Here is a 279,810-nt window from a genome sequence, read left to right on the forward strand (position 1 = left end):
TGTGGACATGGCCCAGCCAGAGAGGCTGTGCCTCAGAGGCATCCCAACCACTGGGTACTAGGAAGAACCCAGGACTTGGAATAGACCTACTATTAGCTGTGTGACCTTGGGCACATTACTTAACCTCTCTGAGCTTCGGGTTTCTCATTCATTTATTTGTTCAACAAATTCTTACCAAGCAAGTGTAGTGCCACCTGGTAAGCAAGGTTGAATCTGTTTCTGGCCTTGTGGCCAGTGTGGTTTACTGTCATCTTTAACTTGGGGGTGATGATATTTATTTCACAGGCTTATTGGGAGGACTAATTAGATTAGTCACACAAAGCTCTTCCTACTCTAGCTGGCTCTTTTCCTTAAATGGGATACTGTGACCCCAGGGGACCAGGAGGGTTATTGTTGCTGTTGTCATCATTACCACTGTTAAAAATATTATCGTGAAACTGGTTGCATAAAGATATTATGCCCTTAGAATAAATGTATTCAATCGATTAAAATTTCCCCAGAATGACTGGGAATTCCCTGGCAGTTCAGTGGTTAGGACTCTGTGCTTTCACTGCCTAGGATGTGGGTTCAATCCCTGGTCAGGGAACTAAGATCCCACAAGCCATGCAGCTCAGTCAAATAAAATAAAGTTTAAGAATAAACAACTGATCTATTCGTAGCCACCATAGGTGTCCTTGACTCCTCTTCTGTCTCCTCCCTCCCCACTTCTGTTTACTCCCTCTTTGTGTCTCTCTGAATCTCACTCTGATTCACACCTCTAAGGCCAGCTTCCAGGTACCCAGCTCAATAGTGGAGAATTCTGGAGGACCCTTATCCCTGGGGACAGGCTCAGGGGCTTTCCCACCAACTGAGCTGACTGCATGGTGGGTGGGTGGGGCAGGCTCACCTGATCCAGTTTCCTCTCCCCAGGAAGTGGATACCATTGAAAGCCACACCTTTGCCACCAGCACTCTGACGCAGTTCTGCATCCTCTTCAAAAGGAGCTTCTTATCCGTCCTCAGGGACATGGTGAGACATCAAGTTGGAGGAGGGGAGGCTGGTGTTGGCCTGGCCTTGTGTGGTGTAGGATCCCAGCAGTGGAGATGGTGATGGGTCCCCCTCCCAGCAGCCCCCCCAGTGCTCCTGTGGGTCTCTGTGCCCGTGAGGGCACACCCACGTTCCTATGCAAGTGTGACTCACCCATCCCTAGCCTGTGATCCATCCTCTCTCCTCATGATCACCCCTCACACAGGTCCTGACCCACCTGCGGTTCATGTCCCATGCAGTGATTGGCGTGCTCATTGGTCTCCTCTACCTGCAAACTGGCAACGATGCCAACAAGGTCTTAAACAACACCGGCTGCCTCTTCTTCTCCATTCTTTTCCTCATGTTTGCTGCCATGATGCCAACTGTGCTCACCTGTGAGCTGAGATGCCCTGGGCATGGGCGGGCGTGGGGAGCATGGGGTAGGGTCAGGGTGCTATGCCTCATCAGCCTGTGTCTTCAGTCCCCTTAGAGATGGCAGTCTTCCTGAGGGAGCATCTCAACTACTGGTACAGCCTCAAAATCTATTTCCTGGCCAAGACCATGGCTGATGTGCCCTTCCAAGTGAGCCTCTTCCTCCTACCTCCCTGCTGCCTCCCTCCTATCTTGCTCCTTCCATCCTTGCTTCCTGCCCCCACCTCAACCTTGTTACATGCCATCCTTTCCTTCACTTCTACTCACTTAGCAAGAGGTGGTGAGTACCAACCATGCACCAGGCTCTTTGTCAGGCACTGGGGATGTAGCAACGATAATGACAGAAGTAGTCTTGACCTCATGGAATTTATGTTCCAGTGGGAATAAGAGAGATCAAACAACACATGATGAAAATAATAGCCCCACAAATGACTTTTACTCAAGGCAACAGAGAACAGCATGGGCCCTGGAGCCTCGCTGCTCCTCATTAGCTGTGAGACACTGGGCAAGGCACCTAATCTCTCTTGGCTTCAGTGTCTCCATTTGTAAGGTAGAATGATGATAATATCTACCTTGGGATTGTTTATGAGAATGAAATGAGTTAATACAGGTACAGTACTTAGAATAGTGCTTGGCACATACTGAAGTACCTAATAATGTTTGCTGGGTTTGATTGTTCTGGTCACCACCACCCTCTTCCAAGCACCAGGGTCACCAGTGATCCATAGGGTACCTTTGAGCAAATTAGAAGAGGTGTCCCTTCCCCAGGGCGAGGGTGCACCGTGCCAGGGTGAGAAGAGTACAAGCAGGGGCTTGGCTTCTGGCTGCCTCTTGGTTGAGGGCCTCATCCAGGGAACAACCCTCACTCCTGCACTTGATAGTCTCGGTCCCTGTTGCCCAGGAACTGATGGGGACAAAGGGATCCCCAGGTGGCGCTAGTGGTAAAAAACCCGCTTGCCAATGCAGGAGACATGAGAGACACAGGTTCAGTCCCTGGGTTGGGAAGATCTCCTGAAGGAGGGCATGGCAACCCACTCCGATATTCTTGCCTGGAGAATCCCATGGACAGGGGAGCCTGGTGGGCTATGGTCCACAGGGTTGCAAAGAGTTGGACATGACTGAAGTGACTTAGCAGGTACAGCGGGACAGAAGGCTCTCATATGTAAAGGAATTAACAATATAAAGAATATGCTGGTCCAGATGGGATGGATCTTCAAAGAAGTCACCAGGCCTGCATGGGTCTGAGTGGGCCTGATGGAAGATGAATGAGGTTCTTAGAGCCAGGGAAGGGGACCCATGTCAAGTTCATGTGACAGCATGAGCAGGAGTACAGAGGACCAGGCGTGGACACTCTAGCAATTGCTGTCCTAAAGGCTCCTGCCTGGGTGGAGTTGAGGGTCTTGGCCGCTGCCCAGCCCCGTGCCTGCTCCCCAGGTGATATGCCCAGCTGTGTACTGCAGTATCATGTACTGGATGACAAGCCAGCCGGCTGAGACCAGCCGCTTCCTGCTCTTCTTAGCCTTGGGTGCCTCCACGGCCTTGGCGGCCCAGTCTCTGGGGATGCTGATTGGAGCTGCCTCCAGCTCCTTACAGGTGAGTGGCTGGCACGTGGGGACCCCCAAGAGAGGGGCCGGAGTCTGGTGGGAGGAAGCAGGGCCTGGCCTAAGGAGTGGGATGGATCTCTGGGAAGCCTGGGCCCCACCCCAGCCCCGGTCCTGAGTCTGTCCTGGTCACCCCTGCGATGGCCTGGTCCCCTTCCCTCCCCTGCAGGTGGCCACCTTTTTGGGTCCCGTCACCGCTATCCCCGTCCTTCTGTTCTCCGGTTTTTTCGTCAGCTTCAAAGCCATCCCCAGTTACCTGCAGTGGAGCTCCTACCTCTCCTATGTCAGGTCAGTACCCCTCCCCTTACCATCTGCCCCTGCTCCTCCTTGCAGGAGGTGAGAGATTGCACCTGGCCTCTGGCAGTTTGCCCAGGTGGCAGGGGCCCTGTGCTCTGCATCCTGGCTCTGATGCCTGTGATTGCCTAGGTATGGCTTCGAGGGTGTGATACTGACCATATATGGCATGGGGCGAGAAGACCTGAGCTGCCTGACGGAACACTGCCCTTTCCAGAAGCCAGAGAACATTCTCCGAGCCATGGATGTTGAAGATGGCAAGCTCTACGTGGACTTCCTGGCCTTAGGCATCTTCTTCCTGCTCCTGCGGCTGCTGGCGTACCTTGTGCTCCGCTACCGAATCAAGTCCAAGAGATAGAGCTCTGCCCTGGCCTGGGCCCCAGCCCTTCGGGACTGTTTTAACCTTGTAGACTTGAGCCCTCCCCTCTCTCAGCTCCTTTGCAGGCTGGCTGGCAGACTGCACTCCCAGCCTTGGCCCCAGGGGTGGGGGTGCCAGGCCTCTCTGCCATGCCCAGGAGTCTTTCCAAGTTGATGCAGTCTGTAGCTTCCTCCCTCCTCTCTCCAACACCTGCATGCAAAGACCACTAGCAGGCTGCCACCCTCCTTCCTGCCCCGCCCCTGACACCCTCCTCTGTTGTCTGCCTGGGAGCCCCTGGCTCTCCAGGCCCCCTCTTACAATTGACCAAAGTGGCCCCCCTTTTGGGTCCCACCACACAAGTGTTTGTAAACTGGCTGTTATAAGGTTGGGGTTCTAGGGCTGGGTCCCATTGAGGTCCCTGGATATCCTGTTGGAACAGGGCAGGGACAGGCTCTGGAAGTCTCTTCTTCCTTCTCCTCACCTCTCTCCACCCTTAGACCCTGGCTGATCTGGACAATCTGTTGGGACAGGTATCTGGATCTGTCTGGACCATCCCTCCCAGTCCTAGGGGTTGGAGAGGCCTGGCGCCTTGGGCTGTCCCCCGGACCCATCTGGTTGGGGCTGGGCCTGTGGCTCCTCTGCAATAATGTCTCTGTTTCTTTCCCGTCTGTTGCTGGAAGTGGAGAATGCACTTTATTCAGGGGTGGGGTGGGGGTAGGGTGGAGGGGGTGGTGGTGAGTGGGTGGAGACTCAAGTCTCCTTTCTTGCTGTTCATGTGGTCCCGCAGTGGTCCCCTCCCTCTCCTGAGTTACAGGCACATATACACTACACAGACAGGCAATCTCAACCCTACACACACTCGCCGTCCCCCCAATAGCTCAGAGGAAGGGTGATGGTGGCATGGTGGTGGCAGGTGCTGTGGGGAGGGCAATGCCAACCTCTTCCTGGGGCTCCCACTTTGACTCTAAGGATGAGGCTGGTGCTGCCCAGGCCGTCTCCAGGAGCTGCAAGTGTCTACGCCCCAGTCTTCCCTTCTTCCCAAGCCTGGAGTGGCACAGGGTACCAACTCCCTGGCGTTCAGGACCCCACACAAGCACAAAGCGCGAGCATAAGTTAGACATGGTCACTGCCACCCCATGGCTCTTCTTTTGTGTGTCAAGCTGGCAATGTCACTCCTCCACCCCTTCCACGGCCACTTGCTGCTCATTCAAACTCCTGTCCATGTCCTGCTACCTTCTTCCTATCAGCCAAGGTGGGCCCTGGGTGTCAGAGCAGCATGGCCGGGGCACCAGAGTGACAGATGCACCTAGAACGTGTCTGACTTTCCTGGGATGGCTGGGGTCCAGGCTCATTCTACTTCTGATTTCCTCTTCCCCTCGGGCACTTGTCACCCTTTCTTCCTGTGCACATACCTCTCTACCTTCCTTACCCTGCAACGGATTCTCCCCATCACACAGAGATGCCCATTGTATTTGTGGGATTTCACTCATTATTAATAAAACCTATATTTATACAGTATGCTGTGTGGAAATGTGTGTAGCTCTGGCACTCGGTACCATGGGCGGGTCTTCAAAGCTCTTGGCAAGAAGTCTATGCGCTTTAGGGAGCTGTGGCAATGGATGGGAAGTCCTAGATGGAAATCAAGCTGGTGAGTGTGTAACTTATGAGATATCTGTATTATGCTCCACCTTACAGAAGCATCTTACAAATGCTTATGTTCTCAAGGGAGTCTCAGATCAAACACACATTATCTCTCGTGACAACCCATTTTGCAGATAAGAGAGCTGAGACTTGGGTTAAGTAACTTGCCAAAGGGCCCTGAGTTAATGAAAGTGGGAATCAGTTCTGGCAACCAGGTCTTCTGCCTCCTGCCTCATCCTTGGCATCAGCTGATGACGCTTATTTATGGTGGGTCTGCAAGCTGTGTGCTTCCCAGGTGGCACTAGTGGTAAAGAATCTGCCTGCCAATATAGGAGACTCCAGAGACGTGGGTTCGATTACTGGGTGGGAAAGATCCCCTGGAGGAGAAAAGGCAACCCACTCCAGTATTGTTGCCTGGAAAATTAATGGGCAGAGGAGCCTGGAGGGCTACAGTCCATGGGGCTGCAGAGTCAGACACGGCTGAGCACACACATACATACACACACATGCAAGCTCTGTGCATGGGTTCTGTGTCTGTTGCATGGGTATGTTCTTGCTTGACTGATAGCTGGCTCTCTTTCCAGAACTCACTGAACCCTGGTTCCCTGATTGTGCCTATGGGAGAGAGGGGAGGGTTAGGAGTCGTGAAGGCAGTGAGAAGCAGAAAGCTCCAGGGGCCTAAGCCCCAGGATAAGAGTGGCAGGGACCCCACTGAGCTCAGCACAGCTTTCCCCATTTCCTCTTCACTTCTTTCCTACTGAGCCACACTTCCAGGGCCAACCCATCAGCCATGAGGACTGCTCTGGTTGAAACCATTTGGTGTTGTCTGGGGGCTCCGAAGACCTCTGGTACCATAATTTTTTATGTCTCAGCACAGAGAAGATAGAGAGAAATGATTCATTAGAATAGGATGCTTGTGAGACTTACAAAAAGGCAGGCAAGGGATGCTTCACTCAGAACTTACTGGGCTACAGTTTTATAATCAAAAGAAAAATGAGCAAGGGGAGAAGAACTTCTTTGTCTTTGACATCGTGCTTCTATCATCAATTCCTTCTCCAGGTTGAGCAGGGGAGTTTTCTTATCCCTATATAGTCAAGCTAGGTCCACAAATTATGGACCAAATTTTTTTTTTGTTTATGTGTGCATAGAGCATGTCCTAGGAATCATTAACCATTGTTTTCTTGTTTTGGAGCATGTCTTGTGTTTCTGTTGCATGGTTTCACTACTAAACAAGCCTGTGTGGTTTTGTGGTTAAGCAAACCTGCTTTCTTGAGTACCCATTAACTTACAGGGGTCTCCCATATTTTTTTACTTACAATTGCCTAGTGGGATTATCTGTTTAATCACCTACTTTGTCCCTGTACTCTGTCCCTATCATTGTGGCCTGAGATTTGAAGTAGGCAATTGGCCTGAGATTTGAAGCAGGCAATTGTCTGGAAGGCCTTAAGGGCTGGTAGCAGGATTACCCAAGAAGGAATACATTGTCTCACCCTCTTCCCTCCTGATCCTGAGCTTGGGGACTGAAGGAAAGGGCAGCATCAGTCCTGCCGGTTGCCCAGAGTAGTGCCACAGGAAGAGCTAAGTGTCCTGGGCTAGAATAGGGCCCAATCTATGACTGGCTGGGTGCTTGGCTGGAGATGGACTAACTGAGTTTCTTATGGGGGTGGGCGTGGGGGTTGGGAAGCGGGAAGTCTGAGCCCTAGCTCCTGGCATTCTAATTAGCTTTAAGGGCCACTCTGGGTGCCACCTTCTCCCTGGCATAATGCCTATAGATGGCTCCCGTAAGTCATAAGGCACAAAATCCCACCACTACATAGTCTTAAGATTCTTCATTTTTACTTTCTCTCTCTCTTAATATTTATTTATCTGGCTGTACTGAGTCTTAGTTGCAGCATGTGGGATCTAGTTCCCTGACCAGGGATTGAACCCAGGGGCCCTGCATTGGGAGTGCAGAATCTTAGCCACTGGACAATCAGGGAAGTCCCTTCTTTCTCTTTTAAGATGAAATTTAAAATACTTTCAAAAGAGTAACACTTATAAGTTCACACATTTGTACATTCCCTCAGGAGCTAAAGGAAATGAACAGCCATTCCAGAACCAGCAAAGGCACAGAGAACATTCGTAGAGTGGCTCACCTAATTGCGAAGAAAGCACTTTTGCTTCTTGCAGCAACTCCCTGAGGCTGAGAGGAGGAGTGTGATCATTTCCTCCATTTACAGAGAAGGAAACCAAGGCATGGAGAAGTGCTTTGAGCAAGCCCTCAAGTTGCAATGCTCTTGTCACCGAGAGCCTTCTCAATTTCTACTCCCGGTCCCAGTAACCTGCAGAGGTGCGGGGCGGCTTTCAAACATATTTTGAAATGGACCCACTCTCCCTGAATGCCAACTTTCCTGGACCCAGAGATTGTTTCCTGCAACACGGTGCCGCCTTCTTTGTCAGGGTCTGTGCAAGGTGCAGGAGGACAGAGATGACCAAGTTTCTTCTCCATGCTGTGGCTCTGTGGCACCTGCCGCCCCATCCTGAGGTCAGACGACAGAGCACGTGCCCGCAGCATGACTCACAGTGCTTCTGTCTGCAAGAGGCCAAATTATATGTCATTAATAGAGCTTACATGGTTGCCATACCCGCTGAGGGGGCGGGGGAGGGAAATGGTTTGTTCTGTACTGGGTCCAGTAACACAGCCAGAGGCCTGTCTGCCTCACGTGGCTAGGGAAGTGGAGTGAAGCTAGAGGAGCCCCCCAGGTCCTAAAACCACATTCGCAGGGTCACTCTGCCTCCTTTCCCCTCACCCCTTACCCCTCCCACTCCCTGTTCAGAACTCTGTTGAAATCAAATGTGTTGTTTTCCTGCTGTCTGGAATGCCCTTTCATTCCTTGGTTTTTTAAGAAAAAATTTAATTGACGTATTATTGATTTATAATGTCTCAGGTGTATAGCAATGTGATTCAGTTTTATATATATATATATTGAATTATATATATATTATTTTTCAGATTCTTTTCCATTATAGGTTATTACAAGATATTGAATATAATTCCCTGTGCTATTTGCTGTTTATATATTTTATTTTTATTTTTATTATAAAAAAGTATTTATTTATTTGGCTGTGCTGGGTCTTAGTTGTGGCAAGTGGGATCTGCATCTTCGTTGAAGCATGTGGCACCTTTTTAGTTGTGGCATGTTGGATCTAGTTCCCTGACCAGGGATTGAACCCGGGCCCCCTACAGTGGGAGCGTGGAGTCTTAGCCACTGGACCTCCAGGGAAGTCCCTGCGACAAGTCCCTGTTTTATATGTAGTAATGTGTATCTGTTAACTCCAAAGTCCAAATGTATCCCTCCCTTCCCTTTCCCCTTTGGTAACTGTAAGTTTGCTTTTTATGTCTGTTAGTTTACTTCTGTTTTGTAAATAAGTTCATTTTTTAAATTTATTTTTAATTGGAGGGTAATTGCCTTACAATATTGTGTTGGTTTCTGCCATACATCAGCATGAATCAGCCATAGATATATATATGTCCCTTCCCTCTTGAACCTCCCTCCTTGTATTTATTTTTTTTTAGATTCTGCATATAAGTGATATCCTATGATATTTGTCTTTCTCTGTCTGACTTTCTCTGTCTGACTTCACCTAGTATGATCATCTCTAGTTCCATCCATGTTGCTGCAAACATCATTATTTCATTGTTTTTTTGGTCTGAGTATCATCTTATTTTTTAAGATCCAGTTCAAATGTCACTTCCGGGTCACAGTCAGTTAGTAACTTCCTCTCCCAGACTTTCCTAAGGCTTCTATCTGCCTCTGAAGTACGGTCCTTTGGGTCCCCTAGAGGGGAGCTGCTCTGGTCTGGTCCTTGTTCTTCTTGTTCTTGTTGTTCAGTCTTAGCCCAATACCACATGTTTGGTCAAAGAACAGATGTTTACATGTATAACTAAACAAAGAAAAAAAAAAAAAGTAAACAAGGATGGAGGGTAGAGATTGAGTCAGGAGATAGATGGGCTCCATGCTAGACATTTACATCTGGCCTCCTGTTTGCATTTCTTGGGGCTGGAAGAAGTGGGCTTCAGCCTGGATAGTTAACAACTGTTTGCAATTCCTGATATAAGAGATAGGTAGGCTCCAGTTGAGGAATTTATAATCAGCCTCGCCCCAGTCTTTGTCAAGGTAATAGTCATGGCAAGGACAAAGATGTGCAAAACTGCTCGAGTAAAGGATTAAGGGATCCCCACTCCCCCCTTTTTGGGACAAAGGAGACACTACACACGCGCAGAAAGGCTCCTTGAGGGTCAACAGTCAGGGGATAATTCCAGGCAATAATGAATGAGTCTTGTGCCTCCCAGAAGCCTTCACTTTGAGATAAATCTTGACTGAGGGATGCCTGTGCAACCAGAGGAGGGTCCCAGGGTAGGTCAGGTGTAGAAAAAGAAACCAGATAATTGGCTGAAGGAAGACAAAGACCCAGAAGAACTGACCTATATAAATGACTTCACTGCTATTTTACTGCACTCCTCCTCTCTAAGAGGTATGCCCCTTCTTTCCAGGTGTACATCTCTGCCTTGCTTCTGCCTTAACTAAACAAACCATTTCTCTATATGCTCTCCCACCTGTTGTGCTATGTCTCTAATGGTACTTTGTACCGACATTTACAATGTCTGCCTCTGTATTTTTCACTGGGGGCAAAGATCCAGGGGAAAATGTTTTCTAGCCTCTAGCCCTTGCTGGTCTGGTGGCTAGGATTCCTGTTTATCATCCAGGCTACCCAGGTTCAGTTCCTGGAGAGGGAATTAAGATCTTGCCTCAAGCCACTGCTCATTGCTGCCTCGCTGAAATCAAGATCATAAAGCCCTCTTCCCAGCCCTGTCCGGCTGCCTCTCTACGGGTTCCCTACTGCACTCTGTTCAGTGCACACCTGTGTTTGCTTGCGGAGGCATGCCCTGGCTGTGGGTGGTGGGTGACGCCTTGCTCAGCTTCATGGGTCCTGAGCATGCCAGGTGTGGAAGCACAGGGACGAGAGTGGGGGTTTTGAGGACTAGGAAGCCCCAGGGCTAGGCTATGTCTGGGTACCAGACAAGAAGGGCAGTTAGAGGTGGGAGCACTCCCTCGCCCCATTCTTCTGTCTTCCTTGAGGCAAGTGACCAGAAGCCACACACAGAGGTTCTGGGCAGAGGTGAAGAGAGCCAGGTACAGAGGGAAGACCCAAGATCCCAAGATCTCTGCCAAGAGGTACGCTGAAGCGGTGAAGAGGCACAGAGGGAAGAATGTTCTGGGGATGAGGGAGAGAGGGCGCCTCGGGAAGGTCCAGGGGTCCGAGGTAGGAAGACCCAGGCCCCGGATTCTTGTTCTGGCTCTTCCAAGTTGGGTCAACCGGCGGTGCAAGTCATTTCACCTTTCTGAGCGGCAGTGCCTTCATCTGTACAATGGGCGTCGCAACAAGCCCTGCCTGAGAGACAGTGACTAATGGGATGAGATTGTCGCTCGGTGACCTGCAGAAGACAGTTCCAGCGGCAGGGCCCGCCCGGATGGAGGGGTGTAGCACGGGAGGCGCGGGGAGATGGCCGGACGAATGCGGAAGAAGTCCCTGCCCCGGGCCTGCTCTCCGGGACCCCATCCTCTCTCGCTATCTGCCTCCTCCCAGGACCGGGAGGCCCGGAGCGCCGAGGCGCGTTCTCGCGCGTGCCCGCTGCCGGGCGCGTAGCCAGAAAGGGCAGGGCTCCGCGCAGGCGGGCGGGGCGGGCAGGAAGCGCGGCGCCGCGCCGGGGCCTTTGCGAGTAAGCGAGAGACTCTGGCGACGACCGCTCCCGGCCTGGACCGCGGCGGGTAAAGGTCTAAGCAGCGGGGGCGGGGTGGGGCTGGGCTGGAGCCGCAAGGAGCCGGCTGCCGGGGTTGCGTAGGACGCAGCGGTGCGCTGAATGGTGGCCGTTGTGGCGGGCTCTCCCCTTGGGTCTGAAACCAACTTAAACAGGGAAAGCTGGGGTCCCCGATTAAGAGGAGGAGCTCTGGATTTGTGCGAGCACAGACCTGGTACCCTTCCTGCGGTGCCCTCTTCTTTTCTCACTGCTCTGGAGACCAGGGGTGATCCTCCGAAAGTTACCCTCCCCACCGCCGCCCCCACCACGAGTCCCATCTTGAATCAGAGGCCCTGCGTCTGATTTTTTCCCACTGAGCTAGTTTCCCCAAGCTTTTCTAGCTTGCCAGGGCCGCCTCTTAACCCTTCTGCAACCGGGACTCCAGGTCTGAGCCCCAGCCTGCACCTCCACAGGATGGCCCTGCTGGCAAGAGGGCCCAGTGCACCCACTTCTCCCTAAGTGTGTCCTGCCCTTAAGGAGCCACATCCCAGTGGAGACCGGCTGCCAAGTAGCTGTGTGCTTCATTTAAGGGAGCTCAGGGATGGGGAAAGACTGCCCAGGAGAGAGGGACTTTAAGCAGTTTTTAAAAGCTTGGGTAGGATTCTGGCAGGAGAGAAAGGTCATTCCAAGCTGATGGAAGAGTATGAACAAAGTAAAGTGCAAGCAAGATTCGGAAAGCCTGGTGGATAAGGCACCGGTCAGGGGCATTATCAGAAAAATAGCAGTTGTGGGTCAGGTATTTGGACTCCATACAACCTAGGATTTTAGGGAGGCGATTAGTGGCTGGGATGAGGGATGGGAATGGAATGGCACTGAAGGCAGAGAGAAGGTAAAGAGAAGAGGGGTCCCCGGAAGTCTGGGGAGGGTCTGAGTTACCACAGGGGTGGGAGGGATGTTGCAACAGGAACAGGCTGGCAAAGAATGGGGAGGAGGAACTGGCCAGCGGGCTGATTCCAGTGGATAAAAGAGGAGGGAAGAATTTGAAGACAAAGGGGTCAGATTTCAAGAAGAAATCATGTGATTGGGAAGATGTGCGGTAAAGTAACTGAACAGGGAGGAGGGCTGCTGAGTTCAGTTCTGCAAGCATGCATCTTGAAGCACAGGCAGGATGTCCATATGGAGACACAAAGTAGCAAGTCCTTTGTTCATTTATCTATTATTTATGTCAGCCTGAAAAGCAGGTTAGATAAAAGTCACAGAGAAGATAAAATGGTCAAACTATTAAAACTGAGCTAAAAGGACCTGAGAGCTACAGAAAAACTTGAGAGGAGGGTGGATGATTCTTTACTGGGAATTGTTGGCTCGGAAAAGCTTCTGAACATGAACACAGAACTCCTATGAGTTTGCTGGAAGCCAAGCAAAAGAAGAAAAGGGCAACAAGGGGGACTTCCCTGGTAGTCCAGTGGTTAAGACTCTGCGCTTGCATTGCAGCGGGTACAGGTTTCATCCCTAGTCAAGGAACTAAGATCCCACATGCTTTGCTGTACAGCCAAAATAAATAATTTTTTTTTTTTAAAGGACAGCTAAATAGTTCATTAGGCTGGAACTCAGGAGAAAGGCGATCATGAAGCCATAGGGTAGAGGCAGTGGATGGTAGGAGATAAAATGGGATCACTCAGGTGGGGGATGTGGAGGAGGGAGGTCTGAAGGCCAGGCCGGGGCTTTGGTGACACTGACACTTAAGTAAAAGCTAATGTTCTCTTGAGGAGGAAGGCCACCCTTTGGCCTGCTCGGGGAGGTGGGGTGGGAAAGTTGGGGTGTGTGGGGTCCATTCATACCATTTTTCCTACAGGGGAACAGGCTAGAAGGCAGTGTGCTCAGTCCTGCAGGCTCTAATCTTTTCTCCTGCCATGAGGTGGGGCTGCCATTTGCCCAGGGCCTCTTGGAGCCCTGGTCTGAGAAGAATACTCCAGCCAGCAGGTGAGCAGGAAGCAGGGGTTTCTGTTTCCAACTCTCCCTTCATCTTCAGAGTCCAGACGGCACCCCCAGTAGAGCAGGGATCCACACACCAGGTGTGCTAGTCCCAGCTCTGTGATTCTTTAGCTGTTGACCTTGAACAAGTCACTGCACCTCCCCAGCTTCCTTTCTCCCATCCTAAACTAAGGGAGTCGAACTAAAAGATCTTTGAGGGTCCCTGTAGCTACATAAGCCCAGGAACACTGGTCTGATTTAATTTTGCATTCAACAGATATTTATTGAGTGCCTGCTGTGTGCTAGACAGACCCTGTGCTTAGTTCTAAGTAGATAATTATGAACAAAACAGATGTAATCCCCGCTCTCATGGAAGAATGGGTGTGTGAATGAATGTTAATGAAATAATTACATAATGAAATATAATAACTGCTGCAAAGGGGCAGTTCGTGATGCTATGAGAGCAAATGATGAGGGGGGTTGACGTAGATATGGGGGTTTGTGTATTGTTGAGCTAATGTGGGTGAGTTCTTGATGCTATTTCTTCCTTCTTCTTTCTCTCTGTAGATGAACGTATCCCCTTCCTGATTCACTGGAGTTGGCCCCTTAAAGGGGAGCGCCCTCTTGGGTCCCCGAGGTGAGGCCTTGGTGTCATACTTTTAGGACACATCGGGACACAGCAGAGTAGCCTGGGAAGGGTCAGGACTTGCAGAGAGCTTGATGCCCTGGGGAGAGGTTGGTCTCCCGGTGGGTAGAGAGCGTAGAGAGTCAGCTACCAGACCTAAAGAGGAAGTTGGCTTATATCATCCATGGTGCAAGTCACAGTGGTCAGCCAGAGGAAGAACTGGTGGAAGGTGGGCGGAATCCAGTAGGGGCCAGCCTAAGTTCCCGGCAGGCAGGGAGCAGCGGGGAGCTGGAGGGCTAGGGGCGAGACCTCAGGCCCTGGGAAGGGTGTGAGAGAATCAGACGAGGCTCTGGACTTGGATGTCCAGGGTCAGGGCTGGATCTCAGGAAGCCAGAAGTCTATCAGCTGAGGCAGGACTGGACTCTGAGCCTCTGTGGAGCCTGAGCCCAACAGCCAAGCCCCAGCTCACCCCCTCTCTTTGCTCACAGGGCCTTTATACGCCACAATGGAAGCTCAGTGGGCAATGGTCCTTCATCCGGGAGGCATGGACAGTTGTTCCGGGGCATTGCTGCATCTGGTAAAGGGACTGGCTTCTCAGTCAGCCTGAGGAGAGGGGATGCTGGGATCCCAGGGGGTGTGATTTGGTCGGGGATGGTGGGGAGAGAAGCAAGCAGGAAGGTGGTATAGAGCACCCATTACCATCGGCCATCCGTGGACCCACTCTCCCTGGCCTCATTATCTGTCTATCTGTGTACCCCTTCTTGCGACACTCGTGCAGTGCACACTTACGATGTACAAAGCACTGGGAGGGACATATCATCCCTCCCTTCAACACACTGCCTCTAGCTGTCAGGGAAGATCATGCACAGATAATCATGCAACCAGTCAGCCCAGACTCACCATCACTCATCCCATGGCTCCCTACTTCCTGTCACAGGGGTCTGAACTTCCTGGACATTCTGAGGGAGTCCTGTGTGTCCAGCACCATTTTGGACCCCAGCATCTCCCAATGTCGTGTCTTGACTCGGCAGCTTGACCCTAGCTCTAAGGTCTCCCTAAGCTCTCGCGTTTCCCCGCCCCTCTCCCTGACCTCCCTCTCTCCTCTTGCCTTCCCATTCAGAAGCTCTCCAGCGGCACCGCCACAACCTGGCCGAGTGGTTCAGTCGGCTGCCCAGGGAAGAGCGCCAGTTTGGCCCGACCTTTGCACTAGACACAGTCCATGTCGACCCTGTGATCCGTGAGAGCACCCCTGATGAGCTGCTGCGCCCACTGGCTGAACTGGCCCTGGAGCATCAGCCACCCTCTGCTGGGCTCCCCCCGCTAGCCCTGTCTCAGCTCTTTGACCCAGATGCCTGTGGGCGCCGGGTGCAGACGGTGGTGCTTTATGGGACCGTGGGCACAGGCAAGAGCACGCTGGTGCGCAAGATGGTCTTGGACTGGTGTTATGGGCGGCTGCCAGCCTTCGAGCTGCTCATTCCCTTCTCCTGTGAGGACCTGTCATCCCTGGGCCCTGCTCCCGCCTCCTTGTGCCAACTTGTAGCCCAGCGCTACACTCCCCTGAAGGAGATTCTGCCTCTGATGGCCGCTGCCGGTTCCCGCCTGCTCTTTGTGCTCCACGGCTTGGAGCATCTCAACCTCAATTTCTCCTTGGCCAGCACAGGGCTTTGCAGTGACCCCGAGAAGCCAGAGGCGCCAGCTGCCATCATCATCAACCTGCTGCGCAAATACATGTTGCCTGAGGTGAGTGTGCCCTGCCCCGATTTGCTGTCCCTAACTTGCCCCCTAAGGATTTTTGCGTTCTGGGTCCACATATTTAATACATAGGAGCGTAGGCTCTGGGTTAGTTCAAATTCTGCCCCTCTGCTTCCAAGCTGTGGGACTGAGCTGGTCAGTAGCTTCTCCAGGCTTCCACTTCCTTCTGTCCTTGAGTTGCGTTGATCAAATGAGATGCTGCATATGAAGGGCTTAGCACGGTGCCCTGGATCATAGTGGGTCCACATAAGTCTGAGTTATTATTACTGAGGTCATCATCATCTTCACTCTTGGACTCTTCCCTGGCAAGTGAGGCAATGAGGACACCAGGGTCTTTCTTAACCCTCCACCATGCCCTTCCCAGGCCAGCATTCTGGTGACCACCCGGCCCTCTGCCATCGGCCGCATCCCCAGCAAGTACGTAGGCCGCTATGGAGAGATCTGTGGCTTCTCCGATACAAACCTCCAGAAGCTCTACTTCCAGCTCCGCCTCAACCAGCCAGACTGCGGGCCCGGAGCTGGGGGGGTATCGGTCACGCCGGCTCAGCGTGACCACCTGGTGCAGATGCTGACCCGGAATCTGGAGGGGCACCATCAGATCGCCGCTGCCTGCTTCCTGCCCTCCTACTGCTGGCTCGTCTGTGCCACCCTGCACTTCCTGCATGCCCCCACGCCGGCCGGCCAGACCCTCACGAGCATCTACACCAGCTTCCTGCGTCTTAACTTCAGTGGGGAGATGCTGGACAGCACTGACCCCTCTAAGTTGTCCCTGATGGCCTATGCGGCCCGAACCATGGGCAAGCTGGCCTACGAGGGTGTGTCCTCCCGCAAGACATACTTCTCCGAAGAGGACGTGCGTGGCTGCCTGGAAGCCGGCGTCCAGACAGAAGAGGAGTTTCAGCTGCTGCATGTTTTCCGCCGAGACGCCCTGCGGTTTTTTCTGGCCCCATGCGTGGAGCCAGGACACACGGGTACCTTTGTGTTCACTGTGCCTGCCATGCAGGAATACCTGGCTGCCCTCTACATCGTGCTGGGTTTGAGGAAGACAACTCTGCAGAGGGTGGGCAAGGAAGTGGCCGAGCTCGTGGGCCGTGTCGGGGAGGATGTCAGCCTGGTCCTGGGCATCGTGGCCAAGCTGCTGCCCTTGCGGGCCCTGCCACTGCTCTTCAACCTGCTCAAGGTAACAGCCCCAGGACCCCTGGCTGCCAGTCCCCATCCTCCCTGTTCACCCCCTGCTCCTCTCCCAGAAGGAACCTGTTTTCCCTGCATAACTGTGAATCTCCTTCTTGGCTCTGTTTCAGATCTGGGCAGTCTGGCTTTTAATGGGATTGGGGTATAAGGAAGAGGGAAAGAGAAGCCATAGGCTGGGGAATGCTTGGAGGGGGATCTGAGGGTGCAAGGACTTTATTAATAACAATCCCGTAATTCTGATGATAGGTTTTGGGGGGTGGTTTAATATCTTTCCTAGTCTTCGTTGCTGGGCGGCAGGGGTCACTACAGTCCAGGGTTAGGGTTAGGTTTAGGGTTGTCCTTTGCAGGTCCAGAAACCCAATTGTATCTATTCCTCAGAGGCGATTAGACTCTGGGAGTGATGTCTCATCCTAACTTAATCACCAGAGACAGGTTTATAAAGCAGATGCCATTTTATTCATTTATACCAGGAGGAAAAATGGCATTGGTAATTGATTTAGGACAGTCCGTCCAGGGTGCAGGTCCGCTCCAGAAACCAAATTACAGGCCCGAGGACTGTGCTGTGAGCAGTGCAGATGCACTAAGTTTTTGATGGGAAGAAATATCCACTCTCAGCTGATGTCTGCCGGATGCCTTGTAAATGAAACACTATTATAATCCTTTTTATAGATGAGGAAACTGGGGCTCGCAGAGGCTAAGTAACTTGACCAAGGTCATTCAGTAAGTAGAATAACTTGGATCTGAGTGCAGGTTTTATAGTTCCGAATCCTGTGCTTTTTCTGCTAAATTTTACAGATGTACTTTGGATATTTCTGTGAAGCTGTGGTGCTTTGCTGGTAACCCCAGTCCTCTGTAGAAATGTTTCAGTTACCTATCTTGAGGAAGCAGGGCCTTGGTAAGTGGACAAAATTTTAACAAGTTTTCCTTTTTATAGGCAGCAAAACGTCAGGGTTAAGAATAGGGATTTTATAACACAGCTGCTGCTGCTGCTGCTAAATCGCTTCAGTCGTGTCCGACTCTGTGCGACCCCATAGACGGCAGCCCACCAGGCTTCCCCGTCCCTGGGATTCTCCAGGCAAGAACACTGGAGTGGGTTGCCATTTCCTTCTCCAATAACACAGCTACCTGGGTTCAAATCCAGGCTCTGCCACTTAACTAGCTGTGTGACTTTGTACAAGTTACTTAATCTCCCTGTGTCTCAAGGTCCTTATCTGTTAAATGGGAATAATGTGTGTGTTCATTCACTCAGTCATGTCCAACTCTTTACAACCCCATGGACTGTAGCCTGCTCAGGCTCCCCTGTCCATAGAATTTTTCAGTCAAGAATAATGGAGTGGGTTGCCATTTCCTACTCGAAACTGGAAAAATAAAGTATCTGTATCATTGGCCCAATATGAGGATTAAATGTCCTCATCTGCAGATCCTGGCACATAGTAAGTGCTATTTGTCTGTTAGGGACTTCCCTGGTGGTCCAGCGGCTAAGATTCCACCCTCCCAATTCAGGGGGTCCAGGTTTGATCCTTAGTCAGGGAACTAGATCCTACATGATGCAACTAAGGTTTTACATGCCAAGAGTAAGACCCAGTGCAGCATAATAAAAATAAATAAAAAGCTTAAATTTTTTTTTTGCTGTTAAACATAAACAGGCTCAGGCAGCCCATCCCTTCTTACAGCATCAACCCAGGCAGGAAAGTAATGGCCATTGCTGGGGCTGCTCCACCCCTTTGAGGATGTACTTGCTTCATCTGGATTGCAGTGAGGTTGTGGTCTCCTGACGGGATTCAGAAAGCTGCTCAATTACTTGAGGGGGCACCACACCCCCAGCCCCTCTTGGAGGGAGGGTTGCCTAGCAGAGGTTGGGTCCCATCTGTGTCTATATGAGCCTACTGATTCAGCTTCCCAGGGTGACTGTTTTCGTATCTTGTCTCCAGATGATTGTTGGGGGAGGGACACTCTACCCTCCATGGTGAGAACCTTGCCTGTAACAAGTGGAAAAAAAAAGGCAGGCATTAGAGGTTATTGTTCAGTTGCTCAGAGAGTCGTGTCTGACTCTCTGCAGCCCCATGGACTGCAGCACGTCAGTAGAAGAGGTGCCACAAAACAACCTCGTGGCTTTGGCTGGAGGTCCTTTCTTCTCAGAACCATTGCAAACATGGGAGCTGATGTCACCAACCTCCCAAACATTCGTTTTTTTCCCACAGATATTTGAGTGCCTGCTGTGTGCTAGACAATGTGTTAGATTCGGAGGAAAAAACTAACAGAACCCCAGGTTTTTGTCTTTTCTGATCATGCAGTCTCAACACAAACATGTCAGCTAGCCATATGATTAGAAATCTTGTGAAGTGCCTGGAAAGCCAAGTTCCAGGTGCTGTGGACGTGTGTAAGGTGGGGACCTGATTTAAGGGGATAAGGAAAGCCACTCTGTAGGAAGGGCATTTAATCTGATCCCTGCAGGACTAACCAGGAGAAGCACAGGGGGAAAACACTCCAGGAAGAGGATATAGCTTTGAAGGAGAAAAAATCTTAGCAGTATCAAAAAGACAGAAAGGAGAGAGAGAGAGAAGCAGAGAGGACAAGAGCAGAGTGAGTGAGAGGCTGTGATGAAGGCACTGTGGTTGGCAGGGGCCTGTCAATGAAAAATTAATCAATTGTCCATCTGTTGCAAGAGGGAGGACCCTTTCCAGGGCCTCTTGTCTAACTCTTGGAAATGAATTGTCAGTATGTGTCTGAGGAGACACATACTGACAAAGCAAGAGGCTTTATTGGGAAGGGACGTCCAGGCAGAGAGCAGTAGGAAACGGGGTGGGGAGAAGCGGAACTGCTCTGCGCTGTGACTCACAGTCGCAGGTGTTACGGTGATGAGATTAATTTCTGGGTTGTCTTTGGTCAATCATCTTGTTTGGCCCATATTTAGTCTGACTCAGGGTCCTTCCAAGTGGCTTGTGTGTCTCTTAGCCAAGATGGATTCCAGTGTGCGGATTCTGGGAGGTTAGTAGGCCAATATTATGGGGCTGGCATCTCCTCCCTCCTTTTGGCCCCTCCCAGATTTTCCAGGTTAGTTTTTGGCAGCAGCACCATGTTCCTCTTTGGGGCTTCCTACTGTGAGATAACTCATGCAAGTGGTCATCATCGCTCTGGTCAAGGTAGGCTGCTTCGGTCAATGGTTCCGTAACATATCCAAGAAAGAAATGGAAATTTTAATTCAAGCCAATCTGAGGATTATAACTTGGGAGACAGTCTCTCAGAGAGTTCTAAGAACTATTTCAGAGGTAAAGAGGGAGACCAGTACACATACTGTTTTGCTGAAGGGAGTATGTGTGTATGTCTACGTGTGTTTAGTTGCCTCAGCTGTGTCGTGACCTCATGGACTGTAGCCCACCAGGCTTCTCTGTCCATGGTATTCTCCAGACAAGAATAGCGTGGGGGGTTGCCATTTCCTCCTCCAGGGGATCTTTCTGACGCAGGGATTGAACCCACATCTCCTGCTTGGCAGATGGGTTCTTTACCACTGAGCCACCAGGGAAGCCCCATCTAGTCATGAGGAACAGACATCTTAGTTAATGGTTTTAGTGCTTTCCTAAGTATGGAAAGATGCAAGAATCCAGGTTCATAAAAATTTCTCCTAAAAATATCTAAGGACCAGTTCTGTCAGTTTCGGTCCAGTTAAGTTGCTCAGTCATGTCTGACTCTTTGTGACCCCATGGACTGCAGTACACCAGGCTTCCCTGTCCGTCACCAACTCCTGGAGCTTGCTCAAACTCATGTCCATCGAGTAGCTGATGCCATCCAACCATCTCATCCTCTGTCGTCCCCTTTTCCTCCTGCCCTCAATCTTTCCCAGCATCAGAGTCTTTTCCAATGAGTCAGCTCTTCGCATCAGGTGGCCAAAGTATTGGAGCTTCAGCATCAGTCCTTCCAATGAATATTCAGGACTGATTTCCTTTAGGATGGACTGGTTGGATCTCCTTGCAGTCCAAGGGACTCTCAAGAGTCTTCTCCAGCACCATAGTTCAAAACCATCAATTCTTCCATGCTCAGCTTTCTTTATAGTACAACTTTCATATCCATACATGACTACTGGAAAAACCATAGCTTTGACTAGACGGACCTTTGTCAGCAAAGGAGTGTCTCTGCTTTTTAATACGCTGTCTAAGTTGGTCATAGCTTTTCTTCCAAGCAGCAAGCGAACTTTGATTTCATGGCTGCAGTCACTATCTGCAGTAATTTTGGAGCCCAAGAAAATAAACTCTGTCACTATTTCCACTGTTTCCCCATCTATTTGCCTGAAGTGATGGGGCTGTATGCCATTATCTTCATTTTTTGAAGGCTGAGCTTTAAGTCAGCATTTTCACTCTCCTCTTTCACTTTCACTGTCAGTTTAACCAGAGCACAAATTGCCTCATCCTGATCTTTGCCCTGAATTCCTTTCAAGGTTATTGTAGGCCAGCAACTGCAGTGGCTAATGACTTGATTTTGTAGAACTGTGTAGTGGGCAACATTCTTTATTTTACAATCTCTTCCCTTTCAGTCTTAATTTTGATCAAGGTTTGGAGGCAGTTTGTGACCAATTTGTTCCAGGGAACTAGGACTGCTCATTCCCAGGTTCAGGCAAGGATTTCACTGATGAGTCACTCAGTGTGCTGTTACTGGACTAGGCCTTATTAACAGTAGCCAAAATCCTCTGACCTGCCTGTCTTACTAGTCTGTTATGATCCAGAAAATGATTTCCTCTTGTTGCTTCGTCCCATATCTAGGGTTACAACTTACAGTCATTCATCTTATAGAACTATATATTTGATCAGTATTTCAGGTTGCTTTGCCTTCCTTAGTGGCTCAGTTGGTAATGAATCTGACTGCAATGCAGGAGACTCGGCCAGGTAGGGAAGATCCCCTGAAGAAGGAAAGAGCAACCCACTCCAGCACTCTTGCCTGGAGAATTCCATGGACAGAGGAGCCGGGCAGGCTGCAGTCCATGGGATTGCAAAGAATCAGACGAGACTGTGTGGTTAACTTCCACTTTCAAGTTGTCTAATCATTAATTTTATCTGAAGCTCAGTCACACGGTAATTCAGGGAACAAGTCTTATAAAATAGGCAAATGCCAGCAAATTTGGAAAACTTAGCAGTGGCCACAGGACTGGAAAAGGTCAGTTTTCATTCCAATCCCAAGAAAGGCAATCCCAAAGAAGGCTCAAACTATCACACAATTGCACTCATCTAACATTCTAGTAAAGTAATGCTCAAAATTCTCCAAACCAGTCTTCAGCGATATGTGAACCATGAACTTTCAGATGTTCAAGCAGGTTTTAGAACAGGCAGAGGAACCAGAGATCAATTTGCCAACATCCGATGGATCATGGAAAAAGCAAGAGAGTTCCAGAAAAACATCTATTTCTGCTTTATTGACTAGGCCAAAGCCTTTGACTGTGTGGATCACAACAAACTGTGGAAAATTCTGAAAAAGATGGGAATACCAGACCACCTGACCTGTCTCTTGAGAAACCTATATGCAGGTCAGGAAGTAACAGTTAGAACTGGACATGGAACAACAGACTGGTTCCAAATAGGAAAAGGAGTACGTCAAGGCTGTATATTGTCACCCTGCTTATTTAACTTCTATGCAGAGTACATCATGAGAAACGCTGGGTTGGAAGAAGCACAAGCTGGAATCAAGATTGCTGGGAGAAATATCAATAACCTCAGATATGCAGATGACACCACCTTTATGGCAGAAAGTGAAGAGGAACTCAAAAGCCTCTTGATGAAAGTGAAAGTGGAGAGTGAAAAAGTTGGCTTAAAACTCAACATTCAGAAAACGAAGATCATGGCATCTGGTCCCATCACTTCATGGGAAATAGATGGGGAAACAGTGGAAACAATGTCAGACTATTTTTTAAGGCTCCAAAATCACTGCAGATGGTGACTGCAGCCATGAAATTAAAAGACACTTACTCCTTGGAAAAAAAGTTATAACCAACCTAGATAGCATATTCAAAAGCAGAGACATTACTTTGCCAACAAAGGTCCGTCTAGTCAAGGCTATGGTTTTTCCAGTGGTCATGTATGGATGTGAGAGTTGGACTGTGAAGAAAGCTGAGCACCGAAGAATTGATGCTTTTGAACTGTGATAAGACTGGATAAGACTCTTTCGAGTCCCTTGGACTGCAAGGAGATCCAACCAGTCCATCCTAAAGGAGATCAGTCCTGGGTGTTCATTGGAAGGACTGATGCTGAGGCTGAAACTCTTAATACTTTGGCCATCTCATGCGAAGAGTTGACTCATTGGAAAAGACCCTGATGCTGGGAGGGATTGGGGGCAGGAGAAGAAGGGGACGACAGAGGATGAGATGGCTGGATGGCATCACTGACTCGATGGACATGAGTTTGAGTGGACTCTGGGAGTTGGTGATGGACAGGGAGGCCTGGCGTGTTGCGATTCATGGGGTAGCAAAGAGTCCGACACGACTGAGCGACTGAACTGAACTCAACTGAACAAGTAATAGACCTAATAGCACTGATAAGATCATAAGTAAGTACTGAAGCTAAGATCTCCCATGAGGTGAGGCCCAGTATCCTCCCAGGTCATCTGAGAAATCTTGTTTTGCATCAATCGCTATGTTTAAGGAAAATGATATATTGGCATTTTACATAAAGTTCACCTAAGATGTTTGCATATACAGTGTGAGGGGTAGATCATCATGACCCCTTCAGTTTAGTTCAGTTCAGTCACTCAGTCGTGTCCGACTCTTTGCGACCCCATGAATCGCAGCACGCCAGGCCTCCCTGTCCATCACCAACTCCCGGAGTTCACTCAGACTCAACGTCCATCCAGTCAGTGATGCCATCCAGCCATCTCATCCTCTGTCGTCCCCTTCTCCTCCTGCCCCCAATCCCTCCCAGCATCACAGTCTTTTCCAGTGAGTCAACTGTTCGCGTGAGGTGGCCAAACTACTGGAGTTTCAGCTTTAGCATCATTTCTTCCAAAGAAATCCCAGGGCTGATCTCCTTCAGAATGGACTGGTGGGATCTCCTTGCAGTCCAAGGGACTCTCAAGAGTCTTCTCCAACACCACAGTTCAAAAGCATCAATTCTTCGACGCTCAGCCTTCTTCACAGTCCAACTCTCACATCCATACATGACCACAGGAAAAACCATAGCCTTGACTAGACGGACCTTTGTTGGCAAAGTGATGTCTCTGCTTTTGAATATGCTATCTAGGTTGGTTATAACTTTCCTTCCAAGGAGTAAGCGTCTTTTAATTTCATGGCTGCAGTCACCATCTGCAGTGATTTTGGAGCCCAGAATAATAAAGTCTGACACTGTTTCCACTGTTTCCCCATCTATTTCCCGTGAAGTGATGGGACCGTATGCCATGATCTTCGTTTTCTGAATGTTGAGCTTTAAGCCAACTTTTTCACTCTCCACTTTCACTTTCTTCAAGAGGCTTTTGAGTTCCTCTTCACTTTCTGCCATAAGGGTGGTGTCATCTGCGTATCTGAGGTTATTGATATTTCTCCTGGCAGTCTTGATTCCAGCTTGTGCTTCTGCCAGCCCAGCGTTTCTCATGATGTACTCTGCATAGAAGTTAAATAAGCAGGGTGACAATATACAGCCTTGACGTACTCCTTTTCCTATTTGGAACCAGTCTGTTGTTCCATGTTCAGTTCTAACTGTTGCTTTCTGACCTGCATACAGGTTTCTCAAGAGGCAGGTCAGGTGGTCTGGTATTCCCATCTCTTTCAGAATTTTCCACAGTTTGTTGCGATCCACACAGTCAAAGGCTTTGGCCTAGTCAATAAAGCAGAAATAGATGTTTTTCTGGAACTCTCTTGCTTTTTCCATGATCCATCGGATGTTGGCAATTTGATCTCTGGTTCCTCTGCCTGTTCTAAAACCTGCTTGAACATCAGGAAGTTCACGGTTCACGTATTGCTGAAGCCTGGCTTGGAGAATTTTGAGCATTACTTTACTAGCATGTGAGATGAGTGCAATTGTGTGATAGTTTGAGCAGTCTTTGGCATTGCCTTTCTTTGGGATTGGAATGAAAACTGACCTTTTCCAGTCCTGTGGCCACTGCTGAGTCTTCCAAATTCGCTGGCATATTGAGTGCAGCACTTTCACAGCATCATCTTTCAGGATTTGAAATAGCTCAACTGGAATTCCATCACCTCCACTAGCTTTGTTCGTAGTGATGCTTTCTAAGGCCCACTTGACTTCACATTCCAGGATGTCTGGCTCTAGGTGAGTGATCACACCATCGTGATTGTCTTGGTTGTGAAGATCTTTTTTGTACTGTTCTTCTGTGTATTCTTGCCACCTCTTCTTAATATCTTCTGCTTCTGTTAGGTCCATACCATTTCTGTCCTTTATCGAGCCCATCTTTGCATGAAATGTTCCCTTGGTATCTCTAATTTTCTTGAAGAGATCTCTCGTCTTTCCCATTCTGTTGTTTTCCTCTATTTCTTTGCACTGGTCGCTGAGGAAGGCTTTCTTATCTCTTCTTGCTATTTTTTGGAACTCCTTGACCCCTTAGAGGATTGAAAAAGGAACCCCTTAGAGGATTGAAAAAGGAATGTTATCTTCAAAGGAGTCACATAACTGATGCCAGAAAAAGAAACTGATCTTTGTGGCAGGTATTTTTGCCATTGGGGAAGTCTAGTTAAGTGTAGAATGGAGATGTACAGTGCATACCAGAAGGAAGGGAGGAGGCCCAAATGGGCAGAGAAAAATTTTATGTTTAAATTTTTCTTGTCTTACCTTAAAATATGAATTTTATTTCATCAGGTCAAGTCAGGAAGGGTCTGAAGTAGTAGCAGTGACATCAGTCATTGCTGCTGTGGTGACAGTGATGATGTTGAAGATGGTCATGTATTTATACCACCTAGCCTGGGACCAAGCTAGATGAATAGTATATGCTAATTTCTTCAAGCTAAATGCATAATATATGCTAATTCTTTTCCACCAACCCTGGACTTGGAAACAGAAGGGGTGTTAAGGAAACAGAATTTCCTTATGTCTGGAATACGTGAGACAAGTGCTGAGAGATGACTCTGGAAAGGTCCAGTTGGGGCCAAATTATGCAGTTTTCTATTTCACTTGGGCAGCAGGGAGCCACGGAAGGTGCTGCAGGAGGGGCGAGTAATGTGATCTGACGAATCACGCTCCGGTTTAAAGGAGACTGTGAGGCTTAGGCAGGAAGGCTGAAAGGCAAGCAGGAGGCTGCACCACCCCCCATTCCTCCACACTGCTTCCCTTCCAGGTGGTTCCACGAGTGTTTGGGCGCGTGGTGGGTAAGAGCCGTGAGGCGGTGGCCCAGGCCATGGTGCTGGAGATGTTCCGAGAGGAGGACTACTACAACGACGATGTCCTAGACCAGATGGGTGCTAGTATCCTGGGCGTCGAAGGTCCCCGGCGCCACCCGGATGAGCCTCCAGACGATGAAGTCTTTGAGCTTTTCCCCATGTTCATGGGCGGGCTTCTGTCTGCCCACAACCGGGCAGTGCTGGCTCAGCTTGGCTGCCCCATCAAGACCCTGGATGCCCTGGAGAACGCCCAGGCCATCAAGAAGAAGCTGGGCAAGCTGGGCCGGCAGGTGCTGCCCCCCTCGGAGCTCCTAGACCACCTCTTCTTCCACTATGAGTTCCAGAATCAGCGCTTCTCTGCCGAGGTGCTTGGCTCTCTGCGCCAGCTCAACCTGGCAGGCGTGCGCATGACGCCCCTCAAGTGCACGGTGGTGGCAACTGTCCTGGGCAGCGGAAGGCATGCCCTGGACGAGGTGAACTTGGCCTCCTGCCAGCTGGATCCTGCTGGGTTGCGCACGCTCATGCCTGTCTTCCTGCGTGCCCGGAAGCTGGGGTGAGGCCCTGCCCTCCTGGATGGGCAGAGGAAAAGGTTCTCGGGAGACCAAAGGGAGCGAGAAAGGACCAGAGGGTAGGGTGAGTCTGGTGTGGGTGGAGGTGACAAGAGCCACGGAAGGGGACGCAGCTGTGGACTACAAGAGGTGCATGATGAGGGAGGGTCCTGGTGGGTGGGCAGGCTCCAGGCCGAACTCCTTCCTTGATTTCTTACCTCCCCTCTGGCCACCTTCTGCTCTAGGTTGCAACTCAACAGCCTGGGCCCTGAGGCCTGCAGGGACCTCCGAGACCTGCTGCTACATGACCAGTGCCAAGTGACCACCCTGCGGTGAGTGCCTGTGCAGGGTGCTCCATCCTGCTGGCCAGCTATGGTCAAGGGTAGGCTCTCTGCTTCCCAGCATGCCTGGTGTAATAAACAAGGCAGGCGGGTAGACCCTGACCCACCCTCCTTACTCCCCCACCCTCCTCTCCCCCATCCTCCCCTCCCCCATCCTCCCTGTCTAGTACAAGCAGCCAGGCAGGGGGAACGTACCACGGGTCATAGGTATTAAGTAAGCCTCTCACATGGCTAAAATCAGCCTGGGGAGGGGCCAGTGGAATAACACCCAGGCTAGTTGCCTGGTAACAGCACCACTGATTGCCTCCCAGGATTTTCCCTGTTGTCTCACAAGGATGACCCTTATGCTGGGCACTCTATATAGATGCTCCCAAAGTGTTGACTGGTTGACTAGCAACCCAGACGCCTGGGTTCCTGATTTCAGGTTGGAGTAAGGGGAGATGAATGGGGTGGGAAGAAGGAGGGGCAATTGGGAACAGAGGGCAAAGCGGGGATTGGAAGGGAGTGAAAAAAGGAGGAAGAAAGGAGGAGGAAGGGGAGAGGGAAGGGGCGTGTCACAAGGAGAATGGAAGGCAGGAGGAAGAGAGGGATAAACCAGCTTCCATCTCACTCTTCCTCCCCTGCAGTGAGCTTACCCCTATTTGTCATTTCCTGGCCTGCATTTCTCTGCATCCAGGCTGATCTCTGCCCCAGGCGATGCACCCTTTAGGCCCAAGTCCGGTGCTCAGCACAGGGCATCTGCTAGGAGCTCTCATAACCTTAGACTGCTTGTGGCCCTAGGCTGTCCAACAACCCGCTGATGGCGGCGGGTGTGGCCCTGCTGCTGGAGGGGCTGGCAGGAAATACGTCCCTGAAACACCTGTCTCTACTGCACACCGGCCTTGGGGATGAGGGCCTGGAGCTGCTGGCTACCCAGCTGGACCGAAACCAGCAGCTCCAGGAGCTGAATGTGGCCTACAATGGCGCTGGTGACACGGCGGCCCTGGCCTTAGCCAAGGCTGCCTGGAAGCACCCTTCCTTGGAGCTGCTGCAGTGAGTTTTCCTGCCCCTCCCCAACCCTGTCCCATCACCCCACCCCCCCATATGTGATGGGCCCTTCCCTTGCCCTGATTCTCCACCTCTGTTTCTCTTAGGGTCCTAGGGCCCTGGTTCCTATCGACTCTGGTCCCACTGAATTCTAGTGCCATCCCTGCCTCCCAGTGGCCACCGCCCTCCGTCTCTGGCATATTGCAGACACTTTCCCCATCGCATTCCATAGCGAGGGGATGAGTTATGAGACCCCTCGCTTTCTGTCCACCCGCCCTCCACCTTCCTTCTCGGAGCCCCGCTGAATGGCATTTACTCTGCTCTCTCCCGCTAGTCTCTACTTCAACGAGCTGAGCTCAGAGTGCCGCCAGGCCCTGCGGGACTTGGGGAGCGCTGCAGAGGGCGGTGCCCGGGTCGTGGTGTCGCTGACGGAGGGGACAGCAGTGTCTGAGTACTGGTCGGTGATCCTGGGTGAAGTCCAACGGAACCTCAACAGCTGGGATCGGGGCCGGGTCCGGCGCCACCTGGAGCTGCTGCTGAGGGATCTAGAAGACAACCGGGGAGCCACCCTTAATCCCTGGCGTAAGGCCCAGCTGCTGCGGGTGGAGGGCGAGGTCAGGGCCCTCCTGGAGCAGCTGGGCGGCCCTGGAAGCTGAGACTGTGGCAGCAGTGTGTGTCCCCTGGCCCCAGGTCCTTTCTGTCTGTGACCCTCTAGCTTCCACTACTACTTCTAGAAAGATCCCTTCCGGGGATGGATGATGTGCACACAGGTGTGCCAGTTGCTCTCCTAGGGCATGTCCGACCAGTGTTCCAAGTCTGGAGTTTCCAGGATCGTGGAACATGCCTCACCTCCCTTCAGCTAGAAGGGCTGAAAGATGTGGCATTTGGTGGCCGTATTGTCCCTTAGCGTGTGTACGTGCATGCTAAGTCACTTCAGTTGTGTCTGACTCTTTGCGACCCTTTGGGCTGTAGCCCACCAGGCTCCTCTGTCCATGGGATTCTCCAGGCAAGAATACTGGAGTCGGTTGCCATGCCCTCCTCCAGGGGATCTTCCCAACCCAGGGATTGGACCCATGTCTCCTGTGTCTCCTGCATTGCAGGCAGATTCTTTACCGCTGAGCTATTCAGGGAATACACCTGTCCTGTAGCAGCACCTGATTGTGCTGCTTCTCTGATTGTGCCACCAGGGGGCACTCTTCTCATGTCGGACTTGCTAGGGGCATTGCTGTCCAGATGTATTGGAGGGTTTCCATGTCTTGCCTTTATGTTTTCTGGGGACACCCAGGTTGCCAGCAGCCACTTTCCTCTCTCACTGGTGCTGTCTTCTCACCGTCATCTCCCTTTCACCAATGGTACCCAAGCTCGGTGGCCCCTAGGGACATGGAGACTGACTTGCTATTAAAGAGTTGTGTCTTCCAACTACTGTGGCCTCTATTTTGCCTTTTGCTTTCAAGAAAGGGTACTGTTCTTAGTCGTTCTGGTTAAACCACTGGCCACTTTCTGTTGCGGATGTTTCTTGGGCACTAAGTTCAGAAGCTGCAAGGGCTGGGGAGGGGGTGGTACATGAACTAAATTTTGGGGTGGGTGGGTGGCCTTGTGGAGCCATAGGGCTTCTGTCACCCATGCCATACACTTATCCCAGCCTTGGAATTACAGTGACCAGCAATTATAGTGACCTTTCTCTGCGCAGAGGGGGACCTGGGACAGCAGCAGAGCCTCCTGAGAAAGTTGGGGCTCAGGAATGGGGCGGGAAGGACATACACACTTCCCCAGAAGACAAGACTCTCCTCCCCTTAACCATTACCCAGCTGCTTCTAAGGCAGTGTCTTGAAGGAGGCGGGACGTGGGGGCGGGGGTAGGTCGGAGGATCAGCTGGTTTCGATGGACCTTGTCCTTACACTGAGCACTGGGTCGCAGATCCAGCCATGGAGGCAGCTGCAGGTAGGAGGCCGGGAGAAACCCTCCGGAGGGGACTTCAGGGCAGAGGGTGGATTGGAAGGCTTTGGAACTAGCACACACTTGGTATTGGGGCTTGGAGCCCTGAAAATAGACTGGAAGTTAGGAGGTGAGAGGTGAGTGGGTGGATGTGTCTGTCTTCCTGGTCCACGCCCTGTACTGATATGCTCAGATTTCTGTGTATATCAGAAGGCCTGGGCCAGGGAGCAGAAGGAAGGGGAAGGGAAGACCCTTTGGGAGCAGAACATAGGGCGAGTCCTGAATTTGGGGGTTCCCCTAAGTTCTTTCAGTTAATGACCATGGAAGTGGAGTCTCGGAGGGCAGACTGCCTTTCATCCCCTCACCCCTTCTTTGCCTGGCAGATCTTCAGGACACAGCCACCTTGGCCCTGTAAGTGCCGTGCTGTGAAAGACTGGGGCAAGGAGAGGAGGGAACTGAAGGTGGGAGGCTCATCAGCTGCCTTTGGCACCTCAAGGCGAGCCTGGGACCCAAGTCTGGATGTCAGCTTTCTCCTACCTGCGTGACTTGCCTCCTTGCAGGAAGTTTGAGTTTAACCCAAAGCTGGGCATTGATAATCCTGTCCTCTCCCTGGCTGAAGACTACAACCCTTCTGGTAACCTCCCCCAACCCCTTGGGGCAACCACTTCCTTTCCCCAGAGCCACTAGGGCACCACAAAGCATCCTGTCTCCTTGGACACCACTCACTGTCTCCCTCTGATAACAGCCTTGGTGGGGAGTGACTACATGGAGGTGGAAGGGGGCTAGGCTTTTTCCTTATGTCCCAGCCACTCTGCCTGGGCTGTGTTCAGCCCCACTGCCCGACACCTAACTGGGCAGAAGCCTGTCCGCTGTTCAATCACACGGGCAGGGGCTACCAGGCACAAGGTGACTTGGGTCATGTCCCCTTTCCTCCACCTTTTCTGCTGCCCACCTCCCCGTCCAGATATCTGGAGCCTGGAACGGCCTCGCTTCTACCTGCTGAATAAAGAGGAGGGCAGGACTTTTGGCTTCCATCTGCAGCAGCAGCCGGGCAGGGCTGGGCATGTGGTGTGCAGGGTGGAGCCAGGCTCTTCTGCCCAGCGTCAGGGTCTTCGAGAAGGAGACTGGATCCTGGGAGTGAACAACCACGTCGTGGAACATGAAGATTATTTGATGGTGAGGTTGGGCTGGAATCCCGGTAGTATGAGGAAACATTCTGTAGCACCTGGGGGAGACAGAAGCCTCTTGGTCACCTCCCTGGGTATGTGGGGGTGACATATCTCCCACATGGGAGGTGGGAGGGTGTGGGGTCATCTCCCAGAATTTACGGATGCCCCAGGTCAGAATGGCTGGGTGAAGGCCTCCAGAGAGCTGGTTCCCATGGTGAAGAGTTAGCTTCCAGGGAGGGGACCTTCATAAGAGGGGCCGGCCCAAGCCCACCCTGCGTGCCTGCTGTTCAGGTGATACGCCGGATCCGGGCCAGCGGGCCTCGGGTGTTGCTGACAGTTTTGGCGCAGCACGTGCACGAGGTGGCCCGAGCTCAGCGGGGGAACAACACCCACCTTTGTCCCCCTCTCGGCCAGGGGGTCCGGCCTCGGCTGTGCCACGTAGTGAAAGACGAGGGCGGCTTTGGCTTCAGTGTCACCCAAGGTGAGCTTAGAGCGCGGGAGGGGTCAGCAGGGGGGCCCTGAGCCCTGTTGTGGGTGGACAGCAGGCAGAAAGTCACTCTTTGGGCTTCCAGGACATCGGGGTCCTTTCTGGTTAGTGCTGAGCCCTGGAGGAGCAGCTGAGCGGGCAGGAGTGCCCCCTGGGGCCCGGCTGCTAGAAGTGAATGGGGTCAGTGTGGAAAAGCTCACACACAACCAACTCAACAGGAAGGTATGGCTGGTTCCTCTTGTCCTCACCCCTCTGGGCTTGTCCCAGTCTCGGGAAGCAGACTCTCAATCTCCCAGTCTGATCTTGTACCTCTGTCCCCATCCTTCCCTTTCCACTCTGTGTTCGCCACACCCCTCCCCTCCCGAGGGCTGCATTCCAGGGCCTGGGAAGAAGGGCTGGGAGGGGGTGCCTGCTTCTGCCCTCCCTCCCCAGTTGGTTGATGCTGATGCCCTGCTGGGTCCCACAGCTTTGGCAGAGTGGCAAGCAGGTGACCCTGCTGGTGGCAGGGCCAGAGGTGGAGGAACAGTGTCGCCAGCTGGGAATGCCCCTGGCTGCTCCTCTGGCAGAGGGCTGGGCACTGCCCACCAAGCCCCGCTGTTTGCATCTCGAGAAAGGGCCCCAGGGCTTCGGGTTCGTGCTCCGGGAGGAGAAGGGCCTTGATGGTCGCCTCGGTGAGTGGGAGCCCTGGGGATGGGGCGGGAAGGTGGGCCTTGGGGTGGGCACACCAGTGTCTGCATCTACCGCTCAGTACACACAAGTGGTGGCCCTGGCTGAACCCCAGCCCAGGGCCTCCTCCTCCTCCTGTGTACCCCTGGGTCAGTCCCCCAGTGTGCACACAGTGGCCTGGGCTGGCGCTGGGGTCGGGGGGGAAGGAGCCATGAGGATGTCTGCGTCCCAGGTCAGTTCCTATGGGAGGTGGACCCAGGACTGCCAGCGGAGAAGGCCGGGATGCAGGCTGGGGACCGGCTGGTGGCTGTGGCTGGGGAGAGCGTGGAGGGGCTGGGCCACGAGGAGACAGTGTCCAAGATCCGGGCGCAGGGCTCCTGTGTCTCCCTCATTGTCGTCGACCCCAAGGCTGACCGCTTCTTCAGCATGGTGCGAGCTGAGGGGCCGGGGATAGAGATGGGGCCGGAATGGAGCAGGGCTCAGGTTAGGGAGAAGCAACAGATTTGTCCTCTTCCTCTTTTCCAGGTTCGCTTGTCTCCGCTCCTCTTTTTGGAGAGCACAGAGGCTCCTGACTCTCCCTGGGGTAGTGGCTTAGCCTCTGTGGTTGAGACCAAGAACCCACTCGTCAAAGACGCAACAGTGGCCGCTGTCCCATGCAACTTCCGCCAGTGCTTCCTGTACCCTGGGCCTGGCGGTGGCTATGGCTTCCGACTCAGCTGTGTGGCCAGCAGGCCTGGTCTCTTCATCTCCCAGGTGACGGATGCCCCGGGAACCTTGGATGTTTTCAATCCTTTGCCTCTTGATGAGCCTTCTTCTGCTTCCCTCCCAGAGCCCTAGAATACCCAGCAAACTTTTCTGTGGTGTTCCAGGCTCCTCTAGACCCCACCTATTCCACCAGGTGACCCTAGGAGGCTCTGCTGCCCAGGCAGGGCTGCAAACAGGAGACATGATTCTGGAGGTGAATGGGTATCCCATGGGTGGAGAGAAAGACCAGGAAAGACTTCAGCAGCTGGCTGAGGCGAAGCCACCCCTATGCCTGAAGTTGGCAGCCCAATCTCAGCAGGGCTTGGAAGCCTGGATTCCCCCAGGGTCCAGAGAGGTGAGGAAAAAGAGATGGATGAACTGTGAGCAGCCAGAAGAGGAGGGGGCGTGGTCAGAGAGGAGGGCAGAGTGTGAGGCTACAAGGTGAAGCAGTTTGGGGGACCCTGGTTGGGACTTTAGGCCAGGGTAGGTGGGAACAGAAAGACCCCAGAGAAGAAGCCCCTATTCCTGAGCATTCCAGTGCAGATGGGGACAGGGAAAAGGAACTCTTCTGTTCCCTGAATGACTTCTTCCCTTCTTTCTTTGCTTAGGATGGGGTTCTGGCCTCAGATCTGCTGTAGCACCCCATGCTTGGCAATGATCTGCCCAAGCTTCCCTGTCTTCACCCTCCAGCCTGAGGTGGTGGGAGCTGAGATGCTCTCTTTAAACCAGAAGCTGCAGCTTTAGGACTCCTGATACCTCCAGTCACAGGATTGTTTAAGGTCTCTCTCCCTTCCCATGGCTCCACCTCCTGGAAGAGGGTGGGGCCAGAGCCCTCAGGTGGGCCCATGAAGGAGCTTCCCATTTGATTCCGGAGGAAGTCATGTGGGGTCTTTGGGAGCTGTGCCCCAGAGATGAGGATCTGCTTGAGATGAGCAGTGTGATTTTGTGATTTATAACAAGAAATATATATTAGGTCTTCCTATCCTTTCCTGGCAGAGAGCTTCTAAAATCCTTGGGATTTCCTAAGTAATAAGAGTGATAAAGGTGTCTTCTGTTATTCATAATAAGGCTCGTTCAATTACAGCTATCCTTGTTAATGAGGTTCCTTTTGGAAAGCACCTAAGAATGGGGCACTGGTTTCCAGGGGAACTGATCATGTGATTAGCAAGCTGGAACTTTCAGTGCCCCGCCCCCCCCCTCAGTCTCCTGGGAGGGGACAGGGGCTGGAGGTTGAATTAATCACCAGTGATCAATGGATTGATTAATCATGCCTACATAATGAAGTCTCCATAGAAACCCAGAAGCACAGGTTCAGAGAGCTTTCTTTGTTGATGAACACATGGAGGTGCAGGGGGTTGGCACACCTGGAGAGGGTATGGAGCTTCCGTGCTCATACCCCACCCCACGTATCTCTTGCATATGGCTGTTCTTGAGTTGTGTCCTTTGTAATAAAATGGTGATCTAGTAAGTAAACCATTTCCCTGAATTCAATCACTCTAGCAAATGATTGAGCCCAGGGAGGGGGTTGTGGCTATCACTGATTGATAGCCAGTCAGTCAAAAGCACAAGTGACAGCCTGGACTTAAGATGGTATTTGAGGTTGCAGGCACTCTTGTGGGACTCAAGAGTGCCACAGGGATCTGATGCTATGGCCAGGTAGATAGTACCACAATTGAGTTAAATTGTTAACACAAAAGTTAAATTATGTCTACAGAGAATTACTTGTTGTGGGAAACCTCCCCCTCCCCCCTTTAAAAATGTGCTATATTTATTTCTCTTGAGAAAGTTTAAGCACCATGGTGGTGTGGTGGTTTAGCTGCTCCATTGCATCCAAGTCTTTTGTGACTCCATGGACTGTAACCTCCCAGTCTCCTCTCTGTCCATGGGATTTTCCAGGCAAGAATACTGGAGTGGGTTGCTATTTCCTTCTCCAAGGGATCTTCTTAATCCAGGGATTGAACTCAGGTCTCCCACATTGCAGGTGAATTCTTTACTAAGCTACCCAGGAAGGCTTTTAAGCTCCATAGCTAAAAGATACACAGTTGTGCATAGTGGAAACAATTGTGCGTAGTGAGTAGAATCCTGATGCTCATTTCTACCTAAACCTCCACCTGTTCTACCTGAAAGATCAGTCTGTAAGGATGAAACACAACTTACTGAAAGGAAGAATCTACAGAGGGTGAAAATGAACCATTTCTGCTGTTTCTATTATGGTGAATATATTCTGTTATTCCCAAGAGATGGCAAAACAGTTAGAATATATTTGGTTATTCCTACTTTATACAAAATTAATTAAACTAAGTAAACTTTTTAAACGACATTATAAATTCAATACAAGGCAATGCTGGGAATTCTTTTCAAAACTTCCCCCTTCCATATTTAACCAGAAATGAAGTAGAACTGAGAACGCTGTAGTAAAATAAAGGAGAAGCAGACAGTATTCCCTTTTCAGGTGGGCTGTGGGGCTGGCTATGCTTGAAGCCATCTGGAACTTGCCCTAAGCATGACTCCAGGATGTTAGGTATATTACAAGAATTTGGAGACTAGCTGCACCTTCCCTCTGTGGGCACCTGAGGATTGTGGGGGCTGGTGCCTGGTCACTCTTGGTCCTTTGTAGAAATGGCCTTTATCCACAAATCTGGCTGCCTTTGTTGGTGCTGGTGGGGATAGGGTGACCAAAAGGGCTCCAGGCTCAAGGGGTGGGACCCAGACTCTCTAGGAGAGAAGTTGAGACCTTGTCAAATTTCTCTCTTCTTATTCCATCTTCAGGGTAATGGGTCAGTCCAGAACTGAGATATTCCCATGAGGACTCCTCTCTGCCAAAAAAACACAGCTCACAGTCCTGCTGAGGTCTACATCAAGACAGCTTTATTGCTGGGGCCTCAGAGGGCCCCAGAGACTAGAGACTCACAGCTTCAAAGATCCAGGGGGTTGAGTCCAAACTGGCGGAGCTGCTCCTTGAGCCTGGTGTGGAGTCTCAGCACAGCCCCGTCCCACTGAGGCTTCACGTCTCTCAGCTTGGCCAGGAGCCGGTCCAGGCTGTCCTGCAGACACTGAGCTTCAATCTCAGGAAGGGAGAAGTTAGGGTAAGGGGTGCCCCCAGCCTGGTCTGTAAGCTTTCCCAGCCAGTGTTTTCTTCAAGCTCTTATTCTTAGTGGGTAGGCATGGTTGTATCCCCTTAAGATAGAGCAGAATCCCCTGTGGAGATGCTTCTTTCCCTTCCCCCTGGCCTGTCATTGTCATCCTCGCTGGGATCTGTGGGGATGGGGGAGGGCTGGGCACTGGGATGGCTGGTCTTCAGAGGGTAGTGCTTACATGTAAGATTTCCTCATACTTGGCCTCCATGTCTGCCACGTGGGCCCGAAGCTGAGCCAGAGTCTGGTCCCGCTCTCCGAGGGCCTGCTTGGCCTCCCTCTGGGCAGCCTCAGCCTCCCTCTGGCACAATTCTGGGAGAGATGGTGCCAGTGGGGAGGATGAAAGAGGACAGGATGGTGACACTCGGCCTCTGAACAGAGTCTCCCACCCAAAGAGCACAACATGAGCAGGACTGTTCCAGACTCCCCCAGAGCCGTCAACTTCCCCTCGTTCCTATAAAGAGCTGACATATACTGTTAAGGTACAGGAGAGAGAGGGGGGTTCTTGGGACAAGAGATTTGGCTCCCAAATCAGGTTGCCATTCACTACTTGTGTAACATCTGACACGTCTCTAAGACTCAGTTTCTTCATCTTTATAGAGAAAAATGACACATACTTCACAGGTGTGCTCTGAGAGTTAAATGTGATAACGTGAGGACGTCCCTGCTGCCAGTCGCTAGGACTCTGCGCTCCCAGGGCAGGGGGCTCAGGTTTGATCCCTAGTCGGGGAACTAGATCCCACACGCTGCAGCTAAGAATTCACATGCCCCAACTAAGAGCAGGGGCAGCCAAACAAACAAACAAAAATACATTTAAAAAAATGTGATAATGTGTGGGAAAGCACCTAGTATGTAGGAGGTGCTTAAAAATGCTGATTGCATTTGAGATAAGGCAAAGATTAGGAAAGGAACTCAGGGTCTGAGTGGGAAGATAAGCAACTCTTCGATATCTAAAGCTAAACTAAAGCTATTTTAGGATAAGAAAACTTTGAGGCCAAAATTGTGGAAAATCCGTGCCATGCTAAAATTTTTCAACTCTGTCCTGTTACCAAGATGGAAGAGAGCAAAAGCTTCCTGTTTTTTTGTTTTGCTTTGTTGCTTATTTAGAAGCTCATTTATTTATTAGCAAATAGTTATTCAGGACCTACCACACATTAGGTCTTGAAGATACAGAGGTAAGTAATTCAAACAGTTATATTCAAGCTTGCTTTCATTCTAAAAATCAGCCAAACTAAGACAGAATGTGTTTTGCTCATGAGAGACATGGGGGCAGTGGGGAGTAAGAATTGTCTTTAGAGAGACCATTGAGAGAGGGAGCTGCAGTGAGAAAGTTAGGTCTTCTTCACTTACAACTTAAAGTTTAAGATTGGGTATTTTTTTTGCTATCCTGAACCTTCTGTTGCAAGTGGTAGAAGAGTCAGTGGGGAAGACAGTATGAGAACTTAAATTGCGGTTTTCTAAAGAAAGACCATCCTAACTCCACCCCTTCAGGCTGGACTACATCAGTGATCCTCTGAGAGAAAGTGCTGTGAGAGTAGGGTGTGCTGTGTGTGCATGCTAAATCGGTTAGTGTTCAACTCTTTGTGACCCCATGGAATGGGGCTGTCCAGGCTCCTCTGCCCATGGGATTCTTCAGGCAAGACTACGGAGTGAGTTGCCATGCTCTCCTCCAGGGAATCTTCCCGACCCAGGGATGGAACCCACGTCTTTTAAGTCTCCTGCATTGGCAGGAGGGTTCTTTACCACTAGGGCCCCCTGGGAAGCCTACCTAACTGCTCCCGAAGGCCCTCCACTTCTTCTTCCAGCTGTCTGCTGCGACTCTGCATCGCCTCCTGCAGGCTCCGGCACTGACGGCTCATCTCTGGCAGAGCGGTGGGTGGCCAGGGACCCAGGTGGCGAGAGAGCAGTGGAGAAAGGACAGGGAGTTGTGGGTGGGGAGGGCTCTGCTTGGTCCAGTGGACAGGTGCATAAAGGTCTTTTGAGGGCCTTCCCTGGCAGTCCAGTGGTTAAGACTTCACCTACCAATGCAGGGCATGCGGATTTGATCCCTGATCTGGAAGCTAAGATCCCATATTCCTCAGGGCCAAAAAACCAAAACATAAAACAGAAGCAATATTGTAACAAATCCAATAAAGACTTTAAAAATGGTCCACATCAAAAAAAAAAAAAATCTTAAAAAAAAATAGTCTTCTGGATTCTTCCTGTGGTGATCTGAGAAGGTGGGGACAGAGCTGGGAAACAAGATACCCATTTGCTATGCCATTTCAGTATGTGAATTCAGGCCCTCCTTCCCACCCACTCCCACGGGAGGAGAGAGATAAAGGCTAGGGCTGCGTTTCATAACCCACGGGACATCAAGCACATAGCAGTGCATGTCATGGAAGGTTCCTTCAGGATTCCTTCAGGAATTCCTTCAGATTCCTTCAGGATTCCTGTACGTGCTGGGAGGGCTGAGGCTAGGTATGGCAGTTCGAAGTCCCCCTTGTCTCCCTTTCTAGCATCCTCGGGCCCTCCCAGTTGTCCTCTTCCGGGCCCCTGTCTCCCACCCACCTGCTCGATCAACCTCACACCTGCATATATGGCCTTCCCTTCGCTCCGGGCCCCCTCCAGTTCAGCCTCCAGGTCTTTGATCCTCTGCTTCAGCTGGTCTTCAGAAGCCTTGGCTCGGCGGGCTTCATCCCTCTGCAGAGCTGTGAACAGTCCAGAGCAGGCCTCTGCACTGGCTGGGGACTCCACGAATCAGCCCCCATGGCCTTGATGGACTCTGTCCATCTTCAGAAACCTGGCGGCAGCCTGCCAGTCTCTCACTGTCATTCTGTGTGTTTCCCTTCCCTGCCTCAGAATCCTACAGACTCTGTTACTAAGAGGGAAAAACTCCCTCTGTGTTCCAGCTATAAAAGTTAGCTTTCTTTATCAACCCTCACTGCCCACCCTGTCCTCACGACCCCAACTCTTGACAATCTTTCCCATTAGGGGATGGTTAGAGATCAGCTCAGCCCTCCACCATGGTTCCAAAACTTTAAGCTCCCAGGGATACACAAATGCCCACTGTCTCTGTTTTCCCCAGAACTTCCACCCTTCTTACCCAAGCGGTCTTGGAGCACCTCCTTTTCCAGCAGTGCCAGCCTGCGCATGGATTCAGCCTCCACATCTGCCCTGGCAAGACGGCAGACCCTCAGCTTGTCAGGATCTCAGCCTTCCCTACTCCCCTCCCATCCTCCTCCCGTATCCTGGACTTCTCTTTTTTTGTGGGAGATATGAGGACCATTAAATGAGGGATCTCTGAAGACAAAGCCTAATGAGTTCACTACCCAGCTCACAGTAGGTACTTGAAAGATGTGTAATGAATATACAAGGAAGGCACACAGCCAGAAGGGATTCATGGGTGCTGATTTTCCCATGTTCCCAGCTCCATGGCACCCGAGTATGGATATAAAGGGGGAAGGCCAAGACAGCTCCATCTTGTCACGCAGAGGGCTGAATTCTCTCTGGAGGTCTCTGAGCCAGAACAAGGAGAGGCAGGGAGGCACCCACCTCCACCCAGTCTGACTCACCAGCACCTGCATTTCTTTTCTTCTTCTGGGCCCCAGCTTTTGTCCCTTTTTCTTTGGTCTTAGGTGGCATCTCCTTCCTGTCCTGGAGGGAGGGAGGGGGCTCATATTTAGGTCTGGACATGGAGACGCTCTCCTGACTCCCTAGACTGAACCAGGAGTCCCAGGAGAATTAGTGCTCTTGTCTCCAAGTCTGTCTCTTACACTTTCCAGAAGCTTCAGTTCTTGGTTTCCTTGGAAACTTAGGCAACACTGGGGCCAGGGGGAAGGATGACCCCATTTCTCTCTACCAGTCAGGCTCTAAGTACAGAAATCATTCCTCTCAACCCTCTTTCAGAGAAAATAAAGCTCAGTACCTGGCCCCTTCTCTCTTCCCATCATCCTTACCCTGCCTCTTCCTTCCTCCAAGACCCTCACTTTCTGTTGTATCTCCCTGTGGCGTGACCCACTCTCCAGGAGGGGCAGAGAAAAGGCCCAACCAGCTAGAAGCAGGAGGAGGAGATTGTGTTCTGGGACCCAATCCAGAGTGGCAAATTTCATTTGGGGGTGGGACTGAGAACTGGAAGGTTGGGCTTCTGGAGGCTGCACGTTGTCCAGGCAACTGGGAAACATGGAGTTGATAGGAAGGTACATGCATGCTTGCTCAGTCGCTATAATTGTGTCTGGTAGACGGGGCTAAATACAATGCTTAAAATACCAAGGTTTCAGAGGGCCAATACTCTTCTTGTCCCCAGATCCTAAGTGTAGTTTGAGGAGAAAGGGCTTTGGAACTGATTAAATACGATTCACTTCTATGTAGCACTGCCGGCAATTTGGACACTTACAAATTACAGATTTACACATCCAAAATAATGCTATTGCGCTGATACAGAGGAAAAGAACTGACGGTAGCCATTTGGGGTGATTTACATTTCCCAAAGTCTCATCAACAAAATGACATTATTAAATAGGCTTAAAATTGAAGATCCCTTTCAGGAAGGTATTCTATGGTGAATGAGGGAAAGAAATTCAGGAGACAGTGGTTGAGTTTCCTATTTCAGATAAATGAGACACAGAGGAGAGTTAGACCTAGGACCTCAAGGTGCTGTGCTAAGTCACTTCAGTCGTGTTCGACTCTTGCAACCTCTTGTGACCCCATGGACTGTAGCCCTCCAGGCTCCTCTGTCCATTGGATTCTCCAGACAAGAATACTGGAGTGGGTTGCCATGCCCTTCTATCCTGACATAGATGCAAATCAAGAAGAAAGGGTACTGGTTAGAGACAGGAGCTTTTGAGTTCTCATCCTTACCCTTCTCCAGATATGTAAATTTGGGTAAGTCATTTTCCTTGCTCAGGGTAGGTTTCCTAAATCTTTAAATCTTTGATTTTGGGAAATTCCCTGGCAATCCAGTGGTTAGAACTCTGTGCTTCCACTGCAAGAGGCATGGGTTCGATCCCTGGTTCGGAAACCAAGATCCAGCAAGCCGCAGGGTGCGGCCAAAAAATAAATCTTCGATTTTGTAAATCCTGAAAGGCTTGGATTTTCACCAGGTATTTACAGGACTATCTTCTTTTATGGTGACTTAATATATTTCCTCTTTCCCCCTATTCCTGTCTGTGGTTGATTTTCAGACAGGTGCTGGGAAAATAACCAGCTTTGTTTCCTGTGGCATTGAGTTGATTTGGGCTCCCTCTAGTGGATTTTCTTGACCTTCTACTGAGTCTCCTGAATTTTTCTATTTAAATTATTTACGGAGCAATGTTGGGGGCGCCCCTCATTTAGGGGTGCTGCCTAGCATCTTGCTGGAGTCACGAATAGTTGGAAAAATAAATATGGGGAAGGGAGAATGCTGAGTGGCTTGCCCTGGTCAGCTGTTCCTTCCCCGAAACCCCCCTCTCCAGCCTTTTGCTATTGGGAGCCTTTGTTGTCTGTCTGCCACCCAGATTTGTGAACACCAAAGTGGCTAAAATGAAAACAGCAGAAACTTCAGGGCTTTCCCCCTTGTGGATTTAGGGAACCGCAGACTCTTTCTTTAGGTATTTCTCTGTCTTCCTCAACAGTTTTGGTCAATTGCCTGTTATCAGGAACAGATCTGAAGAAACAGCCATGAGATCTTGGGGGCCGGGGGTGGGGTAGGGGGCGGAAATCCTTCTTCTAGGTGGTAGCAGATTCAGGCAGAGCCTGAGGATATTTATTTGTCACCTTCACAGCTGCAGGATACCTCTCTGACCCCAGGACATTTTACAGAGTAAAGGGAAGAGCCATCCTTGTTCTTCGCAATGCTTACTGTTCCTCCACTTCAGTGTCAGAAAATCTTGCCCACATGTCCCAAATCAGAAGAAGACTTTTCTTCTAACTTTGATGCATGTTTTCATTTACTCCTGCCCTCCCCCCACCATCCCACCCCACCGACAACCCTCTCTCCCTACGTAGGAAAGCAGTAGAGGTCTCTGTCCTGTCTTACCCCTCATCCAGAATTCTGTGCTGGGGACTTTTCCATAGAATGATTAGTGTCTCTGCTAGGCTGAGGCAGGGAGTCACATATTGAGGAAGAGATTACAGAGAATAAACAACATATCGTGTCTCAGAAGAGCATTTACTTTTCAAATACGTTCAGTCAACTGACTTTCAGGTGCAGAATGAGGATGTGGTTTGGGGTGAAGGTGAAATGGAATAAGAAGAGTGCCACGGATCACATGATGCAATACAAACTGAGCCAGCTCTAGAATCATCCAGGAATGAGAATGACATTGTGCTCCACGATTCAATCTCTAGTACATTTTGAAAACAAGCCAAGTGAAAATTGGGAAAGAAAGGTCAATCTTTCCTTCTTTTTTTTTTTTTTTTCATTAACCTCAGTTCAGAAGTGAAAAGAGGAAAGATCATTTCAGCAGAATTCTGCCTTCCTTTAAATAGGATCCCATCTTGGGGTTTTAAAGAGACACAGAGAGAAGGTCACCCTCTCTACTTTATTCAGATGTGAGACACAGGTCATCTTTATGCATTAAAAGAAATATGGCTTGCTGCAGCAGGAACAAAGTGCAAATTACACCATCCCATTCTATAATATACAGACCATACTGAGCGTAATACAAATTGGAAGCCTTAAACCAAGCCAGAGATGGTGTAGATGAGCCACAAGCTCATATGCAACTCTAAGGGTTAATTTCTCACCCTGAGAAATCTGTATGCAGGTCAAGAAGCAACAGAACTGGACATGGGACAACAGACTGGTTCTAAATTGGGAAAGGAGTACGTCAAGGTTGTATATTGTCACCCAGCCTATTTAACTTATATGCAGAGTATACCATGCGAAATGCCGGGCTGGATGAAGCACAAGCTGGAATCATGATTGCCAGGAGAAATATCAGTAATCTCAGATATGCAGATGATACCACCCTTAGGGCAGAAAGTGAAGAAGAACTAAAGAGCCTCTTGATGAAAGTGAAAGAGGAGAGTGAAAAAGTTGGCTTAAAACTCAACATTCAGAAAACTAAGATCATGGCATCCCATCAGTTCATGGCAAATAGATGGGGAAACAATGGAAACAGTGACAGACTTTATTTTGGGGGGCTCCAAAATCACTGCAGATGGTGACTGCAGCCATGAAATTAAAATACGCTTGCTCCTTGGAAGAATAGCTATGACCAAACTAGACAGCAAGCAGAGACATTATTTTGCCAACAAAGGTCCATCTAGTCCAAGCTATGGTTTTTCCAGTAGTCATGAATGGATGTGAGAGTTGGACTATAAGAAAGCTGAGCACTAAAGAATTGATGCTTCTGAACTGTGGTGTTGGAAGACTTTTGAGAGTCCCTTGGACTGCAAGGAGATCCATCCAACCAGTCCATCCTAAAGGAAATCAGTCCTGAATATTTATTGGAAGGACTGATGCTGCAGCTGAAATTCCGATACTTTGGCTTGATGTGAATAACTGACTCACTGGAAAAGACCCTGATGCTGGGAAAGATTGAAGGGAGGAGGAAAAGGGGATGACAGAGGATGAGATGGTTGGATGACATCACCAACTCAATGGACATGAGTTTGAGTAAGCTCTGCTAGTTGGTGATGGACAGGGAAGCCTGGTGTGGAGCAGTCCATGGGGTCGTAAAGAGTCGGACATGACTGAGTGACTGAACTGAACTGAATTATACTCTATTAAATCTAGGATTTGACTATGAGGGGAAAAATGTCCCCTTGCATGTCTACAGTGTGCTAGGTACTGTGGAAGACCAAAGTAGATAGGACAGTATAGCATAAGTTAATGCCCCATGTGTGCTCCGCTGCTCCAGTCGTGTCTGACTCTGCGACCCCTTGGACTGTAGCCAGTCAAGCTCCTCTGTCTATGGGATTTTCCCAGCAAGAATACTGGAGAGGGTTGTGATTTCCTCCTCTAGGGGATCTTCCGGACCCAGGGATCAAACCTGAGTCTCCTGCGTCGAAAATGGATTCTTTACTGCTAAGCCACCCGAGAAGCCCTCAAATTAATGTGTGATAGGTGAGAAATAGATGGTTATGGAAATTTAGAGGAGAGAAGGATTATTCTAGCTGGAGTGTCTGATAAGGAGGACAACATTTGAGTATAAAAAATGGATTGGACTTCATTGCACTCTTTAGGCAGAGGGAATGCTCTGAGTAACGGTGATGAAAAAAGAATTGTGGTATTTCGTGACTTGGTGAGTCACCCAGCATAGAATATATGTACTGGAATAGTATAAAACTGCAAGGTAGTTTGAAGTTAGATCATGACTATTAACTTCATTAAGGAGGCAATGGGGAGTGCTGAAAGTTTTTGTTTTTTGTTTCATGTTGTCAGAAGCATACTTTAAGAACACTGGTCTGGTGACAGAATGGATTGAAAGTGGCAGGGAAATCAGTAAGGAAAAGGTTTCTATAGACGCAGTGGGAGGAAAGGAGGGCCTGCAACTAAGGGTGGACGCATCAGGGGTGGGAAGTTTTGACAATTATCTAAGAGCTTTGCCTGTAGTTTTTCTTTAGCCATTCTAACTCTTTCTAGGTAAGTACTGATTAATGGAAATTCTACTGATAGGAAATGATAATTCTGACTCCACAATCAATTGTAGATACAGGCCACTGAGTTACAAACAAGAATGTCTGGCTGAAGAGTCTTTGAGTTCAGAGATCTTTTATCGCCCCTCTCTTCTAGGATCATTTGATAAGCTTAATTCCCTAATCAGTCAAGACCTTTGTAGAAGAGCCAGGTGGGGAATCTAAGGCGGAACTGAGTACTTATTGACACACCAGGGCCTGCAAACTCCCAAGCTGAGGCTCAGAATTAGCAAATTAGGGCAGGGCACTTCCTTCTTCAGGAGGGAAGTTGTGTTTTTTCAAAGTTCTTCCAACGGAACTTTGAGACTAGAAAAGTGGAAGTGACTGGGAACTGCATTGCTGTTCCTGGGCGGGGCATGGCCTCCTCAGGCCAGGGCTCAAAGCTCAAGGTTTCTGTGGTCAGGGCCTGATACTGGCGGTGCCTACCCACCTGCAGAACAAGGTGCTGCTAAGCAGGGGGATCTTAAGGCAAAAAAAGGGAGAAGTGTTTTGTTTTCAGAAGGTCAAAGGGCCTGGAAGAAGAACTCATGGCCTGATGGCGCTAGCCTTTCTGAGGTCTAATCAGGATGCAATGATCTGCAGCATTCCCATTCCTGTCCTTGGTCCTGACTTAACTAGGAGTTTAAAACACTAGGGAGTCGGGGGAAAAACTTCCCCTTTTCTTCCACAATGTTAGGAGAAGCAAATAAAGTTCAATTTCCTAATTTGTCAGGTGTGGGGTAAAGACAACATCGAGATTCTTTCCATGGCACTTGTCTTAATTTTTTCTTTTTTCTTTTTTTAACAACTGGGGATTCCCAGGTGGTGCGAGTGGTAAAGAACCCATCCGCCAGTGCAGGAGACATAAGAGATGTGGGTTCAGTCCCTCGGTTGGGAAGATCCCCGGAGGAGGGCATCAGGACTGAAGCGACTTAGCATGCATGCACATGTTCTCTTAAGGCTTCCCAGGTGGTACTAGTGGTAAAGAATCTGCCTGCCAATGCAGGAGATGTGGGTTTGATCCCTGGATGGGGAAGATCCCCTGGAGGAGGGCATGACAACCCAGTCCAGTATTCTTGCCTGGAAAATCCATGGGCAGAGGAGCCTGTTGGGCTACAGTCCATGGGGCCACAAAGAGTCAGACACAACTGAATGACTGAGCACACACAAGCCCCGCCCCCCCCCACTCTTCATAATTTAGAAAGGAGCTTTTACAAAGCCAGAAGTTTAGAAAAAGAAGTTTAAGCTCAGATGTCATTCTAAATTTGACTCTCATGAAATTCCCAAATCTCCTTTCTTCTAATATCTTTTCCAAGAATCATTATAAGTAAAATAGTGCAGTAGACTCCCTTTTAAGAAGACATTCAGTATAAAATAGATAACCAACAAAGACCTACTCTGTATCACAGGGAACTATACTTAATATTTTGTAATAACCTATAAGTGAAAAGAATCTGAAATATATTAATAGGTACATATACTGTACCTATTTTTGCTATTAATAGGTACATATATTGTACCTAATTTTTCTGTACACCTGAAATGAACACAACATTGTAAATCAAATATACTTCAATTAAAAATAGAAATAAAAATAAAAAAAGAATTCAAATGACCCCTCACCACAAGACTGAAATAGACATGAAACTGAAGGTTGACTCACAACTTAGGCATCAATTTCTTCTATTAAAGTAGAGGTTCAAAAATAAATAAATAAATAAATAAAGTAGAGGTTCATGTGGGTAACCCTCTGAAAAGAACTACTCAGAATCAGTAACTCAGAAGAGGTTACAATCACTTTGTGGGAGAACTGGTCGAGGCCTTTGTTCTAGTACTGATTAACCAGTGGAACTTCCTAGCTCTACCCGTCTTAACTTAAATAGCCCAACGACCTCCTCCAGGGCTGACAACCCACCACCCAGAGGGAACATGGAGGGCCGGCTTCTGCCTAGTGCGCAAACTCCACGTTAGCCACGCCCCGCCCTTTCCCCAACTCTTCCAGCAGGGGGCGAAGGGGGACGGTTCGGCCTGGGCCCGCCCCCCGGGGGCAGGGACGTGGAGGCGGCGCGGAAACTTGGCGGCGGCTTTCCGGGAGCGGTGACTCGGGAAGGGGGTGGCGCAGAAGAGGCCGCTGCTCAGTCCAGACGCGGCCGCTCGCTTCTCCGAGCCCCGCGCGCTCCCCCCGGGCTCGCGCTCTGTGAGGGGGCGCGCCCGCGCGGACTCGCGCGCCCGGCGCCGCCCACTCCCCTCCCCGCGGCCGCCCCTCCCTCCGCCGGACGGCCGGCGGCTGCGGCGGCGGCGGCGGCCGGGAGAGGCCCCTCCTTCAAGCCCTCCTTCCCTCACTCGCAGCCGAGCGGAGCCGGCGGACGCGGCTGGGCCCTGACCCTCTCCCGGGCCATGGCCGGCAACGTGAAAAAGGGCTCTGGGGCCGGAGGCGGCGGCGGCTCCGGGGGCTCCGGCGGCCTGATCGGGCTCATGAAGGACGCCTTCCAGCCGCACCACCACCACCACCACCACCTCAGCCCCCACCCGCCGGGGACCGTGGACAAGAAGATGGTGGAGAAGTGCTGGAAGCTCATGGACAAGGTGAAAGGCCCTGCGGAGGACCCGCGGGAGCAGGGGTGGGCGTGGGCGGAGGGGCTGAGGGAGGGGAAGGAAGGGACGGAGGAAGCTGGGGGAGGGGACGGGTCGTGCGAGGCTGGGGAGGCGAGGAGCCGGGGTGACGGGGCCGAGGGCTGGGGGGTGTGGGGGTAGGGAGGAGATCAGGAGGACGGGGGTCGGCGGAGGGGGAAGGGCTGCGGTTGGGAGTCGGGGGGGAACGTTGAGGTGGTGTGTTTGGGGTTGCGAGACAAAGATGGGGTGGGGGCTGGGGGAGGTTAACTGGGGAGCCACCGGGGCGGAAGTCTAGTGGGGCTGCAGAGTTTGGGGCTCTGCGCAGGATGTAGGGATGTGGGTCACGGAATTGGCCCCGGGAGATAGGAGGGAGGGGGCGGTGAGGAAGAGCGCTTGATTTACCGGCTGGGACTGAGCTGGACGGGCTCTAATTAGGGAATTGGGTTTTACGGGCTCTCATGGAGAGACCTGGGGTCCTGACAACTCCGCGGGCAGACTGCTCTGGGTGAGCGTACAATTTTTTTTTTCCTTCCCTTCTTCTCATTAAGATGTGACAGAGATAAAAGAAATGGGGAATGTTTAAATGGACCGAGGAAGGAACTTTCCTCCACATCTAGCGCTGGCTCAAGTTTTTCTCTTCCAAAACATTGGATGGGATCCATTGCTGGTGCTGAGATATGCACTGATTAAACCACAAGTTCTGGTTATAACCTTTATCTTCGGAGAGATACGTTGACCGAGTGGGTTAAACAGCAGATTCTGACTCCTTCCAGAACTTCCTCCTCACACACACTGTTTTTTGTTGGGTTCTACTTTTTTTGGTAATAGATGCTGACTCCTTATTACAGAACCTGACTTTAAAATTGTTAGATGAGCTGCTTTGATTACTTTTGTTTTTGTTTTGGTTTTTAGCAACTGTGAAAAATAACTTCACTTTAACCTTGGCATTTGACAGAATTTTACTTCCTTATAGTATGTCTGTATAATGAAAGATAGTAGTTAGTTCCAAGTCTAACGGTTTGTTCCAGAGCATTCAATTTTTCCTTTCTGTTTTTCAACATTTATCAATAACTGATTTTTGCAAAATTCATTCTGCAGATGAAAGATGGTTAGAAGGATCAGGCGTAAGAGAATGGTGTTATTTCCTCCACAGTAAAATTGGTTTTCTTTGGTTCCTCTCTGAGCCTAGGTTCCTCTTCTGTAAAGTTTTTCATGGATTGCTTTGGACTAGAAACAGCTAATAAAAGTGATTATGAAGCACTTGGCAGATATAAATGTGCTGTAGAAATACTTAATAAGTCCTGTGTGTGAATTAGCACTCCTGTAGTACATACCAGTGGCTTCAGAAGCTACTTTTTCAGGGCTGGTTTTTCTCATGTTAAGTAATTGGTATTGTAATTACTGTTACAATGCTAATTTCATTCTTAGGAATTGCAGTAAAACCATTACATAAAGATAGGCAGTTAAGAGAATTTTAAGTGCATTGATACTTAAAAAAAATATATTGAATATATTCAAAATCTGAAGATTGTAGGTTTGCATTTTGGGGATTTAGAGTTGACTTAAAAAGTTTGTCCTGAAATTTGCATTTCTAATTAGTTTCTCATTTGAGACACATGTATCAACCTGCAATGTATCAAGATTGTATTGATTAGAGACCTCTCCTTAAAAATAAAACTTTTTGTCAAACTCTATAGAGTCTCTGTAATGTAGTCCTTAAAATGATTCCCCCCACCCCTTAAGACTTAACTCCATCTTTCTAAAGAGTGTGTAGTATGATTTCTTCTGCAGAATGTTTAATTATTTGGGAAGAATAAAGACCTCTGTTTTGAGTCAAAAGCTTTTCAGGTTTTGATAGTTGAAGGAAAGTAGGCTTCTACCTTTTCCATTCTAGTGTAGGAAGAGCGGTGGTTTTATTCTTGGGTTGATTGTTTTGAAAGATGATTTTTAGTATTGTGTGCCCTGTATCACATGTTACTGGTTGTGCTGAAAGGAAAGCTTCGTTCTTCTTTCTGATGTGTTAATCCGGTAGATTTGTTCTGCTTTCCAGATTTTCTGAATACTCCTGTAATGTTGTTAGAGTGCACTCTTTTACTCTTGATGTTTTGAGCATAAATGTTCTCTCTTTTCACTTTATTGTTGACAGTATCACTAACCCTTCTTGACTTCATGTCATATAATACAAGTGATGAAGAACTTAGTGTTAAATCCACAAATGTCCCACGCATTTATTGAATTTAGCTCTAAGTCACCATCTCTTACCTGTTTTAACCTTGTCATTAAAGCTAGGTGAATATTATTCCAGCCTATTATTAATCAGCTTATTGATTTAGTACTGGGAACTGTCTCCTCTCCTCCACATTTGATATTCATGGATGGAGAAGTTGGCCTAAGTCATGGGTTCTGGTCAATGTAGGCCCAATTTACTATTCCATTGCAAAACTTGAACTCATTGTTGGAAAAATGCTTGTGCTAGGATGCTTGTTATTAAACAGAAGATGTGGTTCGGTCTCTATAGTTTTTTTTCTTTTTTTCCTTGCCATCCCAGTATATTGTAATTGATATTTATGAAGCTACCCGTATGTGAAGAAAATGGCTAGTAAGGAAATAGACAACTGGCTAGGGGGTAGAGAAAGCCATCATATAATTGTCTTAAATGTAAATATGGAAGTATCAAGTATTTAATTTAATGAGAGACTCAAAATTCCATTGTGAGACAGAGTGGGAGTTGACAAGCTTTCTGTCACGGAACAGAGAGTAAATACTTTAAGCATTGCTGGCCACCTATGCAGTTCTATATTCTTGGCTGCTGTTGTTTTTACAACTCTTTCAAAATGTAAAACCATTCTTATCTTGCAGGTATACAGAAAAATCCATCACGTTTTAGTTTGTCCACCGCTGAAGTAGAGCATCATGCCGGCAGTATTTTAGGTCCCTGCTATGTTTTTATTTTAAATTAGCTTATGTTAGTAAAACCTCGAGGTATTGATTTATTTAATGGAATATAATTTATTGGAAAAATGCTTTCCTTTAAATCATGGGTTTGAAAAAGCTTTTTAAAAATATAATCCTTCTACTACTTACCTTTTCATGCTTGCTGTAAAAAAAGCACCTTAAATAACTTCTTGTATTTTGGAAGTAAGATGCACGTAGCAGAATTTATGAATCTGTATGTTTCATTGGATTGCTTTCTCCCTTCCTTTTTACCTTTCCCCTATGTTTGCATGCTCACTAAATCCCAAGGATAGCACTACGTGTAAATTCTTGCATTCCAGGAGATTCCATTATAGTGATAAGTGACTAAGTAAGGATGTTCAGTGCGATATGGGATCTCTTAAGTTTAAACATCACGTACAGGGACTTCACTGGTGGTCCAGTGGTTAAGACTCTGCACTGCTAGTTCAGGGGGCGTGAGTTCAATCCCTCATTGGGGAACTAAGATCCCACATGCCACGCAGTTTGGCCGAAAGATTTTAAAAAAATGCACATATTTCCTTATCCTAACCTCTCAAGATGTAAATATCACGAGGACAACAGCTGTAATCTCTTTATCTCCTACAGTCTCTAATCACAAGGTCTTACACAATAGTAAGTGCATTTGTAAATATTTGTTAAATGAAATTGCTTTGTGTGTCCCCAAAGGAAAACTGAAAGGAAGAGGTATGCAAGTGGTAATCATTATTAATTACATTAACTTTTCACTAGTTCTTTGGAGGTTATGTTACTTAGTTAATAGAATTAGACTTAGAATCCAGGATTACCCACCTCCTAAGGCTTAGTTGGAGAAGGCAATGCACCCCGCTCCAGTACTCTTGCCTGGAAAATCCCATGGACAGAGGAGCCTGGTAGGCTGCAGTCCATGGGGTCCCAAAGAGTCGGACACGACTGGGTGACTTCACTTTGACTTTTCACTTTCATGCATTGGAGAAGGAAATGGCAACCCACTCCAGTGTTCTTGCCTGGAGAATCCCAAGGACGGGGAAGCCTGGTGGGTTGCCGTCTATGGGGTCGCACAGAGTCGGACACGACTGAAGCGACTTAGCAGCAGCAGCAGCAGCAAGGCTTAGTTGGGGCTTGTACCTTGGAAGGAAAGCTATGACAAAACTAGACAGCCTGTTAAAAAGCAGAGACATCACTTTGCCAACGAATGTCCATACAGTCAAAGCTACAGTTTTTCCAAGTAGTCAAAGTATGGATGTGAGAGTTGGACCATAAAGAAGGGTGAGCACCAAAGAATTGATGCTTTTTTGAACTGTGGTGTTGGAGATGAGTCTGGAGAGTCCCTTGGACAGCATGGAGATCAAACCAGTCAATCCTAAAGGAAATCAACTCTGAATATTCATTGGAAGAACTGATGCTGAAGCTGAAACTCCCAATACTTTGGCCACCTGATATGAAGAGCTGACTCATTGGAGAAAAGACTCTGATCCTGGGAAAGATTGAGGGCAGGAGAAGGGGAAGACAGAGGATGAGATGGTTGGATGGAATCACCGACTCAGTGGACATGAGTTTGAGCAGACTCGGGGAGACAGTGATGGACAGGGAAGTCTGGCATGCTGCTCTGGCATGCTGCAGTTCATGGGGTCACGAAGAGTCAGACACGGCTTAGCAACTGAACAAGGCTTAGTTATTTCCTCCATACAGTAGCTTCTCAGGTATACAACAGTCTTGATAATAAAAGTCATTTTTCAGAAAGTGACCTGTGTAGGTATACAACAGCAGTCCTCATGTACACTCTCACACCACCATTCACACACAAAGTAGATGTTTTCTTAAATGATATTAACATGATGTTTAACTAGTACCATTAAAAGAAATATCTACTTTTAAGTTAAGGATTTGTGTCTTTTCAAATTATGTGTACTGGTTAGTTTGCATGGTTATTGTGGTGGCTTCTACATGTTATTTTTCCACGATACTTAATTCATGTTATCTGTGGTAGCATTTATCACTTTTTATTTCATCTGTCTCTTCCTCCACTAGATCTCTTCAAGATCAAGCCTTTGTCTTAACTTCAGTTCCTGTGTCTAATATATAGTATTATACTTGCTGAATGAAGCACAGACATTTTAATAAAGTACAATGAGATTGAAACATGCTCCCTTATTTTCTGTGTGATTAATTAGGGGGATAAGGTAGGGAATTTTTTTTTTTTTTTTTTGAGTGTTGAATTAAAATAACATTTGCTAAAAGTAGTTTTTACCTTCTTTTGGTTATAAAAGTGATACGTAGTCATTGTAAAAAAAGATGGTGTCGTTTTCAAATCTGTTAAGAATTCCCCCAATGGATGTAATATTCTCCCTTAATTCTTGTGAGATGTGAGCTCACTGAGCATTTCATGTGATTCATGATAGAAATTTTGAAGGATTTAGGCTGGGGAAGAAGATAATCTGCTCTGTTCATTTTGTGGCTTTGGTTAAAGCTTTTGGTGACTCTTGCTATAATGAAACCTGTTTTTAATATGTTGTTAGCTGTATACACATGGGCAGGTTGGTTCCCCAAGTCTACTTTCAGTGGAGTTCATGTTACAGTCAACCATATGATAATGTCCTCTAATGACTAACCTAGAGCATTAAAAGAAAAATGAACTATGTATTAAAAGAAAAATGGTCGAAGTATTTGTTTGAAAACTGAGCCTAAATTTCATTCACATTTTCCAATGAAGTTATTAATTCTGATCTCCATTAGGTTTGTTGGAAGAGGGGAATTATAATAAGCAAGTCATTGTGAAATGTTTTCATGATTAGCACATTTTGTGCTGGAAGGAAATAGGTGGGAGTAGTCAACCAGGAGCACTGGAAGCCAGCCTCAACTCTGTCCCCACAATGTTCCTTCCTGCAGCAGCTTCCAGGAGGAGGGGAAGGGGTGCAGTGATGTCATTCATGGTGCGCACCCGTGGGGAGTCAAGCCCTAGGAGATGGAATGTCAGTACTGTAGAAGCTCCTTAATCAGCAGTGACTCGGGGTCTCCCCTCTGCAACTTCTGGGACTGGTGGCAGGTCTTACTCAGCGGTGTCCACTACCTCGGGCGCCTCCTTACAGCCACCACTGACCTTCCCTGTGGCTCTGGGATCAGCCATGAGGAAATGTTAAAATGAGGCCAACCCGCTGCTACTTCAGTGAGGGGGATGGGATCCTAATTCCTGCCTCCTTTCTTAGGCCTGGGCTTCCCTGGTGGCTCAGTCAGTAAAGAGTCTGCCTACGATATGGGAGATCTGGGTTAGATCCGTGGGTTGGGAAGATCCCCTGGAGAAGGAAATGGCAACCCACTCCAGTATTCTTGCCTGGAGAAATCCATGGACAGAGGAGCCTGGAAGGCTACAGTCGATGGGTCACAAAGAGTTGGACGCGACTGAGTGACTTTCACTTCTTCAGTTCAATTTAGTCGCTCAGTTGTGTCCGACTCTCCGCGACCCCATGAATCGCAGCACGCCAGGCCTCCCTGTCCATCACAAACTCCTGGAGTTCACTCAGACTCATGTTCATCGAGTCAGTGATGCCATCCAGCCATCTCATCTTCTGTCGTCCCCGTCTCCTCCTGCCCCCAATCCCTCCCAGCATCAGGGTCTTTTCCAGTGAGTCAGCTCTTCGCATGAGGAGGCCAAAGTACTGGAGTTTCAGCTTCAGCATCATTCCCTCCAAAGAAATCCCAGGGCTGATCTCCTTCAGAATGGACTGGTGGGATCTCCTTGCAGTCCAAGGGACTCGCAAGAGTCTTCTCCAACACCACAGTTCAAAAGCATCAATTTTTCAGCGCTCAGCCTTGTTCACAGTCCAACTCTCACATCCATACATGACCACTGGAAAAACCATAGCCTTGACTAGACGGACCTTTGTAGGCAAAGTAATGTCTCTGCTTTCGAATATGCTATCTAGGTTGGTCATAACTTTCCTTCCAAGAAGTAAGCATCTTTTAATTTCATGGCTGCAATCACCATCTGCAGTGATTTTGGAGCCCCCAAAAATAAAGTCTGACACTGTTTCCATTGTTTCCCCATCTATTTTCCATGAAGTGATAGAACCGGATGCCATGATCTTTGTTTTCTGAATGTTGAGCTTTAAGCCAACTTTTTCACTCTCCACTTTCACTTTCATCAAGAGGTTTTTTAGTTCCTCTTCACTTTCTGCCATAAGGATGGTATCATCTGCATATCTGAGCTTATTGATATTTCTCCCGGCAATCTTGATTCCAGCTTGTGTTTCTGCCAGCCCAGCGTTTCTCATGATGTACTCTGCATATAAGTTAAATAAGCAGGGTGACAATATACAACCTTGATGTACTCCTTTTCCTATTTGGAACCAGTCTGTTGTTCCATGTCCAGTTCTAACTGTTGCTTCCTGACCTGCATACAGATTTCTCAAGAGGCAGATCAGGTGGTCTGGTATTCCCATCTCTTTCAGAATTTTCCACAGTTTATTGTGATCCACACAGTCAAAGGTTTTGGCCTAGTCAATAAAGCAGAAATAGATGTTTTTCTGGAACTCTCTTGCTTTTTCCATGATCCAGTGGATGTTGGCAATTTGATCTCTGGTTCCTCTGCCTTTTCTAAAACCAGCTTGAACATCAGGAAGTTCACGGTTCATGTATTGCTGAAGCCTGGCTTGGAGAATTTTGAGCATGACTTTCCTAGCGTGTGAGATGAGTGCAGTTGTGCGATAGTTTGAGCATTCTTTGGCATTGCCTTTCTTTGGGATTGGAATGAAAACTGACCTTTTCCAGTCCTGTGGCCACTGCTGAGTTTTCCAAATTTTTTAGACCTATCTGAATAGCAGTATACAAGTATAGCACTCTTTGAGAGAAACAATTTATGGATCATAAAATATATAGAACAAAATGTAAGTCTTCCTTTACTCCCCTACCCCTAAACTACTATTCTCTGTAGAGGTAACCACTGTCTACTATTTGGGGTCCATCCCTCCAGTTCCTTTTTCTAAGCGGCTCTGAACAAGTTGTTGCCTTCTTAGCATTTAGTCGCAAAGACTGACAACTAATAAGTCCTTATATTGTGTAGCAGTTTACAATTTAACATCTGCTGATACAGTAAAAATTTCAAAATAATGTGTCTTATGAGATCAAAACGAGATTCAGAGAAATTAAGTAAGATAAGCCACCCAACTCATAGTTTTGGTTTTTAATGTGGATCTTGAACTGGTGTTCAGACTCTGTTAAGTGAGTTTTATAAACCAGTGCTTCTGAGACTTTAACATAAATTCAGATCTGTGGATCTTGTCTGAATAGGTCTGAGGTGGGGCCTGAAACTCTGTGTTGCTGATATGGATCATAGTTCAAGAAGCAAGGCCCCTTCCACAGTTACTTTTATTTTAGATAAGCTTGACAGATTTTTTTAAAAAAAAGTGGAGTATCTTATTTATGTTTAAGATATGTTCTTAAATTTGAAAAGTAGTATATATAACGTTTTTAATACATATAAAATACATTGTTATGCAAAAGTGGGATTTTTAAACAAAAATGCTTCTAGAATGAAAAGATTATCTATGTTGATACAACATGTAGGTCTCCTTGAATTCTTTTTTTAAGTTTTATTTAGATTTTATAATATGGATATATATATATGTTTATTTAACAAATCATAGTGATAGTCTTCTGGGTTGTTTGTGATTTTTAATATTAGAAGCGGTTACAGTGACAATCTATTATGCAGTTTCTAGGTATTCTTCAGAATAAACTTCTAGAAATGAAATGTACTGGGTCAAGGGAATCATACATTAAACTTTGAAAAGTATGTATTGGCACATTGCCTTCCAAAAAAAATCTGCTTTCATCCGCAATCCTTGTCTAGTTTGTTGATTTAAATATGGTAGCTGATTCCTGGTTCCTTTAGGTGAAAATCGTGTTGGCACCTTTCCACATCACATTTTCATTGAACTTCTTGCTGGGTGCTAGGGAGTTAAGAATGAGCCAACGCTCACATTTACAAACTAGAGATATAACTGAAGTTATGCCGGGTCAGGAATCCCAGCCCTGCTCCCTATACCCCACACCATGGGAACCATTAGGGAAATCTTTACCTAATCCTTGAGAAGACCAGAAAGGGAATTTGGGACTGGGGAGGTGCTTTAGACCAAACTGGAAACTCCACAATATCCTAAATCACAGTTGTGCTCTATTTAGGGTCTGACATCCAGAAATGATGCTAAAATCATTTAATCTCTAGTTCATGCTAAGTATTTGGTTTTAAAGTTGCATTGATAAGTCTGGGGAGAGAATTATTTTTTCTTTTTAAGGACAGAATCCATATATAAAAACTGCACAGTTAAGCTGTAAGCACATGTCAGTTATTTAATTTCCTATTGACTGTATTTTTGTCCTGCGATTAATGTGATGAATGAAAATAATGAGATTGGTAATTAGTTGTAAGTGGCAGAGTGTTTTTAATAAATAGGGTTGGGTGGTATTTGAGAAGTTCAGTTCATTTCAGTCACTCAGTCGTGTCCAACTCTTTGCAACCCTATGAATCGCAGCACACCAGGCCTCCCTGTCCATCACCAATTCCCGGAGTTCACTCAGACTCAATGTCCATCGAGTCAGTGATGCCATCCAGCCATCTCATCCTCTGTCATCACCTTCTCCTCCTGCCCCCAATCCCTCCCAGCATCAGGGTCTTTTCCAGTGAGTCAGCTCTTCGCATGAGGTGACCAAAGTATTGGAGTTTCAGCCTCAGCAAGAGTCCTTCCAATGAACACCCAGGACTGGTCTCCTTTAGGATGGACTGGTTGGATCTCCTTGCAGTCCAAGGGACTCGCAAGAGTCTTCTCCAACACCACAGTTCAAAAGCATCAATTCTTCAGCACTCAGCTTTCTTCACAGTCCAACTCTCCCATCCATACACGACCACTGGAAAAACCATAGCCTTGACTAGACGGACCTTTGTTGGCAAAGTGATGTCTCTGCTTTTTAATATGCTATCTAGGTTGGTCATGACTTTCCTTCCAAGGAGTAAGTGTCTTTTAATTTCATGGCTGCAGTCACCATCTGCAGTGATTTTGGAGCCCCCAAAAATAAAGTCTGACACTGTTTCCACTGTTTCCCCATCTATTTCCCATGAAGTGATAGAACCGGATGCCATGATCTTTGTTTTCTGAGTCTTGAGCTTTAAGCCAAGTTTTTCGCTCTCCTCTTTCACTTTCATCAAGAGGCTCTTTAGTTCTTCTTCACTTTCTGCCATAAGGGTGGTGTCATCTGCATATCTGAAGTTATTGAGATTTCTCCCGGCAATCTTGATTCCAGCTTGTGCTTCCTCCAGCCCAGCATTTCTCATGATGTACTCTGCATAGAAGTTAAATAAGCAGGGTGACAATATACAGCCTTGACATATTCCTTTTCCTGTTTGGAACCAGTCTGTTGTTCCATGTCCAGTTCTAACTGTTGCCTCCTGACCTGCATACAGATTTCTCAAGAGGCAGGTCAGGTGGTCTGGTATTCCCATCTCTTTCAGAATTTTCCACAGTTTATTGTGATCCACACAGTCAAAGGCTTTGGCATAGTCCATAAAGCAGAAATAGATTTGAGAAGTGTTGGGCAGAAAGTGAAGAGGAACTAAAAAAAAGCCTGTTGATGAAAGTGAAAGAGGAGAGTGAAAAAGTTGGCTTAAAACTCAGCATTCAGAAAACAAAGATCATAGCATCCGGTCCCATCACTTCATGGGAAATAGATGGGGAAACAGTGGAAACAGTGTCAGACTTTATTTTTTTGGGCTCCAAAATCACTGCAGATGGTGACTGCAGCCATGAAATTAAAAGACGCTTACTCCTTGAAAGGAAAGTTATGACCAACCTAGATAGCATATTCGAAAGCAGAGACATTACTTTGCTAGCAAAGGTCCATCTAGTCAAGGCTATGGTTTTTCCATTGGTCATGTATGGATGTGAGAGTTGGACTGTGAAGAAAACTGAGTGCTAAAGAATTGATGCTTTTGAACTGTGGTGTTGGAGAAGACTCTTCAGAGTCCCTTGGACTACAAGGAGATCCAACTAGTCCCTTCTAAAGGAGATCAGTCCTGGCTGTTCATTGGAAGGACTGATGCTAAAGCTGAAACTCCAATACTTTGGCCACCTTGAGCGAAGAGCCGACTCATTGGAAAAGACTCTGATGCTGGGAGAGATTGGGGGCAGGAGGAGAAGGGGACGACACAAGATGAGATGGCTGGATGGCATCAACGAGTTGATGGATGTGAGTTTGAGTGAACTCCAGGAGTTGGTGATGGACAGGGAGGCCTAGGCGTGCTGTGATTCATGGGGTTGCAAAGAGTTGGACATGACTGGGCAACTGAACTGAAGTGTACTGGGTAGTAGTTATAGTTCAGGTCCCTGGATGGGTTTTGATAAATCAATAATGGAGAATAGTAATTAGAAGTAAAAGACTTTTTTTCCTTGGGACCATCACTAGTGATGATATGTTTCTCTTAAAAAAATATTGGTTTCTGATTTCTCTTTGAAAAACGTCAGGAGTCGTTTTCACTTAAAAGCTTTACTGTGTAGTTACACTTGTAAAACTTAAAATCTCTTTTAAGTTTCTACGTTGATTAGTTTCTAAAATTTGAAGCTTTAAGAAGACTTTAAGAAATTAATTGATCTAACTCTTAATTTGTAGAGGGAGAGTCCCAGAAAGATGAGTAACCTGCTCAAGGTCACATGGCCAGTTAATGCCAGTCACCAGACTAGGACCCGGGTCTCTTGGCTCCTAGTCCTTTCTGGTATACTTCTTCTTCTCTTGAGCAACTGATTCTTTAAAACTGTAGTCAAATTTTCTGTGTTTTATGTATAGTTCACCATACTAAATACTTGATTTTGAAGCATGGTGGTTATTTTAATCATGCTTTTTATCATACAAAAAAGTTTGAAATGAAAAATGCTTCCATGGATAAGTTAAGGTTACAGAGATAAAAATACTTAATCATTCATAGTCTATAAGTTATACTAAAACTATAAGCTTATAGTTTTCTAACTAGAAATTTAATTCCTTAGTGTTATAGAAGATTCTGTGTTCAGAATAGAATTAGGTAGTTTCCAACCATAATTTATTCCTCTTTATTGTAATCATAGCCTTTCCAAAATTTTTTTTGTTGACCATTGAGCCCTTGGCAGAAGCAAAGGAAGGTGCTAGGCCAGCAAGGAAGCTATTATGAATGGAGTATATGGCAGCTGTACAAGAATATTGTGGTTTCCCGGAGCTGAGTGTTTCTTTTTGACATTGTTCTGAGTGATGCTGTAAATGTACAGGCAGAAGCAAACAAAAGGAAGCCATTTTTGTATTCCAGGACTTGTAAAGTGAAATAAAATTAGTCAAATGGAGAATAGACTAAGAAGAAAAATATCTTTCAGAAAATTTTCTGGTGAAGTTTTAAAGCTCAGAATGCTCATTTGTACTTTAGAGGTTAATGAAAACTAAGTGTTTAAAATTCTTTGCGACCCCATGGACTGTAGCCTACCAGGCTCCTCCGTCCATCCATGGGATTTTCCAGGCAAGCGTACTGGAGTGGGTTGCCATTTCCTTCTCCAGGGGGATCTTCCTGACCCAGGGATTAAACCCAGGTCTTCTGCATTGTAGGCAGATGCCTTTAATGTCTGAGCCACCTTGTATCCCTAAGTAGTAAAGGCAGGTTCTTTTGGCTTTCGATGTTTGTTAACTATTGACTTGAATTATTCACAAAGGCTTTGGGAAACTTTTCCCCTAGAGGCTCTAAATATTTAGGGAATTTTTTTTCTGGAGATTTTAATATCAATAAAGTTACTCTACCTATGTACTTTCTTTATGGTCTGTGTTAGTGCTAAAGACTCTGAGTTGTCAGTGGAGTGCTGATTTTCCTGGTCATGTGATGATTTATCTTTGAAATATCTTGAGGAAAGCAGATATTTAATCTACAAACGATCTTTATGAGGTCACATTCTAAGGAGGGACTGGTAACATTCATGGGATGTACCATGGGATGGTGGTGGTTCAAAAATGTGAACTACTCAAGTGTTTAGGAGACATTTTAAAACTCATGGTATTTTAAATCTGTTTGTTGTGAGGGGTAATATGGTTTTTCAGTTCATTGTCATTAACAGCATTTATTGTTTGCTTACTATAGGCTGGGCAGAACAATTTTAGTTTAGTTTTGTTATTGGAAGGGAGTATACCTTTTTTTCCATAGGTATTAGGCAAATACTGCATTTTAGCCTGAATTCTTAATACATTTGCTTTCACATAGGGAGAATATAGGAGAAGGCAATGGCACCGCACTCTACTACTCTTGCCTGGAGAATCCTATTGACGGAGGAGCCTGGTAGGCTACAGTCCATGGGGTCTCGAAAAGTCAGGTGCAACTGAGCGGCTTCACTTTCACTTTTCACTTTCATGCATTGAAGAAGGAAATGGCAACCCACTCCAGTGTTCTTGCCTGGAGAATCCCAGGGACAGAGGAGCCTGGTGGGCTGCCATCTATGGAGTCTCACAGAGTCAGACACAACTGAAGTGACTTAGCAGCAGCAGGGAGAATATATGGGTTAGGGGTGTGTGGCCCTGGATATAATAAACTTGGAGGGATCTCTGCTTGATTTGAACCTTTGAAGGAGTGGATACTGTAGCCTTTGCAGATTGTTGGTCACCCTATTCTTGGGAGGCTTGCTGCCTTTTCTCCATCTTTTGGTTACGAAGTAGTCTGAGACCATACACGTTTGGAAGGTTACCTGCGGCATGGCCAGGATGGTAGGAATAATGATGTCAATTTCTGGGAGTCATCAAAGGGTTATGTGAGGTCTAACCTGTCTTCAATAGATAATTCCTAGGTAACCTGCAGATAAACCTGGTCAAATTGTATGGAAATGGGGAGGGGTCGAGCCTTAAATGTCTGCTTTTTTTTGAAATTGTGCAGTCCCTTCATAAACACTTATAATGAGGTGGGTATTATCATTTGTCTTAAACAGGTAAAAACTAAGGCTCAGAGGTTAAGAAATTTACTGAAAGTAAAAGACTGAAACAGGACATTCTGATGTGGCTATTTGGTATAATCTTGTTGTATTAAAACATTTTAATTTTAATTCAACACATAAAAACTTATATTTTAGGCTTTCTCTTACTGTCTCCTTTTTAATTCACTGATGCTCCACATCTCTCTCTCAATGACCCTATTCACGTTGCTCTTTACATTTTAGTCTCACTGACCTTTCTGTTCCTCAGATCCAAACCCGTTCCCACTCTAGGGCTGTTGGATGAGTTGTTCTCTCTGTTTGGCCTACTCTTCTGCTGATTCTACATGACTGGCTCCTTCCTATAATTTTAACTGAGCCTAAGTTCATCTTAGAGAAGCTTTCCCTACTCACTATGCTACAGTGTCATTCAGTATTTTCTTCTTCTATTTTAATTATCTGCAAAGAAGCTGATTTTTTTTTTATTGATTTCCTTTTGTTGTTTATTGCTTGATTCCTCTCAGATTCATGATTATTTTATTTTCACTTTTATGTCCCAGTGCCTGACATATTTGTTGAATGGGTACATTGAGAAAAATCAAAACCAGGTGCAACCTTCTTAAATATTTGTGTTTATTTCAACCTGTCCTCTCTCCCTTTCTTCCTGTTTTAGGGGAAGAAGGTGTCCCTTCTTTTTATGGTATTAGGTGTTTAGTGTTCCTAGCACCCACTCCAGTACTCTTGCCTGGAAAATCCCATGGATGGAGGAGCCTGGTGGGCTGCAGTCCATGGGGTCACGAAGAGTTGGACACGACTGAGTGACTTCACTTTGCCTTTTCACTTTCATGGATTGGAGGAGGAAATGGCAACCCACCCCAGTGTTCTTGCCTGGAGAATCCCAGGGATGGCAGAGCCTGGTGGGCTGCTGTCTATGGGGTCGCACAGAGTTGGACACGACTGAAGTGACTTAGCAGCAGCAGCAGCAGCAGCAGCTGTGTTGTAGACCCCATTTAATTTATCTTCACTTCTGGTTCTTTATCCATGTAAAACACATTCAGTAGTCTCTGAGAATAAAAACCTTCAGTCTTGGTCTCTTAGTCTCAATGTCACTGTCCCCTAACTCCTTCCATGGACTAATTTAAGAACCTACCATTTTAATTTTTATTATAAATGTATATTCTCAATCATAAATACCTGCCTTACAAATGAGATTTTGGAATGTAATACTTACAAATCGAAGACTACTTTTTAAAAATCAGTATGAGTTCATAACTCTGTTGCATTTCAAGTATATTGTCTTCTGAGGTAGAGTCCTGTTTCTTGGCTGTCTTGTTCCCTTTTGGCTTGAACCCCTTAATAGGATGAGCCGCTTCCTAAAACACTGTTAAAATATTCATAAATCAGATATTTTTGTTGATTCAGCTTGTCTTTATTGCTAGGCTTATATAGGGCTATATTTCAAGAGTACAGGAAATGATGTACAGAGGATAAAATATTTAGTTTAAAAATTTTCATATGCTCTTACATCATTTGAAGAACACTTAGTAATTAAATTGGAATTTTGCAATTGTTCTAGATGGACCTAGTGGTTCCAAAGTTGTTCGTCGCAGTGATATTTGTAATAGCGAAGACTTAAAAACAATATTAATGTTAAAGTGGAAGAGATGGTTTAAGATGCAGTATGTCCATAGAGTACAATCATTTAGATGTCCTTAAAAAGTTTATATAAGCTTTTGGTGACACAAGAAAATAGGAATTTAAAAATATGAATTAAAGCATAGGAAGTCAGATTTCTTCTTCTACCAATGTTAGAATAGGTTGTTTCAGTTCAGTTCAGTCGCTCAGTCGTGTCCGACTCTTTGCGACCCCATGAATCATAGCACGCCAGGCCTCCCTGTCCATCACCAACTCCCGGAGTTCACTCAGACTCACGTCCATCGAGTCGGTGATGCCATCCAGCCATCTCACCCTCTGTTGTCCCCTTCTCCTTCTGCCCCCAATCCCTCCCAGCATCAGAGTCTTTTCCAATGAGTCAACTCTTCGCATGAGGTGGCCAAAGTACTGGAGTTTCAGCTTTAGCATCATTCCTTCAAAGAAATCCCAGGGCTGATCTCCTTCAGAATGGACTGGTTGGATCTCCTTGCAGTCCAAGAGACTCTCAAGAGTCTTCTCCAACACCACAGTTCAAAAGCATCAATTCTTTGGCGCTCAGCTTTCACAGTCCAACTCTCACATCCATACATGACCACAGGAAAAACCATAGCCTTGACTAGATGGACCTTTGTTGGCAAAGTAATGTCTCTGCTTTTGAATATGCTATCTAGGTTGGTCATAACTTTCCTTCCAAGGAGTAAGCGTCTTTTAATTTCATGGCTGCAGTCACCATCTGCAGTGATTTTGGAGCCCAGAAAAATAAAGTCTGACACTGTTTCCCCATCTATTTCCCATGAAGTGATGGGACCAGATGCCATGATCTTCGTTTTCTGAATGTTGAGCTTTAAGCCAACTTTTTCACTCTCCTCTTTCACTTTCATCAAGAGGTTTTTTAGTTCCTCTTCACTTTCTGCCATAAGGGTGGTGTCATCTGCGTATCTGAGGTTATTGAGATTTCTCCCGGCAATCTTGATTCCAGCTTGTGTTTCTTCCAGTCCAGCGTTTCTCATGATGTACTCTGCATATAAGTTAAATAAACAGGGTGACAATATATAGCCTTGACATACTCCTTTTCCTATTTGGAACCAGTCTGTTGTTCCATGTCCAGTTCGAACTGTTGCTTTCTGACCTGCTTACAGGTTTCTCAAGAGGCAGGTCAGGTGGTCTGTTATTCCCATCTCTTTCAGAATTTTCCACAGTTTATTGTGATCCACATGGTCAAAGGCTTTGGCATAGTCAATAAAGCAGAAATAGATGTTTTTCTGGAACTCTCTTACTTTCTCCATGATCCAGTGGATGTTGGCAATTTGATCTCTGGTTCCTCTGCCTTTTCTAAAACCTGCTTGAACATCAGGAAGTTCACGGTTCACGTATTGCTGAAGCCTGGCTTGGAGAATTTTGAGCATTACTTTACTAGCATGTGAGATGAGTGCAATTGTGCAGTAGTCTGAGCATTCTTTGGCATTGCCTTTCTTTCGGATTGGAATGAAAACTGACCTTTTCCAGTCCTGTGGCCACTGCTGAGTTTTCCAAATTTGCTGGCATATTGAATGCAGCACTTTCACAGCATCGTCTTTCAGGATCTGGAATAGCTCAACTGGAATTCCATCACCTCCACTAGCTTTGTTCGTAGTGATGCTTTCTAAGGCCCACTTGACTTCACATTCCAGGATGTCTGGCTCTAGGTCCGTGATCACACCATCATGATTATCTGGGTCGTGAAGATCTTTTTTGTACAGTTCTTCTATGTATTCTTGCCACCTCTTCTTAATATCTTCTGCTTCTGTTAGGTCCATACCATTTCTGTCCTTTATCGAGCCCATCTTTGCATGAAATGTCCCCTTGGTATCTCTGATTTTCTTGAAGAGATCTCTAATCTTTCCCATTCTGTTGTTTTCCTCTATTTCTTTGCATTGATCACTGAGGAAGGCTTTCTTATCTCTCCTTGCTATTCTTCGGAACTCTGCATTCAGATGCTTATATCTTTCCTTTTCTCCTTTGCTCTTCGCTTCGCTTCTTTTCACAGCTATTTGTAAGGCCTCCCCAGACAGCCATTTTACTTTTTTGCATTTCTTTTCCATGGGGATGGTCTTGATCCCTATCAAGTGTCATGAACCTCATTCCATAGTTCATCAGGCACTCTATCAGATCTAGGCCCTTAAATCTATTTCTCACTTCCACTGTATAATCATAAGGGAATGAGCGAAAAGCAAAGGAGAAAAGGAAAGATATAAACATCTGAATGCAGAGTTCCAAAGAATAGCAAGAAGAGATAAGAAAGCCTTCTTCAGCGATCAATGCAAAGAAATAGAGGAAAACGACAGAATGAGAAAGACTAGAGATCTCTTCAAGAAAATCAGAGATACCAAAGGAACATTTCATGCAAAGATGGGCTCGATAAAGGACAGAAATGGTATGGACCTAACAGAAGCAGAAGATATTAAGAAGAGGTGGCAAGAATACATAGAAGAACTGTACAAAAAAGATCTTCACGACCCAGATAATCACGATGGTGTGATCACGGACCTAGAGCCAGACATCCTGGAATGTGAAGTCAAGTGGGCCTTAGAAAGCATCACTACGAACAAAGCTAGTGGAGGTGATGGAATTCCAGTTGAGCTATTTCAAATCCTGAAAGATGATGCTGTGTAAGTGCTGCACTCAATATGCCAGCAAATTTGGAAAACTCAGCAGTGGCCACAGGACTGGAAAAGGTCAGTTTTCATTCCAATCCGAAAGAAAGGCAATGCCAAAGAATGCTCAAACTACCGCACAATTGCACTCATCTCACATGCTAGTAAAGTAATGCTCAAAATTCTCCAAGCCAGGCTTCAGCAATACGTGAACCGTGAACTTCCTGATGTTCAAGCAGGTTTTAGAAAAGGCAGAGGAACCAGAGATCAAATTGCCAACATCCACTGGATCATGGAGAAAGTAAGAGAGTTCCAGAAAAACATCTATTTCTGCTTTATTGACTATGCCAAAGCCTTTGACCGTGTGGATCACAACAAACTGTGGAAAATTCTGAAAGAGATGGGAATAACAGACCACCTGACCTGCCTCTTGAGAAATCTGTAAGCAGGTCAGGAAGCAACAGTTCGAACTGGACATGGAACAACAGACTGGTTCCAAATAGGAAAAGGAGTATGTCAAGGCTATATATTGTCACCCTGTTTATTTAACTTATATGCAGAGTACATCATGAGAAACGCTGGACTGGAAGAAACACAAGCTGGAATCAAGATTGCCAGGAGAAATCTCAATAACCTCAGATACGCAGATGACACCACCCTTATGGCAGAAAGTGAAGAGGAACTCAAAAGCCTCTTGATGAAAGTGAAAGTGGAGAGTGAAAAAGTTGGCTTAAAGCTCAACATTCAGAAAACGAAGATCATGGCATCTGGTCCCATCACTTCATGGGAAATAAATGGGGAAACAGTGGAAACAGTGTCAGACTTTATTTTTCTGGGCTCCAAAATCACTGCAGACGGTGACTGCAGCCATGAAATTAAAAGACGCTTACTCCTTGGAAGCAAAGTTATGACCAACCTAGATAGCATATTCAAAAGCAGAGATATTACTTTGCCAACAATGGTTCGTCTAGTCAAGGCTATGGTTTTTCCCGTGGTCATATATGGATGTGAGAGTTGGACTGTAAAGAAGAAGGCTGAGCGCCAAAGAATTGATACTTTTGAACTGTGGTGTTGGAGAAGACTCTTGAGAGTCCCTTGGACTGCAAGGAGATCCAACCAGTCCATTCTGAAGGAGATCAGCCCTGGGATTTCTTTGAAGGAATGATGCTAAAGCTGAAACTCCAGTACTTTGGCCACCTCATGCGAAGAGTTGACTCATTGGAAAAGACTCTGATGCTGGGAGGGATTGGGGGCAGGAGGAGAAGGGGATGACAGAGGATGAGATGGCTGGATGGCATCACTGACTCCATGGACGTGAGTCTGAGTGAACTCCGGGAGTTGGTGATGGACAGGGAGGCCTGGCGTGCTGTGATTCATGGGGTTGCAAAGAGTCGGACATCACTGAGCGACTGTTATGATCTGATCTGATCTGATACCTGAATGGTCTAGTGGTTTTCTCTACTTTCTTCAATTTAAGTCTGAATTTGGTAATAAGGTGGTTTGGAACCAAATAATGCTGCTGGCATTAGAGAGAGAAGCTAAAAGAGCGAGAACTAGAGAAGCTAGAAGAGGTCAAAGAGCTATAAAGGCAGTGAGGAATTAGAGGCCAGGATCTGGAAGATAAGGAAGGCTCTGAAAGGTAAGCCTGATTTTTGAGGCTGCCTTGCCCATGAGGTCATTGTTGATTCTGAAAGCAATAGGTGAAGAGGCCAAATAGAATTTTCAAAATGCTCATGTCATGGAGGACAAAAAACTGCAATTAGGGCCTCCCAGGGTGGAGGGAAACACTCTAGATTTGGGGGTCGAGTCCCTGAGGGCCTGAATTATAGGAGTAATTTACTTCTGTCTTTACAGGGACCTGAAGAGTGAAACCCAGTGTTTAAATCTCAATTTTGGGTTAGTTTAAGATGACCTGGAATTCCTCGTGTCCCTAGCTAATCTGTTTGCTAGAAGCAAAAGTAAATCCTTTCTGAATAATATCATCCATAGCCTCAGATTATCTTTATAATTTTTTATATACAGTGTTCAGCCCTCCATAAAAATTATGAAGCCTTATGAAAAGATAAACCACAATGAACAGGAAAGATTGATAATAGAAAAATACAAAGGATACAGATATTTGAGTTGTCAGTCATGGGTTTATATCTATGATTATTGTCTTAGAAGAATTGAAAGTAAAATTGATAATTTTGTCAGAGATCTGAAATGGTAAATAATGAAATAGAAATTCTAGAACTGAAAAACAGAAGAACTGATTGTTAAGAACTCAGTGGTTGGGTTTAACAGTATAAAGCTGAAGGAAAAACTAGTGAAGTGGAAGATAAGTCAGAAAAAAATCTAGACTGAAGCATTGAGAGACAAAAGGATGGAGAGTATGTGAGGCATATGGAATGCTGAGCAAAGTTCTCATGGACAAGTACTTGAAGTTGAGAAAGAGAATAAAGAGAATGAGGCAGAAGCTGTGTTTGATAAGAAATTGGTTGAGAATTTTCCAAAACTGGTGAAAATGAAGTCATAAATTTAAAAAGTGTTCTCAACACCAGGAAAAATCCAGAGTAAACTGCACCGAGGCACATTATTAGTAAAGCCTGAAGAAAAGAGAAATCTTATGAGCAACCACAGCATAAAAGACATTTTATATTTAAAGGTGCAGCAGCGAGACTGACAGCATGACTTTTCAGCAGGAACAGTGGTGTCCAGAAGGCATACTTCATTTTATTGCACTTAACAGATAACACATTTTTTATAAATTGAAGGTTTGTGGCAGCCCTGTGTTGTCAGTTGAAGATAAGCAATTTTTTAGTAATATTTTAAAATCAAGGTATGTAGATTATTTTAAAAGACACATTACTATTGCACACTTAGTAGTCTGCAGTATAATATAAAGATAGCTTATGTGCACTGGGGAACCAAAAATTTTATGTGAGTTGCTATAAAGCAGTACTCCCTTCATTGCAGTGGTTTGGTCTGGAAATGGTGGTCTCTCCGAGGTATGCCTGTAGCTGAGGAGAACTTACAGCCCATAGCCTATACCCTAAAGGGCATAGGGTATTCTTTAGGCTGAAGGAAAATGGTTTCAGACACAATGAAGAGGATTGGGAAGGGTGGTTATGTGGGTAAATATGAATGAATGTTGTCTGTATAAAATAATAAATAGTAATAATGACTTACGAACTTGATATGCTATTTGGGATTAAAATGTATGATAGTAATAGCACATGACTTGAAAAGAGTAAATGGAGTTAGTGCTCCATGTCCCTTGCATTGTCTGGGAAGTGTAAAAGTACTACTTGATAGAAGTTTTCATGAGTCAGAGTGCATTTTATAATTACTAAGGTGTTCCTTTAAAGAGTAGCAGAAGAATATATATTTGACAAGCTAATGGCGAAAATTGGGACAATAAACAGGAAAACTAAATGAGGGCTAGAAAGGGGAGGTAAAGGAATATGAAACGAGAGACACCCATTGGAAACTGAATTATTTTATTATTCACTATACTGTCAGAACTTATTAAGTGAACCATATGAAATTGGCAGTATTTGGCCTGCAATAATAAGTTTCATAATTGAAGTGTAAACAGGTCAAATTAGTTAAAACCAAAGATTGTCAGGATGGATTAAAAGAAAGCCAGTTATATTCTGCACAACAAAATCATGCCTTAAGTGTAAGAAATTTTTTTTTTTTGGCACACATCTCGGCTTGCAGGATCTCAGTTCCCTGATCAGGGATTGAACCCAGGCCATGCAGTTGAAAGCCCAGAATCCTAACCACTAGCCCCCCATTTGTAGACTTTTTGATGATGGCTAGGAAATCCCATGGACAGAGGAGCCTTGGTAGGCTACAGTCCATGGGGTCTCGAAGAGTCTGACATGACTGAGCGACTTCACTTTCACTTTTCACTTTCACGCACTGGAGAAGGAAATGGCAACCCACTCCAGTGTTCTTGCCTGGAGAATCCCAGGAATGGGGGAGCCTGGTGGGCTGTCATCCATGGGGTCGCACAGAGTCGGACACGACTGTCGCGACTTAGCAGCAGCAGCAGTCTGACCAGTGTAAGGTGATTTCCTCACTGTAGTTTTGATTTGCATTTTTCTACTAATTAATGATGTTGAGCTTCTTTTCCTGTGTTTGGCCATTTGTATGTCTCCTTTGAAGATGTGTCTATTTAGATCTTCCTCTTATTTTTTGATTAGGTTGTTTGTTTTTTGAAATTGAGCTGAATGAGCTGTTTGTATATTTTGGAGATTAATCCCTTGTCAGTTGCTTTGTTTGAGAACATTTTCTTCCATTCTGTGGGTTGTCTTTTGTTTTGTTTACGGTTATGATTTGTTTGTGTGTCTTAAGTAATACTTCCCCTTTGAGATCATAAAGTTCAACAAATATTTTCCAAATTTTTTTCCTAAAATCTTCAAAGCTTTTTCTCTGCACAAAATCTTTAATTCACTGCAAATTTACTTCTTACGTAATGTGTAAGGGATATATTTTTTTCCATATGGATAACCAGTTTTCCAGTAGTTTTTCTCTTTAATTGTTTTGTGGGTTTGCTTTTTTTTTTGGCCATGCCTCAGGGCATGCAGGATCTTAGTTCCCTGACCAGGGAGAGGACCTGTGCCCCCGAAGTAGAAGTGCAGAGTCCTAACTACTGGATCACCAGGGAACTCCTCGTGAACTTATTTGTAATGCCGCTTCTGATACTGAATTTCTATACGTGTGTGTCTCTGTTTGGTCTCTCTTCTTATCCATTTGGTCATTTATCTGTCTTTGGGTGATATCACATTATTTTAATTATAAGATGTGAAAGAGTCTTGATAGCCCATTGGGTAAATACCCCCTACTTCAAAATAGGCTTGACTGGTTTTCGTTTGTTTTTATTCCATGTGAGTTTGGGATCAACTTGTTAAGTTCTGCGAAAAAGCTCTTTGGGGTTTTGATAGGAAGTGCCCTGAATTTATATACTAACTTGGGGGAGAAGTGACATTTCCTTAAACATGATACAATTCTTCCTTAATTTCTGTTTTTACGTTCTTCAGTAAAGTTTAATAATTTTCTTCATACAAGTCTTGCACATTGTTAGATGTATTCCTAGGAGCCTTAAAATTTTATTTAAGCCATTTAAAATGACAACAATTAAAATCATGTTTTCAAATTATTTATAAAATGTTTATGAATACTGTTTTGGTTTATTGGCTTTGAATCCAGGTTACTTTTGAATCCAGTAACCTGTTAGACTGTTTGTTTCTAATGGTTTGTCAGTTCTCCTTTATTTTAATCATGGACAGTTATATCAGCTGCAAATAAAATAAAGTTTATTTTTTTCTGTTACTCACATTTTTACCACCTATGTATGCACATCTCAACAATTTAATGGGATATCTTTGTAACAGTAGTGTAGTCATATATGTGTATATTTTGTTTTCTGGTTTCTTTAGATCTGTTTTGAGAGGAGCATCCACGTGGTAGTGTGGTGGTGGTGGTGTAGTCACTAAGTCGTGTCCGACTCTTGCGACACCATGGACTGTAGCCTGCCAGGCTCTTCTGTCCTTGTCCAGACAAGAGTACTGGAGTGGGTTGCTATTTCCTTCTCCAATATCGTAGTGTATTATTGCTAATAAATATACTACAATTTATCCACTCTACTGTTGATGGACATTTGGGTTGTTTGTAGTTGTTAGGTGTTACATATTTTTGTATGTGTATCCTAGTATACCTTTCCAGGTGGAGATCTGCAGGTTCGTACAGCATATAAATCTTTAGCCTGACAATATAGTGCTGAACTGTTTTTCAAGGCGGTTTTATTAGCTTGGATTCCCACCAGTAGTATATGAAGGTCCTTGCTCCTTTCCAGTGATTAGCATTACCAGTTTGGTGTATGTAGTGGTAGTTGTGAGCATATGGTTTTCATTTTAATGAAATTAAAATGATTAATAAGACCAAGGACCATTTCGTATGTTTAGTGGTTATTTGGATATCTTCTTTTGTTGTGTTCTTGTTCAAGTCTTCTGTTCATTTTGTATTAGGTTGTATCTTCTTTACTGATTTGTAGATGCTCTTTATATATTCTGGACATATATATATATATGTCTTAATATATACATATTATGAATATCTTCTCTGTTTCTGTACATGCATTTTTACTCTTTCATGGTATCTAGAAGTTCTTTTAGAGTGTAGTAGACTTTAATATTTTCCTTTATTGCTAATGTATTTATGGTCCTGTTTCAGAATTTTTTCTCCATCATGAGGTAATGAAAGATAGTTTTCCTGTCTTCTAAAGCTGCCTTTCACATTTAGATCTAGAACCCATCTAGGTTTTTTGTTTTGTTTTGTCTTTTTTTTTGAAGAGTGGATTCTTTTTATTTTATTTATCTTATTTTTTGGCCATGCTGTATAGCACATGGGATCTTAGTTCCCTGGCCAGGGATCAAACCTGTGTCCCCTGCATTGGGAGTGCAGAGTCTTAACCACTGGACCACCAGGGAAGTCCTTGATTTGTTTTGTTTATTGTATAGTATAAGGTGAGGGTTTAGTTTGACTTTCTTTTTTTCCTGTGTGATTGTACCACTACTGTTTTTGGAAAGATCATCACTCCATTGTGATAAGTCAAGGGTCTATATATGTGTGGGTCTATTTCTTTACTGAAATAGACGTTATTGTTCCACTAATTTATGTTTTTTTCAGACACAGAAAAATCTATGTAAATGGAAAGTGCTAAATAAGAATAGGAATGAATACAAATCATTAATCATTATAACGAATAGAAAATGTACTTAACTCACCAGTCAAAAAACAAAGATTGTTACATTGGATTAAAAAAATCTGACTATGTGTTTTTTAAAAAGAGACCTACTTAAAGCTAAGAACTCAAAAAAGTTTAAAAGAAGGTAAAATGAATCACCAAGCACATTCTGAGAGTCTTGCATTTAAATGGGAAGAAATGGTGTCTTGAAAGAGTTGGTTTCAACTCTTTGCTGGGTCTTTGCTGGGTCCAAGAGCCTGTGCTCCTGTCCCCCAGTGGTCGTCAAAGCTGTAGGCTCCTACGTTTCCAAGGTTTTCCTCCCAGGGCAGCCATGTTCTTTATTTGTGCCCCTGGAAATTTTCTTTGTTCTGTTGTGGGATGAGCCATGCATTTCAAAGGAACTTGCTGTACTTCGTCTAGCTTTTTTTAGGCATGTGTGTGGGTGTCTCCCCCACCCCAATTGTTTAGTCTTCTGTGTGTTATCTGAACTGTTAAATACAGTTTTAAGAACCCACCCTTTTGGGGGACTGCTAAAAGTGATTGCCTGTAGGGGGGTGTTATGGATCATTTCTTATATTCTTGTGCATTTTTCATATTTTTGCAAAAGAGCACATATTTTATAACTTTTTTAAATTTAAAAAAGGAAGTTGCCCATAAGATCCTCCAAGTAATAGTCCTTCTTTTCCGTTTGTTGCAGGTGGTGCGGTTGTGTCAGAACCCAAAGCTGGCGCTAAAGAATAGCCCACCTTATATCTTAGACCTGCTGCCAGATACCTACCAGCATCTCCGCACTATCTTGTCAAGATATGAGGGGAAGATGGAGACACTTGGAGAAAATGAGTATTTTAGGGTGTTCATGGAGAATTTGATGAAGAAAACTAAGCAGACCATAAGCCTCTTCAAGGAGGGGAAAGAAAGAATGTATGAGGAGAATTCTCAGCCTAGGTAATGGAGAATACTACACAAATATTTATTCAGGTCTGTGACTGCCCGAATGGGTAACACGTAGAAATAGTGGAGTTGGTTTTAATTTTATGTCAACAGAAATAGAATGCAAAGTTAACATTTTGACTTAAAGCTGTGTTTTGTGTTAAAGGTTGCCTTGGAGGGTAGTGATCCATCTCTAGCTCTGATCATTCATTTAACCTCTGAAAAGTGAGTGACTTACAGTCAGGAAGATGAGCTGGAGACAGGCGGTTTTTTAGAGATCTGGAAGTTTGTGGATAGGTGAGTTTGAAAGAAAGAAGTTGGAGTTGACAGTAAATAGTAAGGGGTCAGATTTGGACCATGAGCTGTGGCCCACCAGGCTCCTCTGTCCATGGGATTCTCCAGGCAGGAATACTGGAGTGGGTTGCCATGCCCTTCTCCAGGGGATCTTCCCCCACCTAGGGATCAAACCTGTGTCTCTTACATACGTCTCCTGCATTGGCAGCCGTGTTCTTTACCACAAGCTCCATCTGGGAAGCCTCATTTGCCTGAGCTGGTAGCATATTAAGTAAGGTTATAAGTTGGGGATAATAGAAAAAAATTAGCTAGTAGTTTGGATAACTTAAAAAAAAAATAAACCTAAGTGAAATGACATTTTCTTTATAGGTAAGGTAGCTTTTCAAATAGAGAAAATAGAATACTTTTCAAATAGAATTGGCAAAATGCAGTTAATTCAATAAATATTTGAGGAACCATTAAGTATTCTTTTGTAATTATTAAATGCTAAAAACTGTATTGGCGGTTCCGTGTGTTATTGGCTTGGTTGTTGTAAATTATGTATTGGGAGAGAAATAGATTGATTGCATGTATTGTATAGTTGTGTTTTGTCCAGTCGGAATTAAATATTAACTCACCTGGAACAAGTAATAAGATATAAATTCTGTTAGAACTTTTTAGGGAGTAACTTACTCTTGAGGAGTGACTTGAATTGGGAGGGACAATAATTTCTGAGGGCATTCATTCAATGTGCCAAGGAGTAATTTATTAAATGGTATCCTTGTAGACTTTGATTCTGTTGGCTTAGATTCTGGGAACTTTCATCTTTCACTTAAAATTTTACCCACATCATTACTCATGTTAACTTTACTGTGACAAATGACTCAGGTTTGGTCTAGAGTATTAGAATTTTCTTCTTAAGAAGATTTCTGGTGACTGAATTCTATTTGTAGGAACTTTTATAATATCTAATTTATATGAAAATGACCTTTGTCTACTTAAATTATTTAAATTTTATGGCTTTTGTTAAAACCGTGACTACTTAGACATTAGCTAATCAGTCATTTTGTATTGCTAAATTAAAATAAAAGTAATTTTGGACTTTATTAAGTACCGTAACTTAAGAATAATTTTATTTATCATCCACAGTGTACTAGGTTCTAATTCTAGGAGGTGAAAAGAAGAGTTAAGCATTTAATTCTGATGTCATGTGATAAATGCTTTAATAAAAATATGTACAAAATGCTGTATGAACAGTGTTGCCTAGTGGCATCGGGGAAGGTGGCACAGAGAAAGTATTATTTGAGCTAGATTTTGAAGGATCTTTTGAAGGAATTTTCTAGGCAGAGAAGTGAAGCAAAGGCCTTTAACACAGTGGCATGAAAATGCAGGCTCTGTTTAAAGAACGTGAGCGGTCTGGTTTGGCTAGAACTAGGGGAGATAGATAAGCTGGAAATACAGGTTGGAGTCAGATTGTAAAGAGCTGTTTTTTGACCTCTAGAATTTCTCCTGTTGATAACATGCTGCTATAGAAAAGGTTTTATTTATTTATTTTTTGAATTGTTGTTCAGTTGCTAAGTCGTGCAACTCTTTGTGACCTCATGGACTACAGCTTTTTTAAAATAATGAAACAAAAATTGTAGATTTTTCAGTCTTTTTGGAGCACACTGAACATTGACTGACATTTTACTTTTTTTAATTTTTATGACTGATAATTCATCACTGAGAGGCAGGATAGTCTACTGGTTAAGAAGAGAATTAACTCTGAAGCCAGCTGCCTTAGTTTGAATCTTAACTTTTCCACTTACTTAGTGTGATTCCTTGGTTTCCTCATCTGTAAAATGAGATAATAATATAATTTTTCTTGTGGGGAATTTGATAAGTAAATGTTTGGTCCTTAGAACAGTGAATTTTCTTGTTGGGAATTTGATAAGTAAATGTTTGGTACTTAGAACAGTGATTGGCATATGGAAAATAATGAGTGGGTTAGCTCTTATTATATTAATCATCTTCATTACTTTCATTACTATAAACATAGATTGTTGGGTCAGGCTGTTTGTCATTAGTAAGCATAACCTGATGAAGTACGTGGGACTTCCCAAATGGTGCTAGTGATAAAGAACCCACCTGCTAGTGAAGGAGACATAAGAAACAAGTTCAGTCCCTAGACGGGGAAGATCCCCTGGAGAAGGGCATGGCAACCCACTCCAGTATTCCTGCCTGGAGAATCCCATGGACAGAGGAGCCTGGCGGGCTATAGTCCATAGGGGTACAAAGAGTCAGACATGACTGAAGCGACTCAGCAGGCACACATGCATGCAATGAAATGCATAGACCAGTTTGCTCTTACTACGTGGCTTCACAAGATGCTTGTAAGTTCTTTTGCTTTTTAAAAAAAATCTTACTGTCAGTATGTCTGTTGGTATCAATTTCATTTCCCCTAATATAAAGCTTTTAATCCACTATAGGCTTGACCATACAACCAGGCTTGTACAAATTATATATAAAGTGGGAATAAATAAATTTGAGGTGAGAATACAATTTTTTTTTGGTAAAGGAAAAATATATGGCTTTATGATCTTTGTGATCTGTATTTTGGTTGTTAGTAGGCTTTTTTCCTATGCAGTTTTAAAAATTGAGATAGGATTCATATACCATAAAATTCACCCTTTTAAAATATATAATTTAGTAGTTTTTAGTGTGTTCACAAAGTTGTGCAACTGTCACTACCACTTAATTCCAGAACATTTTTATCACCCCAAAAAGAAGCCTCATTTTCATTAGCAGTCACTCGCCATTCCCTACTCCTGCTTCTCCCCAGCCGTTGGTGATCAATAATATTTACTTTATGTCTCTGTGGATTGCCTGTAATAAACATTTCATTTACATATGGCCTTTTTTGTCTAGTGTCTTTGACTTAGCGTGTTTTCCCATTCATCCATCTTATAGCATAGATCATCACTTCATTCCTTTTTATGGCAAAATTATATTTATATTGTATTTGTGTGTGTGTGTGCACGCTAAGTCATATCCAACTCTTTGCGACTCCATGGGCCATAGTCCACCAGGCACCTCTGTCCATGGGATTTCCTAGGCAAGATTACTGGAGTGGGTTGCCATTTTCTTCCCCAAGGGTCTTCCTGACCTGGGGATTGAACCCTTGTTCCCTGTGTCTCCTGCATTGGTAGGCGGATTCTTTTCTACCGTGCTACCAGGGTATTTATACTGTAATTATATTTTATTGATATTGTATTGGCATTTTGATTACAGACATTTGGATGGTTTCTATTACTAATAATGCTGCTATGAACATTTATGCGCAATTTTTTGCGAGACTATATGTTTTCAGTTCTATTGGATATATATCTAGGAGTGGAATTGCTGAGTCATATGGTAATTCTGTATTTAACATTTTGAGGAACCACCAAATTGTTTTCCACTGCAGCTGCACCATTTTACATTCCCCAAGCAATATATAAGAGTTCCAACTTCTCACCAATACTTACATTTTTTTTGTTATAGCCATCTTACTGGGTATGAAGTAGATACTCATTGTTTTGATTTTCATTTCCCTAATAAGTAATAAAATGAGCAGTCTTTTTATATGTTTATTCTCTGCTTGTGTATGTTCTCTGGAAAAATGTCTGTTTGAGTCCTCTGCTTGTTTTTTTGACCTGGGTTACTTGGCATCCAGTTCTATCACTTCATGGCCTGTAGAAGGGGAAAAAGTGGAAGCAGTGAAAGATTTTATTTTCTTGGGCTTTAAAATCACAGACGATGACTACAGCCATAGAAGACACTTGCTCCTTGGAAGGAACGCTATGACAAACCTAGACAGAATATTAAAAAGCAGAGATATCACTTTGCCAACAAAGGTCCATCTAGTCAAAGCTATAGTTTTTCCATTAGTCAGGTAAGGATATGAGAGTTGGATCATAAAGAAGGCTGAGTGCCGAAGAATTGATGCTTTTGGACTGTGGTGCTTTAGAAGACTCTCGAGAGTCCCTTGAACAGCAGGGAGATCAAACTAGTCAATCCTAAAGGAAATCAACCTGAATATTCATTGGAAGGACTGATGCTGAATCTCCAGTACTTTGGCCACCTAATGCAAACAGCTTACTCTCTGGAAAAGACCCTGATGCTGGGAAAGATTTAAGGCAAAAGGAGAAGGGGGCATCAGAGGATGAGGTGGTTAGATAGCATCACTGACTCAGTGCACATGAATTTGAGCAAACTCTGGGAGATAGTGGAAGACAGGGGAGCCTGGTGTGCTGCAGTCAGTGGGATCGCAAAGAGTCAGACACAGCTTAGGAACTGAACAACAACTTGTCTTTTTATTGTTGAGTTGTAAGAGTTCTTTACATATTCTGGATACTAGATTCTTATCAGATATATGATTTATAAAACTTTATTCCCATTCTGTGGATCATCTTTTCACTTTCTTGGTAGTATAATTTGGTAGCCTTTCCCTTCTTCAGGGGATCTTCCCAACCCAGGGATTGAACCCAGGTCTCCCACATTGCAGGCAGATTCTTTACCAGCTGAGCCACAACGGAAGCCCAAAAATACTGGAGTGGGTAGCCTTTTCCTTCTCCAGGGGGTCTTCCCTACCCAGGAATCAAACTGACATCTCCTGCATTGCAGGCAAATTCTTTACCAACTGAGCTATCAGGGAAGCCCAGATTCTTACCAGATATATGATTTATAAAACTTTATTCCCATTCTGTGGGTCATCTTTTCACTTTCTTGATAGTATCATTTGAAGCACAGAAGTGTTTATTTGGTTGCACCAGATCTTAGTTGCAGTACACAGGCTCTTAGCTGTGGCATGTGGGATCTAGTACTCTGACCAGGGATCGAACCTGGGCCCCCTGGATTAGGAGTGCAGAGTCTTAGCCATTGGATCACCAGGGATGTCCCTGAAGCATGAAACTTTTTAATTTTGATGAAGTTCAGTAATTTTTTTCTTTGGTTCCTGTGCTTTGATTTCATAGTCAACAGTGAAAGTGACAGTGTTAGTTGCCCAGTTGTGTCCGACTCTTTGTGACCCCATGGGCTGTACCTCTGTTCATGGAATTCTTCAGGCAAGAATACTGGAGTGGATTGCCATTCCCTTCTCCAGGGGATCTTCCTAATGTAGGGATCAAACCCAGATCTACATTGCAGGCAGATTCTTTACTGTCTGAGCCAGCAGGGAAGCTTCATAGCAAAGAAACCAGTACCTAATCCAAGATCATGAAGTTTACAGTTATGATCATTTTGTGTTAATTTTTGTTTATGGTGTAAGGTAAGGGTCCAACTTAATTCTTTTGAATGTGGTCATCCAGTTTTTCCAGCACTATTTGTTGAAAAGACTGTCCTTTTCTCACTGAATGAAGTTGGCATCCATGTTGAAAATTAATTGACCATGTGTGTGAAGTTGTATTTCTGGGCTCTCTATTTTATTTCATTGGTCTATATGTCTATCCTTATGCCTTTCCTGGTGGCTCAGACAGTAAAGAATCTGTCTGCAATGTGGGAGACCTGGGTTCAGTCCCTGGGTTGGGAAGATCCCCTGGAGAAGGGCATGCCAACCAACTCCAGTATTCTTGCCTGGAGAATTCCATGGGTAAAGGAGCTTGGTGGGCTCCAGTCCATGGGATTGCAGAGTCAAACACAACTGAGCAACTCACTTTAGCTTTCTGTATATATATCTTTATGCCAGTACCACAGCATCTTAATTACTGTAGTAAATTTCTTTGTAGTAATTTCAGTAATTTACTTTGTAGTAAAGTTTTGAAATCAGAAAGTGTGAATCTTCCAATTTTGTCCCTTTTCTAAATTGTTTTGCCTTTTTTGAAGTCCCTTGAGATTCTTATGAATTTTAGGATTAGCATGCCAATTTCTACCAAAAGGGCAGCTGGAATTTTAATTGAAATTGCACAGGACCTTTAGATCAGTGCAGGAATTACTGCTATCCCAACAATACTAAGTCTTCCCAATCTATGAACGTGGGATGACTTCCCATTTATTTTGGGGTCTTTATAATTTCTTTTAGCAGCATTTTGTTTTCAGTGTACAAATCATTTACCTCTTTGGTTAAATTTATTCCCAAGTACTTTACTCTTTCAGATGCTATTATATGAAATTGTTTTTTCTTAGTTTCATCTTTAGATTGTTCATTGCTGCTGTGTAGAAAGAATATGGTTCAGTTTTGTGAAGTTTTGTGTTTGATTTTGAATCCTGTAACTTTGCAGAAATCATTTATTGGTTCTGGTGGTAGTGGTTTTTTTTTTTTTTTTTTTTAATGGATTCTTTAGGATTTTCTACAAACAAGATCATGTCATGTGCAAATAGAGATAGTTTTACCTCTTCCTTTTCCATGCGGGTGCTTTTAATTTATTTTTCTTGCTGAATCACTTTAGCTAGAACCTCATGTGTTGGATAGAAATTATGTTGAATAGAAGTAGTGAGAAACAGACATCCTTGTCTTGTTCCTGATATTAGGAGGAAAGCTTTCAGCCTTTCATCACTGGGTATAATGTTAACTGTGGGATTTTCATAGATGCCCTTTATCAGGTTGAGAAAGTTTCTATTTCTTTATTGTTATTTTTTTAATCACAAAAAAATGTTATAGGCCTTTTATGATTTGCTCCTGGTTTTTCTTCTTGGGAAAGGAAGATTTTTGGACTCTTAAAATTCTAGAAAAAGTGAGTATCTTGAGTTGCGTTAAGGACAAGAATGCAGGCAAGCCCAAGGAGTAACTGAAATCAGGGTTGAGAATGCTGCCAGGACACTACCTGTATTCTCTCAATGCAGATTACTATCTGAAATCTGGTCTCTGCTAGAGGCTTCTCAGGTGACTCAGTGGTAAAGAATTCACCTGCCGATACAAGAGATGCGGGTTTGATCCCTGGGCTGGGAGGTCCCCTGGAGAAGAAAATGACAACCCACTCCAGTATTCTTGCCTAGGAAATCCCATGGACAGAAAGCCTGGCACGTCACAGTCCATGTGGTCACAAAGAATGAGACACAACTCAGCGACTGAGCAAAAGCAACAGCTGGCCTCTGCTAAACCCAAGATTTACATCTTACAGGTTTCCACCATAGCAGGGCATCTGCGTCTTGATACCCCTTTTGTTTTAGGCTTGGTATAGACCAATTGATTATCTATGGACCAATCAACTCTAAAAGAAAAACTTAGTTCTATGATTAGTCAAACATGGGCAAAGTGTCACTTCTAAACAAACCTGCTCTGGCTTGGGGAACATATCTGTTCCCTCAAACCATGTACATGAGGGAATTTCTTCCCAGACTGGATGTTAAGGAGCTTATCCCTTAAATATTCTGTAGAAGAGTGTACATAAGTGTCTGTCAGTATGTAATATAGTTACTTCCTGTTTTTATTTTAGAGAGGATATTAGATGAATTAACTTCTCTGAAGATAAATTTGCCATCATTTTTCTTAGCCTACCAGGCTCCTCCGTCCATGAGATTTTCCAGGCAGGAGTACTGGAGTGGGTTGTCATTGCCTTCTCCGAGACTTTATAAAAAATGAATTAAGTGAAAACCATAAGCTGCTTTCTTGCCTTTTATCTTTAATTCTGGTTTTTGCACCTGTTTTCCTTAGTGTGCAGGATGTTATAGTAGAAGCTGAGTGGGATTATATGGTGCAGTTAATTTTAAAATTATCTTGCTGTATTGTCATTGTCTTATTGTATTCATTTTGGAAGTTAAACTTTTCTGTTGCATGTATATTATCTTTTTAGAGGTGGTTATAAACTGAAATTATCAAAATTTGGTTTTGTTATATTCAGCCAGGAAGAATTCAGAAATAGATAAAAGCTTATGTGCTAACCATTCATTAAAGAAAAAATAGTAGTGAGTATTTTCTCTGTGGTAGGCACTGCTCTAGGAGCACTGATACAGCAATAAACAGAAGATAGTCCCTTTTCTCACGATGCTTATTGCGAAGAGTTGTACATGACTTAATGACTGAACAACAAAATTATAACCTTATGTTCTGTCTTTTACATTTGTTTCAAAAATATAACCACTGAACCAGTATTCTTTTGGTTTCCAGGTTATCCTCCAGTGGAAGAGTGGTGATTCACAAAGAAGTGGCAGAATTTGTTACTGCTGTAGTTTTTCCCTAGTAGCCTGAAAATAGGTGTCAACAAGTATGGCAAATCCTATTGGTAGATGATGGTGGCTTAGATCTGTGTTGAGTTTGGACAGAACTTGAGGTGTTTTAAAGCTTGCATAACATGACTTGTAAATGCATTGGATTAGGTTTCTGGTTTGAGCAAGTGGATGATCTAATGGGAAGCCATGGAAAGGTATAAATAACCAGGGAAGGTCATGATCTGATTTTTATTTTGCAGTGCTAGTATTGGCTGTTGTGTGGGAAATGGATTAGGCTCGTGGAGGTAGCAGTGATGAAAGTAGAGGGAATAAGTTAAAAGATTACTGCTATAGACCAGATAAGAGATGAGATAACTTAGGTTAAGGATGAGAAAGTTGAAAGGAAGGAAAATAGAGTGGAGCTAGACTCAGTAAGAATTGCTAGTGGATTGGACAAGAGAATGGTGAGAAGAATGGGCAGGGATGCTTTGTACGTTTGTGGTCATTAACTCTGCCAACTGGTGGCAGCATTTACTAAAATGGAGAATTCGGAGTAGAGATGGGAAAAGTTAGTTGAGAGTAAGGGAAATTAAGATTTCCATTTTGGACAGCTTTAAGTTTGAAATATTCTCATGAGCCATCTAAGGTGATACATCAAGCAGGCAATTGCGTATATTAGAGTTTGGAGTTTAGAAGGAGAGATCTGGAATAGAGAGAGAATTTTGGTAATATTCAGAATAGTATATAAAGCCAGGATGTCTGGTTGGGGAGAGAAATCATCAAAGGAGACTTCAGATGGGGCACAATAAGGAAGAAAGTAGAGAATAGATTAAAATAGCCAACACAGTAAAAAACAAAAACAAAAGAATTCTCTCTAAAACGGAGCCCTGCTATGCTGTTGGTAGAACTGTAAATTGGTGCAGCCACTGTGGAAAATAGTATGGATATTCCTCAAAAAAAAAAAGCAACTAAAAATAGGATTGCCTTATGATCCAGCAGTTCCACTCCTGGGTATTTATCCAGAGAAAACAATAATTCAAAAAGATAAATGCACCACTGTGTTCATAGCAGCACTATTCACAATAGCCACGACATAGAAACAACCTGAATATCTTTCAACAGAAGAATGGATAAAGAAGATGTGGAATACACATACACACCTATGTACACACACATCATGAAGTAGTACTTGGCCATAAAAAAAGAATGAAATAATGCCATTTGCAGCAACACGGATGGACCTAGAGGTTATCATACTAAGTGAAGTCAGTCAGATAAAGACAAATACTGTATGATATCACTTATATGTGGAATCTAAAATATGATGCAAATGAACTTATCTATGAAACAGACACTCACAGGTATAGAGAACATACTTGTGGTTGCCGAAGGAAGGGAGGTGGGGTGAGATTTGGGAGTTAGCAGATGCAAACTAGTATATACAGAATGGATAAACAGCAAGGTCCTACTGTATAGCATGGGGAACTATATTTAATATCCTGTGATAAACTGTAATGGAAAAGAATATAAAAAAGAATGTATATATATGTATAACTGAATCTCTTTGCTGTATGGCAGAAATTAATACAACATTGTAAATATACTTCAGTTAAAAAAAAAAAGAAATATCCTTCCTTCCCCTCCTCAAATTCTCTCTAAATACAAAACTAGCAAAGGAAATAAGTAATCCATGAAAGAAGTGGATTGCAGGCAGATTCTTTGCCGACTGAGCTATGAGGGAAGCCCTTCTATCAATTTGTTAGTCGTAAAAAATTTCCTTTTGGCCTGTAAAATTAGCAAAAAGACAAAAAAAAGGAAAATCTACTTATAACTAATGTTTCAAAGGACGGGGTACAGGAATGTGAGCACTCATACCTGGCTGTGGTAGAATGAAACTGGTTTAGCCTTTCTGGAGGGTGATTTATCAGAAAGAACAGAGAAGCGATTTGGGTTAAAATGCAGTTACGAAGCTATTCATTTAGATGCTGTATGTAAAAGGGAAAAACTGGAGACAACCTAAATGTCCAACATAAGATAAATTACATACACAAGAGAAGATAAGGTGTGCTATGTAGACATACAAGTTTCTGTCATTAAAAATTTTTGATAGGCAGTATATTAAAGAAATAGTAAAAATGGCAAAAGGTACACATTTCTAATTATAAGATGAATAAGTCCTACGGATATAATGTACATGATGACTATAATATTTTTATAAAGGAAAAGAGGCTACAGAATTGTATCTGTAACTAATAAGATCACGTTTTTGTAAAATGTATTTAAGAAATATAGAAAAAACATAGAAGGAATGATACTGAAATATCAACAGTAGTTATTTCTAGGTATTGGAATTAGAGGTAATTTTAATTTTCTTTCTATTTATATCTTTTATCAATTTTCTCCAATTAATATATAATCAACCAAATTATTTTTTGAAAGAAGAAAAAGATGTTGATACTTCTTAGGTGACAACTTGGATTTACAAGGACAATCCTGAACTTCCCATTTCTTATAGTAACATGATTGGTAGGTTCAGTTGAGTTCAGTGAACCTAGTCAAAGTCCCAAGTTCTCAGCTCGAGAGACTAGAGAACTGGGCTCAAATGGACAGGGTGAAGTTTAATGAAGGTGAAGAGTCACATTTAGTTCTTAACACCATCCTGTACAACTATAATATGACAGCACTTGCAGACCAGTTAATCATAAATTACTGTGGTTAATTGTTAATATTGATGATAAGATCTTAAGAAATTCTAATGTAGGTGTTTGGCTGAATATAAGTGCCTAAAGTACAGTTTGTTTGTTTTAAAACAAATATCTACATTGTCGTATAGAGCTGTTGTTAACTGATATAGTTTTTTCCTCAAAGAAGACCTCAAAGAACTTTCATGTATGTGGATTATATATCTACCAATATTTACTATGAAGAAGTGAAGTGAAGTTGCTCAGTCGTGTCCGACTCTTTGCGATCCCATGGACTGTAGCCTACCAGGCTTCTCAGACCATGGGATTTTCCAGGCAAGAGTACTGGAGTGGGTTGCCATTTCCTTCTCCAGGGGATCTTCCCGACCCAGGGATCGAACCCGGGTCTCCTGTATTGTAGGCAAATGCTTTACCCAATGAGCCACCAGGGAAGCCCTATTTACCATATCACTATTAAAACCAAGAAATTGAAAATATTTAAAATAACGTTTAATAATAAGCCCATTACATATTAACATAAAATATTTTTTAAAACATGAGAACATTTTAACAGAAAAAAAACTTTCTTTTTTGGCCACATCACGTGGCTCGTGGGATCTTAGTTCCCTGAGCAGGTACTGAACCTCTGCCACAGCAGTGAAAGCCTGGAATTCTAACCACTAGGCAACCAAGGAGACTGACCACTAGTTCCTAAGGGAACTCCTTGGGAAATATTTTAAAAAATAAGTATCTCTCCATTTTTGCAAATCTCTTAAACTGCCTCGGACAACATTTTGTACTTGGTTACATCAAAATTCATTGGTCTGTCTTGCATTTGGAATGAATCTTTTACCCCTGCATGGTTTTATGGCATCATCCCTTGATCACTTGGAAAATATTGGTTCACTAGGTTATGTAGATTTTCCAAGTGTTGACACATGACTGTATAATCACATTCATTAGTTAAATATCATTAGAAAAATTTCATTTGGAAGCTGTTAAGCTCATAGTGGAGGATGGGTGATCACTTGTTTTCCTTGAAGTGACAAGTCACTTTGCTTATTTTGGAGAAACTGCTAAATAGCCAAGTCTGAGTAACCATACTTTGTCTATTAGTCATTCTTTCAAGCAAAAATGGTGTTCCATGCCATATGTGAAAATCCCACAGCTAACATTATACTCAATGGTGAAAGACTGAAAGCTTTCCACTAACATCAGAAGGGACTTCCCTGGTGGTCCAGTGGCTAAGACTCCATGTTCCCAATGCAGGGGGCCCAAGTTCAATCCCCGGTCAGGGGACTAGATCCCACATGCCACAGTTAAGACCTGGCACAGCCAAATAAATAAATAATTTTTTTTTTTTTTTCCAAAAGAGAAATAAGACAAGGATGTCTGGTTTCACTGCTTCTATTCAACATGATTTCTGTTCAGCATATGAAGTTCTAGCCAGAGTGATTAGGCAAAATAAAATAAATTAAAAGCACCCACATGGAAAAGGAAGAGGTAAAACTATCTATCTTTGCTCATGACATGATCTTGTTTGTAGAAAATCTTAAGGAATCCATTAAAAAAAACCCACTACTACCAGAACCAATAAATGATATCTGCAAAGTTATAGGATTCAACATCAAACACAAAACTGAATTGTATTCTTTATACACAGCAGCAATGAACAATCCAAAGATGAAACTAAGACAATGTAATAGCATCAGAAAGAGTAAAGTACTTAGGGATAAATTTAACCAAAGAGGTGTAAGATTTGTACACTGAAAACAACAAAATGCTGCTGAAAGAAATTAAAGAAGACCCAAATAAATAGAAAGACATATCATGTTCGTAGATTAGGAATGAGTCAGTATTGCTAAGATGGTAGTACTACCCACATTGATCTAAAGGTCCTGTGCAATTCCTGTTAAAATTCCAGCTGCCATTTTGGTAAAAATTGATACTCTAATCCTAAAATTCATTAAGAATCTTAAGGAACTTTAAAAAGCCAAAACAATTTAGAAAAAGGACAAAGTTGGAAGATTCACACTTCTTGATTTCAAAACTTTTACTACAAAGCTACAGTAATCAAGATGATGTGGTACTGGCATAGGGATAGACATAGAGACAAATGGAATGAAACAGAGAGCCCAGAAATACACCTTCATACGTATGGCCAATTAATTTTCAACAAGGATGCCAAGTCCTTTCAATGAATGGTGTTAGCAAAACTGGATAACCACAATTAAAAGAATGAAGTTAGACTTTCACCTTATATTACATATAAAAATTAGCTTTAAATGATCAAAGACCTAAATTAAAGAGCTAAATACCAAACCCTTAAAACAGGTGAAGATCTTCATGATGTTGGATTGGGCAGTGATTTCTTGAGTTATAACACGAAAAGCATAGACCAAAAAAAAAAAAATTGATCAGCTGGACTTTATCAAAATATAAAAACTTTATCCATCAAAGGACACTAATAAGAGAATGAAAAGACAACAAAGGACACTAATAAGAGAATGAAAAGACAACCACCAACTGGGAGAAAATATTTGCAAAGCCTATATTAGGGAATTTAAATCCAGAGGACGTAAAGAACTCCTACAACTCAACACACACACACACACCCACACACACACACACACCCACACACACACACACACCCACACACACACACACCCACACCCACCCCAGTTCAAAAATGAGTAAAAGATTTGAATAGACACTTCTCCCAAGAAGTTATGTAGTTGGCCAATAGGTGCATGAAAAGATGCTCCATGTCATTAAGAAAATATAAATAAAAACCACAAGATACCACTTCACACTTATTAGAGTGGCTATTATGAAAAAAGCAAAACTAACAAAAATTGGTGAAGAGACATTGGAATCCTTTTCCATTTCTGGTGGAGATGTAAAATAGTGCAATCACTTTGTAAAGAATTTGGTGGTTCCTCAGAAAGTTGAAGTGGAATTACCATATGATTTACTGATTCCGCTAAGTATCTACCCCCAAAGAATCAAAAGCAGGGACTTAGATATTTGTGCTCCTGAGTTCATAGCAGCATTCTTCCTGATAGCCAAAAGGTAGAAACAACACAAGTGTCCCTCACTAGATAAATGGACAAGCAATAGGTGATGTACTCATGTGATGGAATATTATCCAGCTATAAAAAGAAATGAAATTCTGATACATGCCACAACATGGCTGAAACTTAAAAGCATTGTACTAAGTGAAATAGATACAAAAAGACAAATATTGTAAGATTCTGCTTATATGAGGTATCTAGACTAGGCAAATTCATAGAGACAGAAAGTTAGAAAGGAGGTTACCAGGAGGCTGGGCAGAGGGAGAGTAGGTAGTTATTGCTAACATTTCTGTTTGGAATGATGAAAAATTCTGGACATGGGTAGTGGTGATAGTTATACAACATTGTGGATGTACTTAATGCTACAGAATTGTACATTTAAAAATGGCTTAACAAAAGAAGATATTCCTCAAAAAAAAGCAACTTCTTCAACTAACTAAACATGGCACGAATGCTTCTTGTGAGGACAACTGTTATTACAGCGAGAATGCTTCTTGGGTACTTATCATTTGGTCACACGTAATATTACTTTGCCAACAAAGGTCCGTCTAGTCAAGGCTGTGGTTTTTCCTGTGGTCATGTATGGATGTGAGAGTTGGACTGTGAAAGCTGAGCGCTGAAGAATTGATGCTTTTGAACTGTGGTGTTGGAGAAGACTCTTGAGAGTCTCTTGGACTGCAAGGAGATCCAACCAGTCCATTCTGAAGGAGATCAGCCCTGGGATTTCTTTGGAAGGAATGATGCTAAAGCTGAAACTCCGGTACTTTGGCCACCTTGAGCGAAGAGTTGACTCATTGGAAAAGACTCTGATGCTGGGAAGGATTGGGGGCAGGAGGAGAAGGGGACGAAAGAGTATGAGATGGCTGGATGGCATCACTGACTCGATGGACATGAGTCTGAATGAACTCTGGGAGTTGGTGATGGACAGGGAGGCCTAGGCGTGCTGCGATTCATGGGGTCGCAAAGAGTTGGACACGACTGAGTGAGCTGAACTGAACTGAATATTTTTTAAAATATTCTCAATATTCCAAATCTAAAGAAATTAATGGTCTTTCCTGTTTCATCAAGGATATTCTGAAGTGCAATTAGCATTTTGTTTTTTATTTTACTGCAAATCATGGTGATGAATACGGTGCCTCCATGTACGTTCAGGGCTCCTGCCTTGATACAGCCAGGACACCAGCAAGACACAACTCACCATTGACTCTGTGCCTTCGGTGCAAGTGTCAACCCAGTGGAAAAGATGAATCATGTCACGTCTTAAGTAGTAGTATGGAAATAGTTTTAACGTTGCAAACTCTCTGAAAGAGTCTCAAAGACCCCTAGGGGTTGCATAGCACACTTTGAGAACTACTATATTGATATACAAGTTTTAAAAGTGCTACAGCCATGTTATAGAGAATTGAAAAGTAGTGCAAGGAAAAAGATAGTGATTCATGCTGCTGTTATTTTGATGTAGTTCCTTTTAGTCTCTTGAAGAGTGACTTGATGTTATACTGTTCCAGTACTGTCTTGTAATTCTGGAGCAAGGCAGGCTAATCTTAATCCTCTTTTATGTTTGAACCATTATACATTTCAAAGGAACAGAATATCAAGGCTGGTAAATAGGTTTTAATAATTGCTGGTCCTATAGCTAGGATGTAGCTGCTTAGATTGTTGATTTGAGGAGTTCAGTGGGTAAAGGTTGGAATAGAAATGTGGAATAGAAATGTCTTCCTTGGACTTGAGAAAGAGATATGACACTGTCATAATTTGTTCTTTGTACTATTTTAGTCTAAAATTCATAGTTTTAGAAAATTTTTATCTAACTTCTTCAGAAAAAAATTTTCTTTTCTTCCCTTTAGGGGACTCCATTTATATGTATATTTGCCTACTTGGTGTCATCCCCATAGGCCACTGGTATTCTGTTCTTCATTTTTTTTCCACTGTTTTATTTTGAGGATTTTCTATTGCTGGGCTTTTGAGTTATTTAGTCTTTTCTTCTACAGTAGTTAATCTGCTGAGAGTCCCTCCCATTTTAGTTTACATGTCCAGAAGGTAGGTTTAGATCTTTTTTATGTCTTTCATATCTTCAACATGTACAAGAATTTCTCTGCTTTTTTGTACAAATATAGTTAAAATAATTATTTCAATATTCTTGTCTGTTCTGTCATTGGTGTCACTCATGGATTTAATTCTATTGATTTATTTTTATCGTCACTTGCTTATTGCTTCAATTTCATGTTTTCTGATTTTTGATTGGATGCTAGACATTGTTAATTTTACTGTGGTAGGTGCTCTATACTTCTGTATCCTTATAAATATTCTTGAGCTGTATTTTGGGATATAGCTAAATAGTTTGATCCTTTTAAACTTTGTTAGGTAAGGCCAGAATAACTTTTAAAAAAATATTAACCTTTTAAAAATTGAAGTATAGTTAATTTTGTACAATGTTGTATTAATTTCAGGTGTATATGAGGTGTAATTATATATATATAGAGAGAGAGAGAGAGAGAGAGAGATTTCAGATTCTTCTCCATTTTAGATACTGAGTATAGTTCCCTATGCTATAAATAAGTCCTTGTTGTTTGTTTTATGTATAGCAGCGTGTATATGTTAATCCCAACCTTCTAATTTACCTCTGCCCCTCTATTATCTCCTTTGGTAACCATAAGTTTTTTTCCTATGTCTCTGAGTCTATTTTTGTTTTGTAAATAAATTCATTTGTTTCATAAGTGATACATAATATTTACTTGACTTCACTTAATAGTCTCTCAGTTCATTTCAGTCGCTCAGTCATGTCCGACTCTTTGCGACCCCATGAATCGCAGCACGCCAGGCCACCCTGTCCATCACCAACTCCCGAAGTTCACTCAAACTCACGTCCATCGAGTCAGTGATGCCATCCAGCCATCTCATCTCTGTCGTCCCCTTCTCCTCCTGCCCCCAATCCCTCCCAGCATCACAGTCTTTTCCAGTGAGTCAACTCTTTGCTCAAGGTGGCCAAAGTACCGGAGTTTCAGCTTTAGCATCATTCCTTCCAAAGAAATCCCAGGGCTGATCTCCTTCAGAATGGACTGGTTGGATCTCCTTGCAGTCCAAGGGATTCGCAAGAGTCTTCTCCAACACCACAGTTCAAAAGCATCAATTCTTCGGCGCTCAGCTTTCTTCACAGTCCAATTCTCACATCCATACATGACCACTGGAAAAACCATAGCCTTGACCAATCGGACCTTTGTTGGCAAAGTGATGTCTCTGCTTTTGAATATGGTATTTAGGTTGGACATAACTTTCCTTCCAAGGAGTAAGCGTCTTTTAATTTCATGGCTACAGTCACCATCTGCAGTGATTTTGGAGCCCCCAAAAATAAAGTCTGACACTGTTTCCACTGTTTCCCCATCTATTTTCCATGAAGTGATAGAACCGGATGCCATGATCTTCGTTTTCTGAATGTTGAGCTTTAAGCCAACTTTTTCAGTCTCCACTTTCACTTTCATCAAGAGGCTTTTTAGTTCCTCTTCACTTTCTGCCATAAGGGTGGTGTCATCTGCATATCTGAGGTTATTGAGATTTCTCCCGGCAATCTTGATTCCAGCTTGTGTTTCTTCCAGTCCAGCGTTTCTCATGATGTACTCTGCATAGAAGTTAAATAAGCAGGGTGACAATATACAGCCTTGACAGACTCCTTTTCCTATTTGGAACCAGTCTGTGTTCCATGTCCAGTTAGAACTATTGCTTCCTGACCTGCATACAGATTTCTCAAGAGGCAGGTCAGGTGGTCTGGTATTTCCATCTCTTTCAGAATTTTCCACAGTTTATTGTGATCCACACAGTCAAAGGCCTTGGCCTAGTCAATAAAGCAGAAATAGATGTTTTTCTGGAACTCTCTTGCTTTTTTGATGATCCAGCAGATGTTGGCAATTTGATCTCTGGTTCCTCTGCCTTTTCTAAAACCTGCTTGAACATCAGGAAGTTCACAGTTCACATATTGCTGAAGCCTGGCTTGGAGAATTTTGAGCGTGACTTTACTAGCATGTGAGATGAGTGCAATTGTACAGTAGTTTGAGCCTTCTTTGGCATTGCCTTTCTTTGGGATTGGAATGAAAACTGACCTTTTCCGGTCCTGTGGCCACTGCTGAGTTTTCCAAATTTGCTGGCATATTGAGTGCAGCACTTTCACAGCATCATCTTTTAGGATTTGAAATAGCTCAACTGGAATTCCATCACCTCCACTAGCTTTGTTCGTAGTGATGCTTCCTAAGGCCCACTTGACTTCACATTCCAGGATATCTGGTTCTAGGTCAGTGATCACACCATTGTGATTATCTGGGTGTAGGTCCATCATATTGCTGCAAATGGTGTTATTTCGTTCTTTTTTTAGCTGAGTAATATTCCATTTTGTGTGTATGTATATACTCAGATATAAATATGTTGTTCAGTTGCCCAGTTGTGTCTGACTCTTTGCAGCTCCATGGACTGCAGCGTGCCAGGCTTCCTTGTCCCTCACCATCTCCTGAGGTTTGCCCAAGTTCCCGTCCATCGTATCAGTGATGCCATCCAGCCATCTCATCCTCTGACACCCTCTTTTTCTTCTGCCCTCAGTCTTTCCCAGCATCAGGGACTTTTCCAGTGGGTCAGCTGTTCACATCAGATGAACAAAATACTGGAGCTTCACCTTCAACGTCAGTCCTTCCAATGAGTATTCAGGATTGATTTGCCTTAAGATTGACTGGGTTGATCTCCTTGCTGTCCAAGGGACTTTCAGGAGTCTTCTCTAGCACCACAGTTTGAAGGCATTAATTGTTTGGCACTCTGCTTTCTTTATGGTCCAGCTCTCACAGCTGTATGTGACCACTGGGAAGACCATAGCCTTGACTATATGGACCTTTGTTGGCAGAGTAACGTCTCTGCTTTTCAACATACTGTCTAGGTTTGTCATAGCTTTCCTGCCAAGAAGCAATCATCTGATTTCATGGCTGTAGTCACTATCTGCAGTGATTTTAGAGCTCAAGAAGAGGAAATCTGTCACTACTTCTATTGCCATGAAGTAATGGGGCCTGGTAGCTCAGGTGGAAAAGAATCTGCCTGCAGTGCGGGAGACCCCAGTTCAATTCCTGGATCGAGAAGATCCCCTGGAGGAGGGATAGGCTACCCACTCCAGTATTCTTGGGCTTCCCTGGTGACTCAGATGGTCAGGAATCTGCCTGCAGTGCGAGAGACCTGTGTTTGATCTTTGGGTTGGAAAGATCCCCTGGAGGAGGGCTTGGCAACCTACTCCAGTATTCTTGCCTGGAGAAACGCAAGTCACAGAGTCGGACACAACTGAGAAACTAAGCATAGCACAGTGGGGCCGGATGCCATGATCTTAGGTTTGCTTAATATTTAGTTTTAAAGTTGGCTCTTTCACTCTCCTCCTTCACCCTCATCAAGAAGCTGTTTAGTTCCTCTTCACTTTCTGCCATTAGAATGGTATCATCCACATATCTGAGGTGGTTGATGTTTCTGCCACCTATCTTGATTCCAGCTTGTAACTCATTCAGCCCAGCACATCTCATGATGTGCTCAGTGTATATATACAAACAAACAGGGTGACAGAAGATATGTAATAGTCTGTAGGTCCATCATGTTGCTGCAAAAGGCATTATTTCATTCTTTTTTTTAGCTGAGTAATATTCCATTTGGTGTGTGTGTGTGTGTGTGTACACGTATACACACACACATACACACCACATCTTCTTCATCCATACAGCTGTTGATGGACGTTTAGGTTGCTTCCATGTCTTGGTTATTGTTAATAGTGTTATTATGAACACTGGGGGCATGTATCTTCAAATTTAAGAGTTTTCTCCAGATAGATGAATAGCTTTTAATCTAGCTGTGTGTTAGAATTACCTGTGCTCTCTGAATTATAAGATTCCTCCGCCGCCGCCTATGTGAGAACTGGGGCGTGTCCTGTGCTCCTTTCATACGGGTCGTCCCCAACCTCAGGTATTGCCCTTTGCTCATAGGTGCTCAGCTGTGGATTTCCTGAGCTTGTGCTCTCTATGCATGTCTCTCCTTTCTTGTATTCTGTACTGAGAACTCCAGCTGCCATGGTTTCCCCAGACTCGATTCTGTTTTCTCAACTGAAGAGACGGTCAGGTTCTGCCTGGGTCCCCCGTCCGAGTGCTGAGACCTGGAAACTCCATGCAGTAAGTGTAATCAGCCATAAGAGTTCACCTCCATTTGTTTCCCCTCTCTTAGGGATCACAGTCCTCTGTTGCATGATGTCCACGGTCTGGAAACCATTATTTTATATATTCTGTCCAGTTTTTTAGTTCTTTCAGAGAGGGCATATCCAGTCCCTGCAAATTCCATCTTGGCTGAAAGTAAGAGTCTCAGTCTAAAATTTAATTTGGGGGTTGGGTTTTCCAAATTCAGATACCATTAATATTTATCATGTGATTTCTGTATGCTTGAAAAGTTCAAATGTGGTCTAATCTTCTTTACTGACTCCCTGTCTCACCACACATATCAATTGGGCACTCTCTCTTTTATGTTGAACAAAAAGAGCATGACCTTTGCCTTTTCACTTTATAGATGTGGAAACCAAGGCTCAGAAAGTTAGACTACGTTACCCAAGTGTATGAAGTTATTAAGTGCCAGGGCCTTTTTAATTTAAGCTAGCCTCCAAAGTGTTTGTTAACGATTACTTTGGTTTTCTTGGTTTGAATCTAAAGGAATAATGATTGTGTGTTTCATTTCATATTACAGAAACGATCCCTTGGAGGCCATATTTCAAGTAGTATATGAAATGATAAACTATATAAACTTGGGGAAGTTAAAACATTTTAATAGACCTGTCTTTTGAACAGGCAAATATTCAGTACTGTGATTTACTATAGGATTAGGTATTCACATAGCAAGAGAATTTCACTCAGAATATATTTAACAGAACATAGGCTTGGTTATGCAGATAGGGAATATGAAGGTACGCTGGCCCTTGCCTCCCCTCAAAGAATCAGTGATGACTTTATAAGACCAGAGCAGTATAGAGAAGTAGGCAGTGAATGTTGAGTAGAATGCGCGAAAACCTTTTGTAATCACTTTGCTCTAATAGTGCCAACCAAGACTTGCTCTAAAACCATAATACTTGTGAAGTCTACAACTGCATTTAAATTAGGACATCTTAAAGAACAAGCTCAAAAGCTGGCTACAAGAATCTTTTTTGCCAGACTGTAGTATACAAAGCAGCAAATGCTTGCTAGAGATACCTAGTAGCGTGAAAATGTTAGAAACATAGTGAACTTGAATCCTGGAAACATATATATATATATATATATGTTTAGTTTTACTTGCTGTTTATTGAACCTGAAGTGTATGTTTTGTTCTGAAAGCTTAAAACCCTATGTATTAAATTTGTTAAAGAAACGGAATAAAAAACTCCCATTAGCATTTTTCTTTCCTCTTTGTTTAAACCCTTCCCTTACTCCTTTTACATGCAAAACACTCATCCTGCTTAGCATCTAATAAAATATATCTAAATGATTTAAGTATTCAGAGTTACTATATCTTAACTTGTTTCATTCTTATTCTTATGGTATTTTTCTTATTTACATTTAAAATAATTAGTTGAATGTTTTATTTACCCTGTAACATTGAGCCAGATTGTAGCGATCCCTTTTCTTCTGTTCTGTTCTAACTTAAAAGGGCATGACTAAAAAGCCACTAAGTGGCTTTTTAGGAAAGGAAATCTTTCATCATTATTTCTGTTAACAGTGAGTTTGAACTAAGTTCTCTGTTTCCTTAAAAATAATTTTATTTCTGTACTTATTTATGGCTGTGCTGGGTCTTCGTTGCAGCATGGGCTTTTCTCTGGTTGTGATGAGCGGACCCTGCTCTTAGTGGCAGCGTGTGGACTTATTGCAGTGGCTTCACTTGTCACAGAACTCAGGCTCTAGGGCACGCGGGCTTCAGTAGTTACGGCACCTGGCCTCTGAGCATAGGCTCGGTAGTTGTGGCACACGGACTTACTAGTTGCTCTGTGGTGTGTGGAGTCTTCCCAGACCAGGGATTGAACCTGTCTCTCCTGTATTGGCAGGTGGATTCGTTACCACTGAGCCACCAGGGAAGCCCCAAGCTAAGTTCTCTTGACATGAAACATTGTGAAGGGCTCTTTAGGCCTGTATATGACTGAATAGTACCTTTTTGTTTTAAAAATAGTATTTTTTATTACTAGATGCATAATTACTAGATGCAAATCTATGCATAGATTTGATGAGTGATTAAGGCACTGCTTAATACCACAGGACCTAAGTATTTGATTTTTTAAAAATTAGAGATATACACTCATTGAAAAATTATGGGAGGGGGAAAATGTTAAGAGAAATGTTGTACATATACACTTCAAAATAGTTGTAATAAATTTTATGTCGTGTATATTTTCCATTACTTTTAAAAAAGAAATGGCATGATTCAAAGGCTACTGAAATTTTCTTTATGCAAGTATTCATTCAGCAAGTATGTTTTTTAATTAACTTATTTTAATTGGAGGCTAATTACAGTATTTTGGTGGTTTTTGCCATACATCGACATGAATCAGCAACAGGTGCACATGTGTCCCCCAATCCTGAACCCTCCTCCCACCTTCCTCCCCACCCCATTCCTCTGGGTTGTCCCGGAGCTCCAGCTTTGAGTGCTCTGCTTCATGCATCGAATTTGCACTGGTCGCCTGTTTTACATATGGTAATATACGTGTTTCAGTGCTATTCTCTCAAATCTTCCCTCCCACGCCTTCTCCCACAGAGTCCAAAAGTCTGTTCTTTACATCTGTGTCTCTTCTGCTGTCTTCAGCAAGTTTTTTTTTTAAATTTAATTTAACTTTTGCTTTTTGGCCATGCGGAGATCTTGGTTCCCCAACCAAGGATTGAACCAGTCTCCCTGCATTGGCGCACAGAGTCTTAACCACTGGGCTGCCCCAGAAGTCCCAGCAAGCATTTTTGAAATCTTGCTCTCAGTGCATTCTAGGTGAACATCGGGCTTGAATTCATAGATGGAAGGATGGGCCTGTATAGAGACCCATATTTTCTTGGTGTCTTGTGGAGAGACGTGCTCAAGCATAGTTGGCTGTGTCTTGGGAGTGAGCTCCAGGAAAGGGGCTCAACCTCCCCCATTGTACTCCTGTACTCTCTCTGTTTATGGGGGTCAATGTGATAAGTGAGGTAAAAAAAGTATGTTTGGTGCCACCTCTTTATAGGAGTTGCTGAGAACCAGTTTCCTGGTAGCTAGAGACTTTGGAGGTAGAGGTTCCTTGGGAAGATGTTAGGAGCCACCCCTGGTCCTAGTTAAGCTCGTTGCCACGCAATGCAGAAAGAGCAAGATGACCAGTCAGGGGTCAGGTGCAGTAATCTGGGAGGGATGGTGGTAGTTTGGACCAAGGTAGTAACTGAACTGTGGTGGAAATAAAAAGTCGCTGGATCAATAAAATAATTTCATATATATATACACACACATTGCATATGAGTAGCTTATTCCTCTGCTTGCTAAGTAGAATTCTATTATATGGGTTTACCACAATTTGTTTATCCATTGATGTACATTTTAGTTGTCTCCAGTTTTTGGCTACTATAAATGCAGTTAACAGGAACATTCATGTCCAAGTCTTTGTGTGGATATGTATTTTAATTTCTCTGGAGCAAGTATTTAGGGTGATATGTGTGTGTGTGTATATATATATATACACACACACATTTATATATATATATTTTTTATATATATATATTTTTAATAAGAGAAGCCTGCCACTTCTGTCCTTTTCTGACTCCATCCTACATACCCCCATACTCCCAAAGGGAGAAATTCCAAATCTTTTCAAATGGTGTTTCAGTTTCTTTTAAACTTTTAGAAGTTTATTGAGATGTGATTGACATACAGCATTCTGTAAGTTTAAGACATACAATATGTTGATTTGGTAAAAGCTCCATTTCATTTTGATATCCCATGTGAGTGAATTAGCAGATAGGTCATTCTCAACAGTGTAAACGGCCTTATAGAGATACTCACAAATCTATTTCCTTACTTGCTACCTCCTTCCCAAGTTTCCTGCTAGACGGGCCATGGTAATATCTTTCAGACATCTCACACTCAACATGTCTGAATACTGAATGTGTCCTCTTCATTAGCAAACCAGCTTCCTCTTGTAAGTTCCCTCGGTTAGGATTATATAGTGGTGACAGGCATTAGTTATGAGACTGACGCTTGGATTAGTTTCTTTCAGCCAAGGTTTCTTTCATCTATAAAATGGGGGTAAGAGCAGAATCTGTCTGAGAGGATTGTGTGTGAAAATTAATTAAATAATAAAAAATATAAAATGCCTGACACACAGTAAGCCCTTTAAAAATATTAGCTTTATTGTATATGTATGGCTGAGGCCCTTCGCAGTTCACATGAATCTACCACAACATTGTTCACTGGCTATGAAAGAAACTGAAAGTCTCTCAGTCCTCCGACTCTTTGCAACCCCATGGATGTCTCCATAAGTCTGTGGAATTCTCCAGACCTGAATATGGAGTGGGTAGCTGTTCCCTTCTCCAGGAGATCTTCCCAACCCAGGGATCGAACCCAGGTCTCCCGCATTGCATGGGGATTCTTTACCAGCTGAGCCACAAGGGAAGCCTGTTTATTGGCTATATCCCAATAAAAAAACAAAAAGTTTTTTAAAAATGTATTAATTTTATTAGCATATTATTTTTAAGACTCTACTCTCAGCTGCGCAGGCTCAGTTTCATCATCTCTTCCCTCCTACTAATCATCTCGTTTTCTTGGTTTTACTTCTGCTGCTGCTGCTGCTAAGTCGCTTCAGTCGTGTCCGACTCTGTGCGACCCCATAGACAGCAGCCAATCAGGCTCCCCTGTCCCTGGGATTCTCCAGGCAAGAACACTGGAGTGGGTTGCCACTTCCTTCTCCCTTGGCAGAATGGCATTGAAACATGTAAAATATCATGTATGAAACGAGATGCCAGTCCAGGTTCAATGCACGATACTGGATGCTTGGGGCTAGTGCACTGGGACGACCCAGAGGGATGGTATGGGGAAGGAGGAGGGAGGAGGGTTCAGGATGGGGAGCACATGTATACCTGTGATGGATTCATTTTGATATTTGCAAAACTAATACAATTATGTAAAGTTTAAAAATAAAATAAAATTTAAAAAAATAAAATAGAAGATCAAATATAAAAAAAAAAAAAAGAAAGTGAAAGTGAAGTTGCTCAGTCGTGTCCGACTCTTTGGGACCCCATGGACTGCAGCCTACCAGGCTCTGCTGTCCATGGGATTTTCCAGGCAAGAGTACTGGAGTGGGGTGCCATTGCCTTCTCCCTTTACTTCTGCAGTCTCTCTCAAATCTGTCTTATTTTACTGCCCATTTTTGGGCTCCCATTACCTTTCTGCTGCAGTACTATCCTGATTGAGCTTGCTGCTTTTTGTCATTTCCTGTCTGTTTCATCTTGCATACTGCTATCATTTATGGCCTTGAAACAGATTCGATGTCACTCCTCAGTTCCAAACCCTTAATGACGTCCTGTTGCATCTGTAATCTCCCTCATCATGGTAATTAAATCTCTACATTTTGAGTCCTGCTTGTGTTACTCAGTTTTATCACATGCTGCCATGATTCTACAGTCTAGCCCATGCTCAGTCGCTCAGTGGTGTCTGACTCTTTGCGACCCCATGGACTGTAGCCTATCAGGCTCCTTAGTCCATGGAATTTTCCAGGGAAGAGTACTGGTGTGGGTTGCCATTTCCTTCTCCAGGGGATCTTCCTGACCCAGGGATTGAACCTGTATCTCCTGCATTGCAGATGGATTCTTTACCACTGAGCTACTGGGAAGCCCATGTCCATCTATTTGCCAGTCCCTGAACTTTTTTCTACTGAGCCTTTGCTTTGGTCATTACCTTGACTTGGAATCCCTTGCCCTCCCATATTGTCTTTTGAAATCCCATCTATTCTTTAAAATCCAAGAAACCTCCTAAAACATATTAGTTTTAATTAGTGGTTCTCCCACCCATGCTCTTTTGACACTTTACTCTAGTCCTCAGCAAAGTCTGCCTAAATGTGTGAGTTTGCTTTGATAATTGGTCAGGGCCAGGAAGACCTTCTTTCCTATGTTATCTGACGTTGTCTTTATCTATAGCTTTTTAATAAAACCATATTAAATTTTGTAAAATGCTGCTAATTAAATACTACTAAGTAAAATACTAACACCAGAGTTGTACAGACACAGATTCTTGAACTTGAGGAGAATTATTTTTCATGGAAAATACATTGCAGAAAATGGCAGTGATAAAGATTCTCTGATTTTGATGCCTCCACATAGAGGAGATTCAGTTAGATACAGAAAATTTCTTCTTTCCCAACTTTTGAGAACAGCAAAATCTTGTAGTTACTCTGTGTTTGTTCTGGGAAGCCATGTATTTGAAATGGAAATGGATGTCTGATAAATCATATACTCAGGAGTTAAATAATTAATGACAATTTGATACGCTTTTTACGTATTTGATTAGATTCTATTAGAGCTGTCTCTCCCTCGGTATATAATTTGTCTGTATATCTGTATATTTTAAACTTTTTTTTTTAAGTTCACGAGATAAAACTTCTGAAGGTGCTTGGTAGTTCTTGTCACTTGTTGAGGGGTATGGGAAGTTTTGGAGATTTCTGTATTATGTTACTGATGTATTTGTATATTCTTTAAGTCACTGGTGTAGAGAAATAGTGGGCTTCCCTGGTGGTTCAGACCATAAAGAATCCACCTGCAGCGCAAGAGATGAAAGTTCGATCCTTCGAGGGCATCTTCTCCAGGAAGACCCTTTGGAGAAGGGAATGGCTCCCCACTCTAGTATTCTTTCCTGAGAAGTCCCATGGATGTGGGACCTGATGGGCTGCAGTCCACGGGATCACAAAAAGTCAGACACAGCTGAGCGACTAAGCATGCACACATAGAGAAATAGTAATCAGTTCTCAGGGTTAATTTGCTTTTAGCTGCAGATAGATGCTCCAGTTACCTTTCAGAATTTGGGGTGAGTAAATTCAGAGGTGGTTTTGAAAGATAGGGAAGTCTGATTATATTCTTGACCTCTTTAGGAAATGATGATAGTTAGTACCTTAAGTTAATGTAACTTAGTGAACATTTGCTAAATGTTCTCAATGAGTTTTAAGCTGTTTTTGTTTTTTCCAAATGCACTAAAAACCAAAGGTATTAACTTATAAATACTATGTCTTTATAGTGTGTGCTTTAATGAGAATATCACATTAATCATTTAAAAATAGTGACGAGTATAAGTGCCCTGTTTTACATGAGTTATGAAAGAAGGAATGTATCTGTGAAAAAAAAAATCTTTTCCAGTAGTAAGTGGAGAAGCATGGCAAATCCTTAGTGCCTTAACTCAGGTGGTCAAAGTTAATATCACCAGTGACGTCCTGGGACTTCATGTGCCCTCTAGTATTATGTGATGAGTTAGGTACCTACTCAGGTGGTCAAAGTTAATATCACCAGTGATGTCCTGGGACTTCATGTGCTCTCCAGTATTATGTGATGAGTTAGGCACCTCTGTGGTATTGTGACCATAAAGCTGATAACCCCAGTCAAAGCATGAGAAAAACATCGGCTAAATAGAAACTGAGACACCTTCTACAAAAATATGTAACTGGTACTCCTCAAAACAGTTTAAGATCATGAAAAATAAGGAATGACTGAGGAACTATTACAGACCAGGGGAGACTAAGGAGATGGTGTGGATAAATACAACGTAGTACTCTAGATTAGATCCCTGGATAGATAAGGACATTAATGGAAAAAGTAACTGGTGAACCCTGGATAAAGTCTAGGGTTTAGTTAATAGCACTGTACTGACAGTTTCTTAGTTTTGACAGATGTACCACAGGAATATAAGATGGTACTATTAAGGGACACCATTGAATGAGGGGTATATGGGGGAATGCCTTGTACCATCTTTTCAGCTTTTCTGTAAGTCTAAAATCCCATAATAAAAAGTTTATTTAAAAAATAAGGAATATTTTTCAATCCTCTAAATTTATGGAATGTCTAAGTGCAAGGCAGTGTGCTCACCACTGCAGGGGATAGAGTGCACAAGACACCCTCACTGCGCCTGCCCTTAAGGAGTTGTCATCCTGTTGGGGAATAAGACACCTGATACACAGTGGGACATGATGAAGCCAGAACAGAGTATGAACAAGATGCTGTGAGGCGTGGCAGGCGTGTGTCTGAGTTTGAAACTAGACACTAAATGAAGACTGGGAATACATTTCTGAGAAGACAGCGTTTAAAATGAATTTTGAATGGGCAAGATTTCTGTAACCATAGTCATTGGAAAGGAAATGATACCTATCACACCAGCAGGCCTGGGCTCTTGAATCACAGACCTGCTCTGTCACTTACTAGCTCTGTGACCTGGACAGCTTATTTGATGTTACTAAAGTCTTTGTTTCTCCTTGTAAAATAGCATTAGTAATTTCTGTTTCAAAGCACTATTATGAGAATTAAATGAGGTATACATATAGCTTAACAAAGTATCTGATACATGAAAAAAGTGCAAGTGTTGGTTGCTCAGTCACGTCTGACTCTCTGAGACCCTATAGACTGTAGCCTGCCAGGCTCCTCTGTCCATGGAATTCTCCAGGCAAAAATACTGGAGTGGATAGCCATTCCCTTCTCCAGGGGATCTTCCCAGCCCAGGGATCGAACGTGGGTCTCCCGCATTGCTGGCAGATTCTTTACTGCCTGAGCCACCGGAAGAGCCTATCTGATACATGGTAAACTCTTAATGTTACTATGAGAAAGAGAGACATAGATTATTGATATAAATAGGCCTGGGGCCTGGAAAATATAGAATGTTTTTGGAAATATTGAGTAGTATATGTCTGGAAAAGTAAATCAGGACCATACTGTGCATGCTTAGACTTATTAAGCAGAGTGGCTTGAACGTTTTTGGTAGTTGTTGGTAAATCATTGAGGATTTTGGTGTAGGGAGATTAAGGAGATTGAGTCTATGTTTTAAGGTTGTAATAGAGGGTCATGTTGGAGATTCTTTTGCAGGCTACTGCCTTCCCCTTTACCTGGTAAATGAGATTAGTGTTTCTTCAGGTTTAAAATTCTATGAAATGACTCCAAATGCTCTGAATAATACTGTTCTAATCTGTTACCATGTAACTTGGGGGGTCTCAAAAGCATGACCATTAGTATATTATCAAATACACTTAATATGTGTTAAGTAAAAAAGGTCATTGATATTTTTAGATATATTGGCTTAGTACTTTTTTTCAATAGGTGATGGTTTTTGCTTCACCTCCCTCCTTTTTTTTTTTTTTTTTTTTTAGCAGCTTAAGCAGATAAGAGTTAAACAGTACTTCATTGACTTCCTGTGAAGCTTTGCTGAAAGAAGTTCCGTTGTATCTATTTTTAAAGCTGATTACTGTGAGCAGAGGATGCTGCTATTGAGTTATAAATGTCATCTCAGTATGTTCTCACTCAGCGTTCTTTGGATGACACTGGTGCTTGCATATAAAGTTTTGGAGTTTAAAGAATAGAAAAAGCAACACAGTTATCCCTGAAATGGTACCAGTAAATGAAATACTTAAAAGCATTGATCATGTCACTGTTGAGCAGTATGATTATTTCTCACCATCTGTATAGGTTTTACAGCTCACACCATGACTGAGTGGCAGAGTGAGTTATATTATGACCTTATTTGGGAAATACTTTACTGCTCCAAAATGGTATTATATAATGGTGTGCAGCTTGTTTGTCAATCCTTGTATTAAGTGTTAATCATTCTGAAATTTACTGCCTGGGAAGTACAGGATCATTGGGTCTACAGATACTATTAAAATAGATTATTAAGGTTTTCCCCACCAGTGTTTTATTATAAAATTTTTCAGTCATACAGGAAAATTGGGAAAAATTTCACAATAATTGTATACCTATCACCTAGATGCTACAGTTACCTAAATTATTGTTTTCAAGAGGAAAGTTCCACTTTCTTTGCTTTTTAAAAATAAGAGTTCTGAACCAGTTTGAACCATTTTCACATGTGACAGTATTTTCACTTAGCTGGGATGATTTTTGATGTTATTTTTTCAGAAATGATAAAATTCTTTGAGTAAAATAATTTAGTACAAATTCTGGAATTTAGTAGACCCCTAGTACTAGAGTAGACAACAGTATTTTAATTTATCCCCATATACGGTTCATACAAGTAACTTTTAAAATTCCATAAGATGTAAGTTTATTAAATTTTTGCAGGCAGAAATAAAATGTACTTTGAAAAATTCTTGTTTCTTGACATAATTTCTAGCCCTCTGTCATATAAAGGTAAAGTGCTGGCTTTTTTTCTCTTATGACTTCTTCAATCTTATTATGCAGTTAAACTGCTGAAGTTAAGGTTTCTTTTCCAGTTTCAAATCAGTGATAATAACATACATTTATACATTTTTATAAGTGGAAAGATACCTTTGGGAGTAATTGGTTCCAGTTTCCTTATATTACATTTGAGTCAGAGGAGGCTCAGAAAGTTTAAATAACTGTTGCAGGACACAGTAGATTAATGGGAGACCAGGAAATACATTTTAGATTTCTAGTTGTCTTTTTCCCCCTATTTTTTGGCCATGCTACACAGCATATGGGATCTTAGTTCCCTGACCAGAGACTGAACCTGTGCCTCCTGTAGTGGAAACATGGTATCCTAACCCCTTGACTGCCAGCGAAGTCCCTAGTTGTCTTGACTATTATCATATATATTTTCAAGTACTCTTTTGTAGAAAGAATAAACAGCATGCTGTCAGTTATGCAGTTTAGCCACTGAATGACAGCAGCTGACTATCAAAATGTAGTTTCAGAAAAAGTAACTGTGAGAATATCTTTTTGAATACATTGGACTGATTGTTTTGTAAGTCATCATTGAATTTTTTTCCTAGATCTCAATCTCTTAATATTAATTTCTCAAAAGTCTTTTTCTTGAAACTTTTTTTGGGATGGAACATTCTCGTTATAACAAAAAAGAATGGTACTGTTCTCTGTACTTAACTTAAACATTAATAGATACACTTTAATATAGAGGGTTAATATATCTCCCCATACTATGTTCTTTTTTCCATTTCCTCTTTGCGAAGTACTTTGTGGCCAAGAGTAACATGGCAGCTTGTGTTTTAGTATTTTGTGTAATAGAAAATTCATTGGTTGGCCTCCTTTAAGGAGTTTTCTGTTTGTTTCATATTAATATAAAGGCTGCTTTCCAACACTGTCTTGCTTGATCTATAGAAATGGTGATTGTGGTTTCTGTCAGGTTGTATTTATCTTTTTACTTTTGAAGCTAAAACAGGAACAGTGGTCATTTAATTTTCAGTATCCTTATGTATTGGTGACACGTAAATCTTAGTCCCTTTTAGCTGAAAGTATACATGGAAACATGTATACCATTATATTAGGCCTGAGGTACAAAGGTACTTTGGCTTTTAGAGTAGGACCCGAGGTTGGGGAGAAGAACTCACACCAGTCCTGAACCTTTTTAAAAACTGATAACTGCATACTGAATCAGCGTTTGATTCTGGGGAAGTTGTGAGAGGACAAGAGAAAAGAAAGATGGAAGCTATAGAGTAGAATTTGCAGTTACTTAGATGTGAAGGTTAGCGTTAAGGGTAGTAAAAACTGCCTTCAAATACTGAATTAAAGAAAAGCTTTTGCTACCACTCAAAGTTAAGAAAGACAAGTTTTGTCTTCAGTGCATTTACAAGAAAAATTGAATAGTTGTGTTCCTCTGTGCATCTTTGGAGAAATATTAGAGCACATTGTATAAGTTGAAGTAACTGCTGACAGAATTTTGAAATGTAATTTTTTGTAATAAGCCCAAATATCCATCATGCTTCATTGCTCTAAGGTTACAAGTTTAGACAGATTTTGCTGGTTAAATTCTGCCCTGAAGGCACTGAACCATAAGCCTACTGCCTTAAAATGTTTTTTAATAGAACTGCAACTCAGACCACTTACCAAATACTCTGATCCATGCATGGGCTTTTATAGTTTCTTTTTTTTCCTTTTAAGAAGTGTGATGCTTATGGTGCACATCTCTGGTGGTTTTAAGAAATATAAGCTGGCTTTTTGGGAGATGCATCCTTGAGTAGGAAAATGTTTTAAATTGATTTTCAGTAACTGTTTCAGCCAGCACTTCAGATTGTTCTTATGCACCTGGTGCCATTATATCCTTGTGGTCAATAACTTTCTCCTTGTTGTGGCTTACTCCACAAATTAAAATAACTTTTTGGCCCATTATATTTTGGTTTGTGTATTTTATCTCTCATCCAGCATAGTACTGGATACCTGGTAGATTCTTAGTGGAAAATTATTTGAAAAGTCAAAGATATCGACATGGCCCAGTCACCCAAAGACTGGCTTCCTGCCTTCACTTCAGAATTGGCCTGAAAAATCACCACTCAGAGAGGACCGTAAGACCATCCTCTCTAAAGACAGCAACCATACAGGCCTCTCTTTGCATACCCTGCTTTGTTTTTCTTCAAAGCCTTTTTCTCATACAACCCTGATACCAAGGAAATGGGAGTGCTCTAAAACCAGGAATTTTGTCTTGTTCATTGTTGTATCCATCCCTAGTGCCTAGCACATAGTATGAAGTCACATATTTTCTGGAGGTGTAATAAAGGTTAGAAATGATGCCAGAAGGATATAAATATACATCAGAAATGAATTCAGCCCTTGTGTACACAGATAACTGTAGTACAGGATGGGTTCAGATGACATGGAGAAGAACTGCATTGAAAATACTCAGGATATTTTAGAGGTTTGTTACCTCTAGCTAGCCTCTTAGGAAACTGACATTTAAGCTGGGTCTTTTTCAAATTAAGGAACAAATACATAGTGATTCGGAGACGAAAAAGTGAATCGGGGTAGCATGTATAAGAAAAGGTAAAATGAAAAAGAAATACAGAAAGGCAAAATGGTTCTCTGAGGAAGTCTTACAAATAGCTGGGAAAACAAGCTAAAGGCAAAGGAGAAGAGTTGAATGCACAGTTCCAAAAATAGCAAGGAGAGATAAGAAAGCCTTCCTTAGTGATCAATGCAAAGAAATAGAGGAAAACAATAGAATGGGAAAGACTAGAGATCTCTTCAAGAAAATTAGAGATACCAAGGGAACATTTCAGGCAAAGATGGGCACAGTAAAGGATAGAAATGGTATGGACCATTTCTTGTCCATAACAGAAGCAAAAGATACTAAGAAGAGGTGGCAACAATACACAGAAGAACTATATAAAAAAGATCTTCATGGCCCAGGTAACCACAATGGTGTGATCACTCCCCTAGAGCCAGACATACTGGAATGTGAAGTCAAGTGGGCCTTAGAAAGCATCACTATGAACAAAGCTAGTGGAGGTGGGTGATGGAATTCCAGTTGAGCTAGTTCAAATCCTGAAAGATGATGCTGTGAAAGTGCTGCACTCAATATGCCAGCAAATTTGGAAAACTCAGCAGTGGCCACAGGACTGGGAAAGGTCAGTTTTCATTCCAGTTGCAAAGAAAGGCAATGTCAAAGAATATTCAAACTACTGCACAATTGCACTCATCTCACACGCTAGCAAAGTTATGCTCAAAATTCTTCAAGTCAGGCTTCAGTAGAATGTGAACTGTGAACTTCCAGATGTTCAAGCTGGATTTAGAAAAGGCAGAGGAACCAGAGATCCAATCGCCAACATCTGTTGAATCATCGAAAAAGCAAGAGAGTTCCAGAAAAACATCTGCTTTATTGACTATGCCAAAGCCTTTGACTCTGTGGATCCCAACAAACTGTGGAAAATTCTTCAAGAGATGGGAATAGGAGATCACCTGACCTGCCTCCTGAGAAATCTGTATGCAGGTCAAGAAGCAACAGTTAGAACTGGACATGGAACAACAGATTGGTTCAAAATCGGGAAAGGAGTACATCAAGGCTGTATATTGTCACCCTGCTTATATAACTTATATGCAGAGTACATCATGCGAAATGTCAGGCTGGATGAAGCACAAGCTGGAATCAAGATTGCTGGGAGAAATATCAATAACCTCAGATATGCAGATGATACCACCCTTATGGCTGAAAGAGAAGAAGAACTAAAGAGCCTCTTGATGAAAGTGAAAGAAGAGAGTGAAAAAGCTGGCTTAAAGCTTAACATTCAGAAAACTTAGGATAATGGCGTCTGGTCCCATCACTTCATGGGAAATAGATGGGGAAACAATGGAAACAGTGACAGACTTTATTTTGGGGGGCTCCAAAATCACAGCAGATGGTGACTACAACCATGAAATCAAAAAGATGCTTGCTCCTTGGAAGAAAAGCTATGACCAACCTAGACAGCATACTAAAAAGCAGAGACATTACTTTGCCAGCAAGGGTTCATTTAGTCCAAGCTATGGTTTTTCCAGTGGTCATGTATGAATGTGAGAGTTGGACTATAAAGAAAGCTGAGTGCTGAAGAATTGATGCTTTTGAACTGTGGTGTTGGAGAAGACTCTTGCGAGTCCCTTGGACTGCAAGGAGATCAAACCAGTCAATCCTAAAGGAAATCAGTCCTGAATATTCATTAGAAGGACTGATGTTGAAGCTGAAACTCCAATACTTTGGGGCCACCTGATGTGAAGAACTGACTCACTGGAAAAGACCCTGATGCTGGGAAAGATTGAAAGCGGGAGGAGAAGGGAAAGACAGAGAATGAGATGGTTGGAAGGTATCACTGGCTTGATGGACATCTGTTTGAGCAAGCTCTGGAAGTTGGTGATGGACAGGGGAGCCTGATGTGCTACAGTCAATGGGGTCGCAAAGAGTCGGACATGACTGAGCAAGTGAACTGAAAATATTCAGTTTGGCTGGAATATGCTAGTGAAATTAGTTATAAAGGTAGGTTAGACCCAGGTTAGTGGAAAGTCTAAAATCAAAGCTGAGCTGGATTTTGTCTCATTGGTAGTATAGAAATTGTGTCCCCCTCCCCTTAAAAGGTAGGTAGTTATATGTGGTGTGATTGAACATGTATAGGAATAGACTAAAGACAAGTTTTTTGATTGAAGTATAGTTGATTTATAATGTTTCAAGGTTATAGCAAAGTGGTTCAGTTTTATACATATATTCTTTTTCAGATTATTTTCCATATAGGTTATTGCAAGATACTGAATATAGCTCTGTTGTACAGTAGGTCCTTGCTATTTATTTTGTATGTAGTACTGCAGATGGTGATTGCAGCCATGAAATCAAAAGGTGCTTACTCCTTGGAAGGAAAGTTATGACCAACCTAGACAGCATATTAAAAAGCAGAGGCATTACTTTGCCAACAAAGGTCTGTCTAGTCAAGGCTATGATTTTTCCAGTAGTCATGTATGGATATGAGAGTTGGACTGTAAAGAGAGCTGAGTGCCGAAGAATTGATGCTTTTGAACTGTGGTGTTGGAGAAGACTCTTGAGAGTCCCTTGGACTGCAAGGAGGTCCAACCAGTCCATCCTAAAGGAGATCAATCCTGGGTGTTCATTGGAGGGACTGATGTTGAAGCTGAAACTCCAATACTTTGGCCGCCTGATGGGAAGAGCTGACTCATTGGAAAAGACCCTGATGCTGGGAAAGATTGAGGGCTGGAGGAGAAGGGGACAACAGAGGATGAGATGGTTGGGTGGCATCACCGACTCAATGGACATGGGTTTGGGTAGGCTCTGGGAGTTGGTGATGGACAGGGAGGCCTGATGTGCTGCAGTCCATAGATCGCAAAGAGTCAGACATGACTAAGTGACTGAACTGAACTGTATATATCTGTTAATCTCAAATTCCAAATTTATTAACGCCTCACTCAAGGAAGGTTAGTGTAAGTCTGAGAATGTTGCTTTGAGGTGCTAGCATTTGATTGGAGAAATACAGTAGGCAGTTGGAAAGCTACCAAGGCCTAAGATTTGGGAATCTTTTGCAAAGCAGTTTTTGAATCCTTGAGTTAGCAAAGGAAGAGTCATAAGAGTGCATGGAGAAAGAAAGGAAATGGAGAGCAGATTCTTCAGTTTAGAGCAGATTCTTGGGAAATAGCTGTTTTAGGAGGATAGAAAGGAAAAAAGGAAGAACAAAAGCAAGTAGGAGAACCAAGAGAGGATGACACTGGAGAAACTAAGGAAAGACATTTTCAGGAAGAAGGAGGATTCAAACTGTTTCTTCCAAAAAGATCTCTGTTGTAACTTTGTAATATGTGTATTTTCTGTCATATATGTTACTCTGCTGTACTGTTTAGCATAGTTCTTTACACATAGTTCTCAGCAATTTAGCATATCTTAAGGGAATCAGGACTCTCTCTTGCTTATCTTTAAGGATTAACATTTTGCAAAATGTTATGTAAATATTAGAGTTTAGTGCATTGTGCAGTCTGGTGTCCTGCTGAAGACTTTGGGAAGTCATTGGGAATAATTTGTGCTTTGCAGATTTTCTATATTATTATCTGTGATATATATATATATATCTCAATAGTCTCTGTTTTTGTTTCCTGTTTATTAAAATAGTAACTGTCCTAACCAGCAACAATTGAAGGCTCTTAAAATACCAAGAGGAAAACAGTTAATGGAGTTTAGGGATTGGATAAGTGATTGTGTTTTTCAACGTACTTACTTGAGCTTTACAACTTACTTGAGCTATTTGGCATATGAATTATTTTAGACTGACTTCAATGAATATTGATTTTATCATTTTTTTGGTGCTTTCAGAAATAGGAAAATTAGAGTAAAACTTGATACAGGTGCAAAAGACAGATACCAGAAAACTTAAGCTGATTTGTTGAAAAGCTGATTAGAAAGGTTTCAGAAGTATTTTACCGAAAAGTTAGGGCTATAGGGACTTGGTGCAGCATTTTATCTAGGAAGGACAAAGATGGGACTAATGGTGAAAAGAAAAATCTGTGTTAAAGAGAATTTTGAGGCAATAAAATTGATCATGAATTGACTTGAAATTTTATCGTCTACTTGTATGACAAGAATTGACTTTTAATACATAAATACTAATTGTTGAGGCAAGGGAAAATAAGCAACTGTAATAGTAGCTGGTTTGGTGAATAGCAATATCTAAGACATCTGTATGTTGTTCTGTAGCAGTACCGTTAAAGATTACCGAGATAATCTGATTTAAGTACACACTTGAAAGTGGAGACATCATCTGGTGTATTGAATTGGTACTTTATCACCACAACCATTAAACAGAGGTGGTCAGGTGAAAGTTACCTTGTTAAAATCTAGCAGCAGCATGTGCACTTATTTAGAAATTTTTCCATGGTTTGGATGTTGGTTTTTAGTTTTTTATAAAGAAAAAGAAGTTCCTTAAAGAGGAAAACTTATCTCTTTTAGGTCTGATTAATGACAATATTTGTTCTGGATATTTAAATAGTCCTGTTTATTGAGGATTTTTAATTTACTTTTAATTTAGATGAGTTGGGATAATTTAAACATCCAGATTAGTTTATGCAAAGCAGGAAATAATATATTTTGCTTTTCTAACATCTCTTTTGTGAGTGAATGGTTACAGCAGTGTACAACTTCTTACACTTTTTGGTTGAGTCCTCTTTTATCTATCAGCCTAAAAAAGATAGATTTGTTCACAGAAGTTTATGCTCAGTTATTAGGCCTTATTAATTTAAGATTAAAAGTCTTGAAATAGATTACTGTTAAATTTTTTTTTCTTATTTACCTGTTAATGCCTATTTGAATGGAGGGACATGAGTGGACTTCAATGAATGCAACAGTCTTTCTTGCATTATAATCACACACCTGGTGTAGTGGATTCAGCACATTTAAAATAAAAATAATTTTATGTTCTCATTTAACCATTGCACTTCTGATCATTTTTAGGCGAAACCTGACCAAACTGTCCCTGATCTTCAGCCACATGCTGGCAGAACTAAAAGGAATCTTCCCAAGTGGACTCTTTCAAGGAGACACGTTTCGGATTACTAAAGCAGATGCTGCAGAATTTTGGAGGAAAGCTTTTGGGGAAAAGTAAGTGTCAAAATAATGAATTTAAACTATGAAGAACTGAAGCTTGTATTTTGGGTTTTTGTTTAGTTTGAAACAGAAAAATAATGAATATATGCATAACTACTTCCCAACTGTGGTAAATATTAGCCTGGTTTTTTTGTTGTTGTTGTTCTGATCATGTTTGTGTTTTTTTTTCTTAAAGAAGTAGATAGACCTTTGCCGTTCTGTTGAAACCCATGCTGTTCTCTTTTTTCTAATCCATTATGCTGTTAATGAACACATACATTTCAAATTATTTGCTATTGCAAGCAGTGCTACAGAAAACAAAATTGTATTTGCCTTCATATGCAGGAGTTTCTCAATACTTACTTAGGAGTGGAATTGCTGAGTCAGGGGTTTCACATCTGCTTTGCCATACATTGCCTAACTGCTTTCCAAAGTGGTTGTACCAGTTTCTATTCCTTTGAGTAGTATGCATGTGTTCCAGTAGCTCTGCAATTTGGCTAACACTGGTAATATGAATTGGTATCATATTTTGCTTTATATTCTTAATGACAAGGGAGCTTGAGCACCTTTTCACATTTGTCACCTGTCTAGGTTCTTTTTCTGACTTGGCTGTTTTCCTATAGACTTGTCTTTTTCCTATTGTAAGATACTAATTCTTTGTTAGTCACTAACATTAGAGATGTCTGTGGCTTGTGTTTCCACTTTGTTATATTGTCCTTTTTATAAAAAAAAAAATATATTTATTTGGCTGTGCTGTGTCTTTGCTGTTGCACAGGCTTTTCTTTAGTTGCTGCAAGCAGGGGCTACTCTCTGATTGGGGTGCATGGGCTTCTCATCGCAATGGCTTCTCTTGCGGAGCACAGGCTCTAGGACATGAGGGCTTCAGTAGTTCAGGTCCCCGGGCTCTAGAGCACAGGCTCAGAGTTGTGGCACAGGGACTCGCTCAACTGCTCCACGCATGTGGGGTCCTCCTGGAATAAGAATAAGAATTGAACCCATGTCTCCTGCATTAGCAGGCGGATTCTTTACCACTGAGCCACCAGGGAAGCCCATGATTTAAGTCAAGTTTTTGTTTCTCAGTATTAATATAAATGTTCTTGAATATACTCTGAAATTTTAAATCAAAGAACTGAAAAAGTAGAAAACAATAAAATTTTTCAGTTGAATATACAGATCCTAATGTAAGTCTCTCTTTGAATGCTTTTTTTTTTTTTAATTGCAATATAATTGATGCACACTGTTAAGTTAGTCTCAGGTATATACTGCATATTGATTTGATGTATGTTAAATGCTTGCTTTATTTTAAAAAGTTGTGTTTAAGCATCAGATATAGAATGATTAGTGATTTTAAAAAACCTAGTTGAAGAGGATGGGCATGAGTTTAACTTTGTTACTTTAACTTAGTAACTATCTACTTTAGAAAAGAGTTTGAATTGCCACTTGATCTCTATCAGGCAGGTGAATACATAAAGGCAATGAGATTTTACTTTATTTATTTTTTTGATCTTGAGAAATAGATATCCCACAGTACCCTTTGCTAGCCATATCTGGAGTTTAATCATTCTTTTGTTAAATAATTTCTTCTTCATTTGTATCAGAACTCTTTTCTTCTTGTACCTTAAGCTTTATATTCCTCAAGTGTAGTCCTTGATAGTGTGGGTTCCTCAAAAGAATCAGGGTGTTTTATGTGCTTTTAAAAGGTTAGTTTAAATACAGTAAGTGAAGATCTGGCCACAGGTTACATCTCTAATACAAAAAGGATAATCTCATCTCTCTTCCTGCTTCTCTAATACAGCAAATGTCTGAAGGTGAGAAAGGGGATTAACTTGTGGCATTCTGCCAAAGAAAAGCGGGAAAAGATGTCTCTATTATTAATTTACTCAATAGGAAGTTAAGAAACATATCGTTTATGCCTTTTCTGTTATCAATGTAAAACATAATTCAGTTTCTCTAAGAAAATTAAAGTGGATTTTGAGAATTTAAAGAGACTGTTTTCCTTGACTGTAGCAATGCCTGGAATTATCTGCTATCTTATTCTGTGCCTTCTCTCTCACCGCCACCCTAGGACAATAGTCCCTTGGAAGAGCTTCAGACAGGCCCTTCATGAAGTACATCCCATCAGTTCTGGGCTGGAGGCCATGGCTCTGAAATCCACTATTGATCTGACCTGCAATGATTATATTTCAGTTTTTGAATTCGATATCTTTACGAGACTCTTTCAGGTAGGATGCTAAAATGTTGGCTGAACTAATTATTGCCACTTTTCTGAAGGGGAACCTTTTAAAAAAATAACATTTGGATATTTGGGAGTTTGCCTATTATAAAAGTATTTTTATTCTAGAAACTATAGTTTAAAAAAAGGTTAAAACTACTCTGTATTTTATATGTGTGTGTATATATATATATGTAAAAAGAGTAACTATATAATCTGCTTATTCTCCTCATATTTATAATCTTTCTCTGTTAAATATTCTTTACATCATTTTTTTTTTCTTTGCATCATTTTAATTTTTGTATTTTACCCTAAAAATGGGTATAATATACTTCCTGAGTTCAGCTACTGGACATTTATGTATGTTTCCAGCTTTTTCTCCTGTGGTATTAAAATTCTTGACTAATATTGAGATGCATTGATGGTTCACAACTCCTTTCCTTTTCTAAAAATAATGTGTGTATATGCAACCTTGCATAAACCTTTATTTGGAACTTCTTACTTGAACATCAGGCCTTGCCCTGTTTTCTTTGTTTTTGTCTGTTGTTTAACCTCATCATTACTCTAGTAGTAGCTCCAGCAGGTTAGAGCTGCTTGAAAATTTTCTGTATTTTGCACAGTTAGGCTTCTCCCTATAAGCATGTGTTATTTTCTTCTTAGCTTTTCAAAGTTTTTATTTCCCAAACATGTTTATCTTCCCTTAAAGTAAAATATGGTTGAAAATTTGTGACACTAAATGGAGAGTTTATATTTGAGTATTGAGGTGGATTTTTCTTTTGCTCTTCGTTGCTCTGAGGCTGGTTGTATGTTTGGAGCCGGATGGTCTGATTGATCTCTTGTTTCCTTAGCCCTGGTCCTCTTTGCTCAGGAACTGGAATAGCCTTGCTGTAACTCATCCTGGTTACATGGCTTTCCTGACATATGATGAAGTGAAAGCACGACTCCAGAAATTCATTCACAAACCTGGCAGGTCAGTGGAATGAAGCAAAGAGGTTTATTCACCTGAATTTTATTCTGTGACCTTTGCTGAAAAGGAGGAAACATGATCTTTTACTAGTTCCCCAGTGGCCACATTTCTGTGGTAGGATTGATGTCTGTTTATCAGAGGAATTGACTTATTCAGATACTATGATTTGACAAATGCTTTCAAGCCACTTAAGAATTAAGCTTTTGTGCCTTTTCCTTTTGGTGTGGAGTCATTGAAGAATCTATTATTGATGGTCTTTTTGATTTTTGTCTCTGTCTCATCTTCCACCCTAATGCAAGCATATGTAATCAAGGTTTTGTTTCTCTGTTTTCAGTTACATTTTCCGGCTGAGCTGTACTCGTCTGGGTCAGTGGGCTATTGGGTATGTCACTGCTGATGGGAACATTCTCCAGACAATCCCTCACAATAAACCTCTCTTCCAAGCGCTGATTGATGGCTTCAGGGAAGGCTTGTGAGTACCTACTGTTTATCATCTGTTAGAGTCTAGGAACTTAGGGCTGTGAAACTGCATCATTAATGACTTTATTCCAGGTTTTCTCTACGGGTTAAGATTCAGGAAACATTAACAGCTTATATTGTTTGAATTTTCAACTTCTGTAGGACTTCTGTTTTTATTTAAAAAGGATTCCTTGAGTGAAATTATTTTTTCCTCTACTATTTCCATTGTTACTCTGAGTAGATTTTATCTTTCTTTTTTTTCCACACGTTAACTTTTTTCAGGTCTGTATTAGATTTTAAAATATATAGTACTCTCCAAACACAGGGGCCTTCCCTAGAGCTCAACAGGTAGAGAATCTGCTTGCAGTGCAAAAGGCACAGGACACACAGGTTTGATCCCTGGGTTGAGAAGATCCCCTGGAGAAGGAAATGGCAACCCACTTGCCTGAAGAATCCCATGGACTGAGGTGCCTGGTGGGCTAAAGTCCAAAGGATCACAAAGAGTGACACAAAGACAGGACTGAGTTACTACAACACTGACAACATCAGTATTGTCCTCCAGACACTGATACTCTTTCTCCAGGGCACAATGCCACAGGCTCTATTTTAATCAAGGAGTTGATAAGCTTTTTTTGTGAAGGGCCAGATAGTAAATATTTCACCAGTCTTTGCAAACTGCATAAGTCTGTGTCACTTGGTGGTGCAGTGGTTAAGAATTCACTTTGCAGTGCAAGGGACATGGGTTCAATCCCTGGTTGGGGAACTAAGATCCCACATGCTGCAGAGCACTTAAGTCCACATGCTGCAACTAGAGATTTCAGTGCCACAGTGAAAGATCCCTCATGACACAGTGAAGATCTCCCATGCTGCAATTAAGGCCTGACTCAGCCAAATAAATAAATAGATAAATATTAAAAAAAATGTAAAGTGTTACCAGTTATTTGATTAGGCAAAATTAGGATGACTTAAATGTTCCTGATGGCAGCAGGCTCAATGGCCTTCATCCTAACTTCATTTTAATTCAGCAGAATTTCTTCAGGCTATGGGTTTTTGTGATCTCTGCTAATATTTATGACTTAAGTTCCTATTTATTATAGAATTCCTATTCCTTTGGGAATTCAAATTGATTAGCAGTTGGTAAGCACTAAGAATACTAACAGTTGGCCAGGTATGAGAAAACTACTTGTGTTTTAAAGTGATTAGGAAAATCCATTTTCCATTACACATCATTTTCTACAGTAATGTTAGAACTGAAAGGGGTACTTCACCAGATGTCAGAGCAATTTGATGCTAGAAGCTTCCTGGTAGTTGATCTCAGTGGCTTAATTTGCTTCTTGTTACTTTTCTTTCAAATTGGTGTCTCTTAGTGTTAAATCTGTAAACAAGGGTGTTTTAAGGTCTTTGGTTGAAGCAAATGTCGTTTTTTTAAAATTGAGAATTCACACTTTAATCTGTGGTCATCCACAGATAAAAATAGGAGTTGGTAAGTTGTGGCGCACAGACTAGGTCTTTTAGTCTGTGTCTAAGATAGTTTTTCCTTTTCAGAATGTTGTTAAAAAAAAATGAAGAATATGTGACACAGACTTACGTGGCTTGCAGAGCCTGAAACATTTACTAACTGGCCCTTTACAGGAAAAGCTTGTCAACCCCTTAATTAAAATAGAGCCTGTGACACCCTGGAGAAAGAATGTCAGTGTTTGAAGAGTATCTTCTTAGAACTGATCTGTGTTATTTAATTTTTTTGAAGTACTAATAAAATTTCTCTTTACACTTCTCCTAAATTGCCCTTTTAGAGTGAGAGAATTCCTAGATAACATTTGTCTGTACTAGTAAGCAGTGATAAATTGGCTTCAGTAGACCCCCAAGATTGGTTACTCTTTTTACAGCTATTTGTTTCCTGATGGACGGAATCAGAATCCCGACCTGACAGGCTTATGTGAACCAACTCCTCAAGACCACATCAAAGTGACCCAGGTGAGTTTTGTTTTCCATTTTAATCATATTTCTAGACCTAAGCTTCTGTGTATTACTCTGTAGAACTGACAGAATTACATTAAGTGGTTGGAACACTTAAAATTTTAAACCATCGACTAGATTAGTGAATTTATGTGTGTGTGGTCTCTTTTTAAACCCTGTTTCTTTTTTTTTTTTTAAACCCTGTTTCTTAAAATAGGACCAAGACTAGGTGCTTTCTGTTTTACCTGTTCACTGTTGTGACACTCTGTTTCCAGGCAAAGATTAGTATTACAAGTATTGCAGTCATTCATTCATTCATTCAACAAATATTTGTAGGGGACCGAATAATCTCTTTTTCTTTTTTAATCAAAGGAGCAATATGAATTATACTGTGAGATGGGCTCCACATTCCAACTGTGTAAAATATGTGCCGAGAATGATAAAGATGTGAAGATTGAGCCCTGTGGCCACCTCATGTGCACATCCTGTCTAACATCCTGGCAGGTATGGCTCCAAACCCTGCTTTCTCTCAGCTAAATAATCACAGTGAAGAATTGGGGATTGTATATACTTTATGGATATAAAGAATGGTTTGTGGGGTAGGTCCTAAACTTTTGGTGCTTTTTTCATTTTTAGGTACTGTATTTTTAGTGGACGAATATTTTAAGAACTTTCAGATGTGTGTGTCACCATCTCCTATTTCCTTTGTAGGAATCAGAAGGCCAGGGCTGTCCTTTCTGCCGATGTGAAATTAAAGGTACTGAGCCCATTGTGGTTGATCCCTTTGATCCTAGAGGAAGTGGCAGCCTGTTGAGGCAAGGAGCAGAGGGAGCTCCCTCCCCAAATTATGAGGATGATGATGATGAACGAGCTGATGATTCTCTCTTCATGATGAAGGAATTGGCTGGTGCCAAGGTAAGTCTACAGTTTAATAGATTGTGGCAGAATCTGTCATCAGCTGTGTCCTAAAGCAGTAGATCACTTAACAACATCTAAAATACAAGGAGTAAAAATAGTATTTACTGAACACTTACCATGTGAAAGAGAACCATGCTAAATACTTGACTACTTTAACTCATAATCCTATACTTAGCCATATTCATGTAACCCTATGAGTAGAAGCTAGTATTATCCTTGTCCCGCAATTGAAGAAATCAAAGAACAATGAGGCTAAGGAATTTGCTGAAGGTCACACTACTAGTAAGTCGAGCCAGAATCTGTGACCAGGCATCCCGCCTTCCAGGCCCATGCTCTTACTGTCTGTATCCTAGAACTGGGTTCTACTCGGATAGCTTGGTGGAGAAAATGAAGGGGGAGTAAAAGAATTGGACTCTGTCTTGCTACTGTGACTAGAATATTTTCTCTTTGTTTTTTTCTCTAGTGAAGTCTTGGCAATGGAAAGTTAGGTTTAGGCAGGAGAAACAAGGGCTTGTTAACCAAATAAATGGCAACTAAAGTGATTGGAAGGTGGTAGGAGGTACCGTACAGAGACTACACAAACTAGAAAGACTCTAGTAAAGGTAGGAAAGATAAAGGCCAAGAAAGGATGTGACCAAATTCTGTTACATCAGCAGTAGGATAAAACAGAGATTTATTCACTAATTCAAAGTAAGGCAGTCACCAAAGACTTTAATAAATATAGGGCAGACAGAGGTTCTAATATGCTGTCAGTTCTCTAGTTTAGGCTTTTACAGCTTTCATAGGAGGCATTTTTTGGTGCAGAAGAATCTTTCTTTTGTATCAGCACCCGACTGCCTGGCGCATGGTAGGTGCTCAATAAATCCTGAGAAGGTGGGTGGGATTCTCTTCAGTGGTTGTAACCCGTTTGTCTCTTCCTCTCTGTCCTCAATGCCACTGCCTTATTTCAGGCTCTCAAAAGCATAGGTTCTCCCTGTTTCCAGAGTCATTGATCTACAACATACACCTTGATCATCTCATTCCTTTGCCTCATGCTCTTTAGTGACTTCTCATTACTTAATGGATTAGTCAGTACATTCTCTGTTCTAGGCATTTTGCCCTGATAATCCTTTCCACTTTGTGTTTTGTGGAGTCTGAATCATCAAAGATTTCTCCATGCTTTTGTCTTGATAGTTTCTATGTAATTTAGCTCAGTTTTCATATCCTGAGAAATCTTTCCAGACTATACCCTGCTTCTCCTACCCCTAACTCACACATATTTACCCAAATATAATCTAGGTCTGGCTAAGTGTTTTTGGGATACTGTGAAATGTTTGCCATAGAACTTACCACCTGGTAATAATTTATTAAAAGTATTTCTTGGAAATTACATGGCAGTCCATGCCTGGAAATTCCATGGCAGTGATTAGAGTTCCTTGCTTCCACTGCTGGGTTTGATCCCTTGTTAAGTAACTGATGCAGAGTACATCATGAGAAACGTTGGGCTGAAAGAAGCACAGGCTGGAATCAAGATTGCTGGGAGAAATCTCAATAACCTCAGATAGGCAGATGACACCACCCTTATGGCAGAAAGTGAAGAGGAACTAAAAGCCTCTTGATGAGAGCGAAAGAAGAGAGTGAAAAAGTTGGCTTAAAGCTCAACATTCAGAAAACGAAGATCATGGCATCTGGTCCCATCACTTCATGGGAAATAGATGGGGAAACAGTGGAAATAGTGTCAGACTTTATTTTTCTGGGCTCCAAAATCACTGCAGATGGTGATTGCAGCCATGAAATTAAAAGACGCTTACTCCTTGGAAGAAAAGTTATGACCAACCTAGATAGCATGTTGAAAAGCAGAGATATTACTTTGCCAACAAAGGTCCGTCTAGTCAAGGCTATGGTTTTTCCAGTGGTCGTGTATGGATGTGAGAGTTGGACTGTGAAGAAAGCTGAGTGCTGAAGAATCTATGCTTTTGAACTGTGGTGTTGGAGAAGACTCTTGAGAGTCCATTCTGAAGGAGATCAGCCCTGGGATTTGTTTGGAAGGAATGATGCTAAAGCTGAAACTCCAGTACTTTGGCCACCTCATGCGAAGAGTTGACTCACTGGAAAAGACTGATGCTGGGAGGGATTGGGGGCAGGAGGAGAAGAGGACGACAGAGGATGAGATGGCTGGATAGCATCACCGACTCGATGGACGTGAGTTTGAGTGAACTCCAGGAGTTGGTGATGGACAGGGAAGCCTGGCGTGCTGCGATTCATGGGGTCACAAAGAGTTGGACAAGACTGAGCGACTGAACTGACTGACTGACTGACTGACTGAATGGGTAACTGAGATCCCACACACCATGTTGTGTGACCAAAAAATAATCATTTCCCATTGTAAGTTCCTAGAAGGCAAGAGTCACCTCTTGTAATTGGCTACTCACGAGTGAGCACATAGTAATTGCTTTGGATGTTTGGGAATTAAAAAGACATTGAAACGGGAATTGATAAATGTGTCTATGCTATATGGATAGTTGAGGAAATCTGGACTATTTGAGTAGTACATTTTAAATTTTTTGAAATTGACCCTTATGGGTGTTCTTTTGCAAGTCTGTCTGTAGGGTGAATTTCTAACAGTCGGATTGCTAGATAAGAGTATGTCCATTTAAACTCTTTGAGAGAAGAGAGGGATATAATTAGTGGTAGGGCATATGGGAATTTCAGAAAGCAATGATATTTCATTTTTTTAGCTGAAAGGTAGGTTCTATGTGGGTGTTTCATCTTATTCTTTGTACCTTATAGTTGATTATCTACTTTGTATGAATAAATATTGGAGTAAAAATATCTGTAACTTTTTTTGGATAGACGTTAAAATTTATTCCCCGTATTTTTTGCCCTAAGGTCCCTCCTAAAGTATGTGCGACTGTGAGAGGACCTGCTTCATCACATCCCAGTAGCTTGTTGTTTTGTTGCTTAATTTTGATTTATTTTTAAAACAGTGAATCTACTTTTAAAAATATCCTTGTGATAAATACACATGGTTTTTTTGTTGTTGTTTAAAGTTGAAAAGAATTGCTAAAAATGTTAGTTATCTGCTTCCATCTCCTCCAGCTTCCATGTCCCATTCAGATTTTTCCATTCCTAAAGCTGTTCCTTAGCCATAGGCTATACTGCTTTCTCCTGATTTTTCGATATTAGTTATGTGTTTAGGAAAGGATTTAAATCTCTTATCTTCCTCCTTCCTACTCCCTAACTTCCGACTGTAGTTAATTGGAATGTTTTTTGGTTCGGTCAGTATTCAGTGTTTAAATGATTTTTGCTCCCTATTGTTTCAAGTAATATACTATAATGTGATTACTTCTGCTTTGTTTTACAACCTTGCACTTTTCTGAAGTAATTGATTTGTTTTTATTTCCTTAGTTTTCAATTTGTACCTGTCACTACTGAACATCCTCTTGATGTAATTTTCTGTGGAGTAAATTCTGTGCATGTATTAATAAAGGAGATGTTGTGTAATGTAGTATACTGGTGTATGGGAGTCTGCCATGCTTTGGCACCAGTGTGGACTGGTGTTCCACTGAGTGTGCTGCCTTCTGTCGCCCTGAGGTCTCTCTTCGCCATCATCATGGGACTTCATTGCCTCTCTCTGTGTTGGATTTTGTAACGCCCATGTTTTTCTGTTTCTTGCTTTAACTTCCTTGTTTGAGTAGAGTATGCCCTCAAAATAGCATTCTGTGAAAAGGTGAGAGGTGAAATTTTTAAGACATCTGATATCTTAAAAATGTCTTTATTCAGCCCTCAAACTGTCTAAATATAGACTTACTGGGTTGAAAAACAATTTTACCTCTGTAAATTGTTACAGCCTCAGTGACTTCTAGTTTCTAGCATATTTTTGCTCTTTGATGCCTCCTTTCTCTCTGTCCTCAGAAGCCGTAGTCTTTATCCTTGATTCCCTGAAAAGGGTGTTGTTGTTTGGCTTGTTATGGGTTTCTTTTCTTTGGGCTACCTATGTAATGAACACTTTCTATATGGATATTTATATCCCTTAGGTCTTGCGAATGCTCTTTTTTTTTTTTTTTTGTAATTTCTTCCTCATATGCACTTTTATCCTTTTATTGAGCTTTATTATATGTTGAGATAAAAGAACATTTTAGGGATTGGTTATGATATTGAGGCATGAATTGAAGAATATGATTGATTAGCTCAACCCTCTGCCCTTTAGGGATGAGAAGGAGGGATGGATGGTTGGGGGGATCAAAATAGGCAGAGAGGGCCTTCCAAACTGAGAAACAACTTGAAGAAAGTTAAGGAGGTAGGAATTCCAAAATAGAGAATTACAGAGAACGCTATTGGTTAGGGAGACCAAATTAGACTTGTGAAAGCCAGGCAGGAAAGTGACATTTTATGACATGGGAAAGTAGGAGTTACTGGTGGATGGTTTTTGAGCTAGTGAGGATTTAAGGATGATTAAGCTGGTAATGGTGAACAAAATGATTTGGTGAGATAAGAAACTAGAAAGTTGGGAGAATTGTTAGAAGGTGGTTTTGATAAATTAGGTCTGAGGTTGGTAAGTAGAATGAAAAGGAAAATATAGATATGCCAGTCTTTTGTGGAAAAATAAAAAGATACAGTGAAAGAAAGAGAGTGAAGTCACTCAGTCCGATTCTTTGCAGCCCCATGGACTGTAGACCGCCAGGCTCCTCCATCCATGGGATTTTCCAGGCAAGAATACTGGAGTGGGTTGCTATCTCCTTCTCCAGGGAGTCTTCCTGACCGAGGGATTGAACCCAGGTCTGCCCACATTATGGGCAGAGACTTTACCATCTGAGCCACCAGGGAAGGTGCAGTGACTGCCTAGATGTTGGTGGTGGAGGGAGAGTGAGTTTGGCTTTTCACTTTCTTAACCCTTGAGGTGCTGCGCTGCTCGTGCTCCATTGCCTTGGAGGCCATGTTCTTAGGTGTGAGTCAGAGCAAGCAACCTGTAATGCAGGCCTTTTCCCTCATTCTCCTCCTGGCATTAATGATGGGACTTACTATGGAGATGGTTGTTTTTCTGTCATTTTACATAAGTGCTTATAATACATATTTGCCTGTTTTCCATCTGTTTTGCTTTCAGGAAATGCAAATGCAAAGTAGTATTTTGTATAAATTCTCGTATATCTCTTGACAGCCTACTTGGACAAGCTTATCAGCTATTCATCACCCTGCTGTGGGCAGGGAAATGGAAAAGGTTATACATTTTATTTGTTTGTTTTGATTTGGCACAATTTTTGGAATACAAATTGACAAAAAAAATCATTGCTTTTAATTACTGAATCGAAATAACATTTCTTTGGAAGAACACAAGATGCTTTTTAATAATACCATTGATCACTTTATCTTATAAATCTCTCTTTTTTCTTTGAATCATAATAACCTCTGGAGAATTTATTTACTTTGATTTTTTTCTTCATTCTGCTCCTTAAGCATTATTTTCCTAGATGATTTGTTGAGAGATTAATGTGTATCCCTTTCTTTTAATACAACTTTCTTTTTTTAATCTTGAAAAGATTTTTCTTCTTCTGAAGATTAAGAGATGTAAAATCGTAAAGTTTTTTTAAAATTGTAAGCTTGGAAGCTTCTTACAGCACAGCAGTTTCTAGATACAAGCTTTGTAGCTTGTATCTCCATGGTACTTTTGTGATTGAGAGCGCCCTCTTATGGTAACATAAAAATAATTCAGAAAGCACTTCTGTAAGCCAAAGTCAGGCTCATTGGTATAATCACTGTTCATATTCTACTTCTTTACATCTTTAGGAGTTGAGAGTTACCCCTACTCAAAACAAGAATAACCTATTAGGAAATTTTTACTTGTATTAGGTGGAACGACCTCCTTCTCCATTCTCCATGGCCCCACAAGCTTCCCTTCCCCCAGTGCCACCACGACTTGACCTTCTACAGCAGCGAATATCTATCCCTTCAAGTGCTTCTGGTCTTGGAACTGCTTCGAAGGTAAAGCATTATCCATTTCTATAGTTTTTTCTGATTCTTTTTTGTGGATTAGTGGAATTTGATTACTTCCATCATGCTTCCATAGGCTCCTTCTGGCTCTCTTCATAAGGACAAACCATTACCAATACCTCCCACTCTTCGAGATCTTCCACCGCCACCCCCTCCAGACCGTCCGTATTCTGGTGGAGCAGAAACCCGGCCTCAGAGACGCCCCTTGCCTTGTACACCAGGCGACTGTCCATCCAGAGACAAACTGCCCCCTGTCCCCTCTGGCCGCATTGGAGAAGCATCATGGCTGCATCGGCCAATCCCCAAAGTACCAGTAGTTGCCCCAAACCCTAGTGACCCCTGGACAGGGAGAGAATTAACCAACCGGCATTCACTTCCGTTTTCATTGCCCTCACAAATGGAACCCAGAACCGATACGCCTAGGCTCGGAAGCACATTCAATCTGGATACCTCCATGGTGAGTCCTGATTTTGAAATTATTTATCTTAGTAACAAATATTTGTGGATGACATTGATGGGGAATGTTCTTTGGTATGTTTTGTACTGGATTCAGAGATAATATCATCCCTATTTTCGAGAAATATATCTGTTAATATGTTTATTAATGCAATAAGCATATTTCTGCCATGAGTTGTATAAATAGAAAACACTTTAATTTTAGAGAAAGAAAAGATTATTTCCAGATAGAGCAATCATGAGGGCTTTATGAGAAGAGTGGCATCTGAATTTGAAGTATCCTTTCCAAAGTGGATACTGTTTTAAGATAGACCTACAATGACAGAAATGCTTAAGATGTATTGTGGAATAAGAAGTGTTTAATTTGAGAGGAGAAGTTTTGTGTATCAGAGTAGGAAAGGGGGCTAGAAATGAACATTGTTGCTAGACGAGAGGACACTCTCCCAGAAGAATTGGAATTTATTTGGTATAAATGAAGAGTACATGAAGATTAAATTAGTGCAGTAATGTGACCAAAATGATGGCTTAAAGAGAGGAATCTAGGAATAGTATGCAGAATGGATTAGAAAGAGAATGGATGGAAAAAAGACAGGTTAGCAGTCCTTTGGATAAGCAGGAGATACGGGATAGAACCGGGGGTGGGAGCAGTGTATTCCTTCTTTTGTTGGTTCTTTATGCGCTCAGCAAGAAATCTTGCCCTCAAAAAATTTACATTCAACTGGAGGAAGGATGAAAAATAAACAGGGTAAACTATAAAATATAAAAGGTGTTTCATACTGATGAATGCTGTGGAGAAAAATAGGGTGGAAACGGTGTAGAGAAAGCTGGAGTTGGGATGGGGAGGCACATGAAGGGGCGACATACATTTCTCAGCAAAGATTTGGAGTAACAGGGGATGGAGGGAAAGCAGATGAGTTTGGGAGAGTCTGTGGTTGTAACCACAGAGGGGTTCCACATAGCTGATACAGGGTAAACGAGAGGGAGACTCCTGGTCCAGGAGCAGAAGGGGGAGCCTGATTAGATAGAGACTTTAGGGAGCATGAAACAAAGACCCAGTGAGTCTTGAAAGCAGTTGGTCGGTGGAAAAAAGGATGAGAGGTCGCATATACATATATACACATATGCACACACCCCAGAGGTTTTTAACCTGGCTAACTAGGGATAGATATGTTGAATTTGACACAAGCCATTAAAGGAAGAATTGGACAGTGGCTAGTTAGAAACCCAAGAAGAAGATGGAACTGGAGGGTAAAGTTGAGAAATGCTGTAGTCCTTAAATGAACTATGTATTTCTTGGTTGAAAGGGAAGGGGGAAGGTAACTTAGCATTTAAGTGGCATTTGTGGGATAGGCAGTCTTAATTAGTGAGAGTGGATTAGGTTTGACTTTCAGTGGCATCAATATAGAAAAATATGTAGATTTTTAAAGCTAGAATGATATTTGTGCAGACAGCTAGTTTCCTCAAATCTTTCTAGAATTAAAACAAACAATTCCCATTTCCTTGCCTCATTTTTAGATCTGTCCTCCCTAACCCTTATATTTGAGCCTTCAACTGTACTTTTGTCACATATAATAAGCCCAAAGCATGGCATTGAGGATGAGACCTCTGTCTATATGACTGTTCTTGTTATTTTGAATAGATTAAATAAGAGGAGATGCTTAGCTATATTAAGAACATTTTTTTTTTTTTTAAACTCTTTTCTTTCCAGAATATGAATAGCAGCCCATTAGCAGGTGCAGAGTGTGAGCATCCCAAAATCAAACCTTCCGCATCTGCCAATGCCATTTATTCTCTGGCTGCCAGGTAAGTTTACTAAAACTGTATTTCATACAGTAGAGTTGATACTTTCAAACAACTTGTTTATAGGAAATTTAGAAAACCCAGAGGGTTGTGAAGAAGAAAATAAAAATCGACCTGTATTTCTATTATTTAAAAATTATCATGTATTGGACTGTTTCTTTCCATTATTTTCTCTGTGTATATGTACATAGTAGGAATGCAGAAGCAGGAGGTCAAGAGATATCTGCAGTAACAGGCAAGTTTGGCCTTGGAGTAAAAATGAAGCAGAGCAAAGGCTAAGAGAGGTTTGTCAAGGGAACACACTGGTCATAGCAAACATCCTCTCCCAACAACAAAAAATGAAAAGGAAGTTTGAGACCAAAAAAACAAAATAAGGTACAACGAGGAGTGTATTGTGGAAAACTTACATATAGGCAGTATTGGGCAGACACCCATCCAGAGGCACTTGTAGCTGCACTGCACGTCACTGGAAGGGGAACAAGGGAGTGTAAAGGGGCTAAAGCTAGAGATAGACTCTGACTCCTGAAGGAGAAGTGCGTCTGCAGCAATAGGAACCCGGTGAGGCGAGCTGGGGGGAAAATCTCTTGCCATTATTCCTCACAGACCATTAATCACCTATGTCAGCCGAAGCTATTCTTCCAGTTTTCATTTCAGATGAAACAAAGGTAAAGGTTGATGGGGAACTTACCTGGCTTGGGCATATTCCTTGTGAGCAGGCTAAAGCCCAGTCACAGAGAAGGGGGAGACATGGGACTGCAGGTGTAAGATGGAGCTCACAGAATAGAAACCAGTAGGTTTCAGCTACACAGTTATTCAGGAGTGTATCATTTAATTTCCACAGTTTTGTGACTTTTCAGTGTTACTTTTTTTAAAATTGATTTGTAACTTTATCTATTGTGATTAGAGAAAATATTTTGTATGATATTTAAAAAAATCTATTGAGACTTAGTTTGTGGCCTAACATATTGTCCATCTGTAAGGTGTCCTGTTTGTACATGTGAAGAGCGTGTATGCTGTTATTGTTGAGTAAAGCTTTTTGTATTTGTTACATCTAATTGGTTTACTGTGTTAAGTCCTTTGTTTCTTTACTTATATTATATTTGGTTGTCCTGCCCATGATTATGAGTGGGGTGTTGACATCTCCAGTTATTGTAGAGCTGTCTGTTTCTCCCTTCAGGTCTGTCAGGTTTTGCTTCATGTATTGATATTTGGATGGTCTGTCATTAGGTGTATCAGTTCAGCTCAGTCGTGTCCGACTCTTTGCAACCCCATGATCCACAGCACACCAGGCCTCCCTGTCCTTCACCAACTCCCGGAGTCCACCCAAACCCATGTCCATTGAGTCGGTGATGCCATCCAGCCATCTCATCCTCTGTCATCCCCTTCTCCTCCTGCCCCAATCCCTCCCAGCATCAGGGTCTTTTCCAGTGAGTCAGCTCTTTGCGTCAGGTGGCCAAAGTATTGGAGTTTCAGCTTCAACATCAGTCCTTCCAGTGAACAACCAGGACTGATCTCAGGTGTATAAATGTTTATAATTGTTAAATCTTCCAGTTTATATAATGTTCTTTGTCTCTTGTAACCTTTTTTCACTGAAAGTCTATTGTGTCTGAATATTAGCATAGCTCCCTCCTCCCCACACCTCTTTGGTTACTATTTGCACAGAATAACTTAATCCATCCTTTGGCTTGCAGCCTGTTTGTGTCATGGAGTCTCAAATGAGTCTCTTATAGATAGCATATCATTGGATCGTGTGTTTTAATCCAATTTGCCAGTCTCTGTCTTTTGATTGGAGAGTTTAGCTCATTTATATTTAAAGCAATTACTGATATGGAGGGACTTCTATCATTGTGCTGTTTGTTTTCTGTATTCCCTGTAGTTTCTTTGTCCCTCATTTCCTGCATTACTTTGTTTTCTGTTTAGTTTTTTTGTGTGTGTGGTGAAATGTTTTCAGTTCCTTTCTCATTTCCTTTTTCTATATTCTATAGATTCTTTCTTTGTGTTTACCATAGGGATTATACATAACATCCCAAAGCTGTAACAGTATAATTTGAATTTATACCAGCTTAACTTCAGTAGCATGTAAAAACTCTGCTCCTTTACTGCTCCACCACACCCCTTTGGTTGTTGAGTCACTAAATTACATTTTTATATATTGTGTGCCCCTGGTTCTTTTAAACTAGATTATGATCTAGTTCTTTTAAGTGCACTAGTTTCCTAAAATTTATATGGAAAAAGAGATTTGGAGTTACCAACCAAAGTTACAGTAAAACTAGCTTTTATACTGTTAATTATGGATTTTTTTCCTTTTAAATGCATTGGTCTCTTTTATCATGTAGGAAAAAAAAGGTACAGTTACAAACCACTCTTACAACGATACTAGCTTTTATAACTGTCTGTGTATTTACTTTTATGCAAGTCTTTATTTCTCCATACAGCTGGAAATTACTGTCTAGTTTTTTCATTTCACCCTGCAGGACTTGGGCATTTCTTGCAGGGCAGGTCTGTGGTCATGTATTCCCTCAGCTTTTGTGTATTTGGAAATATCTTGATTTCTCCCTCAATTTTGGAAGCAATTTTACCAGATACAGGCATACCTCAAGAGATGTTGTGGTTTGGTTCCATACCACAGCATTAAGGTGAATATTGGGATAAAGTGAGACCCTGAATTCTTTGGTTTTGGTTTCCCAGTATATATAAATGTTGTATTTACACTATGCTGGAGTCTGTTAAATGTGCAGTTGCATTATGTCCTATACACACACACACACACACACACACACACATCTTAATGTAAAATGTTTCATCACTAAAAAACTCTAACCATCACCTGAGCCTTCAGCAAGTCATAATCTTTTTACAATGGTAATACCAGAGATCACTGATTACAGATCACTATAACAAATATAATAATGAAAAACCTTGAAATATCTTAAGAATTACCAAAATGTGGCACACAGACATGAAGTGGAAAAATGCTGTTAGAAAAATGGTGCTAATAGACTGGCTCGATACAGAGCTGCCACAGGTCTTCAATTTATTAAAAAAAAACAAAGTGCCGTGTGTGAAGTGCAGTAGAATAAGGTAAGCCTGTGCAGGATTCTTGGTTGAGAGCTTCTTTTCTTTTAGCATTTCGAATATATAAGCCGACTGTCTTCTGGCCTTTAAAGTTTCCGATGAGAGGTCTGCTCATAATCTCATTGAGGATCACTCATGTCTGAAGATTTGCTTCTTTCTGTATCTTTGTCTTTTAAGAGTGTGAGTCTTTTTGAGTTCCTTTTGCTTGGAGTTTGTGGGACTTCTCAGATATTTGCGTTCATTGAGTTGGGAAGTTTGGGGCCCTTATTTCTTCGTCTATTCTCTCTGCCCCTTTTCTCTCTCTCTCCTTCTAGGGCTCCCACCGTGTGTATGTTGGTCCTTTGGTGGCATGTCCCACAGCTCCCTTAGACTGTGGTTTTCTTCAGTCTTTTTTTCTTTCTGTTTATTCCTCAGCCTTGATAATTTCTGTTGTTCTCTGTTCAAGTTCACTGATTCTTTCTCCTTGCTGCTCAAGTCTACCTTTGAATCCCTCTAGTGATTTTTTTTTTTTTTTATTTCACTTTACTTTTCAGTCTAGAATTTCTTTTTTGTTTCTTCTTAGGTTTTTCTGTCTCTATTGATACTTTCATTTTGTTCCACATGGTTTTCTTGATTTTTCTCCACATCTTCCTTTAAATCTCATGGAAGTCACTTCAGCCAGAGTGAGAGGGACTTAGAACAGTGCAGGGAGGTGCAGCAGCAGTGGCTGCGGCTCCTGCCCTTTGTCAGCACCTCTGAGAACAGGAGCAGCAATCCATGATCAGAACACAGATTCCCAGCATTTGAGGGGCTGAGTCCTTTTTTGTCCACCTTGACTCCTGAATGTTACTTGAAGGCTGCTCCAGGAACATTTGTACAGCTGCCTGCCCTGTGACAAGGGTTGGGAATGGATAGCTGCTACTATGCTCAGAACTGAAATTAATAGCAATTTAGCGTCCTGACCTTTACCTGGCAGTTACAAGCCTTCAACAGACTCTGGAGTTACAAAATGGTTACATCAGACAACTTCTACCATCTTCCCAGAATCCTCATTGAGTATCTGCTTTTTGTTTCATTGCTTTCTCCTCTTATATTTTTTTCTTCCAACTTTCTTTAGGCTTTACTTGTTATTTATCTAGCTCCATGAGCTGGGTGCTGTGTTAATATGCTCAGGCTGCCATAACAAAATACTGCATACAGACTGGGCAGCTTAAGCAGCAGAATTTAATTTTCTCATAGTTCTGGGGACTGGAAGTCCAAGATCTATCAGGATGTCAGCGCATTTGGTTTCTGGTGAGGGATCTCCTACTGGCTTACATGCTTGCATAACCTTCTCACTATGTTCTCACATGGCTCTTCCTTCATACATGTGTCGAGGGAGAGGTATAGAGAGCAACAGCAGGCTCTCTGGTGTCTCCTCATATCAGGACACCATCCTGTTGGCTTGGGGCCCATCCTCATGACCTCATCCAGCCTTAGTTTCTGCCTCAGATGCCCCATGTTCACATATAGCCACACTGGGGATTCGGGCCTCAACACAGTAGTTTGGGAAGGATACACACATTGAGTCCATAACAGATGCTATAGCTGTAAACCGCAGATTTTGATATGTCATGTTTTCTTTATCATTCACTTCAAATTATATGATGATTTTCCCTTTGTGATTTCTTCTTTGACTCATCAGTTGTTTATATGTTCCTTGATTTTCAAATATTGGAAGATTTTCTAGTTATTTTTCTGTTCCTGCATTCTAGCTTCCTTCCAGTGTGGTCAGAAACCATACCCTGTGATTTAAATTTGTACTACTTGTGGGACCTTCCTTATTGACTAGTTTATGATAAATTCCATATGTGTTATACCACTTTCATTTTATAAAAAGGAATATTCTGCAGTTGTTGGGCACAACATTCTGTATATGTCAAGTTTGTTAATTGTATTCAAATGTACTATTTCCTTGCTGATTTTTTTCTTTAATTTACGTGTTCTGTCGAATACCAAGAGGCGTTATGTTAATAACTCCACCTGTAATTGTGGATCTCTCTTTTTTCTGCTTATTTCTGTCCACTTGTATGTGTATTTAGTCTGTGTACTTAGGGTACATAGAAATGTAGAATTATTGACTAAATAATCATTGTTCTTGTTACTCCGTTTACTCTCTGATTGCACTTCTAACCAGCTTTAGTCTGCTTTATCGTTATTGTTCAGTTGCTTAAGTCCTGGCCGACTCTTTGTGACCCCATGGAATTTGACTTATATTAAAATGTCTGTATCAGAGTCCTAACCCCTGGACTCAGCTCTCTTTTAGTGTTTGCTTGAACTTTTTCCATCCTTTTACTTTCACCTTTCCTGCTGAAGGGATGTTTGAAGGTATGTTTCTCGTAAGCAGTATATATAGATATACTTGCTGGCTTTTTTCCCCCTTAAATCCAGTCTAGCATTTTTGTTTTAAAATATTTGTTCCGTACCCTTTCCCCCATTTTTCCTGTCTTTGCTCATTTTTTCCCCCCCTAGTTTCTTTCTTTGGGAGTAAAATAGTTTTTATTATACCATTTCACTCCTTATATTCTTTTAACAGTTATCCTCGGGATTCCAACATATACCTTTGACTCGTGATCATTAGAGTCCACTTGGAATCAGGGCCTCTTAACACTTCAAGGACATTTAAATTTCCACGTATTTATCCTCTAGTATTTTCATTTCTTCCTGCTTTGCCACCATTCCATCTGAAATCTTTTTCCTTCTGCCTAAATAACTTCCTTTAGAGCAACAGAGGGAGAGAAAGAGGACGGTGTGTTAGTATATCTTCTATTAATGGATTCACTTAAATTTTCTTTGACTTAAAATATCTTTTATCTTTCATTTTTTAAAGATTTTTTTCTAAGTATAGTACAGTCAACCCTTGAACAATTCAGGAGTTAGGGGCACCAACCCATTATGTATTGGAATATCCAGATATAACTACAGTGCGCCCTCTGCATCTACAGTTTTTTTTTTTTTTGTATCTACAGTTTTACATCCAAATTCAACCAACTCTATGGATTGTGTAGTACCATAGTATGCATTTATGGGGAAAATGTGCATAAATTGGACCAATGCAATTTAAACCCATTGTCTTCCAACACTTTTTTTTTTTTTTTCCAACACTTTAAAAATATCATCACACTGCCTTTTGACTTTTATTGTTTCTGTTGGAAAATGAGAATAATGTTGCTCCTTTAAGGGTAATGTTTCTTTTTCTGACTACTTATAACACCTTTTTGTCTTTGGATCCCAGCAGTTTTACTATAATGTGCCCATGTAGTTTTCTTTATATTTTTGCTTAAGGTTTTTGAGTTTATGGATTTTGTCATTTGATGTTTTTAATCAGTTTTAGAAAATCTCAGCCACTGGGAATTCCCTGGTGGTCCAGTGGTTAGGATTCTGTGCTCTCGCTGCCAAGTGTCTGGGTTTCCCTGTTTGGGAAACTAAAATCCTATAAGCTGTGCAGTGCAGCCCCTTCTTGCCAACCCCCCACAAAAAAATCAGCATAGAAAATCTCAGCCACTATTTCCTTTTTCTTTTTTAAAATTTTTATTGGAGTAGTTGATTTACAATGTTGTGTTAGTTTCCAGTGTGTACTATTTCTTCAGAAGACTGAAGCAGTGCAGTCTCTCTTCTGTGACTCCAATTACCTGAAAGTGCAGTCTTCTCATCATACCTCGTATAGCTCTTTTGTCATTTCCATGTTTTCCATTCTTTTTCCTCTCTTTACTTGAGTTGGAATAGTTCTTACTCTATTTCACTTACCTAATCTTTTTCTTTTTTTTTTTTCAGTTTCTAATCGGCCCCAGAATCTATCTAACAAATACTGTGTTCTTAGGTTCTAGACTTTTCATGTATAGCTTTCTAATAAAATTATTTTTTCTTGAACATATAAATTATAACTATTTTAAGGGCCATATTTGTTACTTTCAACTTTGTCTCTCTAGTTTGGCAAGATAGCCAAAGTACTACTGATTTTTGCTTGGTTTCTCAGAATCTTGTCCCATGCATACATGGTTTAAGATTCACAGTAGCTCTAGGGAAAATTGCAGGCAGCATTTCAAACCTATTTCTCTACTATTCCCTTCTCCAGGATTTTTGACTCCTTGTGTCTTGGCCATTGTGATATTCCCAAATTCCAATCCCTCTCTCCTCAGTCTGTTGAAAACTACATCGAAAGGTCAAGTTCAGAACTCCTAATATGGGGCTTATTGCAGTGTATTCTCCTTGCCTCTGGAAAGAGAATATGCCTCTGCTTCTTTCTTTTGTATAGTTTCCTGCTTTTATAGCTGGCTGTTATAGGCAGACGGTCAGACAATACTTGTTACTTGGCCATGGCTGTAGGGATATAAAATGTATTTATGTTTTGTAAATATACATTATAAATATACATAAATATACAAATATAAAAAAATTATATATAAATATTTATAAATTAAAATTTATAAATGTAGTACTCTTGCCTGGGAAATCCCATGGACGGAGGAGCCTGGTAGGCTGCAGTCCATGGGGTCCCAAAGAGTCGGACACGACTGAGCGACTTCACTTTCACTTTCCACTTTCATGCATTGGAGAAGGAAATGGCAACCCACTCCAGTTCTTGCCTGGAGAATCCCAGGGATGGGGGAACCTGGTGGGCTGCTGTCTCTGGGGTCACACAGAGTTGGACACGACTGATGCGACTTAGCAGCAGCAGCAGCAGCAGCAGTGTTATGTTTTCCCTTTTTTTTTTTAACTTAGCATTATATATTGGTCACTTCTTCCTTTCAGTTAAAAGGTTCTTCAAAATCCTCACTTTTTTTCTTTTATTTATTTTTTTTTAAATTTATTTATTTTAATTGTATTAATATTGTATTGGCTTTGCCGTACATCAACATGAATCCGCCACGGGTGTACATGTGCTCCCCATCCTGAACCCCCCTCCCACCTCCCTCCCCGTACCATCCCTCTGGGTCATCCCAGTGCACCAGCCCCAAGCATCCTGTATCCTGCATCGAACCTGGACTGGTGATTCGTTTCTTATATGATATTATACATGTTTCAATGCCATTCTCCCAAATCATCCCTGCCTCTCCCTCTCCCACAGAGTCCAAAAGACTGTTCTATACATCTGTGTCTCTTTTGCTGTCTCGCATACAGGGTTATCGTTACCATCTTTCTAAATTCCATATATATGTGTTAGTATACTGTATTGGTGTTTTTCTTTCTGGCTTACTTCACTCTGTATAATAGGCTCCAGTTTCATCCACCTCATTAGACCTGATTCAAATGTATTCTTTTTAATGGCTGAGTAATACTCCATTGTGTATATGTACCACAGCTTTCTTATCTGCTGATGGACATCTAGGTTGCTTCCATATCCTGGCTATTATAAACAGTGCTGTGATGAACATTGGGGTACACGTGTCTCTTTCAATTCTGGTTTCCTCGGTGTGTATGCCCAGCAGTGGGATTGCTGGGCCATAAGGCAGTTCTATTTCCAGTTTTAAGGAATCTCCACACTGTTCTCCATAGTGGCTGTACTAATTTGCATTCCCACCAACAGTGTAAGAGGGTTCCTTTTTTTCCACACCCTAAAATCCTCACTTTTAACAGTTGCATATTATTACATAACATGACTGTTGTTGCTCAGTCCTGTCTGACTCTCAGCGACCCTATGGGCTGCAGCACACCAGGCTTCCCTGTCCTTCACTATCTCCTGCAAGTTTATGACATCATATATTTAATCATTCCTGTTGTTGGATATTTATTTTGTTTAAAAGCTTTTAATGTAATGACTTTACTTCAGTGTATCTTTCTACATAGCCAGAGATGGAGCCAAGGTAGAATTACTGTGACAGAGAATGTGAATGTTTTAAAGTATGTATTGCCAAAATGCTTAATGAGTAAATGGTGCAATTTTATATTTTTATTAACATCAACAAAAAGAATTGTAATTAAAATTTTTGCATTACCCTTTTAATGACCTTTTTCTCTTTATGAAAATAGTATGTGTTATAAGAATATTTAAAAAACACAGGTGAGCAATGCTAAAAAAAGTTAGAATCTTACCACCTAGAGTCAGACAGTAATTGACAACAGGTAGTATACTCATTGCCATTCTTATGTGTTTAGAATCATGCTTGCTGTTTTTTACTAGGAGTATCTTGAACATCTGAGGATGTTATATATTTCTTCTGCCACAGTGATTTTCGAATTACTTCAGGTAATTGCAAAGCAGTTCATTCTTTCTGTTTTTTTATTCTTCCTCTTCCAGACCTCTTCCTGTGCCAAAGCTGCCTCCTGGGGAGCAGTGTGAAAGTGAGGAGGACACAGAGTATATGACTCCTTCCTCTAGGCCCGTGGGACTTCAAAAGCCAGACGTGAAGTGGCCTCCGGAGATAGCACAGAGTTCACGGTAGGTTCACAATAGTCCTGTTAGGGAATTCAGTTGACACCAACTCACTCACCTGCTTGGCTTGCTGCCTGCACATAGCATTATCCAGCCAAAAATAAAGCAGAAAGATGTGTGTAGCTGCTAATGTTTTAAGCTTCTTGCAGCTGTAAGCAGTTCCACTTAACGTTTCTTCAGCATCACAGTAATTTCAAAAACATACACAGCTGTTACTCGTAATAGGAGTCAATCTTATGATATTTACTAGTAGTGACACTGGTGAAGGGAGAGTGTTATCTTGATAGAATCAGGGTCTAGAGAAGTTGTGAATAAGTGACTCCTGGTAAGTCTGCAGATAACAGAGTTCTGTTTCTGAAGATAATTATGCCACTTTCCTTCCGGTCCAGAACGTGTGACTGTGACCAGCAGATCGATAGCTGTACATACGAAGCCATGTATAATATTCAGTCCCAGGTGGCGCCGTCTGTCACAGAGAGTGGTACCTTTGGTGAGTAGTCATTCTGCTACTTTATTGGTTTGTTTATTTAAATTTATTTATCCATTTGGCTATGCCGGGTCTTAGTTGCAGCACTTAGTTGCAGTGGGATCTTTAGTTGTGATGTGTAAACTCTTAGCTGCGGCATGTGGGATCTTAGTTCCCTGACCAGGGATCAGACTTGGGCCCCTTGCATTGGAGACACGGAGTCTTAGCCACTGGACCACCAGGGATGTCCCCAGTTTTGCTGCTTTAACAATCATTGATGTGCCAGAGGAATGAGCTGGTAATGTCTGGCCAATGAAAGCTTGATCTAAGTGAAATATTCTTAAATAATTTTCTTTGCAAAATATCTTTGATCTATGGCAGTAAAGGCCTTTCTTCTCTTTTATTTCTCACAGCCAGTTCCATTTGGGTTTTTCATCCTTCCAGGGCCTGGCGGCCCTTGTGTTATATGGCCTGGACCTGCAGTGCTGGCAGCTAGCTCCCTCTTACTCCCATTGCTTTTCAACATTGATGAAATTCTTGTGTGTGTGGGTGGTGAACACTCAATTCCCATGTTAACTAGCTTACCAAGTTGAAAGTTCAAGAAGGCAGTACATACAACAGGGCCCTTTGGCTGATCTTCCAAGGTGAAATGCAGATGAAAATATTGACTGAATGCTGTAAAGTGGTGCTTGAGTCTTGGATTTCAGTGGCTGTTAACCTTGGCCAGGGTTGCTTTTGACATATTTAGAAAAGTAGAGCTGCAGGATTGGTGCAGATTTTAGGTTCCTTGTTTCTTTTATTTCTACCCACAGGGCCACACAGTGTTTGGCCCATAATGGATATTCAGTAACTGATGCCATATATGCTTGATGAGTGGATGTCCCTGTCCTGAAATGTTAGAGAAGTACATTAGAAAAAGAGGATAACTGCATGAACTTTTGTCTAGGTGAAGGGAATTTGGCTGCAGCCCATGCCAACACTGGCCCTGAGGAGTCAGAAAACGAAGAGGACGGGTATGATGTCCCCAAGCCACCCGTGCCTGTGGTGCTGGCCCGCCGCACGCTCTCCGACATCTCCAACGCCAGTTCCTCCTTTGGCTGGCTGTCCCTGGAAGGTGATCCCCCGACACGTGAGTCTCCAGGCTCCCTCAGGTTTACCCAGAAATGCTGTGTGGCTCCCTATTTATATCAAAACAGAGATGACTGCCTAGGGACAGTAAGTCAGTAGCCGAAAGGAGTGGACCAAAGTGGGAGGAGAGCTAGTCCTGGGACCCAAATTGGGAAGTTAAAGCTGATTTAGACTGTTGAGAATTTTGCCTGACTTAGAAATAAGGTTATTCCTTACACCCTGGCTCTGCCTATGCTGGGGGTAGTAGGCTTTCTGGCTCATCTGAGCATGTGTGATGACAGTGGTAATTCAGCTTGATGATTCGGAGCACACATTCCTGACTTCTAGGCCCTGTCCCGCTGGAAGGGAGGCGTACTGGCTCTGGAAAGCACACTGAGTGGGCCTGGAGCCAGCCCACATTTGGACCTCGACTGTTAAGGGCTGTCCTTCTTGCACCTGTGGCTGCCTGGGAATGCAGCGGCCAGAGTTTCTGTCACTTTAGTGACGGAAGACAGCCTTTAGGACAGCTGGTGAAAAAAGATACATGGCCTCCATTGCCCAAACAGGCAGTGATCCCTTGCCACCCAGCCTTGTTTAATGCTTCTTCACTGTGACCTCGGCTTATTTCTGTTCCTTGATTTGTAAAGGGAGAAATCTAGTGTCTGCTCTGGCCCCTCAGAAATGTTTTTTGACTTATTCAGGCAGTAATGCATGTGAAAATTTGGTGCTCAGTGTAAAGCGTGTTGCAGATGTGTGTGTAGGGCAGCGTGGTCCCCGTCGGTAGGGCAAGTGCATGGTGTCTTTAGAAAGTTGTCCTGCCATGAGAGGAAGGCTGTACACTAAAACCCTTAAAGCTGTAAAAACCCAGCCGTGTGACTGAAGAACACATGGACCCGACTGACAGTGGGTCAGTAATATCTCATACTAACACATTGTTATTAGATGAGGCTTTCTCCCCACCCCCACCCGCCCTCAGATTTGCAAATATTCTCTTTCCGATTTCTTCCAGACTTCACTGAGAGTGCCCAGGTTCCTGAGAGGCCACCCAAGCCGTTCCCTCGGAGAATCAACTCTGAACGGAAAGCAGGCAGCTGTCAGCAGAGCAGTGCTGCCGCCTCGGCCGCTGCCTCCCCGCAGCTCTCCAGCGAGATCGAGAGCCTCCTGAGTCAGGGCTACTCCTATCAAGACATTCAGAAAGCCTTGGTCATTGCCCACAACAACATTGAAATGGCCAAAAACATCCTCCGGGAATTCGTTTCTATTTCTTCTCCAGCCCACGTTGCCACCTAGCACACCCCCTGCCTGCTGCAGCTTAGAGGACCGAGGAGCCGGGAGCTCTTGCTCAAGTAGCACCCAAAAGGGCGGCTAGGTTCCTTTGGAAACTTCACAGTGAGATCTTGCCCTATCTGTGGGGTATCACATCTGTGGTTCCAAGATTTCAAAGCAGTGGACTGAGGACGGAACAGCTAGGAGGCTTGATTCTTTTCTTTGTTTTAAGAGTGCATTTGAAGGTGTCCTTCAGTTCCCACTTGGAAAGAGTGGATTTTTGTGAAATGGTAGCCTACCTGGGGAACAGTCCAGAAAGCAAAAGTACTGTGCTGTAAATCCTAATTGAGGACTTAAGACTTTCTTGGGTTAAGGATATGGTTGTGTGCGTTTTGTCTGTCTGTCTGTGGTTGTGTGTGTCCTGTGATTATAAGATTAACCTGCTGTGTGTGTAAATTCCAGGCGGGGAATTAGCACAAGAGGTTTAGGAAGGAATCTTAAAGACTTCCATCTACTGTGGTTTTCTCCCCAACCCCAGTGTGTGTTACAGCTCAGACACTCCCCTCTGGCTTGGATTACCATGTGCATAGCTGAAGTCTTGTATTTTTAGAACACGTCCCCCCGCCCCGCTCTGTCTTTTCCCTGTCTCCTCCGCCCTCCTCCTCCTCAGTGTCCGTCATTGGCAGTGGGCTTGCTGTGATCAGCCTTACTGATGCCAAGCAGCTTATAGGATGTTCTTTATAATGTGTGATGGTGTTGGTTTGTTTGGTAGATAGATGGGAAAAAAGTACTGTTGCTCTGTCATTATGGTCCTGTTTGATACTCGAAGCGAACACTGGTCACTCCAAAGCACTGTTTCTATAGGAACATTGAATCTGTTTTTAAAAAGATGTTTTAATTATCATAATTACATAATGACTGATATGAGATAGAGGCCTTCAGATACATTCCATGCTCTCCCCAGAAAGTAGTCTGCGGGAGCCAGTTGCCTTGGTGCCAGGTATGTGTTCTAATGTAGGTCATGAGATTTTCTACTTAATGGAAAGGGGAAATCATTTGTTTCCGGCATGGCTTTCTGGCCCAAATACCATGAAGCACTTAGGAAGCTCCGTTCACACGCTCTCTACCTTGTTATACATAAAATGCACACAGCAGACAATAAGGATTTCTCTCTTCAGCTTTTCTTCCCAGTGAATTTCAGCTTATATGGGTGTCTCCCTGTGATGATGAGCCAGGTTATATTTTCAGAGATGAGTGTTTTCTTTGCTCTTTACGGAGTCAGGGGATATCACTCCAGGGTAGCACAGCATTCTGCTGACAGTTAGCACCAACCCTACACTGGTGCTGCCTGGCGACTCGCTTTTCTCTTCGTGCCTATGGCTTTGGGAATGTAGCATTTCCTTCTTCCTCCCCGTCCCCTTTCTTTTTCCCTTTAGCTCTCAGATACTCTTTAGTGACTGTGTTCCCTATGGTCTTTAGACATCACTGGTGTAATCAATGCCTTTACTGCACTCAGACAACATTGACAAGCCCTGCAGCTTGTGCCCTTGCCAGCTGGTAAAGAAGACTCAGAGTTCGTTGGTCTGTTCCTGTAGATGCTGCCAAGGGACCTCTTGATTTCAGTTAGTTCTCCAGCCTGAGCCTTTTAACTGACTTCCCTGGCAGTGGGTAACCTTCCTCCTGGTCAGAAACAAGCCTGCTCCTTGATAAACCCACCTGCCTCACAATCTAAAACCTGGTTTTGTCTCACAATCCAAACAGAAATGACTTTGCATCTGTTTTCTTTCCCATGTTATCATCTTTGGACTTAAAGCTTTTTCTAACTCTTTTCTTAGCTTTCAGTTACTCCTAGATCTTTTGTTTTTCTCCTCTTGCCTCCGAGCCATTTACATTCCCAGAGTGGATGGTTTGGGGATTCTTGCTGAATTGCCGTGGTTACCCAGTGTCTTCCCTTTATGGCAGAAAATGACACAGCCCCCAGCAGGTGCAGGAGGGCCTGAATCCGGGTGGAGGGGGCAGAGGAAGGCGACAGAGAGTAGGAAAGAGGAAGCTGGTGTCTCCCGCTGAAAGCCAGTGTAGAGCTTCACTCGTGGCAGCGCTCAGTTTTGCACTTTGTTCAGATGTGGAAGGCCTAGGTGAGGAACTGGAAAACATGGCGGCAGCCTGCATGCCTCTGCTGCTGGAGATTTTCCTCATCTGCAGATACTGCCTGTAGCCTGAAGATCTGTCAAGAGAACAAAGCAGTGGTTCTGCAAATCCTTTGTCTTTTCAAAGTGCATGCAAAGTCTTCTTTGAAGATTATGTCCTTACTTATATACGCTAAAGGCAAGCTTATCCTTTTTTTTTTTCATAATGATTCATTGGGTCATTCAGTACTCAACAGTTCATTGAGTACCTGTGTGGTTCATTGGGTCAGCCCTCAGACTCGGTGTTGAACATATGCACCATTACTTGGCCTGGTTCTTAGCTTGTCGGTTGTTTGTCTATGGGCACTCAGGGTCTCAGACCTTTCTGTGAGAGGTTCCTTTGGGTGCTCTGAGTTCATGCCTGGGTCTGAGCCTGAGATTGCTGGGTGAGCCTCAGGCAAGTTTTTGCATGGCTCTTGTTTTGAGGATATTTCCAAAACCCTAATTTCTTAAATTTTCCCTTGAGGCACCAGTCACCCATGCTTCATCCTCAGTTTGTGTGGCAGTTTTTAATTCTTTGGTTCTGCTCTGAATTTAACTAAATTGCCCTTTGACAAGTGGGCTTTGAATGTTGCCATTTGGAGCAATCACATCCCCTTTCTCCCTCTAAATTACAGATGGTTCCTCCTCTGTTAGCTATCAGGTAAGTAAGGTAAAAACCACTTTGCTGTTTTCCCTTTGCTCAAATGCATTAGGCTCTTCGGTTCAGCCCTGCTTCCCCATGTCTCCCTGGACTGCTTTCCACAGCCCTCCTTGATGCTGGGTGGCTGTTTCATCCACTGCCCCTGCCATACTCCTTCCATTAAAGTCAGGGGTTCTCAAGGTGGAAAAAAACCTGTGGGCTCAGTGATACACCTACCTCCCTTTAGGTAAATAATAGATTTGGCAGTCTGTCGTCTCAGCATTTATCTGTTAATATCAGTAGTGGTATATACCTGTGGGTGGCCATGCTGTCCCCTAACTCTCTTTGTGCCCCTAGCCCTGCTCTGCGTGTTGTGCCATCCTTCTGTTCTTTTGCTTCTCATGCAGACTCTTAACACCAGGGCCCAGGGTGTGGGATAGTACTGCTAGTATCATTTAGCTGTTTTGTGGATTTAGAAGAAAAATTAGGGGGGTTGCTATTTCTCACACTTAAAATATTTATTTCCTCTGTAGAAAAGTAAAATATATTTTATGGTCCAATCAGAAACCTCACACATGAATTTTGTATATTTGCTTGCAAAGTAGGGACCAGCTGTATGTTCCCTTTAACAAGATCTTGATCTTTTTGCGTGTGACCAGCAATGGTGTTAGTGCAGAATATTCTCCTACCTCACGTCATGAGAGGCAGAGGGGTACAGGCCGTCTTCCCAAACTGTAAATCTCCTCTCTTGCTGTTGGCCTTTCTGACTCTGCAGTGACCACTGCCCATGGAATAACGATTCTGACCATTGGCCTGGCTCTCACAGAGTGTGTGTTCATTCAGCAGGTAGTTCTGAGTGAAAACCATGAGCCTGGAGTGCCAGCTCTGTGTTCTCCCTGCCACCACAGGGCGGTTTACTGATGTTGAGGAATTGTGCTTGGACTGTCTAGCATGTGCATTTGGCCCTAAAATGCCCATTCCCAGTTCACTTGTGCAGTTTATAGTCACAGCTCTGTGCAGACATACGTTTCCTTATAGAGCTGTCCTGGTTAAGAATCAGTTCAAGATGCTCCCTTTAACCCTGTTACCTTCCTATAGTTTTGACAATGTCTGGGAGATTCCTCCATGTAAGTCTCATGGATTACCCACCATTTTTATGTGTTTACAGCCTGTTTGGTGGGTCTGTTCATCGGCTCAGAGTTGCACAGTAGAGCAGTCAAATGTTTAAGGAAAGCATCTGCCTATAGTCCCCTTTCCACTCTAGTGCCTTCCTTGATCTTTTTACTCAGCTGCTTGTATTCCTATTTCCCTTTATTAGGAAGTTTTCTTAGGACCCTTCTAGGTTTTCAATCATTCCACAACCTTTCTGCTAATCCTGTGTCTCTTTAGAAGGGCTGAAGTTTCGAGAGGAGGATGAGCACCTGTCTCTAGGTCCTGATGGTCCACCAGTTGTTTGGTCTCCCAAGAGCCAGGCAGTGAAGTAGACTGAACTCAGTTCTCAGAAATGTCAGCCTATATAGGAGTATGGAGCTTAGAGACCCTGGAACTTAGTGTAAGAGTCAACACGTTATTCTCCTCCTGGATTTTCAATGCCCTAGAAATTTGATCTGAAGTATTCTCAGCATAAAGCATTACTATTACTTTGATCTCAGTCTACATTAGCAGCCTCATGTTAGAAATGCATGTTGCCACTTAATGCATGGAGGAGGGTGCATAGTGGAAGAAGGTCAAGGCTGTATATTTGACCATCCTGTTGAGCAGTCCTTCGGATACAAGAAACAGAAGAATTCAAGTAGAAGAAAGGAGGGAGTCATCAGGATGCAGAGTATCTCCCAGAACCCAGCGAAGCAGTACAGTTGATTCTGCATGGAGCAGAGAAACTTTGCAACTTGACCTTTCTCCTCCAAGTAAATCTGTTTGTCAGTAATGTGTGGCCCTGAAATCAGAACCCTAGTCCTCAAGTCCTCATGACCCCCCAGTTTTAGGGATCCTCGCTTTAACAGATACCCAGCTCCTCTTGTTCATATTCTCAAGGAAGACTGTCATCAGCCCAGCATATTGATCAGGTGTGAACACCCAACCAGTCAGCCTTTGCCACACAGGGCAGCAGCCGCATGTTCAGGTGAGAAGAAGGGGCAGTGGGAGGTTCTGACTGGAGGTGAGGGAGACCCTAAATCATTTTGGGTTGGCCAAAAAGTTCGATCAGCTTTTGTGTATGATGTCATGACATGAAAACTCAAATGCACTTTTTGGGCAAACCGATACTTCAGTAGTAAAGTTTACCATACTGCTTTCTCGAGAGGGGAAAGGCAGGCGTGGGACTGTATCTGGGACATTGAAGAAATGCTTAGGTTAACGTTAACTTGGGTTACTGTCTTCACTGCTTCTTTATTGCCTGTTTTTCTTTCCCTTATGAGGCCTGGCATCCAAGATTTCTTCCCTCTTTCTTCAGGACCCGTTTCTTCTGTTCCAGAGCTAGTCTGTCCTTAGGTGACATTTCTTAGCCTTCATTTAATCTCAGGTTTCTGGCTGGCTTTCAGTTTCTTCAGAGAGCAGATCCCAAACCCCCTGTCGCCCCTGCCTGTGGACTTCTGGGCTCTCTTCAGGTTTTAGTGCTGAGAACATCCTCATTCTCCAGGCGCGTGGCCTCAGTCCCTCCACGCCCTCCTCCCCGCCCTCTTATCTAGTCTCCTCTGCAGTGATGTCCTCAGGCAGGCCTTCTGCGGTACCTCAGAAACTACTTTGCAGTGAGAATTTATGACACTGGGACAGTTGCCAGGATGTGAATTAGGTATAGATTCCAGTTGAGAGTTGCTCCTGAGAGCTCTTTCAACAGGATGCATCTGTCCTCCCTGTCCGGTTGCTTCCTTTGTCATCCTGTAGTAAAGCCTTTATTTGTTGGTTTTTTAAAGCCATGCTTCTGCTTGCCTGAATCTTCTGATCTTATTTCTCTCATCCCAGAGCCTGTCCCTTGTTATTAATGCATTTCATAATTACTTACAACTTTTTAAAACTACTGGAGTCATTTGATGTACATTGAAGTTGCCTAATAATCCAAAGATACATACTGAGGCCCGTGGTAAAGGCTGGGGCCTGTGTGTTTGAAATTCCTTCTGGGCTCCAGAATTCAGGGGCAGAGGGACAGCAGTGCCACTTGGCTTCACCGAGTCCTAGGAAGTCTGGGTTGGTTTCAGAGAGGGAGCACCAATGTTTCTTATTTCCGGAAAATAGCCCAGGAGTGAGTGGGGGAGTCGGGGTGGGGAGAGCCAGGCCTGCCTGGGGGCCTCCTGGCAGTCTTCTGGAGAACACAGTGCCAAAGGGCCAGCTGTTGACTAACAGACTAACAACTGTTTGGACATCTTGCTGCCCCTTCCCTTGTTCAGTGCTTGAGAAAAATGTAGCTGACCACTCGCTGTGTGTGTAGAGAGCAGAGGCTGAACGCCAACCTACTGATCTGGCAGTGGAACAAATCAGAGTTCTCATGCCCGGCCCCAGATTCTTATCCAGCCCCCAAAATGTGAGAGGCGCCCTTCACAAATTCTCCTCCTGCCGCTGGATCACTTTGGGAGGCCAGGGGATCCTGCTCGGTACCGGCTGGCTGAGCCTCCGCAGGCCTGGCGCCGCTTCCGTGCTGGGCCCCGCGTTGGCGGGGTGTGTGCCTGCACCCAGCATTCTGACATAGGTGCTAGCGTGCCCTGAGCGTCAGTCCCTCCTCCCCACCTCCCTCTGACCGCGTTTTGTGGCCGAGGAAGCTGCGCTTATGGCTGTCTGGAAGCTGATGGGGCAGGGGACTGCTTACAAGGCTGTAGACCACGTGTATTCTCTTCCTTGGCTTCTTCCTTCTGCTGTTGGGGTGAGTGAGCCTGCAGGCGCCAGGCCCACGAGAGTGGATGCCTCCTGACCTGCCCGTCTCATCCTCGTTCTAGTGTCTTGGCCTTGGCCTCCTGCTGTGAAATGTGTGGCAGGGGCGTGGCAGCTAGGAGGTACCTCCTCCCTCTGCTTTCTGGCTGTGGTGACTTGGTATTTTTAACCTTATATATCTTTTTCCTTTATTCAAAACAAAACAATTTTTAGCACACTGAAAAAAAAAAAAAAAAAAACCAAACATTTTGTGCCTTTCTAAGGCAGCACTGTATCCCAGGCTGCATTTTAGGACTTAATATGGAAATACCAGAGTCTTAGCTCCTCTACCTTGAGTGTCATTAGTTCTCTAGTCTGGGGGAGAGGAAGTGTCTCCGTGCGGCCGGCGGGGTGGCACCCAGGTGCAACGGGTCAGCGCTCCCTTCTCCCAGCCACAGTGCTGAGTTGGAAGAAACGAGCATTGTACCCCAGGATCGTTTGGTTGGCTCCAGTCAAAACCTTAATTGTCAGGTTGGATGTTCTGTACTCAGCAGGAGACAGAACGTTGCATGACAGCCAGGTGTCCTCTGGACCGTCTCAAGTGACGCAGCCTCCCGATCCTGTCAGTGACCCACCTGCATGGAACAGTGTAGGGTGGACTCCCGAGAAGAGGCGGTTGTCTGTCTTGTCTTGTCTTGATGCTGGATCCTGAACTGGCCTAGACCTCCTGCCTCTCTCTTAAGACTTGGCTTTCCTTTCATTTGAAAACTTCAGTCATAGAGCATTAAGCAGATGGTGCCTCTGCAGGGGCGAGTTTTCCCCTGGGCAGGGCGGCAAGGACCACGTACCGGAACAGAAGCCTGTCCTCAGTATAGTGGCCACTGTAGGTTTCAACAACAACTAAAGTTTTCTGTATAATGACGTTTTACTTGCCTCTTTCCCTCTTCTCAGCTCTTCCTTGCCTATAACTTAATAAAGAATCGGGAGATAGAAACAGTTCTTTTCAAAGTCCTCCTTATTCAGGATTTTGACATTCTTGGCCTGGGTGGGGCTGGAGAGAACTTGATGCTTTCTCCAGAATGAAGAGTCCCATTTGTATATCAGTGTTAAAAATAAAACAAAATGAAACCTTAGATGAGATTTTTGTGGACTATTTTAAAAATGTGTCATTAATATAAAAAATTATATTAGCAGTATTTAATCATTCTCACCTGTAAAGAATAAAACAGAAGGTAAATATTCTTACAGAGAATAGCAGAGCTTTAAGAGTCATTTTCATTTTAAGTCCATTTTGTTTTGCCAATGTATTAATGTTTAGAGGTTCTGTTATACTAATGTTATTTATTAATTTTTTTCACTTCCATACACAGTTAACTAAAGAGCTTTTTCAGGCACCCATGTCTGTAAAAAATATTTTTAAATAAAGTTTCTTTTGTTGTAGCAGACCAGAGTTCTTGCTCATTCCTGGGTCAGGGAGTAATACATTGGGGAACTATAGGGCCAGATGTATAACCCCACCAGTTCATCACCAGACGTCCGTTCTGCTACGTGGAGGGCCGTCTAAATGACAGGAAAGGGGCAAAAACTCTCTGCCGACAGCTCACCAGGCTCTGCAAGCTGGTGATCAGGGCAGCTGTGCTGCTAAGGAGCAAGGTTATCCTCTGTGTTAGAGCTCGAACCCCCTGCTGAGAAGCAGAGATGCCCTCTGGTCCCCGCTTTTTGGCACGGTTCCAACTGCAGGCCCCAGGCTGCTGTGGTACCCATGATGAATAAAAAACTGTGTAAGATTAAGGGACAATTAAGCTTTATTTTTCATATATATATATATATATACACACACAATATATAAAAAGGAAACAATTTGCAAATTTACAACCTAACAAAACTGTATATATACACACACGCACACACACATACACGCAGATACACATACACACCCCAAAGCTCTAGCCAGGCCCATTTCTCATCTCCAAGTACCATTCTCCCATTAGAACCCTGGTGCTAATATAACTTTATAGCCTTAACCCTTGTAAAGGACAATCTGGACCTCATCTCCAGCCCCCACCCCTAGCATTCAGTCATAATGTGATTCCTAGAGAGGGTGGGGGGAGCCAAGTGAAAGGGTGCTCAGGCCCAATGGCCTTCACTCCGGAAAGCTGTGCCCGGCATCCTCACTGACTATCCTGTAAGGAACACCACCAGGTCCTGGCTTCAGCCCAGGGAAAGAAAGGAGTGTTGCAAAAGGGACTCCAGAGGCAGGCAGGCAACTGCTTCCATTTACTGTGGGGGGGTTCTCCCCACAACCTAAGTGAGGAGCAACCCTCACCCGCGGAGAGAGGCCTGGGCTCACCTCAGCCACACTTCAGCAATATGACTGGATTAGGAAGCCAGCCCTGGAGCAGGAAGTCAGCTCAAGATAAACAGGCTACCTAATTTGGTTGCTGGTAGAAGACCGGTACTTACATCCATAATGTGTAAAGAGAAAACAAGTTCTGTAAGAAACTCTCCTATGCATTTCTGGGATACTGAGGGCCCCTCCTTGGTCTCAACAAATTGAGACCGTGGTGGACAGGTCCCCAAAGAGGGGGCCTCCAGGGCCACACGAGGTCTTTCTCAGGACAGCTCGGGTCGTGGCCCACGTGCCCTCTGAAACGGGGTCTGCAGGTGAGCTGGAGGGGGGTCTTCTCTACTTCAGTAGTCCACTTTAGAGGCTTTGGCGACCATCCTGAGTGCTGGGGAGGAGGGTGAGCAGGGAACGGGGGAGGTTCCAGGCAGGGGAGGGAGCGCTGTGTGATTCAGCGGCTAGTGCCTCAGATCGATGTATTTCTCTCCCTAAAGATGGGTGAAGAGCAGAAGTGAGGCAGGAATTCAAAGACACAGACCAGGGTTTAGGTGTGAGCACTAAAAGGGAGGAGGGACCGAAGCCACAGCTGATGGACTGGGTGCAGCGCCTGGAGGGAAGAAGCCAGGGTGGGGTGGGGGCGGGGGGTGGCAGGGCAGGGAATGAGAGATGAGACCCCAAATCACACTGGGCCGCACGTCACACCTAGTGATGTGAGCCACCAGCGCCGTTCAGCAGTGGTGATGGACTGGGTCCTGCTCTTGGTCCTGGGGGCTACCTTCTCCGGGGTCCCTCAGCCACCTGCCTGGCCCTACCGTCTGTGAGTAGTGTTAGGGAGGCGAGGTGGGAGCTGCTCCCCATTGGAGACAGGAAGGATGAAGGACAGAGTTAGTGTTCAGCAACCGTCAGCCCCTGCTGCTCCCAATCCCTGAAGACTGTCAGGCTCTGGCCACAGGAACTGCCTCCTACCTGGTCTCCTGGAGCCCTCTTGTCACCGCTGCTGCCCTGAAGGAGGCCCATCTCTTCTGGGAGCTTATCTGACTTAACTTCAACTACAAATTCGCTCTTACGAGACGGGGGCAGCGTGCTGGGAGGAGGGAGGGAGGCAAGAGGTTGGCAACTTGAGGGCAAGGGAAGGGGGGCTGTCAGGAGGGATGGGGCACTGGGTGATGACGGGCCCTTGGGTGTTCTGGGCCAGCTCGGGGAAGGGCAACAGGGAAGAAGGGAAGCAGTGTGGTGGAAGGTGCTGGGTAGTGGTGGGAAAGCAAGTGCCCCACTCCTGCTCCTGACGGGCGAGTGGGCCGGGGGCTGGTGGGGCAACGTCCCCGAGGAGGCAGCAAGCTGGCAGCATGAGATGGGGGGGTGGGTGTGCAAGATGCCAGGTACCGTGCTTACATCTCTTGTTTGCCTGACCGTCCACAAGGCAGCTTGCCCTTCTTGTAGAAGAAATAGAGGACAGCACCCAGCAAGGCCAGGACCAGGACGCACACGGTCACAGCCACGATGACCACACCCTTGCTTTCGGGCTCTGTCAGCTTCTTCTCTGTTCCACAGAGACACTCGGAGTCACTCCCTGCCCCAGGCTGCCACGTTACCATCACTGCCCTGCCCAGTCCAGGGCTGATGGAAGGTTGGCAGCTGCCCAGAGCTCCCCTGGGCTGGGCAGGGCAGAATGAGGGTGCCCAGTCTGGCCCAGCTCACCTGTTGAGGTGCCATTGGCTCTGGCAGGGGGGCTGACGGTGGAGGTACTGAGGTTGCTGGTTCTGTTGGAGTCTGGGGTGGAAGACATGAAATGGATTGGGGTCAGGGGTGGGATAGGAATGAGCCCGACGTGGGCTGGTTCCCACCCCCTCTGCAGGACCCAGCCCTTACCCAGCTCCAGGAAAATGATGGTGGTGTTTCTGCCCAGGGAGTTGGAGGCCACGCACTCAGCGCCTGTCTCCAACAGCTCTGGGGTCACCAGGACGTTCAGGACACTCAGGACACTCTGCGGCTCCTGGTCTTGCTCATTTGCCTACAAGGAAGGCGACGCGGCTCAGGGGTGGGAGGGTGTCGGGCGGTGGCAGCAGAGCCCGCAAGGGGACGGCCCAGCAACTGGGAGGCTGCCGTGTGCCCACTCACCGTGCCCTGGATGCTCCACACGATGCTGGGCCGAGGGTGCCCCGAGGCTTCACAGGACAGATTCAGCACCGAGTTCTCCTTCACCCACATCTTCTTCTCCCTTAATGCCATCCACGGGGGCCCTGCGTGAGGGCAGGGCGGGTTAAGACAGCACACTCTGCCAGCCCGCCACCCACTCCCGCACTAGAGTGCCCCAGGGCAACAGGTGATTTCTGGCCCCCAAAGAGCTTAAAAACACTGACCAACTCAAGGGCCTCACCAAAAATGGCCACGTTGACCAGCTGGGAGCGGTTCAGGCCGGGAACGCTGGGCACAGAGGCCAGGCAGCGGTAGCCTCCCCCTTCCTCCCGTTTCAGGTTGTGTAACTGGAGCGCCTGCCCCTTTGCCAGTAACTTGCCTGTCTGGGGTGAGAGACGGGTCAGAGGTCACTCCCAGGCCCACCCATCCCCCCAGAGCTCTGGGCCCACCTGGGTACCTTTTCTCTCAGCCACTGGAACTGAAGGTCCTGGTTGCTCTCGGCCTCACAGTTCAGAGTGAGGCTGCTGCCCTCCTGGCTCTCAGGGGCTGCGGGGCTCACCCGGACATCAGACACATCTGGGGGTGCAGCAGTGGGGTCAGGCAGGGCAGGGCAGATTGGATTCCCTCTTGCCCCAGCCTGGCCCCCCTGTCCTGGGCCCCCAGCCCCTCACAGTTCACCACCAGCTCCTGTTGGTCACTATGCAGCAATGTCGTGGTCTCCAAGTCCAGGCCCTGACATTCATAGCGGCCACTATGCTCCTTCTGGGCGGGATCCAAGACCAGGACCCCGTTGTCATCCGTCCTCTCTTCCTCCATCTCCCTGGTGTGGAGGTTCTGGGAGAGGACGAAGGCATGATCAGAGCGGACCTCCAGCCATTCCTGCATGCCCGCCTCCACCCAGAACAGAGGGTTCCGCACCTGCTTGATGATGCTGAAGTGGGGCTGGGGGTTGCCATCAGCCAAACACCTGATTTCCACACGGTCCCCCTCCTTCAGCATCCCCTCAGGCTCCACTTCCAACCACACTCTCTCTGCCGGGTCTGCACAGGCAAAGGGGACAGGCCTCAGCCCAAGAGCGGCCTCTGCGCCAGGAGGGCAGAAGCTTGCAGGACTCAGCCCCACTGTGAAGAGTCGGTACTCACAGAAAACAGGGACGGTGACCTCCTTAGATTCTTTCATGTGGTTCCCGCTGGGCAGCCGGTAGCTGAGCTCACAGTAAAACTGGGCATCTTTGTCCTCCTTGGACACCTGTGCCTGCAGAACGCTGCGCAAGGTAAACAGACCATTCGACTCCTCCGTCTGGGATGACTGGATGTGGACCCCTGGGCAGGGAGGAAGGGGAGAAGGGTTCGGTGGGTCTCAGCTCCACCTCCATCCCCACCCTGTGGTGTCCTGAGTCGGGGAAGGAGTGGCAGGGGAGCCGCTGTAGAGGGCCATGGATCCTTATGAATGCCACCTGCAGCCGTTCAACCCAGCTATTTACTGCTTGTTATCTACCCTAAACACACATGGGCACTCATACAAGGGTGTGTGCAAATAATACTGCAGTGATTTAAAAATAAAGAGAAAACACTCTGGACGTCTACTAACCAGAATGAATGGTGAGCTAGACCATATTATAGCTATATTATATATTACATTATAGCTCAGCCATGTGAAGTGCTGGGCAGTAGGTAAACGATCAGGTAGATCTAAACAGAGCGATCCAGCAAGATTTCCGGGACTTGTTGTCAAAAGGGAAACAGTGTAGGGCAGGCCGTGCCCTTCAGATCAGGGTTTCTCTACCTCAGCACTGAGATTTGGAGCCAGAAGTACTCTGTGCCCTGTGGGATGTTTACAGCATCCTTGGCCTCACTAACCACCCCCCCCAGATGCCAGTTGCATCTCTCCATTTGCAACAACCAAAAATATTTCCAGACACTGCCAAGTGTCCCAGAGGAGAGCAAGATCAGCCTTAGAAGAGAACCACTGATTTAAGTAATAAAAAACAAAACCCTATATAGTCCTAGATATATTTACATGTGTGAGTAAGGACCTAGAAATAGGCTTGAAAGAACACATGCACACTGGCAGCAGAGATATTTCTGGGAGGGGGGTCTGGGGCAGGAAGGAAATTTTCCTTCTAGATTTTCTGAAAAGTTTGAACTCTAATGATAATATTTTCATGGATGGCTTGTGTACTTGAAAAAAGAAAAGTACAAGAGTGATTCCCCTGGCGGTCCAGTGATTAAAGACTCCGTGCTCCCAACGCAGGGGTCATGGGTTTCGTTCCTGGTCGGGGAGCTAAGATCCGGCATGCCTCACAGCAAAGGAAAAGTGCAAAGTGGCCCCCATACAGTGCCACAAGCACGGCTTCTAAGGGCAGAGAGGGTGACTTACGGTTCTTCTCCTCCTTCAGGGACTGGCCGTTCTTGTACCAGGTGACTTGAGGAACAGGGTACCCATTCCTTCCGACACAGGTGGCAACCTAAGGAGGACAGGGTGTGAGTCTTCCTAACTCTGTGACCCGGCCAAGCTACCCTCTCTGAGCTCCTGCCTACCCGCCTCCCCCAACCCCGGGCCACCCCAGCAGACCTCACCTCCACAGGCTCCTCACTGTTCACAGAAATGCCCAAGGTATTGACCTGGATGCTTGGCTCCTCCGGAGCTTCTACAAGGGAGAGAGATGGGGAGGCGTGTGGGCCCACCGCTTCCCATGCCCCACGCTGCCCACAAGGCACAGACAGGGCACTCACTGTAGACACGGAGCCGGATGCGGTGCTCCTGAGCTCGGCGCTTGCCCTGGCACGTGAAGATGCGGTCATCGTGGGGGGTGACGCCGGTCAGGACCAGAGTAGTCCCTTTGTCCTGGAGGCTGAGCCGGTTGTGGTACTCCCCAGGCTCACTCTGGCCCTGGCCCTGACGGACACGGAAGATGAGCATCCGCTTCTCCTTGTGGACCTGAGCGGAGGCAGCAGGGCGGGGGTGAGGGTCCTGGGGTTACATGAAGGGCAGGGCCTCCCGCCCCTGCTGCCCTCTTCTGCACTCACAGAAAACCAGTCCACGTGGCTGAGGTTGCCCTGGGCGTGGGAGAGGCCACACTTCAGAAGGGCTGTGTGGCCCACTTCCACCTCCACCAGTTCGGGCTCCGGCTGCTCGGCCTCTCCGGGCACACCTGGGGGGGTCGGGGGGGGCACCAGCTGCTGAGTGAGCTCCAGCTGCTCACCATGCCCTTCGCTCACACCCGCTTGCAGCAGCTGTTCTCTCTGCCACTTCAATGAGGGTTCGAAGGGCACGCTGTCCTCTCTAAGCCTCAACCACTCTGTATGATCCCCAACCTGGGGAACGGCCCTCTCCTGGCTCAGGGGAGCTGGGGATGGACATTTCTGGTCACTAGAGCAGAGACCCTGAGCGCCAGGAACTCCCAGATGAGGCTGGCAGAGGGTGGGCCAAGAGGAAGGCCCCTTTCCTTCCAGGCCCCCTCCTCCCTGGGTGAGCTCAGAGTGAGGGAATGCAAGGCATGTGCCAGGCCCAGGCACACAGGCCCTTTTTGTCCCCACACCCAGGGTAAGACATCACTACTCTACCCTTTGCCCCCCAACGCCCCCCCATAAGACCCCAATGGACAACCCTGGTCAGGAGACCCCTATCTCCTACTCCGTAAGCAGCACCTCTGTGAATTCCCACACTCTCAGGGGACCCCATCCTGGGAGTCTTGTGAGTACAGGATGGGTCAGAGTCATGGAGGGGCCAAAATCTATCCCTGGGGTTGGGGGCAGGGGTCAGGGCAAGGGCCAGGCAGTGGGCAAGAGTGACGTCAGCGGTGCCAGTGTCCTGCCCGCCCCACAAGGAGGTGATGTCACTCCATACCATCTGGTTGGACTTGGGTGCCTGGGTGGTTGCCCTGAGCTGGCTCCCATACAATGAGGGCAGATGGAGTGGTCTTCAGCCCAGAGCAAAAGCCTCAGCTCCCTGACTCGGTTTCCCCAGCGCTAGAAGAAGGGGGCAGGGTGGGGCTGGACCTTCTGCAGCACTGGAGCCCCATGCAGCCCTTTCCCCTCCATCCCCCATAAAGGTTTTGAAGGCAGCAACCGAGGGTACCCCAGGGACACTGTTGGCATGGGCACGAAGCCATGGCATTGGGTATTGCCCAGACCTCCCCTTTCCCAGCCAGCCAGCGGCTAGAACTCGGGAAACAGAGCCAAGAGAAACGAGCGACACCACTGCGGCCATACAAGGGTAGGGTGAGCTCGGGAGCGCCCAGCTCCTAGGCAGTTTCAGAGAAAAATTCCGAGGTGCAGGGGCCCTTTTCCCACCTGAATCTGGTCCCATTCCGGGAGGTGTAACAAGTCTGGGGCGCTCGCACTCTGGGACTCCACGATCCCTAGTCCCTGCCACCTGTGACCCCGTCACCCGGGTAGGCGCGAGGGGACCCACACGGCGCTCCAGCCTTTGCCAACGCCCTGGCAGGGCGGGAGCCGCCGTTCCTCCCCCTCTCGCTCACCTCTAGCCTGGCTCGAAGCCCAGGCGGGAGAGGGAGGGGTCGGTGCACCCCTCCAGCTAAGAAAGCTGCGTTTTCCAGCAACAGGCGGGCGCGGAATTCAGGATTTGGGGATGCGCTGTAGCTGCCCCTCCCGCCAAGGTTCCAATCACGCTCCCCGCCCCCCGCCCCCGAGAAAGTACCTGAAGGAAAGCTCTCCCCAGAGCCCGAAGGGACTCTACTCCGCCCCTTCCCGCTCCAGGCAGCAGCCCCCTCCCCGTCTCCCCAGTCCTGCTCCCGGGATGGTCTGGAACAGAGGCTGCAAACTGGCCACAAAGAAGAGTTGTACGCGCGCAAGGCGCCGGGTGCCGGGGACCCGGAGAGGAGGAGCGCACGCCGCCTCGCAAAGCCCCGGCCCCCGCCGGGATGCAGGCTCTGTTCCCGGGCACGCTCCGCCGAAGACCGCCCGGCCGGACCGTTCGGGGTGCGGGGCCCCAGCGAGCTCACTCACCCGCGGCGCGGCGAGAACAGCAGCAGACGGCGAGCAGGAAAGCGCAGATGAGCCCGGACCGTCCCATGCTTCCCGGCCGGAGGGCGAGAGCCAAGTGAGGGAGCGTGCGGCCGCCGGGGGCTGACGTCAGGGGGGCGGGGGAGGGGGCCCGGGCGCCCGGGCCGCCCGCCACGCCCCGCGCAGCCCACCCCCCGCCCGGCGCGCCGCAGCCCTAGGGGGCGGGCCCGGCGCCGAGATGCCCGGAGCTGCGCCGCCGAACAGCGCGGCGCGGGGTTAGGCCGGAGCCTTCCTCCCAGCCCCCCGCTAGGGAACGGACAGGGGGCAGTGACAGGTGTCTCCGAGGCGGCTGCAGGGAGAAGCTGGCCCGGATGCTGGAGTCCCACCGGGTCAGACCCCGCTTAGCCCCAGCCAGCCCTTGTAGCCCTGGGGGACCTCCTGGCGGAGGAGCCACTGGCAGGTCCTTCGTGTCCTTGATGGGGACCTCGCTCCCTTTTAAGCTCTTCTGCCCGCCGCCTCCTCCACTCCCCCGGACCTCTGCCCCAGAGAAATCGGGCTTCCCAGAACGGTTGCACCACTGCTGCGGCCGGAGGCCTGGCACTGCCCCCAAGCCTTGCAGTCCTGGCCGCTTTGAGGGAAGAACCCTGGGCCCAGGGCCCACAGAGCCAGAGGTATCTGTACTGGGGAGCGCGCTAAGGGTGGTCCCTTCCCCCCCAGCTCCTGCAAGTCTCAGACCAGAGGAAGCAGGGAGGGGCTGAATTCACAGGCCCGAAGTTGTCACACTTGTCCCACCGAGCCTGGATCTTGAGGTTTCTGCTTCTTCTGGCTTCACTTACTGAACCCAACCTGGGACTCAGTTTCCCCTGAGTGAAGAAAAGAGGGAGAAAAATGAGTTAATGGGCACAAGGTCTCCAGCTTGCTCCCCCTATACCTGTTGCTGTTTGCTGAGGGTTGAAGGACCCCCTGCAGTAGGGCTCTGGCCCCCCAGCAGCTGAGGGTGGGGGGTTTGGAGGAGGAATCAGAACTGACTCCAGGCTGCCCTGCCCAAGTGGAATCTGTCCCAGCGAGGCAAGGGGACCTGCATCTCCCCTTATTTCCAATGCCTGGGTCTTCGGGCCCCTTGAACCTGAACTAAGGCTCTGGGGAGTGAGACTGATTCTTGTCTCATAGAGAGAGACCCCCAGCTCCCTGACCCTGGGAAAGGGGTCCACATCAGCTGGGACCCCTCTAACTGGGATGGTCTAAAGGGGGCCTGGATTTGGGATAGAGTCCTGTCCTAGGCAGGGCAGCCTTGCCGCTCGCTGGTTGGGGGGAGGAGCAGGGTGAGGCAGCAAATGCCAGAGATGGGCAGGTGACTTAGAGGATGCTCCCGGATGGTGTTTTGATGACGCCGAGATGACTCTTGAGCCACATCAGCCCTCGTCTTTCAGATCCTTGCTGATCCCCTCCTCTGTCTCCATTAATTTTCAGCCAGAGGCCATGCCAGGTGGGCCAAGGCAGGGGCCTGGAGCCCGGGGTGGGGGTGGGGGGGTGAGAGAAGGATGGTGCTTCCTCATCCCCCAGAGTGAATGTATGGACTGGCCCAGGGCCCAGAATGGAATGGATGCGTTTGTTTTTGTCTGCAGGGGCAGGAATGGGAATGGCTGAAGGATGCTGTTTGCCCTGGCAAGCTCAGAGCTGGGCATAGTATTCTGCTTCCCTGCCTCCACCCCCTTCCCTTCTCTTAACACCATTAACTAATCATTCTCCTCTCTCCAGCCTGAGAGCAAAGCCAGCTAACCACCAAGGACGGTCAGTTCAGAATCCTTCCGTTGTGAGAAGAGTGAAGCTAGGAGGGGGTGGTGGAGCTGCCTCTGCGGTGAAAGGGAAGTGAGGACAGAGCTCAGGGTGACTTCTGTGTCCCACACGTCCCCACCAAACTAGCACAGAGACTGTCCTTTAGGGAAGCCAGTAGCTCAGGGTGATCTGGGCTGCCAGGGAGTAGGTGGTAGAGGTCAGGGGGCAGACAACCTCAAGAAGGCTTCATTGAGTGGGGCCCGCTAGGATTCCAAACCAAAGAGGTCAAGTCCTTGGAGAGGCTTCAGAGGGGATTGGAGGCAGGAGGAAGCAGAATGATGGCAGCACAGGGTGAAGGAGCAGGAGGTGGAGGGTGTCTGAGACGGGCTTCTCCGTTTCTCTGAGATGCCAGAAGCTAGAGCGTCCACAGCTGCAGGAAAGAGGAAGCAGACGGGGAAGAACTTTCAGCGAGAGAGGATGGAGGTCCAGCAGAAGGGGGGAGCCAAGGAGGCCACTGTGGGCTTTCCATTTGCAGACACTGTTGTGCCTGGACTCGGTGGAGGCAGCCTTGCCCAGATGCAGGCCAGGATCAGCAGAGCCCCAGACCAGAGCCCTAAGTTCCCTGCCTCATTTCTCTCCAGAAAGAATGGGTAGGAAGGCTGCCTTCTTCACTCCCACGGCAGACCCAGGGGGCACAGAAAGCCCTTGGTGCTTCTCTTGGGCATAAGTCTGACCACAGGTAGAGAAACTGAGGCTGCGAGGGGTGGTGGCCACGGTCTGAGTCCCTCAACTGCTGTCTCCGGGGTGAGTGGGGGCTTTCATTGCATTGTAAGATGTGGGACCCCACCCCCATCTTCCACGTGGAGGTGGAGGTAAAAAGACAAGGCTAGTCCTGCCCCGGGGGGGTTAGCCCTGCTGGGGTGAGATTAAGCCCAGGAGTCCTCTCTCATAGTGGGTACAGTGGTCTCCCACCCACCCCTTCCAGTAGAGGGGCCTTAACCAGGAGGATATGAGAAGGGCGGGCTGAGCAGAGGAAGGAAGCCGATAAAGACAAGTTTACATCTGCAGTAAGAAAAGGCGCTATGGGGCGGAGGAGGTGGGCCAGCAATATTGGCAATGACTGAGGCTGGGGAATCCCCCCTCCCTGGCCTGGCCTAAAAATAGGGTTCAGTCTGAGTCTTTGGAGGGGAGGTAGGAGAATTTTTTCCAGTGTCGGGGGCTCTGAGCTGGGAGGAGACTGTGCTAAGGGAGTGAAAAAAAATGGGGTAGGAGGAGGGTGGGGGGCAGTTGCTGCTGAGGCAACCTCAGGCCAGGAAACCGGATACTGGGGGGCTGGGTGGAAAATGTTGGGGAAGAGATTGAATAGGGGGAAGCGGCCCCTGTCTTGGCCGGACGTGGTCTCACCCATGTCCTTCGCACCTGACTCCAGGCAGGAAGGAGGTGCGGCCTGGACTGAGCTGCGCCCCAGAAATGCCATGGGAGAGGAGGAGGGTGACTTGTGCTGGTGGTGGTGGGTGGGACAGGGGGAGATGGGAGGGGCTATTTTTAAACTTGGAGAAACCGTCAGTGAGTTCATCTCCACCCTGAGTGCTGAAGGAGGCAAAGGCCCCATTGTACAGGGGTCCAGAGAAGGGGCGGGGGAGGGGAGGTGGTGGCACAATGACCGGGATTATATCAGAGCCAGCGAGGGAGAGGAGGGCGCGGGAGGGGGGCGTCTCCATCACAGCTGGCCTACTGAACTCCGGGGTCGAGCCAGGCTGGGGCTGGGACAGGGGGGTTTTCCCACTCTCACAGAAGCCCCCTCTTGGGGAGGTGGGATCTGTCTCTGGCATCCGGTGTCGCATCCTGGGGAGGGGGCTGTGGGTGGGATTCCCACAGCCTGGCTTTCCCAGGGACACTGCAGGGTCCGTTCCCAGGCTCCCAGCATTCCAGGGACTCCCCTGGGAGCTGCCGGCCTCTCCTCTCAGCCCCTTCCCTGCTAAGGAGGTGGGGGGAGAGTGGGAAAAGAGGATGTGGCCACATGGGGACTCTTCCTGGGGATTAGGGACCCAGAAACCAGAGGGAGGGTTCGCAGTGAGTGCGGTGTGCAGAGGGGGACCCATCCCTCCCGTCCTAATCCCCAGCCCTGTTGAGCCTTCCCCTGGGCCTGGACTGTCCCCTCTAGTCCTCTCCGACCCCAGGGCCCTCTCCACGTGGGCTGCCCTCCAGCACCCCAGGCCTCAGCCCAGGGGATCCCAGGTCCTGCCCGGGGAAGGCGGGGCATCCGGCTGAGCTTGCCCCAATCCAAACATTACCATAAATGCTCAGGCTGCAGTGGGCCGGGGAGGGGCTCGGGCAGGGGACCGTGGGGGCTCTCCGGAAGCCCCGAATCCGGTCTCCAGGCCTTTCCCAGCGAGGACCGGTAGAGGTGATTCAGTCTCTGCTTTGGGAAACGGAGGGGGAACTGAGTTGAGGGTGGGAATCGGGTAGAGTTTGGGGAGAGAGCCAGACGGCATGGGGAGTCCCTGAGCACTGCCTCCCGGGGTCGCAGTGACCTCTGACGGAGGGGAGGGGAGGGGAGGATGATCCAGCCAGGATTTCTGCTCGGGCAGGGCTGGGGGCTCCTGTCAGCTGTGATAAAGGATTGTCTCGCTTCTGGTCCTGGGTCTGTGCTCTCTGGCCTCTGAGGACCCAAACGTCTTCCCACTTCTTCCTCCCATCCTAAATTTGGAGAACAGAGCGAGCTGGGGGCAGGGAGGAGGGCAAAGAGCCGGACGCTGAGAGCCTATATCTCTCCCCCTCGGGGAAGTTCACATCCGCTCCCCAAAATACCACCACCCATGAGGAGGAGTGTCCCCAGAGAGCTGTTTAAATTTTGACTTTGAGTTGTCCCTGAGGAAGGGCCAGCTAATCTACCCGAGAGGAGCCTGTAGGAAGCCTAGTGATCCCAGATTCTGCTACACCCCTGGAGACATCCAGAGCTATGAACAACCCAGGGGGAGTCCCGGAGCCGGGGAGCCTTGTTCCACTGCACGCTGGCAGGGCCTGTGACCCCTTCTGGAGTTGCCACAGCTGGCCTTGGAGGCTGCCAGAGAGGTGGGGGGAAGGGAACAGCAAGCTGAGGGGAGAGGGACACTGAACCCTGTTTCCCGGACCCACATCCCAGGGCCCACGGCCTCAAGGGAACTTGAAAAGCGGAGAGAACACAGGATTTGGAGTCAGAGAAAATCCCCAGACCAGGTCAGACTGGGCCTGCGTTCTCCCTGGCACCTTCCTTCGATGTCCCAATCACATTGGAAAGAGCTAGTCCAACTTTGGTCCCCAGTGTGAGCAAGCACATGTGCTCAGTCCCTTCAGCAGTGTCTGACCCTTTGCGACCCCATGGACTGCAGCCTCCAAGCTCCTCAGTCCTTGGGATTCTCCAGGCGAGAATACTGGAGTGGGTTGCCATGCCCTCCTCCAGGAGATTCCTAACCCAGGGATCGAACCCACATCTCCTGCATTGTAGGTGGATTCTTTTACCAATGGAGCCACCACAGAAGCGGCTTATCTCCAATACCCGGCTGTAAACTCAACGAAGGAATTGGTGGCTTTGAGATCTCCCTGCCACTTAATTAACTAATCTTGGGCGGGTGGCCAAACCAGTGACTGTTGAGAAGGGACATGGCAGTGCTCAGAATGAGAGAAGAAGCTAGTCATAGCTAATATTTTCACAGGGCTGTATAACTCAGCCCATGACTTAAGGGTCATTTTCATTGCTAATGTTTATCTTGATCTTTGCAACAAAAAATGAGGAAACTGAAGTGAAAAGAGTTACATGACCTAAAGTCGCATAGCCTGTGAGTAATGGAGCTACATTGTTTTCAGTGTGGTAAAATACGCATAACCTAAAACTTACCCTTTTAACCACTTTAAGTGTACAAGTCAGTGGCATCAAATATGCTCACAATGTTATGCACTCATCACCATTTCCTAGTTTCAGAACTTTCTGATCACTCCAAGGAACTAAAATTTGAACCAAGATTGATCCAACTCCCAAATATGGGCCCCCTACCTGTGATAATTTACAGCTGGATTAAGTAAACACATCATAGAAAAGAAAGCAACAGATTGAATACCAACGAATTATGTGGTATAAACAGGAAATGCAACGGGGATTCAGAAGAGGGAACATCTACGGAAGGTGCCTGCACTAGCCAGGAAAGCCTTTTTGGAAATGTGGCGGCTCCAGCGAAAAGTCAAGTTTAGATAGGGGAGGAATGAGGCTAGATCATTCCAAGCAGAGCAAATGGCACAGACAAGGAGAGGAAGGGTGAGACTGAAGAAAGGGACGCACACAGCGACAACTACTTCTTCTGTATTAAAGAGTTTCAGCATCGGCAGCTGGCTAGAAGGTCAGGCTGATGTGGGGAGGCTGGCAGACATGCACTGCTCTTTGCATAGCCAGCTCACCGCTTTCACTTTCAATGTATGTTTACTTAGAGTGTCTTGAGGAGAGCTTCAGCCACTGCTACCACCTATTGGCACCACCTTTATACAAACAGCTGGTGCTAAAATAAAGTGTTACACGGCTAACTAGAAATTCAAGAGGGTAGAGGGTGCATCCGCGTGAGAGGTTGGGCAGATGAGGTGGGGTAAAGTCATGGGGGAGGAACTTGGATCTTAAGATAGAAGAGGCAGTGGGGACCCGCTGCAAGTTCTTGAGCAATGATGTGACGAAATTGAAACAGGTTTATAAGGCTTTCTCCATCCTAAAGGAAATCATCCCAAAGGAAGTCAGTCCAGCCTAAAGGAAATCAGTCCTGAATATTCAGTTGAAGGACTGATGCTGAAGCTAAAACTCTAATACTTTCGCCACCTGATGTGAAGAAACGACTCATTGGGAAAGACCCTGATGCTGGGAAAGATTTAAGGCAGGAGGAGAAAGGGACGACAGAGGCTGAGATAGTTGGATGGCATCATGGACAGGATGGACATGAGTTTGAGTAGGCTCCGCGAGTTGGTGATGGACAGGGAGGCCTGGTGTGCTACAGTTAATGGGGTTGCAGTCAGACGACTGAGCAATTGAACTGAAGGGTTTCTCTATTTCTTCTTGCCTGAGAGCGCCCCCTGGTGCCCCTAATTTAAATTGTTCTCTCATCTCAGGGAAAGCAGGTAGAATGGGGGGATGGAAAAACAGAATTGATCAGTTGGAGAAGCCAGAGTCTTAGGCTTCATCTCAATTCATCCTGAGTGATGCCAACACTGCGGTACAAATAGAGGTGACATGTGGACAGAGAGGGTTTGCTTTGAAGGAAAAGGGCATTGTGGCAGCTCCCTTCTCTGTCTCATCATTGAACTAGGATGTCGTGTGTCAGAGACTAAGCTTGGGGGCGGAGGGTGGGATCATAATTAAGACAAGGTTCATGGGCTTAAGAGGTTTGTGCTCTAGTGAGGGAAGGTGTGCTCGGTTGCTTCAGTCATGTCCGACTCTTTGTGACCCCATGAACTGTAGCCTGCCAAGCTCCTCTGTTTACAGGATTTCACCAGGCAAGAATACTGGAGTGGGTTGCCATGCCCTCCTCCAGGGGATCTTCCTGACCCAGGGATCAAACCTGCCTCTCTTGCACTGCAGGCATATTTGTGAACGCTGAGCCACTGGAGAAGCCCTACTGAGGGGACTGACAAGTAAACACTTAGAATATAATGTGCAAGTACTAGGGTGCACAAATGCAGACAAACAGTTACTTAACTCAACCTTAGGTGGCCAAGGAAGGCTTCCTGGAAGAGCTGACGCCTAGCTTCATTTTAAGGGATAATGGCAAGTAGCCGGGTAAATAGGGTATGGTAGCATCCTCTGGAAACTCCTATGGACAGAGGAGCCTGGTAGGCTGCAGTCCATGGGGTCGCTAAGAGTCGGACACGCCTGAGCGACTTCACTTTCACTTTTCACTTTCATGCATTGGAGAAGGAAATGGCAAGCCGCTCCAGTGTTCTTGCCTGGAGAATCCCAGGGACGGTGGAGCCTGATGGGCTGCCGTCTATGGGGTCGCACAGAATCGGACACGACTGAAGCGACTTCGAAGCAGCAGCATCCTCTGTGTAGGAGACGGCTAGTGGTTGGTTCATATCCTGCAAGGGAGGAATGAATTTAGTGAGGGATGAGGCCAGATTACAGAGGATTTGTAGACCCTGATAAATGGTTTAGCACAGCAGGGTGTGTATAAACGGTTCTGAGCAGGGAAACGCCTGCCAATCAGTTTAGATCCGTCTGAGTTCAGGCACAGAGGGACAGAACCAAAGGTCTCATTTTTCTTCCTTTTTTTAACTAATTAATTAGGCTGTGCCAGGTCTTAATTGCCTCATGCGAGATCTTCATTGCCAAATGCGGGATCTTTTTTTTTTTTTTTTTTAGTTGCATCATGCAGGATCTTTTAAAATTGCAGCTTGTGGGATCTAGCTCCCTGACTAGGGATCAGCCTTCCTGCATTGGGAGTGTGGATGGAGTCTTAGCTACTGGACCACCAGGGAAGTCCCCCCAAAAGTTCCACTTTCTAAGGTCCTGTCTCCCTTCCCAGATCTGTCCTGTCTCTTGGGTGACTGAGGTTGGAAACATCCAGCCGCTTCTGGGGAGGCTGCTGCTTACCTGGGTTATACCTGCTGTACCTGGGGTATGGCCTTATTTTAACTTTGAACATGCCAATCCATCTGATCATAAAAGCTTCACACTAGAATAAAACATAAGCTTGGGAGGAATCTGGTCCCTTATGTCACCCACCATGACTGAGATTCTCTTGGCAGACTTCTCTCCCTACCACATTTGACTTGAGATGGGACACAACACTTCTGAGTCCCCTATCCACAATCCTTGAATTAACTCCACTCAGTGGAGTACTGCACAGCTCTTAAAAGGATAAGGACACTCCCTATATGTTGATATGGAATGATCACTGGAATATAATTTTATTTATTTATTTGAGGCTCATTGACATTTTTATTAAGGTATGGTTGGTGTGGAATATAGTACTAAATTTAAAAGCTTGAGATTCCTCAAGGTGAAGGAACACGTGGTCTTTCCAGGTCTAATGGGAGACGGAGCGGGGGTGGGAGATGGGGGCACTGGGGGAGTTCATTCAAGTCTCAGCGTTCCTCTCTCCTGAAGTCTTTGAATCCTTTTCTCTATCTGATGCCGAAGTGTTACTGGCCTCCCAGTGTCACTTTGCACAGAGGAGTGTCCAGAACATTAGTTAAAACAGCAAGCTGCAGAAGCAGCTGTCATGCCTTCCTAAAGAATGCACTCAAACCCCTAACAATTAAAATAAATAAATAAATAAATAAATAAAATAAAAGCTTGATATACAGTGCTATATGTAGAATGTTACCTTTTGTATAAAAATAGATAAATATTTTTATATGATCAACATCTATTTGTACTTTCAAATAGAAGTAATTAAAGGACCAAAACCTCCAATACTTGTGTGGCCAGGTCAGATATAAATGAAGGTTCACATATTGTATGTCAAGCTGTTTGAATTATTTGAAGGATGCTGCTGCTGCTGCTGCTAAGTCACATCAGTCGTGTCCGACTCTGTGCAACCCCACAGACGGCAGCCCACCAGGCTCCTCTGTCCCTAAGATTCTCCAGGCAAGAACAATATGAAGGCTAGCTAACTCTTAAACATGCTCTGCCCTCTTACCTTGACAAATAACCTTTCTAATGACAAAATTAAAAGATATGTAATGGCACAGTTTTTGTATGACTTAAAGTCAGCAAAATATTCAAGATAATTTAACTTAATTTTCATTGCCCATGCCTGGGTGTCCTCAAGAAGGGCCAGCAATGTTTGGATGGATAATAAAGTCACATGCAACTCATAAGTTATTATATAATATTCCATTAAATAAAATGTTCTTGTCTTCATTTTGGCAAAATACCTAATTACTTTGTATAATAAAAATCTCATAATGCATATTCTATTGCTAGGAATGCCAAGTTAATTTACTTTTCTTGGGTTGCTGTTTTTAGCTGTTTAAAAAATAAATTTCAATTTAGAGAAACATTGCTCCAAACTGAAAGTATTACTAACAATTTTACAGCAATACTTGGATTCAGAACTGATTCATAAATTTTGCACCTCACATTTAAACATTATAAAGGAGCCACAGATAATAAATATTTTATCCCTGAAAATACTTTTTCATCATGTACGTCTTTATCATAATAATTTTCAACAGCCTTTAAAGCAATATCTAGATCCATTTGGTGTTTACATTTTACTGTTTGCAAATTATTCAATGCTGAGCTCTTATTTAAAAAAAAACTCCAGAGTACTATTTTGTTACATTTCTTAAAATCTCTCTGCAATTGAAGCTGTAATTTGAACTTGGCCAGAAGTTAGTCTCAAGAGAAATTAGTTTGGGGATTATCTGCATGTGAGTCTTTTCCTTTATGCCCTTGCAAACATTTTTATTTCCTTGTTTTAGCTTCGCTTTTTATATATTTAATTTTATTTTGAATTAATTTCAAACATTCAGAAAGTTTGCAGAGATAGTGTAGACTCCCTGAATACTCTTAGAATCATGATGATTACTAATGTTTTGCCACAGATTTTGCTTTTTCCTTTTTTTCCCAAGCTACCTGGCTTGTGGGATCTTAGTCCCTCCACCAAGGATTTGAACCCACACTCTCAGCAGTGAAAACTCAGAGTCCTAACCACTGCACCACCAGGGAATTCCCCAGATTTTGCTTTTTTTATTCTTTCTAAATTAAAATTTATATTAAATTTTAACTAAAATTATTTATTTGATGTGTGTACATATGTATAATTATTCTAAATCATGAAAGTAGATTGCATGCAGTGTGCTCGTAGGTCCCTTTATACTTCAATATTTCCTGAGAAGAAGGATATTGTCCCATATAATCACAATACAGTTATCCAATTTAGAAGATTCAAATTGATACAAAACATTAGTCTATAATCCATATTCCAGTTTGACAAGAGTCCCAAACGTCCACCGTGGTGTTGGTCTTTTCCCTGTGGAATAGGATGCAGTCCAGGTTTCTCTGTTGTCTTTAGTCTTCAGGTCTCGTTATTTCCCTATAATCTGCAACGGTTCCTAAGACGTTGCCTTCATATTTGTCAATCCGGATTTGTCTGGTGTAATCTTGTCCATGAAGTAGGGTTATGTAACCCAGGCTGAAATACTATGTAAGTAATACATACGTTAGCATCCCGTAATGGTTCTGGTCTGAACCAATTTTTCCCATGATGGTTTTATTTATTATGATTTTTTTTTTAAATTTTTGGCTACACCCCATAGCATGTGGGACTTTAGTTCCCCAGCCAGGGATTGAACCTGCACTCCCTGCATTAGAAGTGCAGCGTCTTCACCACTGGATCCCTGGGGAAGTCACTCTGATGGTTTGAAATGATAATTTTCTCCTGTCAGCCTCCCTCCTTCTGTATCAGTCAGTGCTCCATTGTAAACAAGAGCCCTCCTTTCTAATTTTTTGTTTATTTATATTCTTTGTAATATATCTGGACTCATGGACTCCTATTTTATTCAGTGGATTTTATTCCATTACGGTCCTTATTTATTTTGATGCTGAAATCAACCCAGATGTGGCCACCTTTGATCTGGCTTCTGCATCCTCTGACACAGCCACCCCCACCCCCAGTCTGCTGGACCCTGCCCCATAATTTTTGGTGCTACTTCATTTCTGGCAGAATTTTCAACCTTCTCCCTTCTCTGTCTCAGCCACTATAATCAACTCTTTTCCCCAGGAACCCTGTTTCTTTCAGTGGGGAATGGTAGAAACCAACATCTGAGCACTAGGTATGCTTCTTGCTACGAGGGTTTTATTGCTTCTAGGTTCTTTCAATGGACACACATAATCACATATACAATGTATATAGCACATCTAAGATAATATATAATATATCTAATATATATATATATTATTATTATAGAAAGCATGAGTTTATACTGGTAACTTACAATTTTGATCCAGTTTCATGGAGTTCTGTACCTTGCTTTCCTGTATTTCATATTTATGTCTCCCTTTTTCCAAACGAAGAACTCTGGCTCCCAACAATATTTCAAAATTGTCTTATACTATAAAAAGTAAGCCTAGTAAAGTGAGTTCAAGAGGTCTCTACTTCCCCCAGGCTGAGGGTGTATGGTGTGGTGTCCAGTCGTCCAGTCATGTCCGACTCTTTGTGACCCCACGGACTGCAGCCCACCAGGCTCTTCGGCCATGGGATTCTCCAGGCAAGAACACTGGCGTGGATTGCCATTCCCTTCTCCAGAGGATCTTCCTGACCCACGGACGGAACCTGGGTCTCCTGCATTGCAGGCAGATTCTTTACCGTCGGAGACACAGGGTATACTTCCCTCCTTGCTATGTGGTTATATCACTCATATGAAATTCAGCTGGGTTCATTTGTTTCTGTTTGCATTCAGTTTGTTTTTCCCTCATATTTTAATTTAGTTTAATATTTTAAGTGTGTAGGAGATTAACAGCCTTCTAAAAGTCAAAATGACACCAGAGGATTCCCTGGCGGTCCAGTGGTTAGGACTTGGCGCTCTCACTGCTGTGGTCCAAGAACTAAGATTCCACGATCCATACAGGCGGGGCCAAAAACAATTTCCAGTATTTTGCAATTATAAATAATGTGACAATAAATTTTCTTTTTGTTGAAAATGTCTTAACAGTACATTCCTAGAGGTGGATTTCTGGGTCAAAGGGTAAAATCATAGGTGGGGTTTTTTGTTTGTTTCTTTAATTGTGATTTTAAAAATTTGTAAAATTTAACTCCTTTGCCATTTTTAAGCATACAGTTCAGTAGTGGTGAGTGCTGTGTTATACTCAGTCTCTTCAGTCGTGTCTGACTCTTTGCGACCCCATGGACTGTAGCCCACCAGCTTCTCTTTCCAGGGGATTTTCCAGGCAAGAATACTGGAGAGGGTTGCCATGCCCTCCTCCAAGGGATTTTCACGACCCAGGAATCGAACCCGTGTCTCTTATGTCCCCTGCATTGCAGGCAGAGAAGCCTGGGAAATGGCAAATTAAAACAGTGAGATGCAATACACACCTATTGGAATAGCTGAAGTTCAAAAACACGGGCAGGACCAAGTGCTGGAGAGCATGTGGAGTGATGGGAACTCTCATTCATTTCTGATGGGAATGCAAAATGGCACAGCCACTTTGGAAAACAGTTTGGAAGTTTATTATAAAGTGAAACATACCTTTACTATAAGATCCATTAATCACTCTCCTTGGTATTCACCCAAGGAGAATTGAAAACTTAGTTCTACACAAAACCTCCACATGGATGTTTATAGCAGATTTATTCATAATTGTCAAAACTTGGAAGCAATTGTGATGTACTTTAATAGGAGAATGGATAAACAAACTGGTAGCTGCATCCATACAATGGAATATTATGCAGGGATTAAAAAGAAGTGGGCTATCAAGTCACAAAAGGACATGGAGGAAGCCTGAATGTTTATTGCTAAGAAGATAATTTGAAAAGGCTACATACTGCATGATTCCAGTGATATGACATTCTGGAAAAGGCAAAACGAAGAAGATGGCAAAAAGATCAGTGATGGCCACAAAGTGGGGCTGGAGGGGAGGCAGGAAATGGTCATCCCTGTGGAGCACAGGGGATTTTTAGGGCAGGGAAAATACTTTGCATGATATTGTAATGGTAGACCATGGTATAATACATCTGTCAAAACCCATAGGATCTACAGCACATTTCAGGGTTTTTTTAGTATTTATTATTTTTATTTATTTATTTGGCTGTGCTGGGTCTTCCTTGCGGCATGTGGGATCTTTAGCTGTGGCATTTGGAATCTATTTCCCTGACCAGGTATAAAACTCCACCCGCTGCATTGGGAGCTTGGAGTCTTAGCCACTGGACTACCAGGGAAGTCCCTATAGGATGTACCGCATTAAAAGAGAACACTAATGTAAACTATGGACTTCAGTTAGTAATAACAATGTATTAGTATTAGCTCATCAATTGTGAAAAAACAAAGAAACTCAAACAGTCAAACTTAGGTTTAGATTTGTTAAACTTTTGTCAATATTACTAAGAAACAGTCCCTCTCAAATATCTGTGGGTAGCACACATTCAAGAATAATTTCATTTTCCACTTGGGACCATGTGGAAACTATTTGAGAGATTTCTGTTGTTTTGCTTAACTCTTCAAGCTCTTTTAGTATCATGTGTTAATTAAGTCTACTTGTTTTAATAGCATTTAGCCAATATTCTCATCATGTGTCCAAGAGTGTTGTAAAGTCAAATGTGATATGTGTTTTCCTAAGATATTTCATCTTTGGGAAGATCCAGAAATATAATCTTTTTAATGTTCCAAAGAAAGCCATGATGATCACAGTTGAGGTCAGGTCATAGTAACAAATAACTATGTGCCATACATGGCATATGGCACAAAAAATGTTTCTGGATTTTCAGTGGAAAAAATGACCTTGTTCATCTTTATTTTTACTAACCGTGTCAATTGCATTATCAACTTACCTTCAACATCCTTTTAAATCAATGCCTAAAATCGTAAGTTGCTTTTCTTCAGTCCTTCCCATAAATCAGAACAGGACTAAAGCCAATAAAATCGCGAGTATTTTTCATCTAGACTCATATATAGACAAATTTTAAAAAATATGAATTAATATTACAAATGTTCCTCAGCCACTATTGCACATACCACATTAATTTCTGAGTACTTCTGGAACCACAAATTGGAACAGGAGGAAAAGCAAGAGGATTTGACTAGTTAATGTATTTCTTTTCTTCCCTAAGTGCTTCAGTGGCTGAAATCCTCCCCTGGCACAAACTATAGAACTTTGTGGCATTTGGATACAGTCACCTCATGTTTCCAGGACATGGGTTATGAGATGTGAAGTGCTTCTCTGGGCCTGAACAGTGTTATTACTAGAGCCGATGTTTAGGGTTTGGGTTCTCCTGTACCAGTGCCAAGCCTCGGATGCCGATTGAGAGAGGAAAACAATTTTCAGTGTGTTTGTGATTTATGGGGCTTAGGGTGTTACTCAAAGGGAACACGGTGGAGGGGTCAGGGTGAAAGCAAACTGTGGGGCCCTGTACCCAGTTCAGAGGAGTGGAGCCCTGTACCCAGGTCAGAAGTGTGGGGCCCTGTACCCAGGTCACAGGACAGACATCTCTGCAACTGATGGAGCCCTGTATCTACTGCTGCCATAAGCCTTCGGATCTAAACTAGCCAGTTCCCTGACCCCATATTAGGTAAAATACCCACCCAATGCATCCTAAAAAGTGAAAGTGTTAGTTGCTCACTGGTGTCTGACTCTTTGTGATCTCATGAACTGTAGCCCGCTAGGCTGCTATGTCCCTGGAATTCTCCAGGCAAGAATACCGGAGTGGGTGGGTAGCCATTCCCTTCTCCAGGGAATAGGTCAAACCTGCATCTCCTGCGGGCAGATTCTTTACCATCTGAGCCACCAGGGAAACGCCCATAGCATCTTAACCAATCACTAATGCCATGCTAGTAAAGTAATGCTCCAAATTCTCCAAGCCAGGCTTCAGCAGTACCTGAACCGTGAACTTCCTGATGTTCAAGCTGGTTTTAGAAAAGGCAGAGGAACCAGAGATCAAATTGCCAACATCTGCTGGATCATGGAAAAATCAATAGAGTTCCAGAAAAACATCTATTTCTGCTTTATTGACTATACCAAAGCCTTTGACTGTGTGGATCACAATAAACTGTGGAAAATTCTGAGCGATAGGAATACCAGACTACCTGACGTGCCTCTTGAGAAACCTATATGCAGGTCAGGAAGCAACAGTTAGAACTGGACATGGAACAACAGACTGGTTCCAAATAGGAAAAGGAGTATGTCAAGGCTGTATATTGTGACCCTGCTTATTTAACTTCTATGCAGAGTACATCATGAGAAACGCTGGACTGGAAGAAACACAAGCTGGAATCAAGATTGCCGGGAGAAATCTCAATAACCTCAGATATGCAGATGACACCACCCTTATGGCAGAGAGTGAAGAGGAACTAAAAAGCCTCTTGATGAAAGTGAAAGAGGAGAGTGAAAAAGTTGGCTTAAAGCTCAACATTCAGAAAATGAAGATCATGGCATCTGGTCTCATCACTTCATGGGAAATAGATGGGGAAACAGTGGAAACAGTGTCAGACTTTATTTTTTTGGGCTCCAAAATCACTGCAGATGGTGACTGTAGCCATGAAATTAAAAGACGCTTACTCCTTGGAAGGAAAGTTATGACCAACCTAAATAGCATATTCAAAAGCAGAGACATTACTTTGCCAAAAAAGGTCCATCTAGTCAAGGCTATGGTTTTTCCAGGAGTCATGTATGGATGTGAGAGTTGGACTGTGAAGAAGGCTGAGTGCTGAAGAATTGATGCTTTTGAAGTGTGGTGTTGGAGAAGACTCTTGAGAGTCCCATGGACTGCAAGGAGATCCAACCAGTCCGTTCTGAAGGAGATCAGTCCTGGGTGTTCTTTGGAAGGAATGATGCTAAAGCTGAAACTCCAGTACTTTGGCTATCTCGTGCGAAGAGTTGACTCATTGGAAAAGACTCTGATGCTGGGAGGGATTGGGGGCAGGAGGAGAAGGGGACAACAGAGGATGAGATGGCTGGATGGCATCACTGACTCGATGGACGTGAGTTTGAGTGAACTCCGGGAGTTTGTGATGGACAGGGAGGCCTGGCGTGCTGCGATTCATGGGGTCGCAAAGAGTCGGACACGACTGAGCAACTGAACTGAACTGAACTGAATGCCACTCTTCCAGTAGGAATTTTCTCGGTCTTGAGGCTATAAAAATTGGCTACTAGTCCTTGAAAGGGGTTGGCTTTCTCTTGAGCCAGCTCTCTGTTCTAACTGCATCTCCCACTCTAATAAACTTTAGTCTCTTCTCATTCTGCCTCATACCTGGAAACTCTTTTCCAACCCACACACAGACCATGACACAAACCTTTTAGGAATGTACCTTTTCATATAGTTTGACTTTGGGTATCTGGTAAATGATTTGCATAATTAAAAAGCCAAATTAAATCAAAAAGGAGAAAAATATCAAACTCTTAAGACCATGGCAGTGATATGGATTTTACTGAACACATGATGGGGAAATAAAAGGGAGGATTATAGGAGACACATCGCCACAAAGCAAAACTCCTAAATTAGACAGTCTTTCTGGTTTCACCCCGTCTCTTCAAGCCTGAACAACCTCTAAAAACCCCCTCTGTTGTCCCAGCTCGTATCTCTCACCTAGCAGCACAAAAGCCGTGCACTTAGCACAACAGCAGAAACCAGCTGTTGTTCCAGCAGGCCCCTGAGCAGATGCCTGAGCATTTTAGATCATACCACTATATCTTCCATGACACAATTCTGCAAAGATAGAGGCATTAAGTTTTCTCCAGATCTGGTTTATTTTTTCTCAATCACTGCAACTCACACTCATAAGCAATTTGAACTTCCTCCCTAAAGTCACTTGCTGTTGGTTCTTTCTTTTTTAAATTTAATTTTATTTATCTATTTAATTAATTCTGTATTTATGTATTTCTGGCTGGGTCTTCGTTGCTGCGCAGACTTTTCTCTAGTTGTGGAGAGTGGGAGCTATTCTTTAGCTGCAGTTCATGGCCTTCTCGTTGCAGAGACTTCTCATATTGCAGAGTACAGGCTCTAGGACACATGGGCTTCAGTAGGTGCGGCTCCCAGACTCTAGAGCTCAGGCTCAATAGTTGTGGCACGTGGGCTTAGTTGCTCCGTGGCATGTAGGATCTTCCTGGATCAAGGATTGAACCCATGTCTCTTGCATTGGCAGGCAGATTATCACTGGACTACCAGGGAAGCCTGGTGTTGGCTCTTTTGACCAAGACTCTCGAGTCTTCCAGCCTCCAAATAGAAGATGGGGATTTCCCTGGTGGTCCAGTGGCTAAGGCTCCATTCTCCCAATACAGGGGCCCTGGGTTTGATCCCTGGTCAGGGAACTAGTTCGTTCCCACATGCTGCTACTAAGGCCCAGAGCAGCCAAATCAATAAATAAAAATAAACATTAAAAAATATTTTCAAATAGAGATGACCCCTGCTTTGGCAACAGTGGGTTTGAACCAGCTGTTATCTGAAACACAGTCCTGGAAGAGAAAGAAATATTATCAAGTCAGTAGAGATAGTGCTTAAGTCCAGACCACAATGATCACCTCAAAGGGAGTGTTTACAACCTCTCAGAACCAAGAAGTGCCTTTGTTTCCCCAAGCAGTGGTGGGGAGGGGGGTGTCATCCCAGCACTTCATTTGTACTGTGGTCACACGGTACTTTATATTTCTAGCATAGGAATAGAGAGCATTTTGCAGTAATTCACCCACAGTAATTTACCCATAGAATGTTGACCACAGGTAACCTCTGGCTGTCCGCTGCTGGAATGCCAGCAGAGTCAAAGGCTGTGTCTTGTTTAAGGATATCTCAGATCACAAAGGTGAGGCCTTGGTCCCAGGCTGATGGACATACTGTCTTAGAGGATCCTGCCAACTTCAAGGTCTTTCTCGGTGCAGAAAGCTGGCTGGTTAACTACCCACAGTGTAGGCACAGCAAATTTGCTGAGTTTGATTTTGGACACATTGAGTTTGAAGTACCAGTAGGCTATCCAGCAGCTGTTGAGGAAGCAGCTGGAACCTGAACTTTGAAAGACAAATTCAGGCTGAAGACATAGATTTGGGAATCATTGGGAGAGAGGGGAGGGGGCATGGTGAGCACAGAAAGAAGACAGGAGAGGGTAAGGTCCAGAGGCCAAGGGTGGAGGAAGTGGTCACTGGTGTCAAGTGCTTCAGGAAGATAGATTAAAAACACAATAGTATTCATTGGACAAGTAAAGTCTTTGAAGAGGACAGGTTATGGGTGGTGGGACCAAGTATCTTGAAGAGGAGATGGGCATTTTCGCTAAGATTTCAGATTAGGGGAAAATGAAAAACAAAACAAAACACCAGCAACAATAACCACAACAGACTGTGATATGGGCAGAAGGTTAAACAAATCTTTATATTATCTCCTTTGCATAGAGAAATGAGCATTTTGTGGCTAAAGTTTAGAGGGAATTGGGGGTAGAAACAGACTATTCTGTATATCAAACAACAATGGAGGACTTCCCTGGGGGTCCAGTGGTTAAGAATCTGCCTACCAATGTAGGGGACATGGGTTTGATCCCTGGTCCCAGAAGATCCACATGACAAGGGGCAACTAACCCCGCGAGCTGCAACTCCTAAGCCCGGGCTCCACAACTACTGAAGCCCACATGCCCTAGAGCCCATACTGGGCAACAAGAGAAGCTACCCCAATGAGAAGCCCGAGCACTGCAACTCGAGAGAGCCTGCATATAGAAATGACGATCCAGTGCAGTAGAAATAAACAAATAAATAATAACAATGGAAAGTTGGAGTCTGGTGGCTCGAGAAAGAGGGGAAATCTCAAAAGGAAGAGGAAGACAAAGGGAAAACATGTCTCAGAGAAAACATGAAGTTGGGGCCTGACAGATGTGAGAGAGAAGCTAGAGAAAAACCAGGGGAGTTTTAGAGATTGCACTATGTTCTAACCTGTACTGGGAGCCACGTGTCTCAGAAAGGTGTGCAGAATATTTCAGCCTTCAATCAGTGGTGCTTTGGGAAAGAAAGGATTCAGGCAGTGTCCAGGGTGGGGTGATGGAGACAGTTTAAGAAGAAGTCCAGGCCAGAGTGGAGGTGAAGAGTTTAATGTGCCAACTAAAAACTGTCACTAGCCACCAGTCACTGAACTTTGACATACCCTGAAGGGAATTCAGAACCAAGAGCAGGAATGAGGCACTCTGTGCTCTGGGAAAAACAGGCAGAACAGGCCTTCAGACAGTTATTTTCAGGAGATTTTATGAACCCAAATTCTTGTACCTTCTTATATCTAAAAAAGCACTACAATCATTAATGGAGACATCTGCTTCTCAGGACTAGCAGCAAACTTCCTGTGACCAGCAGCAGCCTTCTGTAAAAACATGTGTGAAAAGATTGCACGTCTGCCCAATTACCTACCAAAATTACAAATATATATTCACCTCCCCTCTTACGTCTTCTGAGCAGTCCCTCAGAACTATCTGAGAGACTGTCTGCTGGCCTATAGTCCTCGTTTTACTCTAAGTAAAACTTAACTCACAACTTTCTTGTTGTGCATTGTTTTCAGTGGACAAATGCAAGCAGGAAATTAAAGCAATAGAGGCCAGGGGAAGGCTCAGACCCCCAAGTATCCTTGGCTTTAGTAGAGAACACCAGGCTCTCAATATATTTGGGATAGGATCTTAGATATTTTGAATATTATTTGAATATTTTTAAAAGGGATAAATTTTTGAGGCCACTACTAAGGCTGCCCAGGCAGATACCTAACTAGAGTGTTTAAGTAAACAAATGAATAGGGCCTGGGCTAGGAGTGTGAGCTATTTCCGGCCTGTGACCTCTTTTTCTTACTGACAATGAGGTAATCTCCTGAGGATGCTGAGAAAACGTGACAGAGCTTGAGGAAACAGTTTGGAAATAGCAGCTTGGGAATCCCCCATCACAATCTGTTTCCCCTTAAACTGCGTGTGAGCAGGCAGGTCTTAAACAGTTTTTGCATCCCCAGGGCATGTGTAGCAGCTCAATACACGTCGGAGTAAACGGATGAGTGGAGGAGGACAAGTGACTGAGTCTGGCTGTGGAGGTGGTGCAATCCTAAAGCCTGGTTCAGAACACTGACCACCAATCCGTACTTAAAAAAAAAATCAAGGCTGGAGGGGAAGAGAAAGAATAGCGCCCGTGGTCAGTTCAGTTCAGTTCAGTCGCTCAGTCGTGTCCAACTCTTTGCGATCCCATGAATCGCAGCACGCCAGGCCTCCCTGTCCATCACAAACTCCCGGAGTTCACTCAGACTCACGTCCATCAAGTCAGTGATGCCATCCAGCCATCTCATCCTCTGTTGTCCCCTTCTCCTCCTGCCCCCAATCCCTCCCAGCATCAGAGTCTTTTCCAATGAGTCAACTCTTCGCTCAAGGTGGCCAAAGTACTGGAGTTTCAGCTTTAGCATCATTCCTTCCACAGAAATCCCAGGGCTGATCTCCTTCAGAATGGACTGGTTGGATCTCCTTGCAGTCCAAGGGACTCTCAAGAGTCTTCTCCAACACCACAGTTCAAAGGCATCAATTCTTCGGCACTCAGCTTTCTTCACAGTCCAACTCTCACATCCATACATGACTCCTGGAAAAACCATAGCCTTGACTAGACGGGCCTTTGTTGGCAAAGTAATGTCTCTGCTTTTGAATATGCTATCTAGGTTGGTCATAACTTTTCTTCCAAGGAGTAAGCGTCTTTTAATTTCATGGCTGCAATCACCATCTGCAGTGATTTTGGGGCCCCCCAAAATAAAATCTGACACTGTTTCCACTGTTTCCCCATCTATTTCCCACAGTCCAAAGTCCTGTTCCTTTAGAATCCACCTGCCAATGCAGGAGACTCAAGAGAGGCGGGTTCGATCCCTGGTTCTAGAAGATCCCTTGGAGTAAGAAATGGCAACCCACTCCAGCATTCTTGCTTAGGAAAAATCCCATGGACAGAGAAATTTGGCAGACCACAGTCCGTGGCGTCGCAGTCTGAGACGACTGAGCCACGGCACACACACAAAGTCCTGCTCCTTTAGGGGGCGGGGCTGGGGCAATTCGCCTATGCTCTTCAATTGACCAATCCCCGCCTCAAGGGGGCGGGGATTTCAATCTGTTTCCGCCCCACCTCTGTAAAGCACTGAATGTGTTTGGGCACCGTTCAAACGGGCCAATGAACGCTCGATGTTTCCTGTGGTTGGTTCTCACCGATTGGCCAGAGTTCGTCGCCCCTCCCTCCTTGACATGCCTCTTGCCCTACCCTTTCTCACACAAGATGGCGGCGCCCAGCGGAGTAGAGGCCGCGCCTGGGGTTTGCTGAGGCTCGTTCCCTTCCCTCTTGCTCCCTTAGGCGCAAAGCGCCGCGAGCCCAGAGAACGGGGGCCGGGAGGGGACAGGGGCACCTGCGTAGCTGGACCGCGAGCCTGCGCCCAGCCTGCGCCGCCCCCACCCGGCCCCGGCCTGGCCCGATCCCTTCCGTTCCCGGTGTTCTCTCGATCTGACCCATTGCCCGGCCGTGGTACGCCACCAGCAGGCCTCCAAAGCTGAGATTTTTCCTCCAGCCCGGGATCACTTCGACTTTAGAGATGTTTGGCTTCTTTCTTCCCAAACAGACCGCCTTCAAAACCGGCAGTCCTGGACCAGCACCTGGCCCCCTTTCCCTCCCGAGACTCCACTTCTTCTAACCCAGTTTTTCCTCAGTTTCTCTCTGATTGGAGAGACGGTTCACTTCCCTTCCAGATTAATCCCTGAGCTCCCTTCCCCCCAAATATTGACAACCCTGATACCCCCCTCAGCCGGGAGCCAGACTTCTCTGGGACCAACCCCATAGCCCTATCATGGAGGCTGTGTACTTGGTAGTGAATGGGGTGGGCCTGTTGCTGGATGTGCTGACCTTGGTGTTGGACCTCAACTTCCTGCTGGTGTCCTCCCTCCTGGCTTCCTTGGCCTGGCTCCTGGCCTTCATCTACAACCTGCCACACACGGTACTGACTAGTCTTCTGCACTTGGGCCGTGGAGTCTTACTTTCACTGCTGGCCTTGATTGAAGCTATGGTCCGCTTCACCTGTGGGGGCTTGCAGGCCTTGTCTACGGTACTGTACAGCTGCTGTTCTGGCCTGGAGAGTCTAAAGCTCCTGGGGCACCTGGCCTCCCATGGGGCGCTTAGGAGCCGGGAGATCCTCCACCGAGGTGTCCTCAATATGGTCTCCAATGGCCATGCTTTGCTGCGTCAGATCTGTGACGTCTGTGCCATCACCATGAGCCTGGTGGCCTACGTGATCAATAGCCTGGTCAACATCTGCCTCATTGGCACTCAGAACTTCTTCTCCCTTGTGCTGGCCCTGTGGGATGCAGTGATGGGACCACTGTGGAGGATGACAGATGTAGTGGCTGCCTTCCTAGCCCACATTTCCAGCAGTGCTGTGGCCATGTCCATTCTTCTCTGGACCCCCTGCCAGCTAGTGCTGGAGCTCTTGGCCTCAGCTGCCCGCCTCCTGGGCAGCTTTGTGCTTGTCAATCTCACTGGCCTGGTGCTGCTGGCTTGCGTGCTGGCAGTGACAGTGACTCTGTTGCACCCAGACCTCACCCTGAGGCTGGCCACCCGGGCGCTCAGTCAGCTCCATGCCCGGCCATCCTACCACCGGCTCAGAGAGGATGTTGTGAGGCTCTCTCGGCTAGTTCTGGGCTTGGAGGCCTGGCGCCGAGTCTGGAGCCGTAGCCTGCAGCTGGCGAGCTGGCCAAACCGGGGAGGGGCCCCTGGAGCCCCGCAGGGTGGCCCTAGGAGGCTGCCCTCAGCCAGGACATGGCGACAGGATGCTCTTCCTGAAGCTGGGCCCCGATCGGAGGCAGAAGAAGAGGAGGTCAGGATGGCCAGAGTGACGGCTGCCCGGGGCCGGGAGAGGCTCAACGAGGAGGAGTCTGTAGCTGGGCAGGACCCGTGGAAATTGCTGAAGGAGCAGGAGGAGCGGAAGAAGTGTGTCATCTGCCAGGACCAGAGCAAGACAGTGCTGCTTCTGCCTTGTCGGCACCTGTGCCTGTGCCAGGCCTGCACTGAGATCCTGATGCGCCACCCCGTCTACCACCGCAACTGCCCACTGTGCCGTCGGGGCATCCTGCAGACCCTCAATGTCTACCTCTGAAGGTTTCCTCCCTCCCTCCTGCCCACCCCTCCATGCTCCACGCAGCCACCTGCGCTCAGACAGCGTTCACACCTGATCTCTGGGTCCCGGCCTGCATCCCCTGCTGCCCCGACAGTCATCGTGCTGAGTCTCTAAGCTGCATCTCCAGGACTTTGAAATGGGAAACCCTGGAAGACTGTGACTTGGGTAGGGGCAGGGTAACAGCTTTTCCTTACCCTGTGTGTCCTGTGATGCCGAGGGTGGTGAGGGTGTCATTCTGCAAGGCCCTGGAGACTGTTCACTGTGGACTCCCCTCCAGCCAGGGCCCACCCTGATGTCAGCGGTGGGGACTCCCCCTGCTTCGCTTCTGGTTTTTCTGTTGCGGATTTGTAGGTTCTCTCCCTGCACCTTCCCCACTTCCTTCCCAGCTTCTTCAGCCATGCACATCAATGTCATTTGGGTATTTTGGCAATTCAAGGGCCTTAGAATTATCTTGAACATTTGCTTTCAGCTGGAGCTGCTATGCTCTGGCAGGCTTTGGGGGTAGTATCTCTCAGGTGCCCTTTGAGCTGCTTCTACCTGTTGTGATCTTACAAGGCTCCCTCCTTACCTGACCCAACAGCTGGGATCAAGAATTACCCCCCAGGTGTGTGTGTATATGTGTATGTTTGCACCTGGCTTTGGGACCATGTACCCTCTGATACCCGGCATCACTGGGAACCTCAGGAGGGATAACCAGATTTCTGTTCCTCTTCCTTTCACTCCCCACATCACAGAGAGAAAAATGGCATTCCCCTTCTGTCCGTCTCTCCCTGCCACTGGGGAGGGCAGACTGTGCACATTTCACTAGAGTCCAAATACAGAAGAAGCCGGGGCTGAGGGGCATGCAGCTCCCTGAGGGGTCCGTCTGGCCCAGGATTCAATGAATAAAGTTGTGTTACAGCTCTGATGGCCTCTGCGTGCATCTTCGCACGGGTGAACGGTTAGTTATGCTAATGGATGCTGCAGCAGGGTCTTTCAGTCCCAAGTGTAGTTGATGGGGGAACTGGCAGGGGAAGAGCTGGATAGGGTGCCTTGGGGAGAGCCCGTGCCCTGTGTGGCTAGATTTGCTTTTACCTTCTCCAATTTGTGCCCTCTCATATGCATGGCTTTTGGAAAGCTATCCCTATCTTTTCCAGGCTTCCCTGGTGGCTCAGTCAATAAAGAATCTGCCTGCAGTGTGAGAGACCTGTAGGGTTTGATCCCTGGGTTGGGGAGATCCCCCGGAGAAGGGCATGGCAACCCACTCCAGTATTCTGTCCTGAATCCCCATGGACAGAGGAGCCTGGCGGGCTACAGTCCATGGGGTCTCAAAGAGTCGGACACGATTGAGCGACTAAGCATAGCCCTATCTTTTCCATTTTGCCAGAATTGAGCCCTCGGAAAGAGGAATGTGAACTTACCCATTGAGCAAGTTTTTCCTCTAGTGCCACTCTTTCCAGGAGAGAACTTGGGGTTCCTGCTGCCTGGAGTCCGATCTATCCTGAGATCCCTGAAGGAGTTGGTGCTTGTCTTTGTGTCTCTTGGCAGAGAGTGGCGCTATGATGGGCTGGAGCATAGCTGCGGGGCCTCTTCTTGGAGAGCTGGGAGGCCTGCCTCTAGCTCATTTAATGGGCCCAGTCCCCATTGGTTATATCAATCCTCACATGACCTGCAAAGGGGTGGGGGGGGGGGCGCGGGACACTACCCCATAATTGTATGTTAAATGTAGGAGCGTAATGCCAGGGACAGCCTTCTGGAAGGAGGGGAGGGGGGAAAGGGGTAGGTCAGGAGGAAACGCTGAGGAGAGGCCCCTCCACTTTTGTGTTGAGAGCCTGAGCTGATGTGGGCCTGGCAAGCCCAGCTTTGTTAGTCCTTGGGTTAGGGGCGGGACAAGGCAGGGAGACTTGAAGGGGCTCTGCGGCTAGCCTCAGACTTAGTGGCCCGGCCTAGCACAGTGAGGGAGCATTCCCCACATCCACCTTGGAGTGGAGAGGCCTGAGGAAGGGCTTTTCTGCCCCCCTTCCCCCAACCCTGGAGGGGGAGATGACCAAAGGGAGGCTTAGTTACTTCCAGTCTCTGTTTAATGTGAGGATAAACATTTTATGAGAGAAGATAAACTTCCTGAGCTGGGAGCAAATAACCCCATTATCCCCCACCCCCATTTGGAATCCTACTGGGAGACCTCAAAACCCTTCCTCTACCTAATCGCCCTAGTAGCCAGGAGCTCAAGCTATCTAGGGTCACTGCTGCATTCTGGAACTAGGGCGCCCCCTTGTGGCAATCTCCAAAATGACATCTCTAGACAGCCAGGGACACTTCACTTCCCTGGCATTAGGGACAGAGAAATAGTGTTCCAGTCATCCAGGAAACAGGCACATAGCCAGAGCAGCCATGGGTGAAAATCCCAAGTTCCTTTTTGTTGGTCAGGGCAGGGACGTGTGTCTTGAAGCTCCAGCCAGTTCTTATGACATCTTCGAGTTAGAAAAAAGGTGTGCCTTCTTGGGAGGCCGGAGTCCCCCACCAGGACACCATCCCTAGCAGGGCGCTCCTGTTCACAAACTACACCGCTTGGGGGGCAGCTCCGTGGACTGGGCCTCTTCATCACCTGGGCCTGTTTTCTGTATCTCCTGGTCCATAGCTCCATCTAGCCTAAGAGCCCTCCCTTCTGCCTGAACACCCTCTCCCTCCACCCTGCTCCCTTGTCTCCCCATTCTCAGAATCAAAGTATCTCCACCAGTAAAGAGAGACTGAAGCCAGTAGGAGGGTTTTATTAGATTTATTGAATGATCTCTGAGAAAAAGGGCCCAGGAGCAGGAGGGATGAGGGAAGACCCAGAGAGACAGGGGACCAGAAAACGAGCACTGCACCTTGGGGTCCCGGGCCAGAGCAACTGGGGGGAACTACCGAACTCCTTTGATCTAGGGCAGAAATCCAGCCACTGCCCCATGCTGCCAGCCCTCATCTCAGCCTTGATCCCCATTCCCTGCCGGCAGCAGAACGGAGAGGCCCCCACCCCACCTCTGCAGTCATTCAGGACATTCCAGGGGGGCCAGCCCTCCCGGGTGATGGGGCCGTCGGTGTCACCTCCTCCTCCCCTAGGAGTGAGACAGCATGAGCTCACTTTGCAGTGGGCATCAAGCGAAGACAGGGGAGTTGTGCCAGTCAGAATACACTAGAAATCCAGAGAAGGTGCTGTCTGTCTTGATGCTGGCGTAGATGCCAATATAATCCCCCACGCCCACCTGTACCCACACCTGGTCTTCAGGCTCCAGCCTCACCATGGCGCCCCCGGAGAGCGAGGCTGGCTTGGGCCACCCCCCGAAGAACTGAAAGAAAGAGGCGATAGACTCGCCATTCTTGACCAGATCAAACTGCAGGCTAGCCCGGTAGACGGTGGCGTGGACGGCGAAGTAGTAGACCCCGGGCACCTGGCAGGTGAACTTGCCGGTGACGGCGTCGTAATGTCCCTGCTCGTTCACCAGCACGCGGTCGAAGGGTAGGGGCGCGTCCGACGGCGGGGGCACCCGGCTCTCAGAGCGCTTAGCGCTGAAGGCGGAGCGCGGAGGCACCGAGCACTCGCCCGCCGGCCCGGTTGCCCCCATGGGTCCCGCCTCTCCTCGCGGCCCGGGATCCCCACGCGGCCCCGGGAGGCCTGAGGGTGGGAAGGGGAGGGAAGCAGAGCGGTTAGGGTGAGCCCGCCGGGGTCCTCCCGCACCCTCCCTCAGCCTCCCAGCCGCCCCTTCCCGGCTGCGGCCGCCCTGCGCCCCAGGACCCCCATCCCCGCTTCCTGCAGGGCTCGGGGCGGATCTGAGGGTCCCAGGGGTTCCGGCTCCCGCCGCTGAGTCACTCCTCTGCGGGCTCCCCGATCTGACGGGGTCGGGCGGGGACGGGAGCGGCGCCCCCTGGCGTGAACCCCTAGCTCGGGACCCCGCGGGCAAGAGCCGGGCCGCGCTCACTGGGACGTCCCCACCGATTGCCGCCGAGGCGCCGCTTACCCGGCCTCCCGCCCTCGCCTTTCTCTCCCGGAGCCCCGGGCGCGCCATCGCGGCCGTCGCGGCCGTCGCGGCCAGGCAGGCCCTGGCTGCCGTGGTGGCCCGGCGTGCCGGGAAGGCCCGGGTGCCCCGGGCACAGGCTGGGGATCTTGTTGTCGTCCAGAGGGGCCGAGCCGGTCGCCAGGCCCAGGAGCAGCAGGGCGAGGAGCGGCCTCATGGCGCTGGCACGCGGGGCCCGGACGCCGCGGGCCTCTGGTCGTCTGTGGGCCGGGCAGGACAGGAGTCGGGACCAAGAATCCTGGGACCTGTCTCGGTCCCCACTCCCGGCGCGGCCGGCTCGGTCCCCACCCCACTGCCGTGTCCCTGAACGAGGCTGAGTGGCCGCGTGGGGAAGAAGAAGAGGGGTCCCTAGACCTGGGAACCTCTAAAGCCCCGCGCCGAGGGAAGGACAGACCGGACCTCCCTCCTCCTCCGGCCCCGGCCGGCGCCCAGTCTTTCCCACAGTCCCCTCCCCCAGCCCCATCTCCCCGCCCCACTCACGCCCCTCCCGGCGCCCGGGGCTGCTCGCTCTTCGGGGTTCTGGCTAATTCAGACCCTCCAGGTGACCCCAGCGCTGTCTTCCCTGCGCTTCTCTCCAGCCAGGCTCCCCCCGCCCCCGGTGTCTCCCTGGTCCTGGTTCGTTCCTTGCCGGCTCTGCTGTGCTCCTCCCAGACTCCAAGAGGAAACCAGTTGCTCGGGGGCCAAGAGCCCGGGCCGGGAAGTAGCAGGGAAATAACTCGTGGTGTCGCGCGGCGGCCGGCCAAAGTTTCGGGGAGAAAGGAGGGAGAGGTTTGAGGCGGGCACAGAGAGGCAGACCTGTGAGAGACAGACGCTCAGGGCATCCATAGCTCCAAGGAGCTGGAAGCAGAGATGATGCCGCGACAGAATCCAAGGATAAATCCAGAAGAAATAGAAGCTGAGAACTGAGGGTGGAGGGTTCTAGAGCAGTAGACAACTGGATGACCAGGGCTCAGAACAGACCCTGCCACATGACTAGACTCTAGATGACATTTTCTGTTGAATAAATGAAAATGTCAGAAGGCGGGGTGATAGAGAGCCTGAAAAACCAGATGGGAGATGGGGAAGGCAGAAGACAGGAAGTCAAGGTCAGAGACTTGGGTGGGAAGGGGTCCAGATTGTCAGTGGTACAGCATGAAGTCAGGCCAGCTGTTTGAAGCAGCTGGGGAAAGTAAAGGGATGGGGGAGGATCTGGGAGGGTGGGAGGAACCCAGTAGTCCCACTGAGGACTCCTCTTCCCCTCCCTGGGAGGACCCCGAAGTGAGGGGGATGGGCAAAGTTCCATGTTGGGCCCCTTGCCTTGCTTCCCTGCCTGCCTACCCTGATGGGCAAAGGAGGGTGTGTAGCAGAGGGCAAGGGCCCCGCCTCAGGGTCAGGGCTGGGCACAAGCCTCCAGGCCAGCTGCCTCAGGCAGCCTGTTGCAGTTGAAGGGCCAGGGGGTGCCCAGTAGCGCCAGGCCAGACTGGCACTGGCGCTCTGCCTCCTGGCAGACAGAGCGGCAAGGGGGAAGGACACTGCCTAGTGGGGTGCAGTGGGGCACCAGCAGCCCGCAAAGGAGCCTCCGGAAATTCTGGTAGCAGGGCAGGCTTGTCAGGCTCTGTGGAAGGAAGAGAGGATCCCTCAGGCACCTGGCTCCCCAGGTTCCCTCCCTTCCTGGGGGCTCCTCCTTATCTCTGCTTGGAGCACCTTGTAACCTCTGAGGACCTCCACCACCTCTTCCTGGGTGGTCATGCCCACCCAGATGTTAGGGAAGGCCGTGGTGTTGTAGCTCAGACCGATGCACATCTCCACCTGGACAGGCTCACAGGCCAGCTCTGCGGGGAGGGGAGGGGAGGGTCACCCTGGGGAGCACTCACTAGCTGTGTGACTGGGGACAAGTCACCTAATCACCCTTTATGGGTCAGATGGGGCTTGTTGTGAGAACCAAAGGAGATAATACAGAAAGAAAGTGAAAGTGTCAGTTACTCAGTCATGTCCGACTCTGCGACCCCATGGACTGTAGCCCACCAGCCTCCTATGTCCATGGAATTCTCCAGGCAAGATCCTGGAGTGGGTTGCCATTGTTGTGAGAATCAAAGGAGTTAACATAAGATGTTAACATAATATAAGATGCCTTATATACATGTCGAGGGGTCCTGTTCTCGGGAGCCTACTCCAAGCATCTTTCGCCAGCCCTGGGCATCATGAAGGCACTTCAGTGATCTCAGGGAGCAAGGGTCACCAACATTGGCAGAACCACTAGCCATCTGGAAGGAATTCCCCTGGGCTCACCCACATTTGTGAGGTGGGCCCTGGAGAGAGCCTGTCTCTGTGTGGCAAAGGCCAGACTGGTTCTTGAAGCCCGAACCATCGGCTCCCAGATTCCCATTTGCCTTGGGGGTAACTCTAAATGCTGTTGCCATGGCTAGGGGAGAATCCCTTCAGGATTTGGTAAAGTGGTCCAGAGTCTGAACAGGGGGCCCCCAGCCCCCATCAGGAAGGATAGGGGTAACTGTTAAGAGGTGTGCCCGTGGGTTTCTCTGGACGGGCACCCAGCCTTCCCATGCCTGCCAGCCCTGCCCGCAGTGCAGGGCAGGCTCCTCACCTGGGGGTGGGAACAAGGGGCTGCTGCAGTTGTCATCGGCGCAGTCTCGCCATGTGCTGCACATCCATTGTGGACTCTTACACCCTCCATCCTGGCAGGACAACTCTCCGGGCCTACAGGGGCCTGCAGGCACGGGGGGACATGTCTGAATCCCCATGACCTTCACTGTGCCCGAACCAGCGTCTAGAACCCTTCCCCATTCTTCTGGAGGCGCCCCTACTGCCCACACCCAAGCGCCCAGGGCCACCTACTCTCTGTGGCGTTGAGGGCCCGGTAGGTGGCTGAGAAGCCCCCAGCGCTGAAGCCATGGTCTGTCCTAAAGAGCACTGCCAGCTGGTGGCGCGAGGAGATGAGACGTGGGGGCGGCTCTGCTCCACAGAACCTGTCCACAGCAGGCAGCAATCCTGGCATCGGGCCCCCCTGGCTGGGCGAGTATGCATGAGGCCTCTTACAGGCCCGGGGGAGACCCAGGTGTTCTGGACGATGCCAGGGGGGATGGGAGGCATAGTCATTGACTCATGGGAGGAAGACACACGTGTTCAGTAGACAAAGTACTAGACACACTGCTTGAACTTGAGCCACTTCCACCTGGGGAAAATCAGTGAGGGTTCTGGGGGAAGTGGAAATGGACCCAGGAGAACTGGGAGTGGGAGAGGCCTGGGGAGGGCTTCCTGGAGGAGGCAACGAAAGGAGTCGAGGCAAGAGGGACAGGCACAAAGGTGCGGAAGGACAAGCCTCTTTTTAAAAAGTGTGACAGTGAGGAGACCTCCAGCTTGGTGCAAGAGAGGACAATGAGGCTACTGAACGGGTGTGGTAATTTGTGGGCAGCCTTGACGTCAGGCTGTGGAGACAGGGGTGTATCCTTGGCTCCTCCTGTGGCTCTGCCCTGTACCTGTCCAGGAGGCTGAGGGCTCCAGAGCTGTGGGCCTCGTACACCTCCACGTAGTCAGACTTGCACTCGTCCTGAGCTTCCAGGCTGAAGTTGTGGAAGAGCAGTTCGACGCCATGTCCAGCAGGCACTGAGATATGCCAGGTACAAAGCTGGGGTAGGGCACAGGTGGGGTAATTTATGGGTTCCTTCTCCTGTTCCAATCGGGGTCCCCAGGCTGAGCTCCAGACGGGCTTTCCCTGGTTGCAAGTTGGGTAGGGAGTGGGCGGGCTTGGCCTACACCACTCTCAACATCGTTGGTGGAAGGGCCTTTAACTTGTCTGGTCTCAGAGATAAGCTTACCCAGCACAGGAGCTGGGTACCTAGTAAGCACTTAATAATGTCCCCTTCCTGTTTGCTTGATCTCTGGTCTTTCCAGGTACAAGGAGTATCTGCCATGCCGTCCTCAATTGCACTAACCCCGCTGCTCAGGTGTGCCCACATGTGCCCCACTGCCCTCCCCATGGAGCGCTGGCTGGCTTACCTGTTGGTGAGGGTACTGCTGCAGGTAGCTGGGAGCAGAGAAAGTGCCCTCAAGCCCAGTCAGGTTCCCCCCACACCCTGTAGAGAGGAGGGGCGGAGGCTCATGAGTTTACTGGATCTGTGCCTTTCGCCAGTAGGCCTGGCAGTGACAGTGGCGAAGAATCTTGTCTGTGCCCATGGGAAACAAGTTCTGGGTCAGAAGGATGACCAGGCAGGTTTGGAGCTGGGCCAGGCCAGGGTGGGGTCCAGCCTGCACCTGGAGCAGACGGTACCTGCCCCAAGGCTGATCGGACCTGTACCTGGAAACTTGGCACTGCAGCTGGTCTCGTCACTGCCATCAGCACAGTTGGCAAAACCGTCACACACCGAGTCACGCAGCAAGCAGACGAACTGGTCACAGGGGAACTCCTCATGGGCACAGCTCCCTGGGGGTAGGCATCTGGATTCAGAACCCTCTAGAGTCTCTACCCCTTTTTTAGGGCTGGGAGCGGCTGGAGTTGGCCAGTTGACGGGTAGCCGGGCATTTGGTGGGAGAACACTCACCATGTCCAGGGGCCACAGCCTGGTACCAGGCATGGAAGCCAGATCCTTCCACACTGCTGTCAGAGACGAAGGCCACCCGGAGGCGGCTGGCATTGGTGTTGAGTGTGGGGGGAGGCACCCTCCCACATACTCTGCAAGAAACCAGATTGGGGATGAGAGGGGCTCAGAGCTCAGGGCCAGCGGGAGTGGAGCCTGCCTGGGCTCTGTGGTCCTCTTTCCTGAAGTCCCATCCTGGGGACGATGTGTCAAAAAAGGTTCTGTTCCTTTCCAGCAGAGCTGTGACCTCCCTGGCACCTGCTTGTCCATCCTTGAACCATTGATTCATGGGAAAGACATGTGGGAGCTCCAGCTTCCAGATTTGGAAGCCAAGGTCAGAGAGGGGAAGTGACCTTCCCAAGGTCATATAGTAAGATGGTGGCAGAGCTGGGCGCAGAGGCCAAGTCTCTCCATTTCTTCCTCCCAGTCAAGAGTTTCCCTCTGCACCTCCCTGGTTCTGCCCTCCAGACAGTCATTCAGTACAGGGTGGAGAGAGTGGGGGTTGGGATCTCTGGGAACAGAGGAACCTACCTGAGGAGGGGGCCTTCAGGCTCGGGAGAGATTTCCAAGCGATCGAAAAGACAAGAGGCCACACTCTCTGTGCTGAGAGTTTCGATCTTGAGCTGTATTGTGTGGTCTGTGGCCACCTGGATATGCCACACGCAGTGGGCGTTGGGTGGGTAAGGGTCTGGGTAGTTGGGACTGCTGAAGAAGCCCCTTGGGCCGGGAAGGAGGCCCCCACAGGCTGCAGAGATGGAAGTGAGCGTTCAGAGGTCAAAAGAAGAGAGAGTTTTGTTTTTTTTCCCTCAAGGTGCCTCTTCCTGCATACCCCTCTCCTGCCATCTTGGGCCCTTCTCCAGGAAGATCAGCCCTGAGTACTCACTGGACTGGGGTCCGAGGCTCACTCCTGCCTCCGGTTGCCCTTTAGGGGTCCCAGTTGCCTGGGAGGTGGTGGTGGAGGTGGCAGGGGTAGTGCCAGTGGTGGCGAGGCCTCGGGAAGGCAGTGGATGGTAGGTGGCCCCCGGTGAGGTTGTAGCCTGCAATTCTGGAGGTGACAGGATGGGGGAGGGGGCTCAGAGGCTCTGGATCCCTTGGGGGCATGGGCAGAAGAGCTCATGGAGTCTCATCCTAAAGCCCTTCTTCCTGCAGGCTCTGGGGACTTACGGGCCAGGATGATGGCCACCAGCAGCCCGAGCAGCAGGAGCAGCAGGCCGGCCAGCAGGAGGACACACAGCCAGGAGAAGCGGCAGTCTGGCTGCAGCCGTCGGGGATGCCGACCTGCGGACACGCAGGGCGGAGTTTTGAGAGCCCTCTCCCTAGGGCGTCCCTTACCTACCACCCTGAGCTGCCAGGCCTTTCTTGTCCTACCCCCGGGTCACCCCCTGAGATGGTTACCATGCCAGGGAGCTCGGGCGCTGCAGTCGGCGTCCTCCCGGAGGGCGGGGAAGGGGCAAGGTGGCCCTGATTCAGGCTCGAAAGCAGGATTGCAGAACTCAGTCTGAAGGGAGAGATCTGAGGGCTGAAGGCCGGTGGCAGTGCTGCCTGGCAGGTGTGCTCACGGGGCACGGCGGCCCTAGGCAGGCGTCTGGGGCTTGTGGGAGCGGCCCTGGTGGCCCTTACCTTGCTCAGCTCTGTCGTCTCCACACAGAGGACGATATCTGAGCAGTCCTTCATGGCTCTAGGCTCTGCATGGCTTTCTGGAGTCCCTGCGACAGCAGCGCAAGACCCCAAAGAGCCCACTTCCTGCCCCAGTCCCCCTCTCAAGGGGCGGCCTCTGCTCCCTGAAGCCGAGGGCAGTCGGGCTAGACCAGCTGTCCTGCTGCCCTAGGCAGACTGGCTCAGGCTGCTGGCTATTCTGTCTCTGTGTGGGGGAAGGAACAACAGCCAGAAGGAATTCGCAAAGGCATGGAATGGTCGCTTAATCCAACTCAGCTGAGGGTGCTGAAGTCGAGACCCTGGCACACAGCAGTGGTCCTTAAAGGCACAGGCCATGGCTGAGGACATCCTGCACAGGAAGCTGGGTGCTCTGTGTGGGCTGTGGCGGGGAGCTGGTCACCCCCTTTCTTAATCTCACTGAGGTGTTGAGTGAGTGCTGGGAGGGAAGAGGGGCAGTGGGGCATCTTGCAAGCATGAAGGAGCCTTCAAAGCCAGGTGTGAGGACTTGGCAGCTTCAAAGCCCGTGAGTCCCGAGGACCCTGGACAAAAACAGCGGCCTTCTGCTCCTTCCAGGCTTCTGAGGTGGCTCAGGCGTAAAGAATCTGTCTGCCAATGCAAGAGACGGGAGTTCAGTCCCTGGGTGGGGAAGATCCCCTGGTGAAGGAAATGGTAACCCACTCCAGTATTCTTGCCTGGGAAATACCATGGACAGAGGAGCCTGGTGGGCTACAGTCCATGGGGTCGCAGAGAGTCAGACAACAGTTTAGCGACTAAACGACAATTGCTCCTTGGCATCTGGGTGACTGAGGCATTACCCAAGCTGGGTCTTTGAAAGTCCCACTAAAGCAACTGGGTGCCCAGGGACAAGAACATGGTGTGGGTGGGACATGGTGTGTAGGGGCTGCTTGTGAACTTGAGGGGTTGGCTGCTTCTTCCTGGGCCGCTTCAGGCTGCAGGAGAAAGGACAGAGGAGGAGAAGGTGCCTGAGGCCTTGGGCAGGGTCAGGGCAGGCCCTTCAGTAGGGCTGTGAATTCTGGTGGGTGGTGCCATCTGCTGTTGCAGGATAGAAAATCTGCCCTCTGCAAACTACATCACTCCGTGCCTCTCTCTCCAGGAGCGAAGTTCTCCTGGAAAATCCCCGCCTGGCTCAGCTGTCCGCAGGGAGACTGGAAAGGGATTGTCATCTGTTTTGACTCGGCCATGCTCGGGCTGAGTTGGGCAGGGCAGGAGGTGGGGAAGCAGTGTATTTTTTTTCTACTGTTTGTAGAATCTGTTACATACTAGCCCTGGGTGAGAGGTTCTGAGTGCAATTTCTCTCCTTGCATCACTGTGAGTCCGCATAATCCTTTAACAAATGATGGCCTACAGCTCCGGCTCCCGGGAGGTTCAGTAACTTCCTCAAGGTCACACAGCTGGTGAGATACCGAGACAGGAGTTGAACCCAGGACTGGGAAAATCCAAAACGCACATTTTCTCAGACACCTCTGTGCCTCTACACTGGCCCCAGGCAGGCTGGTGACAGAGGGGAGCTAAGTGAGGAGCCCAGCGGGGAGAGAAGCAGGGAGGCTGCGTCTGTGACCCTGAGGCAGCTTTCCTCACACGCACACATCCAGCTCCTCTCTCTTTCTTTTTATTTATTTTTAATTTTAATTTTTTTAAACACCAAAAACATTTTTGTATTGGAGTATATAGCCAATTAACAGTGTGATAGTTCCCAGTGAACAGCAAAGGGACTCATACACACATACACATGTAGCCACTCTCCTCCCAACCCCTCTCCCATGCAGGCTGGCTCAGAACATTGAGCAGAATTCCCTGGGCTATGCACTAGGTCCTCATTGGTTACCCATTTTATATATAGCAGTGTGCCTCAGTCCATCCCAAACTCCCCCTGGCAAACGTAAGTTTGTTTTCTTAAGTTTGTGTCTCTCCTTTTATTTTTAAAAAAATATTTATTTGGCTGCGCCAGGTCTTAGTTGCCCTAAATCTTTGATCTTCGTTGACACATGCAGTCTCTTTAGCTGAGGCATGTGGGATCTCATTCCCTGACCAGGGATCCAACCTGGACCCCTGCACTGGGAGCTCAGAATCTTAGCCTCTGGGCCACCAGGGAAGTTCCCTGCTCCTCTCCATTCACCCGCGGAGGGCCCTGGGGCACTTTTGTCTAGGGGAGAAAGCTTTCCTGGGTCCTAAGGCTGGACTGTTTGTAGGGGGTTTAAAAGGTCAAAAGTATTGTCCATAAATAACACAGGCATTGTTTGTCCTTCTCCCTTTCATTCCTGAGCACACAGCGTGGTTTCATGAGGCTGCCTGAAGTGAAGCAGGTGAGAATCCAGCCAGGTGTTAATGAGATTTGTAAAAATGTAAATATTATCCTTCTTCCTCAGTTCTTTTTGTTTTGGAAAATGTAGTTTTATTACTCAGCCATTAAAAAGAGTCCATTTGAATCAGTTCTAATCAGGTGGATGAAACTGGAGCCTATTATACAGAGTGAAGTAAGCCAGAAAGAAAAACACCAATACAGTATACTAATGCATATATATGGAATTTAGAAAGATGGTAACAATAACTCTGTGTGAGAGACAGCAAGAGAAACACAGATGTATTGAACAGTCTTTTGGACTCTGTGGGAGAGGGCGAGGGTGGGATGATTTGGGAGAATGGCATTGAAACATGTATAATATCATATGTGAAACGAATCGCCAGTCCAGGTTCAATCCATGATACAGGGTGCTCGGGGCTGGTGCACTGGGATGACCCAGAGGGATGGGATGGGCAGGGTGGTGGGAGGGGGTTCAGGATGGGGAACACATGTACACCCATGGCGGATTCATGTCAATGTATGGCAAAACCACTACAATATTGTAAATAAAAAAATTAAAAAATAAATAAAACAGAGATTAAAAAATAAATAAATACAGAATCCAAACATGGCTAAAAAAAAAAAAAATTTAAGGGAATTCCCTGGCAGCCCAGAAGTTAGGACTCTGTGCTTCCACTGCAGGGGGTCACTGGTTCGATCAGGTGGTTTAATCCCTGGTCACAGAACTAAGATTCCACAAACTGTGTGGTGCAGCCAAAAAAAGAAAGAAAAGAAAGAAAATGTTACTTATGTTAGCATATAAAAGATTTACTGTTATTTTAAAATTTTATTTAAAAATTAAGAAGTATTTGGATTCCTTTCAAATTTTAACATGGTAAATATTGATAGCTATAACAGGCAGGGAGACTTCTTGGAAGAGGTGGACATTTGGTCTAAAGTTAGAGAGTTGAGGGACTTCCCTGGTGGTTCAGTGGATAAGACTCTGTTCCCTATGCAGGGGGCCTGGGTTCTATTCCAGGTCAGGGAACTAGATCCCAGATGCTGCAACTAGGACCTGGCATAGCCAAATAAAACTTCTTTTTAATTAAAAAAAAAGTGAGAGAATTGAAAAAGATTTTAGTAGGTAAAACTTGGGGGTTGGGTAGGGATTCCAGAAAAGAGGGGCTGCTTAACACTGTGGGCCTCAGGAGCCTGGGTTGTAACCCCTTTTAAGCAGGGAGTGGCTTGGTCAGAACTGGGTCTCAGAACAGCCCCTGTTTGTGGGGAAGTGGTAGAAAGGAGGCAAGGGGGAGGCAGGCAGGGCTGGAAGCTTCTCTCTGGCTTTGCCCTTGCCCTCGGCCATCCTCCACGACATCCTTTGCAGTTGGCTGCTTCCTGAAAGTATTCATAGGAGGGGAGGTAAGCTGCGTGAGGCACCAGGGCAGGGCGGGACGAGAGCTCGGCTAAACGGACAATGAGAGAAACAGAACTTGATCCTCATAACAGCCCTGGGAGGCAAGGTCAGGGAGGTGTTTTTGTTCCCATTTTCCAGATGTCACTGAGGCGCCAGAGTCGCACAGCTGGCAAGGAGCAGTGCTGGGTTTCAGAGCTGGGTCTAATGGATTCTGATTTTTTAGCTTTTGTTCCTTTTCTTCCTTTCCTTTTTTTTTTCTTTCCTTCCAAGTTTTTTCTGCAGACCGTGTAGAATAGCGGGGGTGAGAGGGCCTGTAGGCAAGGACCCCGTAGGCAGCCTTTGCTGCAGCCCAGGTGTGCGGAGGAGGCCTGGGCCCTGAGGCCCCTGGGAGGTTTTCTGCTGGCAGCCATCGAGTCGCAGGTTCTTGCTGCATTCTTGGCTACCTCTTGGGCTTCCTTTTCTCCTTTGCAGGCCCCAGGCCTTGGCCTTCTTGCCTCTTCCTTCTCAGGGGTGTGCCCGCCTCCTCGCTGCCTGCAAGGACTTTGTGTCTCCAGCCCTCCCTTTTCTTGCCCCTGCAGGGGCAACTGCATGGACTTTCCTGCCAGCCACTGTGGATAAAACTAACAAGCTAAGGGAAGTGACCCCTTTTCTTGCTCAGGCGATTTCCAGACTCCCGGAAGCTCCACTGGGCTTTTGCTTTGGTTCCTGCAAAAGCTTGGCCTGCCTGGCTCTCTGTGGCCCCTCCATAACCAGGAAGGGCAAGGCTAGCTGAAGTTAGCTGTCACCTTCTACGTTCTGGCTCACTAGCTCTCCCTCCTACTGGGCCTCTGGCCCCAGACCTCCACTCCCGCCAGGTTGGCCTCTCTCTGGTCCCTGGTACACACTGTACCCACCCTGTCTTTGTCCAGGCTTGTCCTCTGATCTGAACACTTTCCTTTTGCTCGCTTCCAGGGCCAGCATTCTAGGCATGCATTTGGACTTAATTCTCCTTCACTAAGTCTGTCAAATACTCTCTCCTCTCATTATTCACTGCCACCTGTACCCTTGACTCCAACCCCTTTGGTTCCTGGATCTTTAGTCTCTAGGAGCCAGGACGACTGCAGCTCTATCCCAGCCCACCCTCTGCAGTCTCCAAGAGGAAGGTCACACCAAGTACCAGGAAATCAGAAGAGCTCAGCCCTTGGCTTTGGAATGCCCAGACAGTGCTCTGCGTCACTAACTGTGTGGTTTGGGCAATGCTGTACTATACTTATTGCATTCCTGAAAAGTCAGAAACACTCTGAGAGGCCAGGGGAACTTGGCATTTGCTAAGGATCACTCGCTATGAGAATCTTAGTGGAGTGTTGATGGCACAGTCCTGGAAATGGAGGTGAGGCGGGGGATATGGACATCCACTGAGTACCTACTATGTGCCAGACTCTCACAGTCACAATTCTGAGTAGCTCTTGTTGTGCACAGATTACAGAGGTGGAAACAAGCCCAGAGAAATGAAATACTTTGCTTGGACTATGAATGCTGTTCTCTCTGCTGCCCCGTCTCCTGCCCGGCTGCTCATTTGTGCCTCTAGAGCGGTGCGTGGGCCCAGGTATGCAACAGATCGTGCTGGTTTGCTCTTGGCTGTATGAACGTGTAAGAATCCCATGGACAGAAGGGCCTGGTAGACTACAGTCCACAGGGTCACAAAGAGTTGGACACGACTGAAGCGACTTAGCACGTATGAATGTGTAAAGTGAGTGAGTTCCCAGGTTACTGTTCCGCTCAGCTGAACACAGGGTTGGGCAGTTTGCTGCAGAAAGCCCTGAAAAATGCTGTCAATTATTTGACCAAAAGGAAGAGCACTCAGATGGAAAGAGAGCTGGTGGGGAGTCAAGATCCCCGAGTTGTGTCCTGTCCCTGCCACCGACAAGCTGGTGGACTTGAGGTGTCTCTAGAGCTCATGTCCTCCCTGGCAAGATGAGAACATGGACAAGGTGACCCCAGCGGAAAGCAGGACACATTTTCTGAGCAGGCTCCTTTAAAACGGATAGACTCTAGGAAATGGAATCAGGGAACCAGAGGTAGGACTTGCATTTAGGGAAAAAATGACTTAGAGTGAGAACATTTGAGTTGAGACCTTTGAGAACTCTAGTAGCAGTCCAGTCTCCTTAATTCAAAGATAAGACACCAAGGCCCAGAAAGAGGGAGGTTCTTGTTCAAGGTCACACAAGAGCAGGAGCAAGGGGAGCTTCTCCTCTAGGGAGAGGCCTGCTGGGATGCCAGCAAAGAATGGGGACCGCAATCCCAGTTGCTAGGAGGCAAAGCTGACAGGTGAGGAAACACAGCGATAGGCTGTTTGGGGACCTGTGCAGCACTAGGACCTGTTGCCAGGGGGATGAGAAAGCACCACAGGTTAAGTACAGAAGGAAGGGCTGGGAGCATGGATGGGCTGAGCCCCCGTCCTCGAGGGGGCCCTTACCTATATATAGTCTGTCTGTTCCCCGGTAGAAGACAACAAAACACACAGGTGACTTCTACCTCTCGTGAAAAATTGGTCACAGAAGAGGTAAAGCACCTTAAGTGGATTAGGGGCTCAGCCATCCACTTTGCTCAAGCCTGGTGTTTCCATTTGGAAGGTCATCCTGCTCACTTGTGGTTTGGGGGAAATTATCTTTCCTAGGTCAGGCCCCTGCCAGCGCATGTTTGGGAGAAATCTCTGCCTTGAGTCACTGTTGTTTTCGATCCTACTCAGGAAATGCCCAGACATACCCGCTGTCTTGGCCCAGGAGGTGTGACAGCAGGTGCCACTGTCTCAGAGACGGAGGGGGAGGGAGGCCTTGATCTCTCAGGGTCTGGATCATGGGTGGCAGTTGTTACTGGGAAAAATCCCACTAAGACACTCTAAGCTCAACTGGTGGAGACTTAAGTTTCCCAAGTTCTAGATTGGTGATAGAAATGGAAAATCTGAACAGAAAAAGAGAAAACCCAAGGAACCAAGTCCCTGGGGGTGCCAAGGAGGTCCTTCCTCCAAGAAGTTTAATCTGGTGATGTCTTGAAAACTGTACAGAACACTTCTAATGTAAACGCAGCTGTTTCCAGGTATTAGTGGGGCACGTTGAGATGTTTCACATGAGGACCAGGCCTTGATCACTCCCTACCCAAGCATAGGCCACTCTGCTCTAAGAGCAAACCGTGCTGTCTGTATTCAGCCTCTGCTGGAGACCTGTCTTGGCTCGTCATGGGTGTGTAGAGGGACCTGAGTTGTCAATAGAGAACCACCAGGGTGCCCATACCAGCAGTTAAAAAACAGACCATTTAGAGAGACGTCTGTTAGAGGTGATTTCCTCCGTGTGAAGCCAGGGTTGTGGTTACATGGGAGAAACACGCTGAGGTGTTCAGAAGTGGTAATAGGACGCCTCACCCCCTAAATGTTTCACCCCAAAGAATAAAGTGTATACATAAACAAATGTGGCAAAAAGTTAAAATGTCAGTGAATCCAGATGAGGAATATCGTGTTCAAAGTAAGTACTATTCTGGCCTTTTTTAAAAACAGAATTGAGTAAAAAGTAGGTAGTTTACTTTTTCTAGAACTTGGAATTTACAGCCTGGTTGAAGCAGTAAAATATCTGGCCACTGATAGGCTAGGAGCGCTTCCTGGGTTCGGACCTCTCCCAAATCAAGAGTCCATCACTTATCAGCTTATTTCTCAAAGCTATGATTTATTCTGTACAAGGTTCCACTGTACATCACACATTCATCTACTCTTGCTTACACGGTAAACAAGTGTATACACCAGCCCTTTGGCTCAGGTTCACAGCTCTTCCCTGGAGAAGGGTGTCAGGCCAGTTAGACTCAGGGTGTCTTATTCTGCTGCCTCCTGGAAGCACTGGAGAGTTCTGCCCTCGAGGGGCACAGGCAGGGCCCAGCTGTGTGGGTGTGCAGAGTGCACCATGCACAGAGCTCTGGGCCTTGGTGCTGAACAGCTTTTCTCTCTGGGACAACACAAGAGTTTTGCCCGACAACTTAAGAGCAAAATCAAGCCCATGGGGAAGAACCATACAACTGAGGCAAGATGTCCCCAGACACCCAGGCTCCAGCTCCCAGGCTGAACTGCAGACTGATGCCAAGGGGAGCTGGGGGTGGCATGGGCATCCCTGAGAAACTCGGTCCAAAGGGCCTATGTCAGGAGGCTCTGAGAAGGGGGGTGGGGCAGGGAGGCTGGGGAGAAGGAGCAAGTTAAGGGGGAATAAATTAAAGGTGAAAGAAGCTCAAGGGTCAGGGGCTCGTGCTATCCTTCCAACAGCTGGGGAGTAGACCAGGGCTGGGTTAGAGGAAGCTGGCGGGAAGAACTTGATACACTATCAGAAGAATTTCCTTTTACCTACTCTCTTCACCTCACTGCAGTGCGAAACGAGCCAGGGGCTGTGGGTGTGACCCCGAGCTCCCTGGCAGCTCTGGACATGGCACTGGGGAAAAGGGAAGAGGCTGAGGGATATTTCAGGGAGGGGCAGTTACCCCCTGGTCCCCAAACACTATAAGGCACAATTCTTGGAGGCAACTAGATTCCATCCAAAACATTAAAAAAAAAAAACACCAAACCTGTCAGATCCCAGGTCTACTGTGGCTGTGCTTGGGCCTGGCCAACTCCCACCTAGCACCACTGGGGGCTAGCACTAGAAAAGTTGTACTTGTAGAATTAAAAAAAAAAAAAGACCAGCACAACATCCCAGCTGTGACGAGGTGTGAAAGAGAGCATCTCCAGTCTGAAAACTTTAGTTACGATAATTAAAAAAAAAAAAGTTGGGCTTTTAAAAATCAAAAACAGCTTTTTTCAAAGACGTCCCCTCATCTGTCCCCCTGGAGTTAGCAGCCTTAAGAGGGCTCTTGGCTCATGGGTGTTTTTCTTGCTCCTGGAATGGTGAAGCGGGGTCCAGGTAAAGACGGGCGGCGTTCCAGGCGGCGATCCTCCCAGCAGGCTCCAGAGGGCGCTGTGTTCTTGGGAGGCCGGGGCTGGGCCGAGGCCAGTGGGCCCGTGGACAAGGATCTTCTCCCCACCGATGGCTGCGGTTTATCACACACGGGAAAAGAACCACGCGCTTACAAATGCAGACATGAGAAGCCGAGGGCACCGTGCTGGCTCGGTCTGCGTCCTGCCAATCTTCCCTACCAGGCGGGGCTCTGGGGCACCGGGCTCCCCACTCCCGGCTCCGGCCAGGCTGCGGCAACTCCTGCTCTGCAGCTTCACTTTCCTTTATTTTCCTCTTATTTGTCAGGACTTTTTTTTGCCTTTTTTTGGTCTTTTTAAAAAAACTTAGGTTGTGGGGCCACCACGGGGAAGGGAGGATGGGATGTAGCTCCTCGTTGCTACATGCGGGAGGGCGGACTGGCCAACTCGTAGAAGAGCAGGTAGGCGTCGCTGGTACGCACTTGGCTGGAGGACATGGGGGAGACGCTGCGGAGAGAGCAGGACAAGTCAGCCTGGTGGCCTGGGGAGCCCGGGACGCGCAGCCAGGGCAGCATGAGGGCCCGTCTCTGACGGCTCCTGGGTGAGGGAAGGGTGTCTGACGGCTGGGAGCCCCGCCCGAGGCCCGGCTCACCTGGAGTCGTTGAACGTGTGCCACTCGCCTGTCACCGGGCTCCGGCAGTAGGCTGTGTAATGGCCGCCCATGGTGGTTCCGGAGTGATTGGACACGGCGTACAGGTTGTAAACAGCGTGGTCTGAAGAGGAAGCCTGAGGTGTCAAGCCCCAAGGTGTCCCTTGCGCCCTCCCCTTCTGCCCTCCCCGTCCTGCGTCTCCTCCCAGCTTCCACCTCTCTCTCCTCAGCTGCTTCCCACCACCTCGGGGCCTCCCATCTGCAGCTCAGACTCCAGCTCAGAAACGCTTACTGGTGTTTTCTGAGGCAAATTCCCTCAAGTCCAGGTCTCGTAGTGGGAAATTCACAAATGCTGTGAGCTTGCTGGTTCGTATCCTGGATTCTGAGAACCGCTTCAGATCTGGTGTTGGTGTGAGTCAAGGACAGAGTCAGAACAGGAGACAGCCCCTGAGGGCGACTACAGTCTCAGGAAGCACAAAAGGGGACAGCCCAGCGAGTTTTCTTGTCCTACCCTGCTGGCCCTCACCCGGCCCCCAGTCACTCTCTAATGTCAGCCCCTGCCCTGACCATCTGAAGGATACGGAGCACCAAGATCTTTGGGAACCTCTGGATGGAGAACTTCTTTATACACCGTTTTCTGGCTCGGCAGCGACAGCACGTCTGAAAGACATAACAGGACAGAGCTGGGAAGGACTCATGGGTGAGGCCAAGGCCGAGTGCGGCAATTCCGAGGCTGCTCCGCTCCCAAGAGGACTCCGGGAGACGCACCCTCACTGCCACAGAGGGTGACATACCGGCTTTTCATCGCCATCAAGCACGTCCTCTTTGGTGAAGAGCCTCATGCAGTCCATTAACGTCACCTCAGGATAACCTCGCTGTGAGAGAGAAGGGAGGGGTCAGAGGTCAACGAAGTGAAAGGGTAAGAGCAAGAGTTTCAAAACTGGGGCAAGAGGGGTGCCTACCTTAGTAATGGGCAGAGAGAGGTCCCAGAAGGGATCAAAGACCGTAGAACAGTAGCCACAATCAGTGCATGTCAGGGAGCTCTTCAGCTGCCCAACAAAGAGATCTGGGAAGAGACGGACACACAACGCCTAAAGGCCACGGGTCCTTTCTCACTGCTCCCACCTCAGTCCCCTGGGGGCTGGGCACTGGGAAGCTGGAGGGGTCCTGAGAGGATGGGCTTCTCATGCTCTGATCAGGCCAAGCAGTTAACAGGGAAGGCAGGCAACCCATGCCCGCTCCCCTTGCCTGCACTTACCCCCGATCCGACTGTCTTCCCGTTCTAGATACTTTCTCCACATCTGGCGCCCTTTCTCATCATCACTAGGACCCAGAGAGAGGAAGGCAATTGGGTCAGAGCTCAAACCATGATAAGTGTAAAGGCCTAGCCATCTAAATCCTTAATATCCAAAATTCTTCTGAAATCATTATCCCCAAAGAAGTTCCCATAGTTCGGGCCCCAGCCCTCTCCTCCTACTTACGGCAGATGGTCGAGGTTTTCAGTGTTGGACTTGGGCCTCGCTATGACCCGGTTCACCTCATTATGCAGCCCATCCAGAAGGAAGCGAAGAAACTCCTGAGCATCCTGCTGACTGAACGTGAAGAAAAGGGAGTTAAGCGACACCTCTGGTCCCTCGAATCTGCTACTGCTGCCACCCACTCTGGGGAGGGACACGTCCCCAAGGCCCTTACTTATAGCCGACGAAGCGTGGTGCGTATCTCTGGATCTGGGTTTTGAACTCAGAGGGGCTCACCACGTCATTGGGGGATGAGGTCCATATGGTCTGGATTAGTTTTGCAAACTCTATAGGAAGAAGAAAAGGGTAGAGGGGGGCGTGGAGGATAGCTGAGCCATTTTCTGTATTCTACAGAGTCCCAACAAAAAGAAGCCAGAGGAAGAGAAATGGGAGAGAAGCATGTAAAAAAGTGGAAAAGCGTGCAGGGCCGGGCCCTCACCTTCCATGAGGGCCGTGTGAGCACGGCTGCTGTGGCTGAGGTCCCGCAGGTAGAGCCGCTGCAGGCAGTAGTCTCTCAGCTCCCGCGTGTTACTCAGGCACTGTAGGATGGAGTTCATGAAGCACTGTGGGAGACCACTGGACGTCAGCAGCGGAACAAAGACCCCTGGCTGGCATGTCTACTTACCTAACACTCAGAGCCCTCTGGTACACCTGGCCTACAAGTGAGCCTCAAGCCTCCCGTAGCCTCAAGTTCCTCTTTCTGTAAGTCACAGTGTTGAAGTGAGGCAAATCCCCACTGCTGGCACGGGTGAAGTAACTGGTTATTTACTAGAGGTGTACAAAAGAGTGTAGGGCAGCTGGACAGAGTGGGTGGGAAGTGATGGATGTCCTGGGGGAGAAGGATCCAGGAAAGTGACTAAGGTATCAGTTAAAAGGGCAACTCCCATTTAGCAGGGCTTCCTGCTGGGGTGGGGGTGAGGCAGAGCCCAGCAACTCTGTAAAACATCAGCCAGGAAGGGCAGGTACCAACTGGCCTAGGGGGTAGGGAGTTAGCTGCAGCCAGGATCATCTGGTTAGATAGTCCCAGTTGAGATGGGACTGAGTCCCACCTCAGGAAAGAAGTGGGCTGGGGAGAACTCACCGTGTTCCCAAGGTTTCGAAGACCAGCCAGACCCTGGGCGCTCTTAGAATTCTGTAAGCAAAGAACATGAGGCATATTCAGGCTGAAGGAAGAGGCCTGGCCTACGTTAGGTTCTCTCTGCAACGTTCTGCCAGTTGTAGCCACTAGCCTTAGGCCGTACACATGATCCTCTCTTTAACTTTAATCTACTTACATTGTAGGAAAGCGGGTATGGAATGCCTGTCATTTTCAACACAGGACAAAAACATTCTTCAAGATTTTGCTTTTTTTTTCTTGACTTATGTGGTTTTGCTTTCTTTAATTAACATGTAATTACCCCCCATCTTTTATGTTAATACTTTTCATTCTCTGCCATATTGGAGACTGGAGATTAGAAGCCAGAGACTAGGAATTCATATACCTGATTCTGACAAATTTCAGGTCCCAAATCCAGGCTCTCTCTCAAATGACCTACATTTGTACTCTGAGATGTCTGATAACTAAAGCAGCTGTCATAATGAGCGCTTCATGGAGGTCTTGAAAAGTTCAATGACAAAACATCTAAACTGAGTTTAGATCTTCAGCTGGGGAAAAACTCCAGTCGGCTTGCCATTCTGAACTGCCAGAGACAGGTGGAATTCCTTCCAGCTGAGCTCAGCTCCTGAGGGCTGTATAGAGCCTGGGAGAATCCTCCCTGCCTGGTTCAGGTTTCAACATCCTGATCGGCCACTGGCTGGGAATCCTTCTGATGGCAGCCTGCGGCCAAGCAGAGGTCAGCACCTGGCTGAAGGTGCTGCTCTTGCTCCTGTACCTCTTGTGGAGGCTGGTGAGGGGGTGGGAGAGTGAACAGGACTCTGAGCATTGTTTGTCCAGGTCCCTTGGCTAATCCTGGTCCAACCTCCAAGAAGTCAGATAGCCTTTCGGCTCAAAGGGTTAAAGCATCAGCATACAGATGCGCCTGCTACCCTCTTTCTTGGGGAGGGGACCTGGGAGCAGGCAACTCTGGAGCAACACTGGCTGGGGCATGCGTGGGGCCAGCTCAACCCTGATCAGAACAGGAGCCTGAAATAACTCAGCTAAAATTACTCATGCCGTGTGCTGTCAGCAGCTCAAAGCCCATGAGGTTGTCAGCATAAGGGGGTGGGGTGGGGAGAGGCAGGCTGAGGGAGGGCTTTTCTCAGGAATTGCCCTGCTGATCCCCCACAAGAAAGACGATCCCTCCTTGCCAGTTATCAGGTCTAACACTCACAGGAAGGGAGGGAAATACCTAAACCCAGCAGGCGGACCTGCTGTCCACCTGCAGCTAGAAAGAAAAGCCTATTGGCAGCAGGTGGGGTACAAGCATCACTGAAGATCAGCGGTGTGTGGTCCCAAACATGACATTTAAATCTTACCTGTATGACAATCTAAACCCTGATGTTCCAGTCAGTGGGCCACAATAGAGATAATTCCCTGGACAAAGACCTTATCAGCGTTTTGAAGTAGACCTGGGGCTCAACAGAAACACTGAGTCTGTGTTGCTCATTTGGAACTAAATATTAAAGCCTGCCCACACCTGCATACCTGCTCTTCCTCCCCTAGAATACTCACTCGAACACCTCTTTCCAGCAGTGCTTTATCAGTTCTACCCCGCGCCCCTCCCCCACCTGCCCCTCATGCCTCAGACAACATCTGTCTAAATAGACCACAGAAGCAAAGCATTCTACCGCTGGTGACTGTAACTGTCCACCAAAGTGGGCCCTCGACTGAGATAGCAGTCACGCAGCACCAATGGGGGTGCGGCAATGGGAGGCTGGAGGCATCTTTCTAGTGAAGCATTCCTGTGGTGTTGACGCTTCTCTCTCTGAACCAGCGGAGGGCAGGTCAGGAAGAACAGGTCATGATGGAGGTTACTATCCTTAAGAATCTAACCCTATGTCTGGCCTGGCTAGTGGAGAGATGCGGGAGGCTCCTTTAAGGCTTCTTCGCCAGGACCCTCTTAATTCTGGGGGTGGGGGTTGTGCCTTTGTCTAAAATTTCCTGAGCTTGAAAGTGCCTGCCAATTTCCAAGCACTCTGTGTAGAAGGCGGATGGGTATCAGGAGTCAGGGGGTGGGAGTGGAGGGGAGAGCAGAGCTGTTCTCTGCCCAGCCAGATATTCTTCTGCCATGAATAGGAAATCAGGAGCTCCAGGGAAAGTCAGCAGTTTCCATTCCAGAGGGGAACAAAATGTCCCAGGAGTGACCTTTCTTACGGGGAAAACAATCCTACCTCAGGGCTGACAGGGAGAGGCCCAAACTGGAGAAGCTGGGAGAGACCCTGCACACCAGCCTCTCAGCAGGAGAAGGAAATGACTCCAGCTGGGCTGCTGGAGCTCAAGTGCAAAGAGCTGAGAAAAGTTCGGGGCAAAAACTTCCTTAAAATTAGCCATCAGAAGACCTAATTCGACTCAGGAGCAGCCATTGTTCTAGAAGGCAGGTGCCACCTCCATGGCTAGTAAACAGACAGCATTCACCGCCCACTGAAGGAGCAAGAGCCCAGCTGCTATGTGAACATGGAGGAAACATCTGGGAACACGGGCCACAGAAGAAAGGCTGATGGAGGTTTGTGTCTTCACACTTGAGACCCCAGGAAAGGGCTTTTCCGGCTTACTTCACCTGTGCCTTGAGGGTCAGCCATGAGTCCTGGCTGCAGCCAAGGAGCCTGGTGTGGCCCTGGCACGGGGCAGTGCACGCACTGCCAACACGGGAGCTTGTGCTGTTACGTAAGATCTGTCAAGCTCTGGCCCCTTCTCCCTTCCCCGAGGGGGCAATGCCCAGCTTTTAGCCCCAGCATCACTCTGGGGCGGCTACATCATTGAAGGGATCCAGTGCCCACTGAGCTGAACTGGGGAGGGGAGGGGAGGGGAGGGAAGGGACGTTGACCTCTTTCCCTGTCTGCAACTCCTTTGCCCTTCGCAGGGTCAAAGGACCCCTGCTGCCCACCCTCTGGGAGAGGGCGTTTTGCGATGAGTGACGGGGAGGCGGTCCCTTTCGCACCAGCCTTTCTTGCTGGCTTTTGGCCTTGAAGGAGTCACACCCGCGGAGTCCAGCGAGCTGCCCGTTCCCTCACACCCTGAGATCTAGTCAAGGTTACGCTTTTCTGCACCTGTCCTGATAGGTGCCAGGAATTACGAGCCCAAGAGCCACCTGGTGCTGGGGTCGAGGAGAGGGAGGTGGCAGGGGGACTCGGGGTGGAGGGGCAGGGACCTCAGCAAGGGGGATGGGGCCTCAGCAAGGGGGATGGGGCCGCGAGTAAGCGTGAGATCACCTGGGGAGGGGGCATTCCTTGTCGGGAGACCCTGGGAAAGGAGGGGAGGGGGCTGGGAAGAATCTGTGCCCCGGCCGGGCGGGCGCGCGGTGGAAGGGGGCGGGAGTGGGGCACCCCGGTAAGGAGGCAGAACCCCAGCCCTCGGCGTGAGGGTCCCGGAAAAGGGCCCCGCGTACCTTGGCTTTGTTGAGCAGGAGCCCCACGAAGGTGGAGAGCAGCAGGGAAGGGGAGAGAGGGGAGCGCGGCCGCAGCTCCTTGGCGAGGGCGGGAAATGGGGCGGCGGGGGGCTCCTCGGGCAGGGTCACGGTGTACGAGGTGCGCATGCTGGGGGGCGGGCGGCGGGCTCGGCCCCTAGCCTAACGTTGGCCAATAGGGCGCGGGGGAGTACCGCGAGGTCCCACGGCCTGGACGCCCAGGCCAGCGAGGCCGCCACAGCACGCCGTCCGCGGCGCCCGGCGGTAACCGCTCCGGCGGGCCGACCGCGCGCTCCCGCACCTCAACCTCCCTGGCACGAGCCGCCAACCGACCCGGCGCCGGCTCTCGCTCTCCGGCCGACTGGGGGCCCCGCCGTCGCCTCGGGCCGCGCGACGTCATCGCCGGGGCGGGGCCAGGGCCCGGCCACGCCCCCACTCGGCCCCGCCCCCGGCCCCCGGCACGCGGACCGGAGTGAGGCCGCGCCTCCGCGCCTCCCGCGGTTCCACCCCCGGCCCGGCTGCCCCCAGCACCCCCGGGACCAGGCGGGCCTGCCCGCGACCGAGACCTGCAGACCCGGGGGCAGGCGGACCCGGGCGGGCAGGACCGGAGCGCGGAGCCCGGGAACCACCTCGGGGTTGGGACTCGGGAAAAACTGCCTTTGAGGCCCAAAGAGGACACGTCTCCAAGGCCGAGTGTCAGCGGGTGAGCTTCCCCGAAGGCAGCGAAAGATTCCTGACTTTTGGAGGGCTGCAGATCATTTTGATAACCCGATGAAAGCCCTGTACTCATTTTTTTCAGGAAAAAATGCACCCACGCGCAAACTTTTGCACAACATTCTGGGCGTGTGGGTGGGAGGGGACGACTCAGGCCTTCTTGGAGCCCAATATCCACCCTCCCTGTCCGTGAGGGTAAGAGGACCCAAAGGTAGATTTCCACGGCTTCCGGACGAGCTCCCCTCCTCCCTCCAGTCCTAGTTTGGCTCACTATCAAGAAAGGCAATGCCTAGATTTTTTACATGATGACAACAGGTCACTGTCCCTTTTGGCCCCAGGAAGAAACCTTTTTCTGTCCTCATCTACCCAATTACCCAATTCCATCTCTCTGAGAATCTCAGAGTTTGATTTGTTTTTGGGAGGTAGGAAGAAAGTCACAGCAGGTGGGGAAACTGGTCCTCAGTTGGTGTGTTGGGGGGAGTGTCCTTCTCTGACCCTAAGGGCAGCAGTGGTCGGAGATCAGAGGTCTCTGGGTTTTATTCCTGCTGCTCCACCCGTCTCACCTATCAGGGACCCACACAGAATCTGCCTGGAGAAAGTATCTTGTTTGGAGCTTGACGGCTATTTTTAGCCAGTATTTTTAGCATTTAAAAATACTCTGAGAGGCAGCAGTGTGTGCTGTTACTCATCTGTGGCCTCCTTCTGTTCCTCTTGGCCTGCTCATCCCCACATGTACACGCGCACTGCACACACAACCACAGCCACATGGGGCATGTGTCCAGGACACATGTATGGCTGTACCCCAGGCCTCCCACAGAACAGCACTTTTGTGCTGTTGAGAGAGGAGCACAGACGGTTGTCCCCGTGTTCCCACCTCGGTGGTGGGAGGAGTGGGCAGGAGGCAGGGGCTTCAGGGCATCTTCCTAGATGGTAAGTGACATTAGAAGAGCAGATCTCCAGTCACTGTCCTTGCTGGGATCAAAGCTGGGCCCTGGACAAGATGCAACAACCTTTCCCTCCATGCCTCCTTCTTCCTAACCACACTCCTCTGAGCCAGTCCCACACTGTCTGCAGCAAGGCTTGCATTTCATCACATCACTCCCCTGCCCTGACATACCTGACTCTTCCAGCCAGTCCGGAAGCCTTAGGTAGACTTGTCTGTGAGGCCGTGGTCCATAGGCTGGATAGCACCATGGTCACCACCCTCACTCTTCTCTAATCCCTGCTGCCAATCAACCTGCTTTAGCACATGCCTTCTCTCCTTTAACAAAACTGTCACCAGTGAAGTACTTACTAAATGCCAGGCACTGCTGAGCGCTTTATATACATTATGCCACTTAACTTGCATAACAACTCAGTGACAGTGACGCAGTAACTATTACCTCTGTTTTCTAAATGAAGGATCTTAAGCCCTGAGAGGTCAAACAACTTGCCAGGACTGCAAAGCTGGTACATGGCAGTGTAGGGCTTTGAACCCAGATGGATCCTACAGCAAAACCCATGCTAGTAATAACTACCAGGAGATTCTGGAATGCCCTTCCTGTTCTCTGTCAATTATCTCCTTGTAAATTCTGCTCAAAACTCATGTTTTCCACAAAGCCTTTTCTAATGAACTCCAAGTTCTAAACAGTCCATTACTGCCTACTCTCAGTTTTCTAGCATTGTTTCCACCTTACCAACTTGTCTTAGTATGTTTATCTTTGTCTTATACATGTTTCTACTGCTACTACTAAGTCACTTCAGTCGTGTCCGACTCTGTGCGACCCCATAGACGGCAGCCCACCAGGCTCCCCCGTCCCTGGGATTCTCCAGGCAAGAACACTGGAGTGGGTTGCCATTTCCTTCTCCAATGCGTGAAAGTGAAAAGTGAAAGGGAAGTCGCTCAGTCGTGTCCGACCCTCAGCAACCCCATGGACTGCAGCCTTCCAGGCTCCTCCATCCATGGGATTTTCCAGGCAAGAGTACTGGAGTGGGGTGCCATTGCCTTCTCAATACATGTTTCTAAGACTTCTGTAAATGGTCTGAGCTTGTGTGTTGATTGTACCATCACACTGATACCTCAAGGGCAGGACTGTGAGTTCTCTTAGTGGGTGCTTAATAGAGGTGTTGAGCTCATCACAAAAGGGGGCCAGACCAGGCAGTGCTGGAAGTCCCATTGAGCCTCAGAGGGTGGGGTCAGTCTGGGTTTGCATGTTGAGTAAGTGATTTGCAGGAAGTGCTGTCAGGCGGCCACCCACTGGACTGTTTGGCTTGTTTCCCCATGACGTAGGCCAGCTACCCTGGGGACATCATGGCATTCTGCCAGCCTGCTCTCTCCCTCTTTCCTGGGATGTAGGAGGTCAGGGGCATTGCTGGGAGCAGGGAGGCCCAGCTGGGGAAGGCTTTTCATGGGTGCCCTTTGAGAAGTCTGGTTGGAGAGAATTCAAATGGGGTCCAGTCTCATCAGGCAGGTGTGATGGCTGCTGGACACGGCCATGAAGAACTGTGGTCATTTCTCAACTAACCGAGACCCCGAGAGACCCTTTCTCCTCAGTGCCGTTTCCTGAAGTGGCATGAGCAAAGCAGACAGTCTTCGGGGATCTTAATCTGGCTCTGGCTCTGTGACTTTTTGCCTCAAACACACTGAGCTAATCTGAGCAGAACTCCTTGCTGGAGCCCAAGACTGCCATTTCTCAGACCCTGTGCTTGGCCTGCCTCCCCTGGCGGTATTTTCTTCCCTCAAATCCCCCCTGGCACGGATGGAGTATTTAAATAAAGTCAGGTTTAGTTGTGTGAAGACAAGACTGCAAATATCTTGCTTTCTCAGCTGTTAGTGGGCAGCCCAGTCCCAGGTTTAGAAACACGGCTTAAACCCTGCTCCTGCACGCACCTGCAATTACCCACGCAAGACGGGACAGACTGGCGGCCTGATTGAACTGGTGGGGGCTCAGGGTCCTCGTTAGGGGTTCGGCTCTCAGCCCTCCAGTGCCCTTGGGGAGGGAGGGCCAGCCAGCTGGACCGAGGTCCCTGGGAAGCTCCTCCTTCCTGCATCACTCAGACCCCAGGAGGCCTAAAGCTCTGTGCTGCTTGGAGCCCCTGGGCAGTCTGGTCTGGACCAGCTGGATTCCAGAGGCCCACACACTTCCCTCTCTCGTTTATGTCTCTGTGTGGGGTGCCAGTTTTACGTCTCCATTGAGGTGAGAGGGTGCAGGGAACCACGTGTGCAGCTCTGGGCCCTGAACATGATGTTCATTTCTGCAGCAGGATGGTCAGTGGAGCGGCTCTCCCACAGGCAGGGAACATTTTGCTAGGCTTGGATTAACTCCTGCCTTGCTGAGCCCACCCCCATGCCACTTGAACTCACTCACAGAGACATCCATCCCAGAGTGGGGGTGGAGGAGGAAGCAGGGAGCATGGTGCTGGGCACTGATTGAGAAAATGAGCCTGGATAAGGCGGCTCCAAGGCCACCAGCCAGGTCGCAGCCCATAGCCGGTCTTCGAGGCCTGGAGACATTAGCGTCTTGCTGATTCTGACCACAAACTACAAAACGACTGCCCTTTCTTTCTCAGCAGCTAGGATCAGTCCTGCCATGGGACCCCTCTGTGTGACCTTCCTAGGCCGTGAGCACAGCTTCAGGCCCTCAGGAAGTTTGCCCTCCTCCAGGTGGCCGTGTGGGTGAGGACAAGCCCCAGGGTCTCAGGCTGCCAAGCTGGACAAACAGGACAGCAGGGATGCAGTTCACTGTGGCCGAGTAAACAGTGAGAAGGCCGGGGACAGAGGGAAAGGTCACACTTCTCACCCAGGAGTCCTAGGACAGCCGCCGCTGTCCTCCACTTCAGACTAAAACTCCTCCCTTCCCCCCACCGCTTGACAGCAGTCAAGTCCAAAGTCCCACCCAAGAGGAAAATCACATGACCTCATCTTATATAATCTCCCTGTCACTGAACAGCTGGAACCCAAGGCTTTGTGAGATGAGTCAGCAGCCCCCCCAGGGGCAAATAGGATCTAGGTAGTCCAGGTGCCCAGGCCGACTGCTCCTAGCAACAGGTCCCAGGGCAGAGGGCAAGGGTGTGGGGGCCGTGTGAGGGCAAGAGGCTGGGCCGGGCTCCGCATCTGAGTAGCAGGTGCCCAGCCCGTGACTTGTGCTCTGGAGGGCCCTGGGCCAGCTCCCAGCTCTTCTCAGGGAGAGGAGAGGGTGCCCTGGGAAGGGTGAGCGCAGGGCTGAAGCTGGCAGGCAGCACTGCCAGGGCTCAGGGGAGAGAGCAGCTGGAGTGGGTGGAGCTGAGGATTAGCATGGATTGTAGGGGTTAAAGCGCAGCCCTGGCAGGGCTCAGTGGGAACAGCTTGTCCTTCCATAGGCCCAGGGGAACAAGAGAAGTGGAGTGGAGGGGGGATGTGACCAAGTTGGGGGCTTGGACCCCTGGCTCTCTGCAGGGCCAACCCACCTGGTCTGGCTTGAAGCCCCCACTGTGGGTAGTGAAGGGTTTTTTATTTTTATTTTTATTTTTTAAAACCAGTTCTGAACCAACATACAACTCCCCTGCAATCTGTCTGAAGGGGGGTCTAGGGCACCCTCACTGCCCTAGGCTGACAGTGCGCACTCCGTGGACTGGCATCTTGTTGGTGCTTAAGCAAGCCAGCCATGGACGGGAGGTGTTCAGAATTCTTGTCCCCCTCCACCAGTTCTTCACTCAGCTCAGCTGAGTCTGTGATATTCCAAGTTCATGTGGGCTGTTACTATTAACAGGAGGATTGAGTCTGGTTAGATCTGTTCTATTCCCCCGTTGGTCCTGCTTCTTTTGACCTGTAGTTCAGGTCAGCTGCCCAGAGAGCCCAGGGCCAGGGCTGCCTCAGAGGAGTCAGATCTCACCCAGGGCCCTGCCCTAGGATGCACTCTCAGCTTTGTTCCTCCCGGCGGTGGTCCCCGCCCCCACTCCAGTCAGCTGCCAAGGCCCCTTCTTTTCCAGCAGCACCTTTTCCCCCTTGAGTTTAAGGAAGCTCTCCCATTGCATTTTACTGGTTACAGATTCCCCTGCATCCATGATTTGCTTTGAACCTCATGACATCCCTGGGAGGTGGGCAGGGCAGGCATGACCACTCCCTTTTATGGGTGAGGCAACAGTTCAGATGAGAGGTATCCAAGGTTAAAGAGGCAAAGTGTTCTTCCAGCCGCCAAACTGTTCATCCAGCCTCGGATGACCTTCTCCCTTTCCCATCACCTATGACACTAAAAAAACACCTAGGGCGGCCTCCGGTGCAACTATTTTTAGAACTTACTTCCCCAAGCTTCCCTGAGGGCAGGGACCACAGCTCACCTCTCTCCTGCTCCCCTCCCCCCTCAAACCCCAAGCACCTGGAAGGCAGAAAGGAGGACTGATGTTGATCAAGCACCTACTAAGTGCCAAGCCCTTTCACACCACAACCTCTGATTCCACACCACAATCTCTGAAGTGGGAACTATGATTGCTCTCGTTTTACAGAGCAAACAGGTTCAGAAGTTCACGCATTTCTCTAAGGTTACGCTGCTAGTAAGCTGAACACCATAAAATGAATGAATGAGATGGGAAGAGGGAGGTCAGAAAAGAAACTGGACCTGGTTCTAGAAAGAAGTGGTCCAGGCCCCACGAACAGCGTGGTTCTCACCCCAGCAAGATGTGATCAGCACCAGAAGCGAGGGTGAGGGTGGTGAGGGGAGAGGAGTGAGATTAAATCAAGGTCTTACCCCACTGAACCCAAGAGAGGTCTTTCCCAGTTGGCAGTATTGAGCTGACCAGGAAATTCGTGTGGGTTTTTCTGTTACAGAAAAACTCAGACGACCTTTTCCTTGAGGAAGAGCTCAGAGTGAAACACTAGCTCAGTTGTAGGGCTGCTGGTTACTCCTGTGTGTTGTGGGTTGTTTCTGGACAGGGAAAAAGGGATGTTACAGTGGCTGAGTTTGCCCTGGGTCAACCTGCCCACTCCTCTGAGGTCCTCTTGCAAAACTCCCCTCAGGCTGGCCCTGGGGGAGGAGGCTGGGGCCAGGGTGTCTGCTGTGGAGACTCCAGGGAGGTTTGGGATCTGCCTGTGTGGGAAGGAGGCGGCCCTGCTCTCAGGGGATTGGGGCTGAGACCTGCTCTGTAGTTTAGTCTGTGGAGGGGAGGTTTTCACACCTCAGTGTGCTTGAAGATTACCTGAAAAGCTTGTGAAAAAGGGCAGGAGTCTCAGGCCCTATATCCCTAGAGAGTTTGCCTCCAGGGGTTCTGGATGGGGCCCCCAGACAATTCAGCGCACAGATGATTCTGAAGTAGTCAGTCTGCAGACCCCACTTTTTAGGAACATTGAGCTCCATAAACAAAGGGATTAAGCCCCATAAAGAGTCCTTCTGAACAAAGGGAGGGAGCCCCTCAGAGGCCTCTAACACCCAGGCCCCTCCATTGAGAGCCGCTTTCTGATTGATGGCCCCTGAGATGAGCAACACCAGACCTGTTCCAGCCAATCACGCATCAACCCAAGTATGTGTCCCCCGAGAGCGTGTCTCTGAGGCCAGCTCTGTTGTTTGCCATTCTTGTCCACTCTAGCCCTCCAACGCAGTCAGCCCTGCCTTCTCAGGGTCCGAATGTTCTGGGAGGCACCAGCCTTTGCATCTCCCATGGCACTTCACAGCAAGGCTGAGACTCTCTAAACAATGCTATCAAGTTGTCCTCTCAGGACCTTTAGTTTTGACAAGCTTCAAGGTCTGTGTCCCAAAGCGCCGCCCCTATCCTGTACCCCTGTTCCGTTTTTCTGGACAAGTCCCCTAAACAGCGTTTCTTGCTATGGCACAGCTATTGTTTCTAAAAGCCACGTGTCCTAAGAGTAGAAGGGTACATAAAGTAATGAAGAGGACACAACACCCAGTTCTCCTGCCCATCTGCTTGCCTGTCCTTCTGAAGACCCACTCATATCCATCCATCCATCTACCTGCTCACTCCCCCATCTACCCACTCATTCCCCCATACATCTCTTCACTCCTCCATCCATCCATCCATTCAACCATCCATGTGATACGCAGGCCAGCTGAATTCTACACTGAGCTAGGTACATACTGAGGGATCTGGAGATTTGATTTCTTTCTCATCCTCTGAAAGCTCACCCCCTAATGGGTAAACTGATGACTACACAAAAGGCAGAATTGTAGTCAGTGCCCCAGGAGAGGTGTGTCAGGGATCAGATGTGGGTGGGTCATGCCAGCCCTCACTCAAGTCTCCAGCAGAGCCTCTTTCCCTTATTTTAACCCAGGCACATTGGAGTAGAAAGAGACTGGATCATCTAAAGCCCTAGACAAGAAGTTCTGCACCATTTTCTCCAAAGACACACGAGAACTACTCCTGTCTAGACCCCTGGTCCGGAGCCAGGCAGCATCCATCAGAGGAAAGATCCTTTTCTGATGTCTTATGTCCCAACGTTAAGCCATATCTCTGGACTGAGAGGTAAAAGCCTGAGCAGGAGAAGAGATGCAGTCAGGGCCGGGGGGCCTCTCTTACCAGAGGGCACACTGGTGGTCTGGGGGTCTCAGCATGCAGTCCAGGATGGGGCAGGGCTTGCAGGGGCCCCAGGCATGTTGGGTGGGAAAGCCCAGGATAAGAGTCGCAGTGTATGTGAGGGTAGCTGGGCATTTCCAAGAGCAGTACAGGGCCATTGTCGAGTGCACAGGTCGTGAAGTGCATTTCCTGGGGAGAGTGGGAGAGCCTCTGAGCAAAGACATCAAGCCACGAGGGCGCCAGGTGTGCTGAGATGACTTCCCTGGTTCGTCCCCACCTGGGCTATAGGAACAGCCACTGTGAGGCCTGGGAAGGAAAACCTCTGCCTGCGATCGTCGGTCAAGGTGGAAGCCCTTTTCCTCATCAGTGGCTTCCTCCCCAGCCCATCACCAGGTCCCCCCGGGGCAAACTCACCATGGTGTCTCGCCCTGGGGAGCTGGAGCGGCTGGACACAAGGGCCTGGCCCTTGCCCTTCTCCCACAGACTGTAACGGCCACTGGGTCGGTAGGTGGGGCTGAGGACTTCGGGGGCTCGTGAGGGAGGGGTCGGGGTGGGCACCTGAGGTGCGCTGGCCTTGCGCCCATAGTTCTCCAGGTAGTCGGCCAGGTACTCGGAGCGGCTGGCCGCCTGGTACAGGCCCTGCAGGGCGCACAGCTCCTTGCGCGTGCGGGCCAGCATGGGGCTGCGGCCCAGGTTCCCAGAGTCCAGCCGGTAGCTATCCGAGGTCTGGAGGCTGGAGAAATCCCGGGCCAGGTCTGATTGACTGTTCGACTTCTTCTGGGTCAGGGTCACCCCCTGGTCGCGGGCACTGACAGGCAGGTAGCTGACGGAGCTGGTGGTCACTCCATAAGAGAATCCACTGCCCCCGCTGAGTCCACTCCCTGAAGGCCGCTCGGTGCCCCGAGTCTGGCTCTCAGCCCGCTTACCACCCCCGATGACGTCAGGTCTCAGCAGGGGGCGGCCTCGGTCATAGTCCAGGATGGAGGGGGGGCCATAGGTGCGGGGACGGGTGAGATAGCTGGTGGGGGGGCTGGGCTTGAAACCAAACTTCTCCTTCTCCAGGAAGGAGGCAGCCAGGTTGGTTCCGTAGGAGGAGGGAGTGTAGGTGCCATAGCTTGATTTGGTGAAAGGCGCATCTGTAAAACGGGCTGATTCTGTGTAGCGCTTCAGAGTGGAGGAGAGCTGGGACATCCTTCAGGGCGGCACTCGGTGGGGACTGGGAGCCTCATGGGCTGAAAGACAAGGAAAGCAGTTGTCAGAAGGCCCTGCAGGGGGTCAGGCTGCTCCCACTGTGCCTGCTCTCCATCCCCCAGTGGCTTGATCTCAACCAGGGGCCACACTTGTCTGTTTCCAGGAAAGCCACTGGCCCACCACTGGGACACACCTCTGCATGTGCGTGCGCACCGGCACGCAGGTCTCCACGCACCCAGGCATTCACACCTCAGGGAGAGCCCCAGAGCTGAGCAGGCTTTCATAAACCACACGGGTGATCAGTCTCAGCACTACTTGGACTGGACGCTCCCCTCAAGGCCCCCAGCCTGAGAGCAGGGACTGCTCCACTTCTGCAGCCCTTCAAGCAACAAACAGTACTCCAGGGACTTCCCTGGTGGTGCAGTGGCTAGGACTCCGCACTCCCAATGCAAGGGCCCTGGGTTCCATCTCTGGTCTGGGATCTCATGTGCCCCAACTAACAGCCGGTGCAGCTGAATAAACAAAAACAAAAAAGCCCCCAATAGTATTCCAACCCAAATCCCATGTGCTTCCTCTCCTTGGCTTCTTTCTGCAGGCACCCCCGACATGAGGGATGCTACCGCCCTCACCTCCTGGATTAAAAACTGCTGGACATTCCAAGAGTTCAGACTGCTCCCCTCTTTGGGAGCAATCTTTTGGGAATCTTACACTGTTTAGACAGCATGACCTGAGGATCATTTAGCCAGATACCTGATGAGGAACAAGAGGCCCATGAGAGGAGGAAAGGGGCTTAGGTGTAGGTGGTGGTGGTGATGAGTGGCTGAGAGGAACGCTTTATCTCAGTCTCCAGACCCAATCCCAGAGTGCTTCCCTGGACATGTCCACCTGCTGCGGTGGGGGATCCTCGTGTGGTAGAGTCCACCCTCTGCATTGACCTAAGCCTTCAGTTCTAAGTGGAGTTACAGCCCTGTGGCCTCCCAGGGCTTCCCCTATTAGTACCCACAGCAAACCGATAGTGATAATGACTTGTGCAAAGGGGGCCCCCTAGAGGCTAAGATCCTGCACTGCAGGCAGCGCTCTTATCTCCACCCGCAGTCCTTGCAGCTGGGGTGGATCTGCTGAAGGAACACAGAACCTCTGAATTGAGTTTTCAAAGCCCAAATGGGTCGACCTTTTTTTTTTTTATTTTAAGTTTCACATCATATATATTTTACCACAAGTGAAAGGGGACATTTCCACATACATCATCCAATTGAACCCTCCCGCGGGCCTAGGGAGTGGACAGCCACGACCACGCTTTACATAGAGGACACCAAAGTGACCGATGTGAAACAGCTAGAGCCAGGTCTCACCATGGGGACATCAGATTTGGGAATCTAGCCCAGATTTCCCCTCTGCTGAAAAAAGGGTGATCATCAGTTAGATGCACTGCACCTGTCACCGGCGGGCACTGTCAAGCTCGCTTTAATTGTTGCTACAAAGGACTTGTAGCAACATCCTCCAACTGTTACTCAGACTAAACAGTAAGAGGTTTGCCCAAGCTGTTTTTCAGGAACTTGGAGTCAGCTGTGTCCAAGTGCATGCCGTAGACAATTAAGACTGGTTAGGACATCCACCACCCCCACCCCCCGGGGGCATATGAGAGTGTCCACTTGATGAAGGGTCATCCATCTTATGTTCTCCGTTGTACAAGTGGAAAGTGCCACTGACTCGCCCAGGGCCACATGCTAGCAGAGCGAGGACTCGTGTCCATGTCTCTCAGATTTCCAGCCCAGTGCCCTTCCCACTTTACCTCAACTCACCACCCCCATCAAATTTAGGCTCACGTGGCGAGCCAGAGTCCCTCCATCACGTAAACCTGCAGGCTTTATCTCTAATGGAGCCGGAGGGCAAAGGAGGAGTAGGTAAGATCTCTCATTTTCCTTGAGGGTCAATAGGGGCTCTTGGGGGCTCCTGGGGTGGTGGGGGTGCAGAGCCATCCAGGACTCTCAGAGGAGTCTTGCCCTGTGGCTGACTAGCTGGGTGTTTCTGCCCTAGTCATTGAATCTCTCTGAGCCCCAATTTCCTCAGCTGCAAAATCAGTACAGTAATCATCATTATGATTCCTACCTCACAGGGTTGTTGCGAGGAATAAATGAGATAATAACATGTGAAAGCTCTCAACAAAGACAGTGGTTATTATCTCCTCTCCCAGCCCTGCCAGGCAGCCCGGCTCCTCCCTTTGTAGGCCTATAATGATGTCGGGGCTGACTGTCTCCTGGCCGGGCCAGGCTCTGACCGCAGCCCTGGGCATCGGGGTTCTCCCTGCAGCTCCTAGTGAGATGAGTGGGTCGTGGGCAGAATCTAGCTGTTTGGCAGTCAGTGGCTCAGGCAGCCTACAGCCTGCCCTAGGCCGTAGCCCAGCTCATTAGGGCAGAGGGGACCTGGTGCCAAGCCCCAAGTGCTGAGTGCCAGGCAGAGAGCTCTAGATACTCAGTTCATGTAAGGTATGGGATAGGTTGCAGAGGTGGGAGGTGAGCAGGTGGCACTTTTCATATAGGCCCCAGGCCAGAACTTCCAGACTCTGCCAGAGACCTCCAGCCATTTTCAGTCCAGGGCAATGTCAGAGAGGCCTGGCCTATAAATGACCATCCATCCTTATTCCCGCCTGGCCTGGCTGGGGGCTCCCTCAACCAGCCGTGTTCCCACAGCCAGCACAACTTTTACCCCTTTCTAGGAAAAGATAACAGGAGGAGGGCCTGGTGCAGGGCTGGGGGAACCACAAGCTTCCCTCCCATCTGCTTAGCATCCTGGGGTCCAAGGGAGGAAGAGGATGAAGGCTGAGGAGGCCAGGGGCGGAGACGGGCAGAGGCTTGGGGTGGGGGCGTGGGACCAGTCCTGCTCTATTTCACTTTGGAGAGCTCCATCAATAATTCAAAGTCACAGAGACTCCAGGTCCCAGGAGCTGGGCTCTGGGACACTGAGCAGCCAATCAGATATGCCCCCTACCCCCACAAGGGCCTGAACTCCTGCCTCCTCCCCATGGGTCTCTCTACCCCTCCCCCAACACTGCAGCTCGGGGGAATTGGTATTCTGCAGGCAGCACCCTAAGCTTGCGACCTCTCCTGGCCCTGCTGACACAGAAGTGCTGGGGCCAGACAGGTACAGCAGACAGGGACAGACAGCCCTGGGATGGCCCACAGGTCGCCCTGGGCAGGATCGGGGTCGGGAGTGGAGCCGCACCACTCATGGGAGGGCTCCTAAACACTGCTCTCCTGTCTGCTTCAATCTGCCAGACAGCTGACAGGCCTCCCTACCACTAACAGCCCCCTGGAAGCTGTCTTGTCAGTGCTGGCATCTGGCACAGAGTTCCTCTGTCTGGGGAGAGGGTCCCCGCTGCGGCTGAGGCCTGGAGCATGCCTGTCTCCTCCCCCAACCCCTAGTTTCGCTCTTGAGGACAGTGCCAGCACCTTGCAGGTGAGCAGATGGCTTGGGTTGGTGCCCCTTGAGTTACCTGGCGTGGCTGTCTCTGGAGGCTGTAGGAGGCACCCTGGCCGGGAGAGCAGGCTGGGGCCCTGGCTATAGCTCTGCTGCACAAGACAGGGACAGGATGGGCACTCACATGGCCGCGAGTCTCCTCGTTGCCAAAGGAACGGCCTGAACTGAATGGCCCTTTCATGGGGCAGTGGGAGGCCAGCCGATTGGCTGTGATCCCCCGTGCCCCTCCCTGCCCAGCGTGGGGCCCCTGCTGCCCGACTCCTTTCACTGTTTACCCAGAGCTGGCAAGTACAGGCATGCGGTTCCAGGCAGCACCTCCCCAGGTGCCCGCCACCTCGGACAGTGGGGCAGCCTTCCTGCCAGCCTCCTTGTCCGTGCAGGCTCACCAGGGCCCTTGGCTCTTCCCTGTTCTGCCAGGCTTCCCTTGCTTCCCTCTCGCTTTACTCAGTTTTCCTTCTTGGGAGGTGTGGAGGCACTTCTCCTCCTGAAAGGACGAGGTAACCAGTTGGCCATCGCCCCGCCAGCAGGTACAGAGCACCCCTGGACCAGGCATCCCACTGGGTACTTCTTAGGCAGCTTGTCATTTTTCAGCAGCCCAAAGTCCAACACTGAGACAGCCTTCCCAATGCCCCGGGCTTACAAACGTCATTTGAAGGTTTAATTTTTTTAAACATTAAATTGAAATTCAAAATACTTTCATTCAAATAGACAAGATATTTAAATAGTGAAACAGTCAAGTGAAGCATTTAGCATTCATATTCCTGAAGTTATTAAAGCTTAAATCAGCACTAAGACTTCTGGGACACCGCATATTAATCACTCACTTAATCCTCATGACTGCCCTAAGCAACAGGTGCTATTATTATGCCCGTGTGCAGATGAGGACACTAGGGTTTGGAGAGGTGGTGTGGATCCCCCGGGGTCACACTGGGACTGGGACCTACCTGGGCTCTGTCTGCTAACGCCTACCTTGAAGCCAACCCATCGCCCCTGTCTCTCTTCCCTGGCCTTTCCCTGAGCTGGCACAGGGTGGGGGTCCTGCAACATGGGGTGAGGGGGTCCAGGTGTCCACCGTCTAGGCAAAACAGCATGGCGGGTACAGACTCCCAAGGAGCTGCCCTTCGAGTTTCCACTGCAGGCAAACGAAAGCGAAGCCAGGCGCAACCTGAGCCCCGGAACAATGCTGATCTGCCGAGAGATGGTCCAGGAGGCCTCCATTTCACCCGTGATGCCAAGCTCCTGCATGTCCCCCGCCTCCTACTCTTGCGGCAGCTTGGCCCACTCCCCAGGGTACCCAGACTAGGTGAGTCAGGGCTTAAAATGAAGCCTATCTTCCTGGGGCCACCAGCCCATTATGTCAGCCACTGTCATTTCCTGTTGCTCACGTGAAGGGCTCCCTAACCTGCCCAGCCAGGGGAGGGACTTGCTCCCCAGGAATGCCAGGCACTCTTGGCCCCCAGGGTATGGGATGGGTGATGCCCAACATCCCAGTAGCCTTCACGGCCCCCCTCTGCCCAGATCCGCTCTCCTGTCTGGGGTGAAGGCACGCCAGCTTCTGTGGCCTTGCCACTGCCTGGATAGAAAGCCCCTAGCTGGGCTTCAGACATATACCTCAGCGGGGTTTAGTTCCTTTCCTCCTATCTGTGTCCGAGGCAGGTGAGTAGGGAATCCCAGCCAGTCCCACAGGTGCTTGGGAACCGTCACAGGGGTGACCTCAGAGCTTCCCAAAGCTGCTTGCTAACAACATCGGAATGAGGCACTGAGACGGCTGACCTTGAAGGGTAAAGTGGGCTGACAGAGGGGCCCTGTCTCCATCTACACTTTCCCACCACAAGCCCAGCTGCTGCGACATTGCCTAGACACAAGCGTCATCCCCTACGTCGAGGGATGTCCTGGCAGGAGTGGAAGATGTAGGCGGAGGGGGAGGTTGGGGTGGGGGATATTTGTGCTCTTACAGTTCAGGAGTTCTGTTTACTGCTCTCAGATGCTTAGGAGCCTCTGCCTGCCGCTAGCGGCTCTACCTCTCGGGCTGGCACCCTCTGACCCACCAGTTTAGTGCCTGATATGCCTTGGCCAGGGGTCATCAAGGGGATTGGGTCCCTCTCAGTTACTCAAGGGGACTGGGACAGGGCAAAAGAGGTAAGATAAGAGATTGGAGATTAAAACCAGAATTCCACCTGGAGGAGAAGAGGTGGGTGGGCTTAAGGCAGTGTCTCTTCAGGGTTCTTCATTTGGGTTGGGAGGGGGTGGGCATCTCTATACCTCCAAGAAAAGGCAAAGATATGGGGCCCCCAGGCAATATTGGAATTCTTAAATTCTATTTTCTAACCACGACTGTCCCAGGCACTCTCCTGGAACCCCACCCCAGGGGAGAACCCCAGGCTCCTTCCCTCTCCTCCAGGGCTTCAGTTTCCTCCTCCTGGCCTCCCAGCCCTTGGTCCTGCCCCTGGGTCTTGCCCATAGCACCTCCCAGGCCTGGTGGGGTGGCCTCTCACATGCTCCCCCAAACAGACAGGGATCCCTCAAACAGACAGTCCAGGGCCCTCTGGACAACGGCCCTGTGAAGTTCGGATACCAAAGGGACAGTTACTGACCTGTGTCCGGGGACACTGGGCAGGATCTGGGGGCTTCTCCTTCCCCGGCAGGGCAGGGAGTGCAGTGGCAAGGCCAGAAGCAGGAGTCTGACTTGGGCTGGGTAATCCGGGGCTCAGGTTACTGACTCGATATATATAGTATCTTATCTGACCTCATGGAGATGGCTAGCTCCACTCGCTGGCATTCTGAGCCCAGGGAGAATTAAAGGGGCAGTGGCAGGCCCTCCCTTTCGAGGTGGGTGCCAGGCAAGGAGATCCTAGGAGACTGTTTGCAGGGAGCATTTTGAAATGGAACAGAAGGGGGATTCAAGGGGAAGCAGAACTGGAAAGAGGGTAGAGGGATGGGGGTGGAATTAGGCAAAAATACGGAGAAGGAGGTGTCAGTCACAGAACTAGAGAAGAAGAAGAAGCCCCAGTCCACCTCCTTTAGCTTTGAGATGGAAGAGACCCGGAGGCAGACAGCAGCTCGCTCAAGGACACAGAGGCAGGGAGAGGCAGAAGGGACCTCTCTCAGGTTTCCAGTTCAAACTCTTTTACAATGGACTTCTAGGCTTGGGCTTGTATTCCAAGTCTTTCCTTTTTATTGCCTCGGAGACATTTAAGCAGTCATTTAAGTGGTCCAAACCTTATTTAGTCTTAAAACAGGAGTAATAATAATGATATACCTCATGGAAGTAAGGATTAAATAATGCTTGTTAATTTCCTGGCACACAGTAAGAGTTCAATAAATGATCACTACTACTATATCGAATACTTCCACTTATAATTAGTGGTAGCATTTGTCAGGTGAACCTTGCTAGGGAGAAAAGATTCCTCCAGGCCAGCCCGTGGGAGTGCTCTGTTCTCATGTCAGAAAACTGCCATGGTTTTCCGAGCTGATCTGTGTCCCATAGCTGGCAAGGCAAATGAGGCTTGCCCAATTCCCAGATGTGCAGTCCACCCGTCAGAGGGGGGCCAGGCTCACTTGGGCTCTTTCCTTCTCTACCTAGAAAAGTATAGCAAGTGTAGCTTCCCCCAGGCTACCAGGAGCAAGCCTGGCTGCTCTGGAGTGGTTCCACTCTACCTGGAGGAGTGTTCAGGATCCCGAACCTACAGAGCCAGGCTGGCTGGGCAGGGTCACAGGAGGAAGGTGCAGGATTCTTAACCTCTCGGACCTTGGTGCTCTTGTCAGCTCCCAGGCTGTTTCTCCTGTTTCTCGATGGCTCTCCCTGGGGACTGGGAGTACCCGGGATGGTGCCTCCACCCTGTCTCAGCGGAGACTACTGACTCAACTCAGGTCCTGACGATGCACTTGAGAGGACGCCCTCGTCCCCAGCCCTCATTCCAGTCCTCATTCCGACTCCAGTCTGGCATCATCTACAGCATCAAAGGAATGGTGGCTGCTCCAACCCCAGCCCAACCAGCTCTCCTTTCCTCCACTGTACATGTCGGACTCTGGGGACCTTTTCCTGCCTGTGCCTGGGGAGATGAGCATGGGCAGGATCTCCAGCTCAGTCCCATTCTAAGAGCGGCCAGGTCAGGAGGTAGATGCTCCTCCTTAGAGGACAGCCAGAATGGGTTGGCCAGGACTTCCTTAGGCTGTTGAGTATAAGTTACTTGCCTTGAAGCATCGCGTGCCTAATTCTGGTTTGGGATTGGTGAGAATTTCAAAGATGCCTCTTTCTGGTTTGGGATTGGTGGAAAATCTACCCCTCTTCCACTTAACTACTACCCCCCCACCCCCACCCCTACCCCCTTTGGCAAACTGACCAGAGACAAGCCCCCAGGAGCTTTGAGAGGAGGGAGTAAGAGCTGCCACGCACACGTGGGGAGGGGTTTGTCAGGGTCCAGGCATCACTCTCCGCCACATCCCACACAGGGCTCGGAGATACGGTCCTGCCCAAGCAGCGTTTCCTTAGAACACGCTGATCAGCACACAGATGGCTCTCCCTGGCACCCTGAGCTGTCGGCTCACACACACAACTGGCACCCACAGCTGGAGATCCTCAGCGCAGCTGGCACTTGCCCTACATTCCTAGTACCCATTTTGCCCAGGCGGTCGTTGACACCTCACTTTCAGAGCCTCAAACGGCACTGCCCTCCGTATCCCCCCTTCCCCAGTCTCCGACAGGTGGCACGTACCTGCCTATTCTCCGAGGATGGATGAGTCGAGCCGGGCACAAGCATGGAGCTACGGATGAGTCCCGGCTGGTATTGGAGCGGCGCAGTAAACAGCCGCTGACGCAGAGGGCTCCCTGGCCTCGGCTCTTGTCCGCCTCTACCCCACCTCCGCCGGGGGCCCAGAGAGGACCTCCCCGGGAAATCGGCGCCACCCAGCGGGCCGCTGCCTCATTGCGCCGGGGGCCGGCAAAGCCACACCTCGCGTCTTGCGTCACCAAGACGCGTCACGGCGATTGGCTTGTTCCTATTGTGATGTCACCAGGGCCCCGCCCGACCAGGATCTCCCAGGCGACCGACATATACAGAGAACCACGTGGAGAAAAGGCACACGAGCTTGGAGCGGATGGTTGGAGCACATGAAGTGGACCTGAATATGACACGACGGGACAGCTGGAAGGTATTGGGAAAGAGGAAGGGTCACGGGGAGAAGGCTCAGCGTTGAACCCCAGGGCATACATATCAGCTTTCAGTTTTTAGGTAAGGCTAAATGTTCCAGTTCCTTCCCACCCGACTGGGAGAGGGCCAGTTCTTCTGCCTCTTCCCTTCTTCTCTACTCTTTAAGACACTCTCTGCTTATTTTACTAACATGAGACGAGTGACTGGTGGTGTTTTCTGAAGTGGGTAAACGGTGGCACTGGGTCAGTAGAAGAGATTCTCTTTTTGTCTTTCAAGAAAAAGCCAAAGGAAACTTGATTTTTTGTCACTTCCATTCTTTGTATATAACTTCCCCCCCTTTCCTCCACCGTGAAGAAGGACCACATGGCCAGGTAGATTGGTGCCAAGGCAAGTCCAAGGTTTTCAATTTCCCCTGGACCATCAGTCCTTTCAAGTGTCCTTAGCTGCTTCTCTTATTCTCTACAGCTGGCATTTGTCCATTACCACTCTCCCAAGTCCCTCCTTATCTTCTGTTTCCCTGAGGAACTAAAGGCAATCAGGAGGGAAATCCTTAAAGTTCTGCCTACAAACATAGCTGAATTCATTCTTACCTCTGCTCCAGGAGCAGTGAGAGCTGTCTCTCTTGTGCAAGACAAATATCTTCCAGATCTCAGCTCTTTTGTTTTCTATTGTTACCCTCAAACCGGGTTCCCCTTTTGGTGGGTGTCAAGCCAAAAGACACAACCAAGTCGAAAGATTGGGAGAAGGAAGAATTTATTGCTTGCAGCAAGTAAGGAGAGTAGATGGGATCTTTCCCCAAGCAGTGTCTCCCTGAACAGCAAAATTGGGGAAGTTTTAACCTAAGGGTATATGCATATTCATGAGGGATTGAGCAGTGTATGCATATTCATGAAGGGGCTTAAGCAGAATTCCACATAGAATCGGATCAAAGGTTAACAAAGAGCCTTCAGTTTGGTTCAGTCCCTCAGTAACTGACTCTTTTCGACCCCACGGACTGCAGCACACCAGGCTTCCCTGTCATTCACCAACTCCCGGAGCTTGCTCAAATTCATGTCCATTGAGTCCGTGATGCCATCCAACCATCTCATCCTCTGTTGTCCCCTTCTCCTCCTGCCTTCAGTCTTTCCCAGCATCAGGCTCTTTTCCAATGAGTCAGTTCTTCGCATCAGGTGGACAGAGTATTGGAGTTCCAGCTTCAGCATCACTCCTTCCAATGAATAGTCAGGACTGATTTCCTTTAGGATTGACTGGTTGGATCTCCTTGCAGTCCAAGGGACTCAAGAGCCTTCTCCAACACCACAGTTCAAAAGCATCAATTCTTTGGTGCTCAGCTTTCTTTATAGTCCAACTCTCACATCCATTAATGACTACTGGAAAAACCATAGCTTTGACTAGTCGGAATTTGTCGGCAAAGTGATGTCTCTGCTTTTTAACAGAGAGCTTTAGTTGATTGACTTCAGAGTGTTGGAAAAGGTCAGCATCATTCCCTAGATTCAGACCTGTCTAGCGTCTCAGCAGATAGTTATCATTCCCCACCTTGGTGAGGACCTTAGATCCAGCTGAACGAAAAGATTGACATCAGATTCTTATGTATATCCCTTAAGGAAGAACTAGGACTCTTTTTATTAAACTATTGTTTACTATGACTTAACTGAGCAATTGTTTCTTGACTGGTTTTCCTTTATTTCTGCATTCTTTCCCTTCACTTAAGGTCATTGATCACTGAGACCTGTTCAAGATCTGCCACTGAGGCCAGGCTTAGATGACAAAACAGCTTCGGCCAAAAATGGCTTCTCTTCTGTCAAGAAAGCAATGCCTAGGTCTCTTTCTCCAGGGACCGCCTACTCTGTTTACCTTAGGACCCTCATTCCATTGCATTTTAGGGATAGCTACTGGACATGCTGGGTAATCTTCTTGGAAGTGGGGATACAACAGTGAACTAAACAGGCAAAGTCCTTGCCTTTAAGGAGCTTACATTCTAATAGAAGTAGAAGACAATAAGCAAATAAGGAAATAAGTAAAATATATAGTATTGGATGGCAGTCAGAGTGATAGAGGCAAATAAAGCAGGGAGGATGATACAGTGTGTCAGACGATATCAGAGTTGGTCCCAATGATAAAGTGACTGGATAACCCAAAGGAGCTAAGGGAGTGAGCCATCTGGATGTCTGGGCAGAGAGTATTCAAAACAGAGGGAACAGTAATGCATAGGTCCTGAGATAGGCCACCTTTGAGGAAGAGAATGAAGATCAGTGCAGTTGGAGTGAAAGAGGACAAGCTAGAGAGTGGAAGACAAAGTCAAAGAGATAAGGGAACACCCTTATTGGATCCTAAGAGCATTTCAGTGACTCTAACTTTTACTGGAAATAAGATTTCTAGTAGTCGTGTATGGATGTGAGAGTTGGACTATAAAGAAAGTTGAGTGCCAAAGAATTGATGATTTTGAACTGTGATGTTGAAAAAGACTCTTGAGAGTCCCTTGGACTGCAAGGAGATCCAACCAGTTCATCCTAAAGGAAATCAGTCCCGAATATTCATTGGGAGGACTGATGCTGAAGCTGAAACTCCAATACGTTGGCCACCTGATGCGAAGAACTGACTCATTGGAAAAGAGCCTGATGCTGGGAAAGAGAAGGGGACGACAGAGGATGAGATGCTTGGATGGCATCCCCGACTTGATGGACATGAGTTTGAGTAAGCTCCGGGAGTTGGTGATGGACAGGGAAGCCTGATGTGCTGCAGTCCATAGTGTCGCAAAGAATCGGACACAAACTGAACTGAACTTTTACTCTGAGATAGGAGCCATTGAACAGAGGAGGGACATAGATCTGACTTTTGCTTTAACAGAGTCCCTAAAACCACTGTATGTCATGGCAGTCTGAGCCTGGGTTGGAAAAGAATTTCCAGACACAGAGTATTTCAGAAGGGAGTAAGTTCAGGGTGCTTCAAGTGCAGTGGGCCGACCTTCTGACAGGTCAGGGAGAGTCAACAGTTTTTGTGGGTTAGTAGCCAATTTTTATTGGGGAAGGCAATGGCAACCCACTCCAGTCTCTTGCCTGGAAAATCTCATGGATGGAGGAGCCTGGTAGGCTGCAGTCCATGGGGTCACTAAGAGTCAGACACAACTGAAGTGACTTAGCAGCAGCAGCCAATTTTTATAGCCTCAAGACAAAAAATTCCTGCTGGAAAGGTGGCATTAGATGATTGGTTAGGGTGAGTATTTTTGCCTAATTTGGGGTCAGGAAGCTGCCTGTAAGGATTGGGGGGCTTCTGGCAATGGTTACAGCTGGGTTCAGTTAGTTCCATAGATGGCCTTGGTTCAAGGTCTCGCATCTGTGACCTTGGTATGGGACCCCACAGTGAACAGAAGGACAGATCTGAAGAGAGCCAGAGTAGAAGCAGGAGACCATGTAGGTCACTACAGTCATCCCATGAGAGGTGATGGTGGCTCTGCTTAGTGTCTAGCAGGAGAGGAGGTGAGAGGCAGTTGGATTCTGGATGTTTTGAATATAGAGCCAATAGGGTTTCCTGATGGATTGGGTGGCATGAGAAAAAGGGAGGGATTTTTGGCCTGACCATTAACTGAGGATGTATAGGCTGTGAAAATTTTACTGAGTCCTAGCTCTTTGTGCTCCATGCACAACAGGCCAGTAAATTGGGAGACAAGGTGCTGAGGTGAGGACTAGAGACATTATTCGGAAAGTTGGCAGAGAAGATGGCAGACTAGTGTCTCAAAAAAAAACATCTTATCAGGGTCTGGATGTCTTTTATAGAACAGAGAGGGGGAGGAGGTGAGGAAGTAAAGTATTTTATTTTATTTTATTTATTTATTATTTTTTTTGGAAGTAAAGTATTTTAAAAGGCCGTGTGTGTATGCTCAGTCATGTCCAACTCTTTTGTGACCCCATGGACTGTAGCCCACCAGGCTTCTCTGTCCATGGGATTTCCCAGACAAGAACACTGGAGTGGGTGCCATTTCCTTCTCCAAGAAGTGAAGTGAAGTGAAATTGCTCAGTCGTGTCCGCCTCTTTGCAGCCCCATGGACTGTAGCCTGCCAGGCTGGGATCTTCCCAGTCCAGGGATCAAACCCAAGTCCCCTGCATTGGCAGGCAGATCCTTTAACACTGAGCCACCTAGAAAGTCCAAAAAGGCCATAAGTCTTGCAAATATCTCCTGGAATGGCCAGTCTTGGGTAGTAGAGGGAAGGAAATGTGTTAATTTCTTCTTTCTTATAGCCATTCATGGGTGGACAAGATCAGGATGTCTCTAAACAAAGGCACTTTGGTTCAATCTTCAGGCAGAAGGGAGGGTTCCCTATGGTAGGCCATTATGTACAGACAGTATCCTGTTAGTGAACAAAAGCACCAGGAAGCAAAGATTAGAGTAAAAGACAGATCCAACATGTAGTCAGATTTTGTTCTAGGTGGCTCAGTGGTAAAGAATCTGCCTGCCAATACAGGAGACACGGGTTTTAATTCCTGGATTGGGAAGATCCCTGGAGTAGGAAATGGCAACCCACTCCAGTATTCTTGCACGGAAAATTCCTTGGATAGAGGAGCCTGGCAGGCTACAGTCCGTGGGGTCGCAGAGAGTTGACAAGACTGAGCAGCTGAGTGCGCACGTGCGTGCGTGCACACACAAATCACAGAAGGAGCAGATTTGGGAGTGAGGGGAAGATCAGGAACTTGATTTAACACGTATTAAGTTTGAGATGTCTATTAGGCGTGTCAAGACACCAAGAAAGAGGTTGGATTTACATGTTTGGCAAGATCTGGGTTGGAGATATACAATTGAGAGTCATCAGCATACGGATGTTATTTAAAGATATGAGATTAAAAGAAATCACCAAGGGAGCAAATATAAACAGGAAAGAAAAGATGTGCAAGGACTGAATCGTGGAGCTCTCTGTCAACTTAAAAAAGATACACAATGTGATTTATTGGGGGCAAAATAGTTTTATTTGGGGGCAAAATGAGAACTGCAGCCTGAGATGCTGCACCTCAGATAGCTCTGAGAAACTGCTCCAATGAGGTGAGGTAGTGGGGAGGTCGGTATATGTGGTTTTGGTGAAGGGGGAGTTCATATAATCAAGCACTTTCTTTGCAGAAGTTTTCTGCTAGCCATGAGGGGCTGATGTCACCATGAGGGGATTTAGTGCTTTCCTAGATAGGAGGAGATGCAAGGATTGGGCTCATAAAATCAGTTCCTGAAAATATCTAGCTATCTAAGGACTTGTTCTGCCAGTTTTCCTGGAACACAAAGTATCGAGTTCCTGTTTTCCACCCTGCACTTCCTTCAGGGCATGTGGAAGATCAACAGCGGCAACAGCCCGGGGTTCAGTCCCTGCAGAGAGAAGTGAAGTCGCTCAGTCGTGTCCGACTCTTTGAGACCCCATGGACTGTAGCCCACCAGACTCTTCCATTCATGGAATTTTTTAGGCAAGAGTACTGGAGTAGGTTGCCATTTCCTTCTCCAGGGGATCTTCCCGACCCGGGGATTGAACCCCGGTCTCCCCCATTGCAGGCAGACGCTTTACCGTCTGAGCCAGCAGGGAATCCAGTCCTTGCAGAGGCAGATGGCAAAAGCCTTTGGCAAGTGCCAGTTTGTCGTTGACATTTCTGATATTAAATGGTTTTAGAGAATTACTGTTTAGTTGCTAAGTCATGTCCAACTCTTTTGCGATCCCGTGGACTGTAGCCTGCCAGGCTCCTCTGTCCATGGGATTTCCCAGGCAAGAATATTGGAGTGGGTTGCCATTTCCTTCTCCAGGGGATCTTCCCAACCCAGGGACTGAACCCGTGTCTCCTTCTTTGGCAGGCAGATTCTTTACCACTGAGCCACCATGACAAACTGGTTAGAAACATCTAGGTCCAAGATGGCAGAAGATTAGACTTCCAGTGGACCTTGAGCCTCATTCAGTTCAGCTCAGTTCAGTTGCTCAGTCGTGTACAACACTTTGCGACCCCATGGACTGCAGCACGCCAGGCCTCCCTGTCCAGCACCAACTCCCAGAGCTTACTCAAACTCATGTCCATCAAGTCGGTGATGCCATCCAACCATCTCATCCTCTGTCACCCCCTCTCCTCCCACCTTCAATCTTTCCCAGCATCAGGATCTTTTTCAGGAGTCAGTTCTTCACATTAGGTGGCCAAAGTGTTGGAGTTTCAGTTTCAGCATCAGTCCTTCCAATGAATATTCAGGACTGATTTCCTTTAGGATTGACTGGTTGGATCTCCTTGCAGTCAAGGGACTCAAGAGCCTTCTCCAACACCATAGATCAAAAGCATCAATTCTTTGGCACTCAGCTTTCTTTATAGTCCAAATATCACATCCATACATGACTACTGGAAAAGCCATAGTTTCGACTAGACAGACCTTTATTGGCAAAGCAACATCTCTGTTTTTAATATGCTATCTAGTTTGGTCATAGCTTCCAAGGAGCAAGCATCTTTTAATTTCATGGCTGCAGTCGCCATCTGCAGTGATTTTGGAGCCCAAGAAAATAAAGTTTCTCACTGTTTTCATTGTTTCCCCATCTGGTTTGCCGTGAAGCGATGGTAAATGAGTTTCATTATATGCTCAGTATAATACCTTAGCATCTAAATGACACACCCTCCAGCACCTTGACAGTTCAGAGCTAACCCTAAAGGTCAAAGTGGGTGGTGGCCTAATTCCTGGAAATTCCCACCTCTTCCTCCAAATAGGTAGAATACTCATTAGCTTATGAAATTACCCACCCTTGTAAAAACTGACAACCCCATGCGCTGGGGCCCCTCTCACCTTCTGACATGGCCTACACTCTGTCTGTGGAGTGTGTTGTAAGTCCACTTTTTATCTATCACTTTGTCTCTCACTGAATTCTTTTTGTGATGAGACATCAATAACCTGAGTTTCATTAAGTCCTGAGACCAAGTGTGTGATCTCAGTTATATATGTCTGCAGAATAGCTCAAAGGATATGGCTCAGAATATTATCCATGGCCCTTGAGGAGGAACTAAAGTTTGTGAGTTGGTTTACTTATTTATTTATTTTTGAAAAATGTATTTGGCTGTGCCAGGTCTTAGTTTTGGCTTGCGGGGGTTTATGTTGCCGTGTGTGGGGTCTAGTTCCCTGACCAGGGACCGAACCAGGGCCCCTGCATTGGGAGCACAGAGTCTTAACCACTGGGCCACCAGGGAAGTCCCCCTTGACTTGGTCTTGCTTGACTGTTTTCCTTTCATTCTGCATTTTCTCACTTCTCTGATTAAATTGTTCTTTGGGAAGGCCTAGGAGGCTAAAGACTTTCTACAAGTAAGAGAAAGGCAGAGGATATAGGCGGCTCTGTGCTGGGAGGGCCCCACAGGGTCCTGTTCAGTTACAAAGACAATTTTTTAAGTGGAAAAAAATAGTTGTACGTTTATACGTTGATGGGAAAAAGCCAGAGTCAGATGATGCAGGAGAGAGATTACTGGAGCAACCTTGTTGACGAGGTAAGAGTGGATGGGATCTCGTACAGAATGAGAGCTTGGGTTTGGTCAGGGCACTAAGGTGTATCCAGAGTGAGAAATGAGCAGCACAGTATGGGTACCATGGCACAGAGATGGATGGATGTGGTGGAATCTGGTGGAGATTCTCTCAGATGGCCTCTTTTCCTCAGTGAATTAGGCAGCAAGGTCAGCTGAGAGAGAAGATGGAGGAAGGGTTGGAAATTTAGAGAGGTCGGGGCGGGGTTGATGGACTAGTCACCTCGGGGCACTTAACCTTGAGTGTGTATCAGAATCACCTACAGAGTCTGTTCAAGCCCCATCCAGAGTGTCTGGCTCTGGAGGGCTGGATGGGCCTGAGAATCTGAGTTTCTAAGGAGTTTCTGGGTGATGCTGAGGCTGCTGGTCTGATGACCCTTTGAGAACTAGCTAGTATGGGCCAGTGGCTGGGAGAGCGAGTGTATGAACTGTACACAGACAGGGTTGTCAGGCAGCTTCAAGGACTGGTCTGAGGTTGGAAATCAGGGATTGAAAGTGTTTCCATTCAATATTCTTCCTCTCCACGTTCTCAGTCACTGTTCCTGAGTGGAGTCCTATCTTTTTCTTTTTTTTAACTTTTTATTTTGTATTGGGGTATAGCCAGTTAACCGGAGAAGGCAATGGCACCCCACTCCAGTACTCTTGCCTGGAAAATCCATGGACGGAGGAGCCTGGTAGGCTGCAGTCCATGGGGTCCCTAAGTCAGACACGACTGAGCGACTTCACTTTCACTTTTCTCTTTCATTCACTGGAGAAAGAAATGGCGATCCACTCCAGTATTCTTGCCTGGAGAATCCCAGGGACGGTGGAGCCCGGTGGGCTGCCATCCATGGGGTCGCACAGAGTCGGACACGACTGAAGCGACTTAGCAGCAGCAGCAGCATAGCCAGTTAACGATGTTGTGGTAGTTTCAGGAGGACAGCAAAGGGACTCAGCCATACATACACATGTATCCATTTTACCCCCAGACTCCCCTCCCATCCAGGCTGCCACATGACCTTGAGCAGAGTTCTGTGTGCTGTACAGTAGGTCCTTGTTTAAAAATTTTATTATTTTTAAAACTTTTTATTTTGTATTGAGGTATAGCAGATTAATAGTGTTGTGACAGTTTCAGGTCAACAGCGAAGGGACTCAGTCGTTTATATACATGAATCCATTCTCCCCCAAACCCTCCTCCCATCCAGTCTGCCCCATAACATTGAGGAGAGTTCCCTGTGCTATATAGTAGGTGCTTGTTGGTTATCCATTTTAAATATAGCAGTGTGTACCTGTCCATCCCAAATCCCCTAACTTCCCCTTCCCTTCATCCTCCCCCTACCATCCAGCAAGTTCCTGTCTGTGAGTCTCTTTCTGTTTTGCAAGTAAGTTCATTTCACATGTAAGGGATGTTATACAATATCTGCCGACTTTCCCTTTGATATATAAGTCTCCCAATTCTTTCCCTTAAAAAAACCCCATAAATCTTGAAATCGCTTAGCTCTCTTCTCTTCACAGTTCTCTTGGAAGAGTTGTGCACACTGTCTCCCCACCTCCCCGTCTATTCTGCAGACGGCCGGAAACCACCCGCACCATCCTCTCCTGCTTGCTTGCTCCAACGGGCCTTTTTAGTCATACTTGATTCCTTGACCTCTTACAAAATTAATACCTCCTACAGATTGTGTGATTATGCTTTTCTCCTTTACTCCCTGCTACCTCCTTCTCATACCCCTTTCCTTTGGTGTTCCTTCAGTCTCAGTTTTCAGAGAACTTATAGCACTGTGGCTGTTATATTTGCAGATTGTATACTGTAGATTTCCTGAGATAACTTCTGACTCCTCTGGTTACTAGTGGCAAGCCCTGCAACTTTTACATCTGTATCTTCATATGTTAACAAAAAATGGGGTACTTCCCTGGTGGCATAGCAGATAAGAATCTGTCCGACAATACAGGGGACAGCAGGTTTGATCCCTGGTCCGGGAAGATCCCATATACTGCAGAGCAACTAAGCCCGTGGGCCACAACTACTGAGCCCATGTGTCCTTGAGCCACAAGTCACGACTGCTGAGCCCATGTGCTGCAGCTGTTGAAGCCCCTGCCCCTGGAGCCTGGACTCCGCAACAAGAGAAGCCACTGCACCACAGCTAGGGAGTAGCCCCTGCTCACCACAACTAGAGAAAGCCTGTGTGTAGCAACGAAGACCCGGCACAGCCAAAAGTAAATAAATATAGCAGTGTGTGCATGTCAAAAAAGATATTTAAAAAAATGGGGATAGTAGTATCTGCTTCCTCACGGAGTTAATTTGAGACTAAGTAGGTTCGTATAGGAAATTCTCAGGCAGTCCAGTAGTCAGGACTCCATGCTTTTACTGCTGAGGGTGCGGGTTCAATCCCTCATCGGGGAACTAAGATCCCATAAGCCATGTGGCACGGTGAAAAAAGAAAAGTTTGTATAAACAAAAAGCTTTCAGTGGCGCTTGGCATGTAGTGAGTGCCTGAGCTCATCTGATCTCCTGCTCATCCATCAGCTATTGGGCTGATGATGCCCAAATGTGTACTCACTCCTGAGTACCAGTCATAGTTATCCAACTGCCTCCTGACATACCCTTGGACATCACATCAGTACCCCAATCTGAGCGTGTCTAAACCTTTAAACCTACCATTTTCCATTCCATTTGTTCCCCTTCATTTAATCCCCATATCTATCAATGGTGGCATCCTCTATCTAGTTTACTACCAAAAATTTGCTAGTTTTCAACTTCTTTCCTCCCATAATTCTCAAACAGAGGTATTCTCTTAGTCTACCAACTCAGATATACAGGAAATTAACTTTTTTTTTTTTTTGTAATATGGCTACATTTCTATGTGGCTGCTGTTTAGTTGCTAAGTTGTGTCTGACTCTGCGACTCCATGGACTGTAGCCTGCCAGGCTGCTCTGCCCACGTGCTTTCCCAGGCAAGAATATACTGGAGTGGGTTGCCATTTCCTTCTCCAGGAGATTTTCCTGACCCAGGGATTGAACCTGAGTCTCCTCCTTGGCAGGTGAATTCTTTCCCACTGAACTACCTGGGAAACCTTTCTATGTGGAGCCTGCCCTTATTTAACTGGAGTGGTGGACACCGAGTTTCAGTCCATTGATGGAGTTGCCCTTCCTTTCTGCATGCTGATTGCCTGAAATCTGAGGGGTGTCCCATACATACTTACTAAAGCCCTGGAGGAAGTGGCCCTTGTTATTGGGTTGGCCAAAAAGTTCATTTGGGTTTTTCTGTAAGATGTTATGGAAGAACCCAAATGAACCTTTTGGCCAACCCAATATTAAATGGGCACCCAAGCGTCCATTGGGATGTATGCAGTCTGGTTCCTGCTTGTGTGACCTCATTAGATCTGATGTGTCTCTGCTACCTGTTGGTCACTCTTGGACACGTGGGAATTATTCTGCCTGTTCCAGGCCCCAGAATAGCATGAGAAAGCATGACGCTGTCCACGGTTTCAGCTGTCTCTAAAATAGGCTGCTCTCTGCCTGTCCTCTATCTTAGGATCTACCCTTGGTTGGGTGGTAGGGCCCCCTTGTGGTCAGATCTCAAAACCTTCTCTGGGTTTTTTCCATCTCTTGGCTTGCCCCTGGCTTGTGTCTGCAGGTGGTGCTGGTGGTTGTGCCAATGGGAGGCCTGGCTTTACCCAAGACATCTTTTCCACAACTTCTCTCCAGGCCGTGAGTCCTTTCTGTCTTGTGAAGGGTCTAGGCTAATGGAGCATAAAGGCTAGAACTGGCTTTCCATTTTTCCCCTTTCTTTTTTTTTTTTTAATAATTTATGTATCTATTTTTTACTGTACTGGTCTTCGTTGTCGCATGGGCTTTTTCCTAGTTGCAGAACACAGTCTTCCCTTTGTGGTGGCTTCTCTTGTTGCGAAGCATGGGCTCTAGGGCACGTGGGCTTCAGTGGTTGTGTTTCCCGGGCTCTCGAGCACAGGCTCAGTAGTTGTAGCGCACAGACTCAGCTGCTCCGCGGCTTGTGGGATCTTCTGGATTCTCCACCACTGAGCTACAAGGGAAGCCCTGCACCCTGGTTTTTGCTGTCACAGCCTTTTACTGAGGCATGAGCACAAAACCTTGGCTGGTTAAAGTAGGGCTATAGGGGTAAAGGGAAGCCAACAAAACTAATATTTTAAAATATCATCGTATTGTATTGACTGCATCTTGTGGGGACCATGTCCTTTTTATTCTCTTTCTTTTGTTCCCCTCAGGTTCTCCTCTTACCGCGTCCATTGCTTCTTAGTTCCAAGTTTTTTTTTTTTAAGATTTTTTTGGTGTTGACCATTTTTAAAGTTTTTATTGAATTTGCTACAGTATTTCTGTTTTCAGGTTTGGTTTTTTGGCTACGAGGCATGTGGTATTTTGGCACCCCAACCCTGCATTGGAAGGCAAAGTCTTAACCACTGGACTGCCAGGGAAGTTCCCGGAGTTTCGTTCTCGTATTTCTCCTGGTTTGGCAAAATTTTCTTCCCCATTCTGAGGGTCAGGTTTTTGGAAAACAATGTGAGGTTTTTATGGTTGAAGACCTTTAATAAAAAAAAATAAGTTCAGGAAGACTGAGTGGCATATCCAATGCCTGATAACTATTTTATCTTGACTGAAGTCAATGCTAACATTTAACACTCACACTAAAGGAAGTATCAGTAACATTTTACAGACCTCAAGTTAGCAGTAATATGTATATTTAATTTCTGTTTGTCATCCCTGGGTGATTTCACCTTTTTGGGATTTCCCTGCAGTTTCAACAGTCTAATTTGGTTCAGTGCAGGTGCCATGTAGTTAGGGGTTCTCCTCACGCTAGGTGCCTTCTGCAGGTATGTCTCCGGAACTTTAGGATTTCCAGATGTTACGGCCTGGCTGTCTCATTCCCTCATGGTCTCCAAGCCGACTTTGCAGAATCCTTTATAAAGGGTGCCGGCCTGAGATCAGATCCTGATTTTTGACGCCTTGGTAAGGAGAAGCAGGAAAATCCATCCTTTAAAAGTTGCCAGCACAGGGGCTTTCCTGGTAGTCCAGTGGCTGACTCCACGCTCCCAATGCACAGGGCCTGGGTTCGGTCCCTGGTCAGGGAACTAGATTCCATATGCTCCGACTAAAGACCCCGTGAAGCCAAATAAAAATAATATATTTTTGAAAAAGTTGCAAAAACTTCCAGTTTATAGAGAGGGAGAGACTTCCTGCTGGGGCTGACTGATTCTTTGCTTTGGGAAAATCACCACAAAGAGGTTTTAGTTTCCCAGACGTGGAGCAAGTGTCCATCACTGACCTGAGAGGGTAGTTAGATCTGGTGGGTGGGAATTGTTTTCTGGCCTTCTAGCTTTTTTAGAAGGCACTAGGGAGAAAGTATGTCCTGGCTCTGAGTTTCGAGTGCCCTGGCTGGGTCTCTGCCCAGCATATGTGTGCAGGATTGGAGGTGTGAGACAGGGACTCAGGCCCGGGGTGGGGGTGGGCTGGAGGTGATAGAAGGTGGGAGGGAGCTGGTGGGTGGTGGACTTCCTTCAGGCCTACTCAGGGCCCAGTAGGCCGCTAACACAGACATTTTCAAATGGACTGAGTTGGCGTGTGTCGTGAGTCTGGGTGTGAGTGGCCTCTTGGGGTTAGAGGCATACCCCAGCCCATGCCTCTGAAGGAAGTGGACTTTTGCTGTTGTGCTGACAGGAAGTAAAGAATGGGGGGTGATGGATCTTAGACTCTAGAGGTGAAGACGCTTTCCCCTTTCTGGCCTCCTGACACTGTGTTCTGGGCTCTGAGGGGTTGGTGTGCTCAGAGCGTTCCTGGAGCTGACCCTCACCTGAGGAAGTGAGGCGAGGGATGTCCCTATTAAAGGCCCTCCTCCTCTTCACAAGTTTGGCCGAGGTGAACAGCTCTGCTTCATAAGGACAGCGGTTCAAACCACTGTGGTTCCTGCCCTTGGTCTGGTCCAGCTCTGTTCAATAGAGCTTTCTGTGAGGAGGGGACATCACCAGCCACATGTGCTGTTGAACGCTTGAAGTGTGGCTGTTGTGGCTGAGGAACTGAAAATTTAATTTACTTAAGTGTTACTTGTTTATGTCTAAATGCCCACATGTGGCTAGTGGCTACCATACCGGACAGCTAGGGTCTAGATGGCAGAAAGCCATGAAGTGTTAAAGCCCGAAGCCTGAACCCAGAGCTGTGATGCTGGCTGTCGTCATCAGAGGACATGGAGACTCCAAGAGGCTGTGTCACCCTGTGTGGGGGGTGGAGCTGCCCCAGAAGGTCCCACAGCAGGAGGTGCCAGTGTCCTAAATGTGCCAAGGCTGCAGCTGACACCCCAAGAGTCCAGGACAGTGGCACCAAGCGTCAGCCCATAATTAAACTGACTGCCCACCATCCCATAGTGACTGCCTCAGGCCCGGTCCTCCCTGTCCGGCTCAGTCACCAGTGGTCCAGAGAATTCAGCATTTCTCTTCTGTAGCATCTCCTTACCTGAGCCAGTTCCCGTCCTCACCTCCCCAAAACCCTCTCATGCCTGGACACTTCTCTGGGATGGACAAGCTCTGCTTTGTTCTCAGCCTCTTCTCTGGAGAGTCTGAGTGCTGGCCTTCAATGAAACTCATTGTCCCTGAGGACATTGTTTCCCTTGAAGCCTCCTTCAGTGGAGTCTGCTTTTTTTAAAACTGGAAGATAATTGCTTTACGATGTTGTGTTGGCCTCTGCCACACAACAATGCGGATCAGCCATAATTATACATGTATATGTATATGTGTGTGTGTGTGTGTGTGTGTGTGTGTGTGTATGTATGTATGTATCTCCCTTCCTTCCCAAGCTTCCCTCCTCCCTTCCAGTGGAGTCTGCTTTTACTCTATACCTCACACACCTCAGGGTCAGGAGGTGGGGTTTGGGTGTCCTAGGGCTGCTGGGACAAATGACCATCTCTTAAAGCAACAGAAATGTTTTTTTTAGACTTACATTTTTGGCCAGAAGTCCAAATCAAGGTGTTGCCAGGGCCATGCTCCCTCTGAAGCCTCTGGGGACGGTCCTTCCTGGCCTCTCCCAGCCTCTGGTGGTCCCCAGCGATCCTTGGCTGGTGGCAGCGCCGCTCCAGTCTTTCCTCCATCTTCACATGGCTGTCTTCTCTGTGTGTCTCCTGTTTCTCTGTGTTCAAATTGCCCTTTCTCATAAGGATCCCAGTCATAAGGATCCTATGGGCTTCCCTGGTGGCCCAGAAAGTAAAGAATCTGTCTGCAATGCAGGATCCCTGGGTAGGGAAGATCCCCTGGGGAAAGGAATGGCAACCCACTCTAGTATTCTTGCCTGGAGAATTCCATGGACAGAGGAACCTGGTGGGCTACAGTCCATGGGGTCACAGAGTTGGACATGATTGAGCAACTAACCCTGATCCTATGACTTCATTTTAGCTTGATTACATCTGCAAAGATCCAGTTTCCAAATAAGGCTTCATTCATAGGTCATGAGGATTAGGACTTGACTGTATCTTTTTTGGGGGAGGCTACACTTCAACCTACAGCAGGTGGGGGACGTGTCCTTGCTGCCTTCCTCCCTGTGGAGGAGTCTACCGGCATCTGGGTGCCCTACTGCCTCCCTTCCTCACTGCTGCCCCCTGCTGGCTCCAGGTCACTGCTGCCTCCCGGCTCAATGGCTTCCTTTCCACTGTGTCTCTCTCATCATTCTCTATGATTTCAACAACCACGTGGATGCTCCTTCCAGTCCTCTGGCCTGTCAGCTTTGGCCCCCTGTACCTCCTCTTTCTCTCTATGTGTAATCTGCCCACTCTCTGACCTTTTTACTTCCTGACACAGTCCATTCTGAAGGAGATCAGCCCTGAGATTTCTTTGGAAGGAAGGATGCTAAAGCTGAAACTCCAGTACTTTGGCCACTTCATGCGAAGAGTTGACTCATTGGAAAAGACTCTGATGCTGGGAGGGATTGGAGGCAGGAGGAGAAGGGGACGACAGAGGATGAGATGGCTGGATGGCATCACTGACTCGATGGACATGAGTCTGAGTGAACTCCCGGAGTTGGTGATGGACAGGGAGGCCTGGCGTGCCTCGATTCATGGGGTCGCAAAGAGTCGGACACGACTGAGCGACTGAACTGAACTGAACTGAATTGACACAGTTAAGACTCTAAAATGCATTTTACAAATGTAAGTGCTCACATAAACACAACAAAAAGTTCCCTTGTTTGGAAAAATTTCCATGCACAGAGGAGTTTGGCAGGCTACGGTCAATGCGGTCAGAGAGTCAGGCATGACTGAGTGACTGAACACACATACATAGAAATTATACTCATTACTTTGTGTTAATGTTCCATTGGACAGAACTTAGCCATATGTGCACATCTTGCTACAAGGGAGCTGGGAAATGTAGTCTTTATTCTGATCAAATGTAGTCTTTATTCTAGTTCAAATTTGTGGGTTCTACTGCTGAGAAAGAAGAGGAGAATGAGTGTTGGGAAACCACTACACAGTCTGTCACAGCTTTGCTGCCTCCTAGCAACAATCGCTGTGTTGAAATAAAATACTGACTTCCTACTGGGCTGTAGATTCCTTCAGCCAGGGGCTGTGTCTTTACCTCTTAGCACAGCTAGGTACTTAACATTTGTTGTACAAATAAATGTTCCAGTGCTACCATCTGATTTTATTTTTTATTTTATCTTCGGCTGCGCTGCAAAGCTTGCAGGATCTTAGTTCCCTGCAGTGGGAGGCGTGGAGTCCACTGGACCACCAGGGAGTTTCCCCCATCTTATTTTGGAAATCAGAGGAGTGAGGCATTGAAGGGTGGAGTGACTAGGATCTTGTAGCCCAGGTTTCCACTGAATACCAGAAGCTGTTTGAATGACCTCCTCTGACCATGCCCACTGCCAGCCACTCCCACCTCTGCTACTGGGCCAGGCCGGCCACCAGTGCCCTTCCAGGGTGGAGCCACACTTGGCCTCTGCAGAACTCTCCCGATGGTCCTACTCGGCCCTCTCCAGCCTGTGCCCATTTCTGTACCTTCCCTGTCCCTAGGTCTTCCCTTTGCCCGGGCAAAGATGCCTCCCAAGAGTCTTTTTTTTTTTTCCTGCTGTGCTGGGTTTTTGCTGCTGTGTGCAGTGGGCTTTCTCTAGTTGTGGTGAGCGAGGGCTACTCTGTAGTTGCTATGGGTGAACTTCTCATCTGGGTGGCTTCTCTTGTTGCAGAACACAGGCTCTAGGCCACAGTAGTTGCAGCTCCAGGGCTCTAGAGCACAGGCTCAATAGTTGTGGTGCACAGGCTTAGTTGCCCCTCATCATGTGGAATCTTCCCAGACCAGGGATTGAACCCCAGTCCCCTGCATTGGCAGGCAGATTCTCTTACCACTGAGCCACCAGGGAAATCCTTCTGGGAATCTTCACAGGACACGATCCTCCCAAGCGGTGGGCATATTTGGGCCCTGAGAGCCCTGGGCAGAAGGCAGTCCCACCTTTGTCCCGAATCCTTGCTGGATTAGCAGGAGGGAGGACCTTTGTCGCGCTTTGCCAGAACTCAGGACTTCAGCCCCACAGATTCCTTAATGATAGATGAGAAAGTGGTTGACTCCTAACCTGGGACTTGCTTCCTTCACATGTAAAGACAAACCTGCTCATCACAACATGGGAGCTGCAGACACAGGACAGGAACATCATGCTGGTGGCGGTGGGCAGAGGGGTGGGGTGGTTGGAGGACGCATGTCATGGGTCCCCTGGATGCCGGGTACATTTATTGGTTGGCCAGAGAGAGTCCCTGAGTCTCCCCACAGTGATCCCCTTGCCCTTCCTAAGGGAGCCCCTGGGTGTTGTGGAGACCCTCACACCAGATGTTCAGATGTTCCTTTGTCTCAGTGATGGAGGTGTGGAGAGGAGCTTCTGTCTGTTTCCATTGAGCAAGCATTCTGTGCCCTAAGGGAGGGACCTAGATGGCAGAGGGGGGCATGGGGGAGGGGTGAGGAGGAGTGGGAAGGGGCTTGGTCGGCTGAGTTCTGGGCATTTGTGCAGGAACCAGGGACGGCTGGGGCCCAGCCCTCTTTTCTTTTTCCCCCAAATTTTAAACTTTTAATTTTGTATTGGGGTATAACCTAGATAGCATATTGAAAAGCAGAGATATTACTTTGCCAACAAATGTCCGTCTAGTCAAAGCTATGGTTTTCCCAGTGGTCATGTATGGATGTGAGAGTTGGACTGTGAAGAAAGATGAGTGCCCAAGAATTGATGCTTTTGAACTATGGTGTTGGAGAAGACTCTTGCGAGTCCCTTGGACTGCAAGGAGATCCAATCAGTCCATCCTAAAGGAGATCAGTCCTGGTATTCATTGGAAGGACTGATGCTAAAGCTGAAACTCCAATACTTTGGCCACCTCATGTGAAGAGTTGCCTCACTGGAAAAGACCCTAATGCTGGGAGGGATTGGGGGCAGGGGGAGAAGGGGACAACAGAGGATGAGATGGCTGGATGGCATCACCGACTCGATGGACATGAGTTTGAGTGAACTCCGGGAGTTGGTGATGGACAGGGAGTCCTGGCGTGCTGCAATTCATGGGGTCGCAAAGAGTCGGACACGACTGTGACTGAACTGAACTGAACTGAACTGATAGCCGATTAACAATGTTGTGGTAGTTTCAGGTGGACAGTGAAGGGACTTAGCCATATGTATGCCTGTACCTGTTCTCCCCCAAAGCCCCCTCCCATCCAGGCTGCCACATAACACTGAGCAGAGTTCCATACAACAGGTCCTTGTTGGTTATCCATTTAAAATACAGCAGTGTGTACACGACCTTCCCAAAGTCCCTAACTACCCCTCTTTGTTATTAGCCAAGTCCCCGTGGACGTGTCGCAGCACCCTCAGGCTCTCCTGCCTTGACCCGAGAGGAGCTGACTGCCATCGTGGCCTGCCTCTGAGAGCCCGCCGCAGCCCTGGCCCACAGTCTTTCCCAGTCGGCTTGTTCTGTGAGGCCTGACAGCTCTGACTTTTGTCTTTGAGCCCCTTCTCAGGCCCAGGCCTGTTCCTCTCTTCTCCGTCTTTGCCTTCTGGGAACCTCTGGACCCCAGGTGGCCTCTGTATCTTCTGAAGCTAACCCCACTCACTGTGGGCCTTGGGCTCTCCTCCTCCCCCTCCACACCACGGCGGTAGGGGGACCCTTGATGGGGTGGGGCACTAAACTCTTGAGGGGGACAGTGCCAGGGTGACAAAGACCCCACAGGGGGCTCACGCAGGTGCCAGGGTCTCATGGCTTCTCACAGTCAAGGCTGCATGGCTGGCTTCCCAGTTCCTTCCAACTTGAACTCTTATTACCCCGAGTGTAGCATTTTAATTCCCTTCCCTGGTAAAGGCTCTTTTGGCTCAGTGGTAAGGACTCTGCTTGCCAATGCAGGAGACCTGGGTTCGATCCCTGGGTTGAGAAGATCCCCTGGAGAAGGAAATGGCAACCCACTCCAGTATTCTTGTTGGGGGAATCCCATGGATGGAAGAGACTGGCAGGCTACAGTCCATGGGATTGTAAGAGTCGGACAAGACTTAGGGACGAAACCACCACCAAGCAAAGCAAAAGGGACCTGTGCCCAGGCTGGGTGCCCTGTACTGAATGTCTGACAGCCCATGTGGGGGATGGGTGGGCCCCTGTTTTTGGCGACACAGTTTCTTTTCCTTGGGGGCTTCTCTTGCTCTCTTCCAGCCTGGCCACTAGGGGCTTGGGAGTCACTGGCATGAATTTAGATCCTAGGCCTTTAAGCAAAAGCTCAGAAAAATCATCCTACCCAGCACTAAATCTCAGATGAGTCAGATTCTGGGTAGTCACCACTCTCCTCCCCCAGATCCCCTGGCAAAGCCTGGAAGGATGTCTGGGAGCTGTGTCACTCTGCCAGCCACTGGGATCCAGAGCCACCCTGTGGTGCTGTTCTAGCCCTTGGTGCCAGGGGGCGCTGTTGGCATTCTGCTCAGTGATTTTAGGGGAGGGAGCCCGGGATGGGCCTGTGTTGTCTTCCCACCCCAGTGCTATGGTCAAGCTGGACTTAAGAGATGCTTGTCCTCACACCTTGATGGATGTGGGTAGCTCCCACGTAGCAGATATAACCTCATCTGAGAACAACCCCATCTGAGAAGGCAGACTCCGCACCTTGGTGCTTGTTAGCCTATCCTGGAACCAGCGGCATGTGCCTTGGCCCAAACCATGTTATGGGCAGGTGAGTCTGCAGAGAGGAAATAATATTCCTTTATTTGGGCAAACGTGTGGTGTTATAATGGTTGAGAAGCCAGGCGTGCAGTGGTCCACCCCTGGAGGCAGAGAGGAGAGGAAGGGCTGCTGAAGGCAGGAAGGGGGGGCACAGGAAGCAGGGGGTTGGACCTCTTGGCTAAGGGAGTGGGAGGCAGGCCTGGAGAGAGGAGCAAAGCAGAGACCCACAGGAGGGCAGATTCCAGAGGCTTGGTTTTATTGTACAGTATTCTTTTTCCTCAACGAGATGCCATAAGCTGTGCTGGCACTACACACGGTCACGAGATATGGCAGAGCCGCCGGGTGGGGAGCTGGGTGCTGGGAAAAGCCATCGCTTGAGACAGGTCCCACTCGTGGGTCTCACCCCATGGCCTGCCTCAGGCCCCCCCGGAGGTCCCTGAGAAGGCAGGCCTAAGGGGCAGGGGGCTGTCAGAAGGCTCAGGCACTGCTGGGGGAGAGGGGAAGAGCCTCCCGGAGAAACACTGGGGCCAAACTCCATGGGTCTCCATCAGGGCCTCCACCAGGCCTGACTTTACTGCCTCCAGGTCCGAGTTCTGGAAGCGCATAGGACCTTGGGATAAGCCCGGGAGCAGGCTTGTCCTCCTCTGCCACCTTCCCAGCTGCTGGTCGGGCCAGTGAGAGACACTGGGCTCCCAGCTGTGGCTTCCTCTGTGGTGGGGGAGGGTGATGCACCCTCCACCCGCCTCCAACCCATCAGCAGTGCTTCCCGCACAATCGGCATCGTCACTGGCCCAGACCCCGGGGCCAGGGCCCCTCGGCAGGGTAAGAAGATGGCATTCTTCTGTGGCAGAAAGTGCTCGTGGTGACGCTCGGAATTCCCCCCACGTGATGGGCCAGGCTTGGCGGTGCCCCCACATCCGGGGCCTTCAGGCACCGCCCCGCCTGCTCGGACCAGACACACACTCCCCCTCCACGTGCAGGGCTCTCCCAGGCCTCAGGTCCCTGCGGGCAAGGATGACGCCCTTCAGAGACTGATACCCCTCCATCCTTCCACTCCTCCCATCCCCTCACTCGCCATCAGGTCTCTAACCCTGGCTTTCCCGTTCACAAACTCCCCAAGAAAAGGAAGGATAAGCCCTAAATATAAACCAGATGGAAGCAGCTCTGGAATAAAGAGTACAAGTAGCCAGTGGCGGGCAGAGGGGGTGTGAGGTGGTATTGGCAGAGGTGAGGGAATGGCATGCAGCACTGGAATTCCTTAGGAGGGGAGGGTCCCCATTGCTCCCCAAGGTGTGTGAGGGGTTGTGGGGAAGGGGGTTAGCCGACTCGGAGAAGTAGGATCTCTGGACTGGGCCTTGTGGCTTCCTGTGTCCTCCGTGGGCCCAACCCGTCACAAGGAGATGAAGTCCATGGCCTGCAGCAGAGGCAGGGACAGCAGCAGCAGCAGCAGCCACGAGGTGTTCTGGATCAGCAGGCTTATGCCCCCACACCTGACCAGTTTATCTGTGGTGAGAGAATGGGGCAGACAGGAAGGGCGGGAATGGAGAGGGGCCAGGATCAGGGCAAGGTGCTTTCCCTTGGGGAGGCTGGTGCCATGATGTCTTGGCTGCAACCATGGCCAACCTGGTTGAACCAACCATCTTTCCCATTTGCAGGTTCCTGAGCCCTTGAAGGGCTTCCCTGGTGGCTCAGATGGTAAAGAATCTGCCTGCAATGCAGGAGACCCAGGTTGGATCCCTGGGTCGGGTAGATCCCCTGGAGAAGGGAATGGCAACCCACTCCAGTATTCTTGTCTGGAGAATTTCATGGACAGAGGAGCCCAGTGGGCTACAGTCCATGAGGTCACAAGAGTCGGACACGACTGAGTGACTAACACCTTCATCCTTTTTTCCTTTCCTGAGCCCTTGAACACGTATCATCACAAGAAAACTGTGGGTGAGGTAGCTAGAGCCATTCTGTTTTCCAGGTAGGGAGAAGGAGGTTAGGGGAGGCCGAGTGATTTGCCCACAGTCATAGGGGAAGCATCCATCACACTACTCCACCTGTCTGACTGTCCCCTTAGCCCTTCCCCCATGCAGGCTGGGGGTAGCAATTCCCTGGGCACAGGCGGCAGGAGGGGACAAGGGGAAGAGGTTACGGGGCCACTCTCCTCTGCGGCCCAGCCAAGAGGCTTGCCTGGTGTCCCAGCCGGCCCGCTCCTCCCCAGCTTGCCTCTGCCCACTTACTTGATCTTGCAGGGGGCTTGCCTCACCTCTCAACACAGAGACATCCTTATTGGAGACGGAGGGATTCGGGCCAGAGAGGCGGAGTTCACACGTGTAGATCCCCTCATCCTTGGTGGTGAAGTTGGACAGGTAGAGGACCTTGAGGTTGTACTTGCTGAAGAATTTGGTTCGGGAGCTGTATTCTGGCCTAGTGACCCCATTGGAGCCAGAGAGCACCCACTTCTTTGTGTCACGGGTCAGGCTGAACTCATACTGAATGGGCGTGGTGGTGGTATTCTCATGATGGCAGTCTAGACGAAGGCTCTGGTTCACCAGGCAGGCTGTCAGGCTGGTCACCTTCTGCCCACGGGCCACCTGTAAGACTGGCACCAGCAGTGCCCCCCTCCAAGTTGGGGAAGGACCTATAGAGCAGGGGGCTTCCCACTCACATTCACAGCAGAGAAAGGCCTGACCAGGGAGGGCACAAGGGTCTGTTGTTGAGCACCTCTCCCTGCCCAAGCGGTCCCTGAGGGCCAGTGTACCTTCCCTTCTGCAGACTCCAGCCCATCTCCCTCTGTTCTAGTCCTGGGGTCCCGCCAGTGTGTTCCAGGGGCAGGAGATCTTGATGCTACATCTTGGTCTGCATTTGCAGATCCCAACTCAGTATGGGGCAGGCTTAGTGAACTGTGTTTCCAGAAATGGTCCCAGGTAGTCAGAAAACTAACTAGGTTGCTCAGCTGTCTTAGGGATAAAAGAAGCCCTCTCTCCCTTAGTCAACTCCGCTTTCTGATTTCTTGAGGAAGAAGCTAGCTTTCTGAAAAGAAAGCAGCCAGGGAGCTTGGAATCCCAGCCCTACCCCTTGCCCGATACCTGTTAGCAGGAGGGCGATGCCGATGGTAGGGTTCATGGTGCCGAGAGCTCAGTCCTGGATCTGGGGTGGAACAAGATGGGAATCAGCCAGGAGGTAGGGCAGGTGTCCCCAGACTTACTGCCAGGGCTGGGGGCCCTCGGGAGACATCCCATAATGGCCATCCCAGCCCCTCTCTATAGCCCTCTCCCCTCCCCACCTCTCAGTGAATGTGACACTGCCACTCAGCTCTTCCCTGTCAGGGAACACACCCTTCTGTGGTGTGTGTGTATGTGAACATTTACTAGCTGGGTGGCTTTGAATAAGTGGCTTTAACTTGATCATTTCCAAGGCAGGGACCTCCTACTTTTTTTATTGTAAAATTTGCAGAAACACAATTTATCTTAACCATACATATTAAAAGAAAAAAATGGCTGCATCAGGCAGCATGAAGTCTTAACCGCTGGACCACCAGGGAAGGCCCTGTTAATCATTTTTAAGTGTACAATTCAGACGTGTTAAGTTCATCTACCCTGTAGTGCAGCCAATCTCCAGAACCCTTTGTTGAGGAAATTAAAATGGATGAAGTCTTGTTCAGGCTTCAGAAGCAGGAGAGCAGGCCTCTGACCTGCCTGGACACTGCCCAGATTCTGTGCCTGCCTGCAAACACAGCTAGTCAGGTGGTGCGTTAGTCAAGCAAAAAGAAAAAAGAGCGGGTCTTGGAATTCTTGAACCCCTGAAGGTCTGGCCAATCCCCCAGGGTCTAATGAAATCCTATGACTCATAAGGTGAAACAAACAGCATTGTAAAAGGGTTAAATAAGTCAAACCAGAAGAGCATTTCTGCATGCAAACAAATGATGCTATCACTGTAAGGCCTGGGATTATAAGCAGGAACCCCCCAAACTGCAATTTGAAGTCTCACCCGCTAAGTGGACGCACAGCCTGGGACATTTTTCCAACTGGGACTCCAGACTGCTGTTATTTGGGACTTCCCAGTGCTGTTTAAGTCTGGATGTTGGTCGGCCCAATTTGGTGATGTATGTGCTGTTACTTTACTTTTTCTATTTCTCTTTTAGTGATTATATATAAATAAGCCTCTATTAAATATTGAAATTGTTTATTTGTGTATTTATTTGTGGTTTCTTTTGTTAAGGATCCTTCCAACCTGAAATGAAAATTCAGCAAAACACCTTTTCATCTTGCAAAAACCAGAACTCTCTACCCATGAAACAAAACCTTATTCAGGGCCTTCCTATTTCTTGTTCTGAAGAAACTCCCCAGTGCCCAAACAGTTTCTGGCATATAACAGATGCCTGAAAGATACTGAATGAACGTGGCTTTAGATACCCACCAGGTTGTGATGGGCTTAGTGAAAATGACAAACATCTAGCACTGTTCAAGAGTGAGTGATCCACAAGCGTTCATCTCTGACCGACTGGGGATGATGGTTGGGTGGTCGGTCATGTGTGTCTGGGGCCCCACTTGGCACACAGCTAAACGTGTCTCAGGCTGTGTGTGAGGAAGGTGACAGTGGTCTCCTATTGCATGTGTTCTCTGCATCGGAACCAAGACGTTTTCTATTGTTCAGCTCTCTGGGCAGGATTCCTGGACCTGCAATTTTCCAGTCCGGCTTCTGGTAGCCTCTCTGACTTGGCTCTCTGCCCCATCTTTTTTTGCAGTCTGGGCTCAATCAGCATCCTGGCCAGGCAACAGAGCGGGTAGCCTAGCCTGTCCGCAGCAGCGCTCGCCTGGGAGAGGCCACAGGAGGGCCGTGCCCCGGTGCTAGCGCTCCCGTGCGCAGGGCGCGCAGCTAGCCGTGTTCAGATCCCCGGCGCCCTGCCCAGTGCGGGGAGGGAGGGGCGAGGCTGGGGTCCCTGGGCGCCTGCGCTGCAGTCAGTTCCCTTTCAGACCCCCGCCGAAAGGGACCCGGAGGTGCTGTTGGGGAAGAAAGGGGCGGGGGCAACATCTGGTTTTGATTAGCAGACACCGAGTTACAGAGGCGGGTGGCGAGCTTGGGATCTAGAGAGGAAGGGGGGAGGCGGCTAGAACTAGAAAGGAAGCAGTGGGGCTGGAGCTGGAAGGGGATGCAGAGCGGAAGGGTGGGGTGGACGCTATAGGGGAGGCACCGTCTGTTAGCGTTTCCCTGGCCTTGTGTCCCCGCAGCTCAGAACCCGGAGAAGCTTTGCGCTGCCTCCCGCTCTAGCCCTCATTCGACTAACCCCACCCTTATTTCGTTTCCCTATTACAAGCCTTTCCTTTCCCAATTGAGGTCCCCCTTCCCCCTCGCTTATCCTTTTCCGGTTGTCGCCTCCCCTGTCTGCCGGCCTTTCTCCCAGTCCGCCCCCCGCCCCCGCACACCCCCCACCCGTGTCGGCCCCGCGGCACTGCGGTTTCGCGTTCCTTGGATGCCCCGCACCAAGCCCGCCGCGAGGTCGCAGGGCAGAGACTGCCTTCAGCTTTTGGTCCTCCGTTCCCTTAGTCTCAAGCATCACCACCCCCCGCCCCCCGCCTTTACCATCTGGGTTTGGGTACTTCTGGGTGGAGAGCAGAACCCAAGCCTGTCCTTGCCGCCCTCCTCCCGGTTCTCCTCCAGCACTCCAGTCCCAGGTAAACGTCTCCCAGCGGGCGAAAGGTGCGCCGCGGCTCCCGCCCCTGCCTTGCAAGCAGGCCCCTCTCCAAGCACTGCGCAGCTCCTTCCCAGGGCGCCCTCGGTCCGTTTTCCGAAGCCTCGGGTCGGGAGGGCTTGCTTGAGCGCCAGAGACCTATCTATCCCTGCACCCCGGGTCCCGCCCTGGCTCCAGCTCCCACCTGGCCTCCGGTCCTCCGCCGCTGCAGCAGCCCGCAGACGCGCCGCCGCCTCCAGTTGCTGCACCGTGCCCCGCGCCCGCAGTTTTCACCAGGGGTGGGAGAGGGGGAGCGGGGAGGGCCCGGGGGCTCGTCCAATCAGAGGCTGAGCGGCAGCGAAAAAGGGTGGTGGAGGGAGGAGGAGGCGGCCCGAGACAGACGTGAAAGAGGGGACTTCTGCAGCAAAAGGGGGCCGCCATCCTGTGGTCGGCTGGCCTGGTCTGGGAGGGCGGGGTTCTGGACCCTGGAGATCGGGCTGGGTTCGCTCAGGGAACGCCAGCCGCCTCCCAGAGCCCCGCCAAGACCGCTCCCCTTTTAAGGCTTTAACCCTTTCTTTTGACCTAGGTTTCGGAAGCCTGCGCGAAAACCGAGGGGGTAAGGAATGGTGGATGGAAGCCAGCTGCTGGGCCCCCTTAGGCAGCGCCCCCGCCTCCTCGTTTCCGTTTCAGCTAGAACTCATCTCCGCGGGAGCAGCCAGTGAGAGGTTTTTGGTGTTGGAATATTCCAGGTTTTCTCCAAAGGAAGATAGTGGGGTGTTTTTCCACATGGCAACAGCCCTTAAGGGAAGCACTTGGTCTTTCCTGGTCCCCAGCCGTGCCCCAACTCTTCACCCAGCCTAGAACACCCATCTCTTAAGAGGCTTTCTGCTCTGTAGCACTGTGTCCCTCAACTCCGGGGCTGGCACTTCTTGGTGCAGACAGCTAGAAGTTTCTTCTCGATTTCATGTTCTCCTCTTACCCCTCACACCCACCCAAGTCCCTAAGCGCTGTGTGCTTGGTCTTCAGACAAGAGAAGGTGTGCTGCCCTTTACAAAACACTCTGCTTGGCCTGTTCCATCCATGGCCACAATCTGCTGGGATCATCTCATCCCACATCCATTTCATGGCTAAGAGGTGGAGAGATGGCCAGTTGACATGGGCTGTGGAGCCCCAAGTCTTTGGTGCTGTATATTCCACTGCTGCATCTCAGCCCAGAGGAAGGGGAAATTCTGCAACTGTGGGAAGGGAGAGGAGACAGGACCAGTAGAAAGAATAGCAGATACCACGCTTTTAATCATCTGGGGCATCTGTCCTTGCTCCATTAATTTGAAGTCACCAGAAGCCCTTGGACCTTTTTTTTTTTAATAGCCAGTGCTGATGACTTGTGTCTCCAATTTTTTTTTTTTGGAACAAAGGTTTATTTGATTAATTTGCCTCCTTGTGGCCTCTTTGTGAATTCTGGTTGGGACATCCTGTGGGCTGACCCTGCCGCCCCCCCGCCCCCCCCCCCACCATTCTAATTATTCACAGAGATCAGTGTTGGCACCTTCTCTGCAGTTTCCATTACTGTAATGGTACTGTTGGAAGCCATCCCTGGGCTAGCAAGTGGGAGATTCACTTCCTTCTCCCTCCCTTGGAGGTTAGGTGGCCTCCCAGCACTTAGAGTGATGGAACTTTCTAACTGGAACAAGCCTCACAGATGGTCCAATCCACGGAGCCTTGGCTCTGGTAAATAGCAGGAGCTCCTGGAGCACTTTATGAGAGATGTAGCTGCTCCTGCCCACCCGGGATTTCCCTAGCCTAGTAGTAGGGCTGCCCGAGTCTACATTTCACAGGCTCCCAGGACCTGGGAACTGCAGACCATCCCTTTTCATAGATGAGATGAGCTGGCTTCTCATTGTCTGGAGGGTAATTTTTAAAAAAGTATTTATGGATTTAATGTTGGCTGCTCTTCGTTGCTGCGCACAGCCTTTCTCTGGTTGTAGTGTGTGGGCTTCTCATTGCGATGGTCTCCCTTGTTGTGGAGCACCGGCTCTAGAGACGGAGGGCTTCAGTAGTTCCAGCACGTGAGCTCAGTAGTTGCAGCTTGAGGGCTTCAGAGTGCAGGCTCAGTAGTTGTGGTGTGCAGGCTTAGTTGCTCCGTGGCGTGTGGAACCTGGAGTCTTCCGGGACCAGGGGTTGAGCCAGTGTCCTCTGCATTGCAAGGCAGATTCTTAACCGTTGGAGCACCAGGAGAGCCCTGGAGGGTAATTTTTAAGTCCCTGGATGTCCTGCCCCTGGCGGCGGACCTCCACCACCACCTCATCTTTCCCATTCTTCCTGCTGCTTTCTGGACATGCTAGCCTCCTCCTTGGCACTCCACTCTGTCTTCTTTCCTGCTCACCAGCTTTCTGGTTCTCAATCCAAGGATCTTTCCTATCAAAACACAGTTGCTTTAGTTGCTTTTGCTTCAGCCTAACCCGGCTTCTACCCCCATGGGGTTGGAGATGGTTCTTTTTCCCTTTGGGCAACACATGAGGATACCCACAGGCCCCTTAACAACAGACCCTGGATGCTCTGTTTCCCACTCTATGGCCCAGTCGCTGAGTGTTGCTGGATGGAAGGCCTGGCTGTGCTATTTTGATAAGGTTTCAAGGACCTGGCCTATTTTCTGGGTCCCCAAGCACTTTACTTCAGGAAGGGGAGGGGAGTGTGGCAACAGTGTGTCTGCTAAACCAAGGTGTCTGACTGGATGGAGTGAATGGCTCAGATGATCCATTTAGGGGCTGGGATGGAACACAGGGTCCTGATGGGGAGGAGATTTAAAAACTCCCATTTTCTAATGGCACAGGATAGGAGTGCTGAAAGCAGGAAGGAAGGGTTTATCCCCTCGGCAAGATTTCCCGACTTACTGTGGCTGCCCTGCGGGTCCCTTAGGTCTTTCTTCTCCCATCACCTCTGGGTGCCCCATCTGGAGATACATGGAGTAATGCTTCTCTCAAAATGCACCTTCCTTTAGGCTAACAAAGGGTCTACCAGCCATTCTCTCTATTTCCTGATTTCATCCGATTGTCTTTATAAAATCACAAAGGTGGCAGAAGCCATCTCGTCATTTTGTAGCTGGAAAATGAGGCCCCAAAAGGATAATGATCTGTCAAAGGTCAGACAAATATTTTGAAACACAGCCAAGACAAGCTAGACTGCAGATCTTCTGACTCCAGGTACAGTGTGCTCCACTCCTTCCAGGGCGGGTCTTCAGCCTTCTGCTGGACTGACTTCACTGGTCCCAGATGACATGGAAAGAACAAGGAGGTTGTGGAGTACTCTGAACATACCTGTCAGGCTGCTACATTGTTTTGATCGCCTCCCCTTCACTCTGTTGATAAGGCAGAATTCCCAGATTCCTATCCTAGGGTTTCGGAGATGGTCAAACACGTGAAACCTGTTGACTTAACAAAATAGTCACAAGCTAAAAGTTAAGAGTTCCGTTTTATTTGGTGAGAATTTTTAGGACTTCAAGCACGGGAGACAGCATCACAAGTGACCCTGAGAGAACTGCTCAGAAGAGGCGAGGGGAGGAGCCAGGTTATAGAGAAGCTTGGCAGGCAGTCTGAACATCAAAAGATTATTGTTAATTAAAGAAAATCAGAATTCCCAAGTTAAGGAATTTAGCACTTTTCTGTGTATGGGAAGGCGCAAGAGTCTGGGCTTACTCACTGAAATTATTGCTTTCAGGTGCATCCCAGCTATCTGGGGCCAGTATCCTGTGTTTTCACGTCCTGAGCATCGTTTCCCAGGGCCCACCATAGGGGGTGGCTGTAGTCTGACGGCAGCTAGATGGCAGGTATTCTTTTCCTTCCTGAGTGCCCTTAGGGCTCACTAGCTCACCTTGGAGGGCTGTGATGGCTGATGACTGAGGGGCTTCCCAGGTAAAGAAGTGGTAGTGGTAATGAAGCCATCTGCCAATGCAGGAGCTACCAGGAGCTGCAGGAGACGCAGGCTCAGTCCCCGGTTGGGAAGATCCCCTGGAGGAGGAAATGGCAACCCACTCCAGTATTCTTGACTGGATAATCCCATGAACCGAGAAGCCTGGTGGGCTATAGTTCATGGGGTGGTAGAGAGTCAGACATGACTGAGCATGCATGAATTTGATATCCTTGTTTATTGATATGGCAAAAATAGTCCATGTCTGACCCTGACACTGTACGGATGTGACTGACTAATAAACAGCAGTTTATTAGTCACCTGTACTGACAGCCCAGAGAAAGACACCACATGCCAGGCCCTGCCACTCAGGAGCTGCACTCGAATAGTAAACAAACAGGAGCTCTGGGAGGCTTTGTGGTATCCAAAGGGTGGAATGCTCATTTCCCACAGGAGGATATGATTGGCTGGTTTGAATAATTCTGTGGACTGGCAGGGAACTGAAGGCTGGTTCTCAGGGATAAGAAGGAAAAAAGATGGTTAATTGACTAGAGGAACTTATCAACAGAAGCTAATAACTGGGAAATAGAATTTGTGGTTAGATCACTTGAGCCCCCCACAATTTGATCAGATATCAAGACAACACATACTGTTGAGTCCTAATTTTGGTCTAATTGAGGCTACACACTGGCCCTTCCTTGGGATGGTCTGTACTCTTGTTCTAAGCTTATACCTTTCTACTTTTTTGAACCAGTGGTGGCAGATGGTGTGTTTTTAATGTCCCTTCTAGGCACAAAAATAAAAGTGGTAATTTTCTGTTGCTCCTCAAACTTCTTTGGAAATATGACTAGTCTATGAAATTAAAAAGTCTTGGAACTGCTTGACACTCTTCTGCCTCTCCTAATCTCTAGTTGAGGTCCACTCCCAGAGTGAGGTTACGCCCTGAAAAACTGACTGCCATGTTTGGTTGGAGAGCATGACGAAAAAGGGAAGTTTCTCTTAGAATGCAGGGCAGAGGTCCAAGCACCGATGAAGATCACATTTTCAACATTTAAGACCCTTTATTCATGAATGTTTGATCAAATAATTAATAGTAATGTGTATCTTTTTGCCAATTTTTCTAAATGTCCTTTGGACATCTAATAACAATGTATAAGATACAAAATTTTAAATATATTTGTGTAGGATATAAAATAATATAAATTAATATAAATGTAAATCCATTATATTTAAATTATTAATGACATCATTCAAGATGCTCCTATTCTTATTTTTTCTGCACTTGATAAAATATTCTCAGAGAAATGTTAATATGTTTCACTATGATTATATATTTTTTCTTTTCCCTTATATTTCTTCTGATTTTTACTGTATGTGTCTTTGTTTCTTTATTGTTAGGTATCCAATAGTTTATGATATCTATCTTCTTTGTGAATTGTACCCTTTATTATCAAAAATACTCATATTTATTTCATTAAAAAAAAACAAAAAAACATATTCAAATGTTAATAGCAATATTCATAGTTTCCAAAAAGTGGAAACAACAGAAAAGTCCATGAACTGATGAATGAATAAACAAAATGTGTGAAATTAATCAAATAATTAAAAGACATTATTGCTCTAGGCACAATGTTTAAGGCACAGGGCTAGACCCTGGGAATACAAAGATCAATAGAGCACAGTCTCTGCCTTGGAAGGGTTGTCCAAGTGGGGATATGTAAATGGTAAATAGATAATTAGAAAGCAATAGGGGAAAAGCATGGTAGATTCTTACATTACTGACCTTCAATGAATCATCCATCCTGATTTCCTTGCCTCCTTGTGATCCCCTTCTTCATTGACTCTGGACTTGGCATGTGTCTTGCTTTGGCCAATGGGCTATCAGCAAATGTGATGCAAGCAGAAGCTTCACAAGTGTTTGTATGTTGGGACTTGCCTTCTTGGAATTCAGTTGCCACAAGAGAAAGTTTGAGCAATCACATGGAGAACCAAGGTGCCTCAGTTTATATCAAAAACCATTTGGGATAAGCTAGCCCCAAGTTGACCTGCCACATGCTCACAAACACATGTGTAACCCTAACTGATGCCACCAAGAACGTCAGTAGTAGTAGAGGACAGACTGTGGTACATTTGCTCAGTTGATGGCTCCCCAGGGAGTCATACCTCTTCCATATTGATTCTGAGCTCAGCCACATGACAGGTTTTGGCCAATGGGATCTGAACAGATGTGATTCAGGCAGAGACTTCATGAGGGCTTGCCTCTTGGAATCTAGCTGCCATGTGAAGAAGCCCAGGCTAGCCACATGGAGAGACCTGAACTCAAATGCTCTAGCTAACAGCCCCTGTGAATTGCTAGGCACTGAGTGAGTCATTCTAGGATCATCCAACTCCTAGGCCACCTGTAAACTGACTGCAAATGCAAGTCTGTATGGAGCACAGATGAGCTGTCCCTGCTGACCCCTGACCAAACTGCTGATACCCAGAATTGTTATTGCCTTTAGTTACTACTCTGAGTGGTTTGTTACACAGCCACATGTGTGGCTGTGTAACCAGGTGAAGAGAGAAGGTGAAGAGAAGAAAGGGCATTTAAGATCGAGGAGAGGGGATAAACAAAGGCATAGACTCAAAGCAAAGTGGATGTGGGAAGATACAGATAGTGTGGGGTTGCCTGTGCCAGGCAACTGGAGGAAAGGTGGCAGTCAACATGGATTGCTCTAAAAATGGCTAAACTAAAAAAAATAGTCACAACCTGAAAGTTGAGAGTTGTGTTTAAGCTGTGGGAAGTTTTAGGACTTCAAGCCCGGAGGCAGCATTTCAGGTAGCCCTGAAAAACTGCTTCAGGGAGGTGGGGAAGGAGTCAGGTTTTAAAGACGTTTACAGCAAAGGGGGCAGATAGTGTGAACACCAGAGATTACTGTTAATTAAGGAAAACCAGATATCTCCAGAAATTAGCGCTCTTCTCTCCAGTAGTCATGTATGGATGTGAGAGTTGGACCATAAAGAAGGTTGAGCACCGAAGAATTGATGCTTTTGACTTGTGGTGCTGGAGAAGACTCTCGAGAGTCCCTTGGACAGCAAGGAGATCAAACCAGTCAATCCTAAAAGAAATCAACCCTGAGTATTCATTGGAAGGACTGATACTGAAGCTCTAATATTTTAGCCACTTGATGTGAAGAGCCGACTCATTGGAAAAGACCCTGATGCTGGAAAAGATTGAGGGGAGGAGGAGAAGGAAGTGACAGAGGGTGAGATGGTCGGATGGTATCACTGACTCAATGGACATGAGTTTGAGCAAACTCTGGGAGATAGTGAAGGACAGGGAAGCCTGGCGTGCTGCAGTCCATGGGGTCACAAAGAGTCAGACATGACTTAGCAACTGAACAACAAGGAAAATCAGTTATCTCTAGGAATTTAGCGCTCTTCTATGTATGGGAAGATGCAAGCGTCTGAGCTGACTAAACTCATCTGTTTCATATGCATCTCAGCTATCTGGGGCTAGCATCCTGCATTTTCATATCCACCCCAACCCTCGCCCCTCCCATTTGTAGGGAATGGTGGCAGCTATATCGCAGGCATTGTTCTCTGGGGGGCACTCCCGGTTCAGAAATTCACATTTGGAGGGCCGGAATCTCGGATGGCTCTGACATTCTTGTTTATAGATATGGCAGGAGATATTCCATTTCACAAAAAGGTGGTATGGGTGTTTAGAGAAGTAGAAGGGATCTTACTGCTGGTGTGGGTGACACGGGAAATGGTATGTAAAAAATTAGGAAAGAATTTCACTGTCTGGGTTGCTTTGGCCAGGTTCAGGTCTTGCATGAAACATAAAAAGGCAGTGAAATGGCTATGCTTGTGCATATCCAACAGCAAGCCTGGGGAAAACCAGCCACTACTGTGGGGCCTGAGCTCTTTAGAGCCCTGAAATGGCACCGGATGGTTTTAGTGTGATAGACACTTCCTTGAGGGCCCGTCTGTGTCTTATTCACTGCTATATCTCGAGGGCCCCCAGATCCTAGCACAAAATAGATCTCAGTAAATATTTTTGAGTGAATATGAAAAGAAATAAGAGGGACTTCCCTGGTGGTCCAGTGTTTAAGAACCAGCCCGCCAGCGCAGGGTGCATGAGTTCGATCCCTGATCTGTGAAGATCCCACATGCCACGGGGCAACTAAGCCTACCAGTCACAGCTACTGAAGCCTGCATGCCTAGAACCCATGCTGTGAAACAAGAGAAACCACCGCAATGAGAAGCCTGGTCACTGCAACCAGAGAATAGCCCCAGCTCTTCACAACTACAGAAAAGCCCACGTGTAGCAACAAAGACCCAGCACAGCCAGCCAAAAAATAAAATAAATACAGTTAAAAAGAAAAAAAAGCAATCAAGTATTGTTGGTGCTGTTTATCGGGCAAAAAAGGAGGAAAGTCCCAGGAGGGTTTGGGAGAAAGTAGTGGTTGTTTCTCTGGAAAGAAGAAGAAGGGCATTTCTGACAGAAATAAAGGCATGGAGGCCTTAACAGTGTCTGGGAAACTAAACTTTCTGAAGTCCGTGTAGTTCGAGCATGGAGTGGGCGGAGTGATGGTGCCTGAGGTGTGGCGGGGGAGAGAGAAGAAGCCAGATGACAGGAGACTGGATTTATAAGGCTAAAGGTTTTAGGCTTTATCCTGTTAGCAGTGGGGAGCCATTGCAGGCTCTGAGGCCAGGGAGAAGTTTGATGAGACTTGCATTCAGGAGAGAGAAGTGGAAACTGAAGTGATGGTGTGGGATTGGAAGGATGCACAAGAATGGATGCAGCTCAAATAGGAGCATAGGAGTTGGGTTGAGGGGGACGAGGGCCTGAAATGGGGCAGGAGCTGTGGGGATAGATGGGCAACGTGGGACGGATGAAGGAGACGCACATGGGAGAAGTCACAGGACCTGGGCACTTCGTAGATGTGTTTGAGGTCTGACAAGAACTACCAGTGGTGTGGTTGCTCTGAAAGAAGAGATCAAGCAACTCTGGGGCAAAAGGTCCTTTAAAAAATTTATTTTTAATTGGAGGATAATTGCTTCACAGTGCTGTGTTGGTTTGTGCCATACATCAACATGAATCAGCCATAAGGTGTGCATATGTCCCCTCCTTCTTAAACCTCTCTCCCACCTCCCACCCCTCTAGGTTTTTACAGAGTACCAGGTTGGGCTGCCTGCATCAGACAGCATATTCCCACTGGCTATTCATTTGACATAGTCTGAGTGAACTCTGGGAGTTGGTGATGGACAGGGAGGCCTGGCGTGCTGCAATTCATGGGGTCGCAGAGAGTCAGACACGACTGAGTGACTGAACTGAACTGAATGTGTATGTTTCACTGTTAACTCTGTCAATTCATCCTTCCTTCTCCTTCCCCAGTTGTGTGCACAAGTCAATTCTCCCTGTCTGGGTCTCTGTTGCTGCCCTGCAAATAGTTTCATCAGTACCATTTTTTTTAGCTTCCATATGTATGTGTTAATATGTGATATTTGTTTTTCTCTTTTGAGGCAAAAGATCTTGAGTTCAGTGTCAGCCCTGTTGGGTCTGAAATCCTGTGGGTAAGCAGCGGAGAGGTCCAGGCTAGGGCTGAGGAGCATGGTCTGAGTAGAGGGCAGATATTTGGTAGGTGTTGGAAAATAGGGTGTGATGAGCACCCAGGGGGCATTGCAGGCCTAGCAGAATACAGAACTCAGGACAGGACCTGAAGGAGCACTGGTGTTTAAGCCACAGAGCAATGTGAGAAGGAGTGTCAGAAGAATGGGAGAGCCAGGAGAGAGCCACACCCCAGAAATGGGCAAGAGGTCAGTGGTGCAAGTAAAGACTGAAAGGTATTCAAGAGATTTAGCAACAGGAAGGTCACTTGGGGAGAACAGTTCTAAAAGCTGGTGGAAGCTGAGGTCTGAGGTCGTTGTTTAAAAATATAGGTTTTATTGTTAGGCGTGGAAGGCCAGCCATGAGGGGCTGACTACCACTGAAAAGGCAGTTGGCCATAGTCATAGATTGCGAGAGGACTGCACACCACTCACAGAGGCAGGGGTGGTGGGGAGCCCACTGGGAAATACTGGCACTAGTCAGGAAGCAGAGGAAAAGGGGAAACTGTGGGCAAGAGTTTTTCTTGCGGTTTCTGTGGGAAGGACTAGATGAGGCAAGATTAACAGGTTTAGGGTTGGCTAGTTTGAATCATCTCAGTGGGCATTCTGGGGCACGAGGGTGTTTCCAGTTGGCTCGCACCTGGCTGTGAGATGATGAAGCCAGATGGCTATCGATCTGGAGTGTGAGAGACTGATGTAGGAGATGGTTGAGGGTGTGGGCACCCTCAAATCTGATTGGTTAATTGAATTAGCTTGGTTGATTAGATTGGTTGATTGAAGTGGTTGTTTTATATTTGAAAGGTGCACTGGTGCATGAATGGTTTACTACCTCCAGGAATTGGCGGACCATGGGAGGAGCAGTCACCCCAGATATCTAAGCATCAGAATACAGAAAGTAAAATGCATGGTTAATATAGTGATGGGTTGGGCAGTGAGTCAGAAAGACTGAGGATGTAAACCTTGTATGTGAGGGGCTACCGGGGCTCCCTCTTCTCTCAACGGTGGTTGGAAGTGGTGAGGTGGGTTGCTGGTTTCCAAAGCAGAGGGCTGTAGTCCCCCAGGAAGGTCAGGACCTGCCCACTTGTGGGATCCTGCTCATGCCCATCTCCTGGGCAGCAGCGCCTGGCAGAGATGTTTGAGAGCATGGGATATGGGATTACCTGGACCTTCAGGCTCAGTCTCGGGGGTTTTGTCTTGGCTGACCTCAGTTTGCTCAAAGTTGGGGCAGGCCCAGAAAGGGCTGTCTGAGAGGTGAGAATAGCCCCTGCTGAGTCCTGACTCAGTCTCTCCAGTAAAGGGAAATCGAATTAGCAGTTTTTTGGCAGGTACTGCTGTGCCTAGGGATAAACAAGACTCATCCTTGTGGAATGTGAGCAGAGTTAGCATTTTTTTTTTTTTTATTGGCTTTTGGGGAAAACAAACAAAAAAAAATACAGTCATAGGTCCCATAGCTCTCTGAGGTCGCCTCCATCTTAACTTTCTGCAGCCAGGACACATCTTGGGCAAAACTGCCTCGTAAGCAAACTGTTGTCTCCTGCTTTGCAAGCTCACTCCTTCTGAAGAAGCTGACAATTATCCAACATCCCATTGCCAGCTGGCTTCAGCCAATAGAATTGCGGCATACAAATAGAGCATCTGCAGCTACTCTGGGTCAGGCTATACTGCAAAGTAGGAGGAATTTCCTCTAAGAGGGGGAAATTCAGCTCTTAGATGGGGGAAAATGAAAAAGAAATCAAATATATATATTTTTTATGTTGGAGGCATTTCTGCTGCTCCTTGGCAGGAAGGAAAGAAGGAGAATGTTAACGGGTATTCTTTCTTCCAAAGTGCACCGCGTATAGGAAGGTATGTATTAATGTTTCAGCTTCTCTGATGAGAGTATGAGGTGCAGTCCTGGAGTCCATGAAATGGTGAGAGTGTGTATGTGTGTGTGTGGGGGGTGATGGGGAAGCAGTGGTGGTAGCTGGAGCTCTGTTCACCTAGGCATGCCCTGAGCCTCTCTCTTCAGCTTGCCCAGGAAGATCTCTGTCCATGCACCCTTCCAGGAGCTATTGGAGGAAGAGATAGACCTGAGTGGAGTAACTCTGGGTACAAAATCCTTCTTAGCCCAGATCCTGGGAGTTATTCTCTCTTGTTTTCACCCCCATAACCAGACTTTGAATTATACCTGTAAAATGCTTCTTGGAGCCAACTCTTCCTTCCCATCCTCATGGACACAGCTCTAGTCTTGGGACACATCTTCTCTCGCTTGGATTTTTCCAGTAGCCAGTTAATGGGTCTCTTGCTTCCAGTTGTTGCTCCGTACTGCTACCCGAGTGATTTCCCCCCACCCCCAAACCACGTTTAAAAAAATGTACATACTTAAAATGTTTGTAATGCACGGTGTTGTTGTTTAGTTGCTAAGTTGTGTCTGACTCTTTTGTGACTCCATGAACTGTAGCCCTCCAGGCTTCTCTGTCCATGGGATTTCCCAGGCAAGATCACTGGCATGGGTTGCTATTTTCTTCTCCAGGGGATCTTCCTGACCCAGAGATCGAACCACATCTCCTGCATTTTAGGTGGATTCATTATCGCTGAGACACCAGGGAAGCCCTATTGTAATGCATGTATATTGTTCTAAATTCAGTTATATGGAAGAACATGGAGTAGAAAGTAAATCTTTATCAACTTCTGTCCCCTAGTCATTGCTACCAGTTGTTAGCAATAGTGTGAGGTATGTGTGCTAAGTCGCTTTAGTTGTGTCTGACTCTTTGTGACCCTGTGGACTGTAGCCTGCCAGGCTCCTCTGTCCCTGGGATTCTCCAGGCAAGAATACTGCAGTGGGTTGCCATGCTCTCCTCCCACAGATCCTCCTGATCCAGGGATCAAACCTAGGTCTCTTGCAGCTCCTGCATTGCAGGTGGATTCTTTACCACTGAGCCAGTGGGCAGGCCCTGGCAGTTATGTCTCTTTCCAGAAATAACCCATGAATATAACATAGCAAATCTGTTTTTTGAAGAGGCTACGTATGTAGCCTTTATATACGTTTTGCTGTGCATCTTACTTTTTAACTGAATGTCTCTCTTGAAGGTCATCCTATATTAGGACATATAAAGTTGACTTATTCTCTTATCAATGATTTTGTAGTTCATTTGTGGTCATATTACAGTCTATTTAACCAGCTCCGTGTGTGTGTGTGTGTGTGCGCGCGCGTGTGTGTGTGTGCACGCGTGCTCAGTTGTGTCCAACTCTTTGTGACCCCATGGACTGTATCCCGCCAGGCTCCCCTGTCCATGGGATGTCCCAGGCAAGAATACTGGAGTGGGTTGTCATTTCCTCCTCCAGGGGATCTTCCGACCCAGGGATCAAACCTGCATCTCTTGCATTTTCAGGTGAATTCTTTACCACTAGTGCCACCTGGGAAGCCAACCAGTCCCGTATCAGTGACTGTTAGGTGATTTACAAACAATGCTTCAATGAGTGATTTATACAAATGTCATTTTACATGGGTTTGATCAATCAAATTTCTTAGGATTTGAGTGCCTTTAAATATTATTACTAAATGTCTAATTCAAATTATATTGTTAAATGTTTCCCTCTTGCAAAAATGAAAAACATGTTTATAACTTCAGTCAAGACTGTTTCCTGAGCTCCGACCCACTGATCAACTATTACTTTGTGTAGCCACTTGGAGATCTCAAATCTGATACATTTTAAATTGACCTCCAGTCTTTCCCACTGGATAAATGGGACCCCCCATCAGCACAATCACTTAAGCCAAAATTCCTGAAGTCGTCCGTGATTACTTCATTTCCCATTCTGCTACCCTGGACCATCAGGGAAGTCCCAGTACCACTCTGTTCTGATTACTGTTGCTTTGTATATGATTTGAAATTGGGAAATGTGAGTCTTCTAGCCCGACTTTTATTACATGGATTTATTATTTTTTTTGCAATGAATATAGGTGGAATCATATGAAATGTACTCTGTTGTGTTTGTTTTCTTCTACTAAATATTATCTTTGAGAGCTACCTTTTAAAATTAACTTAAAAATAGAAAACTTTAGGGCTTCCCTGGTGGCTCAGTGGTAAAAAATCCACCTGCCATTGCAAGGGACACGGGTTCAATCCCTGGTCCGGGAAGACCCCACATGCCGTGGAAAAACTTAGCCCGTGTACCACAACTACTGAGCCTGTGCTCTAGAGCTCTTGTGCTGCAACTTCAGAAGCCTGTGTGCCCTAGAGCCTGTGCTCTGCAACCAGAGAAGACACCACAATGAGAAGCCCGTGCATTACAACAGGGCACAGCCCCCTGTTCGCTGCAACTAGACAAAGCCAGCGCAGCAACAAAGACCCACCACAGCCAAAAGTAAGCAAATAAATAAGATGATTAAACAAATAAACCTTTAAACAAATGACATACTTAAATCATTTTAAAAACTCAAGTAGGATGAAAAGGTTATAGTGAAAAACCATGCTGTCTCCAAATCCAATTCTCCACTCCCTCCTCCAGAGATAACCAATGTTATCAGTTTCTTGGGCATTTATGCAGAGAAAATTTAGGCATAAACAGGTCTCTAACTGTGTACCTTTCTCTGCCACTCCCACAGAGATCATAGTGAACGCTACATACAGTAGAGAACGCTCTGTTAGATTTATTTTCTAATTATTTCATGAACTGGCCTATTTTTTCTCCATCCCTACTGCTATTCATTTTTTTAAGAGTACAGGGGCTGTTACTTTGTCGCTGTCATTTAATCTGGTGTTTCTTCATAATTAGACTCAGTTTATGCACTTCCGGCAGTAATACTGCGGAGCTGGTGTTCTGTCCCTCTCAGTCCATCACTTCAGGATGCACCTTACGTCAGGTCGTGCCATTATTTGGGAATTGAATTTCGTTCACTTGGTTAGGATAGAGTCTGCCAGCTTTCTCCACTGCAAAAATATCAATTTTTCTTTTCAATTTTTTATTTATTTTATTGAAGTATGGTTGATTTACAATGTTAATTTTTGCTATATAGCAAAGGGATTCAGTTATACATACACATACCTTCTTCATATTCTTTTCCATTATGGTTTATCAGAGGATATTGAATATATGTACTGTACAGTAGGATTTGTTGTTTATCCACTCTATATATTACAGTTTGCTTCTGCTGATTCCAAACCCAAACTCCTAATCCATCCCCCAACCCTTGGCAACCTCCATTCTCTATGTATGTCTGTGAATCTGCTTCTGTTTTGTAGGAAAGTTCATTTGTGTTATATTTTATATTCCACATATAATTGATACCATATGATATTTGTCTTTCTCTTCCTGACTTACTTCACTTAGTATGATCTCTAGGTCCATCCATGTTGCTGAAAGTGGCATTATTTCGTTCTTTTTTTATGGCTGAATATTATACCATTGCATATATGTACCACATCTTCTTTATCCATTCATCTATTGATGGGCATTTAGGTTGTTCCCAAGTCTTGACTATTGTGGATAGTGCTGCCGTGAACACAGGGCTGCATGTATCGTTCTGAATTATAGTTTTGTCTGGATATATGGCCGGGAGTAAGACTCCTGGATTATGGTAACTCTAGTTTTAGTTTTTTGAGGAACCTCCATACTGTTGTCATAGTGGCTGCACCAATTTACATTCCCACCAACAGTGTGGGAGGGTTCCCTTTTCTCCACAGCCTCTTCAGCGTTATTATTTGTAGACTTTTTAAAGATGGCTATTCTGACCAGGGGGCTTCCCGGGTGGCTCAGTGGTAAATAATCCACCTTCAAATGCAGGAGACATGGGTTCAATCCCTGGATTGGAAAGATACCCTGCAGAAAGAAAGGGCAACCCACTCCAGTTGTCTTGCCTGAAAAATCCCATGGACAGAGGAGCCTGGAGGGCAAAAGAGTCAGATACCACTTGGTGACTAAACAACAGTTCTGACCAGTGTGAGGTGGTATCTCATTGTAACTTTGATCTGCATTTCTATACTAACTAAGATGGTGAGCATCTTTTCATGCCATTTTCAGATCGGTTGCTTGTTTTGTTCCTGTTGTGTTGTATGAGCTGTTTGTATATTTTGGAAATGAAGCCCTTTTTGGTTGCATCATTTGCATTTTCTCTCAGTCCGAGGTAGTCTTTTCATTTTGCTGATGGTTTCCTTTGCTGTACAAAAGCTCGTAAGTTTGATTAGGTCCCATTTGTTTATTTTTGCTTTTATTTCTATTGCCTTGGAAGGCTGACCTAAGAAAACATTGCTACAATTTATGTCAGAGAATGTTTTTGCCTATGTTCTCTTCTAGGAGTTTTATGGTGTCATGTCTTGTATTTAAGTCTTTAATCCATTTTGAGTTTATTTTTGTGTATGGTCTGAGGGAGGTTCTAACTTCACCGATTTACATGTGGCTGTCCACCTTACCCAACACCACTTACTGAAGAGACCATCTTTTTTCCATTGTATATTTTTGCCTTCTTTGTAGAAGATTAATTGACTGTAGGTGGTGGTCACCTCTTTTTACAGACCTTTATAAGAAAAGACATGAGCTTACTTCCTCTCTCAACTCTCTCTGCCAGGTGATGATACAATGAGAAGACAGCTATCTGTGAATCAGGAAGAGGGTTCTTGCCAGAGGGGATCTGTTGGTGTTTTGATCTCGAACTTCCAGCCTCCAGAAATGGGAGAGATAAATGTCTATTGTTTAAGCACCTTTCCCCCTAATCTATGATAGTTTGTTACAGCAGCCTGAGTTGAATGAAGTGGTGGTGCTGGGGGTGGGGGGTAGCGAGTAGCCGTGGATTAGGATGGGAAGGTCTGCATGGCTTGACATGAGGCAAGGGTGAAGTTCCCCAAACTCCAAAAGCCCAGATCGCTCACATCTGTGTCCTGCTCTGTTTCCTAGGCAACATCACATTTGGTCCTTCTAACAGCCTTTTAAGTAGATAAGATGTTTCGATTTTACAGATGAGGAAACAGCCTCCAGTAGTTCCACAGCCTTTGCCCAAGTCATGTGGGGTGAGGCAGGGATTCAGACCTAGGTCTTCTGATCTCTTCTGACCCCTAGACCAGAATATCATGTTGACTGTGGAGCAGAAACACAGCTGAGCTATTATCATCCTGCCTTAAGAGACGGGGGCACGGAGGCACAGATGGTCAAGCTTTGCTTCCTGGCTCTGGAGTGTGCCAGAGGTGAGGACAGAACCTCAGAGGTCTGGCTCCTGCATGACTTTCTTCTATTTCATCCAATTGCTTCCTTCTAGCCAGGCCCGGATTTCCTTACCTAGCAGTTGGCATGCCCTCAGGTGGGGGCTTAAACCATGGCAACACACATGTCCCACTCAGACTGGGGACAAACGCTGTCGTTCCTTTGGGGCCATGTTGTCTCCTTCTTTTGTCCTGCAGCAGTCCTTGGCCCTGGGAAATCCCGGGCAAAGTGTATCATCTCTCTGGCCTCAGTGCGGTCCTCTGTGAAATGGGCGGACGGCTGACCCTCATGCCTCCATCCTAGCATCCTGTGTGGCTCTGGTCTGTATCCAGAGGCTGTGCTCAGGGTCCATCCACACGCTGCATCCTCAGAGAGGAAACCAGCTGCCTGGGATGTTGTCAGTCACAGCTGCAGTTGAATAAATTAAATCATGAGCAGGAGGAGGACAGCACTCCTGATGTCGGGCTCCTGAGAGGGCAGGGGTGCTGCCTGTCTCCTGGGCCCTCCCCATCTGTCCTACCACTCTGCTCCAAACCGCGTCTTCCTCCTCTCCCTGGAGCCAGCCCAGCGCCCGCCTTCAGGAAGCTTCCTCCAGGTGATTCCACTCTGAGCGACTATGTGTTTCTTGTTTTTGTGTCTTGACCCCGGGCCCATTTCATTCAATTAGAAAAACACCAAAAATTTATAAAAAGGACAAAAACAAAAAGAAAAAAAGTAAACAAAAAGGAAGAAAGAAAGAAAGAAAGAAAGAAAAACGTCAGTAGGGTCCCTGTCTGGGCTGCAGGATGTCGCAGGGATTTTTAAGGCAAGAGCACAAGCATGCCAAGGAAATCAGTGTTCTTGTGAGGGGATGAATGCCCGCTGGAGTTCAGGATGGGGGACACCTCCAGGTCCCGTCCAGTGGGAAGGCTGAGGGGGCTAAAGCTGGAAGAGCGGCTGTGTATGCGCTCTTGTTCCCATTCCAAATCCCCCACGGATCCTTGGGTATGCTCTTCTGCGTGGATTCTTCGTCAGGCCCCGGTACATACAATGCACTGATTTTATTTAATTAATTAGAGATAACAAGAGATAAAATCCATGGGATTTTCCAGGGCAGAATACTGGAGTGGGTTGCCAGGCCCCCTTCCAGGGGATCTTCCCAACCCAGGGATTGAACCCACATCTCTCATATCTGCTGCATTGCAGGTGGATTCTTTACCATCTGAGCCACCAGGGAAACTCACACATAAGAGATAATGCATTTCTTTATTTTCTCTAAAACAGCTTCAGTTAGACTCCAAACCTGGTTTATGCCTGGTTGGTGGGAGCTGAAACTTTGTCATCTTGGTGTCTTGAGACCCAAGGCAGTACAAAGATTCCAGGTCACATATGGAGCCCAGGCACCAGCAGACGGGCCTCTTGGCGCCATGCTTGCCCTCCGCACTGCTGAGGCTCCCTTGAGCCGCTCTGCTGCCGGCCGCCCCCTGGAGCTCAGGTTTGAGGTACAGGAATCCTGTACCTGGTCATTGGCTGGGAAGCTAGTGGGAAGCAGGACATGTTCCCCACTGCTGGCAGTTCCTCCTCTATACCTGTCCGGCTAAGGGAGATCTCTTTTTAGTCCAGGAGACTCTCTTTCTGTGCTTCCTAGCATCTCTCTTCTCCATCGAGGACACCTAGCATATCCACTTGGGAAAACAGAAGCCAGGAATACAGGAAGAGTGCTGTGTTCCTTGGTGTTATGGACTGAACTGTGTCCCTACAGAATTCCTATGTTAAAGTCCTCAGGCCTGGCATCTCACAATGTAACAGATAAGGACCTCAAAGAGATAATTATGTTAAAAATAAGGTCTTCCTGATGAGCTGTAACCCAATAGGACTGGTGTCCTCATGACAAGAGATTTGAACACAGACATGCACAGGAGGGAAACCATGCGAAAATTCCAGAAGAAGGTGGCCATCTGCAAGTCAAAGGAGAGAGACCTTAGAGGAAACCAACCATGCTGAACCCTTGACCGCAGACTTCCAGCCTCCAGAACTGTGAGAAAGTAAATTTCTGTTGTCTGAGTACCATTTGGTCTCTGGCATTTTTTATGGCAACCTTAAGAAATTAATATTGTTAAGAATTTGTGTTTTGTTTCTCTAACATATGAGTTTTCCAGGTGGCACTCGTGGTAAAGAATCCACCTGCCAATGCAGGAGATATAAGAGATGAAGGTTCCATCCCTGGGTTGGGAAGGTCCCCTGGAGGAGGAAATGTCAACCCACTCCAGTATTCTTACCTGGAGAGTCCCCATGGACAGAGGAGCCTGGTGGGCTACAGTCCAAAGAGTTGGACACAACTGAAGTGACTGAGCAAGCATGCATGTTGTAACTGTTCAGTCACTCAGTCGTGTCTGACTTTTGCCACCCCATGGACTGCAGCACGCCAGGCCTTCCTGTCCATCACCAACTCCTGGAGTTTACTCAAACTCATGCCCATTGAGTCGGTGATGCCATCCAAGAATCTCATCCTCTGTTGTCCCCTTCTCCTCCTGCCTTCAATCTTTCCCAGCATCAGGGTTTTTTCAAATGAGTCAGCTCTTCGCATCAGGTGGCCAAAGTATTGGAGTTTCAGCTTCAACATCAGTCCTTCCAATGAATATTCAGGACTGATTTCCTTTAGGATGGATTGGTTGGATCTCCTTGCAGTCCAAGGGACTCTAAACGGTGGAACCCAAAATACAGTGGCTTAAATATGATGGGAGTTAATTTTTATCTCATGAATGAACGTGAACATGGCCATCAGGGCTGATGTGGCGCTGGGGATTCACCTTTTGATTTCTGCTCTGTCACTCCCAGGAATGTTGCTCTTATTTTTATGGTCCCTGAGAGCTCCCAATCATGTCCCTGGGCCCACACAGAGGAAGAAGGGAGAGGGAAGGAAATGCCCCTTCCTTTGAAGTGCACTTCACTTCTGCTCATACATAATGGACCAAATTTGGTCACATGGCCACATCTAACAATGAGGAAGGCTGGCAAATGTCATGATTCTGGATGTCTATGAGCACAGCCAGAAAGTGGGGGTTGAGATACTACCAGAGTAGGAATAAAATGACATCTAGCAGTCTTTGCCCTCCCAGAAGCAAGGAAGAACAGGAATTATTGATTGGCTGGAGGAAAGGGAGAAGGGAAATGGCAAGGAGGAAGTTGTAAATATCGTCAAAATTATCCGCTAAACAAAGAACAGGAAAACCTGTGCAGATCCTGTCCTCTAGCTGCTCCCAAATGCTCACCATTTCTAGAGAACAATATTTAAAATGAGCAATTATAACAAACATGACCATAGACAATGGAGTGAAAATGACTACAGTTACAACCTACATTGCAATTGCTCTTTGAAAGAAGCTACTTTCATTAGAAAAATTTTTCGATGAGCCGCTTGGAGGTGGGAGGGGAGAACTGAGAGCCAGGATCAGCTGGATGCTGAGAAAGGAGAGCAACACCAAAACGAATCTGTGTAAGAAATCTATAGGAATCAGGCATCACAGAGGGCAGAAGTGAGGGCCAAGTAAGAGGCAGAGAGGTGAAGGGGACTTCCCTGGTGGTCCAGTGGCTAAGACTCTGTGCTTCTAATTCAAGGGGCTGGGGTGGGATCCTTGATCAGGGAACCAGTCAGTCAGTTAGTTCAGTGGCTCAGTCGTGTCTGACTCTTTGCGACCCCATGGGCTGCAGCATGCCAGGCCTCCCTGTCCATCACCAACTCCCGGAGCTTACTCAAACTCATGCCCATTGAGTCAGTGATGCCATCCAACCATCTCATCCTCTGTCGTCCCCTTCTCCTCCTGACCTCAATCTTTCCGAGCATCAGGGTCTTTTCAAATGAGTCAGTTCTTTGCACCAGGTGGCCAAAGTATTGGAGTTTCAGCTTCAGCATCAGTCCTTCCAATGAATATTCAGGACTGATTTGCCTTAGGATGGACTGGTTGGATCTCCTTGCAGTCCAAGGGACTTTCAAGAGTCTTCTTCAACACCACAGTTCAAAAGCATCAATTCTTTGGTGCTCAGACTTTCTTTATAGTCCAACTCTCACATCCATACATGACTACTGGAAAAACCGTAGCTTTGACTAGGCGGACATTTGCTGGCAAAGTAACGTCTCTGCTTTTTAATATGCTGTCTAGATTGGTCATAACTTTTCCAAGGAGCAAGCGTCTTTTAATTTCATGGCTGCAGTCACCATCTGCAGTGAATTTGGAGCTCCCCAAAATAAAGTATGTCACTCTATTTGCAATGAAGTGATGGGACCGGATGCCATAATCTTAGTTTTCTGAATGTTGAGTTCAAGCCAATGTTTTCACTCTCCTGTTTCACTTTCATCAAGAGGCTCTTTAGTTCTTCTTGCTTTCTGCCATAAGGGTGGTGTCATCTGCATATCTGAGGTTATTGATATTTCTCCTGGCAATCTTGATTAGAGCTTGTGCTTCATCCAGTCCAGCATTTCTCATGATGTACTCTGAATGTAAATTAAATAAGTGGGGTGACAATATACAGCCTTGATGTACTCCTTTTCCGATTTGGAACCAGTCTGTTGTTCCATGTCCAGTTCTAACTATTGCTTCTTGACTTGCATACAGATTTCTCAGGAGGCAGGTCAGGTGGTCTGGTATTCCATCTCTTGAAGAATTTCCACAGTTTATTGTGATCCACACAGTCAAAGGCTTTGGCATAGTCAATAAAACAGAAATAGATGTTTTTCAGGAACTCTCTTGTTTTTCGATGATCCATTGGATGTTGGCAATTTGATCTCTGGTTCCTCTGCCTTTTCTAAAACCAGCTTGAATATCTGGAAGTTCACAGTTCACGTATTGCTGAATCCTGGCTTGGAGAATTTTGAGCATTACTTTACTAGCATGTGAGATGAGTGCAATTGTGTGGTAGTTTGAGCATTCTTTGGCATTGCCTTTCTTTGGGATTGGAATGAAAACTTACCTTTTCCAATCCTGTGGCCACTGCTGAGTTTTCCAAATTTGCTGACATATTGAGTGTAGCACTTTCACAGCATCATCTTTTAAGATTTGAAATAGCTCAACTGGAATTCCATCACCTCCACTAGCTTTGTTCATAGTGATGCTTCCGAAGGCTCACTTGACTTCACATTCCAGGATGTCTGGCTCTAGATGAGTGTGAGTGATCACACCATCGTGGTTATCTGGGTCGTGAAGATCTTTTTTGTACAGTTCTTCTGTGTATTCTTGCACCTCTTCTTAACATCTTCTGCTTCTGTTAGGTCCATACCATTTCTGTCCTTTATTGAGCCCATTTTTGCATGAAATGTTCCCTTGATATCTCTAATTTTCCTGAAGATATCTCTAGACTTTCCCATTCTATCGTTTTCCTCTATTTTTTTACATTGATCGCTGAGGAAGGCTTTCTTATCTTTCCTTGCTATTCTTTGGAACTCTGCATTCAAATGGGTATATATTTCCTTTTCTCCTTTGCGTGTCACTTCTTTTCTTTTCACAGCTATTTGTAAGGCCTCCTCAGACAGCCACTTGGCCTTTTTGCATTTCTTTTTCTTGGGGATGGTCTTTTTCATTGCCTCCTGTACAACGTCACGAATCTCCGTCCATAGTTCTTCAGGCACTCTGTTTATCAGATCTAATCCCTTGAATCTATCTGTCACTTCCACTTTATAATCGTCAGGGATTTGATTTAGGTCATACCTGAATGGTCTAGTGGTTTTCCCTACTTTCTTCAATTTAACTATGAATTTGGCAATAAGGAGTTCATGATTGGAGCCACAGTCAGCTCCCAGTCTTGTTTTTGCTGACCGTATAGAGCTTCTCCACCTTTGGCTGCAAAGAATGTAATCAATCTGATTTCTGTATTGACCATCTGATGATGTCCATCTATAGCATTTTCTTTTGTGTTTTTGGAAGAGGGTGTTTGCTATGACCAGTGTGTTCTCTTGGCAAAACTCTATTAGCTTGCCCTGCTTCATTCTGTACTCCAAGGCCAAATTTGCCTGGTATTCCAGGTATTTCTTGACTTCCTTCTTTTGCATTCCAGTGCCCTATAATGAAAAGGCAGAGAAGGCAATGGCACCCCACTCCAGTACTTTTGCCTGGAAAATCCCGTGGATGGAGGAGCCTGGTAGGCTGCAGTCTATGGGGTCACTAAGAGTCGGACACGACTGAGCGACTTCGCTTTCATTTTTCACTTTCATGCATTGGAGAAGGAAATGGCAACCCACTCCAGTGTTCTTGCCCAGAGAATCCCAGGGACGGGGGAGATTGGTGGCTGCCGTCTATGGTGTCACACAGAGTCGGACATGACTGAAGTGACTTAGCATAGCATAGCATAATGAAAAGGACATCTTTTTTTGGGTGTTAGTTCTAGAAGGTCTTGTAGATCTTCATAGAGCCATTCAGCTTCAGCTTCTTCAGCATTACTGGTCGGGGCATAGACTTGGATTACTATGAAATTGAATGTGGTTTGCCTTGGAAACGAACAGAGATCATTTTGTCATTTTTGAGATTGCATCCAAGTATTGCATTTTGGACTCTTTTGTTGACTATTTTGGCTACTCCATTTCTTCTAAGGGATTCTTGCCCACAGTAGTAAACATAATGGGTAAATTCACCCATTCCAGTCCATTTTAGTTCTCAAATAAATAAGATAAATATTAAAAAAAATAAGTGGAGAGGTGGAAAGTGACTTGATAGAACCCTTAGAACAGGATGCCTAGTATTTCATTTTAAATCACTTGAGTTCTGTAATGTAACTCTATCCTGCAAACCTTTAGTCAAATCTACTAAATATATAAAGGCCTGTGTGTGTGTGAATTTCACATCTGGGTCATTTAGTGCAGAATAGGGGCAGCTTTGTGAGAGGACAATGCACTTGTTTATTGAACAAATTAGGCAAAATAGGGCTGAAGCAGTGGTGACTAGAGACTGCATTAGCAGTATATCCCCTTCAGAATTCTAGAGGGACAGGGATGGAAGTGAGAATGGAATTCGAACCAATTTCATTGAATCTGAAATATCAAAGCACATCAGCAGTATTTGCATTAAACCATTACGACAAAAACTGGTTAAATGTTGCTTCCCAGGCTCATGTCCCTCTGCCCAGGGGAGTCAGAGAAAGTATTGCGGCCCCATGGACTGGGGCCTGCCAGGCTCCTCTGTCCATGGAATTTTCCAGGCAAGCATGCTGGAGCGGGTAGCCTATCCCTTTTCCAGGGGATCTTCCCAAGCCAGGAATTGAACCGGAGTCTCCTGCACTGCAGGCGGATTCTTTACCAGCTGTGCCACCAGTGAAGCCCCAGTTAAATATGCTTCCTTGGCTTATGTCCCTCTGCCCAGGGGAGTCACAGGAAGTGCTACAGAGGAGAGGACACAGGATTGCCTTAAAGGAGATGAGGACTAGCTTTCATAGTGGACGGAAGAGGTTTTTTTAAATAACACATTGGAAGGTTATAAGCAGGGTTAATGAAATTGAATCTGGGCTTTAAGAATGAGATGGGGTTTGGATCTGTGGGTGTGAGTGTTACAGCCTCTTTCCCCCAGCTACTCACTAAAGACATTTTCTCCCGTATTGCCTGCAATGGAGATGGCTGTCTTTTCCAACTTGGTTCCTGGGTTTTTGTGAAGCAAAACACTGGTGAGAGGGGTAGAAAGAGACAGCAAGAAGCCAAGATGGGGATGTGCATTGGGAAGGGCTGAGAATCACTTGTGGGAGATGGTGGGTGTGCAAGGAGGCCCTCTACATGGCACCCCTCTTCTTGCCTAAATCCTGAAACAATGAAGATGAAGACAGGGTGACAAGGTGTCAGGCAGATGGAGATGAGCTATCACGATATGAAGCAGCTGTTGTTGGTGAGTGTGACTTGTAAAAACATTGAATAAATTGGACATATAACATCGTATAAATAAAAGGTGTACAACTGCGGGCAGGCATTGCCTCAGAGGAAAGAGGCATTAGACCTCACCCTGGTCATCCCTGCTTCTCTGTTAAACTGTTCTGACTCTAACACTTACTGAGAGATGAAGCGGAAAACCCCATGTCTTCAGGATCTTAAGAGGCAGACATATGGGGGGTTGTATATCTAATCAAGAGAAGAGGTAAAAAGAGGGTTCTGTAGGCCAAAAATAATAAGCTCATTAGTCGACACCTTGAGAATTATGGCTCAAGAACTTTATCTGGGTGGCATTTTTGCAGAACTATGCGTCCAAGGGCATGAAATAAAATAACTGCAGTTGAGCAACTGGCTGCCATTCTGTCTCCACACCATTGCCAAGAGCCTCCTGAAGATTTCCCATCTTTCCTGTCTGTGGAGCTGAAACACTGGTGCTGGTGATTATGGTTCCTTTTAGCAGTAATAATGATGTTTGCAGTACTAACAATCCTTTAAATTTATTCAATTATTTCAGCTTTCAAAGATCCTCTCTCCTTGTCTTTTCACTTAATTCTACAATGACCCTGGGACTACTCAGCCCAGGTAGGAATATACTCATTGTATTTTAGAGGAAACAGGCTCAGAGAGGGAGTCCATGCTCACACCACCCCCTTCTCTGTTTCCCAGCTCTTTCTGACTGTGCTCTTTTGATATTTAAGAGGGGCTAATAAATAATTCACCTTTCCATGCCTGAATTCACAGCCAATTGAGAGACAGAGGCACAGGGTGGAGACAGAAATATCAGCTTAATTGCTGGAGTGGACCAGAATCATGACTACAGGGGGCGCAGAGAACACCATCATGTGTTCACTGACATTGGAAGGAGAGATGGAGATGCTGATTCTAGATTTCTTTTCTGAGCCAAACCCTCAATTGAGTTAGAGGTTGTTTTGTTTGGAGATACCTTTCAGAGAGCAGAGTCCTAGAGGCAAACCCTCTCTGGAAGAAAACTGTCTCAAGTTAGGCTCAAAGGACCCTAACAGATTATTATTATGAGCTCTTGAATAAAGAAGACCAAATTCATTAGAAGCCAAGTCACCACCATGCCTGAGAATCACAGAAACAATGGACAGCAATGAACAGCAGATTTCAAGGACAGCAGATGATGGAGTGTCTGATACTCAATACAGACTAATTATATAGGAAATGTTTAAAGAATTAAATGAATAAAATGCGATGCTTCAAAGAATATAATTACAAAGAGAAGCATACAATAAGAAATTATCAGGGACAAGCAGATTTGAAATTAAAAAAAGAAAACCAAATCCAGTCATTTTATTTAATACAACACTGTAAATGTCCTAAATGCCACTGAATTGTTCCTTTTAAAATGATTAATTTTATGTTCTATGAATGTAAACTCAAAAGGGCCACCTCAAAGTGAAAAATGTAGTTGTTGAAATGGGAACTCAATGGATAGGTTTAAAAAGCACAGTTTCAACAGAGTTGAAGAAAAAAGTAGTAAACAGAAAGACGTGTTTGAAGAAGGTATCCAGAACGTCTGAAAGAGGAAACGGAGATGGAGAATCTGAGAAGGTAAGAGAGACGAGCTAGTGTGAGATGGTCTAATAGACATCCAGGTAAAGTCAGAAGGAGAGAAGAGACAGAAATAAGGACAGGCAACATCCAAAGAGATTCAAGTCGTGTCTATCATTAATAGTACAGTGAAGAAACATGAACAAGTCTTTCATTAGAGTGGAAGATTCAATGAAACCTTTTGATCCTCTCAATAGACACAGATTTTTTTTTTTTTTGTAAAATTAAACACCTTTTGCTAAGCATACAGTGAATAGACCAGAATTCCTAAACCTGGAAAAAGGAATTGACGAAACATCTGCAATAAGCTCCATTCAAAGAACAGCAAAACCCAGAGTAAAACCGCAAGTGCTGACGAGAATGCCAAGCAAATGAAACACATATTGCTGATGGGAATGCAAAAGTGGTACAGCTACTTTTGAAAAGAAAGTTGGCGATTTAATAAAGTTAAGTATATACTTGCCTGGAAAATCCCATGGACGGAGGAGCCTGGTGGGCTGTAGTCCATGGGGTCACTGAGGGTCGGACACGACTGAGCGACTTCACTTTCATTTTCACTTTCCTGCATTGGAGAAGGAAATGGCAACCCACTCCAGTGTTCTTGCCTGGAGAATCCCAGGGACGGAGGAGCATGGTGGGCTGCCGTCTGTGGGGTCGCACAGAGTCGGACACGACTGAAGCAACTTAGCAGCAGCAGCAGCAACAGTATGTACTTGCTATATGACTTAGTAATTCACTCCTAGGTATTTACCTATATGAAATAAAGAACTTATGTTTGGAACTTCCCTGGTGGTCCAGTGGCTAAGACTCTGTGCTCTCAAGCCAGGGACCTGGGTCCCCTCCCTGCTTAGGGAGCTAGATCCCAGATGCTGCGATTAAGAGTTTGCATGCTGAAAGTAAAACATCCCGCGTGCTGCAACTAAAACCCTGAGCTGCCAAATAAATACATAAATAAATATTCATTTAAAAAGAAAAACAAACTTACGCTTACCTAATGTAAACTATGGGCTTTGGGTGATTATGGTGTCAGTGTAGGTTCATCACTTGTAACAAAGGCGCTGTGCTGGTGGGTGGTGTTGATAATGGAAGAGGCTGTGTGTGTGTGGGCAGAAGGTACATGGGAAATCTCTGCATTTTCTGTTCAGTTTTCCTGTGAACCTAAAACTGCTCTTTAAAAAAGTTCTGAAAAAATCAAGTGAAAACCTGTATCTGAATATTGATAGTGGCTTTATTTGTAAACAACCCAAAAGTTCCTCAATTGAGAAAACAATGTTGACAATGGATGTCATTGTGTGACAACTGTGGGCACATCCATGCGATGGAATACTCCTTGGTAATAAAAAGGAAAGAACTGCTAATGTAGGCAACCCGGTGGGTTAATCTCAAATGCTTTATGCTAAATGAAACCGCTCTCCTCAGATAGCCATAGTTCCGTTTATATGACATTTTGGAAAAGGCAAAACTCTGGACAGAGAACAGATGCTGATTGCCAGGGGTTTTCCAGGGAGGAAGTTTTTGGAGTGATAAAAATGCTCTGTCTTGGGACTACCCTGGTGGTCCAGTGGCTAAGACTTGGATCTCCCAATGCAGGGGCCCAGGGTTCAATCCCTGGTCAAGGAACTAGATCCCACATGCTGCAACTAAGACCTGATGCAGCCACATAAATCAAAATAAATGTTAAAAGCTGGTCTTTCTTGATTGTGGTATGACTGCATGTGTTTTCAGAATTTATAGACTGTTGTGCCTAAAAAGAGTCAATGTAAATTATACCTCAGTAAATCTGACTTAAAAAATTGGAATATTTCTTCGCCAAATACAAGGCAGGGGCTTCCCTGGTGGCTCAGTGGTAAAGAATCCACCTGTCAATGCAGGAGACACAGGTTTGACCCCTGGTTTGGGAAGATCCCGCGTGCCGTGAAATGACTAAGCCCATGTGCCACAACTATTGAGCCTGTGCTCCAGAGGCCGAGAGCCACGCTACAGAGCACATGTGCCTCAACTACTGAAACCCACGCGTCCCAGAGCCCATGCTCTACGAGAGAAGCCACTGTGACGAGAAGCCTGTGCACCGCAACTCGGGAGCAGTCCCGGCTCGCCACACCTAGAGAAAAGCCTTTACAGTCAAAAAAAATAAAAAAGACAAGGCAATATACCCATGTTCATAGCAGCTCATTATTCACACCAGACAAAGGGTGGAAATAGAATCCATCAGCGGATGAATAGATAAATAAAGTGTGGTCTATCCATACAATGGAATATTATCCAGTTTTAAAGGGGAAGGGAATTCTAACACATGCTACAACATGGATGAATCTTGAAGACAATATGCTAGGCGAAATGAGCCAGTCACAAAAGGACAAATATCATCCGATTCTAATTTATGAGATGAGCTCTCCTGGTGGCTCAGTGGGAAAGAATCTGCCTGCAATGCAGGAGATGCGGCAGGAGTTACGGGTTTGATCCATGGGTTGGGAAGATCCCCTTGGAGAAGGAAATGGCAACCTACTTAAGTATTCTTGCCTGAAGAATCCCATGGACAGAGGAACCTGGCGGGCTACAGTCCATGGGGGTCACAAAGAGTTGGACATGACTGAGCATGCAGGCACAAGAAATGTCGTGTCTGAGATTTTGGGACCCCATGGTCTGGGCGCACCAGGATTCCCTGTCTTTCACCATCTCCAAGAGCTTGCTCAAACTCATGTCCATTGAGTCGGTGATGCCATCCAATCATCTCGTCCTCTGTCACCCCCTTCTCCTCCTGCCTTCAATCTTTCCCAGCATCAGGGTCTTTTCCAATGAGTTGGCTCTTTGCATCAGATGGCCAAAGTGTTGGAGCTTAAGCTTTTAGCATCAGTCCTTCCAACGAATATTCAGGGTTGGTTTCCTTTAGGATGAACTGGTTTGATCTGCTTGCAGTCCAAGGGACTCTAAACAGTCTTCTCCAGCACCACAATTTGAAAGCATCAATTTTTCAGTGCTCAGCCTTCTTTATGGTCCAACTCTCACATCCATACATGACTATCTTCTCAGATATATCTGTTGCAAATATCTTCTCCCTTTCAATAAACTGCCTTTTTGTTTGGCTGATAATTTCCTTCGTTGTACAAAATCTTTTTGGTTTGATTAGTTGTATTTATTTTTGCTTTGATTTCCCTAGCCTGAGGTGACATATCCAAAACATATTACTAAGATTGATGTCAAAGCATGTACTACCTTAGTTTTCTTCTAGGAGTTTTATGGATTCATAACTTACATTTAAGTTATTAATCCATTTTGAGAACGGTGTAAGAAAGTAATGTAGTTTGATTATTTTGCGTGTAGCTGTTCAGTTTTCTCAACACTGGAGGCTGTCTTTTCCTCATTGTATTAATACATTCTTACCTCCTTTGTCATAAATTAATTGACCATATAAGTGTGGGCTTATTTCTGGGCTTTCTACTCTGTTCCATTGATCTGTGTGTCTGTTTGTGTAACACGTATTTCGGCATATCTTTGTAACACATGTAATTTTAAATAAGGACGTGTGATACTTCCACCTTCATTCTTTCTCAAGGTGGTTTTGGGGTCTTTTGTGTTTCCTTACAAATTTTATAATTATTTGTTCTAGTTCTGTAAAAATATCATTGGTTTTTGATAGGAATTCCATTGAATCTGTAGACTGTCTTTCTCTGATTTATTTCATTTAGCATATACCCTCCAGGTCCATCCATGTTGTTGCGTATGGCAAGATTTCATCCTTTTCTATGGCTGAGTCTTTGTTTTAAAGTCAATTTTTTCTGATACAAGTATTGCTGCCCCAGATTTCTTTTTGTTTTCATTTACATGGAATAACTTTCCCTGTCTCTTTACTCTCAGTCTGTGTGTGCATTAGACTTGAAGTGAGTCTCTTCTGACATGGGTCTTCCCTTCTGCTTTTGCTCTCTTCCTCTTTGTTTCATTCCTTTGATTTTTGTGTGTATGTATCGATGATAGATTTATGGTTTGTGGTTTCCATGAGGATATAACCATTTTATTTTATTTTGCCCAAGCAAGAGACTTTATTGGGAAGAGTTGCCAGGGCAGAGGGCAGGAGGTTGAGGGAAACCGAGAGAACTGCTCTGCCACATGGCTTACAGTCTCAGGTTTTATGGTCATTGGGTTAGTTTCTGGTTTGTCTCTTGCCAGTCATTCTGAATTGGGATCCTTCCTGGAGCATATGCATCACTCAGTTGAGATGGATTCCAGCAAGGAGAATCCTGGGAAGTTGGTAGGACCTATGGACTGGAGTCTCCCATCTCCTTTTGACTTCTCCAGAATTCTTCTGGTTGGTGGTAGCTTGTTAGTTCCTTGTTCCTTACCAGGACCTCCTTTTGTAAGAAGACTCCTGCAAGTGTATTCTCTGGTGCCTGGCAAGGGGGGTGGTCAGTGGTTCCTTTAACAGTTTGTCTTTTGGTTTTCTTGAATAAGGTCCTTCACAGAGTGAATGTGTAAAATTTTAAAAGTCAATGTTTTGAATAATTTATATTAATAATTTGGTAAGTTGGCTTTTTTGTTGTGTGTTAGAACACATCACCAGACCAAAGGTCATGTAGATATTTTGCTGTTTTCTAAAATTTTTTATAGTTTTTTAAATTGAATTATAGTGCTAGTTGCAAAGTTTGTGTTTATGTTCATTTCATTCCATATGTTTTTTTAACAGTTATTTATTTTTAGTTGATTGATGATTGCTTTACAATATTGGTTTGATTTGTCATACATCAACATGAATTAACCATACATGTACATATGTCCCCTCCCTCTTGAATCTCCCTCCCACCCCCCACCCATTCCCACCTCTCTAGGTTATTACAGAGTCCCAGTTTGAGTTCCCTGAGCCATACAGCAAATTCCCATTGGCTGTCTATTTACAAATGTTGGTGCACATGCATCCATGCTGCTCTCTCCATTCATCTCACTCTCTCCATCTTGTCCCCCACCCTTGTCCGTAAGTCTGTTCTCTATGTCTGCATCTCCATTGCTGGTATGTGAACAGATATGTCAGTACCATCCTTCTAGATTCCATATAAATGCTTTAATATACGATATTTGGTTTTCTTTTTCTGACTTACTTCACTGTTTAATAGGCTCTAGGTTCATCCACTTCATTAGAACTGACTCAAATGTGTTTTATGGCTGCATTCCACATAGTCTTTAATTGTTCCTTAGCCACGTTTTGAGAAGGGTCATGGAGATATTCGACTCCATTTCAGTTTGGGCTTCCAGTCTTAGTGTACACAGCAGAGCTGCATTCTGGATGAGACCTCTGGGGTTTGTGAGCGCGGTGCTGCCCGCTCTTCTCTGGTGGCTCACAGGGGGCACCAAACCCACCTCTGACCCGCGGGGCACCCCCACGTTTTGCCTTCAGACTTGGCAACAGCTGGCAGGAGCTTTGTCTCCTCAGGACCGTCAGGGGATAGGCTTGTGGATAATGGGACTGCGTCCAGGCTGAGAGGAGTGGGGTTGCCTCAGAACCCACTAGCAAGGAGGCTCTGCAAGAGGGAAGAATGAGGATGAAGTAGACGTTTCCTGTGTCCAGCTGAGTGATGACCGGAGGTCCATCTCAGAGGACTCTGGAAGGAAAGAGCTCCATGTGAAAAATGGTGGGTTTTTAGTTAGATTTCTATTAGACGATCTAGAGGATGATCACTGATGTTCTTTAGTGTTGGTGGCCAGTTTTCCTGTCACTGTTTCTTAAGAGGACTGTCCTTTCCTCTTTGCATATTCTTGGCTTGATTTTCATGAACTGACCACATGCTGCTGCTGCGAAGTCGCTTCAGTCGTGTCCAACTCTGTGCGACCCCATAGATGGCAGCCCACCAGGCTCCCCGGTCCCTGGGATTCTCCAGGCAAGAACACTGGAGTGGGTTGCCATTTCCTTCTCCAAGATATAACCATTTTAAATTGATGATCTCTTAAATTTGAACACATTATAGTAAGCCTGCATTTTATCCCCCCCCACATTAAGTATTTTAACATTATATTTCACATCTTTTTGCTTTGTGTATCTTTTTACTACTTACAAATATAGATCATTTTATTCCTTTTTTCTATCTTCCTACTAGCTTTATAAGTGGTTGATCTACTACCTTTACTGTATATTTGCCTTTACCAATGAGATATTTCCTTTCATAACTTTCGTATCTCCAGTTGTGATCTTTTCTTTTCCACTTTGAAAAGCCTGTTTTACGTTTCTTGTAAAGCCTGTTTAGTTGTGCTGAACTGTTTTAGCTTTTGCTTGTCTGTAAAACTTCTTTATCTGTCCTTGAGATCTGAATCATAGCCTTGCTGGGGAGAGTATTCTTGGTGTTTTCCTTTCATCACTTTAAATTTATTGGGCCGCTCCCTTCTGGCCTGCAAAGTTTCTGCTGAAAAGTCAAATGATAGTCTTACAGGAATTCCCCTCTTCGTACCCAGTTGCTTTTTGCTTTGTGGCTTTTAAGATTCTTTAACTTTTGCCATTTTAATTATGATGTGTCTTGGTGTTTATCTCTTTGGGTTTTCTTATTTGGAACTCCCTGTACTTCCTGGACCTGGATATCCATTTCCATTCCAGGTTAGGAAAATTTTCAGCTATTATTATTTCAAGTAAAAAAGAAAGTTTCAAGTAAGTTTTCTCTCTCTTCTTCTTCTTCTGGGACCCCTCCAATGCAAATGTTAGTACTCTTGATGTTGTCCCAGAGGTCTCTTAAACTATCCTTTTAAAAAGAAAAAACTCTTTGGACTAACCTGGCAATTCAGTGGTTAAGACTCCATGTTTCCACTGCAGGGGGTGTGTGTTCAATCCCAGGTCGGAGGACTAGGATCCCGCCTGCCACTTGGTGTGGCCAAAGGGGGGAAAAAAAAAAGTCCTC

At 46.7% G+C, this 279,810-nt stretch overlaps 11 protein-coding genes, 2 long non-coding RNA genes and 1 other non-coding gene across 63 annotated transcripts in view; 7 read left to right on the forward strand and 7 right to left on the reverse strand.

The window, feature by feature from the left end:
* ABCG4 (ATP binding cassette subfamily G member 4) overlaps positions 1–5,206 on the forward strand; it is a 14,491-nt gene extending 9,285 nt beyond the window's left edge. For 2 of the 7 annotated variants that reach the window (XM_086339637.1, XM_086339631.1), the window contains exons 10-15: positions 910–1,008; positions 1,232–1,400; positions 1,487–1,587; positions 2,872–3,030; positions 3,208–3,326; positions 3,465–5,206. In XM_086339637.1, coding sequence (XP_086195763.1) covers positions 910–1,008; positions 1,232–1,400; positions 1,487–1,587; positions 2,872–3,030; positions 3,208–3,326; positions 3,465–3,690 — 873 coding nt within the window. In that variant the 3' untranslated portion in view covers positions 3,691–5,206. The remainder of the gene's footprint in view (positions 1–909; positions 1,009–1,231; positions 1,401–1,486; positions 1,588–2,871; positions 3,031–3,207; positions 3,327–3,464) is intronic. The other 5 variants (XM_086339633.1, XM_086339632.1, XM_086339634.1 and 2 more) reach the window with 5 other exon arrangements.
* Positions 5,207–11,088: 5,882 nt separating this feature from the next.
* Positions 11,089–29,287, forward strand: NLRX1 (NLR family member X1). Of its 4 annotated transcripts, XR_015141967.1 has the most exons (11): positions 11,089–11,141; positions 12,963–13,090; positions 13,649–13,718; positions 14,195–14,283; positions 14,827–15,446; positions 15,823–16,638; positions 17,445–17,544; positions 25,908–26,503; positions 26,744–26,830; positions 27,620–27,871; positions 28,200–29,287. XR_015141967.1 is itself a non-coding variant. In XM_086339640.1 (10 exons), the coding sequence occupies exons 2-10, from the start codon at positions 13,021–13,023 to the stop codon at positions 28,519–28,521; spliced, it is 2,922 nt and encodes a 973-aa protein (XP_086195766.1). In that variant the 5' UTR covers positions 11,089–11,147; positions 12,963–13,020; the 3' UTR covers positions 28,522–29,287. The 4 variants fall into 4 exon arrangements, 2 of the variants coding, with proteins under 2 accessions (XP_086195766.1, XP_086195764.1); XR_015141966.1 differs by lacking the exon at positions 17,445–17,544 and having other exon boundaries at positions 25,908–26,583; XM_086339640.1 differs by lacking the exon at positions 17,445–17,544 and having other exon boundaries at positions 11,089–11,147.
* Positions 29,288–29,640: 353 nt separating this feature from the next.
* Positions 29,641–35,771, forward strand: NHERF4 (NHERF family PDZ scaffold protein 4). Of its 8 annotated transcripts, none has more exons than XM_086339660.1 (11): positions 29,648–29,806; positions 30,103–30,211; positions 30,297–30,434; positions 30,765–30,976; positions 31,261–31,450; positions 31,542–31,678; positions 31,923–32,127; positions 32,355–32,551; positions 32,648–32,875; positions 33,021–33,221; positions 33,475–34,339. In XM_086339660.1, the coding sequence occupies exons 1-11, from the start codon at positions 29,747–29,749 to the stop codon at positions 33,502–33,504; spliced, it is 1,707 nt and encodes a 568-aa protein (XP_086195786.1). In that variant the 5' UTR covers positions 29,648–29,746; the 3' UTR covers positions 33,505–34,339. The 8 variants fall into 8 exon arrangements, 6 of the variants coding, with proteins under 6 accessions (XP_086195786.1, XP_086195787.1, XP_086195788.1 ...); XM_086339661.1 differs by having other exon boundaries at positions 29,651–29,806; positions 30,184–30,211; XM_086339662.1 differs by having other exon boundaries at positions 29,756–29,806; positions 30,361–30,434.
* Positions 35,713–46,673, reverse strand: DRC12 (dynein regulatory complex subunit 12 homolog). Of its 18 annotated transcripts, none has more exons than XR_015141975.1 (7): positions 39,939–40,107; positions 39,555–39,636; positions 39,086–39,151; positions 38,571–38,690; positions 37,769–38,231; positions 36,182–36,312; positions 35,713–35,905 (listed from the first exon to the last, which is right to left on the reverse strand). XR_015141975.1 is itself a non-coding variant. In XM_086339673.1 (7 exons), exons 2-7 carry the CDS (start codon positions 39,622–39,624, stop codon positions 35,782–35,784), a joined length of 609 nt encoding a protein of 202 aa, XP_086195799.1. In that variant the 5' UTR covers positions 39,625–39,636; positions 46,244–46,673; the 3' UTR covers positions 35,713–35,781. The 18 variants fall into 18 exon arrangements, 13 of the variants coding, with proteins under 13 accessions (XP_086195799.1, XP_086195798.1, XP_086195804.1 ...); XR_015141974.1 differs by having other exon boundaries at positions 35,713–35,910; XR_015141972.1 differs by having other exon boundaries at positions 37,769–38,018; positions 39,939–40,088.
* On the forward strand, positions 46,596–146,004 carry CBL (Cbl proto-oncogene). 4 transcript variants are annotated; one of them, XM_086339642.1, is made up of 17 exons: positions 46,596–47,166; positions 72,820–73,067; positions 111,052–111,198; positions 113,249–113,405; positions 114,244–114,365; positions 114,697–114,834; positions 116,708–116,795; positions 117,150–117,281; positions 117,489–117,692; positions 122,833–122,892; positions 123,522–123,653; positions 123,739–124,119; positions 125,827–125,921; positions 135,250–135,390; positions 135,774–135,874; positions 136,797–136,979; positions 137,967–141,313. In XM_086339642.1, the coding sequence occupies exons 1-17, from the start codon at positions 46,978–46,980 to the stop codon at positions 138,245–138,247; spliced, it is 2,799 nt and encodes a 932-aa protein (XP_086195768.1). In that variant the 5' UTR covers positions 46,596–46,977; the 3' UTR covers positions 138,248–141,313. The 4 variants fall into 4 exon arrangements, with proteins under 4 accessions (XP_086195768.1, XP_086195767.1, XP_086195769.1 ...); XM_086339641.1 differs by lacking the exon at positions 122,833–122,892 and having other exon boundaries at positions 46,643–47,166; positions 137,967–146,004; XM_086339643.1 differs by lacking the exon at positions 72,820–73,067 and having other exon boundaries at positions 46,813–47,166.
* On the reverse strand, positions 71,793–71,865 carry TRNAG-CCC (transfer RNA glycine (anticodon CCC)). Its single transcript has one exon. It is a non-coding gene; the product is annotated as a tRNA-Gly (tRNA).
* Positions 146,005–146,658: 654 nt separating the features above from the next.
* Positions 146,659–154,518, reverse strand: MCAM (melanoma cell adhesion molecule). Of its 2 annotated transcripts, XM_086339656.1 has the most exons (16): positions 154,322–154,517; positions 152,381–152,505; positions 152,087–152,291; positions 151,931–152,001; positions 151,731–151,818; positions 150,494–150,673; positions 150,270–150,391; positions 150,023–150,185; positions 149,809–149,927; positions 149,593–149,734; positions 149,334–149,455; positions 149,085–149,226; positions 148,914–148,985; positions 148,608–148,755; positions 148,182–148,299; positions 146,659–147,703 (listed from the first exon to the last, which is right to left on the reverse strand). In XM_086339656.1, exons 1-16 carry the CDS (start codon positions 154,386–154,388, stop codon positions 147,674–147,676), a joined length of 1,914 nt encoding a protein of 637 aa, XP_086195782.1. In that variant the 5' UTR covers positions 154,389–154,517; the 3' UTR covers positions 146,659–147,673. The 2 variants fall into 2 exon arrangements, with proteins under 2 accessions (XP_086195782.1, XP_086195783.1); XM_086339657.1 differs by lacking the exon at positions 148,182–148,299 and having other exon boundaries at positions 154,322–154,518.
* A 21,478-nt stretch (positions 154,519–175,996) lies between these two features.
* On the forward strand, positions 175,997–178,792 carry RNF26 (ring finger protein 26). Its single transcript, XM_086339666.1, has one exon. The coding sequence runs from the start codon at positions 176,566–176,568 to the stop codon at positions 177,865–177,867; it is 1,302 nt and encodes a 433-aa protein (XP_086195792.1). The 5' UTR covers positions 175,997–176,565; the 3' UTR covers positions 177,868–178,792.
* Positions 178,793–180,627: 1,835 nt separating this feature from the next.
* Positions 180,628–182,575, reverse strand: C1QTNF5 (C1q and TNF related 5). The gene is made up of 3 exons (XM_086339681.1): positions 182,400–182,575; positions 181,863–182,119; positions 180,628–181,519 (listed from the first exon to the last, which is right to left on the reverse strand). Exons 2-3 carry the CDS (start codon positions 182,074–182,076, stop codon positions 181,002–181,004), a joined length of 732 nt encoding a protein of 243 aa, XP_086195807.1. The 5' UTR covers positions 182,077–182,119; positions 182,400–182,575; the 3' UTR covers positions 180,628–181,001.
* A 585-nt stretch (positions 182,576–183,160) lies between these two features.
* MFRP (membrane frizzled-related protein) lies at positions 183,161–188,296 on the reverse strand. 2 transcript variants are annotated; one of them, XM_086339665.1, is made up of 13 exons: positions 188,111–188,296; positions 187,886–187,988; positions 187,655–187,768; positions 187,374–187,535; positions 187,022–187,235; positions 186,455–186,585; positions 186,211–186,336; positions 185,913–185,989; positions 185,393–185,541; positions 184,752–184,882; positions 184,501–184,623; positions 183,603–183,730; positions 183,161–183,513 (listed from the first exon to the last, which is right to left on the reverse strand). In XM_086339665.1, the coding sequence occupies exons 1-13, from the start codon at positions 188,162–188,164 to the stop codon at positions 183,289–183,291; spliced, it is 1,737 nt and encodes a 578-aa protein (XP_086195791.1). In that variant the 5' UTR covers positions 188,165–188,296; the 3' UTR covers positions 183,161–183,288. The 2 variants fall into 2 exon arrangements, with proteins under 2 accessions (XP_086195791.1, XP_086195790.1); XM_086339664.1 differs by having other exon boundaries at positions 184,752–184,924.
* A 7,241-nt stretch (positions 188,297–195,537) lies between these two features.
* USP2 (ubiquitin specific peptidase 2) lies at positions 195,538–221,313 on the reverse strand. 9 transcript variants are annotated; one of them, XM_086339646.1, is made up of 14 exons: positions 221,067–221,313; positions 212,098–212,915; positions 211,687–211,872; positions 200,031–200,081; positions 199,389–199,512; positions 199,125–199,236; positions 198,914–199,024; positions 198,691–198,755; positions 198,395–198,498; positions 198,227–198,307; positions 198,014–198,092; positions 197,725–197,832; positions 197,436–197,556; positions 195,538–197,290 (listed from the first exon to the last, which is right to left on the reverse strand). In XM_086339646.1, the coding sequence occupies exons 2-14, from the start codon at positions 212,872–212,874 to the stop codon at positions 197,203–197,205; spliced, it is 2,007 nt and encodes a 668-aa protein (XP_086195772.1). In that variant the 5' UTR covers positions 212,875–212,915; positions 221,067–221,313; the 3' UTR covers positions 195,538–197,202. The 9 variants fall into 9 exon arrangements, with proteins under 9 accessions (XP_086195772.1, XP_086195775.1, XP_086195773.1 ...); XM_086339649.1 differs by lacking the exon at positions 221,067–221,313 and adding an exon at positions 220,009–220,301; XM_086339647.1 differs by lacking the exon at positions 221,067–221,313 and adding an exon at positions 218,946–219,068.
* Positions 202,288–213,433, forward strand: LOC147357585 (uncharacterized). 4 transcript variants are annotated; one of them, XR_015141981.1, is made up of 3 exons: positions 202,288–202,590; positions 211,442–211,632; positions 213,038–213,433. It is a non-coding gene; the product is annotated as an uncharacterized LOC147357585 (long non-coding RNA). The 4 variants fall into 4 exon arrangements; XR_015141983.1 differs by lacking the exon at positions 202,288–202,590 and adding an exon at positions 212,066–212,187 and having other exon boundaries at positions 211,366–211,632; XR_015141982.1 differs by lacking the exon at positions 202,288–202,590 and adding an exon at positions 211,972–212,187 and having other exon boundaries at positions 211,372–211,632.
* Positions 216,150–221,181, forward strand: LOC147357586 (uncharacterized). Its single transcript, XR_015141978.1, has 3 exons — positions 216,150–216,330; positions 217,490–217,654; positions 221,046–221,181. It is a non-coding gene; the product is annotated as an uncharacterized LOC147357586 (long non-coding RNA).
* Positions 221,314–241,178: 19,865 nt separating the features above from the next.
* Positions 241,179–247,078, reverse strand: THY1 (Thy-1 cell surface antigen). The gene is made up of 4 exons (XM_086339682.1): positions 247,019–247,078; positions 244,232–244,292; positions 243,409–243,744; positions 241,179–242,660 (listed from the first exon to the last, which is right to left on the reverse strand). The coding sequence occupies exons 2-4, from the start codon at positions 244,266–244,268 to the stop codon at positions 242,548–242,550; spliced, it is 486 nt and encodes a 161-aa protein (XP_086195808.1). The 5' UTR covers positions 244,269–244,292; positions 247,019–247,078; the 3' UTR covers positions 241,179–242,547.
* Positions 247,079–279,810: the final 32,732 nt, after the last annotated feature.

This window comes from Bos grunniens, chromosome 15 (genome assembly GCF_055505025.1).
Source record: "Bos grunniens cultivar Pamir isolate PY7600 chromosome 15, Bosgru_T2T1.0, whole genome shotgun sequence".
NCBI lineage: Eukaryota > Metazoa > Chordata > Mammalia > Artiodactyla > Bovidae > Bos > Bos grunniens.

Excerpts from the sequence above, each read along its gene's own strand:
- THY1 (XM_086339682.1), bottom strand. The coding sequence starts at position 244,268 with ATGAACCCTACCATCGGCATCGCCCTCCTGCTAACAG. Across the intron at positions 243,745-244,231 it reads CATCGCCCTCCTGCTAACAG|TCTTACAGGTGGCCCGTGGG; the intron begins GTATCGGGCAAG and ends TGCTGGTGCCAG. Across the intron at positions 242,661-243,408 it reads GGATGTCTCTGTGTTGAGAG|ATAAACTGGTCAGGTGTGGG; the intron begins GTGAGGCAAGCC and ends CTCTCACCACAG.
- RNF26 (XM_086339666.1), top strand. The coding sequence starts at position 176,566 with ATGGAGGCTGTGTACTTGGTAGTGAATGGGGTGGGCCTGTTGCTGGAT.
- DRC12 (XM_086339667.1), bottom strand. The coding sequence starts at position 40,091 with ATGAAATTTGCCACTCTGGATTGGGTCCCAGAACACAATCTCCTCCTC. Across the intron at positions 39,637-39,938 it reads TGGAGGAAGGAAGAGGCAGG|GACAGGAAGGAGATGCCACC; the intron begins GTAAGGATGATG and ends CCCTCCCTCCAG. Across the intron at positions 35,906-36,181 it reads AGTATGAGGAAATCTTACAT|CCTGGACCGGCTCCTGGCCA; the intron begins GTAAGCACTACC and ends TCTGCAGGACAG.
- NHERF4 (XM_086339658.1), top strand. The coding sequence starts at position 29,950 with ATGTGTCTGTCTTCCTGGTCCACGCCCTGTACTGATATGCTCAGATTT. Across the intron at positions 30,212-30,296 it reads GACACAGCCACCTTGGCCCT|GCGAGCCTGGGACCCAAGTC; the intron begins GTAAGTGCCGTG and ends TGGCACCTCAAG. Across the intron at positions 31,451-31,541 it reads TGGCTTCAGTGTCACCCAAG|GACATCGGGGTCCTTTCTGG; the intron begins GTGAGCTTAGAG and ends TTGGGCTTCCAG.
- CBL (XM_086339642.1), top strand. The coding sequence starts at position 46,978 with ATGGCCGGCAACGTGAAAAAGGGCTCTGGGGCCGGAGGCGGCGGCGGC. Across the intron at positions 135,875-136,796 it reads CACAGAGAGTGGTACCTTTG|GTGAAGGGAATTTGGCTGCA; the intron begins GTGAGTAGTCAT and ends ACTTTTGTCTAG. Across the intron at positions 136,980-137,966 it reads GGAAGGTGATCCCCCGACAC|ACTTCACTGAGAGTGCCCAG; the intron begins GTGAGTCTCCAG and ends GATTTCTTCCAG.
- C1QTNF5 (XM_086339681.1), bottom strand. The coding sequence starts at position 182,076 with ATGAGGCCGCTCCTCGCCCTGCTGCTCCTGGGCCTGGCGACCGGCTCG. Across the intron at positions 181,520-181,862 it reads AGGCGAGGGCGGGAGGCCGG|GCCTCCCGGGGCCGCGTGGG; the intron begins GTAAGCGGCGCC and ends TCCCACCCTCAG.
- MFRP (XM_086339664.1), bottom strand. The coding sequence starts at position 188,164 with ATGAAGGACTGCTCAGATATCGTCCTCTGTGTGGAGACGACAGAGCTG. Across the intron at positions 184,925-185,392 it reads GCCCTCAGCCTCCTGGACAG|CCAGGGGGGCCCGATGCCAG; the intron begins GTACAGGGCAGA and ends ATACTCGCCCAG. Across the intron at positions 183,514-183,602 it reads AGGTCCTCAGAGGTTACAAG|AGCCTGACAAGCCTGCCCTG; the intron begins GTGCTCCAAGCA and ends TTCCTTCCACAG.
- MCAM (XM_086339656.1), bottom strand. The coding sequence starts at position 154,388 with ATGGGACGGTCCGGGCTCATCTGCGCTTTCCTGCTCGCCGTCTGCTGC. Across the intron at positions 152,506-154,321 it reads CTGTTCTCGCCGCGCCGCGG|GTGTGCCCGGAGAGGCCGAG; the intron begins GTGAGTGAGCTC and ends CGACCCCCCCAG. Across the intron at positions 151,819-151,930 it reads ACAGTGAGGAGCCTGTGGAG|GTTGCCACCTGTGTCGGAAG; the intron begins GTGAGGTCTGCT and ends TGTCCTCCTTAG.
- USP2 (XM_086339646.1), bottom strand. The coding sequence starts at position 212,874 with ATGTCCCAGCTCTCCTCCACTCTGAAGCGCTACACAGAATCAGCCCGT. Across the intron at positions 199,237-199,388 it reads TCACACGGCCCTCATGGAAG|AGTTTGCAAAACTAATCCAG; the intron begins GTGAGGGCCCGG and ends TTCTTCCTATAG. Across the intron at positions 198,093-198,226 it reads TTGATGGCGATGAAAAGCCG|ACGTGCTGTCGCTGCCGAGC; the intron begins GTATGTCACCCT and ends TATGTCTTTCAG.
- NLRX1 (XM_086339640.1), top strand. The coding sequence starts at position 13,021 with ATGAGGTGGGGCTGCCATTTGCCCAGGGCCTCTTGGAGCCCTGGTCTG. Across the intron at positions 15,447-15,822 it reads GCAAATACATGTTGCCTGAG|GCCAGCATTCTGGTGACCAC; the intron begins GTGAGTGTGCCC and ends TGCCCTTCCCAG. Across the intron at positions 27,872-28,199 it reads CCTTCCTTGGAGCTGCTGCA|TCTCTACTTCAACGAGCTGA; the intron begins GTGAGTTTTCCT and ends CTCTCCCGCTAG.